The sequence below is a fragment of the Onychomys torridus genome, chromosome 21 (genome assembly GCF_903995425.1).
Source record: "Onychomys torridus chromosome 21, mOncTor1.1, whole genome shotgun sequence".
In the NCBI taxonomy this organism is placed as follows: Eukaryota; Metazoa; Chordata; class Mammalia; order Rodentia; family Cricetidae; genus Onychomys; species Onychomys torridus.
In genome coordinates this window covers 41,427,273-41,715,630 of record NC_050463.1, presented here as the reverse complement: position 1 = coordinate 41,715,630, position 288,358 = coordinate 41,427,273, and the positions used below count along the sequence as shown (strand labels likewise).

The window sequence follows — 288,358 nt, the reverse complement described above, 5'->3', positions numbered from 1 at the left end:
GGCAAAGATTATTTTCCTTGACTGCAAAAAGAAATGTTGACCAACCAATTAAATGTTCTTTCCTTTCACAGCTCTGTACTCCACATGCTGTCGATCAAGGATTGTATGTATATCTAGCTCTGACTCACACCACTTTGTACATCTGGCCCAACTGTCTGTTTCCTCCAATAAAACACGAGCATTGTTACTGCAGTATGGGTTTGTAATAACTCTTCATATCCACTTTAATAAGATGCTCAACTCTTTCTTCAAGATTCTTCTCAGTGGTTACTACTTTAAATACATTTTGAAGCAATTTGTGAGTTTCCTCACAAAATGCTAGCAAAGACCAGATATGATTGGATTTCATCTAGGGAGCAATTTGGAAGACAGATAATAACCTCATAATTTGTCTTTCCAGCCTCTGAAGATCTATCATTCCTTATTAAACCTTCCTTAATTTATAATTGCAGAGCCACTTGCCCAGCCCATAAACTTTCTCTCTCTCTTTTGCTGCATTTCTCTTAACTCACTGGGACATTTTTATTTGCTGTTTAATATTGTTCTAAGAAAAAATGAAATTTAAAACCTTAGCATGAATTTTTCTGGCACATCTTAAGCAATGGCAGAAAATGTGAATGAGAAAACAGGAAAGAAGGAAAAGGAGAGGGGAGAGACAAAAGAGGCAAGAAAAGAAATATGGAGAGAGGGAAGAAGGGGGAACCCACTGGTTACCATGGGCAGCAGCAATTATTCCAACTTTAAAAATCAGTAGTTAAAAGGAAAGTGTGAAGCATTTCCCTGATTCTTTTTTTTTTCCAGAGCTGAGGACCGAACCCAGGACCTTGAGCTTGCTAGGCAAGCGCTCTACCACTGAGCTAAATCCCCTACCCATTCCCTGATTCTTAAAGTGAACCATAATTTACTGCCAGGTGATTATTGAAACATTTTTTAGCAGAAGAATGTATAAAATGTACAGACAAAATGATAGTCCTGTGGTGTAGTTTTTAAAACTGCTTCAGGCAAGGGTCATCAGGGGATGCGAACCCTATCCAATGAAAGGCCGGAAGCAGCTGTCCACGTGATGCTTTTCCCACCTTCATTTCTTCAGCCAAACGCACACAGGGACACCGAACCTTTCAATGGAGAGATCCCATCATTACCTCCTTACGTGAGTGAGTGATGTATGGACGAGGACAGTGCTTTATCCCCTGGAGAGAAGTGGCAGCTTGTAAGACGGTTGGCAGAAACGTCTAATTGAGTCTAGCTGGGCCTTTAGATCTAACTACGGTTCACAGGAAATGTAGGGAGGAATAAAACAAATTAAAGGATGCCACACTAAGCAAACAGATAAACTCAAGATGCAGACACCAAGGCATGGCCACCAGTCTGATCTCTCTAGTCATTCCATGTCATAAACAATAAGATGGTATGAGAACTATTATAAATCAAGGAGATATAACCTCATACTGGTACTCAAAATATATGCAAGTATCTACAGATATTGAGAACTGTGGATGTTATATGTGTGACAGTAGAATATTGCCTAAGACAGATAATGCTCTTTTATTTATTTGTTTATTTATATATTTTATTTATTTATTTAGTTAGTTAGTTAGTTAGTTAGTTAGTTAGTTAGCTAGTTAGGTATTTGCAGACATGTAGCAAACTGTTTAGGCATTTGATTTTCTCTTGAAATGATTCTGAAAACTGGCTAAGATATTAACCATTATTCTTTGCATTGGAAGGTATATAGATTGTCACTCTACAATTCTTTCAATTTATAGGTCTGCTGGAAAGTGTTTATATCAAAGGTCAAAGTCTTATACTTATACTTTCTGTATAGAGGTTAAAATCTTTCTTCAACCATCTGATCACCAGAGTAGGCCAGTTCAGGCACTCTCTCAACTATTGCCAGTAGTCAGTATCCTTGCTGAATACCCTAACTGTCATCATAGAGCCCTCATCCAGTGACTGATGGAAGCAGATGCAGAGATCCACAGCCAGGTGTCAGGCGGAGCTTCAGGAGTCCAATCGATGAGAGAGAGGAGGGATTCTATGAGCAAGGGACATCAAGACCTTGATGGGAAAAAGTACAGAGACAACTATCCAAACTAGTGGAAATACATAAACTATGGACCAATAGCTGAGGAACCCCCATGGGACTAGACTAGGCCCTCTGGATAGGCAAGACAGTTGTTTAGCTTGAACTGTTTAGGGGGGCCCCAGGCAATGGGATCAGAACCCGTCCCTAGTGCATGAGCCGGCTTTTTGGAGCCTAGTGGCTATGGTAAGACTCTTTGCTCAGCCTTGACTCAGGGAGGAGGGGCTTGGACCTGCCTCAACTGAATGTACCAGGCTCTGCTGACTCCCCATGGGAGACCTTGCCTTGGAGGAGGTAGGAATGGGAGGTGGGTTGGGGGGAAGGCTGAGGGGTGGGAGGAGGGAGGACAGGGGAATCTGTGGTTGATATGTAAAATGAATAGAAAATCTCTTAATGACAATAAAAAAAATTAAAAATCTTTCTTCAAACAAAGCCTTCTGAGGAAGCACAGGAAATCAAGGAGACAGCAGTGGCTCAAGTGTTTTGGCTGAAGCAATGGTGAGCCAGAGCAGCGTCCCTTACAGCAAACGCCCCCTCCCCACAGTGGAGGAGCCCTGGAGCCTTCAGAGATGCTCAACTGAACACCAGTCCCCCTCACAGGGCATTCTGGGTCACCTGAGCAAATGTTCACCCCATGCAGAGAGAAGCCCATGCTTAGCGAGGAGGCCTGCAGGCACCAGGTGGCATTGTTAAGCCAGCGACATTGACCTCGTAGCAATGAACCAAAGTGCTGTCCACTGTAAGCACGCCATAACCAGGTGGGAGTCTAAGAGCTTCCAGGTGACTTTACAGAAAAACGATGCGGCTTTGAAATCCTGGTGACCCGCACGTTACAAAAAAGCTCAGGCTCGGTGAAGTTTCTTGGGGAAAACAATGCAAATTAGACAAGTTTTTCTTTTTATTTACTTACCATTTGAAACACATTACACTGTAAAAAAAAAAAATAGCCTACTAAATGTATGCATGTTTTAATTATGTACTGTTTACAGCATAATTAGATAGTATGAGTTTTAATTAGGTACTGTGCTTTTATTTTCTTTCTTTTGTATACTGTTGGGTATGTGCGGGTGTTTATGATTTGAAAGACCCGACTTTTCCTTAATTAGTTTCCACCCATTCTGATCTTTCTCTGAAATAATAAGCTGCACCATGTATTGTGTTCATGGAAGTATGCACAATTTCCAAGAGACAGATTTTTCTAAGGAAATCGTTTTGTGAACTTAATGAAATAGTGGTTTTCCTCGATGTTTTTACCTGTGGCATAAACACTTGGGTGAAGGTTTCATCAGTCCTTCCTCATAAGTGGGAAAATATTATTTGAGTTTTCAAAAAGAGCCAGTGGAGATCCTTGAGAGCATAACAAAGAATTCAGTCTTCTTGATATTTAATAATAAACATTTCTTAAAGAATTGCATTTTCAGGGCTGAAAAGATGACAGCTCAGTAATAAGGAACACTGAGGACTCAAATGAGGTTCCTAGAACCCATGAAGGGCCTCTCGCAACTACTTGTAACTCCAGGGGACTGGATGCCCTCCTCTCCATGGAGATATGCATTGAGCGTGCATGCGCGGGCGCACACACACACACACACACACACACACACACACACACACACACACACAATATTCCCAGGACTAAGGATGTAGCTCAGAGGTAGAGTACATGCCTATCATGCACAAAGCCTTGGGTTGGATTCCCAGCACCACAATAAAACAAAAATAATAGTGATGATAATTACATTAAATTGAATCACGGGCTTTAGTGCAAATTAGTGAGGATCTCATTTGTGTAGAAAGTAGAAGGCATTCTCTCCTCTGACAAAGCCAATCTAAGAGTGCTAGCCTTCCATCTTTGGGGAAGTGAAGTGGAGGAAACTAGCTATCAAGTCCTTAATGACAAAGCAGGAGCGATGTGCAGGATCTTTTACGTCTCTGGTCTCACTTCATTCTGCTGACAGCCTTACCAGGTAGAAATTCTTAGTCATGCTATACAAAGTGCTTAGCCTGGAATTAAAATATACATGAGACTTGCCAGGCTGTGATGGCACACGCCTTTAATCCCAGCACTCAAGAGGCAGCAGCAGGTGGATTTCTTAAATCTGAGGCCAGCCTGGTCTACAGATCGAGTTCCAGGACAGCCAGGGCTACACAGAAAAACTTTGTCTCAACAAAACACAAAAGAAGCAAACGTGTGCGCGCGCGAGTGCGTGCGTGCGTGCGTGCGTGCGTGTGTGTGTGTGTGTGTGTGTGTGTGTGTGATGTTAGGCCTGCCTCATTCAAAACCTTGTGTTCTTGCCAGAATACCAATCATCATTAGAAGCCAGGAAATAAAGAATGTACCACATCTAAAAGCAACTGCTTGCTTGGGTGCACATAATGTGAAGCAAACAGTTATTATTGGTGGGTAAGAAACTAATAAGACAAACTGAAGCATCAGAACAGATGTCTTTCAGTCTGGCTTAAATGTTGAAGGGATCAGACACTGGGAAGCCACAGGAAAGTCATCTTGCTCTCTCGAAATGTAAGGGAGACGTCGATGGTGATTGTCCTTTCATAGCTCTTTCAGAAACAGAAATAATCATGTATTTAAAACAAATATTCCTATCTGCCCATCAAAAGTGGAACGCCTGGACTACGTCAACAGCTTAAGGACATTACCTCCAACACAACTCTTGTCTCCACAGCCCACCCCCAAAAATTACCCCCAATGTAGGGCAGCATCACGTTCATGAAGTTGGGTGGGCAAGGAAGGGAGGATGGATCTGAGAGAAGTTAGGGAGCAGAAGTGAATATGTTCAGATTATAGTGTATGAAATTCTTAAATAAAAATACTTTTAAATTAAATTTTAAAAACCAAGTGTATGTCTTGAAATCCATAAAAATCTAGATATTGCAAACTTAGCACTAGGGTTTATTGGTGAAATTATTAAGGCCACTCCATGTAGTTAAAAGGGAGGTTTATTTTGTGGGGTTACTTACAAATGAAGGAATAAGTTGTAGGGTCTGGCAAAGGTATGGCACGGTCTGGCAGTGTTCTCTGGAGAACTCTGCTTGGTTTACCTCCTGCGTCCAGCGTTCCAGAACCGAGAGAGAGAGCCCTCCTCTCCATCCTGGGTCTTCTGCTTCCTCCTCCACCCTGCCTTGTGGGCGTGACCATTACCGAAGCCTCAGTGGGGGTTGGAACTTCCAGGCCAATGCTGGGATGGCTATCCACTACAAGGGTTTGTGACAGATTTCTTTAACTGAGCTGCTCTGTTTGTGCCTAATATAAGTTGTTTGAAAGCAAGGCATACCACATGACTTTTGGTCTAAAGCTTGCCTTCCCTTTGTGTTTGGTTATCTGTGGTAATGAGCTTGTTCCTCATCCTGCTGAGGATGTACACCTTTCAGCTACTGATCACAAAAATAGAGAGTAAAACAATAATGACAACAATAATCAACATTAAAGGCCTATAAGTGGGTGTTCCCATCCACGCGTTTGTTCTTTAAAATTAGCCACTCTACAATTGGTGCCAGAATAAATCCCATAGACCTTCTAATGGTTTACTTGATTTTTAAAGGTTTTTTATTATAAATACTTAAGACCTACAATGTGATATTATTAGATAAGTGGGGACAGTAAAACAGTTTATTTAGTGAGACAAATTAACTCTCCCGTGATCTTAAATATGCAGTCTGCCAGGCACATCCTCTCTGCCTCCTAACCTCTCATTCCCCCACTCCTCCTGAGTTCCCATCAACCAGGTGTACATCCTCCTGCTTCTGGACCCCTTGCTGGCCCCATGACCACCTCTTGACTCTCTCATATCTGGGAGTCATAAACAGCTTCTGTCATTTCATGAGTTCTGTTGTGCTAATGCCTCTGGGTCTCAAACACCTGAGCCTATTGCTCCTCCAATCAGAGTTCTCCTTCAGAGTGGCTATATCACTAGAAATGAACTAGACTTAGGTCAGACAAAACTCCTAAGTCATCTTCTAGTATAAATAAGTTTCCTTGAGAGGTACACCTGGTCATAGACCTCACACTTAGATATTAAGCCATCTGCTAGATAAGGAAGTCTCCCATGAAGGACATGGAACAAAAGTCCACAACCATCCCCCATAGAGTTGGATGGAAGCAAGGTTAGACTCTGGCTGCCATCCAGAGACTGTGATGCTGGATTAGAGGGAAAGTCACAACAAACCAAGCTTGTAGACAAATGTGTGAAGGCTGTTTTGATTCCTGATACACTGTAGGGTCTTGTCATGAGCAGCCCAAGGGTTCTTTATGTATTCCAGGAATTTGTAAAGTTACCTTACATGGAAGAGGAAAAAGCTCTTGGCAGATTTAAGTTAAAGATCTTGAGGCAAAGACACGCCATCATGGATGATCTGGTTAGGCCCTAAATCCAGTGTCAACTGTCTTCATAGGAACTACTGATAAGAAGAGATGGAATAGAGACAAGTCTTCTAAATGGAAAAAGCAATAGCCAGCTAATATTGAAATCCATTGCCAAACTGATTGGCAGCAAATCTCTCCATGAGATTTTGTGTGATATCAGAACAGGAAGCATATCAAATTGTCCCTACCTAATGCAGTGTCTAATATGTAGCGGTGTATTTGTTAAATAAATGAATAAGTTTCTGGAGTGGAAGAAACTTCAACTAGTAAAGTACTTGCTATTTAAGCATGAAGACCTGCTGGCGGGGGTGGTGCACATCTTTAATCCCAGCACCCGGGAGGCAGAGGCATGTGGATCTCTGTGAGTTTGAAGCCAGCCTGGGCTACAGAGTGAGTTCCAGAAAAGGCACAAAGCTACACAGAGAAACCCTATCTTGAAAAATTGAACCAAAAAAAAAAAAAAAAAGCTTAAGTACCTGAGTTCAATCCCTGAAATCCACGTCTAAACATAAGCAGGATGAAACTTACTTGTAATCCCAGCACTGAAGAAGCAGAGACAAACAGATCCCCAGAGCCCACTTTTGAAATGCTGAGCCCCAGGTTCAGTGAGAGTACCTATATCAAAACAAACAGAAGAAAACCTTATACGGTAGAGCCATCCTGTGGAAAAGTCTCTAACATGCATACACATCCATGTACACACACACACACACACACACACACACACACACACACACACACACACACACACATATCTACTCACCCCAGATAGATTCCTAACAACAGACCAAAATACATATACCTCCAAAGTCCAACTTGGTGAGCCAAGAGTTTCATTGGGGTTAATTACAGGAATATTGGTGAGGGGTTACTTGAAGGAGCAGAAATGATTCAAAGACAGCTGCATCACCAATGCCCACCCCAACATGGGTGACACCTCACAAAGCTGGGAAACATGCAGTACACTGCACAGCCTGCGGGCACGTTCCACAAGTTGGGAAGAGTCCTTTCTAAGTAGCTCTGTTGGTCTCTTCCAGGCAGCTCAGCTGGTTTCTGCTTCTTCCATACGTCGGGTATGATCCTTCTTTGCAGCTTGGTTTGTCTGAGAGGCCCTCTCAACAGTGTTTATTGTTTACTCTTGAGAGGGAGGGACCTAAGATCTGGTGGGTTTCAGGGACTTCCTGAAGCCATTTTGAGTTGTTTGCCTACTGTCTCAGGGAGCTCCCTTCTAAGATTATCGTTTCAGTATGGAGAAGACTCTACACAATACCACATATGCACACACACATACATACACACGAGTATAAAATGAATGAGGGGCTAATCTTCTAACATAGGTTTAGTCAGATATAAAGCACAAAGGTAACACAGCACTTTCCCTAAGTAGCTCACAGCCAAAGTAAGAAGAGGAGGGTAGGTATTGGTGGAAAAGGGGGCCTGCAGTTATATCAACTAGAATGAGTGAATGATAGAGCTCATGACCCCCAAATACATAGCAGTTTCTTCCACACAAAAGTAAATACAAGTGGAAGTGTATAGTAAACTGGAATTGGTCAGTTAGTTCTAAAGCAATCAGGGACCTGACATTTCTTCTTTTCCTGTCCCTTACACAGAGTACAGACACAATTTATGTCACATTCCACGTGTCATCCATCAGGCAAAGATGAAAAGAAACAACCATTTTCCTATAAGTATACTTTTAATGCATATGAAATTTCTACTTGTGTCCCAGTGACCAGAATTTAGTCCTATGATATTCCCATTTGCAAGAAAGACTATTGATGCTGCATGTGTGAGGACAAAACAGAGTTCTATATATTATCCAAGAAAAGGAAAAAGATGTATTTTGAATGGTATAAATGACTAGATCTTCCATGGTATTTAACTCTAAAGGAACAAGGTACATGTTATCCTACAACAAAAGCCATTTGATTTGAGAGCACCAGGAGAGAAATCGCCATTCTAGCTGTAAGCATCAGGGAAGGGTTGAGGAACAGGTACCACTTGGGCAGACCATGAAAGAGAAGCAGAGCACTAAGAGAGGATAAATGTGCTCTAGACAGGGGGAGTCTTGTGAACAAAGATGGAATGTACGCAATGTATATTTTTAAAAAGGATTCATCAGTTATAGTAAGGGGAGGGGGAGAAGAAAGAGGGGAGAAGACCATTTCGTTATGGAAAAAAAAAACAAGAGCATTGAACCACAGAGACCAAGTTCGATCGTCAGCCTCATGACTCAGTATGTAAGCAAAGGGACTGGGAAGCAGAGTTTGCAGATTACCAAGTTAAAAAAAATTAAGCAAAGATAAAGTGGAACCCTAGTCTCAGGAATGGCAGATGTAATTTTCATAGCGAGAATTTTGAATTTTTCTATTAGTAATAGCAAAAAAAGAGGTACAATGAAAATTATATTGTTCTTTTGTTATGGAAAGTCCCTTTGATAACTTTAATAATCAGAACAAACTCTTTGGTGCAAAGAGAAAATCTATGTACTTTCCTAGAATTCTTTCACACCATTGGATTCCTCCTTACAGCTTTCAAACCATCTAGTAGATACATGCAGGAAAACAATCTATTTGAAAATGACATGTAAAAGATGTTTTATAAACTCCAGATGGAATTTGGTCTTTACTCAGATCAAATACGTAAAGACATCCAGGCACCAGGGTGAGCATCTAGCAAGGCAATTCTGACTTTGTGGAGTAAGATTGACTGCATTTCGCTCACTGAGTTTCACTGGGAAAGTACAGAGGGAAGATGGGAGGTTAGCACTATTTATAAAGAACAAGGCAATAGTGCCAAAGGACTTATCCCGGGAATCTTGCTATGAATTCCACTTAGCTCTACAGGTCTTGTGATCACTGTCAAGGTGTTCAGACAAGACACACAGAAAGCAGCAGAGAAAACAGGTGGAGTTTATGACAAAATAATACAAGGCATCCTCCACAGTGAGCATGAGCAATCGCCACAGGGACCTGACTTGGTGACTTTTCTATTGCTGTGATTAAATAACCTGACCAAAGCAGCTCAAGCAGTGAAAGGTTTACTTCGGGTCACAGTCCCAGGGAACAGTCCATCATGGCAGCCAGAGCTTGAGGCAGCCAGGCACATTGAATCCAGTCAGGAAACAAAAGGACATGAGTGTCTGTGGTCAGCTTGCTCTCGCTTTTATACAAGTCAGGATCCCAGACTAAGGAATCGTACCACCCACAATGGGAAGATCTTTTTATCTTTTTCTTTTCTTTTCTTTTCTTTTCTTTTCTTTTTTTTTTTTTTTAAGCTGAGGACAGAACCCAGGGCCTAGTGCTCTACCACTGAGCAAAACCCCCAACCCAGATCTTCTTATCTTAACTCAATCTAGAAAATTTCCCACAAGCAGGTCCAGAGGGCCATCTGCCAGATGAGTCTAGCTTTTTCCAAGATGATGATTGCCACAGATTTTCACAGGACCAAGGCAGAGGGAAATAATAGAGTAAGAATGAACAATGGTCAAAAGGACTATTACACCAACCTAAATATTTACATAGGCTTCATGCTGTTTCTCAACATTTCTAGACTAGATAACTTTCCTGTGTTTACCTGTTCAGGTCACTGACAGGCCCATTTTAATTATCTGTCAAAGGAAGACGAATGGTATGTATTTCTTTAAGACAGAAAGCCTCCTGAGATAGCCATTTTATAATCTCTCCAGAAGTTCAGAAAACATGTGTCCACTCAGAGCCAAAGGTACAACTCAAATCCCATTCTCTTCATGAGTAATCAAAGCACTAGATTTTGAAAGCAAGGTCTGTTCCCATTGATCTTCAAGCCTACTGATATCAAACTACTAACATAATTCATATTCAATATCTCATTTTAACCCAACAACGCACAGAACTGAGGTAAGGGCCCGACCCAAGTTAGAGAAAGAGCAGGACTCTAAATCTGAAGCCTATCTAACTCAAAGGCAGTTCAGGGCCTGGAGAGATGGCCCATTGGTTGAGTGTGAGTGCTGTCCCTGCACGTGACTTGAATTGGTTCCCAGAACCCCTGTTGGGTGGCTCTCAAATGCCTGCTAAGCCCTCAGTGAAGGTGGTCCAGAACTCAGGCCTCCTGTGGGTGGCACTTGCACTCACATGCATATACAAGTGCACATAATTGAAAAGAGTAATAAAAATCAATCTTAAAACAGTGCTTCCACACAGGGATGCACTTTCTTCCTCAACCAATAACAAACTCCTATTTCACTCTTGATTCTTTAACTTATTGCATCCAACTTTTAACCAAGTAATATCTTCTGTTCACCCAGATGTTTTACATTTCCATATTCACTACTTTTTCTTCTCCATTCAATTTATCTCATTTTCTGACTTAAAATGCAACTTATAAGCATTTTGCACTTCAAGAAAACAATGTACACACACCCTTGGAAGCTTCCCTTTCTTTACTGACCTTTACATTAAAAGTTGCTGATGGAATTTAAATTTTTCTTCTTGTTTTTGTACCAGTGATAAATCAAAATGTGTGACAAATCTTTTTGTCCAAGGGGAAATTCATATCAATCTAAGCACTAAGCCAATTGCCTAGCACCTAGTACAGAATGCATTTGTCCAAAATCATGTATAAAATTATTGAAATCAAGAATGCATAGTACCTGTCCCAAGTTGTCACTTACATTCTCATGATCCTGGTCTATCACCTCCCCACCGAAAACAATTGCAATTAATCATAATTGGCTGATTGCCTTCCTTTCTCTAAGCATGCTCCAGATTGGCCTGCTTATGGAATATTATTTATTCCTTTCTCCTTGCCCAGAAGAATGTCTCTTATCTCACTTTACAATAAGCATTGAAGACTGAGAAGATGGATCAGTGACTAAAATGTTTGCTGTGCAAACTTGAGGATCAGAGTTCGGATCCCCAGCACCCATCGGGCAGTCGACTGTAATCCCAGAGATCAAAAGGCAGAGATAGAAGATTCTCAGGACAAGCTGGACAGCTAGACTGGCTGAATCAATGAGTTTGGGGTTCAAGTTAGAAACCCTGACTTGATATAGAAGGTGAGGAACTCCTAAGAAAGATACCCAAAGTCAATCTTTGACATCTACACACACAGGTACTTACATAAAAACAATCATAAAGTTGATTGCACCTCCAGGGTGGCCTCCTTCAGGAGATTTTACTGATGATCTTATTCAAAGGAGCTACCATCTTCCTGCTGATTGTTGTAACACTGAATTACCCAGGTACTTTTCATAATATTTACACTGTGCAATTACAGATTCAGAAAAATCATATAAGTATCTGTCCTCATGGATTATAGTAACGTGAACAGCACTTGGGTTTCAAAGAGACCTCTTCCAGTTTTCCTATTGCTACATCCTTTCTCCTGCCAAGAGTTAACTTTATTCTGCCTGGATCACTTTCCCCGCCCTCTTTCACATTGCTGCTTTGAATACATGTGTATATCTCCCTTACTAAGAACAAAAGGATTTCAAAGTCTTCCTCCCTAATGTTCTGTCTGGTTCTGCAACCCTAAGACATTTTAATATTCTGCAAGGTGCTATTAAAGAAATAAATAATGTGATATGACAGAGAAGGGCTACGTGGGAGGCATGTGCAGAATAACTTAGTTACTTTAAGAGAGTATTCCAGCAAGATCTCTTGTACCTAGAAGAAAAAAAAAAAAAAGATTTCCTAAGGATATTATATTTTGCCTAAATCATGAAAGAACAAAAGAATGAGGAGGAGAAGGAGGAGGAGGAGAAAAGGCTAGAGCAAGAATGTCACAAGTCAAACAAAAAGAGGGGGCTCTGAGGTAGGAAAGAGTGTGTCATGTGGAGGTAAGACAGGGGAGGTTACTACTGCCATACAGCAGAACTCAAAGTCCAATGCCATCTTAGGGGAGGAATGTATTGTAAGGGGGAGCCTTTCAGGCATTTAAGTCCTGGTATTCATATGATTTATGACATACTCTTAAAACACTCTTCATGGAAGTGCTGACCACATTTCTGTAATACCAGCAGCGCAGTCTCCTCAAGGCACTGGCTCAACAGCTCTGCCTGCCACGCAGATGTTTCTTCCTCAAAGCTCAATCTTTACCTCTGACTAATGAACCAAGAATCCAATGTCTTTTTCTCAGTAACTGACTCAGCTTCCTCACTTCCACCATCTCCTGACCACCTTAGGCATTCTGACACATCCTTTTGTACCCACCAAGTCCAAGCTTGGCTCTCACTTGGGCTGCCCCCCCATCTCCACTGACGCCACCCAAGAGCAGTACGTTTCACCAAAGTCAGTCCTCAACTAGCAAAAGAGACTAAAATGAGCCTGTCCCTTTCAGACTTCCCAGCCATCTCTCTCATGCCCCTTAGAATGACTGCATGATGTCATCCCCATTGAAGACTCTGAGCCCTCCCAATGTGTTCAAATTCTCCAGGCAGCGCTAAAAGTCACCTTAATCTGAGGCCTTATTTTTGAATACTCTGCTAACCAAATCCTCCTCTCAGCTAATTTGTTCTTGTAATTTTTCCACCACTAAAAATGTATTCTTCCTTTCATTCTGTTCAACAAAATTCTAGATCAAAACTCTGGTTGTATGACAATCCTGTGAAGGTAGAACCAACCATCCCAAACCAGAATTGGTTCCCCTTCTCTCCATTTACCTCACAGTGATTTTTATCCTCATCAATCAACTGACACTCATCAGTTTCATCATGCACCATCACTCTGATTCTACGTACACAGATTTTTTTCTTCCCAATTAAGGGGAAAGAGGGACTCAAGCGTCACTGTCTCTGCTAGTAAGCACAGAAAGACACCCCGTATATGGAGAGATGCAATTGATCATTCATGAAATAAAATGATGGATAAAATACTATTAGTTCACACCTGACAAGATGCAATTCTTAAGATAACAAAGTAATGCACAAGTCCAACAGGTTTACATCAACTCCTACAAATCTTTCAGATAGCATATTTAAGCAATGGTTTCTAAATTTTCCATTTTGTTTACTAAAGGGCTCTTGGTGTCAACTGTTCACACTGCCTTCAAAGCTTCATGGAGCCTCCATTTTCAATCAAGAGTAATTGCTAATCTCCACTCCAGTCTTCAGTGCCCATCTAAATTCACAAACCAAGATCTGAATTAGCAAATATGTGGCTATCTTAAGCACTCTGTGAAATCAACTCTGTGAAAAGTGCAACCAGAGGAGACTTTATGAACAGACATTGTCCATGCTTCTCCAAAACAAAGTAGGTATAAGGAAGCAGGTTCTGGAAAGCCTTTCCACAGGAACTGAAACAGTTCCAAAGTAGAGACTCCAAACACTTGTGGAATGAATGCCACCAGTAGTCCATCTTAAAAAAAGAAAACAAACAAACAAAAAAACTCTCCAAGATTTAGCAATGCACCTTTTCCCAGCCCAGACATTGTCTCTAGCATGTAAACTCATCCAGCTCCTTTTATTTCTCCATAGTAGTTCCTGCCTCCTTTGGTTGTGACTGAAACTGTCAGGTATAGTAGGAAGGAAGGAAGAGACCTCCTCCAAGCCCCTCTCTACATAGCACCTGCTATTCTAGGTGGGTAATTTCACCCTGAGCTTTTCATAGCCACATTTGAGGTTCTCATCTCCCTGAAGAATCCAGGTTAGATCAAAATCAGTTCTGAAGAAGAAAAGGCTAAATGTGGGCTATCTCCACTGAATAGATGCTTTGGTACTCTATGTCATTAAATGCATGAGAAAGGCCACCTATTGGAAGAGCAACCAGTTTTTGACCATCATAGGAAATGCATTTGAGGAGTGGCTTGCTTTGTAGGATCTTTTATTTCTGATCGCATTTGTGTTGTATAGCAATAACATTCTTTAAACTTTCTTTATATTTATTCTTTGTGTCTTTCACTCATGCATCCCGATCCCACCCATTTTGTGTTCCCTCACAACCACCCTTTCCCTCTGCAACCTCCTCCCTGCTCAAAATAAAACAAAGTAAAATTTAAGAGAAGAAAGGAGGGAGGGAAAGGAAGAAAGGAAAAATCTCCTCATGGAAGCTGCAGTATGACACAGTGAGTCATGCAGTAAACCCCTTTACATCTTTACATGTAGGCATTCATCACAAAGAATAACTGGTTTGGTTCAAGGCCCCTTGTCTCTGCTACACCATCTACACTGGGCCCTCTCTGGGACTCTTCCTAGACATCCCATTTTGCTGCCCTGTGTCATAGAGATCCTGCAACCCTGGGTCTACAGACCCCTCCCCAGCCCCATGCTCCAGCAGATCACAGATGGGATGGATGTTGGGGTGGGCCAACACTTAACCCTGGTTCTGGGCCTGGGTAGTTACAATGATGTTCGACCCACCAGCTCTCCCCTATTTTCACCACCAGGGTAAGCTCTCCAGCATGGCCCCAACTAGCTCACCTCTTATAAGCATGAGCAAGGGGTGGGGCCAGTTCTCCAGCTTTCACATACTTAGGGTCAGTTCTTTCACACCTACACCTTCCGGGCCAGCTCTACTATGTTGTCCAGGCAAGGTGCAGGGCCTGCTCTCCCAACATCAGCAGCATTTTAAAGAAAGAAAAGCAATCTCATTTTCTGGTATTCTATTTCTCTTTGTAATACTTACTTTTATTGACTTTTACTGTCTTCAAGTATTTTCTTATGTATGTGCATATGTACATGCATGCCTGCATACATATATGTGTTGCTAAGGATTGAATCTATAGCGTTACACATGGTAAGCAAATATTCAACCAATGAGCTGTCTTCCCAGCCTATTTTTACTTTAAGACACAGTTTCACTAAGTTACCAAGAGTGACCTTGAACTCACTCTGTAGACTAGGCAGACTGGATTTGTGATCCTCCTGCCTTAGCTACCTGAGTAGCTGGGATTACAGGCCCATACCACCAGGCCCTTCAGTTTTCAAGGATTTTCATATTATTGTCAAAAATAACTTCCCAAAATAAAAGAAATACAATAGAAAACAATGCAATGGAAAAATATAATTAAAAATACTTAGAGTTAACATTTTCAATTTTTTTTTAGAATTTCACATGAGTTCACTATATTTACCTCATTTCTACTTCTCTCTCTCTTCTTCTTCCAACTCCTCCCTCCCCAAGTCACACCTTTTTTGATTCATGACCTCTTCTTCTATAATTATTATTGTCCCATAAAATATTTATGATATTTTATATAATAATACATTATTATATGCACATAGTATTTATACATGTATATATGTATAAAGCCTACTGGTGTTGTTCATAGGTACATTCAATCCATTTGGTGCTGCTCGTATGTACACCTGCTTAGGGCTGCCCACTTGTGATTAGATAACTTATCTGAAATCTCATCCCTGAAGAACACTGATTCTCCCTCCTCCAGCACTCATTGACTGTAGTTCTCTGTTCTGTTATTTGTGGAGCCAATCCCTAATCTTTATATTTTTGCATATAACCTGGAGCATAGATAGAAGCCAGAAAGGGGACAAAAAGCTTAGCATCATTCTTTTAGTGAACAAAGAGAAATTAGTGAAAACGTCTAAAAAGAAAAAAAAATATGATTGGGAAGCAGATTAAAATGAAAGCAAGTACACGCAGTTTTCAGTTAGTTTATGGAGACTAGACTCTGGAGACAATTTATACAGACTTTTGGTTTAGTGGACACTAAGTCAATACATCTGCATCTCCTTCAATAATCAAGCAGCTAGCTTTAGTACCATGTGTATGTGGTGTATGCTCAAAAGGAGTCATCTCCCCCAAGAACTCCAAACCAACTCCTGTGTTCCCTTGTCCTTCCAAAATACAAAGTAAGAACATGGTGCCCATGACAAATTCTTGATGGATTTAAAATATTAAGATCTCATGCAAAAGAAAATTAAGTCACATTATGAGGAACACTGAAAGATGATTATTAAAAAAGAAAAAAGTGACAAATAAAACATCCTTGATGTAGTTCTGTGCATGAATACAGGAGTCATTTTCATGAGCGGTATTGACTGAGGGCATCCCTATCTCTTTTCAGCATTTCTACCAAGACTATTGGAACTTGAAGTCCAACTTTATTGTCCATAACTTCTTGTAAGCAGCTTTATTGGGTGATACATCTGCATAATCGCAAGATTCACTCACTCTGAGTTTCAAATCCCATGGATCACAACAATCAACTGAGTTAAAAATTCAATGAATCTTGATAATAAAGCACAACCACAGGTCAATTGTAGGTATATTCACCCCTCTAATCAGATCTCGCTGCTTGTTTGGAGTTATAGTCTATCCTCTCCTATCTCAGGCAATACTTAAGCTACTTTCTGTTCCTATAAATGGAATCATATAATAAATATGGAGTCTTACATCTGGGTGCCTTCACTTTGCTTGCTGTGTGCATGTGTGCATGCGTGCGTGTGAGTGGGGGCGGGGATCCTGTGAAATATATGTCTAATATATGCTCACATGTGTGCACATGTGCTCACAGCTACACATGCAGGCACAAAGGCCAGAAGATGACATTAGGCCCTGCTCTATAATTTTCTGACTTATTCTCAAGACAAGATCTCTCTCTGAATTTAGAGGTAGGCTGGTCAATGCTCATGATTCTCTTATCTCCACCTCTCACAGCACTGGGCTCTAAGCACACTCAGTCAGACCAGGTTTTTCTGAGAGTGCCAGGAACCAAACTCAGTTTCTTATGCTTGTACAACAGGTGATCTTACCAACTGAGCCAGCTCTTTGGTCCCTCATGTTGTTTGTTTTTGAAGCTCATACATGAGGTGGCCTGTGGGCAATTCATTCCTTTTTGTTGTTGTATAATATTCCACTATGTGAATACCCTTATTTTTTCTACTAATTTACAAATTGATGGCTACTTAGGTTGTTTAGTTTCTGACTTTGGGACTATTGCTGCTGTGAACATTCACTCACGAGACTGTAGGTCACATGTTCTTATTCTTCTCAAGCCAATACATAAAGTCAAGTGTGGGGTTGTGTGCTTGTTATGTTTTACTTTTTGGGAAACTGCCAAACCCTATTCCAAAGAGGTTACACCATTTTTTGTTCCCACAGCACATTTTCCACCTCTTACAAAACACTCGTTATTCTCTGTCTCATTTGTCAGGAACATTCCAATGAGTGTGAAATGAGAGCTCATTATGGTTTGCATTTGTGTCTCCCTGACAACTAATGATGTCAGGCAGCTCTCACTGTTGTGGAGTTTCAGCTCCTTCCTTTACAAACTGGGAGAGAAACAGCTAAGGAGTGATTTGAACATTCTCAACATGTAAGGAGACAGCAAAAAAAAAAAAAAAATGGTCTACAGCAATTCTGAAATTTAATCACAAACACACAATGCATCTATTGGGTCCTTAGCCAATGTTTCTATTTCTGTAAGAAGCAAAAAAAGTTTAAGGTTACATACCTCTTCCCAGTATATTAAGCCTCCTGTAAGTGGAAATCAACATGTATATCTGTCACCACACTCTGAATAATTTTCATTTACAATTCTTATTGGATATTGTGAATAATTGAGGGACTAAATAAAACACGGATGAATAAATTAATGTTGAGAAATGTTAAAAACATGATATGTATCTAAGGAAATGAAAACAGTGCTGTGAATACCTTATACAAAATAGCTTGCAGAATTCTACTAAATCCCCTGCATCAATGGGCGAAATGAGTCATTTCCTCTTGTTCTGGAACTGAATGAATGCCCACTCCTGTTTCCCAGGTGAAATCTCCTATCATGCATCTTTCTGTCTCTTCCACACTGCCTTCCCTGCTCCATTTCCTCTCCCTGCCATCATCCCCTCATTTACAATCTTCTTTGCCCAGCCTGTATTCTTAAGACACAGTCCGAGTTACTTTGCCTGCCTTGGGCTCTGTCACATATTAAGTGGGTCTTATGGGGCAGGTAAGGATGTACAGAATGATATCGTGTCCAGCCCCAGAGGAAGGTTTCCTTCTGGGTTCGAATCAGTGACTTGTCCAGTTAATTTGCTTCAGACTTCATACATGTGATGCTGGCCTTGCAAGGCCTTTGTCAGTCTAGAGGGAGGTGCAGAAAGTAGTTCAGGAGCAACCACATATGGAATTAATTGCCCCTTGCTTGAGCAGCACCCCACAGTCAAGTTTCATCCCTCAGAATCACTCATGCTACTGGGTGTGTCCCAAACCCTCCTCCTTTTTATTTTTATGTTTCCCTTAGAGCCACTACTTGGATGAAAAATACTAAGAACCCTCGACACTGGGATATGGCCAGTGTTTTCTGAGGTTGGTAAACTGAGGTTCCAATGAGAAAGGAACCCAACCAATCCCTGGAGATAATTCTGTTCTTGAACAAGGCAATCCAGACTCAAGGAAGACTCACTCCCCTGTTCACGGGCACTTTCACAAATATTCACACAGATTAATGCATCACCTCCCACTTGGCATGAGTTTACAATTTGTTAAGAGCACTTGCAAATTAGATTGTGACAGCAGCCCTGTCTGTGTGGAATACCATGCACTCTCCAGCTTCTGGAAAGTGTAATGCTTCAGACAGGCCGATGTAAATACTGCACAGAGTCACATTATGCTTCTGACTGGCTCTAACTTGAAGGGCATATTGTAAGTAGTTTAAGAATGACCTCCAAGTCCTTTTGACAGCTCATCTGATAGGTTTTGAATGCCATCAGGTATAATTTCATGCTTGCTACAATCAGTGACCTTTTTTCATCTTTAAATGACCTATGAATTCTGGGAAATAGCAGGAGACATAAACTTGGTGGAAATCCCATTACCTCTTGTTATGCAGTGCCTGTAATCATGCCATTATATACATAGGTATATTCAAGTTGCATGTAAACTTGAGGCACAGTTCTATATTTTTGTAGACATTCCAGATGGCAAAACACCTAAAAAATCTTTAAATAATCTTTTAACTATGGCATAAACAGTTTTTGCCAGTATTCCAGAAACCCACTCATTTTATTAGCATATGCCTCCCTGTCATATTTTAACAGCCCCTAATAATAACCAAAACACATAGCACATAAATAGCATTGATAAGCTGAGCCAAAGAATAATGTGGAGAGAAGTTGCAGTGTGGGTGTGACAACAGGAGCAGTGAAAACACACTTTCCCTGTGAGCCTGACAAATCCCCTCATCTCCCTGAACCAGTCTTCCCAATCTTTCAACAGAGGTGTCACGGGAAGAGTTTCCTGAAAGCAAATCTGGGGTAAAGAGCCTCTATGCAAATGGTTTATTTAGAAAATGGTCTCAGCAGAATAGTGGTGGTGCACGCATTTAATCCCAGCACGTTGGAAGCAGAAGCTGGTGGATCTATGAGTTCAAGACCAGCCTGGTCTACAGAGTGAGTTCCAGGACAGCCAGAGATCCACAGAGAAACCCTGTCTTGAGAAAGAAAAAGACAACAGTCCCAGAAAACAGAAGTGAATGGCCAGGGGAACCATACAGTGGAGAAGAAGCTACTAGAAGGATTTGGATGTCAATGACTTCGCTTTGGATACCCGAGCCTCAGCATCTCCTAAAAGGCCCCACAAAAAGTCTCCGAGTGAGGCCACCCAGTGGAGAAGAGAAGGGAACACTGATGACCTTCATAGTCAAGCATGGTTCCAGGGGTGCTGAAGCCCCCACACTTAGGTTTGCAATATAATGCAGGTCCACCAGCATCCTTCCTAAGATGTCAGTGGAGCCCCAGTTCAAGAAGGATGGAGGGAGATCTGAGGCACAGTGCTCCTGGTCATCCTGAAGGGAGGCAGGGTAAGATCTACACAAAAGTGAGATGGTGACTAGAACTAAAGGAAAACCCAGAAAATTTGAACCCATTCCCAGTGGGATCAGTATACAAAATGGTTGAGGAGCATGTTCCCATAACTTACCCACTTTAATACTGTTTTGTAATACCCCTGACTGCCATCCAACTACTTTCTCTTGCACGGGTCCACTGCTGAATAACCATGCTGCACTATAGCCTTCTGTGTAAATTGTTAACTCCATTCCAGAGATGAAGAAATTATGGATAGAAAGGTTAAGCAATTTGCCTGAAGTAGGGTTGCTCAGCCTTCATAGGTTTGATACTGGGAGGTGGGGATGGGGGTGGGAATGTTTAACTCTTGGTCAAGAATGTGGAAAGCTGTCTCTCAGTTTCCTGGGTCTCTTCTCACTAGACACCAATAGCACCTCTCTAACTCTAAAAGCCAAATCTATCAGTCAAATGTCCCCTAAGATAGAAAATCACCCTCCAATTAAGAATCACTAACCTAACTGGGCGGTGGCGGTACACGCCTTTAATCCCAGCACTTAGGAGGCAGAGGCAGGTGGATCTCTGTGAGTTCGAGGTCAGCCTGGTCTACAGTGAGAGTTCCAGAACAGCAGGAGCTATTCCGAGGAACCCTGTCTCAAAAAACCAAAATTAAATAAATAATAAACAAATAAATAATCACTAACCTAAAGTCATGATTGTAACAACTAGGCTAATGCAATCTGAGTAAGAGACAACTGACTGCAAACTCATCTGAAGTATATAGGGCTCTTCCTATCTCAGATTAAACCAGTCATCTGTTTTCTAGGAATCTGTGCTCCACAGAAATCAAACAATGCTCTAAAAGTCAGTTTCCAGAGAGTATGCTTGAGTGAATACAGAGGGTTGATCACGGGGAACTAAAGTAAGACACAGACATTCCAGCACAGTTAAGAACATAGGGAATGTACAAAGTCTCACACCACATCCAGTGCTCAGAGTGTTAGTTATTTGGTGGTGCTCTTACCCTGTGAGGAAATGTCACGAAGCATGACAGAATCCATGAGAGATGAGAGAGAGAGACAGATGTGAACAGGCCTGCGGAAAGACACATGAATAAAGAGTGGAGCCGGGAAATACTGCGCCAGGTTATAAAGGCTGGGCAGCGCCTGTGCACACAGGACATGTGGCTACTCCACACATGCACGTAGATCACATGGCGGTGCTGCGCGCTTTATGCAACCATGCAAAGCCACAGGGTCCTGGTCACTTGAGACATTGTGACCCAGAAATGGCTATTTTGACCTGGAAATGGCTAGGCGGAAGTGTCTAGGTCCACTGGGCATGCACAAATGTGTGGGCATGTTGTGAATTCATATCACAGAGTAGTTCAAAACACTCACAAGAGACCTTAACAACTGACTGTTATCACCGCCCTTGGTGACAGAAAAGGAAATGGACACAGGTCAGTCTACATGTGCATGTGAGTAGGAAGTTAACTACTATACAGTAAACGTTTGTGTTGCCATCTGCTTACTCCATCCTCCACAAGGAAAGCCTTACACTCTGAAGCACACAGTCCCTAGTCCCTCACCTCTGGCAGAAAGCACAAATCTTGGTTTCATATATGCAGTTAAGTGTGACTATTTTTGTCTGCTACTTACAGGGCACAAAACTTGTCCTGCCAACTTACTACTTTTTAGTTGGGTTCTCTATCTCTTCCCACCTTGACTGGTTTTAGTCCCTTTTAGAGAACATACTACTTAATCCAAAAGAAAAAGAGAGGGTGGGGGAGGTTGGCAAGTGGTTTTAGGAGGAAGAAAAAAAAGCTAGATCAAGGAGATGAAGGAAAGATACAGGACCAGCTGATTTTTCCAACTTGAATGCTCACCTCCTCAGAAGAAACCTCATAGCTGAGGGGCTGCATAGAGATGCTTTCAGCCTCTGAGCAAAGCAAAGGCCAGAGTCTCCCTGAATGAGCTTGCAGTCAAAACTGCAGAGATAGCATTCCATGGCAATCAAGGTGGGAGGAGATGGAGAACATAGCCCTGAGATACTTTCAACCAATTAAAAAGTAGTAAGGTAGCCTGACAAGTTTTGTACCCTGTAAATACAAAATTCATCATACTTAACTGCATATATAAAATGTGTTAACATCACATATTTCTAAATAATTACTTGATTATTGTTACAAAGTCTTGATTTAAATGGGTTTTTTTTTTTTTTCAGTCATTGTCAAATTTCTGAATTAGTGGCCTGTCAGGTCTAGCTCACCATGGTAAACAAGACTTTATGACCACAAAAGGCCAAGTGTGGGGTACAATCCTTTATCTGAATGCTACTAAGGCCATGCCAAGTTATTGTTTTCTATCACAGCTGTCAAAACAATCTTGAGCTTCATTTAATTAGCTAATTCAGAAAGCATCATCATTCATTCATTCATATGCAAAGAGGACCTGCTGTGTGCCAAGCTTAGTGTAGAAGCTAGTCCTTATGAATAGGAATTGTTCTTATGACCAGACCAATGGACTGGTGCATATCAAGAGGTAATCTCGTAAATATGAAGCTACAATGTAACAAAGCCAGGACACAGAGTGAATGAGACTGGAGATAGAGCTGTTTCTCATGTTCTCAAGCAGCATTCCCATGGGAGGTTCACATTGCTGGCTGCACTTGGCTTTTTACACAGGCACTAAGGAACACACTCAGGTCCTCGTGTTTACAAGGTAAACAACTTTCCAACTGGGCCATCTTCCCACCCCAAACTGCGGTCTTTCCAAGACCAGTGTCAGAACTACTAGATTTTTGTTAAATACACACACACAAAAACTAATCACTAGAGTCTACACTAACCTTTATTACTAGAGTCTCTGTGTTTTCAACGCTCTCCAATGATTCTTATACGTGCATCTGAGCTTAAAAATGGCTTCTCTCTGGCGGGGCGGTAGTGGCACTCGCCTTTAATTCCAGCACTTGAGAGGCAGAGACAGGCAGATCTCAGAGTTCGAGGCCAGCCTGGGCAACAGAGTGAGTTCCAGGAAAGGCACAAAGCTACACAGAGAAACCCTGTCTTGGGAAAAAAAAAATAGCTTCTGCTGATTTCCAAGGGGTCTGGTACTGTTCCGGCTTAGTAAAAGCTATAACTACTCACAGCATACTTACTCCTTCTATCCATGCAAAAAAGCACTTTTTCCCACTAAATAAAAGAAACAATTTAGATGCAAATGTCCTGGTCTCTTTCTCCACTGTTGCCTTCTTAAAGTCCAAAGAATAATGTAATAATTGCACTGACAGCTGGAAATTCTCCAGGTAAGCAATATTTTACAAATGAATTCGATTACAAAGCACCGGGGAATATGATTTAACTTCTCTTAAAAATTCCAACTTTTCTTGTTACTATAATATTGTTTAAACTAAAACAGGACTCACTAGATTTCCTGTGCTCATGTTTCAACCAGCATTGGCTAGGAAGCAGGTTAAAACCATCTATAGCAGCAAAGCGGTTAGTTAAAATTGAAGAAACAAAAAGCCAGGGTCACATTCAGGGGTGGGGGTGGGAGGCTTTACACATAAGAGAGAATGGGTTCTCAGTTAGTGATACAGAATAAGACCAAATACAAAAAGGATAAAAACTGAATCAATGTAGGCAGCTTGGGGGATGGCTTGGCAGGCAACATGCTTGCTGCTGAAGCATGAGGAACTGAGTTTGAACCCCAACACTCATGTAGAAAGCTGGATATGGCAGCCCATACCTAAAATTCAAGTACTGGAGAGACAGACCCCCGAGCTCAGTGGCCAGCCAGAGTAGTGGACTCGGTAAGCCCTGGTTCAGTGAGACGTAGTGTCTCAAAAAATAAGATAGAGAGCAATTGAGAAAGATAGAACATCAACCCTTGGTCTACACACACACACACACACACACACATGAACATACACAAAAAAATCTCAGCTGTTTTTTTTAAGCAGTCACAACTGTAATTTATAAATAAGAGATTTAAGATTTATGAAATAATCTTCCTACTACATTCAGCAATAACCAGGCACTCAAGTACTGGATCAAATTTGAAGTTATAAAATGTAAAACATATGTGACAAACTTAAAAGGATTTAGAAAGCAGAGCCTGAATGTCTACATTAAAAACATTTGTTTTTTAAATCATTGTAATGAGTGAAAAGGAGGCTGAATCTATTCCATAAATCATCAGATAGAAGTATACAAGGAAAAATTTGTTAGGCATGATATTAATATGTGTTGTCCCCTAAGGCACCATATCTGGATTACTATTACTATAAATTCAACAATAATTTGTAGAATGTTTGCTTCACTCAGATATTTACAAAAACACAAAGTAAGGGTTTAGAGTAAGTTCACATAATGTAATAAGAATTAAATGTAATTTATTTTCTGCTTAACATTGGCACAAGACTATTTATGATGTAGAACAAGGATTAAACAGACCAAAGAAAACTAGAATCCAGGAGTATGTACCATAGTGCTAGGGGAGGGATGGTACCAGCATTCCAAAGCCCACCCCACACCATATTAAGCTACATAGGTCTAGCTCTATCATTCTACTCTGGAGTCCCCAGTGTCAGAGCAAGCAGAATGGTTTCCTCCTAAAATGTGTCAAGCCCATATTTTTAATTATGTAAGTTAGCATGTAAATTAATATAAAAGTATCGTGTGTTATAAATCTGCTCTCACTGGATATCCAAGGCGTGAATTTCCAAAGCATTCATCAGCAAATACTTGCTTACATGTCAATATTTCTTAGACTTAATGCTATAACAGTTGACAATAGACACAAATCCCTGCCCTTCTAGAGCGCACATTCAAATGAGGAAAGTTAGGTACCAAAGATGATGAGTAAATGAAATACTTTCAATAAAGTAAGTCCTTGGAAAGGCACAAAGAAAGGGTCATAAGGTACCTAGCCTCATTTGCTTTCTGGTGCCGTGATGAACACCATGACCAAAGGCAACTTGGGAAGAAGGCTGTATTTGGCAAACAGGTTACAATCCATCATAGAGGAAAACCAAGGCAGGAAGTGAAACGGAGACCATAAAAGAATACAGCTTACTGGCTTGCTTCCCTTTGCTCGCTCATACATCTTTCTTATACAACCAAGGTCCATCTGTCCAGGGATAGCCCTGCCCAGAGTGCACACCAATCATTAACCAAGAAAATGAGCCCATAGACACCCCCAGGACAGTCTGATGGAGGAAACTTCTCCATCGAAATTCTCTTTCCAGGTGTGTCTAGGTTTGTGTCAAGGGGACAAAAACTGGGGATGGTGCCACTGCACAACTCCAGGGAGAAGACACTAGCAGTGGCAGAGTGGGGCTTGGAAGAAGGTACAATTTTGTTGAAGGCTTCCTAAATGTGGAATAAGAGCATAAACTAAGACAAGGATGAATGCTGGGCCTCAGTGTAGGGAAAACTAGGAGCCAGCTACAGAAACCCACCAGAGCTAGTGGAAGAAACCCACCCTGGCCCTGAAACCAGAGCTAGTAAAAGAAACACACTCTGAATCTGAGACCTGAGTCAGTCTTAGAGTCATTTTAGAACTGAATCTAGAATCGAAGAAACCTGCCCTGACCCTGAAACCAGTGCCAAAGAAACGCACTTTGTCCCTAGAATCAGATCCAGTGACAGAAATACACCCCGGCCCTAAAATTAGAGCCAAAAGGCTAAAAGAGAACAGTGAAAGAGACACAGTTCCGCCCTGAAATCAGAGCCATCTCTGCCCCTGATCAAAGAAACTAACCAATCCCTGAGCAGGAAAACTAACCAATCCCTGAGCAGGAAAACTAACCAATCCCTGAGCAGAAAAAAAAAAAAACAAAAAAAAAACCACTTCTCCCTGGAGAAACTCCGCCCCTAAGAAGCCTTATATAAGGCCCTCTATCAGTTCAGTTGGTGGCTGTGCTTTCCCACCCTGGCAGAGGCAGCCACTCTCCTGGACTCCTCCTTCCCAAATAAATTTCTTTCTCAAAGGAGTCTTGGGTGAAGATCTTCATTTGCTGGCACAGAATAGAACCTTGCTGAGATGTCCCTTAAGGGGACTGAGCAGAAAAAATACCTTGCTGAGACATTCCCTTAAGGAGGTTGAGCAGAAAAAACAAAAACAAAAAAACCTCGCTGAGATGTTCCCTTGGGTGGGGTGGGGGTGGGGGGCTGAGCAAGGAGGAGCAAGAAAAAAGTAACAACTTTTCCACAGGAGCCAGAGGAGATTGCTACATTTCTGCCTCAGCAAGTCTAATTAACAGAAAACGGGTGCTCAACTGGAGTCCCAATCCAAACACCCGCTAATGGGTTAAGAGACTATTTTTTAAATTTTTTTCTTTCTTATTGGGAATTTCATGTACAGGTGCAATTAAATGTGATCATATTTACACCATCCATCTCCTCCCTACAATATAATCATTACACTCTGAGGGTGTCCTTTGAGCTCCTATCATCCAAATTTCTCACAGGAAGTGATTTTAAAAAAAAAAAAGTATGCAAAAGAGAAACATACAATCCTAGACTAAAGGAGACAAGGGCTATGTTATCAGGGCAAACTAACTCATTTATTATTGCTTTATAAATGCAGGCTATGTCTCAGATTCTGAGACATAATCAGCCCTCATACTCATATACCAAACTATGTCCATCAGGGTAATTCATAGAAATAAGAGTAACAGCAATTCTGTATTCAACCACAACAATCGCCTTCTACCCCATCATAGCTGTTATGTATAGGTCCTTATGTATCATTCCTCTCAGTCAGCACACTAGCCCTCAGTTACTTGAATTTATTTGCTATAGTAATAAAATCCCCCACACCAGCCCAGACCTTCCTCCCTGCTGTCATATTATAGTAATGGAAAGATCACCATAATTCCAATTTTGTGTATCTCACTGGCTCACCATAATCTCTTATCTTGCCAACTCACTTTGTAAAATCTCCCAGACACTCTACTGGACAACTCTAAATGTTACTTATAATTCTGACTTAAAAAAAAAAAAAAAAAAAAAAACCTGCAAGATTGATCTCACAATCAACAGTTTGCAGATGAAGTCAGACAGAACCTGTGTGACTATTATAGGATGGAACCAGACCCCATTCTTTCCCTTCCAATACTTGTTCAGCATCCTTTTTTGGAAATACGGAGTATGATGCAACCAAAAGCCATGGTACATTTATTTGCATCTCCTGCCTCCCTTCTACCACAAAGTCATAAAGCAGTCTGGTGAATTTGTTCCTGTGAGGGCTATTCTTAGTTGTCAACTTGACTACTTCTGAAATTAACTTAAACCTGAGTGGTTGGGTACACCTGTGAGGGATTTTTCCAAATTAGAACATTTGAAATGGGAAGACCCACCCTAAATCCAAATCTTTTGAGGTGGGGAGACCCACCTTAATCTGGGCCACGCCTTCTGCTGACAGCCAGTATAAAGGACATGGAAGACAGAAGCTTACTCTCTTTGCTGCATGCGCTTGCTCTTGCTGGCAAATTCATCCTTTCACATCTTCGGGATTCTGGCATCTACTGAAGACCAGCTGAGACATCCAGCCTCGTCGGCTGAACAACTAGATTCTTGGACTTCCCAAAATAGACAGCCAGTGTCAGACTAGCTGGACCACAGTCTGTAATCCACTCTAATAACACCTCTTTCTCCATATACAGTCATTCTGTCAGTTCTGTTCCTCTAGAGAACCATGACTAATACAGTACCCATATGTCACAGAAAGAAAAATACACTAGTTAACATTTACACAGCACTCAAGTCAAAGCAAATAGTTTAAAAACTAAGTATTAGGTCAGAAAGATGCACGCCTAACATTCTCCATCATCATGGAAGTTTAGAAGTAACACATCTTTATCCGTGGACTTTTTTCTCCAGATGAGACAGGAATATTTTGCCACATTCCATAATGCCCAGAATTAAAAGTTCTTTCATGGATGGGGGTCTAGCAATATCACAAAATTTAAAGACAGCAAATATTGCTAGTCTGAGAAGGTAATTTAGTTGGGAAAGTGTTTACCATACAAAGCAGGAAGGCCTGACTTTGACACTCAGACTCATGTAAAAACTGCCAGATTGGTGGTGCATGCTTGTGATTTCACTGAAGAGATGGAGACACTCCCCCCTCCGCCCCCCCCACACCCCTACACCCTGCCCAAGGCTCACTGGCCAAGTAGCCTAGTATACTTAGTGAGCTTCCATCTAATGAAAGATCCTACCCCTCAAAGCAAAGCAGACAGGATCTGAGAAATGACTCCTGAGGTTGACTTCTGGCCTCCAAATGGTTATGCACATAGGTCTGTACACATATCCACATGCACAAACATGCACATAATACACACAGAGATATTAAATCTGTATATTAAGCAATCCTGTAAAGGTGTTTAATTCATATCACTAAATACATTTACCCTTTATAATCTACATTATAACAACTAAATCATGATAAGCTCCTCTTTAATGATTGCTAATATTACACAAAATCCCTTTTCTTATTTATGAACACTGGCAGGTCTGAATTTATTGTTCTTTTATGTTTAGTAATAATTTGTGAAGGTTTTATTTATTAAGTTTGTAATACATTCTATCTATACAAAAAATACATGAACCTTCCACTAACATGACAAACTGGACTTTTAACTTTTAAACATTAATTACATTGTGCACTATTTTTTAAATTTTCTTCCTATAAGAGTATGGAAAATGGTCATTACTTTTATATCTAGGAGTAACTTCTTTTCTGTTTTCCTCTTACTCATGACCTTCACTCTGAAATCCAGCTAGACACAGAGGACAATAAGGACATGAAGAAACCAAGGAACTGCGGTGAGAATGCAGAGATTATGGGATGTTTAGAGCAGACAGGGTGGAGGGTGCTCTCCTGGACTACTGAAGGCACGGTCGGGTGGTTCAGACACGCCCTGATCTTATTGCCAGTCCCAAAGTTCTCCATGGACTGCACTGATGCCCATGCATTCTTTCACCTCCCCAGTGTCTTGGCACTGCTGACAAAAACCTGGGAAGCATTTGTGTTTCGTCCAGTGTTTCCTAAGGGTATAATACCAGGACCCATGCTTCAGGATAAAGTTCTCAACATCAAATTTCTTTCCATAGATAAACCTGCCATTTGTACACTTATAAAATACCATTATGATGTGTGAAGACAGCAAGTTAGCACATGAATTCTGGAATAACTCTATGATGGAAAGGAACCCTTATAAATGAATCATTTTGCTTTGGTGCTCAGAACATGGAGCTTCTCTGCACTTTGTCTGCAAATAGCTCAAAAGAGACACAATCTAAAGACTCACCATTGACCATGGTGTGCAAAAACATATGGGGTTGGCCAGAGCTGGTCCCAAGTACCTATAGAGAATGGCTGTATTTGCAAAGCCTATACCTAAGTTTTGGATGTATAGCTTCTGTGTACGTCCACCCAGGATCCCAGCTCATGAAAGATGAGGTTATATTTTATATTTATTTTATATCTGGGCATTAACTTGATGGGAGGCACATATTAATGTCCACTATAAAAGGAAGGTAGAAAGGAAAGAAGGAACGTATGAAGTAGGTAGTGGGTACAAAGTTTAGAGCAGAGTTCTTCATCTCCATTCAACAAGTATTTACTCCATGCCAGCTGGTGGGTTAGGATCTAAAATACTACAAATTACTTACTTGAGAAAATCACATAACATGAAAACTATTTTCATTATCTGAAAGTAGTAATAATAACAGATTGATGGAAGAATTTAATGAAGCAAAATATAGAATATGTTATTAAAACTTTTTAAAAAACTATACAGTACATTAAGTTGGATAATAAGTTAGCAGTAAGTTTGAAAGCAAACATAATGACATTAGAAATAACTTAAAAATCAAAGTCAGGGCTGGCCAGGTTCTTAGCAGGTAAAGGCATTTTCCATTCAGGCTGAAGATCTGAGTTTGATCCCTAGAGAAGCAACTTGTCCTCTGACCTCTGCATGCACACAATGGCATGCACATGCACAGTAAACAAATGTGTAATTTTAAAATATTCTTAAAGTAATACAATTAAATTATCCTGGTTCACTAGTTCTCATAGGGCAGGAAAGTAGAGAATAATAACTTAAAAAGAAATTGTTGAAATGAGCATTCATCTTGCATTTATTAAATAATTATTCAGTGCTGAAAGAGGGAGATAATTCTGAGCCAAAAATCTGAAATGGTTTTCATCCAAGACCTCACAGTTGGGGAAATGGAACTGTACAATGTCCAATGGAGTTGAGAGTAATAAATCTCATGGTACTGTGAAAATATATAAACAACATCTCAGTATTAAGAATTTACATTTCCATGCATAAACACCTTCCATCAGGAACATTATAAAAACTCAACAAGGAAGCATATAATAATTGTATAAAAAGAGTGGTGTTTAGGAAAGGGAGAAGGAGACTGAAAAGCAAAGATAAAACTTCTTAAGGACATGAATAAAGATGGAAAGAAGAGATACATGGAAAGAACAAGGAATTTAGAAAAGTGGGGGAGAAGAAGAGGGGCTGGTGGCTAAGCAAAAGAAATTTGTATTCATGCTCCAACAAGTTTCCAACCAGACTGCTAAAATATACAGGAATGTGTTGGCCATAGCTAAGAAATCCACCATAAAACAGGCTTGACAAGGAAGGAAAGAGAGGAGGCAGAGAGGAAAAGAAGGAAAAAAATGAGTATTGTGCCTTATTTTTTAATATAAACTTTTTGGCTCATATCACCCTCCTATTTCCTCTCCAGACCTTCCCAGACCCCACTCCCACCCCCTCTCCAATTCCATAGCCTCTTTCAATAGCCAACGAAGTCCAGGCAGTACTCTCCTTATGTTCATGGGCACAGAGCAATCCACTAGAACATGAGACAGTTCGCTGAAGAAAACTGGCTCTCCCTACCCCAGCAGCTGTCAACTGTCAAACAGCTCAGGTAGAGGTGGTAGTTCATGAGTACCTCCCTCATCTGAATTTCAGCTGACTTCATCCTGTCCAGATCTTGTTTATGTCTTATGCAGGCAAGCATAGCCATTGTGAGTCTACGAATGCAATGACTGGCATGTCTTCACAGCACTCCTCCTCCCTTATCTCTGGCTCTTACAATCCTGCCCCTCTTCTGTGTGAGACACACAAGGAGAGACTGTGATATTGATGTCTCCTTTAGGGCCGAGTATTCCACAGTTACTCATCCTCTGCACTCCAACCAGATGTGGGTCTCTGTGAAAAAATTGCTATCCACTGCAAAAAGAAGCGACGCTGATAAGGATTGAGAGCTGTGGGTATACAATATTTAGAAGGTGCCAGGCTAAGTCCTTGGCATCTAGTTCTGGTGGGTACCCAAGAGCAATGCCTTGCTTTTGTTGTATGCATCAGAATAGGAGGCTCAGAGAAGGAAGTTCCCGAAAAACTCATAGCTGACTATAAAATGAGAGTGTCCATCATTCTTCACGAGCTCTGTCATAAGTGGAGTACCAAAAACTAACTTTCTCTGAGTCCTGACATTTCAGTATACATCACCCTTCCCAGAAACATCTTTAAATGTTCTGGCTTACTGAAACAAATTAAGTCCTCAAAATTAAACAGGACATCAAAAGGTTAAATAAGGAATTTTTGCCACGAGAGAAAGTTCATCAATAAATTATGACCTAGAATTCTTCATTGTTTTGTTTTAAAAAATGAATATTTGTCCCATTAACAAGTTTATAAACTTACAGTTAAACAGAATTGCATATTATTGTGCTATTCTAAATAGAATTTTCTGCTAGTTTCCTCTGTTCCATAAGTTTAGACCACCTTTTCAGATGTAACCATATACTTTATATAAATTCCCCCTCTCAATCAAAGTAAATCCTTGCCCCTCCACAGCACCCTGCTTGCTACATTCCATGTTTATGTGACCTACTCTTCAGTTAGATTGAAACTCCACATCTTATCTGCCTTTGTAACCCTCATCATACCTTGCATATACCAAATCTGAAAGAAGCATTGAGGCAACCTCTCACTGAATCTGATAGCCACCATTTCACCCAGCTGACTGCTCAGACCTCCATCTGTTTCTGTCCCTGGTCCTCCAGCACTGGGGTTACAGAGTTATGCCACCACACTCTGCTCAGATAGGGGTATTAAGAGCTGAACTCGAGTCCTCATGATTGAGCCAACGCTTTACCCACTGAGCAATGCCCCAGCCTCTTGTTGGATGTTTTTTATTCTACCAATAGTCTATGCTTTCAAATTTGTCAATATGCAACTTATTTACATGCCTAAATATTTTTGAAAAATTAATTGCACTCCAAACACAATGTTGATTATTTTCATTTTTCAATTACCATTTAAAATTTTTCCTTAATCTACTCTTTATAAGAAAAAAACTATTAGGCAACAGAACTTTGAATTGAAATTCTAACACATTGCTCAGCAGTTCTTATAGACACATGGGAATGGGTTAGCTATAGCTAAGAAGTCCTCCACAAAATCAGCTTTAATTAAAAAAAAAAAAAAAAAAAAGAACATGCCAGGCGGTAGTGGTGCACACCTTTGATCCCAGCACTCGGGAGGCAGAGGCAGGTGGATCTCTGTGAGTTCGAGGCCAGCCTGATCTACAAAGTGAGTTCCAGGAAAGGCACAAAGCTACACAGAGAAATCCTGTCTCAAAAAACCAAGGAAAAAAAAAAAAAAAAAAAGACCTTTCTTTGGGGTTAGGGATTTAGCTCAGTGGTAGAGCGCTTGCCTAGCAAGCGTAAGGCCCTGGGTTCAATCCTCAGCTCCAAAAAAATAAATAAATAAATAAATAAAAAGGAACAAATTGCAAAATTGAGAATTTTTACCCTTCTGTGTAAGTAATTTCACTCATGATTTAAAAAATGTAAAAAGAAAAACTGTATAAGACTTTTTAAATACAGAAGACCTCAAAAATTCTATACATAACAATGTGACTATTATTAATGTCTTGCTGTAAGCAGCATTTTAAGAACTTCAAATAGTAAAGCTTTCATATTTCACCATTATGAAAAATGAAATATCATTTTAATAATTAATTTGCTTGTAGTTAAAGGTCTTCCATGAAACTGAAACTGGACACAGTCCATGACACTTGTCAAAATAAATTGACCAAAACATGTATATGTTTGAAGCCTACATTAATAAAGTAGGTATTCTAAGAAATAAATATTTAAACAATGTGATGGATACTTCTGAGATAAAGGTAAATATTTTCATTCCCACACTTCAGAGATGGGATTTTTTAAGTCAGGAGACCTAATGCAAATCTTTTTCATTTATAAACATGCAAGAGATAAGAAAACCTCTTTTCTGAAATGTTGACAATGCTAATTACTGGGAAACGATGTACCAGGAGTTGTGTTGGACACGTCATGTATATAATCTCTTAGTATTAATCCCATGAAATTAACCAGGTAATTTCCTCCTTCATACCACATGTCTCTAATCATCACAAATATCAGAAACATTTTTTTGAAATCCTTTTTTGCCAAGTGGAAAAGTGGGTCACACCTAAGATTTTCTTCCCAAGGTACTTGAAAAAGTGCAGCAGCTATTTATTACAGTGTGTCTTAAGTTAGCAATATAGACTAGAAATCAGGTTAAGAACAATGATGTTCTTATCAGTTCAACAGATCTGAACAATTGGGTGGATAGAGTCCTTCATATGTTATTTTATGGAGGTTTGATCAATATACTATTAGAGTTTTATACATGGGAGAATTTAGAAAAAAAGTCTTTTATTCAGTTCCCAATTAACACTATGTTCTCAATAAATGTTTGTTGAAGCCATAAATAAATGAATTAAGAAAGAGAAGATATTTCTTGTTTAAAACACATGAAAGACATGTTATAAGGGCTACCCTAATCTCTCTCTATTCTTCTTTATTTTTAACATCCTTTAGTGGCATTATAAACTTGCTGAAATAACTAACAATATTCTATGTTCCTTATTGGTTTTGTTTGTTTGGTTTGGTTTTTCGAGACAGGGTTTCTCTGTGTAGCTTTGCACCTTTCCTGGATCTCGCTCTATAGACCAGGCTGGCCTCGAACTCACAAAGATCTGCCTTCCTCTGCCTCCTGAGTGCTGAGATTACAGGCGTGCGCCACCACCGCTGGCCTTGTTCTTTATTGTTTATGCTTGAAGTTTTTGTTTATATTGTTCCTTTTATTTCCCCTGAAAAACCCCCATGGGATCTGATCTGCTCAGTAGATAAGCAGAGGTTGTTCTAGTGATTACAGTAACTGGCCAAGTGAGGGAACATCTGAAAGCCAATGAGGCTACAAGACATAGCCAAGGTCATGAGGAGAGTCAGAATGGAGGCTGAAGTCTCTTGACTATTCTTTTAGTTTGTAATTAAGGCAGTTTATGTCTAAAATTGTTGACAACTATAGTCCTTGCATACGCTCTAAAATCAAGAGATGTGCAAGTTCTACATGGTACTCGGAAAACTGTAAGGCACATTGGGGGTAAGTTTTTGATGGTCAATATTAGCATCCCTGTGGTGGCAGATTTCAAGGACAGTGTGCCAGGTCCTATGGCTCATCATAGTATTTGTGACACAACATCACAAGAGTGACCAACTACAATATCCCTTTACACTGCTTAGCACTTTGGGTTTTTAGTTACTAGAATTTTTTTTTCAAGCCTGATATAGATGTTTATTTCAACATCTTAAAGCTGACCATTTTAGTCTGTGTCACATTTCAGCTCATAAGCACAATTCCTGCTAACAAAATAAGGAGAAAAGCCTCTTCTGCAGCCATTTTTAAAGGCTTGATGTGTTTTGAAACATCTCTGATCACTGGGAAGCTTTTGTCAATGATGACAGTGTAATTTCCTTAAAACGCAGAATCACTATATGGAAAATCCATAAGGAAGCCATTCAGGGGACACAGCCACAATTTAAAGTGTATGATTGTTTTTCTTTAAAAGATAAAGTCTAAAATGGTCTCAGTGTAAGGTAAGTCTATATTAAGAAAAGATCCATTGCTAGAAAATCCACCATTGTGGGAGCCCAAAGTGCCTATTGGTAAGTGAAAGAAAGCAAGGAAGCAATCTTGGAAAGCTACAACATACAGTATGCTTCCAGCTCTTTGATGTTCTGGGAAGGCAAGAACAGAGAGGCAATAAAAAGACCAGTGGTTGCCAGGGGTTTCAGTATTGAGGAGGGAGAAATAAACAAACGGGATAGAGGAAAACCACAAACAAGTAAAACTATTCTGTTTGATACTATAATGGTGGATGTGTGGAAGCATGTGCTCAAAAACTCCTATGGAAATATGCAAAACAAAAGGTGAAGCCTACTATAAACAAATAAAAGATTTCAGTTAGCAATACTATATGAACATTAGTTCACCATGTAACTTCAGTAGACCAGTGCAGGATGTTAATAATAAGGAAACAGGTCACCATATGCAGGAACTACCAAGCACTGATATCTCTTAGGCAACTACATCTGTGGTCTATACAACTTTACTGTCCTGTCTATTTAGGAATTACTGGTGTTGTTACTTTTTATTTCTTTGCAATCACTTTCAAAGTTCTTTGTATGCAGCACCCAAAGTATTCTGCATTCAATTTCACTCTATGATTTTTTATTAAATTCAATAAGCTTTCATGTTTAAAATAATTTTTAATATTAAAGTTTGAGCTAGGGAGATGGCTTAATGGTTAAGAGCATGTCATGCTTCTCCAGAGAACCTGAGTTCAAGTCCCACCACTCACAACTGCCTATAACTCTAGCTCCAGGCCAGAGCCTCTGTGGGTACCTATATTCATGTATACACACGTACACTTAATTAAAAATATAATAGTATTATTTTTTAAAAATATGTGTGAATCAAATTAGTATCAGGAGAAACAAATCAATACATACCTCAAAATTGGGCTATTTCTTATACTTTAATGTTATATACAAATTAAAATTTTCCACCAATAAGTTTGTGGTTTGTCATTCTCTACTACTATCCACATACAAAAAAAAAATAGGAGAAATATGAGATGTGCAGAGATATTTATTTTGAGAATGCATATGAAAATGTTGGTATAACTTGCTACCAGGATGATTAAAAAAATAGTAATACCAACTGGAAAACTGACCTACCTAGCTGACTAGGAAAGTATCAATTGACTCTACACTTGGTTCTTGCAAATAAGCAATATCCAAATATTAATCATTGATGCCAATTCTATGAAGCATTTTGCAACTTCTCCTCCTCATGAGAGCAAGTAGTGGCTAATGGTGATAATGACAGGAATAATGAAGGAGTCATTCTATGCATCAAGACCAATGGCTGTACATGTGTGAGATAGTGTTTTGTAGCATACACTCTAAATGATATGGAGAGAAACAACTTTTTCAAAGTATTCATTTTTTTCCTAGTGATGAAAATATACAAATATTTTCAAAAAGTTTGCCAAAAAGCAATAAAAAAAGTACCTAACAATTTAAGTAGGTTTCAGTCATATGAACATACAGTTTTACAACACACTGGAGAAAAAGGAGAGTTTTACTTTGAAGCTGGCCAAAATAGTAAAAGAATACAGAGTCAGAAAGAAGAGATAAGATGGGGATAGAGGTCCATGCCAGTAATCTGAGCATTTGGAAGGCAGAGGATTGGGAGTTAAAAGTAAGTCTGGGCAACATGAGACTCTTTCTTGAAAAGGAGAAAGGAAGGGAGGGAGGGAGGGAGGGAGGGAGGGAGGGAGGGAGGGAGGGAGGGAAGAAGGGAAGGGATAGAAAGAGTAACAACCAGTATGTCCACCAATGACATCATTTGTATTTACTTAGATTTTCTTCTGAAGAGAAATGTTGTAAACTCTTAGACTTTCAATATAAATATAAACCCAAACAAAGGAAATCATGAATTAATGTTAAGTGACACTGGGTACATAATCAGTAAACATTGTCACTACAATGCACTGGTTGAATGCTTTGGAAACGACCAAGAAGTTTCTAAGACAGTACCCATACACAAGCTCAGATCAACAAAGAGGCAGCAGAAGCAAAGTAAATGCCTGGTGAAGGAAATGTGGTAGCAAGTCATTCAGTGGACACAGCAGGAAATGTTCAGCAACTTGGAGACTGTGTTATAGAAATGGATGGACTGAGAACAGGACAAGATTTAAACAGGTAAGAAGGAAGAGTTCCCAAGAGAGGAAAGACTGTGGGCAAATGAGGAAACACTAGTTGGGAGAAAGTAAAACATTTCGTAGGCTAGTTTGGCTGTAGGAAATTGTGGTGTAGTCAATCTCAAAAGCTACATTAGGTAAGGCCCCGTTATAAAAGTCCAGAATGTGAAAGAATGCATGAATGCATGTATTAGAAAATGTATTAGAAGGAAAAGTGCATCAACTTCACAGTGTGCAGCACATGATAAGAATTAGACTGCAAGAAAAGTGATGATTTTAGGCATACTGAATTCAAGTCAGTGATCTATAGCCACAGAACCCATGTAAAAGTAAAAGTCACCAATGCATGTCTGTAGTCCCAGAACTCTTATAGAGATGGAATGCTGAGATTCTTCCCATTCTTCAGGACTCCATTGAATCCTCAGAAGCTCACAACTGAGCTAGCCTGGCATGTGCAGCACCAAGAGACCTTGTCCCAAACAAGGTAGAAGATGAGAACTATGTCTGAGATTGTCCTCTGGCCCCTACACATGCCCACATGCCCTCATACACAAACATGTATGCTTGTGAAAACACACACAGATACACACACACACACACACACACACACACACACACACACACGAGCAAGCATCATGCACACAGAATAACTTATGAAGAACTTTTAAGAGGGAGATATATGGACCATATATGGTCATATTCACTGAAACATAGATATTTGTTAAAAATAATAATGAAGAATGCTTTTCTTTTTTTTCAAGTTTTTTTTTTTTTAAGGATTTATTACATAAACAGTGTTCTGCCTGCATATTTCCTTGCATGTCAGAAGAGGGCACCAAATCACATTGTAGATGGTTGTGAGCCACCGTGGGTTGATAGGAATTGAACTCAGGACCTCAGAAAGAGCAACCAGTACTCTTAACCTCTGAGCCATCTCTCTAGCCTAAAGAATGCTTTTCTAAACTCTGTATATATAGAGACTGGATCGTTTAATCTTAAGAAAAAAAAAAAAAACGCCTCATTATGAGATACAATTACTATCTTCATTTCAGATTATGAGTTAAATGGCTTAAGGCCATAATAAATTTTTGAAAAAATGAAAACTCAGAATTGTTGCTTTAAAAATTAATACAATTTGGGCTTGGAACATAGCTTAGTAGTCCAGGGCTTTGTCTAGCACGTGTTAGGCCCTGGGTTCAGTTCCCAGCATCACAAAAGCAAATTAACTAAATAAATAAAGATGAATGTAATTTTAGTCAAAATGTCAGACTCACTAAACTTTTTTAACCTTTCAAATTTGTTTCTTTAATGGTGAAAAACAGATAACACTGCTAAAGTGGCCAAGAACTGGGACTAGATAAATCCTAGGCCTGGGGGAAACCACTACTGTCATTCTGCATTCTGCTACAGAAGATAGCAACAAAGAGACTCCTAGCGACGGATCGCTATGCTTACGGCTCAAAGTATCACTCAGCCATCATCAGAGAAGCCGCTTCTTGCAGTCCATGGTAATTAACAGAAAGAGCCACACCTGGACAGTGTGCAGAGAGGGAGCGACTGTGGATCACTTAGTCTTAAGTGAAATGTCCTTCTCAAGCCCCTCTCCTCAAGGCTCAGGTGTCTCCACAGGAGAAGAGGGAGAATGATTCTGAAAGCCAGAGGTGGTAGATGACTCCAAGCCAAACAGTTAGCCAACACAGAATAGACACCTTGGGTTTTTGCGCATGTGTGCTTTTTGTTTTGTGTTGTTTGGGTATCCTTTGTCTTACTGATTTTTTTTCTTTTGGGGTTGGTTGTTTGTTTGTTTGTTTAATTTCTATATTTTTATTTTGATTTTTTTTTATTTTTTTGGTGTTTTGTTTTCCTGGTTTGGGAGAAAAAGACGAAGAACATGAAGTTGAGAGAGAGGAGAGAGATGAGAGGTTAGAATTGGAGGAAGGGAAAGAATATGAACAAAATATATTTGTATGAAATACAGTTTTTATGCAAAAAAGATTTTCTTTCTAGTCTTAAATTCTTAAAATACTGAAGTAACTGAATTATTGAATCAAATATACCATAATAACCAAATCTACTATAGAAAAATGTGTATCGAAGGAAAAGGTAAGAACAAGTAAGATGAAGTGATAAATATGTGTATTTTAAGTTTAGTATTCTAAAACACCCTATGTGCTTTATAACAATACTACCATTCATAGAAATACATGGAGGCAGGAAGCTGTTAACCATTTACATTAAAGGAGCATTTGATTGCATTCTCAGGAAAGGGAAGAATAAGCTATGGTACTAGCTTAACAAGCATTCCAGAGAAGCAAGGCAAGTGCAAAGGGCCTGAGGGAGCAGCACGCCTACCATTTCTAGAGACGGCAAGGCCAGTGTGTCTTCAGTGGGACACACAAGGCAACAACAGCGAGACGGCACTTAGGCACCAAAGTAAGAGTTTGGTCTTAATCAAAAGGCGATAAAGACTAGAAGATTACATTGCACTGAGCTGAGCTCTCACACGCTGACTTATATTCCAAAGATTCTTTCTGGATACTATGTTCAGAAAAGATAGACATGAGGCAAGAAGCTCAATAAACAGGAACTCAATTCTGTAGCAGTTAGTCAGGCAAGGGAAGCCACACTAGTAGGTCATTGGGGCTTAGGGGTGGGAGATGTCAGTGCTAATGCCCAGTTTTCTGTCCTGAGTGACTTAATGGAGTTCCTCCTTCCTGAAATGAGAAGTGTATGAACGGGCAACTTTTAGGGAAAACAGCAGGCGCTTCTCCTGGACTGTGACATGTTTGGGGTTCCTGTTAGACATCAGAGTAACAAAGAAGGAAACCATGGAGCCTGGAATCCAGGGGCACAGAGAACTTTGTTTAAATTATCCCTAAATTATAAAGAGCCAATAACAGGAAGCATAGGCTGTGAGCTTATTCTTTTACCCTGAGACTACGCAGGTGGAAGACCTCAGTGAGTACTTCTTCCAAATGTTCTTCTACAGCACATGCTGTGCCTTGAAAAACAACTGGAGTCTGTCTAACAAAAATCGTTTCAAATGATGGTGTTTCCTAACACAGTGGGTATAATATAACTTAGTGTCCACCATGTATATATGTGTGTGTATATGTATATTATATGTGTGTATATATATCCACCATATTATATATATATATATATATATATATATATATATATATATATATAATATTTCCTCTAATCCAAAACAGGCATTTTATTAGTGCAAACTGCCTTGAAGTAGTTTATGTTTATGTAAATGAAAATGTATAATGTCTGCATAATTAGAGAAATTTCTCAGAAGTTGGTCACAGTGGCACACACTGTAATCCCAGAATTTGAGAGGCAAAAGCAAATTTGAGGCCAGTATGGGGTACACAGTAAGATCCTGTCTCAAACCTAAGTAAATAAAGAGACAAGAGGCGTGGAGGAGGAGCAAGAGAACAGAGAAAAAGGAGGCAAGTGTTCTAAACATCCATTATTGAGTAGTTGTTACTATGTATCAACAAATATTTATGGTTAAGCACTAACTTTTTATCCGAGTTGTTCCAAGTCCATAAGCTTTAGCAAGCACAATTCTTACAATCATCCAATGGGATATTATTATTATTCCCATTTAAGATAGGAGGATTTGTCCAAGGTCAAAACCTTTTAAGAAGGCTTTGAGTGGATGTCAACTGTTTTCTCCAGAAAAATAACTATGTAGTAATGAATATGCTAATTTAGCTAGATTTAACTCTCCTACAATGTATAGTGATTCAGAGATCATGTCATACCACCTATAAATACAAACAACTTAATCTGTCAAAACAAAATGTAATCTTCAGTTAACAAAAGAAAAAGAATGTTAAATGACATCTATTTTACACGCCATGAGAAGAATTTCATTCATTTATACTCAAAGGAATATTTACTGGAAGCAGATACAGTTTTAAGCCCCTGTGATATATTTCAGGGGGTGGGGCAGGAGGGCAATCTTACTTTCAAATGCTTGCATCCTGGGACTAGTGAGATGGCTTGCCAGTTAACAGCACTGACTGCTTTTCTAGAGGACCCAAGTTAAATTCCTAGCACCTACATGGCAGTTCACAATGATTTGGAACTCCAGTTTCAGGGGATTTGATGCCCTCTTCTAGTCTTCAAAGGTATTGCATGCACTTGGTGCACAGACAGACACTCAGACAAAACATAATAATTTAAAAGACAAAGCTTTCATTTTAGCAAGGCCTAACTTAGAGTTACCTGCTAAGTTCTCCAGCAGAGAGGGGGTGAAGGGATAACACCAGGATGTTGGAGTTAGAAAGTGTTCCAGTGGAGGAAGAAACTTAATGAGTAGAGCCAAAGTGGAGGCTCCAATTTAGTGGGTCTAAAAAACACTTACTGGTAATCATTTAATCCAGCCATATTTGTGTTGTGAATTTATGCATTTAGGCTTCAATTAATTTGGATGTAATTGCAAAACATACTGAGGGAGGTAACCCCGACCTTCTTTGCTGTTCTTACATTTTCTTGATACTTCTTTCTTTCCTTAATTTTTTCTAAGTATGTCAATATTATTTATTTGTCTAGTATTTTTAATTATGCTTTATTCTATTGATAATTAGTTTAAAATATGTATATTCTACATTTCTCTACAAATCTCAAGGACAAAAAGGAAGCTATAGCATAAGGCAGCACTCGGGAGGCAAGAGAGTCAAGAGTTCAAGGTCAGAAGCAGCAGCTTCATAGGGAGTTTGATATCAGCCTGAGCTGAAGGAAGGAAGGGGAAAGGGGGGAGGGAGGGAAGGAGGGAAGGAGGGAGGGAGGGAAGGAGGAGGGAGGCTCTTTAAGGCAAGATCCTATATACCTGACAAAATGTAGAGCAGGTTAGACCAGTGGTGGCTCATTATCTTTTTATAAGCCACAGAGCCTTTCAAAAATAGTAGAAGTTATAGATTTTTCTCTATAAAAGGATTGCAACACTAAGAAGTTGAAATGGTTTATAAGATGATGAAAATACTTTAATGTGTATATTGATCATATGACATGAAAACATCAATGAAAAGTTTTCTTTTAATGGTAATAAAATAATCTATACACAAAAAAACCTGTATAAGAAAACACAAAATCTCCAAGCTGAAAGAAAATACTTATACAAAGCAAGAAATAAAGCATTCCTAGACATACTGAGCCATTAAAGTCCAGAAGCTTCTTCTAAGTCCTCACCACCTATTCATTTCAGATAAGGATGGAGTTGTTTCAGCCTAGCTCTTCTGGACAAGCCAACTCTAATTGGGCGGCTGCACGTCTTAAGAGGCTGCACTCTGGAAATGCCATGTGAGAAATGACTGCCTGCAAAGATGACAATATAATTTACAGAAAGAAGCAAAAATTACCAATATTCTTAAAATCTGTATTTTAATCATGACACTAACCACATTTGCTAGAGATGTACACACCAACCACTGTAAGTGCATTATCTTACTTAGTCCTATCATATTTAGTTTTAAAGTATGGAAAGGTAAGTACAGGAAGAGTGGGAAACCTGTCACCTAAGATCAGTATTACAGTCAGGGACTCTGACATAAAAACAATAAACTGAAAAACTAATTAAAAATTAAGTCAACTTGATACTGTATTTTATGCATGTCATTTTTCAACTAGAAGCTAAGCAAGTCTGCCATGTTGTTAATGGTTATATTTGTTTTCTAATAGAGATTATTGTTTAATAGAATTCAAGTACAATTACAGCTATGGATTACTCTGATTTTTAGTTTTATTTAACATCACACTACATCACTTTCCAAGAAATTCAAATATTTCACAAAGCTGTATTTCTCCTTAGATCAGTTAACTTAGACAGGTAGATATGTTGCATTACCCTTAAGATTTTTTCCCCATAAAAACTATAAAGTACATTTGTAAGATTCAAATATAAATTGGGCTTTAGTGAATTAGTATGACTTTAATACTATAGTATACTAAAAACACTGTCATCAACCCAATGATGACATTTTGTTAAACTCATTTTGTTAAATCTATCAAAAACTAAACTACATGATTTCAAAGTTGAACAAATCAAATGAATCTATGTAACCACTGATGAAACAGATTCCAAATTTAACTACATATCAATGAAAAAATATGTTAACCCTCCAAAAGCTGTAAATCAATTTTGATACTTTACCATTAAATTATAAATTTAATCATAATCAAAAATATTATTCTTAGATTTTATAAAGTTTTTAAACTTAAAGGGATGCCCAAATCAGACAAAATTATTTGGGTCATGCTGATATGCTATATTTGGTTATATATTAGACAGTTTTTGGAATTTTTTATAAATTGAAGTTTTTCATTTAAAGATTATTTCAGAACAAAGACAAAATTAATCATCTATTTCTTTTTTAGAGTATGCCTTTCCTTTTTATATTTAATATAACAGTGCCTATGGTAATTTTTACAATGGATAGGAAATTGCTACACTAATTTCTACCTGTAGTAGGTCTTTTGTAAAATAATGACCACTTTCATTAAGCTAGATTGTTGATAATATATTCCTTTGAAGAAAAAAATGATGATTTTTTTCCTCTTGTTATATGCTTGATTAATTTATTGTTCACATCTTTAAACGAATATAAACATTCCTGCAAACTGTGAGTAATTGTTCTTAAAAGTCAGTATCTAAAAACAGGTCATAAAGCTGCATGGTGGTAGTGCATGCCTTTAATCCCAGCACTCAAGAGGCAGAGAGGCAGGTAGATCTATGTGTTTCAAGGCTAGCCTAGTCTACAGGGTGAGTTCCAGGGCAGCCAGGGCTATAGAGATAAATCCTGTCTTGAACACCGCCCCCGCCCAAAAAAAATGTCATGATTAGGGCATGGTGGCACACCCCTTTAATTCCAACACTCAGGAGGCAGAGGCTGATGAATCTCTCTCTGATGTTACAGAACAGTCTGGTCTACAGAGTGAGTTCCAGGACAGCCAAGGCTATACAGGGTGTAGTCAACAGCCTAACAACACCTGCATCTGTGTCTTCTAGGAGATTGTTCAAAATACAGAATCTCACAGCTTGACTCCATTGGAAACAGAATCCTATAACAGGATCTTCAGAAGATTCACATGCACATTAAGGTCAGAGCAACACTGGCCTAAATGACATATAAAATACCTGGTGAACTGGCAGCTGCCACATAACATGCAACAATGTGGATCTGTGTTCCTGAACTCTTTCTAGTCGACATCAAATTAGATTCCTAAATCCAATTGTTCCCTGTATTTCAAGGAAGAAAGAGACTCCATCCGGTCCAGCCTAATGCTTTAGTGATCATGTGATTTCAGGGGAGCTGAGACTGCCTTATACTCCTGATCTTCCAAAGGCATCAGTTAATTTCTAAGATTAATTCATCAAAGATTCAGGTTAAAAAAAAAAAAAGACAAAATGAAGGTGCTGGATAGCATCCTTCTGATGATGAAAAGCCATATAAATATATATGAGAAATGGTGGCTCACTGAAGACACTCAAGTAAATATATTTTCCTTGCAATGTAGCCTTTCTGGATTTGATATTATTACATAAATGTATTACAAGACAAACATCAATTTGTTCCCTAATTTCAATCCTATCCTTATCTATACCCACTGGTACAAGTTAGAGTAAATACTAGACTTATTTTTGCCTTAATCTGACACTGAAAAATTCTTAGGTAAGGGTTATTAGCAACTGTTTAATTTTTCTTTGGTTGTTTTCTTTAAAAGTAATTAAAAATAAATGTATAATAATCATACTCAAAAATCATGTTAACACCTAAAAATAGTAAGTAATTGCTAGTGTATTTGGTTTCTGGCCTCAAACCTGTACCAGAGTCTCCTGTCAATGTCTCTCTAGTGCTCAGATTAAGGTATGATCCACCATACCCAGATCAGTATTAGTAAACTGTTTATATTTATAAAATATCTACATTAGGATATACATAAAGGTATAAAATATGGAGGAGTGGTTCTCAAACCTTCCTAATGCTGCAACCCCTTAATACAGTTCCTCCTGTTGCAGTGAGCCCCAAGAACAAAATTATGAATGTTATGAATCATAACTTAAATATCTGATATGCAGGGTATTTTATGTGGAACCCCTGTAAAGGGTCCATTCAACCCCCAAAGGAGTCACAACCCAGAGGTTGGGAACCAATGGTATAAAGCATAATTGGGAGTGACATTTCAAGAATGGGGATCCAGCTGGGATGGATTCTCTTTTGTTTGTTATTTTGCCAATTAATAGTACATACATGATGAGTCACACATTTAAAACACATATCTTATCACTTAGATTATTGTCATACCTTACTGCAAATACTTGAGCATATTATGCAGAGGGCATTTTCAATATTATTCTAATCTTTAGCCAGTTTCCACCTATTGAAATTAGTAACATTGGTATTTTTCAAGGTACAAAATTTTGTATTTGTTTTCTACCAACCAAAGTATTTTCATCATGCTAAAACAATATATCTTAAAACTCTAGAAAATAACAGAAGATCTTACCTCCCTTCAACAAATAATTGTACTTTTCTATTTTACATTCATCAGGAGAAAAAGCAGGACTTTTAGGGAATGGTTTCTTATAATCTGAAAATAAACATTAACATATTTTATAGCCCAAGCTAACTTTTATGTCACTCCAATGACTAGCTGATTAAAATCCTTTCTAGAGAAAGTAACTTTGGTCTACAAATGTTGACAATATTGACAAACTGTGTTTTTATAAATACTACCTTTAATTGGTTCCTAATATTTAGAAAAATCAAATAAGACTCTGAAGCTTCTCTTAAAATTTAAATAATTTGTTTTCTTCAACTTCAGTGTATTATCTAACATTTTAATAGATCTCTGTGAGAAATAGTATACATTCATGAACAGTGTCTTCTATGTTACTTGTTGCCAAAAATTATGTTTTCCTTACACAGAAAAAAACCACTAATTTTCTTATCATGAGTAAGAAATTTAAAAATAAATGGCATACCTTCCTTAGAAGTAGAATGGAGGAATTCTTCCTCTGATCTTGGACAATACTCATTGGGAACTACCTGTCCTCCATGAGTAGGTATTTTTTTCCAATTAAATAAACCTTGGTGCCTTTTATGTTTGTTGGGGCCTGCTTTCAAATCAAGCGTCAAAGAAGATGCATTTCTTTTATTGGTTTCAACCATTTCCAGATCTTTTTCTATCTCCATTCTTGCCTCCTTAATATCATTACTTTCTCCAAAGTAATTTTCTTTCCTATTGTTTGTTTCCGCGGTACTTGGAATTTCATTTTCCTTACTAATTTCGTGAAACATACGAAGCTCTTCAAGTACTAAATCAAATTTACTCTTCATCTCGAAATCTTCTGCTATTGGCAGAGTTTCTGTTGATAAACACTGAGCAGTTAAGCCCTGAAAACATTCATTGTTCTCTCCACTTGAATCACTTTCAAACTGATGATCAGCATATAATGTAGAGTCATTCTCTGGATGCAAATGCTTTGAATTAGCTAACTCGCTTTTTTGCAAAATACCTCCATCCTCTTTTGTTTTAGTTCCATTATTTTGATTAGCAGATTTAGTTTTTTCCACATGTATGTTCTTACTCACTTGTGAAGCTAACTGCACTAAAGACACTCTGTCATTTGAGGGAGGGCTATCCTCTTCCTTCCCTATGTTGATAGCTTTATGAGCTTGGCAACTCCTTGAACTTTCTGTGGCCTTTACATCCTTCTTCAGAATAAAATCATATATTTCCCATTCTATTTCACCTAACAAGTTCTCCAAGCTGAGCTCCTGAGTTAGCGCTATAGCATTCTTCTGGTCACTGTGCATTGTATTTTGGTTTAACAATGTGCCCAGTTGCCTAACATTAAAGACATCTTCAAATTTGAACTTAAAAATGAAGTGAGGGGTCTGATGGCAGGTTAAAGTATTATCGTCTTTATTTTTGGAAATGTATTTTTGTATAGTATAGTACCTCAGCTGTAGTATATTGGCATTTTTGCCTTCACCATTAAACCAAACAACCTCTATAAAATTGGGGGGACTACCCACAGTTCCTGCCATCAGGGTCTTTGAGTGTTGTTCATGTACATCCCTGACTTTTGCATTGTGATAATCTCCCTTGTTTAAAAGGTCAGTCTCTAGTAACTGTGCCAAATTCAAATTTTCTCCAAGTATTTTTATAGTTTCACAGATAATCCTAAAATTTTTCAATATCCAACAATTTCCCCTCTTCCTTTTCAAAATAGATCTGTTATAGTCCCAGCTTTGAGATCCTTGTCTGGTAGATATGTAAGAGTCTAGAGTCCTTTCTGTTCCCTCCCTATTCACGTCTTCTACTGTTAGAGTGAAATTCTTTTCAGAGTCTCTTACACCACACTCAATACTACTTTGGCGATAGTAGTTTAAATTGATCGAGTCTATTTTCTCTTCAACAGTGTGTGACTGGTGGTGACTTTCATAATACTCAGAAAAATCGTTTTCCACAAACCCACTTTTTTTATCATCCTGTAACTTTTGTTTCTTAGCATCGGGTCTATTTTGGGACCAGCAAATGTTTGTGAAATCCCTAACATATGCCTCAATTTTGTCATTCTTTTTCTTTGCTATTTCCTTTAAATAGAAAAAGGACATGTTGCTATTTAAATCCCTTGGGAACTCTGGGCAAACTATTGTGATGTTATCTCTAAAAGAGCTGGGTTTGGCGCTTTCCAGGCAGGCCTGGTTTTGAAATTTGGGTATTTTCAGTGTAGGTGATGAAAGGTTCTTGTCTTTTTTCTCCGAGGTCATGACGCTGTCAACTTTACGTCCGTCCTTAATGTCATGTAATGTTGACTCAGTTTCCTCAGAAACTGTAACATCTAGAAGTGGGTGCCCTGGCTGTCTCACAGAATTCTTTTCTTTCAGAAGACTTTCTTCCTTCCCTCGGACAGGAAGTTCCTCGGGCTCGAGTTCGGCTCTTGGGACCCCGGGCATGGAGGTGTCCCGAGGAAAGTGACCCACTTGGGCGGCGCGGCCACCTCGGAGCACCCCGGGAGCCTCGGTGCCCTGCAGCCCCGGCCCGCGAGACCTTCCTGGAGCCCTGCAACAACCCGCTCTTCCTGGGATTCCAGCCTGCCCACCGCTCTGCGTCTGGAATGTTCCGGCCTGCCACCCCCGGCCGCGCCGCCGCCTCCCCCAGTCCCAGCTCCCCAGGTTCTTTGGAACGAGGAAGGCTGCGAAGGGTCTGGGCGACCACTCCCAGGCCTTTTCTACCTCAGACAAGCGAGGCACCACCAGCAGCGGCCATCCCGCCTCAGACACGCCGGCAGCCGCCTCCAGACCCGGCCGCGGGCTGCTGGGTGACGCCGCGGCGGGGTCCTGGGGAGGCCGTTCTGAGGTGACAGGCCCCGCAGGCCACGCGGGGCGCGACAGAGACATGACCGCCGGCCACCGCGAGCCTCCGCCGAGGTCCCCGCCGCGCTCCAGCCTTTTTAAAGGACGGGAGCCGGCTCCGCCCCCCCCCCCGGCTCCGCCCCATCCACGCCCCCGCCCCGCCCCTCGAGGCCAGATTTCGGCAGTCTACCCAGTCTCGCCCCACCCTGACCCCGCCCCTAGCACGCCCCCTCCTAGCTCCGCCCTCACCTGTGTCTGTCCAAGCCCTGGACCGTTACACCTTCTATTTATAGCGCGTTTTAAAAGCTGTTCTACCTGTTTTCCGCCTTCTCTCCCGTAGCATTGAGTGGGGAGAATCAGAATCTGTCTGTGTTTTAAGTTTTGTGAGAGCAGCCTTATTTTTTTTTTTTAAAGTTCTGAAGTCCGTGTTTTTCTCTCTGAGGCAGTTTCTCCTCAGTTTTTCTCAGGCGGATTGTCTCCTGAAATCCAGCGACCCCGTGAGCGCCAAACCAACTCTCTCTGTACCTGGAATTTAAAAAAAATTTTTTAAACATCCCAGTTATAGTTAAAATAACTTTCGGCTTTCCCGCTTCATTAAAATAAAAATAAGTGTTTGTGGAGAAGGAGCTGGTACTTAACCATCTGAAAATTTAGGGGAAATGGACAGAATGGAGAACCTAGGAAACTATCTGCTCTTTAGGTAAGGCCAAGATTATATATACTTTTCACGAGTGTTGTAGAGTTTGCTTCCCAAATATTGTGGAAAATTTTACAAGAAACAAAAATTACATGTTTGAACTTCACTTAGTGTAAATACAATAATCCGGTAGTGGCTCATATTTAATAATGAGCTTTCAATGCTATTTCATTTTCCCCTTTGCATTAAGAAACATCTTTATGATTTATAGTCAGTGCCAATTTTTGTAAATACTGTAATCATGAAGAAGAAAAAGTGATCTTCAAAACATTTATTTATATACATGTTTATTAAGGAAATGTAATTACAGTTAAGTGAGCATAAACCTCAATCCTCTTGATGATTGTTTCCATGTTAGTATACTGTATTTTCCTTTTAAAAAAATGTATAAGCACTACAGAAATGTACCGCAGGAAACTAATTTCAGAACTCTCAAGGTACATATGGAAATATGTCATCAGTGCACTGCTTTCAGCAATACGGTAGTCATCTACCTCAAGTCTTAAAAATGCTCGTAGAGATAGTATCTTTTTCCCATTCTAGATGTCTGACTTTAATGTATGAATTCTTCCAGAGACATGCTTACTTAAGGCTGTAAAGAGACCTGAAACAGAACCCCCTCACCAACACGCTAAGCATGTGACAGTGCTTCAAATCTCACACCAGTGTGTTCTCAATGTGCAGCTTCTGTGTGTTTTACGTTGCCTTTTTATCCCAGATTTCCAAGAATCTGAATTCCAACCTAGTGCAATGTAGTTTGTGCTCTATTCGACCCACAGGGGTGGCTTGCTCAGCTAACGCGAATAGAATGGGTACACAACTATGCTACTAAGAGCAAGATTTTTTTTTTTTTTTAACCTGTAAATGCCATTTTTTGTGATTTCTAAAAGTTGAACTCGGTGTTTTATATTTTCTTCATCTTGATAGATTTTACAAGAACACACACTTTTCTAAGCCCTCCATTCCACCATTACTTAACAACTACGCATTTTTAGGGACCAGGAGGCAAAATATAAATGTGACAAAAACCTCACTCAATAAATTGCTTTAGAACTACATTCAGGTCATTATTAAATGTAGAGAAATGTGTAATACTTTGTCTCCATCTCTCTCCATATATATGGATATATAAATGTATACATATATAATATGTATATATATATATATATATGTATTCTGCAGAAATATACAGTAATCAAGACCAAAATAGAGGTATTTTGTTGCATTTGCTAATTAAAATTATACTAATGACCACTGTCATTTATAAATAGAGCCCATAGAAGTTGCTTACTTTTTATATACATTTTTCCTTTAAGTTTAAATGCTGCCTCAAAAGGAAAGAGGTCATAAGAAGTATGGAAGGCTGTGTCTTCTACTCATAGCTGAGGCTTGTGTTAAAGCTCATCTCAAATGGCACACCTCTCTATCATTTTACCTGCCTGTCCTTTGAAAGTATGTGTCTCTTTTAATAACAGCAAACTGAGATTTTCAAGGCAGCCACGGCCTACTTCCTTTCGGCCAGGTGTATTATTGCAGTTCAGATCTAAATTGAACAAGTGAAAGAATGATTGAACTCATGAGATAAGCCCCAAAATGGAGCTTAGCCACTGAGTACCTGTCAGAACTGTTAAGAGTTCATTCCCAATGTTTAATGTCAATGGCTTGCAACATCTACAATGAAGCCTTATGTTATCTTCTTCTCCATGATTTTGCGAGTGTGTGTGAGTGTGTGTGTGTGTGTGTGTGTGTGTTTAACCACTTGCCACAGAATGCTTGTTTTCTTGTTACTGTGCTAGTCCATGCGTGTCCTCAACGCCCTTCTCTTTCTCCACCGGGCAAGTCCCTAGAATCCTTAAAGGGTCATCCTACTCAAAAGTTACAGGAAAGCATCTCTACATCATCCCAGCTGTTTTCAGTCCCTGTATCCCCAGTTCTCTTTAGACAGTGAAGGAAGAGCATTAGGTGGGGGAGGGTAAGAGGGGTGAAGTCTAATACTGTGTATATCGTCACACACAGCGGCCTTTCAGCAGAGCAATAGTGGTGCATCACATATCATTTCAGATGAGACAACGTACCTGCAAATGATTTAAACCAGAAGCCATCTCCTCCTCTCCCATTTTTAGGACAGTCTATTGTCTATCCACTCTCAAACTAGTAACTCTTAGTGATTCTCTTCTGCCTTTTATTGTTATGTCCTAGCACCCAACAACTTGACTCTACACAAAATACAATCCTGAAATTAAGCCCCCTTATTTATTCATAGTATTTATCTTTATTTCAATCCCTCACCATCCTTTCATAAGCCCCAATAGTAAGTCGCCCTTCATTTATTAGTCTCTCCTCAATTGCTTAACACTACTACAAGCATTTTCTTAATAAAGTGTGAATCGTCTGTTATTTCTTTACTTGAGAAGTTCACTGGATGCTTTGAAACAATCCACAAATTGTAATTTGTCATCTGTAGAGTTAATCCATAGTTTAGCTCTGTTCTGCTTACATATTTTTTTTTGTCAACTTGACACAAAACTGGACATATGTGAGAAGGGGGGCTCCCAGTTGAGGAACTGCCTCCACCAGACTGTTCTGTAGGAGGCCAATTTCTGGATGATTAATGTAAGCAGGCACTGGTCACCATGGGTGATGGGCCTGGGTAGTATAGGAAAATAAACTGAAGTCAGGAGGGTCAAGCCAGTAAACCGAGTTCCTCCTCAGCCTCTGCTTCAGTTCCTGTCTCGGGGTTTCTGCCTTGGTTTCCCCTGATGATATGCCAAATAAACTCTTTCTTGCCCCAGTTGCTTTTGGTCCTAATGTTTAATCACAGCAATAGAAACTTGAATAATACTAATTCTATGGCGGTTGAATAGGAATGACCCCCATGTATCTGAATGCTTAGTCATCAGGGGGTGGCCCTACTTGAAAGGGATAAGGAGGTGTGGCCACATGGGAGGAAGTGTGTCACTATGGGTGGGCTTTAGTGTTTCAGAAGCCTAAGCCAGGCCCATTGGTTCTCTCTCTTCCTGCTGCTTGTAGATCTGGATATAGAACTCTCAGTTTTTTCTCTAGCTCCATATGTGCTTGCATGCCAACATGTTCCCCACCATAAATAATGATAATGGACTAAACCTCTGAAACTGTAAGCAAGCACCAATTAGATGCTTTCCTTTATAAGAGTTGCCCTGGAGCTGGGCAGTGGTGGCACACGCCTTTAATCCCAGCACTCAGGAGGCAGAGGCAGGAGGATCTCTGTGAGTTTGAGGCCAGCCTGGGCTACTGCCTGTGCTACAGAGTGAGTTCCAGGAAAGGCACAAAGCTACACAGAGAAACCCTGTCTCAACAAACAAAAACAAAAACAATAGTTTCCATGGCCATGGTATCTCTTCACTGACTAAGACAAACTCCAAAATGATTTTTACCTTCCAAGTCTTCTTATATATTATTCAGGAGTCTCTAAAGGAACAAAACCCATAGAATAAATATGTGCTAAAAGGGGTGTATTAGATTGGCCTACAGGATGTGTTCCAGGTTGCCCAACAATGGCTGACTCAAAGAGAGGCCAAGAGTCAGGTGGTTGCTTGGTTCATAAGGCTGGATGTCTTAGCCATTCCAATCTGATGCTGGAGGCCTGAAAGATTCTTGGAGATTGGCTAGTCTTCACGTTGGAAGCTCAAGAAGCTTGTTCTGACACTGCCAAAAAAATGCATCAGTGCAGAGGTAGCAACGGGGTAGATGCCCTTGCCCTCAAGCATAAAGGAAAACAAAATAAGCCAAGATTCACTTCCTGCATGTACCACCCACATTTAGAGTGGGTCTGTTTACTTCAAACAATCCTATCCAGAAAGTTCCTCAAAGATGTGCCACCAGCCTGCCTTTTAGTTGATTCCAGGTCCACTCAAGTTGACAGCAGAAAGTTACCATCATACAACATTACTTGTCTGTGTGCAGGACTGTACGTCTTAGCATTCTTTGAATACATAGGGCAGAGAGTTTCAGCTTTGGGCAGAAGGTGGATTATTGGCCTGGAGGGGTGGATTCCGTTTACATTTGCAAAGTGATTTCAAATTCTACAACTGTCTTGCATCTTTACACACCCACAGATCTATCTGCTGGCCATCTTTTCCATTGCTAAATCATACCTAATTTACATACCCTGTATACTTAGCTAGTTACAAATACCCTTTCCCTGAGCCCAACACATTAGAGAATCAATTGAGAATGTTCAGCTATTGACAACATCCATCTGATATCCTAATAAGTTTCAGCATCAATTGAAAGATTATTTGTCCAAACACAGGCAACTAAGGAATGGTGAGAATAAGAAATGTAGAGTTCCTCCACTGAGGAACTCCCTAATTAGTTATTCAACACCAAGTGACCAGCTTTGAAGTTATGTGCATCCAACACTGATGGACTTCGCAGGGTGTGCCTCTCTACTTACACATGTGAGCGTAACAATAATGAAGAAGGGTTGCTATGAGTTTGAGAGGAAATGGGAGATGGGACATGGATGGAGTTGGAGGAAAGGAATGGAATGGAGGGAAATAATGTCATTATATTTTAATAAAATGTTAATGAAAAAGAGAAAAAGTATCAGTCAATGAAATAAAAGCAAGAGTTTGTATTTTATAAGAATTCTTGCAGTTTTAAGTAACTTCTCTTTCAGAAAATAATAGTGACCTCTTTTTAGCTAACCTTTTAGAAGAGACTTTTCAAATTTTTGAGTTGGCAACGTGTCTATCACTTTTGTAATCATCCAAATTTATGCTTTCTCTTTTTGCACAGCTTTGGGTTGTTTGTCTTGCTGAGATTAGTCATTTTATGTTGCTTGGTTACATAACAAACATTTAAAAAGACAATGAAAGGTCATATAACTATCACTCTGTATTTTTATGGAAATATACATATCATAATAAATGTTTATATATATATATATATATATATAATATATATATATATATATATATGTATGTAACATGAAAACAATAGGGAAGGTTTTATTTCAGTAAAGAGTTACATGACTAAGATCTGGAGTCCGCCTACAGTCCACATTTTGGGGATGTAAGAAAATGATTAACTCTTTCTGTTTTACATGTATTTACTTATTATATATATGGTTATGAAGTGTATTACCACAACATACACATGGCCGTCAGAGGACAACTTGCAGGAGTTGGTTCTCTCTTCCACCATGAGAATCTAGGTATGGGACTCAGATTGTCAGGATTAGCATGAAGCACCTTTACCGGTTGAGACATCTTACTTATCCTTATTAAGCCTTTTTATACCAAAGGATCCCTGCAGGTGGGAGCTACTGAACACACTGAGCCATCTCTCCAGATCCCATTTGATACTTATTTCTAAGTGGAGGGTCTATATACAAAGAAGTATTTGTATGTTTTTTGGTTTGCTTATGGTTCTGCAATTTTGGGATGGAAATAGGTTCAGATGGAGGAAGTCAATGGGCTCAAATAATGGTTCCAATTCTATTATCTAGGGCACAGTATAGACATGCATATCAATTAAATAACCATTAAATCATACTCTCATCTGATCTGATGTTCTGATCTAACTCTCCTTTGATTTGTTGGGCAGTTATTTTGTGCAAGAGGTATGTATGGTGTTGAAGTAAACATGACAACATATAAATGCATATGTATTTATACATGAACAGGCGGAGAGAAAGAAAAAGAGAGAGGGAAAGGGAGGGAAGGAAGGAGGGAAGGGAGGGAGGGAAGGGGGAGATAGACTGGGACTGGGGAACCTGAGTTCAAATCTCCATCAAGGACACAAAAAGGGGTGGTAGCACACGCTGCCATAATACCAAATGTTGGAGGGGAAGACAAAAGGATAGCTGGGGCTTCCTAGCCTGGCAGGGTTGCCAGTTCAGTGAGACTTTGTCACCAGATGGATGGATGGATGGATGGATGGATGGATGGATGGGCAGGTGGATGGATGGATGATGGATGGGCGGGTGGATGGATGGATGGGCGGGTGGATGGATGGATGGATGGATGGATGGATGGATGGATGGATAGATAGATAGATAGATAGATAGATAGATAGATAGATAGATAGATAGATAGATGAATAAATAAATAAACAAACAATAAAAGGAGAATTATTGAGGAAGATACCTGATATTCTTCACACACACACACACACACACACACACACATACACACATACACATACACACACACACTACACAAAAGAATGAGTTCTGATGGGAGTTGTTCCTATAAAAGGGTAATGTAATGAGGTTGTTCCTGATTTGGCTGACCTCTAGTCAATTCCTTATGTCTTTCACATTTTGCAACACAAAGGTTCTTCCAATTCCTAACCACAGCTGGGTTTTGTCTGGTTTTTCCATTAGGAGACACCATGGGGCATCAGTTTTACACTAAGCATGGTTTTAGGTGTGAGAGGTTAAGAAGGGGTTTTTCTTCTAGGACTTACAGTATGGGAGGGAGACACATCAGTGAAAGGGTAAGCACCATAGTGAAGGGACATGCAGGCACTAAAGAAAGGGACAGTCTGAGATCTTAGCAGACTACAGAATGGGCACCCAAAACCTGATTTTTACAAGACACTTTCATTCACTTTCATTCATTCACCCATTTCTTTCCCTAAATTTACTATTTCTATCTCTATACCAATCAACCATTCACCCATATCTCCATAGCTTTTTGGATATCAGAACACTCTACAGTGATCAGCTATGGACACTCTGTCCCTTCCTATCCATCAGGTTCCTTTGGGGTTTAACACAGGTAACTCCTTTGCCTTTGTACATCTAGCACTTAGCACAAGGCCTTCCACATGATAGGCAATAGTTTTCTGTGATTGGCTTAAATGTGCATCTAATAGATAATATGTGAAATAAGAAGGATTCAAATACCATGGATTCTTTTATTTTTATTTTAAAGTATGAAAATGGGTGTATAGCAAGGATTTTTTAATTCAACCAGCATATAGATTTTCACTGTGACCTGTATATAAACACTCCTAAAGCATAAGAATGGCTGACAATTTCATATAAAGAGTATTATGGAAGATTATTTGTACTTTTACAAAGACTTTAGAAAGCTAGGATCAAAAACAGCGAAGCAAGTGGAGAAAAAAAAATGAAGCCTCGCACAAGCACACGTGCATGTACATACAGGCGTGCACACACAGGCATGGACTATTGGTGAAATTATTAAGGCCACTCCATGTAGTTAAAAGGGAGGTTTATTTTGTGGGGTAACTTACAAATGAAGGGGTAGGTTGCAGGGTCTGGCAAAGGTATAGCGCAGTCCGGTGGTGTTCTCTGGAGAACTCTGCTCGGTCTACCTCCAGTGTCCAGGGTCCCTGAACCAAGAGAGAGCCCTCCTCTTGATCCTCGGTCTTCCGCTCCCTCCTCTGCCCCGCCTTGTGGGCGTGATCATTACTGAAGCCTCAATGGGGGTTGGAACTTCCAGGCCAATGCTGGGATGGCTATCCACTACATCTCCCCCTTTTGTCTAAATAAGAAAGTTCTAACCTAATACAAGACTATATACAAAGAGATGGTTATCAAATATTGTCCAGGAGTAATGAGGGATAATGACTTAGATAAGTTGGAATTACAATAAGTGCAAACAATATCAAGCAAAAAACACATAGTAAAATCCAGGGAAGTCTAGGGCATGGGTAGGTGGCATGTTACAAGGATCATTCCAAAAGGTGTACTATCCTAAAGAACCTGAGTCTAATACTTAATATATTCTATCTAAGATATTATATATGTATATATACTAAGTTGTAACTATAACTGCTAATCTCCAACCTCATCAAAGACCTGAGAAGAAATATAATAATACCTGAGAAATGGGAGAAGGATGCAAGCAACTTTCGGGAGTCTTGCAAGAGTAGACAGAGACAGCTAGCAGCCTGGACAGTCACCTAATGTTTCTCAGTATCGTTGGTGCATTCAAATTGGCTACAGGCCCAGAGTATCTGACAGACCATTTTCAGAAGCAGGAATTCTGAAAGACCATCTTACCCTGTCTTGGCAAAGTATGGTGGTCGCTTTCCTTGTGTCCTGCTTGTCCAGAAAGGACATCCACAACTACTTCAAGAAAGATGTAAGCATACTTCCTGGCTTTCAAATGGCTACACTGGTTTCCAAAAGATGACTTCTAGGTCTGTTGCCAACTGGAAAACTGTTGTCCCAACAAATAAACCTAGAAACTCCCTCTGTCAAATTCAAGTTCCTCTTTTTTTTTTTTTTTTTTCAGTCACTCTAATCACAGAGAAATTAACTCAAACACTAAGTCAGGTTCTGTTTAGGTAACTCTAAAAGTATCTCATTATATCTTGTACAACCTCCTAATATAAAATATAATCACCTAATAGAAGATGTCACCTTTTGCAACACATGCATATTATGCTATCACACCATAGTCCATAAAGGAATAGCCTTTATAAATTTTATGAACAAATGTGTACAATTATAATTTGTTAAACAATAAAAAAATCTAAAATAAATAGAGTTGTCCTAATTTTTTCCCTCTAAAATCAGGGTAAGGACAATTGTTTTTTAATGTTTGGGTAGTAAAATTATATACCAACATTGTGTATACCAACTATAAAACAGAATCATTCTTAATTTGTAAGAATAGTATTTTTGATATTTATTTTTAGCTGCATGTATATGTGTGTATGTGAATGTCTGTGTATGTCAGTGACTGTGTATGAGGAACTTCAGAGGCCAGAGGAGGGCATCAGATCTCCTCTAGCTGGAGTTACAGGCAGTTGGGAGCCACCCTCTGGAAGAACAGTAAGTGCTCTTAACATCTGAGCCACCTCTGCAGGCCCAGAACAGTATTTTAAATTGTCAGAATTGGTGTAGGTATGTACTCAGTGGTAGAAGACTTGCTTGGCATACATAAAGGCTTGAGTTCAACTCCAAGTATCCTGTAAAGAAGCCAGGATTGCCAGTGGGTTAATTCACCTTGATAATAAAAACATGGAGATATAATAACTCACTGAGCATGAGAACTAAGAAGAAAGAAAGAAAAAATGATTTAGCCAAATAATTGCAGAGGTCTATCTTGAACCAGGATCCTAGTAATTTAAATGATCCAAGGAAGAACTCCTCTCCACAGCTTCTGCTTCATAATAAAGTTGAATGTAAATTCAAAAAGAACTCTTTGTCCCAGTTAATTGCATTGACTGCTCTATATATTGTGAGTCCACTGAAAGGGGGTGGTGATGGTCATTCTAGGAGAGACAAGGAAGATCGTAATTAAGATCTTGAAGAATGAGCTAGAATGTTGCCTACAGAGTAGTTTAACCATACGGTGTAATCCAAACTTTTCCCGTGGAAATACCTGTCAATCCATTGTGAACTTCCTCATTTGGGATACAAACCTGAATGGAATTCTAAACACTGCAGAAAGTGGTTGGATGTTCATTTTGCTGTGAAAATACTCTGAATGAGTCAGAGGTGATTTCACAGAAGACACTTGCCTTCCTCTGCCTCATTTTGGGGTCCTGTTCTCCAACTTAGGCATAGGATTTAGTAATCTATCGGATTGTATAGCTTCTCACTTATTGTACTCCCAGCTCACCCTATGGAAAGTGTCATCATATCCGCCAGAGAGTGAAGCCCTCCTCTGAGGGAAAAGTTTGTCTCAGATCTGAGGAGCTTCATCTTTAGTACCTTTCCACTTAGTATACTACTGAATAAAATACACCCGCAAGGGGTTGGGGGGATGGCTTAGTTGGAAAATTGATTGCCCCACAAACATGACAACTGAGTTCAGAGCCCTGGCACCCATGTAAAAAGGTGGATATGCAGTGGCTGTCAGCCAGGTTGGCACCATGTTGGAGGGTGGAAAAAGACAGATCCCAGAAGCTGGGTGGTCAGTTCACCTGGTCAGTCAGTGAGCTCCAGATTCAGTGAGAGACCTTGTCTAAAAAGTAAGATGGAGAGTCATGGAGGAAAACATTCAACATGGACCTCTGACCTCTCCACATACCTACACATGTGTGCAAATGCACCCATAGGGCACAAGGGCACACAACAGATGAACAAGTATTTACATGATAGATAGATAGATAGATAGATAGATGGATGGATGGATGGATGGATGGATGGATGGATGGATGGATAGATAGATAGATAGATAGATGGATGGATGGATGGATGATAGATAGATAGATAGATAGATAGATAGATAGATAGATAGATAGATAGATAGATAGATGATAGAGTTTCAAAAAATATGCCAGCAAGTAATAAGTAATAGCACAATCTTCGCTATGGGAAGACCAAAGTGAAACATCCAGAGAAAGAAACCAAAAGCAAGCCCTCCTGGAGCTTCGAGTGCCATCACTATGTCTAGATTCTCTGAACATCCCTGGATAAAGCTTTCCCCATTAAAGTGACCCTTGAAGTTACCATAGTGGCTGCTAGAGACACACTTACCTCTGCAACGAGGGCTGGAAGTCCATGTGATAGAGGCAGAGTACAGGCACTGTGCTCTTTCGTCTAGACTAAGGTGACAAACATTCACACAGCTTTTAGGAGCCATGAACACCGGCAGAAATCATATCACTAATGACTCATTCTCCTAGACGGATATACTTATTACCTTAAACAACAGGGAAAAGAGCATCAATCCATTTAGACATCATTCAAGGGTCTACTTTTAAATATTCATATTGGATGCTTATAGACCAAGGAATAAACTTTTCTGAATCTTCCTTGATCTATCAGATTCCGATTGTTTTCAGAGTGAACACATGCTCAAGTTCCAATTACTTATTTTCCAAACAGAACGAGACGGGTGAAAATTTTCATGACGTTCCCAGGTACCAAGATTTTAGGAGGATGTGGCTACTATAAAATTGTTTTTAGGCTGTACCCCTTTGTGAATGACCCCGAAGGTTATTATGGTAGATAATAATATGTCATTTTGGTAAAACTCAAATGAGAATGTTCTACGGCCATAAAGTGACCACTTGTAAATGAGTCTCTGAATTTTCAAATCTAATCAGCTGACTATAGTGTGCTTGTGGTCACGATTTGATTGTTTCTGTTTTGTTTTGCTTAATAGTCCCTTAATGCAGGGCAGTTGTGGCACATGCCTGCAAATGCCAGAATTTGGGAGAGAGAGGTGGATCTCTGTGAGCTGAAGGGCAGCCCTGATCTACAAAGTGAGCAAAGTGACAACCAAGACAACCAAAGCTACACAGAGAAACCCTGCCTCAAAAAAAAAAAAAAAAAAAAAAACAGGAAAAATTCTGTTAACAGGAAGAAGGTGGCTATTTTTACTGCAAGACGACTTTATCTCAGGGTAGTACTCATATATTGGAGTCTTGGGAGTTCTTAATAAATACTCTGTGTATAACAAAGACATACAATATGTTCAAGAATTCCTATAATTTAATCTGTTACCTTAGCTTATTCTTTAACCCAATCCACAATCAATGAATTTTCATTAATATGACTATAATTTACACAACCAAATTTCTTTTTTGCAAACTTAAATGGTTCCTAAAGTTTCACCCTTCCCCCTCGCCTCCCCACTCCATTCCCTCTATACTCCTCTCCTCCAACATCCATTCTCATGGCCTCAGCTCTTCACTCGCCTCTGGGTAACCATCAATTTTGTGTTCCCGACAGACCTCTCACCAAAGTCCCATATCTACTTGATGTCCATTGACTTCTCCATGCGGATGTGGCGCAGCCTTTCAGATGAGATACACACATGCCTTCTCCTGCTCTTTTATTTATTTATGGTGTGTGTTCAATCTTGAATTTCTATGTGTAAATGTGGCCATGCATGTCCAAGGCAAAGGATGACCTCGGGTGTCCTGGCTGTTTTTCTGCTGTGTGTGTGCCAGGGTAGCTAGTTTGGGAGCTCCCGGGGACTCTTCTGTCTGTCTCCCAGTAAGGGTTCTAGAATACAAACTAATGCCAGGCATCAGGATTCTATGTAAGTTCTAGGATTTGAACTCAGTTCCTCACTCTTGCCTAACAAAACTTTTTTACCTACCGGGCCATGTCCCAGTCTCTCTTTTTATTTGAAAAGGTGCTTCTTTTGTGTTCTAAAATCAAAACCATGGGTTGGGGGAGCCCAATTCCAATTGGATGGTGGCACTTAACTCTACCTTCTCCCTTACATATAAACAAGCATCAAATTCTATGGATGCTACCCTGGCAGCATCTCAATACTATGTCCACGTACTTGGCAACTTTTCTTTGATATGCCCATAATCTGATGTAATTGTAAAAATTTTCCTTAACAATCCCCTTCACCAATTAGATGACTCCAATTAGACCTGTCTTATTACCCTCACAGTTGAAAACAACAAAAACAAAGAACAAAATAAAAAATGGAACACGGAAGCACAACTTTGCCTTCTAATGAAAATCATACACACGATTTTATTTATGTAAGATATGTAAATTAGCCATTTTTCTGTTGCTATAAAGAGACACCATGACCAGGGCAGTACCTAATAGAAGACAGAGTGTATTGAGATTTACAGTTCCAAAGAGTGAGCCCATGATCACCATGGTGGGGAGCATGGCAGCAGACCAGCATGACACTGGAGAGTGGTAGGGAGATTACATTGGACCCACAAGCAGGAGGTAAGAAGTGAGAATTCATAAGGAACAGAATAGGTTTTTGAAACCATAACAGTCCACCCCCAGTGACACACCTCCTCCAACAAGACCACGCTTCCTAATCCTTTCCCAACAGTTCCACCAACCGGAGACCAAGAGTTCAAATACAGGAGCCTATGGGGGCCACTCTCATTCAAACCACATCTTACAAATCTGTCCTTGTTTTAAATGACAATATTTTCCTGATTTTATTGTAATCTTCTTTCATTAAAATGTAAAATATAACAAGGCAGACTGAAATGACAGTGTAAATGGTGTGATAGACTTCCTCAGAAGTTGTACTTTGAAGAAATTATAGGTGAAATACTTTCCTTTTTTCTATATTTTAAGTGAATTGTATAAAACAATATTCCTACATACTTCAGAATTCTGAAGCAACGTGTATAAGTTTTTAAAATCTCTTCAGTAAGTGATTTGCATTTACAGTTCTAAATTTTCCATGGATTTGACAACAAATGCTTAATGAAATGTTCAACACCTTTTGCCTATGTGTTTTCAGTGTGTTCTTGTAACCTAACCAAAGAAAATAAATTGAGTGAAATAAATTTTATTTTTTCTTCTGGGAGTGTAGGTAATAGTAATTCACCTTCTTCCTAAATTTTGATCCATAACTGCATATTCTTATGATTCCAATCAAGAACTCGGACCTGAGAAAGACAGAAACTAGAGGAAGATTCTACAGCCTTGTAAGAGTAATGGAAACTATGACTAGATTATTCAGTTGCATCTGCTTCTGTGGTGATATTGTGTCCCCCAATATACTGTGTCTCTCAATAAAATTTGCCTAGAAATCAGAGGGAAGCCAGCCACTAGATAGAAGTCAGGCAATGGTAGCACATGCCTTTAAATTTCAGCATCAGCTATAGAGGTCTGGAGGTCTGTACAGACAAACAGGAAATAACAAAGCTGGGCAAGAAGAGGAAGTGATGTAGCTGGACTGAGGGAGCTAATGATAGGACAGAATAGAAAGGCATATAGGAGTGGGTATATAGGAGAAGGTTGCTTTGGAAGCTGCAAAGTTGGAAAGGTGAGGTTAGCTGTGGATTTCCCTATTTCCCTGATCTCACAGGTTTTCACCCCTATATCTGTCTTCATGTTTTTTATTTAATAAGATCGTTTAGAAATTCGTCTGCATACTTCAACAACAGTATAGGTGTACAACCTTTAGAAAGTGTTATTGCATGGCCTATCCTTAAAATTATAAAAATGAAGGTACTGATATCTGTTTGGCAATCAAATAGAGGATTGTGAGGTCATGTAAAAGTTATAAAACAATATTTTTCTCTTATTGCTTTTAAAATTATTTATGTTTTATTTTATATAACTTTAAAATGTAGTGTCTGCACTAACAAGATCTGAACAATGGCAATATCAATAGACATGCTAATGTGGAGGGTCGAGATCTTATAGCTATTTTTTTCTGTTTAAAAAATTAATACAATATTTTTATCCATTCTTTGAGAATTTCATACAATGTATTTTGATTATATTCACCTTTTTTCTACTCATGAACTCATAGCAACTTCAGCTGCCCGCATAAGAGCTGAACAAGATCAAACCAGTCAGCATTTATCATGGAGCAGGGAGAGGCTCAGCTCAACTGAGGAGCTATTGGTAGTTACGGCTTCTATGGAGGAACAGTCTTCAAAGGTGTGGATTCTGGTAGGTCAACCACGTTCTGGTGGATGACCCTACACCTATGAGTACATGGCCAGCATAATCTGGACTCAGTGGGCTATTAATAATAATAAAAAAGACATGAAGTTGGGGGGTTAGGGAGGGCAACTTCTTTATTTTTAAAATTTCTTTTGTGGCAATTTCATACATGTATACCATGTGCTTTTGACAACTGAATACACATATGCAATGTATTTTGGAAATATTCACCCCAATTATTCTCTCTGTCCCCATCCTTCTCCTATTTAATCCTTTATTATTCCCAATAATTTCCCATCCTACTTTTGTGTCTTCTTTTTAAAAGTTATCCTCTGAGTTTATGAGGAGAGTGTAAGGGTGGGGGAATATTTACCAACATTTGGGAAACTTACCATTGGTTACACCATGGAAGAAAATGACTTTCATTCCCCACAGTGACCCATTAGTCCATAACTCCCCAAGGAAGAGTGGAATTTCTTGAATTCTTTTTCCATTCATGATGGAGTGTTGACAGGTCCCATCTTGTGCAGGTTTCATGAACACAACTACAGCTTCTGTGTGTTTATGATTGCATTATCCATGTCACTCCCAGAACACATCATTTCACAGTGCTTCTCCACAATCTCAGGCCCTTACACTCTCTTCCTTTCCTGTCTTCCATGGTGTTCCTTGGAGCTTGGAGAGTGTTATATATGTTTCCTCTAGGGGTGAGCAATCAACAGTTATTCATTCTTAGCATTTGGCCACTTGTAATTCTGCATTAACTACTACCCACTGCAAAACAAGCTTCTCTAACCAAGGCCAAGAGCAGAACTATCTGTGGCTATAAACATGAGTATTTAGAAAGCATCTTGACAACATGTCCATTTAGCAAAACAACCATAGTAGATTCTCTCATAAGTCCTGTAACCTCCTCAGCCATGTGTTTTTGACCAGGCATACAATACCAGGCATGAGTTCCCTTCTACAGATTGGACCTCATAACCAAGCAAAAAGTGGTTGGTTGCACCCATGTACCAGTTGTACCACTTATCACACCAGTAGGCCTATCTTGTCTGGCTGGTTGGTATTGTAGTGCACAGTGTCCACAGCTGAATAAGACCATGGATGACTTTCCTTCTTCAGCAGCTTGACTATCATCCCCCTGCACCATGAGTACTAGCCAAATGGAAAAGAGCTTCCAGCTCAATCCCAGTTTGATTTTTCTGTGCCTGACAACCAAATTATGTGGTGTCAGTAAGAGTCTTACAACCATAACACTTGTAACTTATTCCTAATGTCCACAAAACAATAATAAAAAACCAAGAATCTCTCTGTCAATGAATGCTTTTAAATATTTTGGATGTGGATTCTCCACAGGATCCACAGTCAGCTCAAATAAGAGTAATTAAACCAAGACACTCATGCAATGGCTATAAAGTTTCTTCACATCAGAGTTAAAGATTTTTAAATACAGTTGAAAGGACAGTTTTATAACAATGTAACATATTCCTTTTGCTCTCTGAAGTGAAACATGGACAACCTAAGCTTTTCCATAACAATTAATAAATGGGTTGTCATTACATAGTAGCCTAACTTTAATTGGAGCTGTACAATTTTGTATTTTCTATATATATTTGGTTGACCTTCAGAGTAGCTTTGTGAAGTGTCTGCTATGTTCTATGAGGAGAAAGATTTTTCTGTTAAGGGATTCTATCTCAGCTGAACTTGAAAGATTAATAGACAGCTTGAAGATCACTCAAAGTAAAAAGAGTTTCCCAGAAGAAAGAGCTCTTGCAAAAGGAGATAGAGGTAGCACATTATCATGGGCTTAGAAATCTATAAGAGCCACATATAAGAGCAGGGTACAGGGAACCAAGAATACATAGCAAGAACGAGTTTGTATGGGTCAAAGGTCATCCAAAAATGTTCTTGCATCCTGTGTGAAGAAGGCATTTTTGTTTTTGTTTTATTTATTTTGTTTTGATTTGATTAAAAGGAGATACTACCTAATGGTTTTAGTCAATAGTGATGAGATTTTTGTGGTTGCAATAATCGTGAGAATGAAAAGGTCTTTTGCCCCAAATGCATGAGTTTGATTCCCCAGCACCCACATCAAAATAGCCAAGTACAGTGAACTACCTGTCTGTACCCTCAAGGGCTGAAGGACTGGGGACAGAAAGATCCTGGATGCTCACTAGCCAGCCAGTCCAGTCAACTAGTGAACTCCTGTTTCAGTGAGTAACCCCATCTCAAAATAAAATAAGGTGGAATGAATGAATGAATGAATGAATGAACGAACAAATGAATGAGGTCAATACTGACTAAGAAAGATACCCAAAGCAGACTTCTGACTATATGCATGCACACAGCCACAAATGTGTGTATACATACAACTACATACCAAAAGGGAATGGGAAAAACTAATCTCGGATGATGAGAGGTTGAACAACACAGGGATGTGAAGGATGGACGTGAGTTGGAAGACGGAATTCATAGATTTAAATAATGATGTGATGAGGAAAGGTGTAGACATGCTGATTTCAAAGACTGGCTTGGTATTGGGCACCATCAAAGTCCTTCAGAGCAGGACAGGAAGAGCAGGTCCATGCAACTGGATGAGAGACAGAATTATTTGGAGATGTTTGAGGAGTCTGTAAGAAATTCCCATGGAGATGTGTTGTAGGAAGTTGTAAAGAAAAATACTGGAGAGTAAGAGAAATGCCTGGCTGTAAGGACATCAGTGGTCCTTCTTTCTTTTCTTGAACATCTCCTCTGTAGGAATGGCAAAATAACCTTCTGGCATAAAAACACTGCTGAGAACATAAAGGTCAGACTCAAATGTAGAAGCGAAAATAGAATATAGATTTTTTTTTTCTTACTTCTTTTTTCAAATTTTTTAGACAGTATCTCACTATGTATCCTCTCTTGCCCCTTTGGGCACATTTTCTCATGTGCTATGATTACAGACTTGCATTCCCTCCCACCTGGCTTGCTATATCCATTTTTGAGACTCTTAAGAAAATGTCCAGGATACAGGCACTTTGTGAGGTGTTCAAAAGTCCAAGGAGACTGGTTTCCATGCTCTGGGATTGTATTTCAATCAGTTTACATGTGTCTGTGCCTTGTGCAACTCAATAGGGTGGACAGGGAGAGGATCAACAAAATCCTTCTTAAGATGAGAATTTCAGGGCTAGAGAGAGGGCTCAGTCGAGATCGAAGGCTACTCTCGAAGAGGACCAGAGTTTGATTCCTAGCATCAGTGTCTGGCAGTGCACAATCCTCCAAAACTTTTAATTTCACTGTGTAGACAAAAGAAAAAATCCTCCATATAAATGTCGTTGAGAAGTTAAGTTTTAGTTAAATGGTAGAAATAAATGGTATGAAGTGATGAAAATGCTAATTCGTTTGAGTCAGTTGTTTTACATTGTGTGTATAGACCCACATACAATAGCATCATTTTGTACCTCATAAATACGTACCTTTATAATTTGTCACTATGCAGTACAATTTTTAAGACTATAATTTACAGCCGAAAGGTGGTGGCCCACGCCTTTAATCCCAGCAGGTAGATTTCTGTGAGTTTGAGGCTAGCCTGGTCTACAAAGCAAGTTCCTGGATAGGATCCAAAGCTACACAGAGAAACCCCATCTCAGAAAAACAAAAACAAAAAAAAGACTATAATTTACAAGGAGAAAAAGAAAAATGACTCCTGAATTTTTTCTGATCATTTGAGGGCTCTAGTATCAATGAAGGGCAACCCCTTCCTCCCTAAGCATCTTCCAGATTAGTCTCCCAGCCCAACATGCCTCCCAAATGCTCAATGTGTAAAAGCTGCCAATTAGTTTTTCGATGTTAAGGTGTGGTCTTATGGAAATGGCATTCCTTTGTCAATGTGATGCTGTATTCAGTCCGATATCTCTATGCACATAGCATCTCTAGACTACATTTCTCTGTTCTGGTTCATGGTCACTAGGAATACCTGTGTTTTCGTGAGGGAGGAGAGCATCTGCGGACTCCCTCACGTTGTAGAATACCTGGATATCCCTATCTCAAACATTCTGCAATCTCGAAGAGGGCATGTAAGGAACATGTAAGGCCTAGGGTGAACAACCCTGGTCAGGCGTGATAAGCAATAGAATACGTAAGTAAAACATAAATGGAGTAGTGATAAGCTATAAGCTATGTATGGAAGTAGGGATAAGACTAGAAACCTGGCCAGAAAAGAATATAAAAGATGAAGCCCCAGACCCGACCAACAGAGCTCGTCAGGCCCTCACATGAGATGACTCTCCTCTGTCAGAGATGTGAGATCCTGTCCCCAGAGCAGACGTGGCTGACCAGAGGAAGGCTGACCCAAGATGCAGAGTAACAGACATGGCGAGTCCGGACCTGTATACCTGGAGAGGTACTCCTGCTTCCATTTGGAAGACAGGATAAATACTGCTTGTAATCTTACTGTGTGAATAAATGAGTGTTATACCAAGTCTGATTATTCCTCCCCCGTAACGGGGTATGTGCTCACTACAGGGCACATCTTTCCGACTGTTCAGCCTGGTTTTTCAGCTGTAACTCAATAAAAATTATTTAATTTTTAAAACAACACAACATTTTAGAAGTCTGAGTGGATATACCATCGTTAAGTAAAGACTAAATTAAGATGCCGTACTTGGGACGCCACACAACGCTGTGGAATAAATGGAAATGTTTCTGGAAAAATAAAACCAGCTGCCTGCCTTCTTGGAACAAGGTACTAAAGTCGAATCTACCAAGCTCCGTTTAAAGTACACCTGTGCATTCTTTTTCCCCTAAACACAAGAGCAAAGTAAGTTATCTAAAACTGAATATTGTCACCAGTGGGTCCTCTATAAGCAGGTTGGTTGGGTTGAAGCGGAGAAATAGCATCGTCAAACCTTTGGTTAATACACACTGCAGTGCATTGGCTGTGCTCCAGGGAGACGCCGGACGGCCTCGGTGGGAAAAACCGACAAAAGATGGGGGATTACTTTGAATACCCTCAGGGGCGATCTCTCTGGCTAACAAAAGCAGTTTATCCAGAGCCTCTAGTTCATCCCGAGAAACTGAAAGAAACCCGCCTAGCCGGAGGGGATGCCCTGCTGCGCAGTGCGCACTGCGGCCTGGGAGCGCGGGGAGGGCGCCCGGCAGACTGGCTTAGTGCTGGGCTGCGGCAGAGCGCCTGGTCCACGTGGCTCCGGGATCCGGGTTTCCACTGTCACCCACAGGGGGGGGGGGGGGGAGAAAGAGCTGCCAGCATTGCCCTGGGAGTCCCGAAGGTGCGATGTCTTCCTGTGGAGCCTTTCTGGGGAGTCTGGCGTGGAAAGAGCATTCATGAACTCTGGACCGGCGAGGTTAGCTTTGAACTTGCTTAGCTTTGTGGCCTGAGACCCTCACCCGGCATGATCCATCCCTGGCCGGATTGTCTCGGTTCCGCTTTAGTTGCTTCAAATGCGTCCCAAGTCAGTCTCCCAATTTGGAGCCAGCTGCCTCCTGGCAACCAGTTTAGAGCCGGTTGGCCACCAGGGGCGCTCTAGGTATCGCAGTTTCCTTGAACTTACCAAGGTATGAGGGAAAGACCCTGGGCAAAATGCACAGCCCCCGGATAAAGGTGAACACTGATTTCCACCAGGCTCCCGGGACTTCTTTCCCTTGAAAATGAAGTTCCCGCCGAAATGAAACTCCAGAGGGATTTTTGTAAACGTCATCAACCCCAGAAACACGGGGCAGTGCCTGCTCCTGGGTACTTCAAAGAACAATCAGAGTGAGTAAAACAGTATGTGGGAAAAGCCATCCGTTTGGGAGCACTTGAGAATTCCTCCTTGCTTTCCAGGTAGGGAAGCCACCAGCACTAACAGGGCGCTACTCTTTGCCAAGTTTTCTAGGCTTTGGCAGGCCAATGGGCAGCGCGGGGCAGAGCTGGCAAACGTTAAGCCATTCAGGGAGGGCCTTATGGATGAGAAAGGTGAAAACCCGAACCTTCAACCTGGATCTGAAGGATCACTGGCTACTTTCCCTCCACCTAACCCTTGCCCAATGCAAAGAATATTCAATACATGTTTACTTTGTGTATACAGATGACACTTTGCAACATTCGTTGAGAGTCAACCAAGGTTCAGAAGCCTTTTAACACAGCATTGCTCCTATAAGGCCCAGCCACCAGGCACTTGGGTCCCCTTCTCCTAGCACTAGACCCTCCGGGAAAAACGCCCCCAGGACAAAATGAACATTGCAGCCATTCTCTCCGTGGTGCAGGGACAGGGGCTGAGGTTCTCCTGAGGTTTCTGCAGTTTTCTTCACAAGGGCTGGACAAAAACTGAGAGCGGCGGGAAAAACCATGCCCACTTGTTCTTGTCTCCTCTGACAAAGCTTTCAGGCACTTGGCCCGGGAGTCTCAGGGAGTGGTGAATGAATCCCTTCAGTCCTGTTTCATGCCTGTCCAGGTGCAGAGGCTGGGTGGGGTTAGCTGGGCTCCTTTTCCCAATCTCTGCTAAAAAACCCGGAGTGCCTGCTAAAATCCGGAGCCTCAGAATCCACCCGCAGAAACTCCGAGCCCTACATCTGAGCATGCGCTGTCGCCAAGCGGCTTTTGGTCACAACTCTCCAGGCTGGGCTGCGGAGCGTCGGGAGGAGGGAGGAGAGAGAAAGGAGGGGGCGGGGCAGGGAGCAGCGAGGTGGAGGCTGGCGCGCTTGCGCACGCAGCTCCAGGGTCCCTCGGTTTTTCTATGGGATTCCCAATCTGCAGCAGAGATTCACCCGAGCTTGTGGCAGCGACCGCTGGCTTTGCAAGGCGCGATCCGAGAGGGATATAAGCAGCTCGGAGCTCCTAGAAAAGGAGCGAGAGAGAACCACTCACAGAGACGGCTTAGCCGTTAGCCCGAATTAAACATATATATAATTTTTGAAAGAACTGTTGAGTTTTATCATTTTCGTTAAGTGACGGTGCACAGCGCTATAAACTGTAAGTGGAAAATACAATCTTCGTTGCATCTTTATTTTTGCATGTGTAGCGCAGCCAATTGTCAGGCGATGCTTTGGCCATTGTCACGTATTTTGCTTTGCATAGATACGTCTAAATGCATGGTGACAATTGCCTTGGTTAGCGTTAACAATCGGGATGTGCTGCTGGTTCATGGTGGGGGACCTTTAGGGGTAATGCGGTGGAGGAAGGAGGAGTGTTTATATGCGGCGCGTTTGGGGAACTGAGGCTAGATTTAAGACAGGTGAGACTGGGTGCTTTTTTAGTACAGGACTACACATAGGTGGGTTTCCTTAGTCATATTTAAGTAGCTTATTAAACGACTGTGAAGTTTTCCCAGTTGCTGATAAAACTATTGAGCGGTTGCAGTTAAGTACCAACCTGTCATACGTGGAATTGGTGCACCATTTTTTTTTCCACCGTGGAGCAGCACAAAAGGTGTTTGCTAAGTAAAACTGAGTGGACGAGGCTAGTGTGGGCATCACAGTTGGTTGCTATGCAGGATGCTAGTGTTTAAAATCCCGAGGAGTTGGGCGCACAAGTATATTGCTTAGTACTTAGGAAATGCTATTTTCTTTTGGTTTGTGGGGTTTTTTTTTTGTTTGTTTTTTGTTGTTGTTCGTTTTTTTTTCCCCCGTCGTAATGATGAATTGTTCAGCAAAGGAAAGCTGTTCTAAAGCATCTTTGATTTTGAGCAGAGTCAAGAGCGTGTCTGTATGGGGACTTTCAAACCCTAACTAGCTACCTGACTCTGCATTCCGCATTCGGCTTCCGGAATGCAGGGCTGAGAACTGCACCCCCTGGCACCTTGCATTTGGTAATATTGCCTTAAAGGAGAAAAGGTCGTTCTGTGTTTTGACTTAAAGTGGGTTGTTCCTAGCCAGGAAAGTGGGAGAGGGGTCTTCACAAGGTCAAACCCTGTTTGGGGAAAACAGATTATCTAAGAATACCCTCCAGGGTGTGAGAATGTGTATGGGGTGGGGGTAGAGAGGCAGGGGTTGCTTTTCACAGGCGAGAAGCGGGGAGAGAGCTCATCTTGGCACCGATTGGTACCCAGCGAGGTGCCAGAGTGGGAATCCATTTTTCCAGAGTTGCCCTCCTGTCCATATTTTGGAAACCTCAATGAGATGGAATTGCTGGTGGGTGTGGAAAACACGAAGTATACACTGCCTGTGTGACACTTCCCACTTGAAGGCACAAGAAGGCAGGGAGTTTTATTTCTATGTATTTCCTTCTTAATTGAAAGGAATTTGGGGCTGAGACAAATTTAAAATGAAACTTGTGCAAACTCATTTTTTAACCTCATCGTCATTTAAACGGTCTCCGTTTGTGTGTGGCATGGGGGTGGGGTCTGCATCACGGTAGACCTTACTCAACAGTGCACTCCCACTGAGACACGAGAGCTAAACAACCCCCAGGAAATGCTGCATTGAGGCGGTTTGGCAGGGTGGGATGAGGTAGACAAGGGAAGCGGGGCTGGTGTGTGCTGGATCCCCACAGAAAAGTCAATCCGATCTCTGGGATGAAAAGAAATAAAATTCCCCTTAAATAGGGAGGGCGGATCATTTTAGGCATCTTTTTGATGGTTTGATCAAGTCCAGCTATTTTCAGCCCCTCAAAGGAATATGTAATTTACTTCAATGCATAAAATTTGCGATAGAATGTTCTAGAATAGACTCTCCTTGGAAATTCAAAGTAGACATCATACAGCTTGGCTTCTTCTCTTCCTTCCTTCCTTCAAGGCAGAAAGAGCAATCAGCCTCACATTTGAGCCATCATACCCCTTGCAATCCTTGAGAGTTGGCGTCAGTTCACTGACCGGTGCGTGTGCTGCTGCTCTGCATTGATAAATAGGTGGCAGAGGAAATGGGGGAGTCACATATGAAAGATCATGGATGTTGGGTCTCAGATTGACAGGCTCACATCAGTCAGAGTCCTTTCAACGGTGTCTATTTCAAACCCCTGGTTTTACAGAAGAGGAAATGAGGCCCAGAGCCACGCAACTAGATAAAGCCAATTAACTTCCAGTCTATGGGACAATTTAAAAAGTCAAGTTGAGTGCAAATATCTCTTCTCCTCTACAGCATACAGCACCCTCAGCTACACCTCTGCAGTCCTCTGCCTTGTTCTTCTCCTAAGGTGTGAGGTGGTCTTGCAGGGTGAGGAGGGGGTGTTTACACTCTTTCCCCTCTGCATCTTTCCCATTGCCTCTCACCTCATTGGGTTTCCTTTTTCTTTTTTTAATTTTATTTTATAGTCTGCTCTCTCTAGTGTCCTGTGCAGCTCGGTCAGTTTATTTAAGACCTTTGGTGTTTGGGGGAAGCATCAGCAAACAGAGGCCGGAGTAGCTCCTGCATGAGACCTGCCTGGGGTGGATCCATTTCTCCTGGCTCCGCTCCCAGAATCCTCAGGGGCTCCAGACTTCAGAGATACTGCAGGTGCCATACCCACCCCTCTGCCAGTCTAGCCTCTTCCCAAACTGCTGCAGCTGTGGGGATGGGAAGGCATGGAGCATAGAAACTGCAGGATAAACACACAATGGACTCTGCCAACTCCCCCGGCTCCTGGAAGGCAGAAGCCAAACCAGAGAGGTGCAGCTCCAGACTATATGGAGATCCTCCTCTAGAGGAAGTCATCCTCGGGGTTTGGGGGCGGGGGTAGGAGGGTTGCTGTTGGGAGAATGCTCAGTGGGTTTAGAGAAGATGGTAGTAAGGCTTCTTAACCCCTTTGGAGCTTTTCCAGCACGCATACAGTTTTTTCTTGGGGGGTGGGGTGGGGGAGTTACTTTCTTCCTTCCTCTTGGGCAGCTTTCTTGGCTCATTAGCTGAACTACAACTACAAAGCACATTTACAGCCCCTTCACTGCTTCCACCTTCCCACCTCCCCCTTCTTCTCTTCTTTTCCTTATCGCTTGCTTTCTCCATTTCTCTCCCCATTTTCCCCATTTTTCTCCTTATCTTCCATAAAAGAAAAAAAATTCCCAAGTGCCTATGCCTTTTAAAGATAATCTTGGCCCTCCTGTTCTTTCTCCAAAAATATAATCTTCCAGACACTTGAGAAGACAGCTACAACCAGCCCAAATGTCCCCAGGAGGCAATGCCAGCTTTTCCTAGCCCTGGAATGATGAAGCTTTCGGGCAGGGATATGACAGGTGGAGGCAGGCCTCGTTGATGGTGCTTTTCCATTCACAAAAGGAGCTAAAGAGTCTTAGATGTTGTTAAACCTGAGGTAGGAAGGATTCCCAGCATAGGAACCAATTAACAACGGAACATCACTCCCCTCGCTTCCTGGTAAATGTTTTCTAAAAAGAGATGAACTCTGTCTTGGATATGTTTTGTTCATTTAAAAAAAAAAAAAGTTCTTGATTGATTAGATGTTAGGTTGGAATTCTGTTCTGAATACTGGGTAGCCTTTGTGGAGGCCCAGAGGCTTGTGGCTCATAAGGGTCTTGCTTTGGTGGACTATATATGAAGTATGTTCTGTAACTGAAAAACATGTCTGGCAATGCTAATAGCCTTTCTGTTACTGGAGTTTCTGTAGAGAATAGCGTGGTCAGGAGGGTTGTGTTTAGTTGAATTGTGTACAGATATGGATTCCGAACATGTCAGAGGGACTCCCAAAGGATTTCTGCAGAATGGCACACAGCCTCAATATCAGTAACAAATGTGTGATTTCTTATTGCTAAACCCAGTATATTAATGTCATTCCAAAAGGTCATCTTCATTGTACTGAGTGGTTTATGTGCACATCAAATTTGTGACTATCCAGGAATACAAGAAATTGCTTTTATAGAAGGAATCAGGTTTGTGGGGGCTTGGGAGATGGTTCAGTTGGTAAAATACTTGCATACAAACATGAGGACCTCCATTTAATCCCCAGAACCCACATGAAAAGCTGGGTATAGTGGTGCATGCTTTTAACACCAGCACTGGGCTGGCAGAAAGAGGCCGATCTTTAGAGTTCACTGACTAGGCCTCCTGGCCTAATCAGAGAGCTCCAGGTCCCAGTGAGAGACTGTCTCAAAAACAACAACAATAAAAAAAAAAAAATCACCACCACCAACAAGGAAAAACCAAGGTAGACTGAGCTTGATTTATGCCTTCCCTACACATGAGCACAGACATGTACACTCACACATACACATGCATACACAGAAGGAAGGGAATATATTCAACAAATCTAAGGCTGAAATAGACACTGTCTATCTCAGTTATATGTAATAGGTATAAACATTAATTCTCCTAAAAACAAAAATGTGCAGCAATAAAGAATGATGGCGATCTCTATCTATCATATAGTTATCTAGCCCATTTGTTCAACAGAAATAATGCAGATGGTATTTAAGGAAAATTATAGCCTTGAAGACTTTATGAACGGCATGAAGTCACAGATCTTTAGTATTTCCACAGCATCTACATCTATTTCCTAGCAGAAGCTAATATTTATCTGTTAAATATTTGCATGTAACATCCAACTACACCAAATAAATCATTTCTGTGGTGACCCTATGCACAATTAACTTGGTTTCAAATATCTTTTGGGAAACTGAGGAGATGACTCGGTAAAGTACCTGCTGCAGATGCATTGGACCCTAGCTGAATCCCTAGCACCCCTATAAAAGCTAGGTTCAGTGGCAAATATCTGATGAGGACAGAAGCAGGCAGATCTCTGGAGCTGACTGAACAGCGAGCTTAGTCAGGCAGCTCTGGAATCAGTGAAAGATCTTGTCTCAGAAAGCAAGATGGAGAGCAACAGAGGAAGATTGTCCACCCCTGACAGCCATACGAGCACACGCAAACAATACACACACACACAGGCATGAGCATCACACACACACACATACATACTCACCGAATTTAACATCTTTTTATTAAAATTAAATGCTATATAATAAAGAATATTTTACAATTACTTCTAGTAAACACATAAAAGCATTACATCCGTTATTTTAATAGTAGAATGCTGGACTACAGTGATTGCTCAGCCATTAAAGGCTAGGCTCTCACAACCTGAAAGACACGAATGTCATTTTTAATCCACTCTTTTATTTCATTTTGTTTCCCTTTTATTGAATATGGATTTTTTCCCCCACACATCATATCCTGATTACTGTTTCCCATCCCTCTGCCCCTCTGACTCCCCTCCTCCTCTCTTCCCATCTGGATCCATCCCCTTTCTATCATTAGAAAACAGATTTCTAAGGGATAATAATAAAATATAATAACTAAAATAAAACTGATTATTTGTTAGTAAGCAGAAAAATGAATTATATTGTCTACATACAAGAGTTGATATTGACAAGTCACAAAAGAAATCTAAATCTAGTCTATGACAACTATGCACTATATTTATTTAGTTTGTGGTCTTTGGGGTTATGGAATTATGTTATTGTGTTCCCATCATGAAGGGACCATAACATTGCATTTCCCATTTATGGTTTGCTTCTAACAATGGCTTTCCTAAGTGAATCAACATTTGAGCTACTCCTGGTCTGACTCATTGAGAACTTTACTAGGTGAAGGATCTTGGGGATGCATTGGGAACTTCATAGTGAATGAAATAAAAATGGAACAGCAAATTACTGAAGAACCTCAAAGAGATTGGATGCTTATAATAAGGTGACTGTGAGTACATTACATGAATGCTTTATATGCATTGGCTACCGTAAAGCCCACAGGCCAAGCCAGGTAAGTTTCTTTCTCTGAATGTCTCCATCACCTTGATGCAGTGCTGGCCTTCCATAGATGATCTAATATGTAAGCACCAATTGTTTACTTTTGATAAAAAGTGTAATCCTGGCCATTATTTCCAATGACCTAGAGTACTCTCATCTACCAAGTGGCTTTTGATCTCTCAAGATAGATAACACAATAATTGCTGGTAGGGTTTTTTTGTTTTTTTTTTTTTTTAAGAAATTGGGTCTCTTTTAATTAAAAATATTTCATTTTTAAATATTACTCATGAAATACAGTGCTAACAGATCAGTTGACTGTATTACCAATTATTATAGACCCATAGATAGAATCTTATTTTTCTCCACTATTGCTCATAGAAGTACCTTTCTAAAAATAGAAACTATAAATATATTCTTCTTTCCTATCTTTTTGTATTAACTTACTATCTCTTAGGCCCTAGAAGACCCAAAATTTTTGAAGAACTGTGGATAAATAGATTTTCTTTTTTGAAAATTGTTAACATGTTGAATGTATTTCAAAACACAGTAGGTAAACTTTCATTAAGGTAAATAATAAGACTGTAATGTTTTAATGCTTCATATTTTAGAATGATTGTTGAAGTTGATGGTTTCTTAAACAGTAGACTCTGAATTACAGGATTCTCTGGTGTTTTATATTTTTGCATTGGTTGTATTAACTTGTTGCATTCACATGTTTGTTTCTGATTTCTTGAGAGCCAGTATTTAAATTATAAGTCAAATGTCTCACTGGAGACTCATCAAGCATTGTCAATCATGTTGAAATGGTTATTTAATGTAATATTTTTATTTTCAAGTATCAGCTACTGTTGTTCACATTTGACTCTCAAGTAGGAACTCCTGCTTGTTCAAAACCTTTGATTAGGTTTTTGAGTTCATGAAAAACTCATAATAATGTTCATTCCAAAATTTCAAATGTTCTTATAATTTTTACATAAAATATTTGGCATTATGTTTTCTTGCTCACATAGGAAGTTTTATAATACATTAAAATGTGAAATAAAATTACTTTGCAGATACCAAATTGTTAGTTTTCCTTTAAATGATCATAAAAGTATTCATTTCTCCAAGTGAGAGGAAAAACATCCTTTTCATCATCTGTCAGTTTAGGTAATGTTGGGGAAACTCATTGCTAAGATTTCACTTGGCTTAACGAAAATGACAGGAAATATAATCAAGAATATTCAGATGGGCACCGTAGCCCAGAGTGTAATCTCAACAACTTGAGGAAATAAGGAAGGGAGGTTGTGACTTCACGGTCTGGAGCTGGCTCAGGAAAGTGCTTGTTGATAAGCATGAGGACCTGGACTCTATTCCCAGCACCTGAAAAAAGCTGGGCATGGTGAGGGCAGGATCCCTGGTGCTTGCTAGCCCATCAGTCCAGCTGTACAGGTGACCTCTAAGATCAGTGAACTGGAAAAAATAAGACAGAGGATGATAGCAATATCAACCTCTGAATTACACACACACACACACACACACACACACACACACACACACACACGATCACAGAGACACAAGTAGATACATGTATCAACATACATACATCAACACACTCAAATACATAAATACACAAACACACACAGGATCACAGAGACCTACATAAAGATATATGTTTCAACATACATACATCAACACATCCAAATACATAAATGCATATACACAAACAGGATCACAGAGACACATGTGTAGATACATGTATCAGCACACATACATCAATGCACTCAAAATATAAATACACATACAATCACACAGATACACATGTAGATACATGTATTAGCATACATACATCAACATACCCAAATACATAAACACACACACACACACACACACACACACACACACACACACACACACGCCTGATATGGCTACAGAGTGCTGTCAGAGCCAGCCTAATCAATTAATAAGATTTTGCCTCAAAATAAAGTAAAGAAGGAGGGTTCAGGTAGAGCATAAGCTCCTGGGTTCAATGCTCAGAACTCGGGGGGGGGGGGGGGAGGTTAAGACCTTCAAGCCAGGTTCAGTCAGGCTAAATGTTAATATTTTATTGGTTCTCTGACCTTCTGTAAATTAGTTGGTCCCTCGCACTCATTCTCTGTAGTAATTCACAGCCCTCTTGAGTACAAAAAATATAAATAAATAAGCTATGTATATGTGTATATACATGTATATGTACATGCATATATATATACACACATATCAGTAATGAGTCTCATTACTGAAAACATGTAATAAATGATAGATATCCTTGCCATCATCCTTTTCCTCAGGAATCAATACCATTTTGGTCAGTGAGTTTTTGCACCATTTAGTTACTATAGAGCAACCTCAAGTCAGATACGGTGACAACCCTCAAGAAACTACGCTTAACAGAGAAGACCGAGACAACACATTAAGTCAGGTGAAAGACCAAGATGGCATTTCATGGCCCAGGAATGACGGAATACACCTGTAGCCCCAACACGTGAAAGATGGAGGCAGGAAACTCAGCAACCCAAGGCCTGTCTGGGTTATATAACATCCAGTATTTAAAAGAAATAATAAAAAGCAGAAGAGGCCTCAGTGCATAGAAGGGGAATGTCAGGAAGCAATAAATTCGTGCATGGAGACCTCAGCCTCCTAGTGTCTCTCATCCCTCGTTAGGATGCACACGCTTTATTGTCTCCTCCTCACACTCCCCTGTATGGTACCCACGTTTAATTGAGAACTGCAAAGACTGCCTCAAGTCTGCTTCCTAACTGAACACATTGGAAGCTCACCTATGGAGTATTATTTGGTGTAGGCAAATATGAGCACTGAACTTAGCAAAAACAGCTCAAGAGCCCCGCCTTGTTCATGGGCTAAATGTTATTCTTCGACACTGCTCTCCTGCACTACCTTCCAAAACACACCCTCCTCCGAGCTCCTCTATTACTCCAGCTCACCCAGTGACTAATCCTTCAGCCTGTGTCTGGGGAAGGAGTCTCACAGAATCTCCTCTTTCATTCTTTTCTCTCAGGACTTTTACAGTTAAAAAAAAAAAAATTCCAACAGCTTCTTTGTATTAAAGCAAAAACTTGTCTGCATTTTTACACACACACACACACACACACACACACACACACACACACACACACACACACCATGACCATACTGTTTTGTAACAGTTCTAAGGGTCATGGGTCATTTTCCCCTTCTTCCAATCCTTTCTACACTTACTGGGGGATTTAAGGACCTCTCTAGTCTTCAGACATAAAGAACATCATTTTGTCCCTTTGAAGCTAACAAATGTTGGTTGGTCCTACACTTTTGGGGCTTCCACACATAATAAGAGTCATCCCAGGTCAGTCCCAGAATGGAGTAGGATTTTCGGTTCCAATCTTCTGTGCTGATTTTCTTAGTTGCAAAAGGGGGATGATAGCTTATGTTATAGAAGGGCTGAGGGCCATCACACATGTGCATGTAGCAACTGAAATGGTATGGCACCCAGTAAACAATCCCTTCCCATGCAGACATCCTCCTTTTCTGGTGCCCATCCCTCGCCCCCTGCCTGCCTTCTCAGTCTTCATCTCTTTCTCCCTCTCCAGCATAGATGTGTTCTGCTGTATTTTTTCAAGCCCAGTGAACCAGGCTTGTAGTGGAATTATAGTTCAGACACACGTATGCCAGGTAGTGTTGTGAGTGCAACCTTAGGAAAATTGTGCCAACCATATTAGTGCCCTAACTTAGAGCTGTATTTCTGCATCTATTTGGGGAAAAAAATCTCTTTCGAGGCTGGAGAGATGTCTCAGCAGTTAAGAGCGCTGACTGTTCTTCCAGAGGACCTAGGTTCAATTCCCAGCACCCATGTGGCAGTTCATAACTGTCTGCAGCTCCAGTACGAGGGCTTCTGACACACTCACACAGACATATATGCAGATCAAATACCAGTGAACGCAAAGTAAGAATAAATAAATGGATTTTTTTTAAAAAAAATCTCTTTCATTGACTTAAGATATGCTTCCTACTAAAGAATCCAAAGTGTCAGGTTGCTAATGTTCAACTGATGCCCAGCCCTCTCCCATTCCAGGGACTCCATGGTGTGTTGCACAGTGTCAAGGGACATCTCCCAAAACTTAGTCAACCTTTCCCTTTTTTCTTTTCTTTCCTTCACATTTTCTCCCAGGAAGTCTCTCCCATCTGTAACGCACTCCAGGAAGCACCGCCCTTGACCTCTGTGCCGGCTCTGTCACTGTGGCTTGCACATGCTCTGTCCATCAAGGAAATGTCTATCAAAGAACACCGAGAAAACAGCAGAAATGGAGGCTGTAAATGCTGCCTTGCAGAATGTGTGCACATCAGGGTTAGACTCCAAAAGCCTTCCATTGTTGTAGGTTTTAGAGGTGCGTTCAGTTGTAAATAGGCCATGAGCAAAGGGCAGTCCTCCAACAGAGGTGAGGGAGAAACATTCATACATGCATACAACCTACACATACATACATGATACATTCTCCATTTCTTCAGTGTACTATCATAGATTGTCCATTGCATTTTTAAGCAAAATGTTTTAGAGAATGGGTTATAGAACTGTCTCGGCTGTTAAGACAACTTACTGCTCTTGCAGAGGACTCGGGTGTAGTTCACATGGTGGCTCATAACTGTCCACAGCAACTCCATCTTCCAGGGATCTGATGCCCTCTTCTGTCCCCAATGGGCACTAGGCATGTCCATGGTGCGCAGACATACATGCTAGGCCAACACTTACACAACAGAATTTTAAAAATCAATAAATCTTACAGACTATTACAGAGCAACTGGTTTATAACCAATCTGTGCTCATGGCGCTAACATGAGGACAGCATCTACTACTGAAAGTTTCGTTTTTGCATGGTTGGAAGGAGTGATGAAAAGTTGGTAGTGAGGACATGATAAACTTTATTTCTTCAAGATACTTTCCCAAAACTCAGTTTTCCTCAAAGACATCTGTGGAAACATTTCTGGAGGGGAAACAACCTGCTGCATCCCATCCTCACCCACAGTTCAAATTTTCATATTAATAATACGTATATTTGATCCTGAGGCCAAGGCTACTGTGTCTCTTTAAGCTGGAGTTGACTATATTTCCAAGGCTGTTTGTAAAGGGACCTTGTGTGAGCATGTGCTCATTAGCATTTTGTTTTGTTTCTGAAGAACTCAGTCAGGAAACCTCTTTAACGAGACCAGAAAGTGAACTATGGGGTGAGGATTGCATGGAGGTCGGGACTAATTACAAGACTAATTAGATATGTGTTTCAGATGTCAGAGCTATACTCTGGCATCATGGGGTGCTGCAGCCTTGGAGAAGTAACTTCACTTCTCTGAGGTATAAGATTCTCCATTGAAACTTTGACCTAGCCTGTTTCATTAGGGGATAGGGGGCGACTGGTGCCTTTGTGAGCATACTGTATGTGAGGGGAAGGAGATCATTATTATCATTATTACTTAGCTTTAGAATCTTAGTTTAACCTCAGATTTAAAAAGACACTGATCTTGTGGAAAATTTTACTTGAAGACTGCTTGTTAAAGCCTTTCCTTTCCCACCCCAACTGCTGGCCCACAGGTAAAATGACAAATGTCACATCGCTTTAGTTAGGCCTTCCTGGTTTGTTTTTTAATGCCTTTGAATAAAATAATCTGGAGAACAGGCCTGGTGGTGTACACCTTTTATCCTAGCACTCAGAGACAAAGGCAAGTGGATCTCTGAGTTCAAGGCCAGCCAGGCCTACAGAGGGAGTTCCAGGACAGCCAGGGCTATGAAGAGAAACCTTGTCTTAAGAAAGAAAGAGAGGTGAGAGGAAGGGAGGGGAGGGGCAAGGAAGGAATAAATAAATAAAAAAGAAAAGGAAGAAAGAAATCTGCTCTGAGAATCTGATGCCATTTTCTAGCCTCCACAGGGACCAGGTACCCACATGACAAACAGACATGCATGAAGACAAAACGTTCATACAATTAGAAATATATATGTGTGTGTGTGTGTGTGTGTGTGTGTGTGTGTGTGTGTGTGTGTGTGTGTATAAAATAATAATAATCTGAAGAGGAAAGACCAACTCACTGAAAGTTGACAGGAAAGCCTAACTCATCCAATGTTTGAGAAATATCTACACCATCTCTGTGAAATTTCCTATATCATTAAAGAACCTGAGCCCACAATCATTTTCCAGTAGAATGAGTGAGTCTCTCCTTACAGGTCTTCATGGGAAAAAAGGCCCACAAGCTGGTGCTAGCAGGGACCATATGGAAATAGGATTTTCAACCCATCAGGGTAAGAGGCTTATAAACATAACTGGTCTTCGTAACTGGTCTTTCTTCTGTTGAATTCAACCTGTGTATAGAAACCTAAACCAAACATGGACAGCACAGCTTGTAAGAGAAGCAAAAGCCCCATAGATGCCCTGCCCACAGAGAATCTGCCTTAGTCTGGCTCTGAGCCTCCTCATACGGACCAGTCAGGACAAGTTTCCTGTGAGGACAATGGAAGCGGCTGCTGCTGAGCTGGCTACAGCCCTGATACTCAAATTCTGATCCTTTCTTAGGAACAGTGTAAGTGAGAAAGTTCTGACTATATATAAGGCCCGGTCACTCTAAACAAGCTCTGTAAACTTTGGAATACAATTTACACACTGAAATTAATATCAAGGACTCCTGCCATGTATTTGGAAGTACTTAGAACAAACTCTGGCATGTAAAAGGTTTTCATTGAATTCTGATTTCCTTTCTGAAGAGGAAAAGGGGGAAAAAATGTAAGAGTAGTCCAAGAAGCTTGAAGAAACTTCTTGGAGTGCTTTGGCTACTGGTCCTTGGAGAGCATTCCGATTTTGTTTCTGGACCACAGTTGTGCCAAAGTGGCTAATGACTAATGGCTTTCAGTCTTCCCCACCAATGTGTTTCAATCTCTACATCATTTCTCACACACACAAAAAAGAAGCCTGTGACTTAAAAATGATCTCAAATTCAGAAAGATTGCAGCATTTAAAATATGCTTAACTTTGTACCAGTTAAATAACTAAAATTAGCATGTGCTGTTATACATTGTGATCAGAGGCCACAGCTATGTCTAGAGGTAAATAGAAAATAAACTAATAGTATTAATTCCTTTCATGTTGTAATAAAACACTGTGACCAAAGGCAACTTTAAGAAGAGAGGGTTTACTTTGTCTTACACTTACAGAGGTAGAGTCCATAATGGCAAAGAGGAGGTTTGGCAGCAGAAGCAGGAAGCTGAGGGGTCGTACCTTTAACCACAAGCACCAAGCAGAGAGGGAACAGAAAGTGGGAGAAGGCTTTAAACTCTCAGAGCCCACCCCCAGTGACGCACTTCCTCCAGCAAGGCTGCACCTCCCCATAGCCTCTCCAGACAGTGCCACCAAATGGGGACCAAGAATTCAAGTGCCTAAGCCTATGGGGAGCCAATCTGATTCACATCTGAGTTGGCTTTTTATTTTACAAATTTGTGCCAAGCCCTTTATTCCTCAATGGTTCAGTTTAAGGTATAAAACAGAAGTTATGAGTAAGGAAATCTTGATCATCAGATATCAATACATTGGGGGAAGAAAATTTAAGTATGTTAGAATCAAGTTTAAGTTGACTCTATCACTTAGTGTGTATGTGGCCTTGTACAAAATAATTTAGTTTTATGAACACCCATCTTCACATTCGGTAAATGTAACTTATCTCCCAAGATTGTTATCAAGACAGAAATAATAGAATTAATATTCATTCTGTGGAGAAGCCTAATCTTTCATGCCTACTTAATAATGGTTATTATATCGTTGGTTGTTTTTAGTAAATTTAGTATTGGGTACTTGCAATTTTTAAAGCATTTTTACTTATTCTTTGAGAATTTCATGCAACACATTTTGATTATATTCCTTCCCCTCCCCCTCCCAGGTCCTCCCCCACTTCCCTACGTGCCCAGCTTTGTGTCCTTTCTCTCTTAAAAAACAAAGCACAGCAAACAAAAACAACAACCGATATACCAAAACAATACAATTACAATCACGGGGTCCAATTTGTGTTGGCCAGAGACTCCTGGGCCTGCACTGGAGCACAGTTGATGTAGTAGTGTCACTCCTCTGTAGAAAATGGAGTTTTCGAGCCGGGCGGTGGTGGCGCACGCCTGTAATCCCAGCACTCGGGAGGCAGAGCCAGGCGGATCTCTGTGAGTTCGAGGCCAGCCTGGGCTACCAAGTGAGTTCAAAATAAATACACACATACATACATACATACACACATACATACATACATACATACATGAATAAATAAATAAATAAAATAAGAAAATGGAGTTTTCCTCTTCTAGTAGTTACCACTTTCAAGCAGATTCTTGGCTAAGAGCAGGACTTCATGTCCTCTTTCCTTCCTCCAGGCTGAGACTGTCTTACTGAAGCATAGGCAAGTCTTGCGCATGCTGTCAGTCTCTATGAGTTTGTAGATTGTCTGACATGTTGGGTCTGGAAAACACTGTTTCCTTGAAGTCCTTGACTCTGAAAATCTTCCTACTCCCTCTTCCATGGAGGCTTGAGGAGAAGGCTGAGATAGAGACATCTCCTTTAGAGTGGGCCACTCTCAAAGTCTCGGTGCACTTTGCCCAGGGTTGAGGCTCTGTGATAATTACCACCTACCGCAAGAAGAAAGTTCTCTGATGAGGGTTGAGCATCACGAGCAGTCTTTGGGTTAGAGTAGACCCAGGCTTCCTTTAACCTCTGGCTCTCTCAGGATTTGCATCTATACAGTCATTGGGAGGAATGCAAATTTGATTTAAGACCGATTCCTCTCCTTTATGGTTTGATTTAAATACATTTCTGGCATGTTTCCTTAGAAATAAGCTTTATTACACACAAACCAACAACAACAAAACCCAAAGTGGAAATCTTGCCCGATACAGTGGGTAACAAATGTCATTGCATCTCATGCCAGCCCCAGTCCCAATTTGGTAGTCCCAACAGGCTGTTCCCAGATAGGAACTTTTCACACTCATACAGTAAATGCCTTGTGCTTTTACTGTGTGCCAGGAATTGAGTTGAGCCCCAGACATACAAACATACTCAGAGTAAATCTATGAGTCTAACATGATGGCACATGCCCATAAACTTGGAAGACGTGGGCGAAAGGATAAGCAGTTCAAGGCCAGTCTTGGCTACATGAGACCCTTTCTTGAAAATAAGTAAAGTGACAAATGTCTATTTTCAAGGAGCCAAATGAAGTAGATCTGATATTACATTAGCCTTAAAGTGGTGGTGTTCTTACCAAACAGAAAACTTTTCGAGTTCCTTTCCATTTGAAAACATACATCAACCAGGTAAAATAATAGCACATACCCATCATCCCCAAACTGGACAGGCTGGGACAGGAGGACAACCATGAGTTCTAGGGTAGCCTGAACTACACAGAGTTCCAGTGTTACATACCAAGACCCTGTATATAAATAAGTAAACAAACAAATAAACAATGCATCTTAATTTTTAAGTGGCTCCAGGTCAATGAGCTTAATACCCTGAAGAAAAAGTCCTGGACATTGACTTAGTTTCCATTTTAATATTTTGGGTATTTCATTTTTATTTACTTACTTATACACACATGTATTTATCTGAGACAGGATCCTAGTCTACTGCCTAAATTGACCTCCATTGCACAGTTCTGTCCCAACGTTCCCAGTGTTGGCATTATTGGTTTTGTCAACATAACTTGCTGTCAATTGTAGTTTCAGATCATCTTTTTTCTTTGCAGTATTTTTATTAATTTTGAGAATTTTACACCAGGAATTTTTAAAATATATTCATATCCCATCCACGGTGATGCAGGATAGAGGGGCTGAGTCAGTAAAAATCCAGCTCTTATGATCTCCTATTTTTACCATGTCTATCATTTAAAGGTATAATATAATGAAAGAAAGCAAATTATAAAATGTCAGTGTACCACTTCGGAAATCAATCCGACCATTAGAATTGGTTGACTTCCGGACTTCACAGGAGAAAGCAAATTCTGGCTGTGAAGGACAAGACGGAAGTTCCAACTCCAGCATCGCCATCACTTATCTCATGCTCAGCATCTGCTTCCTTGCCTGTAAAATTGGAATGACTAAGTCCACCCTTTAACATACCTGTAAATAGCAAGTGAGGTTCTGCCTGTGGTGAACCTACCACAGAGATATCATTGTGATTGTTTACAGGAATGTGTGAATAAACAATCCCCCTAGGTCCTTCTAGGACTGATATATGTGAACAAAGTTCTGAGACTTCACACTTATCTAATTCAGTAGTATGCTCACTAGGGACCTTATTCGGTGTCTAACTGACTGGAGATGCTTAATAAATACACATGGAATGAATTGTAGATGCCAGATGGTCTCAAACCCTTGTCTAGAGGATGGAATAGGATGGTGGACATTTCTGGCCACATGCAGAAGATATTTCAGAAGGGAAAAAGAGGATGCACCTGCTGTGTTTGTCATTCAAGGTCATTGTGCTTCTCACAAATGCTTTCACCTTCGAGCCTTCAGGTGTTCAAAACACCCACAGCTAATGCCTCAAAGGAGGAAATGGAGGTAGCGACGGTGTCACGGAGCATGCCAAGTCTGTAAACACTCTTGTATGAGTTGTCTTTTTTTGCCAGCAACCCCAGCAAGTGCATTAAAGACATCACTCATGCTGCACGGCAATCCCATGAAATATCTGTTTCTTCTCTGGGTGAAGAAATTGATATAGAAACCAAGCAATTTGCCTAAGGTCCTGAAGCTTGCAAGGGATAGCTCTAAATTCAAATTAGATGGGCTCTCTTTCAACTCACTTCCTGTTGCTTTTATTCTTATATTCACCGTGTGGCTTTTGTATGAAGAGCTAGATCTATGCTCCAGTTCTTTCAACATTTATTGAATATTCCTCCTCTGCATGAGACTATCCCTCATAGAAAGCAGTCTAATAAGCATAAAATAACAAAAAAGGCATCCAATTACAAATAAGATTAAGTGCCATGGAGGAAAATATGTGACGTTATAAGGAAATACAGCAGAGAGACCTATTTGTGGGCATCTGAAGTAAGAGATTCCAGATTCCTAGGAAATCCGCTGAGATTTGGGTTTCCAACTCTACTCGCCTGGGATTGTCTAAGGCTTGTTTACAGTCTCCAGGTCTTAGCGGGAGGATTCATGCAGCATTCTCTTATTTCTCTCCAGGGACTGTGGGTTTTCTTTGCAGGATTTAGTATCGCCCACTTTATTCCTCTCCCTGGAGGCCTCCGTGACAGAGGACTGCAGAGTCTTTGATGTTGGTCCAGCTACCAAATGTAAGAAAATCTACAAGCACCTTTGTGAGGGGTGCACCTCCTAATAGGCTCCTCCCCTTTTCTGTTTGGTGTGGCCCTCTGGACTGTTAAATGTGGCCAAACACTTCTGTAATATTCTTTTTTGTTTGTTTGTTTTGTTTTGTTTTGTGTTTTGTTTGTTTTTCCAGACAGGGTTTCTCTGTGTAGCTTTGTGCCTTTCCTGGAACTCGCTTTAAAGACTAGGCTGGCCTCAAACTCACAGAGATCCCCCTGCCTCTGCCTCCTGAGTGCTGGGATTAAAGGCATGCACCACCACTGCCCAGCTAATATTCTGTAAGAAACATAGAGTGTTGAAGGAGCAAAGAACATAAGGGCACATAGAACTAAACTAAATATAAGGAGAGAGAGAGAGAGAGAGAGAGAGAGAGAGAGAGAGAGAGAGAGAGAATGATTTTCCATTTTTAGAGATGTTAAGGACCAGGCATTAGTTCACAACAAAGAGAGCAGGTGTACCATTATCCAAAGAGGGAGCTGAAGCAAGCCATGTACAATAGCAGTAGGAAAATTCCTTCAGACCCATGTGCTCCTACATGTTTTAAAACACTAGATAGCTTCTTGAGCCAGTAACATAAGCATGGTGCCACAGAAAGACACAAGAACTCTGCCATCAGACCCGTGTTCAAATCCAGCGTTGCTGCAAAATATCCTGATTTTTATGAGACATTTTACCTGTGACGTTCAAACAATGATCCTTATATGACAGTATTACTGTTATTAATATGAATATTGGTACACAGGTATCATCCGGTTCCTTAGCTTTAGAGATGGTAGTAACAATGGCTTTAATGGTAAGATCAATAATGCTGGAAAAGGCTAATTGATAATATCCTGGTTGCAGGTGATGTCAACTTGGTCTTGTGCAGCTCCCAGAGCTGTTTAGGAGGTCAATGCTAGTGGAGTACTTGTGGGGAGAAAAAAGAAAGAGGAAGGTTATGTTCATGGGCATGATGGCAGTGTGGCTTCAGATAGAGTCCTGGTCAGGTATCTGCCTTCCTTGTGACTCTCAAAACTACACGCCAGAAGTTAATCCAGGAGACGGTCCTTTTACATTGTTCTAAAGGGTTTTCTTTGGAACACACAATGTGGCTCACACAGAACTTTCTCACCCAGTTAGTTGGCAGGGTCAGTGATACCCCAGCCTACTCAATTGCTGTTCATTTCTCCTGGGCTTCAATTCCAACCTACCAAGGTTCTTCTCTAGCCTGCCATTCACGGCTGCTGTCCCCAATTTCTCCCACTTTAGTTACACTTCCCAGGCTTCTCTGTAGTGTCAACTTTTACAGACTCTCCATGTTGATGGCTGATGGGAAGAATATGTAGTGACAAGCAACAGGTATAAAACCAGTGACATGCAAAATTAACTCCTGTTTTAGCCAAGCATGGTGGTCACACCTGTAATCCCAACACTCAGGAGGCTGAGGCAGGAAAATAATGTGAATCCAAAGCTAACTGAACTACAGAGTGAGACTCTGTCTCAGGAAAAAGAAAGAACACATTTAATAATCGCAATGGTATTTATATGTGTTTGGAAAACTATGCCACAGGAAAGCTATACTACTCTATTTTCCAAAGCCTAGCACTTTCCCCACCCCACACCCAGACTTCACCTCCACAACCCTGAAACTAAATTGTACTTTTCACATGACCATAAACACTTTTGTTTGAAAAAAAGAACATAGTTAATGTTAAGACTGCACCACTCTCTAAAAATCAAAGCCATGAATGTTGGCTTCCTGGTGATGGCCTTTAGACAGATAATAAGCTTATATAAGCAGGTGTCCTTTTTACCTCCTCCATGTAAGTTTGGAACCAAATTCCATCCCAAGAAAGTGAGTGCATTGCATTAATGTGGTTGCATCTGCCTCCTGGCATTGCTCTGAGAAGACCAGCAAAGCCACTGGAGACACAGGGAATACTAGGTATTTTTTGTTTGTGGGATCCAAGAAGGGTCTTTATCTGAGCATGCCGTTTCATCTTTTCTCCCCAAAAATTGGACTCTGCATCCACTTATTTTTTTAAAAGGGCATGCTCTCATAAGGCTGGCCTCAAGCTCGTTATATAGGTGAGGATGACCTTGAACTTCTGACCCTTCTATCTTTATCTTCCCAATGCTGGGACTAGAAGCCTGCACCATGTGTGATTTGTGTGGTGTGGCAGACTGAAGCTGGGGCATCTCGCAGGCTACTCCATCAGTTGACCAACTGAGCCTGTGCATCCACTGTTGATGAATGATTGCATTTCATCTGATGTTCGTTCCAAATCCTTAAAAGAGCACATCTATTTTTATCTCTCTTTGGAGAGTCCTTCCCACTCTCTAAACTCCCCTGTCTCATCAGTTGGCCTGTGATGGGCCATACAGGTCAGGGACCCAACCTTGATCAAATTTAAGGACATCTTGGTATAAAAACCATTCACCACTGCTTCCCCTGGACATGAAATATTGATGGAGCCATTTTCGTGAAAGAAGAGATGGGACATATTAATAACTGATATGTTCGATGTGTGGGGAAAGGAACAGTCAGGAAGGTGAGACGGAGGAAGAAGAGAAGTAACCTGCTTCCTGGCCAAGAATAGATGAGACATCACAACCTTGAGTTGCATGATGGGGAACCTAGCGGGTTGGCACTGTCATTTCCATCTAAGGCAATGGTTCTCAACCTTCCTAATGCCTCAACCCTTTAATATAGTTCCCCATGTTGGGATGATCCCCCCAATCATAAAATTACTTCCTAACTGTAATTTGCTATGATTGTGAATCATACTATAAATATCTGATATGCAGAATATCTACTATGCCACCCCTGTGAGAAGGTCGGTCAAGTCTCAGAGGGGTCGCAACCCACAGGTTGAGAGCAGCAGTTAGATTGTAACAGAAGAAGCCAGTGAGGTTTTGAGGGCTCTTTTAACATGCCTTGGTCATCCAGCAGTGGAGGAAAATCTTGAACTGTTTTGCAAGTTCATTGAAACTGAGTATGAAACTATGCCCAGCAGTACTCAATACTGAATGCATAATGGTGGGAGGGGAGATCATTGGTCAATCAATCAATCACCTTTAAGATTAGGGCAGCCAAGGCAGCTCTTAAAATCTGAAGGAAATAAGCAATTGCCGAACACTTGAGAATTGCCTGTTTGCAGTCTGAATTTGCAGCCTTAAAAAGCAACAGTTTCACTATAAAAGTATTATTATCTGACAATAAAAGAATGTACATAAAAGTATTATAGGGAAAAGAGTAAAAATCATAATCCTAATATTCAAGCTTACTATAATTATTTGACCTATTTCTATCTGGTCCCTAATCCATGTACCTAATTTTTCACTAGCATAGTAGTGATAAACCTGTGCATAGTGGCCCACTTCTGTAAATTCAAGTCCTCAGGAGACTGAGGCTGGAGAATTTCCCTAAGTTAAGGCAAGCCTGGGCTGCAGAGCGAGACTATCTCAAAAAACAAAAACAAAATCCACAGTGGTGTTATTGATAAAAAGTATATTCCTTGTTTAAAATTTGTTTTGCTGGGCATGGTGGTATATAATAGCTGTCATATCAGCTACCTGGGAGACTGAGAGAGGAGGGTCATGATTCAAGCTCAAAGGTCAGCCTGAGCTACACTGAACAAACCTGCCAAAATAGGAAGCCCTGGAGGTATAACTGCTTAGTAGAGGAATTTGCAACAAGACCCTGAGTTTGATCCTTAATACTGCTAATAAATAAATAGATATTGTGTTTTTCAGGATCACTTTTATCTACCTTTTATTTATATCAAGTCTTTATACCAAGTCTGCTTAATTCAGAAAGAATCTCAGGTTTATAAAGTGTATTTAGGTAATATAAAATAAAATTTAAAAAGACAAAATGAATTTTGTAGTTGCATATGCCTGTAATCCAGAACTTGGGGGGTGGAGGCAGGGGGACTCCAGAAATCAAAGTCATCCTTAACTACACAGCAAGGTCAAGGCCAACCTGAGCTACAAGAGACATTGTCTCAAAACAAAACAGACCAGAAAAAAAAAAGAAAGAAAGAAAGAAAATTTCAATAACGACAAAAAAAGAAAGAAAAGCTTTCTTCTACTTTGCTCTCGCCCAAGTTTCTGATTGCTAAATTGAAGTTTGCCTTTAAGAACCAGCAACCTCCTGGGTCGTGTGTCTTCCCTCAGTCTTTCCAATCTAAAAGGCACTTTCAGAGTTACAAGGCACACACACACAAAAAAAATAAAATAAAATAAAATAAAGATAAAAAATAAAAAAAGCAGTGGCTAGATAGCTGGCCAAAGATTGTGAGCCCTTTGGCAATAAAATGAGTATTTGCCAGTAAGGTCTTTATCACACATCCTATGAGATTATTCAGAGTGCCCTCTAAGAAATTATTCCATCACTTATGGGCAGAATTTTGTAAGAACTACAATTACATATGGTCACATGCCCATTTTATGTGTTCAAGTCAAAGGAAGAAAGCCAGGAGACTGAAGCGGGTACACACAACCCAACTTTATTACTTCTATCTCAGAGCTTCAAGACACCCATGTTTCTGACTTGGTTATTTTCTTAAGTCATGCAGAATGTCCACATAGTGTAAGTATGAATGAGGACAAGAGTCTCCATCTTGAAGTGCTCCAATAGTCTATTGAAGTCAGGCAAGCGAGCAATTATTACAAGGCACAAAGACTAGCTTGAGAATACTAACTACAGATGCAGTTGTGATACCAAGGAGGCATCTCTAACAGTGTGAAAAATTAATTTGAATTTCCATCTTGATTTGCTAGATCAAATTTAAATGCCACAAGAATGAAACGAGTAGGAAGGGACCTGTGAGATTGGGGGCGGAGGGAGGGGCATAGGGATGGGCAGGAAGCAGGGATGGTGGATTAAAAACAAAGGAATGAAATGTGTTTATGAAGTGCAACAGTGAAATCTATTTCTTTGTATGCTAACTTAGAAATTAATTCAAAATTCCATGAAGCAGCAGGGAGACTGATTAGTCACACGGCACAAGTGTTAGGACCTGAGTTCAGATTCTCAGTACCCAAATTTGCAACCTGATTTCTCTCATCCCAGTGCAGGAGAAATGAAGACAGGAGAATTCCTGAGGCTTGTGGGTCAGACAGTCCAGCCAATCAGTGAGCTCTAGGTCTCATGAGAGATCTTGTCTCAAAAAAATAGAGCACAACTGAGGAATGCATTCAGCGTTGACCTTTGACCCCCACAAGCACATGTACTGATGTGTATAAATGCATACACATTATATGCAATATACACAAAAACATAAAATAAAATGAATGAAATCACCCTAGATTTCCCAATAGAATGTGAGGGGTGGGAACGTCTTCTAAATTTAAAGTTAGCATGCTTTAAGTTAGTAAAATCTCAGGCTTAGGGCATGGTGTTTCTTTAGTAGTCTGCTCCTTTAAAATGAATAATTGCTTTCTATGACAAGAGCTAGAAGGGAAGATGATTATCCAAAATCAAAGATGGCCATTTGATTCATGACTTTTCAACACTATGAAGCAACCAGAAAAGTCAACCTAGATTGTAAAGAAGTCTACATGGCAAAATTGTGAAGTCATTAACAAATATCCATTGACCTACTCACCAGAAATTAAAGGTGTTAGTGCCTTCTCATGTTTAGGGGCTGTTTTCCTTTTCCCTCTCCACACTACCCATTAGTCCTCATAAAGAAACATTGCTTTAAACGTGGTTTGCATTTCTTCATGACATTACTGCTTTTTACCAAAGGTGTATATCTATATAGTATCATTTGATTTTTTTTTGTCTTTATATTTATTTTATTCTGTGTGTATGAGTGTTTTTCCTACATGTATGTAAGTATACAACATGTGTTCCTTGCACCCAAGGATATCAGAAAAAGGTTTAGATCTCTGGAACTGGAGTTAAGGAGTGTTGTGATCCACTGTGTGGGTGATGGAAATCAAACGCAGGCTCTCTGCAAAAGCAACAGGTGCCCTTAACCACTGAGCTATTTCTCTTGCCTTTTATTTTTATATTAAAGTGATTAGAACTATATAAAAGAATGATAGGCATCATTTTCCAACTTTCTTCCCTCAAAATAATTGTAGATCCATCTTTTTATTCCTATAACATTCATTAGTCATTCACGGTAACTCCTAAATGCTCTGTTGTTTTGTTCCAGGTCAGAATCAGTGTAGATCTTGCTCACAAAATCCCATTGTGTATATGTGAGGTATTTATGATGAAGTAGTATGTCCTATGGGTATCTCCTCCTAAGTTAGACACAGGAGCTCCTCAATTTATGATGGGGCTAAATCCCAATGAAACCTATCATAAGATGAAAATATTGTAAGTCAAATTGGAATTCCATACCCTTAGCCTAACTTTATCTCACCTACAATAAATACTCAGAATCCTTATATTAACCTATATAGTAGGGCAAAGTCAACTTATATAAAGCCTACTTTATAATAAGTACAAATATCATGTCTATCTAAAACCTGTAGTACACAGTAGACTGCAAAGTAGTTCTTCATCCCTGTCATCCCAGGTCTTACTGGGAGCTGTGACCCTCCACCACTGGCTAGGATCTACATACAGTATATGGAGTATTTTGCTAGCCCAGAAAAAGCTCAGAATTCACAATTTCAGTTGCCTGGCTTGTGTTCCACTTTCTCACCAGTGTAGAAGTGAAAACTTGGCAAACCACACCACTGAGAGCTGGGGACAGTCCTATTGCCTAACTGTTCTATATAAAAAATAAAATTAAAAAAAAAAGATACAGCAGTATTTATTTCCTCTAGTAGCACATTAGACAAATAAAACATTTTTTTCTGCATTTTTGCAAACACTTGGTGTCCATGTGTTTAAAGTAAGTTTGCCAAACTGGTGTGTGTGTGTGTGTGTGTGTGTGTGTGTGTGTGTGTGTGTGTAAACTATTTTGTGCTTGTAATTGTTTTACTTTTTATTGGCCATTTAAGCTTTCTCCTGTGCAAACAATCAAGTAAGTCATAGACAGGATTTACCTATTTTTCATTAGGACTCCTTGTATTTTCTCATCCACTGTTTGGAATATTTAACACATTCTGAACACACCCCTTGTGTTGAGATCACTGCAGAAACATTTTCTTTGCCTCTGCATCTGCTCACCCTCCTTCATGCCTGCTTTTGTCTTGGGGACAAAGTTTTTAGTTTTTAACAGTCTCTTATTACAATTTGCACATGTTATTTGTTTGAGTGCTCATACATCTTTTGTGATTGCTGTGAAATAAAAAAAAAAAACCCAGTTTTGGTTCTCTGGACAATCAGATATCAAACACAATTTATGGCATAAATTTTCCTTATTGGCACCCATCCCACACACTCCTGAACCACCAGTTCTTTTGGCATTGTTTTATTCTTCTACTTTTTAATGGTAGAAACTTATTAGAATAGTTGAAATTTTAAATGTGAGAACCATTCATACCAAGGACTGACTGTGTCTGGCATCAGAATTTTTATGAGAATGAGTAACTATTGCTTCATAGAATCTTGGAGCTATCTTACAGATGCAAATGAAACACACAGATATACGGTCTACTGAGAGGAGACAGGAAAGGTCATGAGTATTGCCTATGTCAACCACTGTGCTTTGCTTTGTTACTTATGTTACCTCTAATTTTACAAAATTCCTCTGAGGCAATATGATCACAACTTCATGGATGATAAAAACTAAGTCTTAGAAAGACTAATTAATTGTCCAAAATGGTAAAACTAATTTACTCAAAATGAGCCAGTGATTTTTCCATTATTCAAAATTAGATGATTAAAAATTCTATCCCACACCAGTCTGATGTAATTGAGAAATAATTGATTCATAATCTAAAAATATCCAGAGCACCAAGAGCCTTTGTTTTAACAATGGATTGGGTCAAAAATAGCCACTCCATTTTGTTATATGAGCCAGTATTTTCTCTAGTCTTAAGACAATAAATAATAATTATCTAAATACCACCTTAGCCTCTAATCTTGGCTAAGACTGTGCATTTCAGTTCTCCTTGAATTTGATAGTCATGGAGACCCCAAATGTACACCCCTCTTGAGTCATGAACAAGCAAAGCATCTATGAGAACTTGAAGTTGATGTGTCAATCAGTTTGAAACAATCTATTTGTTTTGATACACGAAATGAGCACATTCTATAGCAACTATCAAATGTTGCTATCAAGATAAAGAGCTTGTATTTTTAAATTACTGAAAGGTAAACCTTCATTTAATCTGTTTGGTAGCAAGAATTGATAGAAAGGCCAAACTGACCTACTCTGGTGATCCAGATGGCCAAACACCCAACATGTCATGCTAGAACTCTCATCCAATGACTGATGGAAGCAGATGCAGAGATCCTCGGTCAGGCCCCAGGTGGAGCTCCAGGAGTCCAATCGGTGAGAAAGAGGAGGGATTGTATGAGTGAGAATTGTTGAGACCATGATTGGAAAAAGCACAGGGACAAATAGCCAAACTAGTGGAAACACATGAACTATGAACCAATAGCTGAGGAGCCCCCATGGAACTAGATCAAGGCCTCTGGATAAGTGAGACAGTTGATTAGCTTGAACTGTTTGGGAGGCACCCAGGCTGTGGGACTGGGACCTGTCCTTAGTTCATGAGCTGGCTGTTTGGAACCTGGGGCTTATGCAGGGACACTTTGCTCAGCCTAGGAGGAGGGGACTGGACCTGCCTGGACTGAATCTACCAGGTTGAGCTGAATCCCCTGGGGAGTCCTTGCCCTGGAGGAGATGGAAATGGGGAGTGGACTGGGGGGGGGGGGGGTGGGAGGAGGGAGGACAGGGGAATCCCAGCTGATATGTAAAATTAAATTAAATTATAAAATATATTTTTAAAAAAGAACTGATCTAGATACAAACAGAAGTAACCAAAACAGGCTAGGGCCTCAACCTGCCAGAGTTTACATTCTAGCAAAAACAAAATGAGGATAATAAAATAAATGAATAAACATATTAGGTAAGCTAAGATAGTTTTGTATACTATAAATAATATAAGCCAGACAGAGTGGTGAGTCCCAGTACTCAGGAGGCAGAAGTAGGCAGATCTCTGAGTTCGAGGCCAGCCTGGTCTACAGAGTGAGTTCCAGGACAGCCAGGGCTACACAGAGAAACCTTGTCTCAAAAAACCATTTTAAAAAAAACAATATAAAAAATGTAATTCAATGGTACCTTGAGTGTGAGAGGACAAATTTGAGTGGTCAGAGAGACCCAAGAAGTGACATACAAGTGTGGCCCTGAATGGTGAGAAGCCACCCACACCATGTGCTGACCAAAAAAGCAAAGGCCCATGTGAGAATGATGTCTCTATGCCAGAGACTGTCACAGGTCAGCATGGCTAAGTCATAGTCATCGTGGGATAGTATGACTATCCCTTGGGAATAGGGTAAAGCATGTGGATGAACTTATTTTCTTAGGATAGTCCTGAGAAAATCCCATTATACTGGTGTAAGTGATATTAAAATTCTTTCACTCTCAAAATGTGCTTTTGGAGTAATAAGTTATAAGATGCCAATGGAAATGAAGTGAGTGGCCAAATCACTTGGACCTAGATGTGAATGAGTAAAAACTTTAGATGGCAATAAATTAATAAAAACCATAGAGAGTGTGCTGGCTAGTCTTCTGTCAACTTGACAGCAATCTAGAGTCATCAGAGGGCAGAGAACCCTAACTGAGAAAACACTTCCACAATACACGGTGGTAGGCCAACATTATGGCATTTTCTTTATTAGCGATGGATGAGGGGGGTCCCAGCCCACTGTGAGTGGTGCCATCCTGAGCTGGCGGTCCTGGGTTCTGTAAGAAAGTAGGCTGAACAAACCATGAGGAGCAAGCCATGGGGAGCAAGCCAGTAAGCAGCACCCCTTCCTGGCCTCTGCATCAGCTCCTGCCTCCAGGATCCTGCCCTGTGTGAGTTCCTGTCCTGACTTCCTTCGATGATGAACAGTGATATGAAAGTATCAGCCACATAAACCCTTTCCTCCCCAACTTGCTTTTTGGCCATGGTGTTTCATCACAGCAATAGCAATCCTTACAAAGACAGAGAGTAAGTAGCAAGTCGGTTCCTCTCACTCCATAGCCAAATCCCGTTTTAGTCTGAGCTGGAGCAAATTTGCTCCTGGCACATGCTACGGGATAGATGAGATATGTGGATAAGAGCTTAGAGTCTGTGGAGAGCATTTGGGAGAAGGGCCTGGGCATTTATCTAGTTCTTGGAACCGCTCAGGCTACTGGCACTAACTAAAACAATGGATACTAAGGCAGAGAGAAAAGGAGGTACTCTAGTCGTGAGAGGATGCTTGCCCTATGCCATTCATTATTCAGGATTCATCTGCCTTACTGCGTGTTTCTTCTTCAAAGTTCCGTTAAGCCAGAGGAAGTGAAAGCTAAGAACGACTCCACAGCTTAATTGATGTCACACAGATGGTGGACCTTAATGCTACTCTAACTCTGATTAACCCTTCCATTAGGTTATTGTGCCCACCTGAAGATTTCCAGCTGCATGTAGATGAATTGCTATGCGGTCTTATTAAATAAAAAACACGGAGCTGGAAATTGGGGTTAAAGCTGGAGAGATCAGAGGAATAGGAGAAGCCACAGCTAACCTCATCTCACTGACTCCTCAGTCTCCAAAGCAAGCTACTTCCCGTCTACCCACGCCTGTAGGCCTTTCTGTTATGTTCTCTCATTGGCTCTCTCAGCCCAGCTACATCAGTTCCTCTTCCTGCCCAGCTCTGTCACTTCCTGTCTGTCTGTACACACTTCCAGATCTCTATGGTTAGTGCTGGGATTAAAGGCATGTGTCACAACACTTGGCTCTGTTCCCCAGTGTGGCCTTGAACTCACAGAGATCCAGACAGATCCCTGCCTCCCAAGTGATAGGATTAAAGGTGTGTGCTACCATTGCCTGACTTCTATATTGTGACTGGCTTTTTCCTCTGATCCTCAGATAAATTTTATAGCGGGACACAATACTTCACCACAGTTGTATTTTCTTTCTCTCTGATCATGCTTCAGCATGCCACAATATACCTCACTGTAGTGGTACTCTCCACCTGACAGCCCCTATTCATCCATCACAAGGATGTTTCTTGTGTGAAGCTTTTGTGAATTCCCACAAATTTGGTTGATTGGCTTCTCTGCCTAGCTGTAACAAATACAAATCTCTGTTGCAATGGTCTATCTACCTATGCGTATATCTCCCCGCCCCCGCCCCCGAGCTGATGATTGAACCCAGGGCCTTGTGCTTACTAGGTAAGGGCTCTACCACTGAGCTAAATTCCCAGCATCCCCATGCGTATATCTATTCAGCTGTTAAATGCTGCACATCCAGTACTGAACAAGTCAGACATAATGCACGTCCTCGGGGTGAGGAGAGGTAGAGAAGAACTAGTGAAATATCTAGAAAATTAAGAAAAGTTGACTCCAGCCAAGGAAGCAGATCTGTGCTATTGGTGAAATTATTAAGGCCACTCCACGTAGTTAAAAGGGAGGTTTATTTTGTGGGGTAACTTACAAATGAAGGGGTAGGTTGCAGGGTCTGGCAAAGGTATAGCGCAGTCCTGCGGTGTTCTCTGGAGAACTCTGCTCGGTCTACCTCCAGCGTCCAGGGTCCCGGAACCAAGAGAGAGACCTCCTCCCGATCCTTGGTCTTCCGCTTCCTCCTCCGCCCTGCTTTGTGGGCGTGACCATTACCGAAGCCTCAATGGGGGTTGGAACTTCCAGGCCAATGCTGGGATGGCTATCCACTACACTGTGCCTTGCTCAGCCATCATCCGAGATGCTTTTTTCTACAGTAGATGAGAAAAATACAGAGACCCATAGCCAGGCATTATGCGAAAAAAGAGAGACTTTGGAATACTCAGCCTGCCCCCCCCCACACAAAGTGTCACCATCAAATCTCTCGCCTCAGAGCTCAGGGAACTCTGTGGGAGGGGAGGCAGAAAGAGTCTAAGAACCAGAGGGGATGGAGGACACCAAGGAAACAAGGCCTTCTGAACACAACAGGACCAACATACATATGAACTCACGGAGACTGTGGCAGCATGCACAGGCTTGCACAGGGCAGTACCAGATGGGACCCTAGAGCTGAAAGGAGAAAGAAACACATGCCCCCATCCCTAACCTGGAAGCAATCTCCAATTGATAACCACTTGTAAATGAAAATTTAGTTTGCTCCCAGGAAGCCTCACTGGGGAAGCAAACTGTTCTTAAGGGTGGCCGCATGCACAGCAGTAGATGGCAACAGGAAGAGAACTCAACGGCCTCTTTAGTTCCTTGTCTCACAATGTCATGTCAGGGATTATTATTTTGTTTCTTTTTTTTTTTCTCTCTCTTTTTACCCAGTGGGTCTTTTGCATATATTACAGCTTCCGGTTTAGTGCTCTTATGGAATTCCTGCATGTGCGAACAACTGCGTCTCTGCATCTATATCTGCTTCTCATGTGCCTTTTCTTGGGCTCTTTTCCTTTTGTTTGTTTGTTTGTTTGTTTGTTCTATTCTGTATTGGGCTTTGTTTTATCATATTATCTCATATACTATTATATTATCTCTTAGAAGCCTGTTCATTTTCTTTTTGTTTGTTTTTTGGGTTTTTTTTTCAAGACAGGGTTTCCCTGTGTAGCTTTGCGTCTTTCCTGGAACTCCCTCTGTAGTCCAGGCTGGCCTCGAACTCACAGAGATCCACCTGCCTCTGCCTCCCAAGTGCTGGGATTAAAGGCGTGTGCCGCCACTACCTGGCCGCCTGTTTATTTTCTAATGAAAGACAGAAAGGGGATAGGTCCAGACAGAGGGGGTAGGGAGGAACTGGGAGGAGTACAGGAAGGGGAAACTATAATCAGGATATATTATATGAGGGGGAAATCTATATTCAATAAAAGGAAAGAAGAAAATTAGCTGCAGATTAAAAAAAGAAATGTCTTTATCCTTATTTTGACCTATTTGCCTATTCAACAAGTACCTACTATGCTAATAGAGACCTAATTAAAAAAATGAATATAATTTACAAAATGCCAAAACAGTGTGACCGTGAGTCTGGGTGTAGGACCTTCAGGTAGTAAGAGATGAAGCTAGAAGAAAATACACGGGCATCATAGCAGCTCCTGTGGATCTCACAAAGGAGCCATCAAATGCCTGAAATGGTTGAATGTTCATTCTAGCAAGGTCTCCATGGTGGCAAGGTCAAGACCAAATCTGAGGAAGAAAGAAGACTAATTAGGTAACAGTCACAAAAGAAAGTATCTGAAATGAGGTAGAGTCAACGGGAGAGAGGATGGCTTCATTTCCATCTAATTAGGGCACCAAGGATGAGTGACTCTTGAATTCCTAACTAAGGTTGCAAACTCATGACTCTCCCCTGTCTTTAGGACACACTGTGTCCTGTCCACTACACCCTCGTTACCTGATATGTCTGTGCAAGATAAGTAAGCTCGTCCCTTCTGGTGCCTACATGTCTTGTGGATGGGCTGAAAAAAAGCTACATGTGACAGGACCCCGGGATTGGGAGCCAAGATTTGCCACAGATGTTTTCTGGATGCTTCAAATGCCCTTGCTTCCTCTCTAGCCTGTTTTCTCATGTGGAAAAGGAAAGAACTGACCTCCAGCAGGATCTTGAGATTTCCTCTCAGCTAAGCAATCCTAAGATTCTGCTTTGAACTGCTAGGTGTCTGAACGTAGTCCTCAAAAGGCAAGCATGCCATCTTGAACAGCAGCTTAGCATAAACACCAATGAAGCTGCCTACTCAGGTTTGACTTAGTGTTTATTTTTTTTTCTTCTTATTCCTCACATATCAGATAGTTCTACCTGACTTAGACTTTTGAACTTCATCCTGCCCCATAGTCCATCCCCACAGAGTGTTAGTTAACCCTACCCTATTCCTCTTCTTGCTCAGTAGACAACGGGTAAATGAAGGATACATAGATGATAGATAGGGGGATAGGTAGGTAGGTAGTAGTAGATAGATAGATAGATGATAGATAGACAGATAGATAGATAGATAGATAGATAGATAGATACATACATACATACATACATACATAGAGAGATAGAGAGATCATAGAGAGATGATAGATAAAGACAGATCAATAGGTATAAATGATAGAAACATGATCCATAGATTTCTGTGGAAAAGTAGCAGAATTCAGTTTACAAAATTTCCCTCTGCCCCAATGAAGAATTTTACAAAATCCAGAACTTTCGGTCCTCCCAGCCATGTGAAGATCTCTTTTGAACCACCACATTCTTCCATGAAGCACAGCTTCCTGAACCAGGTTTTCAGAGGAGACTGCCACCTCATGCTTAAAACTCCACTTTCTTACACTGATCACACATTTTATTCTTGCCTTCATTTCCTTTGTTCAAATTTAAACCAATTTTCTCTGGACACATTAACATTAGTCCTTTCAAAAGAGCAACCAAATATAGACCATAAAATTTTATGAGCATAATCATCCGCCATTTATTGACAGGAATACAACCTGAGAAATGCATCCCTAGGCAATCTCATCTTTGGGCAAGGATGCTAAAGTTACACAAGCAAATGTGATACAGGTCAGTGACTCAACTTGACCTCTTGCTACCATTAAGAAATCCAGTAAATATTAGCTAGATGAGGCTGTAGCACCCTACTATGACACACTTATTACTGTCATTATTATGATGTCACATTTTCATGCATGAATTTAGTGTATTGGGCTCATTTTCAAACCATTACCCTCTCTCATCCCTCTGCCAATCCTACTGATCTTTTTTATTCTTTCCAACGTACCCCCTCCAAACTCCATGCCTTCTTTTTTTACACTCACACAGTCCAGTTAGTACAGCCCATATGTTCATGGGCGAGATGGGAGGGTTGGGTATCCACCGGAGCACAAGAAAACTATCACTGAAGAAAAATGATTCTCCCTTTCCCAGCCCCTAACCAGTGCCAATAAGGGGTAGGGCCTGGAGATCATCTATCCCATCTATGCCAAAATCGTGGCTGGTTTGATCTTGACAGACAGCCACAGCAGCTGTGACTTTATGAATGAGATAGCGATGTCATATCCAGATGACAGCACTGCACAGTGCTCCTCCACATCCTTTGGCTCTTACATTATTTTTGTCATCTTCCGTGATGTCCCCTGATCCTTAGTGATGGTGAGGTTAATATAGATGTCCCCTTTAAGGCTGAGCATCAGTCTACTATTATCAGACTTTTACTACTCACGCATCTCTCTATTGACTGCAGAAAGAAACATCTCTGTCCAAGGCCAAGAGCACCCAAGTCTATGAGTATGAGCATACTATTTAGAAGACAATTTGATAGCATAACCATTTAGCAAAAGTGGTTTTATTCTTTTGGTTTGTTGAGACAAGATTTCACGGAACCAAGCTGATCTCAAGCTAATCTAACTTGCTTTATAGCGAAGGATAATTTTGTACTCCTAATCCTCATTCATCTACCTCCCAAGTTGCAATGGACTGCAAATATACACCACCACTCCTGGTGTGTGCATGATGTTTGAGCTACACTGTGACATTAGATGGCTATAATGTCACTAGACCACTGGAAACATTCAACTCCATCATAATCATATGAGACCATCATTGCTGTCCAAATCTATGGTTATATCATACACAACTGTCTTTTTCTAAAGGTATTTGCTAGGCAGAACAAGGAGATGCCGCTCCCAGGGTCCCTTGTCAGTCACCAGTCCCAGGAGAGCGTCCAGGTGTCCTCCTTTGATTACTTTTCTCACATCCATTCATTTCTCCTGTTGCAACGGTTGATCCTTGTGCTGGGTGTGGAAAAGAAGGTTCTTAACCCTCTACTATTTCATTCAATGAAGCTATCAGCTTTTTGAAAAAAAAAGGGGGGGGGGGGGGCTAAAAGCAAAACAGCTCAATTTGGTCAACAAAAGGCATGAAGGGTAATCTGAGGAGGAGTCACCTCCCAGGCTGAGAGGGATGAAAAAGAACTCACAGTCCTGAAACCATGAGGAAATAAACAACTAAGTGGGACCCCCTATGTCTGGGTCCTCTCAAGATTCAGTCACTATAGGCATTCCAGAAAATTCTGGAAAGACTCTGGGATGAAAACAACTGGTTGAGTTCTATGTGCAGCTCTGTTTCTAATTTGAAAATTTGCTTACTCCTTCTACGGCCCGAGCCTCTCAATTTTCTAACAGAGAACATCCTTTAGATTTTACAGAGTTCTAGGTTATGAGAATGCATTTGTCTCTCCCTCTTGGAACTTGCAATTAATTACCTTGCATATTAGGTCTCTCTCCCTTGTTGAGTCATTGGCTTGTACTGGAAATAAGCACTTTATTCTCGTTCTCACACATAGCAAGGTTTCTGCACACACTTCACTTTTTACCCATCAAGAGAAAGGAAAAGGGGAAAACAATTGACTTTCCTTTGTAGTAAACGTGGTAATTATAGAGCACTTTAATCTTGTGTTTATCTTTTCCCACTTAGCATACCATGAGCAATTTGCTGTGTTTCAGCATTGCATCCATATTTTTATTTTTATTCTGTGGAGATAACATTCTATAATTTACCACCCATTTCCCTAATGGGGTACACTTGAAGTTCTAGCACTCATCCTATTATCAAATGAAGTTGAAATAACTGTATCCCTGTCTATAACTTTGTCTCCCTGCATTGTTTTCTTGAGATAACCTCCTCTAGAGCCTGAAGAGTTGGGGACTCTTCTGATTTATCCATATGCATTCAGTCATTCATTTTTTTCTGACCTTGGTAGTTTCTTTAATAATTTGTATGTAATAATAATATACAAATGTGTAAATACAAAACTGTGGGTATTTTCTTAATATTTTCAGTTTCTAATAGTTTCCCTTGACTTACCACCATATTAAAATTTAATACTCTAACTTGTAAGATTTTTTTATGCCAAATGTTAATGATTTTTAAATATAGAACATATAATGTGGTTCACTTACTTTTTCATCAAATTTGCTCTCAAGGGATGATGAGGTCACTTAGAAAATCTGTTTCCTTTCCCCCTCATTCTGAGAAGCTTCCTTGATCTTATATTAAGTGATTATGCATAGCTGCATCTATTTCTAGACTCTCCATCCTGTTATGCTGATCTATATGGCTATTTTTGTGCCAGTAAGTCCTGCCTTTATTCCAGGGGAGATCATATTCCCTCTGCAGTCTTTGCTTCTGTAGCCTGAACACTCCTTGCCCTTCGAATTGCTGCTTTTGTATTTAGCAGCCAACCCCCTCCCCCATCTATTAAAGACTAGAGCCAGGCAAGGGGCAATAAGGGTCTGAGTCTCTGGGTACCTTTGAAGCCATTTTAGATGGAGAAAAATGTCCATAGAAAGGGTAGCTCCTGGGGGAAAAGAACTGTGAGGTGTTTCACTGAAGTGGTAGCTTCTCTTCTAGAATGTACTGTCTTGTTTCTTGCCTCCTTTACATAGGCAACATGTCTAACAGAGTCTGCTGTTATCTGTCAGGTTCAGATTCCAGGCTACGTGACCTTGCACAGGTGAACTTCCTCGGCTATTTTTTTTTTTTTTAAACATTAACTGTGAAAGAGAGACACGGTGGTATCTATGTCATCCAACTATTGGAAGGGGGAACCAAAGAGGCAGCTCAATTCATAGAGTACTTGGCAGACAAGTGAGAGCATCCTCAACATCTATACAAAAAGTCAAGCATGGCTCATCTGCCTGTAGTCCCAGAGCTGAGGCAGCAGAAACAGAGGGATCTGTGGGGCCCACAGGCCAACCAGCCTAGCAGCAGTGGTGAGATCCAGGTTAAGTGAGAGAGCCTTTCTCCCACAATAAGGCAGGGAATGATTAAAGAAGACAGTCATCTTCATCCTCAGCCACTACATGCATATGCACACATAGACCTATATACCTGCTGTCTTAGTTAGAGTTACTATAGCTATGATAAAAACACTAGGCCCAAAACAAGCTGAAAGACAAGCCTTTCACTGTTCCATGTCACTGTTCATCATTGAAGGAAGTCAGGACAGGAACTCAGACAGGACAGGAACCTGGAGGCAGGAGCTAATGCAGAGGCCATGAAGGCATGCTGCTTACTGGCTTGCTCCCCATGGCTTGCTCAGCCTGCTTTCTTATAGAAGTGAGGACCACCAGCTCAGGGATGGCACCACTCACAGTGGGCTGAACCCTCCACCATCAATCACTAACTAAGAAAATGCTCTACAGGCATGCCTATCGCTGGATCTCATGGAGGCATTTTCTTATTTGGGGTTCCCTCCTCTCAAATGATTCTAGTCTGTGTCAACTTCACATAAAACTAGCCAGGACACCTGCCCACACATATATGCAGACCGAAGCATGCAAATATACTTACACCACGTACACATGTTATCAACAAGCAATCCATGAACACACTGGAAGAACACTGTAAACTGCTGGCCTTACTGCTAACAAATGCATCAGGCATATAGAGCTAGTGTTTTATTCTACAGCTCAAGGTGGTTATTCATATATTCAATGTTGAATGAATACCATGAGAAAGACTTGGTAGCTTTTCCCTGAAGCACCAGCTAACAATTGTGCCTTCTCAGTGTGACATGAGCCCCGGCTCCTCTCTGAAAAATACTCGCCTGCACAGCGTGATGTAAAGCCAAGATAATGGAGTCCCTGGATTCTGCAGAGGTTACACATTCTCAGATAAACACCTGCAAGGTTCAAAGACATTCTGTGGTTGTCTTGAGGCTCCCTTGTGGTTTCATCATGGAAGGACATTAGACTGACAAAGATGAAACAATAGAGTTTTATCTTAATCTGTAAATTACCTTTGTAAAAACAAAAACAAAAACCAAAACAAGCATTGCTCAACATTTGGCTCCAACTGACAGCGACAGGGGCCCAGAAGCATTTGTCATCCCCACAGGGTACCCAAGGGAACAGCGCTTCATCCCTTCAACACCTGTTACCTGTGCTCTCAGAAGGAACCAAGGCTGAGAGGGAGGGTGCCATATTAGCAGGCTGCACAGAAGACTGCCAAGTCAAACACAACCGGAAGGTCTAATTTTAGCCCTCCCAGCCTTGGCCTTGTCCCTTTCGGCCAAGATACTTTTGATGTGCCACAATCTAATGCTTTGTTCCAGCCTGGCTGGATACTTCACAAAGACCCATCAAGGACAAGGTGAGCCTGATTCAGTGCTGGCCACACATCAAAGAGGATCAGCACCCCCTTGGACAACCTTTGGGAAACTGGCCTGTGTGTCCATCTCCTGAAGCTCTAAGAGGGGGCATTTGGGCATGTCATTCCTATCATGTGGCATACTTCTTGTGGGTTCCCTTACTGAACCCTCCTCTATTGACTACTCAGCAACAGGTATCTTACTCCATCGTGTTAGGGATCTGAAATTCACTTCCTTTCTTTGTCCCTGCCTAAAAATGTTCTTGTTTTTCTATATATCTCACATATTGTGGAAAATATACCCAGTTAGGAGCCAGAAACAGTTGTCCCACTTATAAATGGCATCCACAGATGGTTTCTTACAATGACCTGGCTCATTAGGGAAGGCAGAAATTTTTTTTATGTAACTATGTACATGAGGGACCTGAAGTTCAGGGAGGACTCAGACTTTTATAAAAGTTGCTCAAAAAAGAAGAAAATACTGCCAGGACTAAGCGTTGGTTAGAGGGTTTTGTCAATTTGACATAAGCTAGGGTCATCTGGGAAGGAGGACCTCAACTGAGGAAATACCTCCACCAGACTGGCCTGTAGGAAAGTTGATAGGAGCATTTTCTTTACTAATGTCTGATGTGAGAGGACCCAGTCCGTTGTGGGTGGAGCCATCCCTGGACTGGTGGTCCTGGGTTCTATAAGAAAGCAGGCTGAGCAAGCCATGGGGAGCAAGCCAGTAAGCAGCACCCCTCCATGGCCTCTCCTTCAGTTTCTGCCTCCTTCTTGAGTTCCTGCCCTGACTTCCCTTCATGATGGACTGTAACATGGAATTGTCAGCCAGATAAACCATCATCAGCCTTTTCTTCCCAAGGTTAGTTTCAGTCTTTGTTACATCACAGTAACAGAGAAGCAAACAAAGAGAGTAAAACTTGGCCCTGATGCCTCCAAGGAGGATGAGCCCCAGAAAGTTATCCGATCACAAAAGATCCAAGCATACCATTAGGTGGGGCTCTAGAAAAAACAATGTATCCTTAGAGCAGTGGTTCTCAACCTTCCTAATGCTGCCACACTTTAGTACAGTTCCTCATGTTGTGGAACTCTGCCCCCAACCATAAAACTCTTTTCATTGCTACTTTATAACTAACTTTGCTGCTGTTGTGAATTGTAATGTAATGTAAGTATCTGATATGCAGGATTTCCAATTCAAGACTCCCCCAAAGGGGTTGTGACCCACAGGTTGAGAATCACTGCTTTACAGTATCTACAGGCTTTTATAGCTAACAGTTGCAAGCCAAGTTCCCCAAATGCTGGCCTTCACTTTCAGGCAAATCATCATTCCTTGTTTCCTGGAACAAGAACAGATAATGTTGCCCCTGAGAAGCTACAGAGTCCAGGGCCTTCTTGGTTCTTCCACTTGTCCTACATATAGATGATTTTCAGTCCTGGAACAGGCAACCGTAGACCTAGCCTTAGGCACCCAGATGTAGTCTGTCCCTGCCTTTGAATTTTCTATCTTAGAATTCCAATTGCTATGAACAGCATCTGACGGTACCTCAGCCTTTACTGTGGCATTTACCATCTCTTTCTCTTCTCACTTATTTCTTGCATACATGTAAAACATTAAACCTCAGGCTAATACACCAGCCTGATAGCGCTGGCAGTCAGAGATGACAAAGTGAAGCCTCAGAGGTCACTCATCTGGAAGTCCCTGACCCAGTCAGGCAAGTCCCTGACTCCAACATGGTTCCTCTGTATAACAGCCTATCTAGGCTGTTGAGAAGCTTACTCAGGTTCTCCTAAGTATCATCACGCGTATTCATTTTACTCAACTAACCAAGGGGGTCAGAACTGAAGATCTGTGGCTGCCAGTGAAACTGAAGTAATGTGACTTGTTTAAAAATGGCAAGTACTGAAGAAAATCAACTGAGTGGCTCTCACCTCAAGGCTGTCCGAACTGCTGTTCAGTTTGGTGAAATAGAAGTTGTATATTTGTCTTTTCTAAATATTAATGCTATTTGTACCCAGAGTGATGCAGGAGAGAGTGGCATGCCAACATTGTATGGCCAACAGTCGCAGAACCACTGTTAAGATTATAATGTAAATTAGAAAGTGCCCAAACTTCCTGTGCGTGCAAGCGTGGATACAAAGTAAAGCCAGGTGGTTCTCCACATGCTGCTTGGTTACCTGCAAACTTTCTCAGTTTGCTGGGTTGTTGCAATATCTTCTCTCCTTTGATCTTCCTTTTGGTGACATCAGACATGAACTTATATCAGTCTTGATCATGTGAATCATGATGCATTCTCATGAGCCTGGGTTCTATCCTCAGCTCCACATAAATGAGGCAAGGTTTTCATGCTTGAAAATGAGGCAAGGATTTCATGCTTGAAATCCTAGCACTTAGGAGATGGTTGCAGGAGGATTCAAGTAGTTCAAGGTTATCCTCAGTGAGGTAGCAAGTTCAAAGCCAGCTTGGGCTACCTAACACCCTGCCTCTAAAACAAATGAAGGAAAGAAAAAGAAAGAGAAAGAAAGAAGCAAAGATAGATTGGTTTATTTCAGAATCCCTTCTCTTCCCACTAGGACATTTTACTTACAAAAAGCCTTCTTTATATGAGAATTTGAAAATTCTCTGTATTTAAGATCCAGACAGCCAGACATGCTGGCTTATGCCTCCAATACCAACACTTGGGACTAGAGATAGAAGGATCACCCAGTTCAAGGGCAACCTAGCCTACAGAGTGTAGTGTTTCATAACCAAACAGACAGCTTGGAGGTAAAGGTGCTTGTCACCAAGCTTGACAATTCAAGTTTGATGCCAAGAACCCACATTGTAGAAAAAAAAGACTCAACTTCCTTGAGAGCACACACACACACATACACATGCACACACACACAAATAAAAGTAAAGGAAAACAAAAACAAACGACTGGGCTATATGATTTAATATACAATTTTAGAACTACTATAGAGATAACATCTCAAAAGCATGGTGAGCACAGACATCTCTCAGAAGGGAATGAATATATGGAGGCTTCAGATTTGCACTGTGAGGGGGATTGAGACGTGGCTACTGTCAAGGCATATGAACATGTCACTGGCCCCTCCCATAGGACCGAGCCTCATTCAGAAAGGAATGAGAAGTTAGCCACTTCATTGCTCGAGGCCCAATACCGTGATGAGGATGTGCTGGTGTCAGGGACAGTCTAGTGGTCTGCTCCTCTCTCCATGGCCCCCTGCTGCTCTGAGATAAGGGCCATGGTCCCTTCCCACTGGGTCTTGGCAGCACAGCCCAGAACACAATCTGTTGGGCAGAAGGCTGTGATTATTAATGAAAGCATTTCCTCTGTTACCTCCCAGAACCAAGCGAGGCTCTGACAATGCCAAGGAAGGCCCATTTCCTTTCACAGAAGCCATGTCTCAGGAACACATAGAATGGTTGGATGCACAGGGAAATGAAAACAAGGTGAAACCTGCAGAAAAGTGGGTGGCTGCTTGAATCGGTCCCAGAGGAAAGGTCACCAGCTATTAATCAACATACACGTCTGTTCAGTGGCTGAGCCAAAAACTGGGTGGAAATCTCCTTCGTTCAACAGTTGACGCTTTGCCTAGGCTGTGGGATCCTCAAGTGACTTTTCTCTGCCCAGTCATGTATACAATACTTTAATTTGAAGGATGTAAACATTATTTACATCTATGTCCCTGTCTTGGTTTCATTTATATTGTTACAAACACCCTAACCAAAAGCAGCTTAGGGAAGAGGGGGTTTATTTGACTTATAAGTCCAGGTTACAGTCCATTATTTCAGGGAAGTCAGGGTATGACATAAAGTTCCACGCCCACAGTTAAGAGCAAATTGAGAATAAACATGTGTATCCTTGCTAACTTGTTTACATTCAGCTAACTTTTCTCTCATACTGTTCAAAATCCCAGGCCTAGGGAATGGTACCACACACAATAGGCTGGGTCTTCTCATATCACTTAATGATCAAAACGGTACACACAGACACACACACAGGCCACCTTGATCTAGAAAATTCCTCACTGCGATTTTTTACCCAGGTGATTATAGATTTTAGCAAGATGGCAATTAAAACTAACCAGAACATTCACTGGGACAGAAATCCTGGCAGAAGGGAGGAAGGTTATATTTTGGCTCACAGCTCAGAGGGTGTGACTAGCCTATCATGGTAAGAAAGGCAGGAGTCCCTGGAACAACTTGTCACATCTGAGCAGATCAGAAAGCAGTTTGGGCCATATCCCCTTCACCACTTGTTCCCAGCGGCCCATTTCTGCTAATCTTAGGCCATAGTTCCTAAGAGTCCACCACCTCACAAAACAGTGCAGCAAAGTGCTCAAATGCATTGGCCTATGGGGGATGTTTTGTATTTGAACCATGATGCAGAGTCAACAGAGGCACTTTAGAATTCCCCTGCCCCTGAGATCTGTGTACTTCTTTTCATGCAAACCAGGGGAGGCCATCTAGAGTGATTCCTGGATGTCGCTTCTCTTCTACAAAGTTTCAAAGCATCCAAGTCTCCATATTCTAGATCAGTTTGGTTGCTGGGCCTGTGGTGGGGTTGATAACAGGTATTGTGGATGGGCACCTGCTTCTTCTTAAAAGCTGCTGTTGGAAAGACCTGAATGTGCCATTTCATTGACCCCTTAACAGTCCCACTAGGAGATACCATCATTCCCACTTGAGAAAAGGCAGGCTCTCGGGCTCCATGGACTGAATTAACTCTTCAAAATACACCTGTTTATATTTATGAGAAGCTAACCTGAGCCTGACTCTAGCACATACTTCCCACCACCTCCGCCCCCCATACTCAGTCCAACTGACTGTAAGGGACATGTTGAGCCCTGGTAGAAAGGAAGAGAACCCAACAGAAAGGTGGTAATAATGGAGAAGAAACATTGCCAAAGTTATGGACAAACACTGAGGTACCAAGTATGGCTTTGAATTAAGTTATGCTTTTCTCAGCTCATTGAGAAGCATTCACTGTGTCTTCAACACATTGGAAGAAGATGACACAGTAGTGGCTGACCTGTCATTCAGGCCCTTTGAAGAGACATTATGAGTTGTTTTGTTTTGTTTTGTTTTGTTTTCCGGGGTTTCTCTGTGTAGCTTTGTGCCTTTCCTGGAACTCACTTGGTAGCCCAGGCTGGACTTGAACTCACAGAGATCAGCCTGGCTCTGCCCCCGCCCACCCAGTGCTGGGATTAAAGGCATGCACCACCATAGCCTGGCATGAGTTCTTTTGAGAACCAGCAAGTCTACTGGCAGCTCCCAGCTTGGAGTCAGGGGTAGGCCATCCTTCCAAAGTCCCAGAGCCTCTGCAGGTTCTCAGGCTGTATCTTGTATGCAGGGACAGCTCAGACAGGAAGTTGGTAAAGAGTAGGTAAGGCAGTTCTAGTCGAGAAGGCTTCTCTTCATACCCTGAGCTCTTGCAGACTCTTTGCAATTCTGTAGGGGCCTGCCGTCTACCTCAGTGCCCCCGGATCATAGGCATGGCACAGCAGCCATGTACAAGCCTCTTGCTGAGGGCACCACTGGGCTCTGTTACTAACTCCCTATGTTCTCTGGCATAAGTGCCCTGACCTCCCCAGGTCTCCTGCTGGAAAACAAAGCAGTTGGATGATTGATCCCTGGGGCCCATGTCTGCTTTCACCTTCATGTATTCATTACACTTTCCTGAACATATAGACCTCTTGTTGCTTGCCCTAACAGCACCACGGCCACTGCCATCAAAGTATTTTTTTCCTCATTTATTATAGATCAAATAATGTACTTTTGCTTTTTATCTTGAATCCCTGAGGATGGAGCCTGAGCCCCACTGCCTATTTCAAGCTTGTGGGCCAGAACCTCAGCCGTAATCCCACGAGGTTCAGGTTTGAGGCGATGGCATCAGAGAATACTGTGAGAAAGGACTTCTCTTCCCTGAAGCTGCTTTGGTTCCCAGACAGCACTGAGATGCCAGCCTGCCATCAACACCCCGACTGTCCCCTGAGACATACTCCTGGGGCCTTGTGAGTACTTGGCTGTTGGAGGAAGGGGGGAAAAATGGAGCAGAAATTATCCAGCTCTCAAGTCATCGCCTTTATTCAAAAGGAAACCACTATTCAATGTTCTGGGCAACTATGATCCTTAGTTTTTGAGATTAACGGGCTTTAGGAACTAGCAATCCAGAATAGTTTGTTTACAGGATCCTAGGGAAATGGGGAAGGGGTGGGGGTGGGAAGGACTGCATTTGAACTTCTTTGTGCAGAGATAAACATGCTTGCCCACTACAGCCTTTGAGCCTTTGGCTTAGGAACAGCATACTGCAAGGGTCAGAGGTGGGTCACCAGCTGGCTCAGTTTTCCAGACTTCTCACCACAGTTCAGCCACTGGCTGCTTCTGTGATCTTAGAGCTCTGTCACTTTCCTGAGTGTCAAATCCTCTAGCCAAACACCAGAAGACTTGGACCGGAAGAGCCTAGAGGCAGCTCTCCCAGGCCCCGGTCTTCCCTAGGCATATGGCTTCTGAATTCTTCATGCCAGTCCTCACTACAAGAACCTAGAACCATATCAGAGGTACCAGGAAGGAGAGCGATGGTTCAGAGGGAACCTCTATGCTGCCCTAGGTGCTGTCCTCTCTTCATGGCATGCAGTGGCACACCACAGTTAACTAATCCTTGTACTCATCCGGCTTGTAAGTTGCGAGCTTCCCTCCCTAAGGAGAAAGAGTACCACAGAGGTAGCCAGGGGTGATTCATGGGTTGCCGCAGGCTTCGAGGGGTTTTCACCTGGGAATTAGTCACAGATAAAGTTGACTGACTTATGGGATTTTATCTCTTTGTAGTGCCAGTGTCCTGGCACTACAGCTTTCTGCTATGAACATCATTTCATCGTTCTTTGTACTTAAGATGGAGATGGATGCATGTCTTGTGAGCCCTTCAAGGCTGGATCTGAGTTTTCCGTTGATATCCCACCATACCCAAGGCAGACTCTTCCCCCACCCCACCCCCAGAATTTGCTTAGGAATTCCTGCCCAACTGAGTTGCTCTGGAGGTCCCTGTCCGCTCCTGTTTATGATGCCTCTCGTCATCATAGCCAGGAAACTGATATTAAACACAAGACTGGAGGACCCAAAGCCACACATGGTGTCACAGTGGAGGCAGGAAAGAACAGACCCTTGCAGGAGCGGTAAGGTTTAGTCAGGTGACAAAGGAACAAAAGGCCACATGGGCAAACAACTGATGCATGAACAAGACCAGCTTCTTCCGGTTGTCTCAGTGTACAGACAAGAAGCCAAGGGCTGGAGCTAAGAGCTAATTTGTCGGGCGCTGACCTGGTAATTCCACACTAGAACCCGCCTGGCTCCCTTCCAAGCCACCTTCCACCCTAGTGAGTGTTGCGTGCATTCCGGAAGTTTGAAGCCTCTGCCCCCAAGTCCTTTCTTCTGCTGGGCTGGGCTGCTGTCCAAGCCTGTTTCCCACTGTATTTGTGCCGCTGTGTGTCGGCACATGTGGTCTGACTGCTCCATCTCAGCCACCCCGTCTACAGATGAATCCTATTAAGATTCAACCAGGCCAATTGCCAGATTACCTGGGAGGAGCTGCCTGTGCAGCTCTGTATGGCTATTGGAACTCAGTGGGCCCTGGAATGTACTGGGAAGCATGTAACACACACACACACACACACACACACACACACACACACACACACACACACACACACACTACCCTGAAGGGACCGTGGAGAAAAGATGTACATAGGGACTTCCTGGGTATGGGAAAAGGCTTTTTTTCCTATAGGAGCTTCTTAGCTGTCCCCAGTGACCTATGACCTATCCTGTTTATTCTGCTCTGGAACCTGCTGCTGGATAGGTAGGCTGTGGATAGGAAATAAACAACCCTTGTGGCAGGACCACCAATGATAGTTGAAGCCTCCAGGCAGGAGAAGATGGTAGCCTGTATCACTAAGCAAAGGGGTATGAGATGTCTATGATCAGACCTTACCAAACTTTTCCTTGCTAGTGGTGCTAGGGCAAATCATTTACTCTCTCTGACGTGCAAATTACTAGCAAGAAAAAGGATATTAAAGTGATCTCCTTCTGATAACATTGTTACATGGTGAATGCTGTTACACAAAAGCCTTCTGTACAGTATGATAGTATACAAATCCCCCCATCTATTGGAGTACCATTTGCAATGAAGTGATTCAGGCTTTCTGTTCAAGGGCTCCATCCTCTCCGAGATCTTGTTGTGCCCACTGAGGACCTCAATGTGATCCTTTTGCACTTGGTCCTGAGTTTCTCTCTTCTGCCTCTCAGGCACCAGCGAGTTCATTTGGTCATGGGCAGGTCTGGGTTTTCCCTTATTGCCTGGAACACCAGCTTAAAAATAAAACACAGTTTCTGTCCCCTCCCTTCTTGGGTAACAAAAACGCTCAAGTGCTGACAGATTCTCAGGTAAAAACACAGGATGGACATGTGCCGACACAAGCCGCTCTGAAGTCTGTGATTCATACTTTTAGAGTTAGAAAAATGTGCGCAGCCAAGCAGACAGTGGTGGAGTTAGGGGAGCCTCAAAGATCACTTGACCCAACTTGTTTTCTTTTTAGTGGAAAAAGTGAGTGAAAGGGAAGGTGAATGCTCCCCAGATCACAGAGTAAGTTGGAGACACTGTCTGTCACGGCAACTCTGTTAGGGGATATTGTCGTCATGTTTTCTCTGTCTGCCATTCTGGTTCTGTAACAAGAAAGATTACTTGGCTCATATCACTATAGCCCAGAATGAAAGTTGGAAGCATTAAGCCATGCACACCCATTCATTTAAAAAAAAAAACCTTGCTACACACTATCTTTCTATCGGCCCCCAAGGATACTGAGGTGAAAGATGTAGACAGTGCCTTTAAGGTATTCAGAAGCAACAGATGAGAACACACAGGTAACCCATCTTTAGCAGGGCAGGCTAATTTCCACAGAGTTGAGCGAAACATTTCTGCCACCTGCGGGCTGTATCTCAGACTTATGAGTCCATCCACTCTCTTCAAATCGAGATGAGACTGACTTCTCTGGGAAAATGCATCTCAGATATGTGAGTCTGCCTTACTACTGATTCCCTCAACATGTGTTTGTGGAACATCTAATAGGAATTACCAAGGATGCAAAGACAGTCATCCTTCATCTCTGTATCTCTCTCTGTCTCTGTGTCCCTCTGTCTCTGTCTGTCTCTCACCTTCCCTCTCTCCCTCCTTCCCTTTCTCCCTCTCTCTCTCAAAAAACAAACAAAAAAGAAAAAAAGAAAAGAAATCCAGTAGGAAAATAAGGATCCTGGAAGCTATACCAAGAGAAGGGGGAGACCTGGGATGGAGGGCCACTCCACCATGAAGGTCTTACAGAAGAGGTGAGATGTGAGCTGAGGTTAAGGAAGGAACTGGCTAAGATGACAAAGGGGGAACGTCATTCTAGGGAACCTGGAAGCCTGCAATGTACGAGCTCTGAACCCTGTGACCGCTCATGATTGTTACCATACGGAGTGAAACAACAGGCCAGAAGAAAGTGAGGCTACTTGGCAAGCGGCAGAGCATATGCTGTGCTCAGGAGATGGGGCTGTGGGCTGGGGACAAGGGGACATGCTGAGGTCTGAGGGGGCAGATCCAGTGGTAAGGTTAGTGACTCAAAGCTTTACCCAAGCAACTATACACTGTGGGAGGTTAGGATAGAACCTGGGGAGGGAAGAGAGCCTGATGCAGCCTTGGTTGGGGGTTGGGGGGACAGGGACAGTGGCACAGTGACTGGAGCAGGCCCTAACAGGACTCTGTACATGATCCATCCACTCTGGGCACACCTGAGCAATAACAGTGACCATGACTGTAACCAAAAGGCATGAAGTTATGCACTTGATTCTCCAGAATTATGACTCACAGCCCTGACAATGGCCCTTGTGTGTGAAAGAGATATTCATCCCCTCCCAGCCAGTGGGAACAGCTTAAGGCATCGCAAATGATCCATGGAGAATCCATTTTCTCTTAACCTGATACACTGCTGAGTTTCTTCAGGTATTTGAGGTGCAGTTCCTCAAAACTTTTAACCTATTTCTCATGATTAATTAATACATATCTACCAAGTGTGATTTCTTTCTCTAACAGGCCAACCAATCCAGCAACACGACCCATCTCTCTTTTTTTCCTTCTTTAAAGTGATTCAGAACTCTCTGCCCCTCCTACTTCTGCTCCTCCTCTTCCATGCCAGAGATGCTTCCATCCCCTTGCACATCTCTGCTGATGCACGCTACTCTCATAAATCCAGATTCACACCCCGGCTCTGCTTTTCCTTGGTTATGTGATCTTGTAGAAGTTACCTCATCGTTCTGAGTCTTGGGGAGATGTCCTGGTCCTTGTTGAAGTATGTGAAGTGTTCCATCTAAGCCAGTGATTCTCAACCTTCCTAATGCTGTGACCCTTTAATACATGACCTCATGTTGTGGTGAGGCCCCACACACACCAAAAAGTTATTTTCATTGCTACTTCATGACTGTAATTTTGCTACTGTTATGAATCATAATGTAAATATCTGTGTTTTGTGATGGTCTGACACAACTCCCACAGGTTGAGAACCACTGATTTAGGGCCTTCTCCAAGCCAACATTATATATTCAGTAGTTATTGTTATGAGGTTGGATTCTAATCAATAATGAAGGTTGATATCTTTCTAAAAAAAAAAAAAAAAAAGCAAAGAACAAAGTAACAGCCTGAGAGTTTTGGCAGTCCATCTTTGGATTCTGAGGCTAACGGTAAATTATAGTTTTCTTACCGAGATTAATTAAATCTCACACCTGAGTACCCACTTGATTTCCACATCCAGCTGTGGGATGCCACAGTAACTTATAATTAAGAGACAGTTGCTAATAAAAGACTTGGAAGTGAAATTCAAAGCAACACTAAGTAGTAAGGCTCCCTGATAAGGGGCAGGGTTGCTGGTCCCAGAGCCCCTTTGTCAAACAGAGGAGCTTGGAAAATAACTGGCCCTCCCAAAGTGTCCTCTGAATGGCTCTATGCTGCTGGGATGGTGCCAAGGTGGAAACTTTCCTGGAAGTAGGCAGCCTGGTTTGGTTTCATCTCAACCGAAGACCTGTTCAATGTCAGGGCAGGTTACTGACGAAGGGTGCAGGATCTGCTTTCGGAGCAGACTGAAATAATTACAATGGTAAAGTATGAGATGACATTTTCCCCTCAAGGCTGTTACAAGTACAGGCCTGCTTAGGGCACATGGAATAAATGGTCCACTTGAGTACATTCTTTCAAACCTAAATCACCCTGCTAGCTAGATCTTAAACACCTCCCAGAACTTGTCTCTTTCTGATGTGTTCTCAGATTTTCATGAATTTTTCTTCAGCCCCTCTGTGGCCTATTGGCCACAGTTTAATTATCTTATTATAATAAAAACAACAACATTAAAGATATTGAGAGCTGCTGGTAGCAAAAGGCTGTGAGAGTATACAGTAGGTGACAACTAGTGTTCAGAAGGTCAACCTATCAGAACTAAGGGTTCTGTTAGAGAAAAAAAAACATCATCCAAGGTGTTATGGAATTACTGCCTTTTGAACAAATGGGCTGTTTCTTGTTGTATACCCCCATGGCCTTTTGCTACCAGCAGTTCTCAATATAAAAGGATTTAAAATATTCATTACCCAGCAAAAAATACAACTATTTTAGTTTCAAGTTATTCTTTTTTATCTTTGCCTATTTGCTTCTTAGTTAGCCATCACTGTAAAGCTGGATTCTGTTACATGTGCTAATTTATTTTATGAAGAAATTGAAAGAGGATGGTAATTAATATTTCTGTATCTAACACACATAGTTAATTACAAATCAAGGTGACAATCTGAAGATTCTGAACCTGACATGTCCTCCTGCTCTCCGCTCTGCTCCTGACCGTGCAAACTTGCAGTCCATGTTGGGGACATGGCTTCATGCGCTGGCATTTGAACTTCGAAAGATTAAAAAGGACAGGATGAAATCAAGTTGATGAAAATTCACTAACCAATTTGTAGAAAAAGTCAACACCGAAGATGGTTTTGTAGGGAATATCTAGCGTTGAGAAGAGTAAGAAGTACTGTGACAGTCAAAATTGACTGTTTTCATTAGAAAACAAAACAAAAAAACAAAACAAAAAAACAAAAACCCAGGACTTGGGAACTAGACCAACCAAGACACTATGATAGATGATCAGGTTTTCCAAATCAGTTTTTAAAGTTTTGGTTATAAAGTCCTTCCATGGTTCTTACCCATCTCTCTCCCAATACCTATGCAAGTTAAATGTAGAATTAGATGCTTAGCTATCAGAGACTAGGGAACCGTAACTGACAGCAGTAACCCACCAGCTTCCACATACCTGACACGAACATCATGGACGACGGCTGTCTGGTTTCCATGGGAGAGTCAATGCCTTGTGACAGGTGACATGATGGCGGCAAGGAGGAGCTGCACAGACCCCAGGCTTGTCCAAAGGGGTTTTCCTGTCCCTGTCTATGCTCGAACAACTAGTGGAAGGAGGCAGACCCGGGGAGTCTGTGATCCGACGGGCAGAAGTGAGTTCTGGCATTGATGTGGTTTGTGGTTCTCTGCAGGCACAATGGGGAAACAGAATAGCAAACTGGCCCCCGAAGTCATGGAGGACCTGGTGAAGAGCACCGAGTTCAATGAGCATGAACTCAAGCAGTGGTACAAGGGGTTCCTGAAGGACTGTCCGAGCGGGAGGCTGAACCTCGAGGAGTTCCAGCAGCTGTATGTGAAGGTACGCAATTCCAACGGCTTCTCCTTCCAAATGAAGTTAACTTCAACTGTGGAGGCTTTCCATTCTAACGTTTACACCACTGTTTTGATGCAGAGGGGTGTGTGTGTGTGTGTGTGTGTGTGTGTGTGTGTGTGTGTGTATCTGTGTCTGTGTGTGTCTGTGCATGTGTGTGTGTATGGGAGAGGGGGGTGTTTCTACAGATAAATGAGGCAAGTTCTGAACAAGAAAAAATTGTTGTTAAAACACTGAATATGGTTTTAGATGGTGATAGCCCCAGCTGAAATTGCCATAGTGTCTGGTGGTGATCATAGATGCATAGGCAAATATGTAGATGGACACATATTTTTTTTCCTTAAAGAGAATGTACCCATGAGCAATTTTTCACCACAAAAGGTTCTATCTGCAGGTAAGGATTCCAAGTCCCAACACAGCTCATTTAGAAGAAGGTATTGCATGCATGGAATCATCAGTGTTTACTCATGGACTGAATACTTTATACTGCTTAGAAGCTAATCTTTCCGTGGATATCAGATATCATCAAAGTATAGTTTCTGCTGCAGTGGTGTTGTTTGGGTTTACGTGAGCTTGTGAATTACAGTGCCTCTGGCATAATCTAGGGCATTCCATCTTATGGACAGACACTTACATAATGTTACACTGGCGGGAGAGATGCGGGGTTTTTTTTGTTTTAACCTTTTCTGACTGAAATACCAAGTAGAAAATGTCGCTGTTTATTATTTTATTATAACAAATGTCAGTGTGAGCTATGTGAACTATCCAGGTGTGTATCCAAGCGTGGGAGGTTTATGTAGAGCTTCAAGCACCTTTATCTCTGGGGCTGAGCATTTATCACCACCTCTGAGCCAGCACCTCACTCTTATACATGTTCAAGAAGGGGCATGTTCATAGCCACTCTGTTCACACGAATGAAACTGGGAAGCAATCCAAATGCCCATCCACTGGAACATGGAAAACGGAGCTACAACATATTTACTAAAAACACACATACCAAAGTAAGTTCAGAGATTCTAAATTAGACAGAAATAAGATTTCTTTGTAGTACAACAAGTTAAGTACAATGAGGTGATAGGAAAAAGGAAAATGAAGGAATGAGGGAGGAAGAGAGGAAGAAGCAGGGGAGAAGGTGAAGCTATGGCTGTGTGGTGAGATACAGATTGTATTAAAGTCTCAGCATGCTTCAGGATGGTGAGTTTGTGGCTGCGTATTGAATTAAAAGCTGACCAGCTAGCTAACTAAACTAATAATCAGATATTGCATGGACTATTAATGATTGCCAGGCCCCCCAAGTGATGACTGATCAATTCCGTTCATGTAAAAACCATAAGGGTATATTAAATAGCATATCATCAAGTGTATGTAGAAAGGAACATATGTTGTGCAATGCATATAAGATCACAATAGGAGACCTATGGTATGACTCAGATAGTGAAGGCACTTGCCACCAAACTCATCTACCTGGGTTTGATCCCCAAATACCATGTAATAGAATGTTGGAAAGAGAAGCAAGTCCCACAAACTATCCTCTTACCTCTACACATGCGCTATGGTGTACTCACACACACAAACACACACACACACACAGAGAGAGAGAGAGAGAGAGAGAGAGAGAGAGAGAGAGAGAGAGATGGTTACTCTTTCCAATGCTATAATAAAAGCTCTGACTAAAGAGTTTATTTGGTTTACACACCCAAGTCACCATGTATCACTGAGGGAAGCCAGGGCAGGAGCTGAAACAGAAACCATGGAGGAACACTGTTACAGGCTTGCTCCTTCTGATTCATGCTCACCCAGCTTTCTAGAACCTAGAACTACTGGTCAGGAGTGGGACCACCCACAGTGAGCTGGGCTTTCCTATATCAATGAACAATCAAGACAGGTCCCCACAGATATTGCCATAGGCCAATCTGACTTGGGAAATCCCTCCATTGGGACTCTCTCTCCCCAGGTGACTGTTGGTTGTGTCAAGTTGACAATAAAAACCAGGACATAAAAACACACATGTATATAGACATATATATATATATATATATATATATATATATATATATATATATATATATATATATATATATATATATATACACACACACACATATGCATGTGTGTATGAGTGTATATTATATATTTATGATGCATACATTTTATGTATATATACACACATACAAATTTAAGATCACTATGGCATTCTTAAGAAGATCTGTGTAACTAATTGTTAGCATTTTGTGTAGGAATTCTGAGCAGAAATAGAACAGATAAGCTTCCACCCTCATCCCACCTGAGCTTGTTTTTTTTCCAAGCTCAGAACCTCTTATCTGCTACACTGTACTCCCTCTAAATTGGTGTGTTGACATCTTATCCCTTAGTATACATGAATGTGGTTTGTTCAGGTGTAGGGTCCTTAAAGAGCTGATTGTCTTGAAGCAAAGTCAGTAGAGTGGGTCCCCACCCACTGTGAATTCTATCCTTATAGAAATTTAAAAAAAAAAAAAAAAAAAAAAAAAAACCTCTGGACACAGGACATACAGAGAGAAGACCATGAAAAAACCATCTGGAAGTCACAGAGACCTCCCTCAGAAGAAATCAACCCTGTAAATGCCTTGTCTAGGATTTGCAGCCTCCAGAACCATATACCAATGCATCTCTCTCTTATGTAATCCATTGGTATCTGGTACTTCATCTTGGCAGCCCTAGAACATTAGTATAGTGTGGGTTCCTTTGCCATTGACACATGTAAACTCTGAGCCTTCTCCAACTGATGGAATAGTCCCCTGTCAAAAGTGCCTGGTCTCCTGTGTGCCCAGGAATTTCTGTGTCTCTGGTCACAGATGTCCTAGCAGATGCTGCATTATCCTCCCTGCCCCCAGCACTGCTGTGCCTAGGCTGACAAGAACTGTATTTTGCCAACAAGAGCCAAGCACCTGATCATCTACCCATAAGAACTTCCACTTTCCAGCAATCATTTTGATTGCCAAACCAAGATCACAAAATTAAGATGGTTTGCCATTTTAATCCATTTTCAGAGAAGCTACTGCAATCTTCAAAAATAATCAAACTCTGGAGATGAACAATCAACCACCTGTGGGAGGAAGTGCCCTCTCCCAGGGTCTTCCTCCTGGGTGAATTAAGGTATTCCTAGCTTGCTTTGCCAGTGTGATATCAAAACCAAGCACAAGCCTAGCACAGTATGGAGAGTGGATAAGTCCTGAGTGAGTACACGATGTTGGCATGAGCAGCCATGCCAAGGACGCTACTGACTCAGCCATGGGAATGGCAAGGCCTTACCCTGGTCTGACTGTAAATATTAACAATAATTGAGAGTATCAACCATGGCTTCCTCTTCCTGGATGACTGTGGCCTGAGAGTGCTCCCCTACAGAGATGAGACCCACTACTAAGATTATCCCACCAGCCTCCTCTTTCAGCTGTCTATAACATCTGTATATAATAAATGTTCCAAGTTTCCATGCTGCGACTGGTTCAGCTCCATCAGAGCACATGGCCCACCTGATCCCAGCATTTCTACATGTATCTATCATTTCTCCATTCACCCATCTCCCCCGTCAGGTCAATCCCAAAACCATGATGGCCACAACAGCAGGGTCCTGCAAAGAGCCCTGAATAGATGTTAGTACATATTGGAAATTGGACTTTCAAGATTATTGTCCTCAGGAGTTGTTTTGGTTGTCTCTGGGTGAGTTACACAAGTCATCACGGGGTTAGTTAAAATATTCTTGGCATTTAGAGATAACAGATGTGCAATTCAATCTCAGCTGGGCTACATTTGCTGATGCTCTGCCTCTCAGGATCTGTTTCCTTATTTATAGGTGAAAATATTAGGTCTTGCCTTGCCACCTCACTTGGTGGAGTCCCAAAGAAAAAGGAAATGAAATTGATTTACAGCCCATAATAGGCTATGTTTGCATCATGAGTGATCTACTCCTCTATTCTCAGAGAACCGAGACTAGAGTGGGTTTTATTTCATGTGCCAAGTTTGATGGCAGAACAGGAAGATACACAGAGGCAGACCCAAGGCTCTATGAAGGTTCAGCAGACAATCAAGCTTTAGTCAAGTGATAACAACCACTATGCATTCCAGAATTGGGGAACAGGCTCTCAGGATATAGCGTAAGGCTGTGCCATCTCCACTTCCATCATGGATTCTCACACACTGAGCACTGTGTCCCCCCAAGAACAAAGCCACCCCCAGATGCCCAAATGCTAAAGGAAATGGGGATTGTCCTTCAAGGCATTTTTAGTGTGTGCATGTGTGTGTATGTATATGTAATGTTTATGTATGGAGTCATTTCTTCACCCCTTTATGGGGGTTCAGAGGATCAAACTCACGTCTTCAGACTTGCGTGGCAAGCATCTTTACTTACCAAACCATCTCAGAGGCCACAGGACATTTTTTAAACCTGCCACCCACCAACCACTCAGTATCCTGATTCTTATACCGCCCCCTCCAGAAAGGAGATGCTCATTTCCCAGAGACACCCACAAAGCTAGACGTTGTTTGGCTAGACTCCAGCCCAAGTGACCCAAACCTCAGTTTAGTCCACTGTACCAAATTTTCTTCTCAAAGGAGTGGTAGATGTTGGTGAGGCAAAGGATGGCAGCACCAGTTGGATCATCACCTACCTATTCAATGGTTTGAATTTTAAATAAAAAGTATTCACGTGTAACAGCAGAAGAGTTCCTACCAAGTCATCCCATGCCCCTCCAAGTGGCCATTTCCCGAAGAGCTTCTGTCATTGGGTGTTAGAAAATATCCTGGCAGCTCAGCCATGTCTGAGTGGTTAGTTTCACTGCCTGGCTCATTGACTCACTCGTGGACTGTTTTCTGTGTGCTTTCTGCGGAGTAGATACCATGTAGGTATGCATTATCTGCAGGAAGCTCTAAGCCTGGGAGAGCTAGAATGTTGTTTTATTTTCACTGTGTAAAGCCATCTTCATTTGGAGCAAAATATACCAGTGGTGTTCAGCAAAACTTCTCTAGGCCAGGCATCTCCAACCTGTAGCCCCTGGGCTGCACGGATCCTGGGATATCTATGAATGAATTTGGCTCAATGTGTTTGTAGTTGATGACATCAAATTCCAGCGTCAAAAGTTTGAACAACCAACCCTCTGGGCTAAAAGCACTGGAAAATAAGTCTACTCCAGAAAATTCTGTTGACAAAATTGCCCCGTGTCAGATAGGCAAACAAAAGTAAGTGTTGCGGGGCCTGGGAAGATGCCTCAGTGGGTATAAGCATGTGCTGCACAAGGATGAGGGTCTGATACTGAAACCACAAAATCACACGAAAAGCAAAGGGCATTTGGACATGCGCCTGGAACCCTAGCACTGCAGAGCTTCCTGGCTGTCAGCCTGGATCCAGATTCAGTGAGAGACCCTGTCTCAAGGGAATAAAGTGGAGAGTAATAGGGTAGGATATCTAACATCCTCCTTTGATCTGTAGTTGGAGACCTTCTCTCCAGCCCCCACCAAGCCCTGTTAGTCCAACAACCCACTTGTAAAATAAACACACAGACATTTATAGTATTTAAACTGCTTGGCCATTAGCTCAGGCCTACCATTGTCTAGCTCTTACTCTTATGTTTAGCCCATTTCTATAAATCTATACTTTGCCACATGACCCGTGGCTTACCAGTACCTTACATCTTTCTTGTCATGGCAGCAGCTGGCAGTGTCCCCTGCCCCAGCCTTCACTTTCCAGAATTCTCCTCCTCCTTGTCCCGCCTACCCTGTCCTTCCTACCTGGCTACTAGCCAATCAGCACTCTATTTATTTCAACCAATCAGATCAACACATTTGACATACAGAACATCCCACAGCATTGGTCTCCAAGTATGTACCCCTTTATAAAAAGACACCCACCCACCCATATACATACACCACCCATCCATATACTACATGCCCATATACATATATAAATAATTAAAATTATTAAATTCAGAGTACCTGAATATTTGGTAATAAATATATTTAATAAAATAGCAAATTATACTTAATAATGTATTCAGAATTCTTTCGGTCTTTGCACTCTTATGCTTTTAAAGTCTGCTCTCTGGAACACAAGGCACTCTTTCTGAAAGTTGGACATAATATAGAGTAAGTATAGGATTTCAGGAATAAACCTTTGTTTTATAGAATTGGTCTTGTTTAATTGCCACATAATTTTGGACAAGTGCCTTCATTTTTGGACAAGTGTCACAGCATCTGAACAAACCTAAGAGTTGATCTGTATCAATAGCTCTTAAATGTCAGCACTGGTCACTTGGGCTGACTGTGCAGCTGACAGGTGCATGGGTGTGCTCCTCAGGGTTGCTAACTGCCAGGTAGCTACAGTGGAGAAAATACACAGGTAACAAATTGAGAACATTGCTATATATTAACCAGGGGTTGTCCTTCTGTAGACTTCAGGAATTCCACTACCACTAACAAACAGTGTACACACACACACACACACACACACACACATATATATATATATACCGCATGCATTAGATTTACACAAATTTGAGTAAACCCAAGAAATGACAAGAGCTGCAAACAATGCTTCTGACCACTGACTGACAGGATGTTCTAGGTCCCTTGACACTAGTTATTGACTATTAGCTTTCACTAGGACAGAAAAGAAAACCCCTTTTCTAAACTTGGCCTTCAAATTAGCTTCAATGGCATACAAATAAGAATAGAAGTTTCTGGGTGGAGGATGTGGCCCAGCAAGTGATAGCACTGATGAGAAAACTTGAAGACCTTGATGCAAATCTCCAAAACTTGTGTTTAAAAGCCAGTTATGATTACAGTGTGCCTGTAAGCCCAGGAGAGAGAAGGAGCAGACATGAGATCCTTCCTAGGGCTTGTCCACTGGCCTAATTCCAGGTTTAATGAGAGACAATGTCTCAGGGAGAATAGGGCTGAGAGTAATAAAGCTGAACACATTCATCACCCTCTTCTAGTCTGCTTGGGCACTGCATATGGGTGTATACACCACAGAGAGAGAGAGAGAGACAGAGTAATTTCTAATCTGCATTTTATTCATTGTGCGTGTGCGTGTGCGTGTGCGTGTGCGTGTGCGTGTGCGTGTGTGTGTGTGTGAGAGAGAGAGAGAGAGAGAGAGAGAGAAAGAGAGAGAGAGAGAGAGAAAGAGAGAGAAAGAGAGAGTATGTAAATAAACTGTCCCCAATTTATTCAAGACCTAGACTGGGCTGTTTCCTTGAGATCTAGTTCTGTGTTGATACAAATGGGTAAGCAATCTAGACCTTGCTTCTCCAGAAGACATTTTATTAAAAGAAGTAAAAGATGACATTGGGGTGTGGTTTGTATTTGTGTATGTATGTGTGGCTAGTATTTGAATGTGTTCATGTGGGTGTGTGCACATGTGCATGCCACACAAACAACATGCATGTGGAGGCTAAAAGGTCAATGTCAAATGTCTTTCTCTGACACTCTCCACCTTATTTGTGAAGGCAGGGTCTCTCACTGAACCTGGAGCATTTGAGTTCAGAGAGGCTAACTGTAACATGAGCTCCAGGGGTCCACCTGTCTCCACCTCTGCCAGCACTGGAGTTACGTACATACACTACCATGTCTAGCTTTATATATGTGCTGAGGATTCAAACTCAGACCTTCATGCTTGCCCAACAGACACTTTCCTGTCTCCAACTGATCCAGCCTTCCAGTCTGAAACACACACACACACACACACACACACACACACAGAGAGAGAGAGAGAGACAGAGAGAGAGAGAGACAGAGACAGAGAGAGAGAGACAGAGAGAGAGAGACAGAGAGAGAGAGACAGAGAGAGAGAGAGAGAGAACACCACTGTCTTTCGAATCAATTTTAAAAATAGAATTGTGAGCTCAAAAAAAAAATTAGGGGGATGATCAGTTTTCAAGGAGTGAGATTCCACTTGTAAATCCAAGATAACTAAGAATAGAGCTTTATTTTTATTTTAAATTGTTGGTCAAACGTACACAGAGAGATGCATTTTAATCCCTTAGGGAAACCGTTGTTACATAAGATGTAATGTCATTTCAACTGGTAAGGATACAGTAAATCTCAGTGAGAAGCTTGGGAGTATTTTACATGTGGGATGTTTGCCAGCATGACTGAGGCTGCATTTCAACTTGAATTCATGTGGAAAGCAAAAATGAGAGTCTCAAATCTCATACAGAAAAGACAATAAGGAGAGAACCTGGGGAAAACAAGGATTTGTGTGGGGTTCCAATCGCATTTCAGAGAGTAATGAGCTGCCAGTGTGGCTTGAGTTGGAGATAGCTCTCACCCCCAGAGAGAGGTCCACCTGATAACCTTCTCCTGTCTCAGGGGTGTGAAATCGCTTTCTATGGCTTTCCCACCTTGGGATTTGGTTTTCCCATGATAAGGTTGGTGTATTTAGAGGACCATCGATAGTCTTCCCACCATCACATCCTAAAGGAATGCTTTTACATGATACCTCAACTTTTCTGTCTTCAGCATGACCGAGAAGAGCGTCTGCAAATCCCCCAAGTTCATGCTTTTCTTCATTTTGCAAATAGGGAGCCAGATGTGTGTAAGTGGGACAGGGATATCTGGGGTAGATCCATTACACTAGTTATTATCCAAAAGGATATATCAGACAGTGAAAGTGTGAAGCCAGAGAGAGCTGCTCCCTGCTTAGTTACCTGCAGCCCATTGGCCAAGGGCAGCTTATTTTTAGTTGGAAATAGAGGTGGAGAAGGAGAAACAGACTGATTCTCTTAAGGGGATGTATTTGAACATGCAAACTCATATATCAATCTCTCAATGTAAGGCAGCTTTGATTTACTAGATTTTTCTGACCCTTTCAAGTTATGGTGTTGGTATCCATAGGCATCGGAGACACTGTGGGCCTTTGAATCAATGGATTCATCCACATGAAACCCATACCCACCCATTGAGATCCTGATAGAAGAAAGCACTTGATATCACTGGTGATTCATTCATTCATTCAGTCAGTCATTCATTCATTCATATTCTCTCTCTTTCTCTCTTTCTCTCTTTCTCTCTCTCCCTGCCTCCCTCCCTTGTCTCCACTTGAAATAGTTCTTGGCCTTTGACATTTTTTTCTCATTTTTCTCTGAGGTTCACTGTAGAATTTGTGGGAGTCATCTTTTGCCCATGTTGATGTTACTATGACTTGGACCCTGCCCTGGATGCACACAGATCAAACTCAGGCCTATTATCAATGGGGGCAGAAAGGGAGACATCAGCTATAAAATAAGCCTGAATTGTTCATTAGCTCTAACTTGTGGTAAATCCTCTTGAGGTCAGTAACACAGAGATGCATCAACTGTCATTCAAACCCATAACTTCTGGAGAGCACTGGGGCAGGAAAGACATTGGGTCAGGCATCCATAGTCCTCTAAGTTTCTGAGCCTAGAGAAACATATAGCAATCTGTATAGCAAGCTAAAACAGAGGTAGGAAGTATATTTACACAAGAAAAGTACCAGTTGTCTAGCCTATGAAGTTTCTAGATAAAGGGTTGGATCCCATTTGATTGTAGCTTGAAATCTAAGTAGAGTTTGCTGTTTTATTCCTCACAGGCAGGTACAACCTAAAAAGTCCACAAGGGCAGTGTCTTAGTCCATGGGAACTGCTCTAACAAAATACTACTAGCTGAGTAGCCTATGAACAATAAAAGTTGATTTTCATAGTCCTTGAGGCTGGAAAATTGAGAGACTGAGAATTTTCTGATTCATATAATGGTGCTTCTTTGTCCTTACAAGGTGGGAGAAACCAATGTGCTCGTGTGTGTGTGTGTGTGTGTGTGTGTGTGTGTGTGTGTGTGTGTGTGTGTGTGTGATGTGAACATGCATATGCCACAGCACATGTGTAGAGGTCAGAGGTCAACTTCAATCTCAGTCTATCAGTCCTTGTCCTTTCCTATATTTGAGCTGTGGTTGTCTACTGCTTACCACTGCATATACCAGATTGGTTGGGCCTACAAACTTCTGGGAATTCTCCTGTATCCATCTCCCATCTCACATTATGGGCTGGGATTATAGATACATGCTATTACATCTCGCTTTGTGTGTGTTCTAGGGACCTAAACTCAAGTACTCACACTTGTATAACACTTTACCTACTGAGCTCTCTCCCTAGACCCTCTCTAGGGCATCTTGTGTAAGAGTATAAATCCCATTCCCATGACCTAATCACCACCTAATACCATCACCTGGAAGTTCAGCATTTCAACATAAGACTTGGGGAACATAAACGTTAAGCCCATATCAAGTATGAAGACACGGGGTTAATGAGGGAAGAAACAAGATGGTGTTGTAATGGTTGGCTGAAATGTCAGATAACCAAAGAGGTCTTGGGGTAAAAGTAGGGTGGGAAATATGGCAACTGTGACTGTGTGGAAGGAGTTTTCAGTCTCCTACTTTGTTCTAGAGATATAGAAAGGAATATAACGCCTACAAACACAGGTATGAATGAACTAACACTGGAAGTTCAGGGAGAGATGCTGAGCATGGCTGAAGAGAGTGGATGGGGAGAGTGGTGGGAGATGAGAAGAGGGAGGTGATCCTTTGTTTCTTCCCTTGTGAATTTTCCTTCCACGTCAAGATTCTAGCATTGCTTAGATCTCTGCTACACAAACAATTGCTGCTGCATGGATCACTTGATATTATGGCTCTATCCCTGTCCAATTACCCAGGAGAGCAGAGCCTGCGTCTTCCTCATCTCTGATTCTCCAGTGTCCGATAAAAAAAGTTAATTAGCTGAGAAGATGAATTGATGAATGAGCAAATGATGGCTTGAACCTTAACTAAAATTCAATTCAAAGACTAAACAGAAGGAAAGAAAACATCTCAAAGCATGTGGTTCAGAGCAGTGAGCTATAGAGGCTCAGAGTGGTCCTTTCTATATAGAGTGCAGGGCAAGAAGACAGAAAAACATAATGTCCCATTCTCTCAGGCAAGTGGCTAGCTAATTTTCTTATGAATACATTAAACAATTTCACATCAGGGAACATCCTTAAATACTATTTTCATTTTCCCAAGATGGAAATGAAAGGATGACATGTAAAACTAAAGATCCTCGATATGAAATGGATGGCTGATGAAAAGAAGGCTGCTTATATTTGAGTTGGTAATGAGATTTTCAGGGAAAAATGCAAAAATTGAAAGGATTTTTTTTTCTTGTAGAAGAAAGGCAAAGGAAACCATAGAAGACATAGTCGGACTCCCAAAATAGATAGCTTTGCCTGCTTTCTGAGTAAATTCCACCACATAGTCAGGGCAGGGCTTATTTTTATCCGTGTTCTTTTAAACAATGTGACATGTCTACCAGGAGCCCAATCAATGATGGCATCATGTTGTAGTTAATATGTTGTGGCTTTCACGACTCAGGCCCAGTCAAGTCTCCGGCAGATTCAGAAGCCAGTGCCTGGAGACATCTTTCAAGATGACATAGCTGGGTTGCCAGGGCAACTGGCTGGATGAAGCTTTAGCTGGCTTTGGGAGAGATTACATAAGACCAGACCGACTGGGAAGAGTTAAGTCGTGTCCTGGGGGGGTGAAGCGAATGGGGCTATTGTCTGTTCAGCTTCTGAGATAAGGACATAGTAGTGACATTGAAAAGGGGATGTCACTGGACACCCACATCCATCTTCTCCATCCAGAAGTCATCAGAGCCAGGTTGACACAGTCTCTCTGTCACAAGACTCTGGTTACCAGAACTCTCATGGTGTATCGGGCAAGCATGAGTGCTTTCCAAAGCATTGCTGTCATCATTCATTTCTGAGATTACGAAGATGTTATACATTCCCCATCATTCTCTATTATGAATACATATTGACATGTGGTTATTATCAAATGGGTTAATGACTCTTAGGAAGGACCCAATCATAATTGAATTTATGGAGGAGATACCAATAATTTACTGACAGTGTGTAAACCATTTTATAGGTGTGCATTACACACATGCATATACATGAATATTTACATACATATAAATCCAGTTCCTTTATGTGGGTGCCTAACTTAGGACCAACAGCGATTCCTGTGGCTTCTACATGACTAGAGATTTGGTTTTTTTTTTTCTCTCATGGAGAAGCCTACACTGGTTGGGCAGCTCTGGTCTGCAGTCGTTGGGGCCTCCAGCTCCTGGCCGCCACTCTTCCATTCCCACACATACACACACTCCAACTTGCTCTGGTTCATAAGACCTCAGTAGCTTACTAGTATCACAGTGTGAATAGGTAGAAGGAAAGCCACCGAAGTGGGAACAGAAGGAAGCTATTTGGTTATTTGAGCTCCCTGGTGGATGAGCTAGACGTCCTGATAGACAGGAATAGACCTCGTGTGTGTGTGTGTGTGTGTGTGTGTGTGTGTGTGTGTGTGTGTGTGATTCACCTTGCTCTGTTGCACAGGCAGGATGTGATATCTTCCTTGGCTTTGCTGGGGACTGAGAGAAGAGGCGGGCACATAAAGTATAGTACAACACATGGTCAGAAAACTCCCACTTACTGTCCGCTCTATACTCTAAAAATAGGAGAAACTACTATGCTTTAATTTGACCAGGATGGTTTCCTATCACCTGTGCCCTTTCCTGTCACCTGCTCCTAACCTTGTTCTCTCTTTGGGAGTCCTACATAGTATGCTGCCTAGACTGCTGTTTCCTCAATTTGGTGTCTAGAGAATTGGTGTATCTGTATGACTTCAATATTGCATATGTGGAGGTGTGGCATAGCACTGGGCAAGTGAAGCATGGGATAAGAAGCAAATGCCAATCAATGGGTGATAGGAGCTGAGACACAGGTGCTTGGACATGCACTCTGATTGGTAGTAAGATTTTTGATACATCAGGAGGTGGTAGCCCACGCATTTAATCCCAACACTCAGGAGGCAGAGACAGGCAGATCTGTGTGAATTCAAGGCTAGCCTGGCCTACAGAGAGAATTCCAGGACAGGTTTCAAAGCTACACAGAAACCCTGCCTCAAAAAAGAAAAAAACAAAACAAAAATTACTGATAGAAAGTAACTACTGATACAAAGTAACTACTGATCCAGAGTAACTATTGATACAGAGTAACTACTGATCCAGAGTAACTAGTGATACAGTGTAACTAACTACTGATACAAAGTAACAGTTTGGTCTTTGTAGTCCGTACATGCATTTATCCCTTTAACCACTTTTGTATCCATTCCATCTTTAGACATTGTTGAGCATCTGCTCAAGGAGCGCCCCAAATTAAAAACTGGGGATCCTGAAAATAGTCAGCAATTATGACCTCAAAAGCTCATTTAATTTGAAAGAAGCCAAGAACAGAGAAGATAGCTCCATTGTTAACGTGCTTGGCAATCAAGCATGAGGACCTGACCAAGTTCAGCCCTCAGAATCCACATAAGAAAGCTGAGCACTACCAACTGTCTTAATTAGAGTTTCTATTGCTGTGAAGAAAAACCATGACCAAAAAGCAAGTTGGGGAGAAAAGGGTTTCTTTGGCTTACACTTCCACATTGCTGATTATCAGTGAAGAAAGTCGGGACAGGAACTCACACAGGGCAGGAGCCTAGAGGCAGGAGCTGATGCAGAGGCCATGGAGAGGTGCTGCTTACTGACTTGTTTCCCATGGCTTGCTCAGTCTGCTTTCTTCTAGAACCCAGGACCACCAGCACAGGAAGGGCACCACCCACCATGGGCTGGGCCCTCCCCCAATGAACACTAATTAAGAAAATGCCTGACAACTGGAAATGGAGGCATTTCCTCAACTTAGGCTCCTTCCTCTCTGGTGACTCTAGCTTGTGTCAAATTGACACACAGAAAAAGCCAGCACATCATCCATGCATCAATAAATAGCCCTACAACCACGTGTATACAGACAACACTAAGTAGACTCGGTGAATTATTAAATTCAAAAAGACAACATAGCTGGGCGGTGGTGGTACAAGCCTTTAATCCCAGCCCTCGGGAGGCAGAGCCAGGCGGATTTTTGTGAGTTCAAGGCCAGCCTGGTCTCCAAAATGAGTTCCAGGAAAGGCGCAAAGCTACATAGAGAAACCTTATCTCAAAAAAAAAAAAAAAAAAAAAAGAAGACGACGACATAAATTTCTGAAGTTTTAGAGGGGGAATTCTGGAAAATATGGGATAGTATAAAGGTGAAGATGATCAAAATATGTTGTAGACATATAGGAAATTCTCAAAGAATAAATAAAATTCTTTGGAGCGGGCATGGTGACTGACATAAGCTTTTCATCTCAGTGCCATAGAGGCAGAAACAGAAGGGTCCCTGGGATACACTGACCAGCCAGCCTACTCTACTTGGTGAGTTCCAGGACAATGAAAGACCCCATCTTAAAAAATAAAGGGGGTACCTCCTGAGGAAGGACATACAAGTTGACATCTAAACTCCACCTGCTCAAGCATGCATATGTACTCATAGAAACGGGGGGGGGGGATGGGGGGGGACTGGGGACAGACAGACAGACCATGGAGCAAATTGCCATGTGTCAACATAGTGTGATGGGTGCAGCTCATGGTGCTATAAAAATGGATAATGCTTGGACAAGGTCCTGGGAAGGCTCTTAGGGAGAAAAATATTTATCTTCAACTGAACACAGTGCAGAGGTAACAATGGGGAAAAAAAAGATTTTGGACTGCAAGAAGAATGTGTGCTCTTTGTTTTTGTTGTTGTTGTTTGTTTGTTTGTTGTTTTTCTTAAGATTTCTTTCTTCCTAGGCCCAGCACACAAAATCATCTTGCAAGGCAAGATCCCAGATATTTCTCAGGCCCTCTAAAAATACAACTGTAATCTAATGGAAACAAGCATGTTGGCAAGCATCCCCTTCCTGCCCATTAGTCAGCCCTTTATCATAACAGCCCCGTGGAGGACCAAGAAGGTGATGCTGGATGGGGATGTGTGAGTGACATGGGGCTGGAAGCATGTACTGCTGCACCCCACTGCATGTTTCCAAGGAACCACCTCTGAACTCTAGCCAGGCAGAGGCCACACTTGGTGGCCCTGAACTCTGTTTGCTTTGATCCTGGGGTGACAGAGTTGGTTTGTCTTTTCAAGGCTGCTGAACGTTTTGCTCCATAGAGCACTGTAAAATTATTTCAGGAAGGCAAAGAGAGATGGAAGACATGGTTCAGCCACTGTGAGTAACACTTGTTCTGAAAAGTGATTCACAACCACCTGTAGATCAAGCTCTAAGAGAACACTCCCCTGGGCATCTGTACACATATACACATACATATACACATACACATACACATACACACACACACACACACACACACACACACACATACATACACATAAATAAATGAAAAATAAATAAAAAGAGCACTCAATAGTCACTTTTTCTGAACATTTTGAACAACGATGGACTTAGAAACTTGCAGAGATTTTGATGGGAGCTATGTCGGATACATAGATCTAACTGGACATAACCAACATCTTTGACAAAAGGGGCTCTAAATATCAGTGAACACAGGCTCTTTTAGCAGAAATCTTAGATGTTCTTATTAATAAAATCAAACCTGGAGCCAGTTATTGGGGTGAATGCTGGAAGATCACAGAGACAGAACAGGCCACAGCTACCTCACCTTGCCAGTTCCTCAGCTGGTCTTGTTTCCTCAGACTGGAAGCCTCTGTGTCCTCATCCAATGAGTCTCAGCTGAACTTCTGCTAGAATCCTAGAAGCTCAACCAGCCAATGCTTCTAGTTTCTGGTCCTCATGCCTTATGTATCTTTCTACTTTCTGCCGTCGCTCCCTGGGATTAAAGGCTGGATTTCTGGGATTAAAGGTGTGAGTCACCATGCCTGGCTGTTTCTAATGTAGCCCTGAACTCAGAGATCCAGAGGTATTTCTGTCTCTGGAATGCTAGGATTAAAGGCATGTGCTACCACAGCCTATCCTCATGTTTAATATTGTGGCCGTCCTGTTCTCTGACCCCAGATAAGTTTATTAGCCTGCACAACATATTGGGGAACACAATACCACCACAGGCTCTCTCAGCATGAACATGCGCTTGACTTGCATCTTAGTAATGAAAATACAAGTTGAAAATGAGTTGAATATGTATACTCTATCTACCCAAATACCTCACATCGTAGGAACAGTGTAGAGTAGATAATGTAGCTGACTGAAGCTGCAGCTTCCTGCCATGGTCCAGCACTGTCCCAGAATCTCATGACATATATTATTAGCTCACTGACAAAATCATATTCAGTGTTTGAAGGTTTCAGTGAAATGCATATCTTTTCCACATGTGTGTGTGCGCGCGCATGTGTATGTGTGTGTGTGTGTGTGTGTGTGTGTGTGTATGTGTGTGTGTGTGAATGTGTATTGAATGGTAAGGTCATAAAACTGCATTTTTAGTCAAGGACTATACTTATTCTTTGACAACTTTGATCAAAGTTTGGAACTTTCTCCCAGAAAAATTGGTTGTTCATGTATGGGAGCTGAAAAAAAAAATGTCTCAGTGTTTAAGAACGCTTTCTGCTCTTTCAGAGAAGCCAAGTTTAATTCCTTGAGCCCACACAGTGGCTCTCAAAAGTCTGTAATGTCATTTTCAGAGGACCTGACATTCTTTGCTGGCCTCCACAGGCACCAGGCACACATGTGGGGGTCATACATATATGTAGACAAAAACACGAAAACAAATTTTAAAAAGTGTTGTTCATATCTTGATAGATTTATAGCTATTTTATTTTGTGGTACAAACCAAAATGATACTGTTTTAAATTCTGGTTCCATCTCTCCACTGTTGATACACAGGAATTAAGAAGAGTAGTCAGGGATTTAATGTTGTGAAATGCTGTCTTCAGGGTATGGCAAGGCCATCATATATTTAAACCACAGAGGCTATAATTGCCTGCACAATCCCCACACTATGTTGGAGTCCCCAACATTTCTTCCTGAATGTGAGAGGAATTCACAAGCCTCAAGCCGTCCCTTGGATGATATTGTCAGTTCATAGTTTCTGGGGAAGAGGGAAAATCTTCTTTTCAGTGTTCTAGCCACTGGAAATTGTCTGTGCTGTGGTAAATACTAAACTCCACACACTCATGTAAGCAATCATGATGAAATTCATGAAATACATGAATGTATAAGGGGGAATTTAAGAAGAAGAAGGGATTCATTGAGGAAAAGATAACAGGAAGTCCGATGATCAAAATATATATATACTATATTAAATTGTTCAAAACTAAATAATTGAATAAAAATTAAATTAAAAAAAAACTTTAAAAAAAAGAAAGAAAGAAAAGAAAAAAATGTTCAAATCTTAGATGGTCTTTTAATAATAATAAAAAAAATAGAGCCAGATATCAGGGTGAAAGCTGAAAGATCAGAGAAGCAGAATAGCTAGCCACTAGTTCTTACCTCTATGAAATCTTCAGCCTAAAGAGAGTGAGTTCCTGTTTCCTTTTATACCTTTCTCTGCCCAGACATCACTTCCTGGGATTAAAGGCATGTGTGCTTCCCAGTGCTAGGATTAAGTATGTGTGCCACCACTGCCTGGCTCTGTTTCCTGTGTGACCTCGAACTCACAGAGATAAAGACCAATCTCTGCCTCCAAAGTGATAGGGTTAAGGCTGTATGCCACCACTGCCTGACCTCTATGTCTAATCTAGTGGCTGTTCTGTTCTCTGATGCTCAGATAAGTTAATTAGGGTGCACAATTCATCACACCTCAGGAAAAAGGAAGAGAAAATCTTTTGAACCCTACTACGTGTCAAGTAGTCATTCTGGATTCTAGGAGGCAGAATCGAGAGGCCAGAACAACAAGGCTTGCAGCGCCCATGAAACACTTACTGTGGCCAAGAGTGACCGGGTACCTATTCTCTACGTTATTTATTTCATTATTACCTTGGACCCTGGGTAGTGTTATGGTCACATTTTGCACAAGAGGCAGGCACCTGAAGCACAGAGAGAGAACATGACATGTTTGAGGTCACAGGTGAACGTCTAAGCTGGGACAAGCTTGGACTAGATTTCCCAGCTCCAACTTACTGTGTGCCCTTAAGCAAGTGGTATAAACTCTTCGATCCTTGGTTACTTCACCTAAATGATGGGGCTGGCACTCACTACCTCACCCTCAGCCCCTCCCCACCCCCCAGCGAGGATCTCAATTACAGACAGACCTATTAACTGGGGTAGAAATTAGAAACTATAGAAAAGAGAAATCAGATTTAAAAAAAAAAAAAAAAAAAAAAAAAAGGCTAGTGATATTCTCAGAAAATTTACATCCATGAGGCCATTGGGCCAAATTTGGATGGTGGCTACAAGATGGTGTTGAGAAGATGCCCAGGTAGCTGAGTGGGCTCTGAGCTGGACACTGGGGCTCTAGTCTGAGCCCCACAACAGATGCCCATCTGACCTCAAGATAGGTACCGCTCTTCTTTGGGCCTGTTTCCTCATTATAAGAGCTGGCGGGGCTACTAAACGTGAAGGACTTTCTAGGATGATCAGACTAATGTCCCCTTCACACTAAACGTTCTTCACTCATCACAACTCCCGATTTCCTCTCCAAATGGCAGTTGGTGCCATATGCATGAAGATGCTTTATTCGTCACTAAACTGGGCAGCCTGACTGTCTACAGCCCCTTTACTCAACTTCACTGTTTGCCCTCTTGCCCATAAACCAAGTATACACCCCCTCCTATCCCCAGTGACCCATTTATTCATCCAACAAAAATGAGTGACTTCTGCAATGTAAATGGCCATGGGCAGGTCAATTGGGAATTAGACACTAAAGCTGGGTATGGGGTGGGGGGCACATCTGAGAGGCAGAGGCAGGGGGATAAGGAATTTGAGGTAAGCTCCAGCTATATAAATTCAGGAGCAGCTTGGAGGATATGAAATCCCATCAAAAAGATGGAAAAAGAGGAGAGGGGGTTGAGGAAGGAAGGGAGTGGGAAAGGAGGAGGGAAAAGACGAAGGGATGGGAGAAGAGATGAGGGAAGAAGAGGGAAGGGGAGGGGAGGGAAGGGAAGGGATGGGAAGGGAAGGGGGAAGAAAAAATAGACATCAGTATTCAAGCCTGGAGAGGGAAAGAGAAGAGGAGAGGAAGGGAGGGAAGAGGAGAGGAGAGGAGAGGAAAAGAGAAGAGGAAGCGGAAGAGAAGAGAAAACTAAATATCAATCTCCAAGCCTTCACCACCACCATCCCCAAAAGAAACCACTCCTGAGTTCAGAGGAAGAGGTATAAACACTCAACTCCATGAGGGAATGTATTCAGATCACTTGAAAAGAAAAGTTCTACAAGGTTGGCACTTGAGGTGGGGCTGGAAATGTTCTTGGAAGGTAGCTGGTTAGAATGGTGAAATTATACTCCATCTGGGCTCTGGCCTGGAGTGGAATTCCATAGAGAAACCCCATGTGACTGTCAAGGAGGGCATGAGATGAGCTGGTAGCCCCTTCTACCACCACTCCCATGGTGTCAACGCAGTCCTGGCACCTCTTAGGCAAGGCATTGACAGAAGTCACGCTGCCCTGTTGTCAGACTTCCTGGTTGGAGAAAACATCGGCTTAGCGATGTTCAGCAAATTGCATATTTAAGATGAATCCTGTTGGCAGATCCCCCTAGCCCTCAGCACCAGGAAGTGCCTATGACAGTATAATTATGACTCCATGTGAGCTTGGCCAGTTATTTTTCCAAAAGCTTTGGCGGCGCTCTTGCCATTGCCTAGCAGGTGGCAGGAAAGCCAGCCCAAGGAGCTCCACGTGACCATGATGGGCCATTATCTCTGATTCTGTGCCTCTCTTTTCCTTCAAACTCAGGCCAGCTCATCCTTGCCTCAGTACTCCACTTTGACCAACCCCAGAGGGAGTATTTATTCCCCCAGGATCACAGCCAGGGCATGTTTCCCGTTAGCAGGTCACCAGGAAACAGCTGGAGGCTCTCATTTTGCAGAGCGTCTTGCCCAAGGGGATTCAGATATTTGCATTGAACAGCATGGAAAAAAAAAAAAAAAAAGATGGTGATGACTGAGCAGCCATGCAAAATGCAAACACACGTTTGGGTGAAACAGACCAGGCCTTTGGATCAGATCAAACATAGTTCTCATTTTCAGTGAGGCTCTATCCCTGTTTATAAAATGAAAACAATATCATGGAGGGTTTGGAACTGAATTAGAGAGATGGCAACGTGCCTGCACTAAAGAAGTCACCAATAACTCTATTTCCTCTGTTATTTTTCAATGCAAAGAGAAGTTTTGGTTAGCTCATCATCTGCTTATAGATCATCCCTAAATACAACTCCCATGATATGATCTTACACCACACACACCCCCCACCCTTGTTTCCTGTTGGGCTCTCATATTTAAGAAATGAGCCTCAGCTAGTGAATCTGTGAGGAGCATGTTGTAGCCCCAGCCCATCATCACTACCACCTCCCGGGCCCTCTCTCTATCAAGGTACTTTTTCCAAATACCCTGCTATGGACTGGCAGTCAATAATGATGTGAGTTGATTAGGTGGAGGGAGTGTGAGCCCAGTTTCTACACAGGCAAACATGGTCCACACAGTTCAATGTAGACCCCATACTACAGTGGCTTGTGTACATGGGTCTCAACTCCCATTTCCCATAGCTCCTGAAAGGGGGCTAACTGAGCACTCTTAGGAAAGTTAACTTGGTCATAGATAGCTTGAAGAGTTCCTTCTCCTTTGTGCTAATGGAGCCCTAGAGTCCCAACTAGCCAGTGGCAGAGTTTCAGTGGCACAGCTCCTGAAGGCCCTGGGAATGGAACAACCATGAGGCCGCCACTGGAGTGGGCTCATCACCCATTCTACTAACTCATTCTCCTTGGTATAGACATGCTTCTGCCAAAGACAGGGCCCTCCTTTGATACCAGCTGTCCCTTGGGACTTGATCTGAAGTGAAAAGAACTGGCTCTCAGGAGTACTGAGAAATTGCCCTTAACCTGGCCACTCTTCAACTCTGCCTTTCTTTAGTCTAAGCTGACATTCCCCTGAACTTCACCTTACACCTAAGATGGGCTTTCAGGTCGTTCTGACCATACCCAGTCTACCACATAAAAAGGAGATACCAAACTTTAACAAGGTTCCACCCATTGTTCCTTGGGGGTCTCCTACCCTTTTGCTGAGTGTATTTCCTGGTTTTTGCCATCCATGCGGTTCATTTAGAAAAAACATAAATAGCTACATTCATCATCCTTTAGTGTACAGAACCATGCCATGCTGTGCTGCCAAATGCTGGGTGATGAGTGCATGGCATGCACAGCAGTAAGCTGCACAGAGAAGGGAGCACGCAGGATCAAAGATGCTGTTGCCACGGCAACCACCATTTATCCTCAGTTTGGCAGGTTGGGCATTCTGGAGTTGAGCATGGCTAAATTATTGCCCCCATTGTGTGTGTGTGTGTGTGTGTGTGTGTGTGTGTGTTTACATCAGATGCCTTTATCTACATATACACATGCATGCAAACACACACACACACACACACACACACACACACACACACACACGCACTTTAAGCATCTCTTTGCCCAAGCAAACATAAGCAGGGTTCACAGCAACACATTTCAGGCATGTGTTCAACGCCTTCCCAGATTCAGAGAGTAACTCTGATCCAGACAAGGAATATGGGGGTACTTATGAGGAAAGAATGAGGGGACCAGCTGTCCTCATGGTACCAGGGGACCAGAGAAGGAGTTTGGTAGTCATTCCTGCCTTGCCCAAGGATGTGATCACCTGAGTGTCACTGTCCTCCTGATGCGTTAACAAGAGATTACACTCTGAGCGACATAAGATGGCACAATGTTATTCTAATCCTGGGGGCCAGAAGTCCAAACGTATTTCCCTGAGCTAAACTAAGGCTGGCAGCAGAGGTGTGGCCATTCTGGTCATCCAGACCATGGTCTGTGTCTTTTCTACTTTCCTGACTTCACTGCCCCGCCCCACCTCACCCTGAGCACCCTGCAAATCTAGCAGCATAGATTCATCAGCTCTCTGTGTGCTTTTGCTTCCTGGACTCGGCTAAGGACCCCTGACATCATCCTGGCTCCATCTGGACCATCCAGAAATCACTTTCCCATGTCTGGCTCCCTTGTTTACTCTCTCTTGAGGGCCCCTTTCACAGCATATCAGGTAGCGGCATCACTGATTGCAGGGATTAAGACATTTACACCTTTGTGCGAAAGCCTTATTCTGCATTTTACACCCAGGTTCTGTGAATGGGATCTATTATAAGAGGAACTACAGTCCTTCTTCCTACACACTGAGTACCTAGTAGGAAATAACTACAAGGTTTCTGTGCCTATTGTTGATCTGATGTAATCCTTTCTCAAGAGCTATCAGGATGGTATAATTTGCATATGAGGGCATTGACCACCAACGCATCAAGTGAATTGGTCCAGTGAGCTTAGTTAAGGGAGGTGGAGGCAGAAGTGACTGTGTATATTCATAAATGCGTTCAACTGCGTCACCCCAAATGCTCTCAGCACTTTAAAGAAATGACAGACCATGAAGAAAAAAAGAAAAAAGGCAGGTGTGAGTGCAGTAGGTCAGAAACATCAGAGAATCCATCTGTACCCATCCGAATTTACTGGATAATGAATTTGCAAGTTATATCAGTTTTTGTCGGCTGCAAGTTTCCACGCCATCCCCATCTCACTTCCCATGGTGGCTACTGGCAGCTGCAAATTGCTATATTCCCATCTTAAGAACTACCGTGAGCTCTCAGGTCATTCTATACACTTCACACGGGTATGAGTGATGGCTGAAGATGGCATTCCAGCGGCCACAGAGTTCAAGAAAGCAGAGGCAGAAAGCAGATCCAGAGAGAAGCCAAGAGAGTTGCCGTAGGTGGTTAGATTAAAAAAAAAAAAAAAAAAAAAAAAAAAAAAAAAAAAAAAAAAGTTGGAGGCAAGCAGAGTCCTCTGGTTCAAGGTAGAGTCACTTGAGACCAAACTGATGGCAATCTAGTGGGCCATGCTCGGGACCAATTGTGCTATCACACATGTGCTGGGTTGGAACAGGCTGTCATGCTGATCCAACATTATGTCTTCATATGATCAAGGTTAGTGCAGAATACTCTGTCTGCCTAATGCACTCAGTCAATCACAGGCCTGGCTTTTCTGAACTGCTTCTGATTTGTTCATGGCCCATGTCTTCCAAACCCACTTCAGGAACCTCATGAGTGTTACTGTTGACTTGCATGGATAAGTCCCTCATCAGTCTGTGCCTCATATTGATTTTGGTGGTTGTCCACTTCCACAAACAGAATGAAAGGTCATTATGCATCCTCATTGGCACCCAAAATGGAACAAACTGTTGCTCAATAAAAATGGCATCACCCAGAGCCAGACACGGCCTGAATGAACAGGATTTTTCCATGCAGTGTGGTGTAACATCCCAAAGCAGTCAGATCTACACAAATGATCCTGAGTATCCACCATAAACATACTCAGTATTGTCTTTCAATCTAATTACTCATGTCCTAGTTAGGGTTTATATTTCTACAATGACACACCATGACCAAAAAGCAAGTTGGGGAAGAGAGGGCTTATTTGGCTTACACTTCCACATTGTAGTCCATCACTGAAGGAAGACAGGACAGGAACTCACACAGGGCAGGAACTCACACAGGAGCTAATGCAGAGGCCATGGAGGGGTGCTGCTTACTAGCTTGCTTCCCTTGACTTGCTCAGTCTGCTGTCTTACAGAACCCAGGACCACCCGCTCAGGGATGGCACCACCCACATGGGCTGGGCCCACCCCTATTAATCACTAATTAAGAAAATGCCTTACATTTTTATGGATCATGTAAAGGCATTTTCTCAATTGAGGCTCCCTCCTTTCAGACAACTCTAGCTAGCATTGAGTTGACATAAAGCTAGTCAGGACAACTTACAAATAGATTTGTAGCCTCAGAAATGAAATTATATATTTATGTCCACCTGTTTGTACTTAAAAATACAGAGGAACTTCTAATAAATTCAAGGGAAAAGTAGAAAAAAAAAAAACCTCTGGATTAAACTCACCAGGGAAAGGTAATTTAAATGGTGCATTGTTTTTTAAGGAGAGCAATTTCAAACCTACCATATTTAAGCATAATAAAATCTTAAGAGAATATCTGTGTACTCAAATGCATGCTAGTAAGAAGATTGTAATAGACTCCTGTTATATAATGATAGGTCAGGAGCAATTTGGTCATTGTTTTGGACAAGGTGAACATCTTAAAACAATATCCATGTGTATGCACAACACACACACACACACACACACACACACACACACACACACACACACACACACACATGTCAGCATCTCTCACTTAACCAGGCAGTAAAGACAGCACTGTCCAGGGAAGCTCCTAGTGGTGTTTCAATTCTTCTCGGCAGCTGAGAAGACCCTAAAACGCCATGACAGGAAATGCTTCTGAATAGTGAATTTCCCCCAGGCCTTGGACCCAGCCAGCCCCCTTAGTTGTTCTTGCTTGGCTCCCTCTTCCTGCCATGGATATCAATCCCAGAGACATCGTCCCAAAGCAGCCAGCCTTCTCCAGGCCTTCTGACAAGTCTCCACTCTAACACACAGAGATAAAAGTCAATGAATCAGGCTCATCCATGTTTCATACATATTAAAATAATCATTCACCACAACTAAGTGTGCTATTTTGTCAGAAATCCAAAGAAAAATTACACTTTCTAATATAACTGTATCAATATATTAAAATAAACAGTTAGTTAAATAGGTTCATATAAAAAGCACAGTTATCATCTTAAAAAGACAAATTAATAACCAAAGGGAAGTCTGTAATTTCAGGAAGGCTTGCTGTCTCAAACCTCCATGGTGATCATTTTCCTTAGACCTAAGCATCTATTAAACCCAGTCTGAGGAAGGGACACTCACAGCCTTTGATTACTTTCATTTAATTTTGTCATGGAAATTCTCCTGGTACATTATGATAGGAAAATAACACTGGTAATAGAAATTAAGAAGTATGTTTTCATGATCATGAGAAAATTCATGAGACATAACAGGAAATAAAGAGATTAGCCATGATTCACTTTACATGTCTAGAGGTAGTCACTAAAAAACGTCTAAGATCTTTGTCTCTCCTACATACTATAAATAATCAGAAAACACTAGAGACTGTAATACCTACAACAGGAGTAAAATGTCAGGATAAAAGCCTTGAGAAGTAAGAGTAGGGTTATATGGAGAAAGCGCTATTGAAGACATCAAGAGGAGTTGAGTACATGGAAAGAAAAGATGTTCCTAGAAATCAAAGGCAGATCTTCTAAAGATGTCAACTATGTTCTAGTTTGAAAGTCAAGTGTCAAGAAAGAACTGTGCCCACCACTTCTGGCTTTCAAAATGGAAGGGGGAAAGCCATGAGCCATGGAATGGCAGCAGACCTCCAGAAGTAAGAAAAAGCAACAAAATGGATTCTCCTAGAACCACCAGGAATGTGACGTTGCCACACTGTGATGGACACCCAAGCGAACACGTCACTCTTCTGACCTTCAGGACCGTAAGACTGAAAGGGTGTTGGTTTAAGTTAAATCTGAGATTGTCACAGCAGCAGAGAAGTAATACACTAAATAGTCCTCCAACGTATCATGGTTCAATGAGACCACCTGGGTGAAATGCCTTCTAAAGGGTCCGAGAGACTGTTCTTCCTTCTAACTCCACACAGCAACCCTGTGACAGTGAACTTCTCCATCCTCTGTCTTAACCGCTCTGACAGCAGCTTGATAAGACTCGCTACACCCACAGCTACTCTTAGTTATTGGTTGTTAATCCTACTCATTCAAAAAAGATCCCACTATACCATGATTCGGAGTATGTCTTCTCTCCCCAGCACAGGTTGATTGTCTGCTAGGAGGAGGCAGGGAGTGGGCGTGGGACCTATCACTGATCCACTTTGCTCCCAGCTCCTTCCTTTACTACTACCAAGCTCTTTCACACACTGGGACTGAACAAATAAAAGGGCAACCCAAGGAGCTCGTCACCGAATGAAACAAGCCAGGAGGGATGGTCTCTTCCATGGCTCTTCTTCCAGTTCTCTCGGCTCCTATGAGCTGGTTACATCTCCCCCATGGGCTCCCCCAATGAAAGACAGGCTCATGCTGCTGGGACAGTACCTCAAAATCTTGGATGCTTCTTGGGAGCTCTGGTCTCACTAGTATACCCCCATCACTTAGTGACTGACTGCATAGGCCATCTTGCAGATCAGCGTGTACAAGCAGAATCTACCAACTGGTCCTTTAGGGCCTAGAAACATGAAGGGATGGCTGAAATGGGGATCTGCCTCCTCAGCACCCTTCATTGTTCCATGTCTCTGTATCTCTTCACCCATTTGGAAGCCACTAAGCAACCTCCAATTAGGAAGCAAAAAGCCCGTTCTCCTTTTGTGTAGGGGGCAGCCATTCTCCTGCAGCCACAGTTGGGCCCACTGGGGGAATACTTACCCCATCCCCACTCACCACACCTTGACTGCTAGAAAATAGAGAGAAGACTTTCTCTACGGACCAGGAAAAGGATGGATGGATGCAGAACTGAGCGTCCAAGCTGAGCTAGCATTTTTCCATGGATTCCGTCATCACATGGTTGACCCTGATTGCCAGTGACTCTTTGCAGCTAAAAACACAAGTGCTTAGCATTTTGTCAACTTTCAGCATCGGCCAAAGCTTCAGGACAGAGGAGGTGTCTCCCTGTCGTCATTGGCTAGAACCCTCACTAGGAGAATCAGAAGATTCACTGAGATTCCTGTGTTCATCCACAAGATGAAGAATCGTGACAGTCAATGTCAGTTTTACCTCCAACTTGGTCTGACCATTGGTCAGGGCCTCCTGCAGAGACCCCAGACAGAGTTGGGCCTGGGAAGATTTTTAGTAGCCATAAGAAACTATTTTATCCAAGACCCCACTGTCCCTGGATCATCCCAGCAGCCCTAGATTCATTTCAACATTGCATCCCAACAGCTCTAGAGCCAGAGCACAAATGCAGGCCCTGAGAGGCCAAATGCTCACAAGTGCCACCTGTTTCCACATCACTGATGGGAGTGAGGGGACACTGGACAAGAGCACCTCAAATCCTCATGACACATTTAGATGAAAACAAGCCTCAAAGCTTACTCTCAGTCCATCTGTCAATCAAGCACACCTCCTCTGTGCTGTTCTGAGCTTTGAGGTATAGTTTCTTCTCAATCATTTTATCCCAATGCAACAAGGCTGACATGGACATTTAGCCTTAAAATAAGAAAGGACAGGATAGGTGCTGCAGGAGAAATGCAAATAGAAGGCTAAGAAAGCCCCAGTGCTAGATAGAGTCCACCTGTGTGAACGAAAGCATAACAGTGAGTTATCAAGGATGGTGGCTGTATCTTGCAGTCTCTGGATTCATCTAGCACATACTGGCTAGCCAGCATACCCTAAGTTGACCTAGTATGAAAGGCATGAGAATGTGGAGAATTATATGAACGCAAATCATTAGGTAGTCTGTGTACAGCACTTGGAAGAGGGCACATAATAGATTCACACCCTATGTTGAAAGCCCATCAATGTCATTCTAAAGCACTGTCTTCCAACCTATGTTGTTTTGTCTAGGTAAGAAAGGGCAAAGGGGTTAGCTATCAAAGGCAAAGAGTAGCACAGTAATGTAGCTGGCTTTTTGTTCTTTTGAGGGGCCTGCTATCCAGCTCCCAAATAAATCACACATGAAGGCTTATTCTTAATTATAAATGACTGGCCTTAGCTTGGCTTGTTTCTAGCCAGATTTTCTTAACTTTAAATTATCCCATCTACATTTTGCCTCTGGGCTTTTACCTTTCTCTTACTTCTGTACATCTTACTCTCAGTCTTACTCCATGGCTGGCTGTGGGGTTGGGTGGCTGACCTCTAGCCTCCTCCTCTTCTTGTTCTCTTATTCTTTCTCTCTCAGATTTCTCCTTCTATTCATTCTTTCTGCCTGCCAGCCCTGCCTGTCCTTTCTCCTGCCTCCCTATTGGCCATTCGGCACTTTATTAGACCATCAGGTGTCTAATTAGATAGGCACAGTAACACAGCTTCACAGAGTTAAACAAAGGCAACATAAACAAATGCAGCACATCTCTGCATCATCAAACAAATGTTCCACAGCATAAACAAATGTAACACACCTTAAAATTATATTCTACAACCCAGTGAGAGCGATGTTCTGGGAAGTCTGGGCCCTGAGTGACATTAAATAAGACAGGGCTATGTAGCTCTATCTTAGGAAGAAGGGATCTCCATGAGGACTGTGGTAGTCTGGGTACTCCTACTTAGATTGTAATGTGTTGGCTTGTCTACCTCCTCCATTTAAATGGCAGTAGAAGAGTTTAAAGTCCCCTGTTCCTCTGGCTGGCACCTGCTTCCAAGCTGTCAGAGGTCTAACTGCTTATCTACCATCGTGGCATTTAGAGGCAAGAACTTAGACAGGCACAGGGTTCCAGCAGGCAGGATCCTGGCAGCAAACAGGGAACTTAGTCTCTTACCTACTATGAAGACTCCTCCAGGACCTCAGCAGAGCTCAGAGACAAGCCCTCTCTGTGGTCCACATTCAGACGTCCTCCCACAATATGGGTCAAAAGTCAAGTGTATTCATTCCTTTGCTGATAATTTGTGCTTAGAAGATAACTAGATGGATTTTATCAATGGAAATATTTTACCGAGGCTTAGTGACAATGATATTTTCAACCCTAATTAGAAAGCAGAAGGGCAGCTCAGTAGTAGGCTATCCAGCCGGGCATGCGACCTGGGTCCTACACTGCAAGAAAAATCAATAAAAATAAATCTTATTAAGCAAATTATGTAACATGCATGCACAGCAATATTAAGCACTAGAAAGAAAATCGCATATTGGAAACCCATGACATGAAGACTTAGGCAACATGTCAGGCAATGAGGAAATGTAATAATGAACTGTAAATGTGCATGTGGGCAGGTTGCTGTGAACTGGGAGAGGCACACACGTCCACACACAAATGATGACTAGGATAAGCATATGGCTTTATTTTTTTTCTTGGTGTACCTCATGGCTCAATCCCTGGGGCCTGAAACTTTATCAGTGTTCAATAAATACTTATCAAATCAATGGACCAGCATCTAGAAAAATGCGCACCATGAATGGTGGCTCTCTGTGAGCGATAGGAGTTTAGATGATTATCCCTCCGTTGCTGTGTTTCAAATTTTGTTTTCATTAATTTGTTTTTATCCTTATAGTCAGGAGGGAAATACTAGCGGCGTTGAAGGAAGCTGTGTTTTTAAAAGCATACGCCACACGTGTCCTTCAGCATTGCATCAAATAAACCATCCTTTGAAAAGAGCTATCAAAGAAGGAAATGCTGAAACCGTCCTTAAAAATACCTCTTGGTTTAATTTAATAGTGGAACTAAGAAAAGAACTGTGTGTGCCAGAGCTGGGGAAAGGCCACCTTCAGCTATTGAACCAGTCAGGAAATGTTAATTCAGGACTCTGCTCTAAAGCCCTGGTGATACAGAAGTAAATCGGGTCTGAGCTCTGCGTGCTCTCTGAAGGACATCACGGCAGAGCTGAGGGGGAGGGGCACATGACTGAGGTAGACACCGGGTGCTGTCCTCACTCAGAGGGGACTCCACAGGTACAGCACAGGGTAAGACTGAAAGGAGAAAGTCTGGGGGCAATAAAAGCCCAGAAGTTCCCAGGGAGGAGAGATACAAAGGACCAGGGGGAGCCACCAAAGGGTGAGGGTAGCAAGACACGCAGCGGGATCAATGTGGGCAGAGCCCAGAAGGACTCCTTGCAATTGTAAATAGTATAGTATTGGAGTGCCTGAGCCCGAGTACAAGCTGAAACAGAAAAGGTTCTCAAGGCCCAAGCTCAGAAGGCCTGGTGGAGTTGGAACAGCAGAGTGGCTTTCCTTCTATGGTATGGGTGATGAGGGTACGCAAGGGCCAGCAGGAAATGAGTTCAACTTTGCATGCATTCTAGCTCATTCTGAGGACACAGGTCTGATGCAGGCAAGACTCTGGGATGTCTTCCCAAGCCTGTGCAAGAGACCAGGAGTCTAGGCAGCCACTCAGAACTCCACACTCCAAAGTGACTTTCATTTGGGCTAGAATTCTGCTATTACCATCTTGACATTCTGCAGAACGTTTGCACGAAAGAGGCCCCCCATTTTCATTTTGTGCAGAGCCCCACAAATCAGGTGTAGGGGTCTTGGCCAGAGCAGAGGCAGACTATGCTGCAGTCCTCAGAGAGAGAAATAGGTGTGTATCTCTTCCCTCTCCAGCCTGTTCATTTAGAGGTCCTCTCAACACATCGTTCAGAAGTAAGGCGGCAAGACAAACATTGCATGCAAATGGGTCCCATCAGTGAGGATGCCATGTCATGCATCAGGCATAAGCAGAGCTAAGGCAAAAACTCACTGTGTTCATCTCCTGACACCACCTGTTCTCTGGGTCAACAATGCCAGAACAGTCTCAGGTAGGAGCAGAGAAAGGTGCAAGATGGATATGGAGACTGGCTACCTCAACGGCATGGCCTACAGCTCAACCTCATGCCCTGTATGTACCCAGGGCTGTCCATCACCTTTCCTTATAGACTCGCTCCAACCTGCATAGCCTCTGGCCCTCTCCCCAAGGGTCCTGCTTCAAGAATTTCTTCTGGCTTCTTCTTGATGCTGCCCCCCAGTGGTTGGCTCTGACTGACAGCTGAGCTGGGTCTAAATGGGAAGAAGCTCAGAATCCAGCCCAGCTCCACACCATACACACACACACACACACACACACACACACACACACACACACACACAAATACACCATACCACATATACATACCATATACACAACACACACACAATCAGACACACACACAAAACCACACATACTTGGCTCTGGCCCCAGGAGGTACTTGGGCTCCAGGATAGGAATGTATGGCTCTCAAAAGAAACATTCAAACATGGTAGAGTCTGAGCTCTGGTGCCATGCCAGAAATGTCAGAAGCACACTGGGAATGTCGTGCCAGAATGTAGCATTCCCACCAGAAGAAAGCTCTGGGCAGCAAGGCAGCCAAAAGCAGAACTGATAACAGGTAGTGGGAAAAATGGAAAACTGTAAATATCCACGATGGGATTCTGCTTGGCGAGATCTGGGTCACTGTCTAGTGGCCCTCTAGCCCATCTTGGTTTTCAGGGCAGAACCTCAGAGATTGAGGTCAGATGTCCTCTTGTCTGCACCATCAAGGACTCTCCATCTGGTCTTCTGGCACTTGCCTCTCAGCTCTGCCATTTGCTGTGTGACCCTAAGAAGTAACTTTGCCTCTCTGTGCTGTGTCCTCATCTACAAGCTCTACCTTCTAGGTCTGTTGTGGGAAATAAATTAAAGCAGACATAAGGATTTAAAATGTCATGTGTCAGTCAACAGGAAGTCAACGGTGTCCTTTTCTAGGCTAAGCACATCCAGCCTTGAGAGATCATGAATTATGAGGTAGACTTTACAACCAGTATTCACATGCTAAAGGCAGAAGGACTAGGAATGGGTGGCTGTTTTTAGCCGCTTCTTTGTGTTTGGCATCTTACAAATGCTTTACATAAGCTATTGCATCAACTCTCCCAGGCACCCTAGGGAAGAGACTTCTTCACACACCCCAAAACGGAGGCTCGGAAGCACAGAGCCCTGCTCAAATAAACGCACGCAGAGTTTGGCATGACCCCTAGAGCTCAGGCGTTGCTCTAAAGCCATTGGTCTCGTTGCTGCTTGGAGCAAGAAACAGGCGTTGCTGCATCTCGAAGGGAGCAGGAGTCAGCATTTACTAGAGTAATATTTCAGGAAAGTTACATAAAGCCAGGGTAATTTCTGCACTCTCCTTGATACACAGTAACCGGGGACGAGGAAACAGGAAGCAAAATTTTCAGGAAATGGAAGGTGTTACTCTGGGACAAAGGCATCATGTGCACGGCTTTAGAGTGGGACCATGGATACCACCGAGCCCCACATAAGCAGAAAATCCTGACTACCTCTTCCTCAGTGACCTAGGAGTTCTGGGCACTCCTGACATGGAAGGCAGGGTGCCTCAGCCTGCTTCCCATGAAAAGCCCAAATGCCTGTGCTGTGGCAGGTACATGTTCCTGTTCATGTATGTTATCATAGCCTGTGTTCCTGGGATACGTTCCTTGGCATTGTTAGTGTTGTTGGGAAGCTAAATAGTATCTGATAGCCGCAAGTTTCATGAGGCTATTGAACACTTAGAATGTTCAAAGACACCCCTTCCCCAACCCCCCAAAATATCTCATTAATAGTTTTCATGTTGATTCAGTGTTGAAATGATACTGGTATGATGGCTTTTGAATAAAATGGGTTAAATCAAATACATTTTTTTATATCTATTCACTTGTACTTTTCCAGAGATGTTCATGGTCTACCTTGCATCTGCAGTGTTTTAAGAGTTAGAAAAATATTTCCCTTCCTTTCTGGATGAATCACTGTAAAGCTACACCTGAGAGGGAGCCCCCTCCGGCATTCTGTTCAAGCTTCTGGTTTGTAGGCAGAGAAACTGAGGCATCAAGTGAACAAATAATTCTGGTGTCATTCCCACTACACCCCTAACACCAGGCTCATCATCCCTTCACCACCCTTGGGCTTGCCTGAGTCTTGCTCTCAAGTACCACTGGCCCTGCCCTCCCCTGGGGGAAGAAGGCCTGGAGATCTCTCCTAGGAGAGACATCTTTATTCATGAGCCTGCTGGAGGGAGCCCTGGGAGGCTGTGGGAGGCTGCTCTTTGCTTTCCCTGCAGACTCACAGATAAATATGGAACTGTGAGAAGAGAGCTTCCCCACCGGGAGCCAGGACAGCCAACAATAAACAAGGATGGGTGACAGGGAGACTCCTCAGGCCTAGCCCAGCCCCCAGCCTCAGTCTCCAGCCTGTTCCCCTTCAAGCAGGCTCAGCTGAGTTTCTGGGCAGTTCTAGGCTGGGTTTCAGGTCCAACACTGCCCACTTTGTATACCCCACTAGGCACCTGCCGGCCTCAGCTGCCTCCACCACCTGCCCCTTCCAGGATGCCTCCCTGGCTGTCTGGTGTGTCTAGGTTTCCCGCTTCAGATCCTGAAGAGCCCCGGGGGAGTCCTCAGAACTCCTGTGGGATCAGAGGCTGCAGCTACTGTGACGTCTTCAACATGCAGAACCCAGATCCTTGAGAATTTGCATTTTCCTGAAACTCCAAGAGATGAACCTGTCCAGGGTAGTTTTAAAAGTCCAGTTCTGCTCAGGCCAATTAGAGCCAGTCATGGTACGGGGTTTGTACTGTGCTCATTGGTGTCTGGCATAGTGTGTGGTTCACACTCTATCCACAGGCAGAAACCTTTGTGTCTTCCTTAGATTGATGCAGCTCTTTCCTAGGTGTGTACATATGTGCACACATTCAATATAGGTACACACATATACACACATGCACACACACATTCTCAACCAATAAACACATACATATACACACACACGTGCACACATGAGTACACATTCACAATAAGCACATGCACTCACACATACACACATATAGGCACATATGCATACACATACAAATACACATACATACAAATAAGCACATGAACACACATGTATACACACATATATACATATATACATAAGCATGTGCACACCACACACACCCAGGATCTTCTTGAACAAGTAAGCCAAGAGCCTAGGTTTTTGCCAGAGGCTTCAGGCACTAAGCAATGTCTGAGCATTTTGATTCATCTGAGATTTCTAAGCACTGCTGGGTCCCACTGTCTAGGTCTCACTATAATGGATGTAGATGGCCCCTAGTGACAGAACGGAGGAGAATCTTCATTTGTTCACATCCGTGCTTCCATTTTAGTTTGATGAGAAATGTGGAATGTCTAACCCCAGGTCTAAATTGCCCAAGTTCAGATCTTGCCACTAACTAGGTATGTGACCATCAGCAAGGTACATAACAGCCTATTGCCTCTACATACCCATGTAATAGGATGGCAGAGGGCCCTAGCTCACATCACCAGGTCGACAGAGGATCAGATGCATAAAGGAATATTGGAAATGTGCTTAAACAATGCCTGGCACTTAGTGCTATGAAGTATAGTTAAATCAGTGCTTTTTTTGTCAAATACAATATCAAAATTTATCATTTACAATTATCATTTCTTATAAGGATACAGATTTACCATTCCAGGGGTTGACAGGAGCACTAAGACTCACAGAGAGTAAACGCCCTTTTCTGTGTAAGAAACACAGATAGACAGACAGCTAAGCTCTTTGCCCAACATCATTCAGTCAATATGTGACCCAGTGGGAACCAGGACTCTGCCTCCTGTCCACTGGGCCTGTTTCTCATCACCACACTCTGCAGGATGTTTGAAAGTGGAGAAAGTCCCTGATCTGGCACCAAAGTCCACCTGCCCACCAGAATGAACACCTGCCCTTTATCCAGGTCCTATGTCTAGTAAACTGCACAAGTGAGATCCAATCTCAAATCCCTGGTCCCCAAAGCTTGTACTTGCTACCACAACATCCTACCCTGTGTTCATGTGTGTGTGTGTCTGTGTCTTTGTCTATGTGAATGGATGTGTGTGAGTGTGTGTGCATCTCTGTGTGTATGTATATGTACATATGTGGAAATGCATGTATATACAGAGTTCCTATGGATACACAGAGAGACCAAAGATCAACTGTGGGGCATTTGCCCACAAACCCCACAGCTCCCCAGAGTTTTCTTGAGTGTGGGCAGCAGGATAAAAGGATTTATATTGCGGAGATAAACAGATTGAAAATAAAGGATAGCCTCCAGAGGGCCTGGAACCTTTTCCGACCGGCTGCTGACTGTCTCTGCCACAGGGTATTTATAGAGACACCAAGGGGTGAAGCAAAAGACCTCCTCTCCCAGCACAGCCAAGTGCAGACCATTTCAGACACCTGCACTCAGGCCCGTGGCCCTAATCATCCTCTATGAGGACCTGCTGGGTAAAGCCACGAGGAACCCAGAAAACGGGCTCCCACAATCAACCTCCAGTGTCATCCCTCAGATCTTTTCCTCTTGATTTGCTTGTTTATTTGGTTGGTTGGGGATCTGTAGATTGTTTTCTATTTTTGAGACAAATTCTCATACGTAACCTGGAACTCACCAACTAGTCTAAGCTAGCTAGCCAGTGAGTCCTAGGGATCCAGCTGCCTTCACATACACAGGGCTTCGAGTAAGATATGACACAAAGCCTGGCTTTTGTATACATCTGACCTGAAGTTCAAACTCAGGTCCTCACACTTGCATGGCAATCACTGGAACTGTCTCCCCAGCCCCACCACCCCCATCCTCATTCTGTACATGATGGGGTCTCTTTATCTCCTGTTCTGTTATCAAACCTCATCCCACACCTATATTAGCAGAGATGAGACGATGTAGAACTTACATAAACTTAGAGTTGAAGACAGGGTAATAATGGTGAGCAGACTCTAGAGGGGTGTGCTAGAGTGGGGTAAGATGATGCCTTCCCTCCAGAAAACAGAGGGCATATGTATGTTCTTGCAACAGGACTGAATATACTCAGTTATCACAATCATTCAAATTTTACGACTGGAACTTCCCTACCATGGGTTGTCATCACTATTATACTGTAAAACAGCTCTGTCCTGCTTGGATCATGAAGTTGGTGACCTCATGTGTAGGGTGCTGAGAAGAGGGCAGGCTGGGCAGTCTCCTCAGTGTCCCTGTGATGCTGTGACATGAGTTGAGTATGGGATAAAATGAGAATCGATCTTAAGCAGAACACTTTGTTCGGGAGAGGTCAGGGAGAAAACAAATCATCAGGTGAAATCTACCATGTCACCCACTTGAGGACAATGAAAGAGAAAACCAGGCGAGTAGCCTCATTCTGGCTTTCCCTGTGACAGCCGCGCTTCCACCGGCACCTTCAAGGATGCTCACCTACTGCCTAGTTCCAAAAAGCAATTAGCTTTAAGAGCAACAAAGCAGCCTCCTTTCGAATACACCAGATTGGCTCTAAATGGAAATGCATGACAGTTTCCAGGCTGTGATTTATTATTGACCTCCTATTTTGGTTTCAAATGAGAACAAGTTGGTGGCTCACGATTAACAGCAAGCAAAGTACTGGAGGAATCCCCTGCCCCTAATCAAGATGCCATTAACCCAATTTACACTGAAAATTGTCTATTGGATAGGAGGAAAGAGAACTGATTTGGTCCAGATAGCCGCGTACACTTCAGGATCCCTAACACTTCCAAAAGGGACAGAGATAAGATAGAAACAGAAAGAAATAGAGAAACAGAGACAGAGATTTTCATTGGAATATAGGGACATGATATAAATTTATGGATACATAAACTTAGATATGAGCATTGGGATAGATAGATGTATGTATGTATGGATGGATGGATGGATGGATGGATATTCACTTTCAAAGTTTGATCATTGAGTATGAAGTGCTATTTATTTATTTATTTGTTTATTTATTTATTTATTTAGAGGTTTGTTCAGAAGGGACTGTTGTCTGTTTAAGACACTATCTTCACAGCTCAGGTTGGCCTTAGATTTTCAATCATCCTGCCTCAGTTTCTAGAGTTCTGCCATTACAGGCCCATACCACTACATGCACTACCTGTCTGTCTGTCTGTTTCTCTGTCTACCTATTTATTTCATATTTTACTCAGAATCAGAAAAATAAATAAAATGTCACAACTAAAAGGAGTCCTGGAGCTTCTTTGATGTGGCCTTCACTTTCCAGCCAAGGTAACGGAAGTCTTAGAGGAGAGCCCCACCCTGATACTCTGTCATTTCAATTCTGCATCCTTTCCTCCACGACGGGTTACATCCTTCATCCCTCCTAGTACAACAGGCATTGTATGCGGCACCCACACAATGTGCCAGATCCTGTTCTGAGAGGAAGCGAAGACACAATGAAGAATAAAATATAAGACTTTCCCTACCGTTGAGGTGGTTTTGCTTTTCCCAATGTAAGAATTCTAAAGCTGGGGGAGCGGACCTGGAAATGAACATGTCTGGGTTTCTAGACAATCAGCCTCCCTGGAGCTCCTAACCATCCCGTTCAGGCCATGAAATACTGTGTACTCTGACCCAAGAGCCAAAGGCCTCCTCTCTAGAAACTTAGTTCAACGTTGGTTTTCTTCTCAAAGCTCAATGTCATTTGCAAGAACCATAACAAGCATTATCACTTTGCAAGAACACCACAATGCCAAACGTGGGTGTTGTTACAGAGAGGAAAGTGGTAGGGCAGCTCTGAGTCCTGAGTGACCGGTTAGGGTAGAGAGGAAGATTGAGTTTCCACCCCCCAGTCACCCCTCTGAAAGCTCAGGTGTTTGGAATGTGCCTGTTTCTGCATGTCCCCCCCTCACCCCCCAGCCCACCCCCGCTGAGTTGCCTCAGCAGAAGGCAGACAGCAGGTCTCCTTCAGATTCTCCAGCGTTCTCTTCCGCCTCCCTCCGGCCCATGCAGGGCTCCTCATCAAACCTGGCTCCAACAGGCTCCTGTGAGTATCTATTCAACCAACACATTAACAGGAAACTGGTTTGGGGCTTGCCATCTCTAATTAAAGGGAATTGTCACTCTCTCCTCTTCCCAGCCACGTGATAAGGGTGCTCGTGCTGAGCTGAGATGATTCATCCCCCATGAATCATCGACTCAAAGAGTAACAACAGTGAGGTTGGAGGCCGAATGGTGAGCCTTCCTCAGCTCACTAGACTTCAGGAGCCTTCAGATGCTCTTCTCCCCTTGTATTGACCACTGGGTGGAGTTTTGAGCGGCGCCAACTGTTAGAACAGACTTGCTATGACAATGTCTCCACGGATGTTTATTGAACACCTACTGTGTGCCTGGCCTGGTAAAACCAGGCACCAGAGATTAAAGTGGTGGCAACATCGTATCATTCACTGTTCTGTTTAGCTCATAGATGACATAAGCCAGCAGTCCTGAGGGCCCTTCATGATTTTAATAACTGTCATCGAAGACTAGACTGGGTGATGTGAATGCAGCAGGTTGATCTGACCCGAGAGCTGAAAAATGACCATGGGGTGGGTGGACAGAGGGTAAAAGAGGGCTTTTCGAACAGTGGCAACAGCAGGACAATGCTCTACACACAGTAGGGCTGCAGCCAGAGGGCACAGCAGGAGCCTGGAGGAGGTAACAGAAGCCCCCAGGAACAGAGGCCCTGAAACTAGACACAGAGGTCCAGTCAGAGGCTAGGGACCTAGGAGGATCCTTGCTTCCTCTGGAGTTATGGGAGGAATGGACTGGAGCCTGGGAGTAGATGGACAGGAGAGAGTTAAGATCAAGCAATGAACCTGGAATTAACAGGGCAGCCAAGGCATTGCGGTCACATCCTGGGTTACACCTCAGGGGGTTGAAAAGCTGGTGGCCAAAACCAAGTGCCAGGTTTACCTTAAGGACACTTGTCAGTCGGAAGCCTAGCACACAGCAGGCTGTTAGGACATGGCGTCTCCCTCCAGGTATCACGTGATCATCCTATTGTTTTCTTGAGGTAAAGATGCCCTGGGTCTGGCAATCATGGAAGGAACCAGAATAGTACATGATGGCTAGGTCTCTGGTAGTGGTGATGAAGTTGCATATAGTCCACAGTAGAAGATGGGGAGAGGGTCACATGATCCTCAGCTGGGCGTGCAGCTATCGCTCATTCATGTCCTCTATCCCTAAGCTGCAAGGGATCTTGGAACATATGAGGATATATACAGGAAACAAAAAGTTAACTGCAAGTGAGATGCCACACTGCAGCCTCTCTGAGGTCATCATCCACGAAGGGGTGGGGCTTTTCGGTGATGCTGTTGTTTAAGGGTGGTCCATACTCTGTAACTCCTTTCCTCTGCTTTGTAAGTAAGCTGGATAGACATATAGGTTTGGCAAGTCCAGCTTTGGTTTGTTATGGGTTCACTATCTGGGATACACATACATTATACATATACATATACATATACATATACATATACATATACACATGTACATGTTTGTTCACATCTCCTCAGATAATGAAGCACACCCAGCACTGATCACCTGCTCAACCCAGGGTTGCCGAACATTCCAGCACTAGCCACTGCTTATACAGTTACAGAAACAATACTAGAGACACTATCATTGACACCCCATTACAAGGGCCACAGGAGAAGCTGGCCAGCCGGACACAAGAGCCACAGCTCCCCGGGCAGGCATTAGCGCTGAGCCCAGCTCCAAAGCCACTAATCTCTGGGGGCTCCCATAGGAGGTGGCCAAGCCAACAGGCTAAGTAAGAAACAGACCAGCTGAGCGCAAGAGACCATGAGGAAGTCTTGGATGTGCAATACAGTCAAGGAGATAAAAATCCCAAAAGAGAGAGTCTGTGGGGCTGATGGAGGACAGAAAGGCTCCAGTTGATAGGTTTTGAAGCTGGGAAGAACCAGAGCTTTGTGGAAGACAGTGATATGTCTTGTCACACCTCCTCACACACCTTAGCGGTGTTATCGTATGCTAATCACTCAACCTCTTAAATTTTATTCTATTGGGGGTGAAGGTTGCAAGGGCAGAGGGCAGATACAAAGGGACAGGAAAATGAGTGAGATCCAGATGCATGATGGGAAAGACAAAGAATAAATACAAAGAAAATTAAAAAGAAAAAACATAAATAGCTTTAAAAGTACCACAGTCTTTAAAAATTCAAACACGTTAAAAGTTCAGTTCCTGTCCCTGTTGGAGAAAGGGATGAGAGGTGGGGTGGGGCAAGGGTAGGGGAGCAAAAGGGGGGATGAGAGGAGGATCAGCATTTGATTTGTAAAATGAATTTAAAAAAAAAATTTTAAGTTCAGTTTCTTTAAAATACCCAGTCTCTTTAAAAATCAGAATCTCTTTTAAAAATTCAAAATCTCTCAACTGTGGGCTCCTGTAAATATCAAAATTAAGTTAAATACTTTCTCACTTTCAGAAGGAAGGGCCAGGCACAGCCACACTCTGAACAAAGCAAAACAAAACTCCAAAAGTATAAATAACTCAATGTCCAAGTATCTGGGATTCACTCACCATCTTCTGGGTGCCTCCAAAGGGCTTGGGTCACTTCTCTGGCTCCGCCCTCTGCAGCACACAGCTTGTCTTCTCGGCTCTGATTATCTCCACTCCACAGCTGCTGCAGTTCTTGGTCATCCTCCCTTGGTACTGGCACCTCCAAAAAGCTGGGGTACCATGCTGTGCCTGGGCTGCACTTTCACCAATAGCCTCTCCTGGCCTCTCTTCAGGGATTCCATCCCTCCCACACAGTGCCAAGCCTCAGCTGCTCTCCATGACCCCTTCATGCCCTTAAAACCAGCACCACCTGGGTGACTATTACCCTACCAAGTTCAGCTGCCAGCATGAGGTACTACAGCCTTGACCATGTCTGGAACACAGCCTGTGTGCTGATCCCGAGGAAACACTTCCCAGAAGACTCCACCTCAGTGATGCTGGTCTCTTCTTAATCACTGCTAATTTCTCAGCTCCAGCTGACCAGCATCGAGTATCCCAGCAAAGCGAAGGTTTCACTTTAGTGGTTCAGATATCTTGATACTCACAACCGATTCTTTATCCCCAGCTCACCAGAACTATGGAATCATAATTCAAAATAACAAATGGCCCCAATAGTCTTTAAACTTCCCTTTGAAATGTCACAAGCCCCCTCCATCCTGTGCACTGCCCTCAACATTCTTATCTCCCAAGCTCTTACTGAATAGTCCAGAGAACACAACATTGAAATGGTTTTTCTAGCCCAAAGTTCCAAAGTCCTTCCACAATCCTCCCAAAGACAACATGGTCAGGTCTGTCACAGCAATTCCCCACTATCCTGGTACCAACTCATTTTAGTTGAGGTTACTATGGCTGTGATGGAACACCATAACCAAAGCAACTTGGGAAGGTATTGGTGAAATTACTAAGGCCACTCCACGTAGTTAAAAGGGAGGTTTATTTTGTGGGGTAACTTACAAATGAAGGGGTAGGTTGCAGGGTCTGGCAAAGTCCAGTGGTGTTCTCTGGAGAACTCTGCTCGGTCTACCTCCAGCATCCAGCGTCCCGGAACCAAGAGAGAGACCTTCTCTCGATCCTGGGTCTTCCGTTTCCTCCTCCACCCTGCCTTGTGGGTGTGACCATTACCGAAGCCTCAATGGGGGTTGGAACTTCCAGGCCAATGCTGGGATGGCTATCCACTACAGGAAGGGAAGGGCTTATTTGGCTTAGGCTCTCCCATCCATAGTCCATCACCAAAGGAAGTCAGGACAGGAACTCAAACAGGGCAGAAACCTACAATCAGGAGCTGAATGCCAAGGCCATGGAAAGGTGCTTGCTCCCCATGGCTTGCTCAGGCTGCTTTCTTATAGAACCCAGGACCACCAGCCCAGGGATGGCACCTACCATAGGCTGGACCCTACTCCGTCAATCACTAATTAAGAAAATGCTCTCCAGGCTTGCCTACAGCCCTATCTATCTAATAGAGGTTTGTTGTTTGTTTTTTGTTTGTTTGTTTGTTTTTTCATTGAGGTTCACTCCTTTCAGGTGACTTTAGAGGTGTCACATTGACAGAAAACTACCCATTGCAGGCAGTTACTGTGCCTGTGCTCATAGGTGTGTAGATGTGCAAGAACAAAAAGAGGCTGAGATTAGCCCAGGGGCAGACTGCTTAGCCTTTCCTACTAGGAACCTGAGTTCACCGGGCGGTGGCGGTGCATGCCTTTAATCCTAGCACTCGGGAGGCGGAGCCAGGCAGATCTCTATGAGTTCAAGGCCAGCATGGTCTACAGAGTGAGATCCAGGACAGGCACCAAAAAAACATGGAGAAACCCTGTCTTGGAAGAAAAAAAAAAAAGAAGGAGAACCTGAGTTCAACCCCCAGCACGACAAACAGAAACAGAACAGAATGGTCAGTAGGAGGTTATCTTAATAACAACTGTGCCCTGTGGAGTATAGGTCTCCCCATGGCCATGCCATCAAGCCCACCAAGCAGTCCTCTTCACTTTGGCTCCATCTTGACTTCTACCCCATTCTGTGAGCTGAGGACTGGTCTTCAGCTGGGCTAGCTGGCAGAGCCCTCCCTCCACAGTGCCCTTGATATCACACCCTCCTGCCATAGCACATCAGCCATCGAAGTACAGCCCATCATCAGCCATCCTAGCACAGCCCATCATCAGCCATGCCAGTACAGCCCATCATCAGCCATCCCAGTACAGCACATCACCCATCCCAGTACAGCACATCACCCATCCCAGTACAGCCCATCATCAGCCATCCCAGTACAGCACATCACCCATCCCAGTACAGCACATCACCCATCCCAGTACAGGCCACCATCAGCCATCCCAGTACAGCCCACCATCAGCCATGCCAGTAGGTTGGGACAGGGCCTCACTAAGGTCTGCCTTGCGCAGCTCCTCCCATTTCAGGTCAACTGAGGGATTCAAGGGGAACTGGCATCTTTTGTTACAGAGAAGCAAGAGAAGCAGCAGGACATCTTGCCAAAAGGGAAGATCCCCATGAGACGATCACCCTTGCCCCCCACCCCTAACCCCCAAACCCCTACCCTCATGCATGTACCATGCTCCCTAAGTACCACACAACTTCTAGACTGGTTAGACATATTCCATCAGCAACTAGGGGCAGAGGAGAGGGGAGTCAGGGACAGTGAAGGACAGTCCCCATATGGATGGATGGCTTAGTGCTCTGAGACCAATTCTGTGCCCACACTGGGTGGTCTGGACAAAGAGGGGCTGATAGCCTGACTCAGGCACAGAAAGGCTGGGTAGGCCTCAGCACCTCTTAGAGGAAATGAACGTTTCAATCCTCACCACTCGATGCATCCAGTAAAGAAACACGGGGACAGCCCCCAGTCTTAGGAAATGCTTCTACTGTAGAGCTAATTGATCCTGTGTCTACCTGAGGAAGAAGCAAAGACCACAGGCATGTCACAGGGTCATCTTTCTTCTCCTGAGTGCTAGTCTTGGTAGTAGAAGATTATTTTAAGGTGTGTTACTTTTGTTTATGTTGCATTTGTTTAACTCTGCGAAGCTGTGTTACTGTGCCTGTCTAAAACACCTGATGGTCTAATAAAGAGCTGAACAGTCAATAGCAAAGTAGGAGAGAGAATAGGTGGGGCTGGCAGGCAGAGAGAATATATAGAAGGAGAAATCTCAGGGAAAAAGAGATGAAGGAGTGGAAAAAAAAAAAAAAAAAAGAAGTAGCCAGAGAAGGAGGAGGACCCAGGGGCCAGCCACCCAGCTACACAGCAAGCCATGGAGTAAGAGTAAGATTTACAGAAGTAAGAGAACGGGAAAGGCCCAGAAGCAAAAGATAGATTGGGTAATTTAATTAAGGAAAGCTGGCAAGAAACAAGCCAAGTTAAGGCCAGGTATTCATAGGAATAAGCCTCCGTGTGTTATTTATTTGGGAGCTGGGTGGCAGACCCCCCAAAAGAGCAGAAAACAACCAACAAGTCTCCTCAGGGAATGGTGTGGGATTCTATCAGGGACAGAGAGATTTGTGTGATCCTGAAACTCTAGGCAATGCAAAAGATCAAAGGATCATTAACAACCTAGTAAGAAGAGGGGAGGAAGTAACTACACATTCTCCTAAAGTTTAAAACTCATGATATCATGATTACTACTCTTGTCTGTGAATTTATGTACAATTTGTTATAGATGAGTTTTTGACTTATTTATGAAGTGCTTTATTTAGTATCTTGCCTTAGTTCCTTTTCGATTGCTGTGTTGAGACACCATGACCAAGGCAACTTATGGAAGAGCTTAGTGCGGTGTAGAGAGGGCTTAGTGAGGTTCAGAGGGTGAGTCTGTGACGATTGTGGTGGGGGGCCTGGCAGCAGGCAGTTAGGCACGGCACTGGGGCAGTAGCTGAGAGCTCACATCTAGATGCACAAGCGCGAGGCAGAGAGAGCAACTGGAAATAGCGCGGGCTTTTGAAATCTCAAGTGTCCTGCATCTGCCAACAAGGCCACTCCTTCCCCAAAACAGTTGCCCCAGCTAGGGACCCAGCATTGAAATACATTAGCCTAGGGGGCCGTTCTCATTCAAACACCACAAATACTTTCACTGTCCTTAATGCTGTCTGTGTTTTGTTTTGGCTTTTCTATTTGTGTTACCAACACTTAATACAAGGTTGACACATAGTAGCTGCTCATGAATTTATTTTGTTTGTTTGTTTTCAATTAAAGAATGAACCAGTCTTTAAAATAGCCCCTGGCTGCTATTTCCCTGAGGCACATAGATACTACCAGCAAGTGGCATGAACACGGGACAGAATTTCATGCTTTGGGGATGATGGAATCTAGGAATTATGTAACACGTTGACAAATGTGGATTTCTGTTTATTTCCTCAGCCAACTCCTGGCAAAGAGAATCAAAGGCTGTGGCAGAAATGGCTGGGTGGGTCTCAATTCAAATCCTGCTCCTTACAGCTTAGATCTTGTTTTGTTTTGTTTTGTTGTGTTGTGTTGTTTTTCGAGACAGGGTTTCTCTGTGTAGTTTTGGATCTCCCTCTGTAGCCCAGGCTGGCCTCGAACTCAGAGATCCACCTGGCTCTGCCTCCCAAGTGCTGGGATTAAAGGCGTGCACCACCACCACCACCACCACCACCACCACCACCACCACCACCACCACCCGGTTTACAGCCTAGATCTTGTGCAAACTCCCTAATCTTTTAAGCTTTGACTACATATTCATAATATGACAAAAATGGGGGGGGGGGGGGGACAGGGAGTTTCAAGACAGGGTTTCTCTGTGGACTCAGGCTGTCCTAGAACTTGCTCTGTAGACCAGGCTGGCCTCAAACTCATAGATAGCTGCCTGCTTCTGCCTCACGAGTGCTGGGATAAAAGGTGTGCGCCACCACTGCCCGGCTTTAAAATGGAATGTAGGATAACAACTTTTGTCATAAGGATTAGGTGAAGTAAGACTAGTATCTTTTAGGCACATATAGGTATAATCTTAATGTTCATTTTAAAAGTCAGTGTGCAGACACATGCCTGCCTATATTCCTAGAACTTTGGAGATGGAAGCAGATGGAATTAGTGTTCAATGCCAGCCTAGGTTTCAGGGGAACCTTATCTTAAAATAGTAACAAAAAAATTCACCGTCAACAAAAATTACTTCCATATCAATATTTAATACAGGAGTTGAAGCAAAACAGACGGAGCTGGGGAAAAGTCAAGAAGAATGTGAGAGAGAGAAAAAACACTGTATGCTCAGGTTCTGTTCCTCTCTGAGAGAAAGAGGTCTGAGTTCAAGACCCTGACTTCCTTCTTGAAGAGACTGAAGACAGCGTGACTTCATTTTTCCATGATGACCCATCCAAGGTTAGACCAAGCCATCAAAAGGAGAGAGATTCTCCAATCAGAAAAACTCAGAACACAACAGAAGGACTTTTCAGAGGAGATGATCACCCAGATATGAGGTCAGAACACAACAGAAGGACTTTTCAGAGGAGATGATCACCCCAGATATGAGGCAGCTCTCAAGCACACACTCACTTCTTCCACAGTAAACACATAGGCTGCTAGAGTCAGTAAATAAACCTTTTGCAAGGCACATGTAAGTTTCATCGTCCAAAATCCGTGATCGATTTTTCTCTCAAGAATTTCCAGTTCTAAATTAATTTTTAATATACTGACCTACAGTGCCCAACTATTTTTAGATAGAGCTGTCAGTGATCCCTTCACTTACAAGTATGCTGAGAGAGATAGAAAGTGGAGGTATCACACTTCCAAAAGACAAATGGAGAAAGGAGAGGTGCCCAGTGCTCCCTGGTGAGGGGACACCATGGGTTCTTTGAAGGGTTGGCTCTGCCCCATCCCAGGTCCAGATCTCATGCACCAGCCCTACCTACAGGCAGATGGGCACTTAAACAACTCCTGCCTAGAAAGGGACAACCTCCACGGTGCCCATGACCTGCGAAGAGCAAGCATGCCCATTGGAATGGGTCAGGTGTGAATTTGGTCCTTTCCACATTCAGAACCTGGCTTCCAGTCCTCTTGTTCAAGCCCCTCAGTAGGAGGAGGGTGGGGTATGAGTGAGAAAGAGAATCCTGCTGATCAGGTCATGAGGAAGACAGCACTTCCCTGCAGAACCCCCTCCTAAGGTCCCCTGAGCTCTGTTCAGCGCCGTGTTCTGGCTCTTTGAAGTTAAAAAGACCGTGGCAGACACAGAATGATTCCCTCGATGACTATGTAGTCCAGGAGCACAAAGATGTCAAGCTGTTGGTCTCTGCATCCTGAGCACTCAGGATGGCATGCAAAGAAAACCTTGGCATTTCGATTAAGTCCAGAAAAGGGGACATTGGGAGAAATCGGGTATGGTTAGGAATTGAGGAAATAAAGGGTGATGTTGGTCTTCAGGACCATATAAAGATAAGTTTGATGGCCAGGTGTAGGTTACGTGTTTGTAAACCCAGCACTTGAGAGGCAAGAGCAGGCGGGTTCAAGGCCAGCCTGGTCAACATGGTGAATACCAGGCCAGCTAGCCAAGTTCACAGAATGAGAACTTGTCTCAAAAAAAAAAAAAAAAAAAAAAAAGTGTGTGTAGTGGGAAGAATTGTTTTTTTAAAAAATGAAACAATTGCCCTTGTTTTAAGTCTCTAAATTTTGGGGTGATTTTTGCTACACAGTGAGAGAAGTTGAAACCAGCCTTAGTGGAGTAATAACATCTCTAGAGCAGTGGTTCTCTACATTCCTGATGCTATGACCCTCATGTGGGGGGCTACTTCATAACTGGAATTTTGCTACAGTGATGTGGCAATGTAATGTAAATATCTGCTATTGCTGATGGACTTAGGTAACCCCTTTTGAAGGCTCACTGGGACCCCAAAGGGGTCGTGACCCACAGGCTGAGAACAGTGACAGCCTGCAGCAGCCTCTCTTGCCCCCTGCTATTCTGTGTCTTTTCTAGGTCACACATGTCAGAGTCCTGATCTGGAAAGGCCTATTTTATTTCTTTGGTGAATTTTCTTTTTCCTGTTTAAAAAAAAAAAAATCACCCTATTATTGGTCTATATGTGCTGTGTGTGATGTATGATATGTGTATGTGTGTCTGAGTGTGGGCACACAGGTGCCATAGCGTTGTAGGTGGAGGTCAGAGGACAACTCAGGGGAATCTGTTCTCTCCCCTGGCTGGCGATCAAACTCAGGTCCAACAGCAAATAACTTTCCCTGCCGAGCCATCTCGATGGACCTGGAGGAAATTCATCTGCTTCCCAGTGGGCTTCTGGGTGCAGGAGGAGGTGGGTGGGCAGGGAGGAGGAGAACCCAGCAGACATGGACAAAGCTAGACCCATGGCCCCAGCAGCTATCACTCCGAGGGCACACCAGTGACCATCTGAGTAGTGGTTGCCCATATGGTCCCTCCACGCAAGCGAAACTCAGGGCAGGAACCACAGAGACCAACCTTGGTCCTCTGCCACTGACCCTTAGTTATAGCAGATTTATCCAGCAAAGGAAACATACCTTCCGTGCATGCTTTGGACAAAGCAGTTTGTTTTGTTTCTGTTTGGGGTCTTGAGATGTGTGTGGTTGTCTGTGCTCAGAACTGCCTGCAGCAGGCCTGGGATCCTGTCTGAGGGGCACCCAGGACCACTCCGGACTGACTCTAGAGGTCTCAGCGCCCCCACAGACATCCTCTCCTCTCCTCATGTCCAGTCTCTCTCACCCACACAGCCTGTTGCCTGCTGGCTCGGTGAAAAGAGCTCTTTATGTCTCTCACAATAGACCCTAGTCATGTTCTATTTTTAATAGATTTTTTAATGTCTGCTCTGCAAAGGAAAAGTCCCTGTTTTAAAAAAAAAAAAAAAAAAAAAAAAGAAAAAAGAAAAAAAGGCTGGAATCTCACCCAGGGAGGGGACACAAGGTCTCTTGGCACCAGAGGCTAAGGCAGGCAGAAAACTGGTCTCTGCAGGTCCCTGCATCCATCCTGTGGCGTAGTGAACTTAGTGGAACCTGGGAGTTTATGTTGCACCGCCCCAGGTGGCCTGCCACCTGCCTCTGTCCCGTCCCTGAAGGTGAGTGACTAAAGGACTATGTAAAGGAAGGTCCTGAGTGGACCTCACCCATATGGAAGCCACGTGCACCACAGGAAACGGTATGTGCCTGTGAATAAAAACAAGTGGAGAGAAGGCCTCCTCTTCTGCCTCCCTTCCCTTGATCGTCATGGCCCCGATGCCTTCTGCTGAAAGAGGTCAACCCAGCCTCCAGCCACGCTCATTAGCCAGGCTGTACTGCGGTGGGCTTGGTGTGAGCCTCTGCCCTCCCTCGCACCCCCGCCCCCGCCTCTGTGTTGGGGACCTCTCTGCACCTGCACTTCCTCCCGCTCCTGACCCCCTGACCTGTGTGTCCTTTGCAGTTCTTCCCCTATGGCGATGCCTCCAAGTTCGCGCAGCACGCTTTCCGCACCTTCGACAAGAACGGTGACGGCACCATCGACTTCCGAGAGTTCATCTGTGCCCTGTCCATCACCTCCAGGGGCAGCTTTGAGCAGAAACTGAACTGGGCTTTCAACATGTACGACCTGGACGGGGACGGCAAGATCACTCGGGTGGAGATGCTGGAGATCATTGAGGTGGGTCTTTGAGAAGGCAGTGGGTCGGGAAGACCCCCAGAGCCATCTTGGGCAGGCGCCCCTAAAGCTGTTTTCCTTGCACCCTGGAAAGCCCTGCTAGTTACGCTCTAGGCGTTGGTTTCTCCCGCACGGTCCTCACTGTAGTGCAAGGTGGTCGTCAGTCATAGAACCAGAGCCAGGCCCTCCTTGACACCTAAAACTGGTGTTTTAGCCAGCCACTCACTCAGTACAAGGTCTGCAACCCAAAATGGGTTTTCACGTGGGGAAGCAAAGGGTGTTTATTACCAGCGTCAGCTTCTCCAGTTTTTATTCTAGCTGGACCCTGCTGAACATGGCAACCCCTTCCTTATACCAGCTTGAAAGGGGGCCAAAGCCCAGTGCAGAGAACAGTTGTTGGGGATCCCCTCCAGATTCCATGGAATCCAGAGATACTTTTCCATTTGTGTTGGCAAGATCCCACGATTCCTCTGCCCACTGTTCTGGTTCGATTGTCACCATTTCTCCTGGATGTGCCAGACCCCTTGGATTTCCCATAGTGTTCAGTCTCTCTTGCTTCTTTCCTCTTTGGGCTGAGGATGCATCCTTTCCCCTAGGCTCCTCCCTCACATTCCTTAACTCTATTTACATCTTACCTCCCAGCAAGACTTCCTTTCAGTAATCCTACCCAAACGTGCCTACTGCATCCCAAAGCGGTCTACCTTGGCCAAGTAGGGGCCTTTTGCAGCATTTATCACTGCCTCAGAGGACCCGTTGTATAGACTATATAACAAAACACAAATCCCGGACAGAGGACTCTGCATACTCACGGCTGTATCCCAGAACCTGCAGCTGTGCCTCGATCCAGACAGGCACTCAGAGTTGATGGATGCATTGGTGCCTTTAGTTAAATTAGAAGGTCTCAGTGTGCTGGCCCATCCTTGCACCAGCCACTATGGTCCAGGGACAGAAATATGCTACTTATCATGGGCAAGGAAGGCAGGAAGAATGGAGAAGTCAGCAACCCAAACCCAAGAAACCACTCTCCACCACTCCCCTCCCTAGACAGAGTCAGGAGTCCCAGCCTGCCCACAAGTCAGGCCCTTCTATCACTTGCCCTGCTTCTCGGCCTGTGTGGTTGCTTACCCTCCTCTGGCTTTTTCTGCTCTATCTTCAGTGTGTATAGGCTCTCTCCAAGATGCTTACCAAGTAGTACCTCAGTTCCTTGTTTGTGGCCACTTCTTTATGAGACCAGCTGCAGCTTAAGTTTTCTAGGCATGTGGCCTTGTCTTTTCATCTCCCTCACAGTTCCATCCTTTGTTCCTTTTCGTATGCAACCTGGCTCCCTCTCCAAGCTCCCCGTGACCTTCCTTCTCAGTGGGTTTTTCTCCACGTTTCTTCTTTTTGACCTCTTTGCCACATTTCCCCCTAAACTGGTTCTCAAATCGTTGTTAACGCCCTTTAGCTGAAGACCACCACCAACACACCTGCTGTCGCACAAGTCACACTTACTAATCAAGGCAAATTCAGGAAGGGGGTACACTAGCTACTGTCCAAGTTAGGGTTACCATTGCTGTGATGAAACACCATGACCAAAGGGTTAATTTGGCTTACACTTCCACATTGTAGTCCTTCATCAAAGGAAGTCAGGACAGGAACTCAAGCGGGGGCAGGAACCTGAAGGCAGGAGCTGATGCAGAGGCCATGGAGGGGTGCTGCTGACTGGCTTGCTCAACATGGCTTGCTCAGTCTGCTTTCTTATGGAACCCAGGACCATCAGCCCATAATGGTACCACCTACAGTGGGTTGTGCCCACCCCCATCCATCACTAATTCAGAAAAGGCTCTCCAGTTTTGCCTACAGCTGCATCTCATGGAGACATTTTCTCAACTGAGCTCCCCTCCTCTCAGATGTCTCTAACTTGTGTCGAGTTGACTTAAGACCAGTCAGCACAGCCACTTTTCTCACTGCTTTGACCAAATACCTGAGGAGAAGGGGTTCATTTTGGTGCATGGTTTAAGGTTACATACAGTCCTCCAGAGGAGGGAAGGTGTGGAGCCTGGAGCTAAAGCAGCCGGTCACATGGCATCTAGTTCTGAAGCAAAGAGATGGGCGCTGGCGCTCAACTTGCTTTCTCTTTTGATTTGGCATAGAACCCCATACTATGGAAAGGGGCTACCCACAGTTAAGGTGGACCTTTGTACCTCAATTAATCTCATCTAGAAATTCCTTTGTGGATATGCCAGAGATTTGGCTTCTAGATGATTCTAGATCCCACCAAATTGGCAATGAATATTAACCATCACATAGGTTGTTAGTACTCATAGGATGGGAGTTTTGGTTGGGTGGCCCAAGGGAGCAGGGGTCGGTCATTCAAGACTGGGTACTGTCACACGAGGGAGAAGAGAGAAGCCTCTGTGGTGTACTACCTCCACAAATCCCATCTTTGAAAAAGATCCACAATACTAAGGCTAAAGTTTTGATTGCTGAAGAAGTGGCAGTCATTCATCTTATAAGGTGACAGGGACGCGTGGCTTTCTGTGGCTTGGACAATGTGTTGTCTTGTTCAGGCACGGTGTACAGAGTGTGTTTTACATGATCTGCCACAGCCCCACGGGTGTTCTATGAAACTGATCATGTTTGCCTGGAGAGTGTCACCTCTGGCTATAAGATCCAGATGAGCCCATTAGCACTAAGTTTCCCTGGATCACACCAGGTAGCTCCCTGGATACTGGGAGCAGCTTCTCTTTCTCAGCCACAGGCTATTTCTCTTTCTCTTCCTTTCTAGCTATTCCTTCTTTATTCGAACTCTGCAAGTTCTCTTATCTTTTTGGTTGTGTGCCTAGCTTTTAACAGCTCAGCCATCACTCCAACCCAACCCTGTGCAGTCTCACACAAGGTTTTGTGGATGGATTTCTCATCTGGTTGAGGCAGGGTGTGTGTGAATTTTTTTTCCTCTTCTTTGCTACAATGGATGTCATATGATATTACCTATATGGTTCTGTTTTTATTCAGAGTATCGAGGGTTGTTTTTGAAAAATGGATAAACTGCATGCGTGTAGCCAGAAGTTTTCTCTGGTCCCGCCCAGCCCCCGTGATCCCATAGCTGCTTATAAAATAATCACCCAGAAGCTTATATTAATTATAACTGCCTGGCCATTAGCTCAGGCTTATTACTGAGTAGCTCTTACACTTAAAGGAACCCGTAATTCTTAATCTATGTTTTGCCATGTGTTCCGTGGCTTACCGGTCTGCTGGCATGTTTTTGTTCCTTCGGCGGCAGCTGGTATCTCCTCTCCTCTGCCTTTCTTCTTCCTCTCTCTCCAGTTGGAATGCACCACCCAACCTTATTCTGCCTCACCCTTGGCCAAACAGCTTTATTTATCAATCAATCAGAGCAACACATATTCACAGCATACAGAAAGACATTCCACAGCACATGTGGATCAGTGTGGTCTCTCTAAGGTTTGTTTAGGATAGTTCAAGAGGGAGCTTTCCTCAGAGTTCTCTTTTCCTATAGCCCACTGGGCTCATTCTAAGGTCTCTATGAATCCACTGAGGTCTTTGTACTCACGGTGGAGAGAACCTTCCCTATGCAGGATGGGACTTTATCTGTGCATTTAAATGAACAAAGGCATATAACTAATGTGAGCATAAGTAGAAAGGGAGCTTTTCAGAAGACTGGGCCCCGGGGCATGAAAATGTTTAGAAGAGAACATGAAGAGCTGTCAGGAAAGCAGAGGATGATTGACAGGGCTGGGGAGTCCAAAGTGCTTGCCTCCCAAGCATGAGGATCTGAGTTCCATCCCCAGCATCCATGTCAAAATGCCAAGCATGCTGCTACCCAAGTATCCCAGTGCTATGCAGATGGAGACAGGAGGGTGCCTGGGGCTTGCTGGCCAGCCAGCCTAGCCTAAGTGATGAGAACAGAGCCAACTAGAGACTCCTGTCTCAATGGCAATGGATGAATGGCATTCCTAGGGATGGCACCAGAAGTTTTCTTCAAAACACACATGTACACGTGCACTTGTATACACACAAGCACATTAATAATAATAATAATAATAATAATAATATAATAGCAAATGACCAAATGAATCAAGATTAAAAAAGACTACAAAGTGCAGAAACTTTCAAGGGAGAAGGAACATGCAGTCCAGAAAAAAAAAAAAATTGGAAAAACCTATTGGTGTTCTTCAGCCAAAGACCGCCAAGAACATGGACACATCTTTGAGAATCAATGAGGTCTGGAAAGCCAGTAGCTGTTAGTGAATTGGCCACAGGGTTGGATGGAAGATGCAGAGTTAGCTAGCATAAAAGAGTCTTACAATAAGATTTGCTTTTCAAGAAAGAAGGAAATCGCCCTACTCCTGGACGGTCCAGGGACTCTGCAAACTCTCTCTACTCCAGCTGGTCAGAATTAGGATGTTCCCCAGCCTTGTCAGCATGGTTGTTCAGGAACTTCTTTAATTTTATTCTCTGTGTGCTTCCTATCAGAGCCCTAAACAGATTTCTGGAGCTCTCTGCCTATCTTCCTCCTCTTGGTCTTCTTTTCCATAATTCTGGCTAACTCTGCTCCCCAAAACTGCCACCTCCTCCAGTTGCTGGAAAGGGAAGAGGGCTGTGCTCCCTGAGGCCTCATCCTCTGCTACCGCCCAGAGAGACTTGTCTCTGGTCCTCCCATCCTAAGAAGCTCAGTCATACATGGCCATTGTAAAGTCTAAAAACACCAAAAAGCCTGCTCATGTAGCAGGGATGGATTCTGATCCTACTGCCAGGGGGCCTCCCAAGCAGCTCAAGCCACACAACCGTCTGGCCATGCAGAGGGACCAGTCCAGTCCCATGCAGGCTCCATAGGCATTGATGCACAAATTTGGGTTTGTTAAGTAAAGACAAAGAGGTAGTGCATACTATAAATGTTGAGCATGGTTCTTGAAAAGGAGATGCACTTGAGTATCTTCGTAATAGCTTTGTTTAGGATTCTGTGCTTTTTGAAGTTTTACTGCTTGGAGGGTGTAATTTATAAGCAGATTCAAGGATAGCAAAGTTTAAAATGCAGGTAAAAACCTGAAAATTAAACAAGGGGGCTGGAGAGATTGTTCTGTTGTTAAGAGCACTGGCTGCTCTTGCAAAGGACCAGGGTTCAATTCCCAGCACCCATATGGCAAATCACAACCACCTGTTACCCCAGTCCCAGGAGATCTGATGCCCTCTTCTGGCATCTGTGGGTACTAGGAGCACTTGTGGTACACACACATGGAGGTGCAACACCCCTACACATAAAACAACTAATTTTTTTTAAGGAAAAGAAAAGAAAAATACACATAAGCAAAAGAAAAAATACAAGAGTTGGTTTAATAATTTCCCTTAACTTAAAGCATTTCCTTTTAAAATGAAAGTGCAAGGTAATTTATGAAATTAATTGTTCAGGTTTAAAGATGAGAGAGGTGTGGTGACAAGGGGTCATGGACACTTCGGACTTGAGCTTGGCTCACTAGCTGTTTTATAATCATTTGCAATCTCTCTCAGAAAAGGACATGTGGTGATGGCTGCCTATAATCCCATATTCAAGAGGCTGAAGCAGGAGGATCATAAGTTCAAGGCCAGCCTGGGATGCAGGGGAGCTCAAGGCAAGCACGGAATACATTAGTCAGGCCCTGTCTCAAGAACAAAATGAAAAGGGCATATTCTAACTTTAGACAATATTCCCAGTGCTTTGCAATTTTATGTTGGTTTGGTTTGATTTTTGAGATGCTCTTTTATTTTTTCAATTATGCCGACATTTTAGACATTCAGTATACAAGAAATGCAACCCAGATCCCAAGGTTAGCTGTTTCATCTTCCTCCTGTGCCCCCTTAATTTTCTGCCTTTACATCCTATCTCAATTACGTTCCTTCTACCTGGCATGTGTCTTGAGGCTGTGTACCCTACCACACCCTCTCACACTCAGGTCTAGCCCAACCACACTCTCTCACACTCAGGTCTAGCCCAACCACACCCTCTCACACTCAGGTCTAGCCCAACCACACCTTCTCACACTCAGGTCTAGCCCAACCACACCCTCTCACACTCAGGTCTAGCCCAACCACACCTTCTCACACTCAGGTCTAGTCCATCCACACCCTCTCACACTCAGGTCTAGCCCAACCACACCCTCTCACACTCCTGTCTAGATTGTCTCACCTTGGTCAGTTTGAGCTCTTGCTCTACTTCTCCTGACTTCCCACCTTGCTCTGAACTCAGGTAGCCTGCAGCTGACTAGTCATTAAGGGCTAATGTCTCAGTTCGGGCCAATAATGCTGTGAAGAGACGCTGTTACCAAGGCAACTTCTAGAAGAACATTTAATTGGGGGCTTGATTACAGTTTCCAAGGGTGAATCCATGAGCATCCCGGCTGGAAGCAAGGCAGGTAGGCACGGTGCTGAAGCAGGAGCTGAGAACAGGCATGGCAAGGGGGCTGATTTGAAACCTCAAAGCCTGTCCCCAGTGACACACCTCTTTCAGCAAGGTCACACATCCTAATCCTTCCCAAACAGCCCCACCACAGGGGACCAAACATTCAAATATATCAGCCTATGGGGGCCATTCTCATTCAAATTGCCAGCTTCCCTGCAAAGTAGCAGCAGGGAGGCTGATAGGAAAAGGACAGGGAAAGTGAATGAGATGGGTGCAATAATGATGAGGGAGGGATCTGCAGGAGGAAAGAGGTAGGTGCTGAGGGCCTCAAAAGCCCATTAAGGAACAGCCTGAGAATGACAGGGATGTGACTGACAGGCCCACACAGGGAGACAGACATATATATTCTTCCTGCTAGAACAGACTTTGTCCATCTAGAGGCTCATGGGAAACTTGCTGATGCATGCTGTGTATGCTGGGAATGTTTCTTGGACACATGATGTAGAGGGATTCCGCAGGTTATCCTGTGGCATGTTAGGATTTAATCTGAGGTTTGACATACCCTCTCTAATCTGTACTGACACAGAGTGTAGGACTTAATTGGAACTTTCCTTTCTTGGGTGTCATATTCTCAGTGAGCCCTGCCATATCAGACTTGCTACTGAGGTCCCGAGATACATCTCTTGTGTTTATATTTTTTGTTACAATCCTGACTCAATTAAAATGACACCTGTCTTCATGTCTTTTGCCTAATTCGAAACATCTTGATTTCATCTTTTAAAGGACAGAGGGACATTGCAGCAACAAGCGAATGGTCCTTTTGTCTCTTTTTAAATTTGTAGGCACAAAGAACAGACTCTATCTTTCCTTTGAGCACACTCAGGCTCCTGGGCTAACCTGAACCTTGTCTGCTAATGTAATGGAACTTCTGTAGCTTTTCAGGGCCTAGAATCCTTAGCTTTGTCTGTTCGTTTTTCATCAAGATCAGTACAATCTAGCTACGAAACTGAACATGACAAAGTATTTTATCTCAAGAGACATTTTAACTTGACAAATTAAAATAAAAACACACTCTCTACTGGGTTACTCCCCCCAATAGGCATGTATAAAAAAACATCTGCATTGAGTTGCAATTTGCAGGCTATAAACTATACAATGTGGGGTGGCGAGGGTGAATTTTACAGAGGAATGTAGCACTCACTACAATGCAATTCTGAAGTGTTTTTTATTTATCCCTCAATAAGACCCCGCCTACCCCTGTTGCTCCTGTCAACTGAGACTCAGACAGCTGCCACCCTTTGTCTCCATGGGTGTGACATCGCCCATACAGGGAATCACGTGCATCTGGCAGTGGTGGCCCACGTTTCTGCTTGGTGAGGTTTACCCAGCTTAAACATTCATGGTAGCCCCTTCCTTTCCATCGCCAGCCCGCTGTCCCACTGTCCAGGTCTGTCACCCTGCTTTACTAATTTGAGAGCACCGGGGTTGTTGCCCCTTGGAGGCTGTCACTGTTCATACACACGTTCTCGAGCAAAGTGCTCATGGCAACGAGTGCTTACCACTCTCGGGCCCTTTTCACGAAAGAAGACTGTGTCTACCCAAGAAACACGTGTGCTGAGAATTAATTGTGGACAATTAGTTGACCTGAGGGATTCTTCTCACTCTGCTCTCTGCTCACGTTAATCTGCAGGTCTTTCGGAACTAACGTCTCTGCAAGCTCAGACTTTTGTTTTTGGTTTTTTGTTGGTTGGTTGGTTTTGTCGAGACAGAGTTTCTCTGTGTAGTTTTGGTGCCTGTCCTGGATCTCGCTCTGTAGACCAGGCTGGCCTCGAACTCGCAGAGATCCTCTTGCCTCTGCCTCCCGAGTGCTGGGGTTAAAGGCGTGCTCCACCACTGCCCCAGCCTCAAGCTCAGTTTTAATGCTCTCCCTGTCGTAACACATTGTGAGTCCCTTGTCAGTTGGGATCATTTCATTTCTTTCTAAATTCCCAAACCTAGTGTGTACTGACTGTCATCCCCACTCAAAACTCAGAATATCTGAAATGAGATACATCCTTTTCTTTCCTGATCCTCTCCCTAATCCATGGCCCTTCATCTTACCACTGACCTATGCACTTGCTCCACTCAGAGGCCTGATAATCACCCCCAAATCTCCATCGCGTTGGCCTCGAGATTGACACATATCTGCTTATACCATTTAAGAATTAATTCCATTGAAGTAAATTTAAATCCCTTATCCCTTCTAAAAGAGAATTTTATTGTCTGCCTTTTGCATCATCTCTCTCTAGAGTTTCCTTCTCCACCAACACCCTTCTTGGTTCTTCCTCCTACTGCCTTCTCCCTCCACGTCCCTAACCCCAGTGAGTTAAAGATAATTATTTCACTCAACTATTATGTGTTGAAGTCTCATTATGTGACAAATACATTGGCACGTCCTGGAGAAGTGAGACAAACATGGCATTTCTAGATTTATGGGATGTACCCTCTGGTGAGGAAGACAGAGCGATTATAGTCAATTGTCCTAGTCGGTGTTTCTACTGCTGTGATAAAACGCCATGACCAAAAGCAGCTTGGGAGGAGAGGGTTTATTTCATCCAGGGCATAGGAAAGTCAGAGCAGAAACACGGAGATAGAAACCAACCAGAAGCCACAGAGGAATGCTGTTTCCTGCCCTGTTCCTCATGGCTTACTCAGCCTGCTTTCTTATACTGCCCAGGAACCACCTGCCCAGGGTTGACACTGACCCCTGTGTGCTGGGCCCATCTCATCAATCATTAATCAAGAAAATGACACACAGGTAATCTGATGGCGGTATTTCCTCAAACGATGTTCCTCTTTTCAAGCAACTCTAGCTTATGTCAAGTTGACAGAAGGGTAGCTAGCACAATAATAAAGTGTAGATTATATTCCAGGGAAAGAGGTTCAGGTTGCCATGGGAACATAAAGCATGGGACATGAACCTCTTATGCAAAAGGGAAACTAAGTTTGGAGGGATAAACAGGCTCTAATGAGGGGAAGGGAGCCAGGGAGAGGGAGCTCTGTGGCTTCCGGGTCTCCTGTCCTGTCGTCATCTACCATGTTCTTTTCCCCCAAGGCTATCTACAAGATGGTGGGCACTGTGATCATGATGAAAATGAATGAGGATGGCCTCACGCCTGAACAGCGGGTGGACAAGATTTTCAGCAAGATGGATAAGAACAAAGATGACCAGATCACACTGGATGAATTCAAAGAAGCTGCAAAGAGCGACCCTTCCATTGTATTACTCCTGCAGTGCGACATTCAGAAGTGAGCTGACGTCGATGCTATGGACTGCACAGAAGTCTTGATGTTCCATTCAGTCTGCAGCTACACACACACACACACACACACACACACCACACACAATTGCTTGGACTACCTATAAATGGACTTGCTTCTTGTGTTTGAAACACTTGTGTGCATGAGAATGTCATTTGCTAATGAATTTTAAAAGCATATATTATAAAAAAAACAAAACCGACAACCTGCCACAATGTGATTCGTGTAACATCATTTCATTAAAATACATCTTCCTCCAAAGCCTGGGCAGAAGCCTGCCGCAAAGAGTTCTATGATTTCCTGTACATGTTTTGCTAAATGCTTGTGTCTCCTTGATTATATAATGTTAGTAGCACTGAGACCCTCCCCCCCCCCAATGGTAATGTAACTTAATTATGGGCTGTCTCACCATTCTCCTGTGAAATAGTACTGGACAGACACACAGGAGGAGCCCTCGGCTCCCTGTCTGGCCCACAACACAGCTTGTATTATCAGTGAATATAAATGTACTACATTTGCATGCCTTTTGGTTTGCCTTAATTCTTACCTCATTTGTACCCTCCCAACCTGGAAAGAGCTGTTTTGGATGAATGCAGTATAACACTTAAAAATCCTGCTAAACGATAAATTCATTAAGTATATCTATCTATTTATCTATAGACGCAAAGGTATTATTTATTGAAAGTAAAATCATAATGATGGGAATGTACTGATTTCTGCTTGACATTTCAAAGGCTTCCAGAAGGTGGCAATAGATGTCCCGAATAAATTTGTAATGTTTGATTTATTTCCCTAATTCTTAATTTATAATTTTCAGCTTGATGTTGGTAATAGTCAGGGTCAGCTAGCTATGGCTTACTCAGTCTGCCCTTAAGCATACGTCTTTGGAATTTGAAGAATGAAGAAAAGGGACTGCGTCATTTTCCAACTTCTCACCCAGCCCCCCCCCCCAAGAGGACTATTAATATGGCATGTAACATTTAAAGAAAACAAAAGATTTGTTCATTCTGGAAAAAGATGTTCACTATGTAACAATAAACTTTATCTCAGTGTGACTTTGGTGCCGAGAACATATTATGTGCAACTCCAGAGGCACATTTAGTGGGCGAGGGGGGAGGGACTCCAAGGTTAGTCAGAAGTAGAAAGCATGCTCCTTTTTATTTTTCGTGATGGAACACAACTGATCCTTCTGACCCTGGGGAGAAGAAATCTCACCTCCAACTCTAAATCAGGTTGGCATTTTCAGACCATGCCTGGAGTTTGGTTTCTTCACTCAGTGCGGTCCACTTGTGTTTCCTGGGAAGGGAACCTTGAGATTGGCATTGCACATTAGCTATATCAAGCCTTTCAGGGACAGCCATTGTGAGCAGAAAACAAAGCAAAGCAAAGAAAACCCCACAAAGTTTATTTTAGTTGAAACAACTTCTGTAGAGCCAGTACCTACTTTAATCAAACCCGCAACGCTCTTTCCTTGACTCAAGGTGCTTTTTATCAAGTGCCTCTTTTCTCCCTAACTCTTTTCTTTTGTCTTAGGACCACTAACCAGCACTGGAGTCCACGTTATAGTGAGTCCATGCATCCCCTTCATTTCGCAAGTAATGGCCAAGAAAAGTGTAGCAAGAATCTTAAAAATCCTTATTAATAAAAACAAACCTGGAGCCAGGTATTGGGGTGACTGCTGGAAGATCAGAGAAGCAGAACAAGCCACAACTACCTCATCTCGCCAGTTCATCAGCTGGCTTGTTTCCTCAGATTGGAAGCTTCTGAGTCCTCATCCAAATGAATCTCAGCTGAATTGTGCTGCTCAAAGCCTAAAAGCTTAACCAGCCAAATGCTGCTAGTTTCTGGTCTTCATGCCTTATATGATCTTTCTCTTTCTGCCCCTACTCCCTGGGATTAAAGGCGTGAGTCACCATGCCTAGCTGTTTCCAATGTGGCCTTGAACTCACAGAGATCTGCCTGGTTCTGCCTCCAGAGTGCTGGTATTGAGGCATGTGCTACCACTGCCTATCCTCATGTTTAATATTGTGGCCGTCCTGTTCTCTGACCCCAGATAAGTTTATTTCAGGGAACACACAATATTTCGGGGACAATACCACCACAGCAAAGCTTACTATTTACTCCGGACACCAAGGGACCTAAATTCTGCTCCAAGAAAGGACACTTCCGTGAGTGAAGAGAAGCCCTTGCACCCTTAACCCCTGTGCATGGTGAGGGTGAAGGAGCATGGGCAGTGAGGTCTGTGGGAGTCTTCACTTCCCACTACTGTTTCCCCTCACTTAGTGAGGGTAGCATGGGTAAACTGGGGGTGCCACCTGGTTACACTATGCTTTTGCGAACCATTCACAGGAAATCTTTGCTAACTGCCTGTGATGCACCCAACACCATTTATGTACGTGTATGTGGAGACAGCCCATACACGCTCATGAATGCTCAACTCCAAGGTACCGAATCAAGACACAGCAAGATAAGAGCAAGGGAGAGGGGCGGCATATGGTGGTGGCTCTTTCCACAAGGGTGGTAAGGTGACATCTGAATTAAGGCCATCCAGCAGGACCACAGTGGAGGGAAATGAGGGACAGATATCAGTAACTTAGGGAAATTAAATTCTTCAGCGGGCTCACTTGTTTTGTTTTGTTTATTTGTTTTATGTAAGTAAAATGTAGACACTGGGTGAACAAACACAAATCCTATTTGCCTGTTTAGTCCTCATTGTTATGACTGATTAGTGTGGACTGACTAGCACAGTTGACCCCGAAGAAAAGGCATGTGTGCCCTTTGGGTTAGCGATTCTATTCCTGGTCATATTTTCTCCCTGCCAAAAAACAACAACAACAAAAATACAGACCTATGAGGACATGTCACAGGACACCTGGGATGGCTGTTTGTGGCATAGGTAGTAGAGTCAATCTATTAGCTTATTCTTAGAGGATCTGGTAAGTAGAATATGGACGATGCCTCAGGTTGGCATCCTATACACCTGCTGGAGAGAAGATTGGGTATGCACAGCATGGACAAACGTCTTAAATGCTGAGTGGGAGAAAAAGAACAAGACCCACTACACAGTATATGATATATACAAATGGAAGGCAAGCCACACAATGACTCAAGTCACATTAGGTGAACAGTGGGTGGTAGTGGAGGTGGTTTCATTACTACTACTCCATAATAACTCAACCCCCGAATCTAGTAACTTGAATAGAAGCATTTTATCCCCTCATGTGTTGACTGTTGAGCTGGTTGACACTGACTTGGGGTCTATGGTACACTTGCACTTATTAATGGCTGGAGAGGAAATAGGCCCTAGGGACAGGGATGGCTGAACCTAAAGACTTCTCTTCCCAGGCTGGTCTGTGCTTCTTTACACCATGGTGCTTCTTTACACCATGGTAGCCTGGCAGCTAATACTTGCACAATGATTTCAACTCCAGCACAAAAGACGTTTGTTTGTTTGTTTGTTTGTTTCTGTGTCACTTCCGCTGGAGTTACTGGTTCCAAGAGAGCCACCTCCTATCTCCTGTTAGGTGAAGCAAAGTTCTTGGAGAACACACACCACAAGGGATTTCGTCATCTTCAGAATACAACATGCCAGTCTAACCTGTGGCCATAGTTCACATCCCAGATCCTGTGTGAAATGTGCCTCCCAAGATTCTGTAAGAGCTTCATGTCATAATGACTTTGGGTTCAGGCTTGAGGCTAGGTATCTCATGACCTAAAGGCTCTTTGGGTGCAGCACACTGAGTACCATCTTGGTTATGGTTTTATTGCTGTGAAGAGATATCATGACTATGGCAACTCTTATAAAGGAAAACATTTAATTGGAGTGGCTTACAGTTCAGAGGTTTAGTTCATTATCATGGTAGGGGCAAGGAGGCTGGAAGTAGGGCATCATGCAGGCAGACATGGTGCTGGAAAAGGAGCTGAGAGTTCTACATCTTGGTCCAAAGGCAACAGGAAGTGAACTGAGATACTGGGCATACTGGGCATGGCTTGAGCATATATGCGACCTCAAAGCCCACCTCCACAGTGACACACTTCCTCCAACAAGGCCATACCTATTCCAATAAAGCCATACTTCCCAATAGTGCCATTCCCTATGAACTTATGAGGCCAATTACATGCAAACTACCACAAGTACCATTCTTCCCCGCCCCCCTCCCTGAGACTGGGTTTCTCTGAGTAGCCCTGGCTATTCAGGAAATCACTCTATAGACCAGACTGACCTCGAACTCAGAGATCCACATGCCTCTGCTTCTCAAGTGCTGGGATTAAGATCCTTGTACCAGTGGGATAATTATCTCCCCTCACTCACAATGTAAAATGGTGATCTAGGCTTAGAATCATTGCAATAAACACATAAAGCAGGGAAGGAAGAGCACACAGCTGTTCTAATCAAGGGTAACTCTAAAGCCCAGCAAGGTGTATCTTGTAAGCTTCTTGATGGGGCTCCAGCCTATTGTCTACATGTAAAAATCTTAGAACTACCAAGAATTTAAGTAGATACCATTCTTTTCAAAACTCTTTTATATTCTATTTTTCTGTGTATGCCTGGTGCCCACGGAAGCCAGGTGTTGAGTCCCCCGGAACTGGAGTTCCAGGCAGTTGTGAACTGTTATGAGGGAGCCAGGAATTGAACTCAGGTCCTCTTAACTATGGAGCCACCTCTCCTGCCCCACTGTGTTAATTAACAACTTACAACTTCCACTGTCTTGGAAGAGGTTTACGTGACACTAGTATGGGATGAAACCTTTAACAGTATTTAAGTCCTACCATTTAAGGGTAAAGATCCAGGAAACACTTAGAAGAAAGCTTTTATTTGAGGGAAGGGGTGGTCAAGGCAGGGTTTCTCTGTGTAGTCCTGGCTGTCCTGGAACTAGCTCTGGCCTCAAACTCAGAGATCCTAAAGGCATGCACCGTCACTGCCCAGCCAGAAGGAAACATTTTTGTCAGCCAAAGTCTTAAACACCCACCTTCAGTCTTCCTGATGCTGATGCCCTAAGAAGAGGATTGAATTGTCTGACCTTGTGCTTTTTTCTTTTCCAAGCTGAAAGCAAGGTGCCATTTGATTAATAGCTAACTTTCAGTATAGGGCTTAGGCCTTTGGGGGCCCTGAGGCCAGTTTTTGTTTCTTTTGAGGCCTGACAATGAGGGATTCATTTTTTGCACTGAAGCCTTTTTCTGAATTTGAAAAGCAGTCAGCATCAGGCATACAGGAAGGAGATGCGAGCTTGGTTCCTTAGGTGTGGTTGGCTAGTCCCATTTTATTACAGGCACCAGGGTGTGGCCTGGAGGTATTTTTCGTATTTCTTCAATTTTCATTTATTGTCTGCCATCTCCTGTTCCCCAGGTTACCCTGCATCGTTTTACTTCAATTCCCACTATCTAAGATGGATCCTAATCTCGGCACCTCCCATTCAGTGTTCCTCACCAGAGGTATCCGGACGACTAGGTGGGTTTCTGCTGCTTTCCCAAGGCCATTTAGATTGGTGACGTTTCTTAGCTGGTACTGTATGGATTAGATGTAGTTCTACTAACATTCACCTTCAAGCATGAAGACCTGTCCCTTTAGCTATAAACCAACCGCTCCAAACTCCAATGTCCCTTCATTCCACAACTCGTTTGGTTTACTCTGGCTTGGAATCTCTCCTACTGTTAGGAGACACTGGAGGCTTTGAATAGCTGTAGGGGAAGGCACCACACCTCTTCCAGCAGTCTCTCACGGGAGCAATCATCCCAGCTTCCACCCCTAGCAACCCTGAGGAAGAAAAGTAGCTTGCTCCTGGTGAGCACTGAGGATCCATTTAAGAGCCCTTGAGTCTTTGGAGATCAAGGCGGGAGTTTCACCTCATTGTCTACTCAGATCTAGCCTGAGAAACGACAGGTCCCACCAGATTCCATTCGTTGCGGGTTACACTTTTACCAAGAGCAAGGAGGGTCTCCACAAAGCAAGGCCCTGGAACACAGGAGGGATTTACTGTGGTGGCCCTCTGTAGAAGGTAGAATCTGCTACAGGGGGTGAAGGGGAAATGGAGCGGTGTATAAATAACGCTGAAAGCAAGCCCAGGAGCTGAGATGTGGACTTAGCCCACTGCAATTGAGTCCCACTAAAGCAGTCACAGCTCAGTAACCAGGATCCTCACTGACTTCTTCACATCACAGAGGTTACTTCAGAAAGGGCCAAGTTGGCTGCTTCAACGATACTACTCCCATCCCCAAACACCTAACTTCCTTCCAGTAGGCTCCACCTCCTGATGTTCCACTACTACCCAGCAGCACCAGTCTGGAAACCAAATATTTAACACACGGGACTTCAGGGAACACTGCAGCAATAGCTGTGGAAATGCACTAACAAGTTAATGAATATGACTGGAATATTGCCTCGGGCATTATAAACATTTAACCTTTATTTCTACATCTAATGTGTATCCAGAAAAAAAAAAAATTGGGCCAGGCAGTGAAGGCGCGTGCCTTTAATCCCAGCACTTGGGAGGCAGAGCCAGGCGGATCTCTGTGAGTTCCAGGCCAGCCTGGGCTACCAAGTGAGTTCCAGGAAAGGCACAAAGCTACACAGAGAAACCCTGTCTTGAAAAACAAAAAACAAACAAACAAACAAAGAAATTGGTTCCAGGTAGACAGGGTCTTGCTACATAGCTATTCTTGGAACTCCTGATCCTTAACTTCCAGTTAGGCATTTTGGGACACTTCCTTTTCCTCACAGCACTCACTTCTGGTACAATACATGCACCAGTACCCAGTTTCTTACACAGAATTGAAGCAGTTGTCTCCATATACAAATACTCTGAACATCATAAAGTCAGTCTTCCCATACATGAAAAGGGAATGGGAGAAATGAAAACTGGAAAATACTTAAAATAAGTTGCTTAGTAGTTTTAATAACCATACTCATACTTTGGCTAAAACTGACACTTGTTTTGTGAATGATTCTGACATTTCCTGAGGAAGAACACTGAGTGTGTAATCCAAAGCTGTCTTAGGATTTCTAGGGACTTTAGATCTACCAGAATGACATGTATAAAGAAATCACTATTCATGAAGAGGCCCAAGTTAGCCAATTATTCTTTGTTCAGTTCACAAAAGCATGACTTTAATACATATAAATTTTAAGTTTTATTTTTGGAAATTACACATACTTTAAAAGAACAATAGCTTCTTAAATTTTCCAATGGATGTTATTACTACTTAGAACACTGGATGTCTTCACTTATGATTGAAACTAAAACTTTTGCACTGTCTTCAGCAGGAGATGCTCAGGATCTGAGGGCCGCATTTCCCAGAATGCATTATCTTCAGGGGGAGATGCTCAGAATCTGAGTGCTGCATTTCCCATAGTGCACTGTCTTCAGCAGGGGATGCTCAGGATCTGAGGGCTGCATTTCCCAGAATGCACTGTCTTCAGCAGGAGAAGCTCAGGATCTGAGGGCTGCATATCCCACAATGCACTGCCTTCAGCAGATGCTCAGGATCCGAGGGCTGTATTTCTCATAATGCATGGTCTTCAGCAGATGGTCAGGATCTGAGGGTAGCATTTTTCATTCTGTAGAAGCACATTTAAAACTACCACAAAAAGTCAAAACACTGACACGCTTTAGCTAATTAAAATTAACATACTGATAAATTCCACTTCGCTTTTTATTTGAAAAAAAAAAAAGTATGTTAAAATAGTTCTGATACAAATGAGTTATACTGCTTATGGTTGGTAAGGAAAGTTCAGAACACGCAGCAGGTTTCCTTTCTATATTCTTAGACTAGAAATGTTTTTGGATTTTTGGCAACTATTCTAAGAATACATTCTCTTCCCCACCAAAACAAAATTCAGTTTTTCTCAATAACTATAGAAGTATGCTTGCTTTAAAAAATAATACTTTTCTCAAAATACTTCCTTTTCAAGTTCATAAATATGTATTCTAATTCTTATTGCTGGTAATATAGGGAGTGCTTCTTGATGCTATTCAATATTTGTTTAAAGGTTAGCCCTAACCTTAGTAGCTAACAGAACACAGGCACTAGTAAGCTCATGTTTCTTTTAAAAAAAGTCATAAATACTAACTTTAACAGTAAACTGATCATTGTAGAAACTTTAATGTCTCTAAAATCAGGATGTGTCTCACGTCATCTCACCATCAAGTGTAGACTCTGACTCACATAGCCACTAGCTACTCTGACAATAGGCACTCACCTCCCAGTCCTTCTAATCCTGCTCTATTATTAAGTCATATTCTCAGCCCTCAATTTTACCTTCATTTTAAGACAGGCTAAGCTGCCCAGGTTGGCCTTGAACTCTTACAGCCCAGGCAAGCCTAGAAGTTGTGATCCTCTTGTATCTGCCACCCTAGTGGCCGCACCAGCCCAAACCGAGGGCTTTTACACTAGGCCACCATGCTCTAGCACACAGTCCTGGCACATTCTTCCCGGGTAGAGGACAGTTAAAGGACAAAGGAGAAAGCAGTATGGGGTTGGCAGTGCTTCAGTGCTGCATAAAGTATCTATAAAAACCATCTTCAAATTGATGAAATGCAGTGATTCAGAATTGTATCCCAAATCTATAGTTGTGCCCTAGGGTTAAAAAACAATGGCAAGCACAGATTTTGCAGTCTATCAAGTCTTACGCAGGTCTCTAATACTTAAACATCAGTATGTCCCATGTGACTAGACTTGTCCACTGCATCCCCTATTCCACACTGAGAAATCCCTCTTTCCACAGACATTTGTAAATTTTTAAAATTAGACTGTAACAGCCTGGAAAAGCAAAACTAAACATCGGGTGCTCAAACCTTTATTTTAATTCTTACAAAATACTATAGAAATGAACCCAAACTGAACAGATATGTACATGTGCATATGTACAAAATTTTACTCCTGAAAAAATTTATAAAAGTAGATGATAAAAACAAACAAAATACAGAAACTCCAAAGCAAACCAACTTAAAAGATTTAAAACCAGTATTATGAAATTGGTTTTCACAAAGAAAGCAGTAGTAGTTTTAACTGTTGGCAGCGGCTGGTTTTCTAGGCTGCACACCATCGATGGGTCAGATTAAAGGAGCCTCTTCTGTTCCAGAATCTCTAGTCTCATTCCATTCCATCCGCCAGTCTAGAGCCCCTCACAGCCTTTCAGCATGAGGGCAAGGCACTGAGCTGTCAGCTTGTACTGTCATCTTCCTCTTGAGTTACAGGTCGGAAAGGCAATGTGGTTTGCCCTCTTTCAGGATCAGACATTCGAAGAATTCTAATCAGTTTACTTGAAGGAAGTGAGCTAAAGGAAGCAAAATCTCCAATGAAGTTTTTACTCATTAAATACCTGCACCCACCCTAGGTTCAATCCCCAACAATATGAGCAATCAATGAATAAAATACTTCCCACTAGATCCCAGCATTTTCGATTTGGATGAACAGAAAATAAAAACTTTTGTATGTCAGCTATTTTACACTCTTGTTCTTTTCTAGAGTTGGCCTGGATATTCCAAATCAAACTGCCCCAATCATGGGACTATTTAGAACAGAGGATCAAGAACACCACAAAGGAGCAAATTCAAAACATAAGCAGTCAAAATTACCTTTGAGTCCATTCACTTCTTAAAGGAGTAGGGCATGAATAAAAGTATGCATCTAGGAAAGCAGATGACATCTTAAGTCTGCCTAGCAAGAAAAGGGATTAATGTCCCCTCACGCCGGTCATTTCTGCATTTAAAACAACACAGCCCCATCCTGCTTTCACTCAGGGCTGCTTTGGCTGGCTGGAATTTTTTTTTATGTGTATGTATGAGCTTCCATATAGATTTCTTTCCCCTTGTCAGATGGTACATGTATTTAGAAAAGAAAGATGCTTTGAGAGGATTTTGTCTCAGACACACTGAGCTCAGAATGCTGGCTATTTGCTGGGTAACATGCTGGGTATCAGGGCTCACAGGTCTAGACCTACAGAATGAGATACCTCCATCTGGTTTGACTTTTGGTGCCTTGTATATATAGGAGAGATGCAAGTTATGTATGTCACTTCTACATGTAATCAGAAAAACATATATATATATGTATACACACACATATGTATGTATACACACACACTTATGTGTGTGTGTTCACAGAAAGTTTTAAGAAGTTACCTCATGCTTTGAGGAGTAAGCAAGATAAATTGTCTAAAACGCTGGGAGTCTGCCATCTTAAGTATCATGTCCATCGCAATTCTCCTATTAACCATATCCTGAAGAAAAAACGATAAAAAGTTAGGATTGGTTCTGCATTAGCTATTTCTATAAAAGCAGCATTCTTTTGGCTGAAACAAACTTCTAGAGTTTGATCTATTACTTTATGTACAATGCCAAGTTCATCTATGGAAAAATAGTATCAGAAACTATAAGGGGAAAGTAACTGAATAGTTATATTATGGCCTCCTCTCTCAACACAAGCAAACACAACTAAAATAGTAAGAAAATATACCAGTAACACAACTATTACAGATTGAATTTATAAATACAGCAGTAGTTAATTACCCAAGATAAAGATAAAACACGTTTAGTTTCAAATTTATCAAGTTTCTTGGAATTTAAAAGTATGGCCCTCACAAAGCACCATTAAAGTCATCATCATCAGAAGATAAGCAGACTTGAATACAATTCATGAAAACACTAGATGGGGCAGTGTGCTTGGGAAATTATAAACAGCTTAGTACAGCTAAAATTGTAAAATGGCAGAGACTACACCATTAAGGGTCTCAATGTTACCTTACAAAATTAATTACTTTAGATATATCCACCTAGGGGCTTTAAAAGGGTGACCACAATCAGACCTATTTTTACAAATCAACGCCCCTAAAATGGGGAGAATGGGCTGCCGAAGCAGCAAGATATAGTCTGAAAGCCTAGCAAGTGATTACCACAGCAGCTGGAAATAAAGGACAAGAGGTAGCAGGGCCACATGAGAAAGGAGAACAGGAGAGACCCTTCAGAAGAGGAGCAAGCAAGGCCCGGCAGCATGTAAGTAAAAGGGAACAGATCATCAGACATACATGGGTTTTAAAGCTAGGTGACTAGGGTAGTGATGGAAATTTGTCGTGAACAAGGTAAAAAATAGGAGAAAAGAAAGATGCTTTGAGAGTAAGACCCACTCAGTCTCAGACACACTGAACTCGGAATGCTGGCAGTTTACTGGATGGTGAAAAGGGCAGCAGGCACACAAGTCTAGACTGCAAATGAGATATCAGGACAGAAAACATCCATCAGGAAGGTCTGTAAGCAGGTAATGGCTTTGGGGCCTGTGTTACATCACATCTACACACGGACCAGAAAAATAGCAATACTGTAAAATGCAAACAAAAACCTTCAAACGCTCAATGACATCAAAATTGGGAGGCAGAAAGTCAGACTAAAAAGAAAACACAGAAAATATAAATCCAGAAAGAGTGTAGAGGCTGTAAGAAAACAAATCCCAAGGGAGGGAAGAGAGGTGCCAAGTACTCCAAGGAAGACCAAGCTCACAGACGACATCTGACAAACAGATGCTGCTGCAAAGGCTGAGCCTAGACTACAATGCATGAGTAGGAAGGAGGTCTGTTAGACACAGGGTCTCAGCTGAGCTTCATACTCATACTCAAAATGAAGCAGCAAACTACAGAACTAAATCAGCCTGTATACTTTAAGGATGTGCTGACTTCAGAATGGAAACCAGGATACGTAATATGTTGGGGACGAGGTTTTGCTTTTGTTTCTATAGGAGAAGAAAGGCTATGGATACCATCAAAATTGATAAAGGTTCAATTTGAACAAGAGAGACCTCTTAATTAGAAGAGGTGATAGTTCATCAACCAACATGATCAGCTAACTTAACTTATATAACTAACAAATGCTTTTCATTTAATCAGATATAACTTGCCAAGTGCTGTGGAATGTTGTTCTGTGTGTTGTGAATATGTGTTGCTCTAATTGGTTGATAAATAAAACACAGATTGGCCAGTAGCCAGGCAGAAGTATAGGTGGGACAAGCAGAGAAGAGAATTCCGGGAAGAGGAAGGCTGAGTCAGGAGTCACCAGCCAATAAATAAGAATTATGGGTTAATTTAAGGGTAAGAGCTAGTCAGTGATAAGCCCAAGCTAATGGTTGAGCAGAATTAATATAAGCCTCTGTGTGTTTACTTGGGGGATGTGAGTGGGAGAGATTTGTCATGGCTGTAGGCCAGCTGGGACACAGGAAACTTCCAACTATATCTATTACACGGAGAACTGAGTGAGACCCTTGGAGATAAATCTAAGCCATTTGAAAAATTATAGCAGACCTAGGTTTCAAAACCTTTAATTTTTTTTTTTTTTTTTAACCTTTAAGGTCAAATGCTCTTGTATCTTTGTTACCTTTTTTGCCCTCATGTTATTCTTTTGAAAAGCTTGGTCATAACCAAAGGAGCCATTCTACAAAAGCCCTGTGTTACGAAGCAAAAGCTTTATGATGGCTGTAGGCTGACAGAAATAAGCTAGGCGCAAGGCTGAATGAGAGAGAGGTAAGAGAAATGCTGGAGTGTGGCAGGGTCTCTAGAGAACCACTCACCCATAGGGTCTTCCCAACCACTAACGTCACAAACTGAGGTGACAAGGCACACCCTCACTACTGTGGAGAAAACAAATGACTCTTCCTTTCAAAACATTCCAACCAAATAAAAATTAGAGAACTTAAAATTCAACAATACCATGTAGACATCAAACTCATCCAGGCATCTGAAAGGTGATTCGGCAATGGACCACAGGGAAAGAATGAAGCACACTGTGGAGAAAGAACGCTCGCCGCCGGACAGAGCACGCATGTCATTGAAGGAAGCTTTATTTCCCTCTCCAGGCTGAACCTTTAAGGGCAATCACAAGGAAGAGGTTATAGTTTAAAAAAAAGAAAGAGAGAGAAGGGGTAAAGCTAAGGTCATTTACAAGTTTGAAAGAATCTCCTCCAGTCAAAATATAACAGCAAGCTATCCAATTTTTGTTTCAGGTTAAAAGAATTAAACTGAAGGGCTAGAGAGATGGCTCAGAGTGAAGATGCTCTTACAGAGGACCCAGGCTTATGTCCCAGCACCCACAATGTGGCTCATGCCCATGTATGAGTCCAGTTTGAGGGATCTGATGCCTTCTTCTGGCCTCCTCAGGCACCAGGCATGCACTGGGTGCACAGACATACATGCATACCAAAAGTCCATACACAGAAAATAAATATTAAAAAAAAAAAATCAAAGTGAGCACTTTTTGTCACTTTAATGAAACCTAACATACCAAAATTCCAAAGCTATGACAACAAATCCAGTATTTAACCAAACATTATTTAGTAAAATAAACAATTTAAACTAGTTCTTCTAAAATTGTTACATTAAACATTTAAAGCACTGAGATAATTTTTCATTACTAGAATTATAGTGACATCTAGTGGTTACACAGTTTTAATAACTAAAATCATCAAAACAGACCCACTTGAAGAGGCTTACCCAAGAAAATGGTGGGAATGGATTGAAAGACATTTAAAACAATACTTTTAAAAATTCTCCATGGTAACAACAACAACAAAATCAATAAATAATATTTACAGCATTCCTTTTGCATAATTTCCTGAGAAAATACCAAGTAATATAAAGAGGCATTCTCTTTTATTTTGGCAATACTGCAGACATATTATGAAAAGACCAGTTTTATATAAGTGTCAGACATATGCTGCTCTCAAATAACCATACATTTTTTTTTTTTTTTTACTTTCTTAAAGGCTTAAAGTCTGAATTTAAATGTATATTGTGTATCATTTTTGGAAGACACAATGCCCCTAGAGGAAAAGTATCTTATGAGGACATAAGCATTCACTTTCCTTGAATTCACATCCAAAAGTAGATGGGTCTTCAAATTAAGGCCACCTTCCTCCCAATAGCAATGCAGTAGCTCTGAATCCATTTCCTTACCAACAGTTCCCAGTCTTGCTCATTTCAGTCCTTCTCACTAGGGATACGATAGTGGCAAGTGAGGCATACATTTGTATTTCTCTGATGACTAACAATCCTGAGCACTGTCCATGTGCTTATCCTCCATTTGGGTAACTCCCATTTACTCGTTTAAGTCTTTGGTGATTTTAAAATGGGCTCAAGTCTTTTTTCTTTTATTATGTACCAAAAATTATTTTTTCCCAGGCAATAACCTCCTTTATTGCTGGTGCTTTTTAAAATTGCCTTTTGTGTTGTTTTTCAAATCTTCATGAAAGTGCTTTATTTTTTGTTTATAGGCAAGAGTGGCACATGTTAATGGAGCATTGTGTGCTTATTTCACACATATGAAGTATACACCAGTTAAGTTAGAATAATTAGCATTTCTATCCCCTTGTGATTGGACCCTCTGAGTATCTCTCTTCTTTGGTTTTTGAAAGGGTTTCTCTGTATAGCTCTGGCTGTCCTGGAACTCACTCTAAAGACCAGGCTGGCCTAGAACTCAGAGACCCACCTGCCTCTGCCCCCTGGGTGCTGGGATTAAAGGCGTGCGCCACACCACCTGGCCAGCATTCTAGTTTTCCTTATATGTCTAAGGTCCCTGTGAACTGCAGTGGATGTGCTGCTGGGGAGCACCAGGACTTACTCCACTGAACAGTGTTTGGTACTTACCACTCACCTTCTCCCTCTCCCTCCCTAACTTGCACTAATCATTACTCTGTGTTCAGATTAACTCCTCAACTTCCCTTGAGAATATGTGCTTTTTGTTATCTGTGCCCAGAGTATTTCATTTCAGATCACATCCTCTAGTTTTATCCATTTTGATGCAAACCACAGGATTTCATTCTTAAAGGTTGAGTATCATTCCATTAGGTATATCTACCATATTTTCTTTACCTATTCATCCACTGATAAGCACCCGAAATTGATTCCCTCATCCGAAAGTTTTATTGTTGTACATTTTACATTTATCAATTTTATACTAAATGTGGGATAAATGGCCAAAGTCTATTTTGTTTTGTTTTACCAAAGGGCAGCCAATAATTTGAATCCAGTATAATTCATGAAATGATCGCCCTTCACTCATAGGTTTATAGCAGTGTCTCTGTCTAGATGAGTGAGCCATGTGTTCAGTCTGCTCTGCATGCTCCACTGTCTGGACACTGGCTTCTCCTCTCATCTTCTGCTCTCACAGTTTTAGGAGATCTCCATGTCTGAATCCCTAATTGTCTTCTAGCTTCCTGAGATAAACCACTAATGGTGGATCTCTCTTTCCTCCTTAAATACATAGCACTGAAAGTTCCTTTCTGAAGTGTTATTATCTTCTAGTTTCCATGTAATTTATTATGATTCCTTAATCATTTCCTTAATCCATATAATTTTATAAATTAGGGAATTTTTAGGTATTTAATTTCATTTAATTTTGAAATATATTTTGTGTAACTTTAATTCTTTGAAACTTACTGAGATTTTTAGCTGAGGACAAGAAAATGGTTTATGCTGGTAAATGTTCCATAGACAATTCATAGAAATTATAATCTACCACAGGGTTCTACAGTTATGCTACTGGGTCAATTTGGTAAATACAGTAAGGCTTGTATTACTTTACTGACTTTTAATCTGACTTTTCCATTAATTACTGAGAGTTCAAAATTTTCCACCTATATTTAACTCTTATTTTGCCTTTTAGTTCTCTCAATTTTTCTGAATATACAAATTCAAATATTTTTAAAGTGAACTTTTGGCCTTGAGCCTGTGTACACCTGATTTTGTTGTTAGCAGCCATGTGTAAGCTTTCTTGTCTATCTGCATGACATACCTTTGCTCCATGATTTCACTTTGGATCCTCCTTGTCCTTATGTTAGTATTCTATACATACAAGGCAATCTTTACTTTTAATACACCTTCTTGGTCCACAAAGGTTAATGTAATTACTGGTAACTAAGTTTTACCTCTCACTAATTTGTGTTTCCCCCTATGTTCTTTGTTGTCCTCTCTCTTGATTATTTTGGGTCTCACTCTGTAGCCTGGAGTGGCCTCTAATTGTGTTAATCCTCCTGCCAATGCATTCCCAAGGTGACTAGACATACCTGGCTTCTCACTAAGTAGTTGCTTTTTCTAGCGTTTTACTTGGTCTTTAATGTGCATTCACTTGACATTCTTTGCAGTGACTGTTCTAGCGATCTCAGTGTAACCCTGAGGTCTTCTTGGTTTATTAGAATTAAGAGCACTTCCTGAAATGTGAGAGACTCTCAGAACAGGATAAGTTCAATGCTCTTGACCCTTTAAGTATTTTGGTCCTGACCATTATTCTATTCTTTTGTTTTTAGTGGAACTCCAATTCTGTCCTCACAAAACCAGCTAATTGTATCCTTCCTGTCTCTTCAGTTTTCTGTTTTGTTTTTATGTTACTCACACAAGATATTTCTTTCTGACTTACATGAACTCAATTAAATTTATCTTTAGCTACATTCAGTGGGCTATTAAGCTAAGCCAATCAATGAGTTCTTCATATCAAGTACTAACTAACTACATTTGTGTGGATTACAAATCTGTACTGAAACTGTACTTTGCTATAACTAACTTTTATTTCATGACATATGTCACTTGTGGTAAGACACTAGTCTACTATCTCTTGTAACTATCATCATGAGTTTGGTTCTAGTCTTGCTTTTCCTTTTAATATCAGTCAATTTCCAAGCCTTATTTCTCTGGTAATTTTTACAGCTTTTTGAGGTAAAAAGAAAAACAAAAAACAAAAATCAACAGGGCCAGCAAGCAGGGTGGTTTATCAGGTTAGGGTGCTTGGGGCCACACCTGAGCATCTGAGTTTTAGTCTTAGGAACTTGCACAGTAGAAGCAAAGAATAAACTCCTTCAAGTTGTCCTTGGGCCTCCATACTGACACTGTGGCATGAAATCTCAAATAATCTAACAAAACCTTTTCACTTTTAATAAGATCCAGCAAATTGTACATATTTAAAATGCGTGATTTAATTAAGCTTTAGCAAATATGTTCATGTATGACACTGAAATTCAGAAGAAAGAACACCTCCATCGTTCCGTTAAGTCCCTCATGCTCCTTGGTAATCTCCACTTGGGTTCCATGTTATCTGGATGGTTCTGTGTCTCAATCCTTGGGAGGCCTCAAACAACCCTACAGGGTTCGTCTAAGACCCCTGGAAACAGATTTATATTACTATTCACACAGCAGCAAAATTAGAGTTATGAAGTAGCAATGAAAAGAATTTTATGGTTGGGGGTCACCACAACATGAGGAACTGTATTGAAGGGCCACAGCATCAGGAAGGTTGAGAATCACTGATGTAACAGAACCTTACTGTCTATGACTTTAGCCTTCAGTTAATGGAAATTTTCAAATATTATTCTTTCTTTTCAAAGTTATAACTATTTTAGATCTTTTTAATTTCCATATACATTTTAGAACCAGCTTATCAATTTCTACAAAAATGTGGCTATTTTGATACAAATGGTGTTGAGTGTATAGGTCAATTTAAGTATTAAAATTGACATGTCGAATTATATGTATGTGTTGTACATATACATGCTTATATGTGTGTGCATATGTGTTTTCCTCAATCACTGTCACCTTTATTTTTTTGAGACAGACTCTCTTATTGAACTTGGAGCTCACTGATTCAGCTAGACTAGCTGGCCAGGAGCCCTGTGAATTGGCTTGTCTCCACCTATCAAGCTCTGGGATTAGTGTGTAGAGTTTTATGCAATGCTGGAGATCTAAACTCAAGTCCTAACGTTTGCACAATAAACACTTTACTGAATGGGACATGTCCCCAGACCCTGCTGAATCTCTTGAGCCTTGACAACAATAGATTTCTCATTTAGTTCTTCATTAATTTCTCACTACTTCTTTTGGTTTTTCAGAGTACCGATCTTAGGCACTTTGTGTCAGATTTCTATGTATTTTATATCTTAGTGCTGTTATAAATGGTATTTTAAATTTTCAGGTTTTGATCATGTTGCTAATATATAAAAATACAATTCACTTTTTAATGTGGTTATGTAACTCTGCTAGATGCATTTAACTTTTTAGTTGTTTGTTTTGTAGATTTCATCAGATTTTCTGCACAGATGACCCTGTTAATTATAAATATAAGGAATTTGACTTCCTTTATCATCCCTATCTTTTATTCCTTGATTTTTGGCTAGAGTCACTGGTATACTAATGAGTAAATGGTGAACATGAACAACCTGCTTGGTTACTAACTGTAGGGTAGAGACCCAAATCTTTTTACTTTATGCTTGATGTTTTGTGTGAGAACAGATAATCTAGTCAGCACAACAGCCCACCAAGGTGGAGCAAGTTTCCATTTGACTAGGATGTATATATCCTAAGGCTGACTGACAGTTCAGTTCATCTGGGAGAAAGCTGGCCTGGAATGGATTTGCAGTCTTAGAAATTGGTGCCTTTGGATAGCCATGCACAACTCCAGCCCTCAAGAATGAACTGAAATACTAGTCATGTGCCTAATATTTCACAAGCCCTGCTGTCTTGTCAGTGCCCTCATAACCACCAAAATTCTGAGATCAGCAAATGCCTCCAGGAAAGAAAACATCCAGCAATGTTAGCTTACTTGGGACAGGCTCTCCCACTTCTTGGAATTTCAATTCATCTAGTCGCTTCCACAGCTTTCCAATGTCTTTAAAAATAGAATTTTTGTAATTTCCTTGGATTTCTTGTACTTTTGCAGCAAAAACAATGGGTTATCATGACATACTACCCTCCCGACCACAGGCCTAATTCCTCTCAGTACTTTTAAATCTGTATCTGTAAATAACTGGATCTCAAAAATAAAGGGTGGGTAGAGAGATGGTGAACATAATTTACCAGTGGAAATTTAAACAAAGAAAAGGCAAAACTAACTTCCTAATTCGGTTAAAATGCAGAGGTTCTAAATGACGAGGGCATCCCAAATATCAAATATTTTTCTGTGAATATTAGGATAGAAGGATAAAATTATGATAACAAGAGCAGCAGTTACTATTTAAAGTGGGTAGTTATTTTATATCTTCCTATATAATTGTTAATCCATATTCCCACAACACATGCTTTGTGCACATTTCCACAACCATAGAATCTACGAAGGTGAATACAGCAGATACTTCTTGGTTTCCCACAGTGAGACTACAGACAATGGATTTTCTATAATGTCCTACATGATAATGTACAAAAACTTAAAACATGAATGGACAGACAAGATGAACACTTGTTAAGACTGAAAATAAAACCGTACTTAGCATCCTAAGAAAACAATGTGACTGGAAAAAAACAAAACTAAGCTACTAGCTTTACATTAAGGTCAACTTACTGTTAAACACACTAGCAAAGATGACCTTTCACTTAGAAGGAAGGTCCTGTTTTCTAAAGGTAACAGGACAGGTTGACCACCAGTCCCTCAAAAGAAAAGAAACAACTATGACAAAGAGGCCGTCAAGATACTCACTGAGATACTCAGAGTTTCATTCTTGTGGTCGAAATTCATTTTCCCACAGTAAGCCCGCTGAGATAGTAAGTTGTCAAAGTATAGTTTGCATCGCAATGTCAAACACCTTTAAATAAAATAATTTGGCACATTGTAATATAGAACTGCATGTTCAACATGGATTAAGCAAAGACAACTATACCAATGCTTGGACAGCAGCTTGGACATCTCTATTAACAGATGGATTTAAGAGGATTTTCCCCATGTTTTTAATATTCATTTGTATCCTGGACAGGGTTTCTCTGTGTAGCTTTGCACCTTTCCTGGAACTCGCTTTGTAGACCAGGCTGGCCTCGAACTCACAGAGATCCGCCTGCCTCTGCCTCCCGAGTGCTGGGATTAAAGGCGTGTGCCACCACTGCCCGGCTGTATCCTGGATTTTAAGTTCATATACTTTTATACCAATATTTATAAAACGCATAAAGGTATCATTCCACATTTAATATACCCCATTATGACAGCCAGTCCATATGAATGTGTTAGTCACCCAAATAATTTATTCAAGGCATTATTACTCTCAGGCATAAAAAAACAAATCTCGTCCTTAAAAAAATTAAGCTTTAGAGACACTGAGGTAAATATTCATCTCATTTATCTGCCTGTTTCCCCAACTTCATAATGGAAAAAAGGTAAGGATAATAATGCTTTATCCCTTGCTGGTACAATGTAAGTGCAAGCATTTCTTCTCTGTTGTCAGATGACACTGGACTATACTGTAAGAAAACTGCTGCTGCCTTAATCCCCTTTCCCATTTTTGTGTGTATGCACATGTGCATATACCAGAGAACAACCTCATCTCTAATTCTTTGGTGCTATCCACCTTGGTTTTCTTGTATGCATGTTTTTAGACTTTTGTGTTTATGTGTTTTGCCTGTATGTTTGTCTGTGCACGACATACATGCAGTGTCCACAGAGGCCAGAAGGCAATGGATACTCCATGACTAGAGTTGGAGATGGTTATAAGCTGCTATGTGGGTGTTGGAACTTGAACCCCAGAAGAGGAACCAGTATCTTAGCTGCTGAACCATCTCTCCAGCTCTGTCCACCTTATTTCTGAGAGTCTCTTGTTGCTCTGGGGCTTGCCTACTTAGCTAGCTGTTTTACTAGTGAGCCCCAGAGATCCTCCTATTTCCACCTCTCCAGTAACAAAATTATAAACATGTATTACTGTGCTTGACTCCTCCGTGCCTAGCTTTTATATGGGGCACAAAACAGGGGTTCAAACTCAGGTCCTCATGCTTATACAGCAAGAACTATACTGACTGAGCTACGCCCCAGCCGTCAATTCTTTATTTATCTACCTTTCTCTTTATCGGGAGGGAGTTGCCGTGATTGTCAGACTGCCCAGATCCTGGCAATGGAAGCCCTTTAAGCTGTCATCACTTTGAGGGGGTGGCTAGGGCTGGGGTGTGAGCTGTAACAAGAGACTTACACAGATTTGCTATCAGCTCTTTCTTTCCACGAGAACCTGGTTACTTTTAATGAGAGCAAAGTAGTTAGAAAATAAGGTCTGGGTAAGAGAAAAATGGCAATTTTTCTTATCATCTCTACTCCCTTAATTAGTTGAAGCTTGATTTCCTTCACACAACCATGACTTCTTCCTCACTGTTTCCTGTCCTAAACTACATTAACTCTCCATACTAAAAGACAAAGAAACCTGGGTTTTCTTAGTCTCTTTTGCTGCCTCAGCACTGGTAATTAGTATTCCAGAACTCTCTCTTAATATCCTTCAATACTCCAATGTATTGGCTGCTTCCATTCACAGGACTTCTATCATAAACTGTCTGAAAATAAGAAGGTTAAAGAGTAGAGAGAAAATGATTCTAACAAGTTGGTCATTTCTGTTCTCATCCCACAACTGAGTAAACAATATAGAAAAACACGTCAGTGTTAGAAGTCTCTATTAAGGTAATACACTACAATGGTTAGCGTTGTCCAGGTGACAACCCAGAATAACGTGGGAAATGGGCCTGAGCATGCCTGTGGTGGATTATCTTTATTGGGCAGTTAAGGCCAGCCTAAAAGCAGGTAGGACCATTGCGTGGGCACAGGATCCTGAACAATGTAAGAAGGGAGCAGAACAGCACACATTTCATACTTCACTCTACTGCCTTGGCGAACTCTACCTTCAACTGTGAGCAGAGACAAACCCCTCCTCTCTTGAAGTTGCTTTTCTCAGAGTGCTTACCACAGCAACAGGAAAATGAACTCAGACATACACCAAGAAAGCAGTACTTGACAGAGACTATTTAAATGCTAGTTCCCATTGAACAACAGAGAAACAAACTACACTACATCTGGAGAACGTGTACATAACAGAAGGTTAAATTCATTTTATTTTTAATTTAAAATCTAGAAAAATAAATAAATAAATAGATAGATAGATAAATAAATAGGTAGCATTTGATTTTTCTTAAACTCTTCAAAACCCAGACAAAATATATGAAATAAGTATTTTCAGTCTGGATACCAAGTAGCAAAGGAAGGTCTAGTCAAAATGGTCTCTGAAAATGGGAAACAAATGAACTGATGAGTCCTACAAATACCCTCCAAATTACTACTCAAAGACTAGAGCAAGTATACACTTAACATGCAACCCAGCATTTGAGGGTGGAAAAAGGTCTGGAGGGCAGAGGGCTGTAACAGAAGAACTGCAGAGGATGTACCAGGGCTGTGCCAATTACCCTGATTTGATCTTGGCATACTATCTACCTATGGACATGTACTGAAATGTCACACTGTACCCCACAAATGAGCACAATTAAACTGTCCATATAAACACCTTATTTTAAACATTCAACAACTACAAACATGCATTTCAAAGTTTACTATAGTCCAAGACTAGGATGGAACCCTTTACCTTTAAAACCTTACCTACTGACCAGCAACGTGAGTGACCCTGACTCATGAGTTCAATCCTGACATGGGGTGAAAGGGAAAAACTGACTCTTGTTAACTGTCCTCATCTCCACTGCTACGCTACAGCATACAGTCCAAATAAATAAACATAAAAACCTTAAGGCCACCTCTGAATTTCTCCATTTATACAACAGCCAGGTATATTTTCATTTCTTTCTATTGCTTTAAATTAGAGAACTTCAGGGCTAGGAAGATGATGGCTCCGCTGCTGAAGTGCCCACTGTAGTGTGAAGATCTCAGATTAGACCTATAGAAACCATATAAAAATCCACATAGCCTCATGCTCCTGTAACCCCAGCCACTGGGGGTGAGGCAGATTCCCCCAAGCTCATTAACTAGGAAACACAGCCAAACTGAGGAGGAGTTTCAGGTTCAGCAAGAGATGCTGTCTGGAAATTGAATAAACTTGGGTGGGTGGCGGGGCGGTTTAGGGAAACACATGTGTTATCAACCTTAGGCCTCCTACCTACACATACACACACACACACACACACACACACACACACACACATACATGCACGCACGCACGCACGCACTATAAACAAACAACAATTGTAGAAGTTGGGATATAAAGACAAGTAAAAAGCATTACTGAGGGACTGTATGGGGAAAAGAGGCAAACAGAAGAACTACAGCTGCTCAGGAATCAGGATATTAAGAGTTATATCCCCTATCATTGTTTTCCAATTTGTTTTTCTGCTTCTTGTAGTGTAAGTGGGGGATCTATTTACTGAGAAACCGTGCATCTTTGAGTATTGTCCTAGTTCGGGTTTCTACTGCTGTGAAGAGACACCATGACCATGGCATCTCTTATAAAGGAAAACATTTAATTGTGGTGGTTTGCTTACAATTCAGAGGTTTAGCCCATTATCATCGTGGCAGGGTAGCAAGGCAGCATACAGGCAGACACAGTGCTAGAGACGGTGCTGAGAGTTCTTAACATCTTGACTCACAGCAAGAGGAAGTGGTCTGAGCACTAGGTGTAGCTTGAGCACATATGAGACCTCAAAGCCCACAATAACATATTCCATAGTGACACACTCCCTCCAACAAGGCCACACCTATTCCAACAAAGCCACACATCTAATAGTGCCACTTCTTTTGAGGGGCATTTTCTTTTCAAAACACCACAGGTATGTTATTAATAGCTTGTCTCCTTGATTATTTATTTATTCAACCAATGTATATCAAGCACCAGCTACATTTCAAGCATACTTATAAATACTGGATAGTGCAGTAAATAAAACAAAGGTTTGTAATCATGGAGCTAAATCATGGTAAAGTAATTGAGATACTGTCTTAAAAGGCCCTTCCAATCTCCCTTAGTAACATACAATGTCCAAGAGTAAAATCAATTGCTTCAGTACCACTAAGTTCCCACTCAAATGACTTACTAAGCAATAAACAGTGTCTGAGAGCTATCTAGTAAAGGCTACCTAACAGTAGAAAAGCTGGGTGAGTTTGCTGTTAAGATCCTTTCAAATCAGCATTCTAATTCAACTACAGACTCTAAATGTGGATCATGTACCCACAGGATCTCATACAGCTGGACTGAGGAAAGATCTAAGGATTTTATTATTCATATAGAATAATGTGAAAGCATATAAAAAGAGATATATACCTTTAAAATGAACTTACCTTCTAAACTGTTGATATGTTTTGTACCTATGAGTCATTATTTCTTCTAGTAACTTAATGAACCTTCTTAAAGTCCTTACTTTATTATCCAGATCAAGATAGGTTTCTCTTGCTTCCTGGTACTGCCTATTTTGTGAATAAAATGTTCAGTGAATAAATACAAATGTACAAGTCTCAAATACATTTTCCTGGAGAGAAGGGAAAGTAGTATTGAGAGGGCTTAAGAACAGCTGAATCCATGAATTTCTATCAAAGTACATCCCCACAAAGAACGAATGCTTCAGGAGAGAGACAGTGCAACCGTGAAGGGGAAGAATAAAACCCAAGCCTTAGAAAATGCAGTAAGATTGAAAAAGAATGTGCCTAAGTAGCCAGGTAAGGCTCAGGGGTGACCCATCTCAGAAAACACTAGTAAACTGAGACTTTCTCAAACTAAAAGAGTCACACCAGAAGGTTTCCTTAGTAACAGATGTCAACAAGGGAACAATGGGCTACAAACTCAGTACTGAACGCCTCCATCTTAATTACCCAAGAGAGATCAGCGAAGGAAGGCAGGCAGGCATGGCTCTCAAAAAAGGTCCTCTCACTAAATCTGAAGCTTACCTGTTTATCTAGATGGCTGGCCCACTGGAGACCCACCTGGCCCAGGTGCTGGGTTACAGATAGCCACCCCCTACCAGGTTTACAAAAGTACAGGAAATCTAAATTCAAGACACTGTGACTGCACATCAAGAATGCTATACCGAGTCACTCTCCCTCACCAACTCATTCACACATATACATAATTGCAGTACAGAGACCCAAACCCCGAGCCTTGGGTACGACAGCAAGTATAATACTACTGAGTGGCATCTACAGCCAAGTAATGAAGTTTATAAACTTTTTCAAGTATGATGTACTGCCTCCAGAAACTTCTTAATAGTCTGATCCCTGCTTCCCATTGTTTTGAAAATAAAGCTGAGATCACTTACTTTCTCAATCTTGCTTTTAAAATTAATTATTTATTGTGTATATCTGCATGTACACCACAGCACATGTGGAGATTAGTGGATAATCTATGTTTTCAGTTCCCTCCTTACATGATATGGGCCCCAGGGATTGAACTCATGCCACCAAGCTTGGCAGCAGGTACCTTTACTTGTTGAGATATCTTACTGAACCCTTCTCAGTCTTTTGTAACACAGAAAAGGGGTTTGTAGGAAAGCTATAATTTTACTATTCTTTAACCTTTCTTCTGCACTGCATACTAGTGTTAACATTACATTAAAAAAATACCTATATAAGGAGCTTGGTATAGTATTTTCTCACTTTAGACTAGGTTACAATATAAAAGTAGTGACTCATTTAAAATTGCAACAAATATTCCATAAAGCATTTTGATTCATATTGATGAAAGACTTTTCAAGAGTTTTAACAACTATATGCTAGGTTTCCTCTAGATTCTGTTTGCTATAGATTCTTTCATTTGATGTTCCTAACAAACCCTAAGTTATCCTAAATGTACTCTATATAAAGGGGGAAATGAAGGCTAAAGAAGATTCCATGATTGGCCAGTCTTGGTAGTAGACAATAGCCAAACCATATCCTCTAATTCTCTTAAAGCCTTCCTTCTTATCAGTAATGTAAGACTACCCTTTACACAGACCTCAACGACCTAGACTGTCAGTGACTAACCTCACTGCATCTGTTTTCATGCACACGGAAAGGCTTCTTCTAACTCTCCTGACTGTGGTTCTTGATCACTAGTGAAGTTTCCTTACAACACAGATTGCGTTTGTGTTAAAATGTCCTTCCGTAATTTAGTAATAAGGGAGTTGTTCATTGTTAATAATGCCCATCTAACAGACTACTTAGTACAATTACATACTGATAGTAACCCTTCATCCAAGTTAAATTTACATCTAAAGTGATTCTGTCTTAATAACATCTATGGATAATACACCGTAGAAAATTAATGACCACTTACTTCATTATTTCTTCCCGATCTCCATGACTAGCATGTTCTGCCTGTATTTTCTGTCTTAATCGATTAATTTCTTTGTCTAGAATTGATGCAGATTTTTTTACTTCTATCCGTTCTGGGCAGATCTGTCTTGCTTGTGACATTTTCTCCTAAGAAAAGATATTTAGATCTTAAAAAATCTTCTTTGTTATAATTCATTATACTAATTCTGCCAAAATATGCAAAGTAAAATGAACTTAAATTTAAGACATGTGTTTACTATCAGTGTTTTTTTAAGATTTATTATATTTCATTGTGTGTGTGTATGTGTGTGTGTGTGTGTGTGTGTGTGTGTGTGTGTAAGTATAGATGTCTGTGGAGGCCAGAGATGTTGGATCCCCCTGGGGCTGGAGTTACAAGCAGATGAGAACACTAGACATCATTCAGGTCCTATGGAAGAATCATATGTATGCTCTTAGCTGCTCAGCCAGCTCGCCAACCCACATTAATCATGTTTTTATCCATGTTTTATGTTGAAGAAATAAACTTCTTAAGTGTCATTAGAAATGTATTCTTTAGGATGTACTCTGAGGAACAGAGGGATGGAAGACACAAATAGACCATCTTGTTTATAGACAATGAAAAAATGCTAAGTATTTTCTCATATAATATCTATTTTACACCATAATGTGCTGTATTATGTTTGGAACATATATGGAAACAGATTGAGAGTTCCACTCATTTTCCTTATGACATAAAGCAAAGATGGAGTCCACCTCTTCTGGCTGCAAGACTGTCTTCAATTTTCTTCCTAAAAACAGGAGCTGCTCAGCTGTGAATAGGCACAGCCAGCACACCCCGCAGTGATGCAGAGGCACAGTCCTGACATTAAGTGGTGGCATGCCCTCAATTGAGAGAGCCACTTTCTCAGCTGCTGACACACAACGACAGACAACCTGGTCTAGTTAAGTCCTCACATTCTGGGGGACACTAAGTCTCCCCTGCCAATTCACAGAAGCACTCGTCTCTCTGTAGGAAACAGAAAATCAAGTCAATTTTTTTTCTAGAGACATGGTACTGAAGAAAAGGCTCTTAGGAAGGACGTGGGAAAGACAACATAGCAAAGTGGGAGGAAGGAGGGAAGCCAAGAGTATGTACAGTAAGTCAAGGAGAGAGAGATGAGGGAGAAGAGGGGACAAGAAGTACTCGAAAGGAAACATGGATGGAAACCTCCTATGGAAGCCTAGTACTTTACAGTTCATCCAAGAGACACTTCTTAAAATATAGACATTTATGAAAACACCTAAATGGAATCACTAAGTAACAGGGGAGACAAGCCCCAGCTAGACACTGCTTGCCACCAAATGAAACCTCTAATTCCAGCAATGGGTTACATCGAATCAAACTGCTGGCCCAAGGGGCCCCTTGGAAACCTCCAAACCCAGGCTACTGCCAAGGTTATTGGCTGCTCTCCACAAACTGATGGTAAGGACCTACTGCTGAAGGCAGTATCTTTAAAAAAAAAAAATCACCAAACATGGAAAAGTCTAATGGGTATCTACCCAGAGTCTTCATCTTCACCACAACTAACTAGTGCTCATGGTACTGGAAGGCACTCTGCATACTATCAGAGGAGAAAGGTAAGCACCAACATAAACACTACAGACCCTTCAATCTACAATAGTGACCTTCACAAAAGATACACCAGTAAAATGGTGGCACAAAAGTGGAACCTAATTAATCAGTATGATTGGAATTAAGGCCCACTCCACGAGATGGAACCCACACTCTGCACTGCCCAGTGGCCAAGCACCTGAGACTAGATAGGACATGGTCCTAAGGGAAAAATCAAATACTATTGTTATGCTAAAGGAATACAGCAATAAAATGACTCCTAACAACATTCTGCTATATTCATAGATCAACGCCTTGCTCAGCCATCATCAGAAAAGCTTCCTCCTGCAGCAAATGGGAATAGACACCCACAACTGGACAATGTGCAGAGAGAGAGAGAGACAGAGAGACAGAGAGACAGAGAGAGACAGAGACAGACCGACAGACAGACAGACAGACAGACACACACACACACACACACACACACACACACACACACACACAGAGAGAGAGAGACAGAGGGAGAGAGAGAGAGAGAGAGAGAGAGACCTTCAAACACTCCATTTTAAATGGGATGTCTTCGTCAAACCCCTCCCCTCAGGGTTCAGGAACCCTGCAAAAGAGGAAAAAGATTCTAAGAGCCACAGGGGCTAGAGAACCCCCAAAAAGCAAGACCTTCCAGACACAACAGAATTCACACACATATGAACTCAAGAGACTTGGTAACATGCACAGGGCCTACAAAGGTCTAAGACGGATGGGATCCAGTGCTGAGACATAAGCCCTCATCCCTAACCCAGAAGCTATCTCCAAATGATAACCAACCACTAATGAAAATCTCCAATGGACTTTCATTGGGTATATAAACCACACTTAAGAGCAGGTCTCATGCCCAGCAGCAGATGGTCAACATCAAACAGATCATTATGGTTTCTGAGTTTATCTTCATGGATTTTCTGTGTGTGAGAATGTATGTCTCAGAATCTGTACAGGTTTCTTGGTTTTTTTTCTTTCTTTTTTTCTTTTTTTTTTCCTATTCTGGTTCGTTTGTTTTTATTATTATTTTTAATGTCTGTTTTCTAATGATACAGAAAATGTGTAGATTTGGGTGGGAGAAGTTGAGAAGACCTGGGAGGAGTTGGGGGAGGGGAAACCATAATCCAAGTATATTGTATGAAAAAAAAAGCTATTTTCAGTGAAGAAGTAAAAATAATAATACAAGCTAAAAAATTACAAAAAATCAAAGTTGTAGATAAAGTAATTTGAAAGGAAAAAGCAAACCCAACTACTGGCTAACCTGTAGCTCCTTTTCCTTCATGTCAAGTTCTCTTCTCTTTTTATTTAAGGTGTCCAAGTGTTCTTTCTGTTTATCTTCATAATGCTGCTTTCCTCGTTTTTGGCTATCCACTTCAGAGTCAGCAAGATTTAATTCATCCTGTTTCAATAAAGACAACATAATCTATAAAGAAAGGATCATTAACAGTGGAGTGGATGCTCTGGGGCTTTTGGCCCAGGGCACTTTTTAGCTAGGGAAAAGAATCCATCCACCAAGATCTCAATGACTATATCCACAATCTCCCCACCACACCTCTAACACCGAGTATACTCCCAAGTACACTTTATTTGGCAACTCGTAACATATTATAGTAAGAACCTTAGGAATTGAATTACTTCATTCAAAAATCATCTTGGTTTTGTTACTGGTAGCTAGGGTAACATTCTGAGGAGGATGAAAAACTTCCGGATAGTACTTGATTACAAGCAGGTTTACCAAAGAACTCAGCTCCTATCTTTCAACGATTTGAAGGCAAGACAAAGAGCTAAGATAAAAAAATTCTTATTGCGGGGCTGGAGAGATGGCTCAGAGGTTAAGAGCACTGACTGCTCTTCCAGAGGTCCTGAGTTCAATTCCCAGCAACCACATGGTGGCTCACAACCATCTATAATGAGATCTGGCGCCCTCTTCTGGCCTGCAGTCATACATGCTATGCTATATACATAATAAATTAATAAATCTTAAAAAAATTCTTACTGCCTTTTATTGATCTTCACTATTAAGCACGGAGAATTGAAAACAGAATTCTGAGCACAAGAAGATACGATGGATGCAGAGCAAGCTCAGGGGTACACTGCTTGTACAGCTGGCACACAGCAAGCCCTGGCCCCCACACAGCACAGGGACGGACAAGCGGGCCTGAAACACGGCTTGCTCTCCATGCTGTCCTAACTTCGTCTCCAGGGTAAATAATTCATCCGTTAACTTTTCTTCTTTACCCTGCTTTAGCAGGCCACTATTAGCACTTGAGGGACACTGTTCAATTCTTTATGTGTGTAGGTTTTAAATGTTACCTTACTTTTACTGCAGTTTCACTGTTGCAATTCTGAAGACCAGGATTTTATTTTCAAGTTTCACTCCTTCTCTTCTTTTAAAACAAAATATTAACTGTCTTATTTTTCTTTTCCTTTTCCTTTTTTTTTTTTTGTTTTCGAGACAGGGTTTCTCTGTGTAGTTTTGGAGCCTGTCCTGGATCTCACTCTGTAGCCCAGGCTGGCCTTGAACTCACAGAGATCCCCCTGCCTCTGCCTCCCGAGTGCTGGGATTAAAGGCTGCGCCACTGCAGCCTGGCAACTGTCGTATTTTTCATTCTTGGATTTTTTTGTATGTATTCTCTAGGACCTATTTTTTTCATTTATCTTAGTCAATATTATTTTTTGTTTTTCTTCTACCTAATGTTGAAACTGTACATCCCTAATAATCAGTTCATTTACCAATGAACAATGCTTTATCGATGAAATTTCAAATTCTGGAAATAGAAATCATCTCACTCAAATGGCATTGACAGTAAGAAACAGGATAATACAACTTCCAAACAAAGCTTGAAGTTCAGTTTAGTAATTTCTTTACAAATAGTTAATTAATTCAGCTCACTTTATTTCCCTAAATCTAGTCACAAACAGTATACGCTAAAAATAAAAGTCAAGGAAATGAGCCCGGAGCCATTCCTGGTGGCACACGTCTTTAATCCTACCATTCAGAAGGCAGAGGTCCTGTTAGTACAAGACCATCCAGCGTTACACAGTGAGACCGTTTCATAACACATCAAAGAAATCAGCCTCAAATCTAACTGCTGACCAAGACTGAGTCACAGCTTTCACAGCTGCTAATCCACGAGAAACTACAGGAAAGATGGGCCAGAAACAAGTATCCAAAGACACCCCTACTTCTGCTCTTCTGTGGACAAAGAGGTTCTGATCCAATTGTTTATTGTTCTAAAGACAAGAGCAGAATATTTTGTATAAACTGACCTAACTCAACAATTTACATGTTTGTTTGTTTGTTTTCACAACTGACCAGTGAGGCTCTTTAAGGCAAGATTCAATGAGTTTGCTGGATAATAAGCCACAACACAAATTGCATACATACCTTAAGTGGATCTGCCAGCTCTGACAGCTGGTTAATTTTCAATTTAATTGTGTCGTACTTGTTTTCGGCTTCCAGTTTTAGACTCCTGAGATTCTCCATGTTCTCTTTCTGCTGCTCCATGTTTCTCTCAACCGTCTGCATTTTGACCTTGTTTTCTTCAGCTTCATCCTCCTGGTGACATTTAAAGAACACAGTGAAATACAAGTTACCCAACAACAAACAGGAGCAATTCTGAGGAGGAAAGGACAATGGGAAAAATCAGAGCTAACATAAAAACAAACAAACAATGAAATGTTTTCATACTTAAATGGGAATGTATAAAGTAGGGCAAAAAGACTCAAAAGAAGAAATGGTAGCTAGCAGTCAAGTAAAATAATATTATGTTTGAAACTATAACAAAAGTATAACTTATTTCATCAACTCGCTTACTATCAAATGGACTTAGTGTTAATGAGTATGTGTTCTACAACAATGTGGTATCGACTAAGTAAAAGAAAATTAAGACATAACTTATGCCTTTATAAATGGCAGTTTATCAATCAACTAATCAGTCAGTCGATAGAAAGCAGAAAACAAGATTACTACTAACACTCAGTGGTCCTCATTAGGCAGCTCTGCAGCGCAGGAACAACTCCTGCTTTGTCCAGGGCTTACTGGACGGAACGTGCTGCCACTCATTACGTAGGAAATGAACGACGTGATTCTTCGCTGAACCCCAGAAAAAGTTACCAAACAGATGCTAAAAAATCTAAATACAGAGGCTGGAGAGATGGCTCAGCGGTTAAGAGCACTGGCTGTTCTTCCAGAGGACCCAGGTTCAATTCCCAGCTCCCACATGGCAGCTAACAACTGTCTGTAACTCTAGTTCCCTGGGACCTGACATCTTCACACCAATGCACATTAAATAAAGTTAAATAAATTTAAAAAAAATAAAAATAAAAAATATAAATATAAATACAGAAAAATATGCAAAAAATGAGATGGAAGCCAGGCATTGGTGGTGCATGCTTTTAATCCCAGCACTCGGGAGGCAGAGCCAGGCGGATCTCTGAGTTCGAGGCCAGCCTGGTCTACAAAGCAAGATCCAGGACAGGAACCAAAACCACACAGGGAAACCCTGTCTCAAAAAGAGAGAGAGAGAGAGAGAGAGAGAGAGAGAGAGACAGAGAGAGAGACAGAGAGAGAGAGAGAGATGGAATATGAACCTAGAGAAAGAAATCGAAGATCAAGCCTGACTGACTGGAAAGGTAGTCCTGACCTCTGGCCCCAAAGTCACAGGGAATGCCAAGAGCTCTCGGTACGCTGTTGAGATGCTCTTTGCTAACGTTTACCAGTATGTGGTAAAGAAAACTCTACTGTGCGTGCAGTCACATACACAGAACACTGCACACAGGACGCCGCACACAGAACACTGAGAACGCTAAGGCCACACTCCAGGTAGAATGTGATATATTCTATGAATGGTGAGGGTGATCACTAAGAATAGTTGCAATTAAAAGATCTTTTAAAAAGTGAGACTTGCGAGCCAATAAGCTAAGTTACAGTTTTACCCTTTAACGTTTAAATTGAAGAAAAGTATTTTACCAAGGTTGCAATATCTACAGATTGGTGTTCTTCTATATTCTCAAGTTCCCGAATTTCAGAAATATTTTTTCTTATTTTCATCTAAAAAGGAAGTATATAGAATTTAATAAAAACCAAAGTCCTTGGAAGAAGATACTAAAGCACAAAGCTCTATTATACTTATACTGTAGCAGGATCTTACAGTCATCAGAGGGATATATTGGTATAAAAAAACCAAAGGGGTGAGTGTGCACGTGCATTCCACCATGATCACTCTCTACTAATCTGTGTCTATGCAAAGAAGATATAAGAAATTCACTTTAGCATTCAAAATAACCACACTGTTGAGTCGATAAAAGAAAATACTTCTCTAAAGTACCTGTTTCAAATTATTGAAAGATTAAAAGTCCAGTGTTTCCCAAAAACCTGAATAATTCCTTGAGAGGTCTAGAAGTCCATGTAGCCAAAACTATTTTGAGAAAAATCACTGTAATATTTATTGTCCACCATTTTTAATAATGCTTTCTTTCAAATTTATAGGTAGCTTATAACTGTACCTAACATAATCCAAAAAAAATTTTTACTTTCATTTCTAAAAACTCTAAGTACTGCCAGGCAGTGGTGGCACATGCCTTTAATCCTGGCACTTGGACAGCAGAAGGAGGTGGATCTCTATAAATCTGAGGTCAGCCTGGTCTACAGAGTGAGTTCCATGACAGCCAGGGTAATACAGAGAAATCTTGTCTCAAAAAAAAAAAAAAAAAGCCAAAATAAAACAAAACAGAAACCCCACAAGCAAACTTGAAGTAGTGATAAGATACAACACACTTGTGCTGGCTAGTTTTATGTCAACTTGACATAAGCCAGGACCATCTGGAAGAAATCTTAATTAAGAAACTCCCCCACCAGACTGGCCTGTAGGCTAGTTTGTAGCACAGTTTCTTGACTGGTCACTGAAGCAAAAGGACCCGGCTCACCACGGGCCGTGCTACACTGGGCTGGTGGTCCTGGGTGCTCTAAGAAAGCAGTCTGAGCAAGTCATGAGGAGAGACAGTAAGCAGTACTCCTCCATGACTGCTGCATCAGCTCCTGCTTCTTTCTATGTTCTTGCCTCGTGTACCTTCTGACTTCCTTCAATGATGGACTGTGATGTGGAACTTAAGGTGGAAACAAAACCTTTCCTCCTCAAGTTGCTTTTGGTCATGATGTTTTATCACAGCAAAAGGAACGCTAATTAATATAACATAATTAATATAATAATTCCTAAGAAAACAAAGGGAATCGAGGACAAAATATTGAAGAACATGAATAACAAAATTATACAACTAACTTTGAAATGGTTAAGTTAGGAAAACCAAAGGTTATTAATTATTTTGTTACCTTTATTTCTTTATAATGTAGCTGGCACCTTTTAAGGAGTTCTTCATTTCGTTTAATAGACTTCTCAAGGGCAGAGAGATGGTGCTGAAGATTTATTATGTGGGCCTTTCTATTTTCAATCTCCGTCTCCAAATCACTTGACCGAGAAGAGAAAAAAATTAACTAACTCTTACACTAGACACCTTGCTCCTTACAACAAGGAAAGTTTATTTGTAGTAACTTATTTATAAAACCTATTCCATCAAACCAGTTCTATAATCCTATCAAATTATTAAGAAGTTACCAAGTTATTAGTGAATACTAGTAGAAATACCAAAAGACCATCTAAACTTAAGTTTTATTTATTTGATTAGCAAATACTATACTATGAATTCTATTCTCCAGGAATTATGCACATATATAAATGGAGCCAGAAACAAGACAAAGACTCAACCCCTCAAGAAGAGGACAGCCAGACTATATACAACATGAAATATGACTAGGACAAGATACTTTATGTCCTCACAACTATAGGAATGCAAATGTGGTTCTGGAAGCATGTTTTTACCAGCCAGGTCAGCTGGGTGATGCCTGGGTGCATGTGCAAATGCATACATGGTGGGAACAGAAGATTTCAAGACTAGCTTAATAATTCTTGTTTAAGAAAAAATGCTGAGAGTGTGCAGAGACTGAGGGAAAAGAGAACCAAGAGATGGAAAACAAGGATAGCAAATGCCAAAACCATTAGGGTCTCTGCAGCAATGTAGCAAAAGCTCTGCTTTACTAGTTTCCACATGAAGAAGACCATTTGTTACCTAGTGAGATACACCAAGCATGAGCTAAGGTTACAAGTTGCTTGTGGGAGATGAGTGTATTCCAAACTAGTGATCAATCCTTAGTTCTGGACTGTAGTTTGTTGGTTTCCATAGCACCATTCCTGTATAAACCACCCATCCCCTCTGAGCAACTTTGGCAAACACTAAGTATTTGTTGTCTGCAGGAACAAATGAAAGCATGCACCCTGAAGCAGACTTCAGCGAAGTCTGTCCAATTGTTTCACCATGCAGTTCAACGATCACCGAGAGCCTGCTCAACCGTCATGCATTCCCAAGAGGATTGTGTGGGGATGAAAAACTAAACCAAGTGCCACAATATTCATTTGGTGGGTTTTTTTCCAACCTTTTTCTACTGCTAACCAAGAAATTTTATAGCCGGGCAGTGGTGGCGCACACCTTTAATCCCAGCACTCGGGAGGCAGAGCCAGGCGGATCTCTGTGAGTTCGAGGCCAGCCTGGTCTACAGAGTGAGTTCCAGGAAAGGAGCAAAGCTGCACAGAGAAATCCTGTCTCGAAAAATAAAAATTTTATTCAACCAAAACCTTGTAGAAACTTCATGCTACTTTAATAATCACATGAAAACTATTCAACATCTGAAAATGAGAAATAACAACCCTCCTTTCCTTAAACCTGCAACTCACTGTCACTTAGAATCCTTTTACTTTGGCTCAACTTTCTTAGACGCCCTTCCTTTCTCCTGTCAAGAGCTTGCTTTCTTTTGTAGTGGTGCTGGAGGATGATTCTAGACCTCTCACATAATAGGCAGGACTCTACTAATAATCCTTCTGACCCAGTTTCCCAAGCAGCAAGGATGGTACCAGCACTACATCTTTACCTTAAGCTAATTTATTTTACACATACTCTTAAGTCATTAACTCAAGCCTAAGCCATCACTTCACCAGTCAGAATTAGGTTAGTTGGGAACTCAAGATACCAATGGTACCAAAAATTCTTTTTCGCAAACCTCTCTATGTAATTAAGGACATCAATCTTTTTCTTGCCTTCTCAGTTTTTTCTTTTGTTGTTTTTCTGTTTGGATACTATGTTTCTCTGTATAGTCCTGGCTATCCTGAACTAGCTCTGTAGACCAGGCTGGCCTTTAACTCACAGAAATCCACCTGCCTCTGCCCCACCTCACCATTTCCTGGGCTAAAGGTATGCGCTACCACCTCCTGATGTAACTTCTCAATTTATCTTCTCTACCAGCCCTATTTTCCTAGGCCTATGGTTTTGTTTTGTTTTGGTTTGGTTTTTTGAGACCAAGATTCTCTGTGTAGCTTTTCTGCCTCACTCTGTAGACCAGGCTGGCCTTGAACTCACAGAGATCTGCCTGGCTCTGCCTCCCGAGTGCTGGGGTTAAAGGTGTGCGCCACCACCGCCTGGCTCTAGGCCTATGTTTTAATTGTGTTAACCAATCTTCTTTTTTGCTCTCTCAAACAATGTAACTCTATATATGAGACAAATAAGGAAGGCTATGTCTGAATGTAGCTTAGCATGCTGGACTCTTGCTAAGGAAAAACAATCATTGTGACTCAACAGTGAGCAGTGATACAGCTCTGTTTCTTCAACGTGGAATGCTTCCAATCTGCAATCCATCCTTTAACAGGAAGCACACCAGTCTTCTCTGTACTGTTCCAGTTTCGGTCCTTGTGCTACCCAAGCAAGCGCTAGTTACGTTCTCAGTACAGTGTCCTTACAGTCTGTGGACAGGTGACACTATGTAAATCAGCTCCTGAGGACATTCTGTGTATTTAGTCCTCAATACTGTTGTCCAAATGAATGCTGAACTCCACATAGTTAAATAAACTTTTAAGACCAAACCTGGGACAAATCTCAACTCTTCTGTGAAGTAACCTTAAGGGAATGATACTAAAGAGAATGGAACCCAAAGGAGACAGTGGGAATAATACAGTGAAGCCAACTTCATTCAAACCTGATTTCAGAATCCACATCTCTGCTTAGAAACTTGGGTCTTGTGCTTTCCGATGAATAATAACGTCCCGCAAAAACCTGATCACCATCAGCAGTAAAAGCTTCTCTACAGTTTTTGGGTGGCTTTTGGGACTGCATGACTGCACGAGCTACAGAATTATTCTAGAATACAAAAGAAAGTACATTTTTAAAATACTGCCAAAGTATTTCTGATGGATATACTTAAAAATTTTATCTACTGGTAAGAAAATTCAAGTATTTTTATTTAAACATTGCAATAATTCTCAAAATAATAATAATGTACTTATGAAATACTTTATAAATAGCCAAAAGTGACAGGTCCCTTGGGGAACAAATTACACAAACCAACCAATTCTGTATCATCCCATAGATTTTCCCATGACAAACAAAACTGATTATGAAGACTTTTAGATGGCGTAAAGAGGGTGAACCACTGGCCTTACTTTGATCAGCAACACGGTCTCTATGCTCCTCATGTCAATCAGGCTATTTGCAACAACAGCATTGTCTATTTCTAAAGCTGTCAGAACAGTCGGAAACTCTGGATGGTAAGCAGCTCTAGGAGACAGAGGGAGAGGGCAACTTAACAAACTTTAAACACAAAGAAAGAAAATCTATGTAATTTAATGGGTAAGTAAACTATAGAGAACATGAAATATTTGATAATATTTGAAGATATGCCCATAAGAGATTCATTTATTTACTGAACAATTACACTAAAACAGTGTGTGAAGACACTGTTCTGAGCACATAAAAAATACGAGCTCATGTAGTCTCATTACAACCACTACAACATATCCTCTCTATTTTTTCTGATGAGGATGCTCCAGAGAGCTTAATAAGTTCCCCAACATCCTAAAGATAGTTAAGTGGCCAGGTTAGAATTTAAAGTAGGCAATACAGATTTGAAACCCAGACTCAAAGCCCTCAAACTCAAAATTGATTATAACAGCTATAATTTCTACTAGAACTGTACACAAACAAAAAAATTAGTTCACAAAAACACATTTTAAATAGCTGAGCAGTAACTATTTCACAGAGATGGCTCATCAAGAATGCCTGATTTGCAAGCAGGAGGACCTGAGTTCAAACCCTCAGAAATCCACATAAAGAAACAGGACACAGATGCAAGCCCATCACTGAGGCAAACAGGTCCTGAAAACTCACTAACCAACAATCCTTCCATAATTAATAAAATGCATCTTAAGAATCTGATATAGTCAACATTCTAATAACTGCTTTTTTTACTTTAAAATATACCAGTTATATTTAATTTTCAACCAAAGTTCTTCAACACACATATGCACATGTCCCCTTCAGAACATTTAAGTCGGCTAAAGATTACTAAACCTACTCCTATCATATCAAACCAGCTCTTATCAACAGCCAGTCAACAATAAAAATATTAAAATTAAAATCTTTCCACTATTTCAGCAACCTTGTACTTCAGCACATTAGAGTTGATGCCAACTAAAACACTACTTTGCCATCACCCAGACCTTTTTTTTTTAATTAAACTACAATTTCTGTAATTTCTCAGTCTTACTAAAACTTTTCCTCCCAGGCTATACCTGTTAAGCCTGAATATTTCACAAAGCCAGGCAGGTCTGCATTTTCTCCCAGGCTCCATTTTCTTTGAAGTAATTTCTCAGCAGTATCCTCAAAACTGCTTCTCTCCTCATCACACCCACACATTCTACTTCAGTCTTAATACAAATAAAGACACTCTTACTGACATCTATAAAGAAGTATTACTAACAAAAAAAAGAAAAAACCCTGCAGCTACCAAAGTTTCGTATCATTCAACTTCCTCAGAGATTCTCAGCGGCTGGTTTAGACTTTTCAACAGCATAATGTCCACACCTCCTACAACTCCAGTTCTAAGTTCTCATTTTCAGCACATGAACTCATTTGATCCAAGAAAACTAGCAGTATATTTCACAAACTTAGCTTACCTTCACACCCTTCCACACGATACTGTAAGTAAGAGTTGCTATATATTGCTAAGTCTCTGGAAACATATAGGCTGGAAAACAACATGCCAGCTGGGCAGTGATAAGCATTCCCCTTCACCAGGCCCCATGGCAGATCACAGAGCAGTCCATGTAACTGTTCAGGACTAATGGGGGGGCTGGAGAGATGGCTCAGGGGTGACGTGCTTGCTATTCTTAGAGAGAACCCCAGCACCAACATCAAGTGGCTCACAACTACTTTTAACTCCAGCTCCAGGAAATCAAACACCCTTTTCTGGTTCTGTGGGAACTCTTCTGTACAAACCAAAGACACTCTACCCCATTATAGTTAAAAATGAAGTAAATCCTTAATTAAAACAAACAACAAAACAGGTTCAAGGAGGCGCTCTCTCTCACACAACTTTATAGAAGAGCTTCCAACTTCCCACTGAGTAGGCAGGTCACCAGTTCAGATGTGGGAGTCCACTGGGTCATTTTCAACATAAGCAACTAAGCGTTTCTATCCTTAGACAAATTGGACTGGTCATTTATTAACTCCTCTGTCTCACCTAAGAAATGACTTAATGAATCCCTCATTTGAACTATTTTGTGTTCTGACAAATAAAGCTTGCCTGGAGATCGGAGTGTAGAGCGAATCACTAACCATAGAGGCCAGGCAGTGATGGCACACACTTTTAATCCTAGCACTTGGGAGGAGGAAGCAGGAAGATCAGGAGTTCAAGGGTACCAGTCTAAAGGAGAAACAGGTAATGGTGCACACCTTTACTCCCTGCACTACAGAGGTGGAGACAATATAAGGGAGTGGAGACGCCCATTCGGTCGGAGGATTCGCAGAGGTAAGTAAGAAGTGACTATGGCTGCTCCTTTGCTTCTCTGGTTTTTCAGCTTTTAACCCAGTATCTGATTCCTGGTTTTATTTGGTATGAGTAATTAGGATCAAGCTTCAGAACTATACCTATACTTTATGATCTAATTTTAGTAATGCTTAGAAAAACCACAGGCAATTATGTGTTTGTATACAAATTTACTCAAAAATGAATTAGGTAGCGTTAGACTTACAAATCAGAAATAGGATTTATGATGAAAGTGAAGATGGAAAGGAAATTTCAAAATTCAATCTTGGAACTCAATACATTTATTTTGCTTGATCTTTTTTTAAAAATTTTTCAGTGAGTTTCTAGATCCTAGGTTCAAAATATCGCAATTGGAACTACAGGTGTACACCACTGTGCCAAGCTCAAATTCCTCTATTTATTAAGTGGAATGGTTAGCCAGAGACAGTAAAAGAATTATGGAAATTGTCCCCTTGAGAGGAAAACACAGTTCTTTAAGCATCCTATGAGATAGCTTTTTAATTGTGCACATAATTAAACAAAACCAGAGACAGCGTAGTTATCTGATTACCTGAGTCTCACATCATATACCTCATTCCGAAATTCAGAAACGATTATCTGTGGCCGAGAGGTCCCTGGTGGATAAAATTTTTTCATCAGTGACTGAAGCACTCTCTCATCAGCATGGTTATGGCAACAATAGGCTTGTAGAAGTCCTTTCAAGCAAGACTCAATGGCCAAAGCAAGCTCCGGGTCCCGCAGATGAATGCAGGCACCTAAAAGTCATACACACACCAAAAATAAAAATAAAAAAATAAAAAATTATAAGATTCATAATATTTAAGCAATATAGTTCTACAGAGAGATCAGTCCATAGAAAACGTGATTAAAACGTTTCTGAAGCCCTAAAAAACAAATGAACATTAGCGCAGACTCTGAAATCACTGATCAAATGAAGTAACAAATGAGAAGAAAGACACTTTATAAGGAGCACACAGATCTGAGAGGAATGCTGCTTCTGTTTTGTCTCTGTATTACGTTGTCAGGTCAACAGACTGGCTAATCAATTCATATTCTTACCCTCAATTCTCTTTCTCTTCTGTTTATTTTAAAAGAACAAAAGGAAATGTATACATTTAAGTATTTTCTCATTATGTTGAAGACTGTGAGCCTGGGGTGGAGGCACATGCCTGTAATCCCAGGACTCAGGAGGCAGAGACAGGAAGAGCAGGATTAAGAGCTCAGGACAAGATACATAAGACTGTCTATCCCACACTACTGCCCAAACAGCACTTAGTGTGATTCAAGTTTATACATAACTAGATAGCTAGTTTAAATAGACTACTTCCTTGAACTAAGAACTCAAGTTAATGTTCTCAATAACAGTGGCAAATACCTAAAGGGCCGATAGGTTTATGAGTAAACTGTCTCCGTCTGTAAGCATCATCTATTGCTTCCAGAAGAGCTGGAACATGAGGACCAAATCTTTTTAGTCGATCAGTTTTACTATCTTTCAGTTCTTTCAATTGTCTCTGATTATAGTTCAGTGTATGCCTCACATCTAAATCTTCTCTCCTAGAATATAAAAGCAGAGAAAGGAAACACATTATGTGCTGTTATACAGAAATTTATACAGAAATATTAGGGCTTTCTCCATATATTTCCATGCTAACCAATAACCCTACTATGCTAAAAATGTGATTTTTTAAAAATTTACAAATAACTGAGTTACCAGACAAAAATAGTCAGCAGTCCTAAAAACACACATTAAAAATGATGCAACAGGAATGGAATGAGAATCCCACTGACAGTGTTAGAAAAAGAAGTTTAATACATCAGTTCACGGTGGTGGCACAGGTCTTTAATCCCAGCACTCAGGAGGCAGTGGATCTGTGAGATGGAGGTCAAGCTGGGCCACGCTGAGCTTTCCAGGCCATTCAGGATTACTTAGTGAGACCCCCGACTCAAAAGAAAAAAAAATGAACTCAAAAGGCTCTTTACTGCTATCATAGAAAAAGCTATTTTCTCTTCACATTAACAGCAAAAGTACATAATATTCGAGTAAGTGGAAGGTGTGAACTTACTTAATTCGGACATGTTCTTGTTTGTCCTTCTCTATAGCTTGCTCAAACTGGGCAGCCTCCTGATTGACAGCACTTTCCTGGTCCTGTAAGGCCTGTACTTTCTCTTTCAACCAACATATCCTTCTCTGCCTTTCCAAGCGTTCTGGTTCCAAAGACTGATCAGTGCTAAGGAGAGTAATAAAACAAAAGTAGAAAAATAGGTTAAATAAAACCTAACATTTAAAAGGCATAAGCCGCTGTAATAAACTTTTATTAACATCAACATAGAAGATGCACCACTCCCAGTGCATAATCATTACACAGTGAGGAGACTATGGAAATGCCATGTTACTGGACTACCTTTTCTTCAGTTCTTCAATTCTTTTACAAAGCTGTTCATCATCTTTCTTTAATGCTTTATATTCATTTAGGGAGCGGTTATACAAAACCTAACAAAAAATTAAACATATTTTAGTAACATGTAGAAATACATATACATTCCATCAAAGCACACCCATGACCATTTGAAACAACATTTTGTTTTGTTTTTTGAGATAGGGTTTCTCTGTGTAGCCCTAGCTATTCTGGAACTCACTCTGTAGACCAAGCTAGCCTCAGACTCACAGAGCTCCCCCTGCCTCTGCCTCCCAAGTGCTGGGATTACAGGCATACACCATCATCGCCCAGTTGAAACAACATTTTTAAATGAGTGAACACAACATTTTTATTTTGATCCAGATAGGAAAACGTTACTTTAAAAAATAGTTAACAGACAAGGAAAACAGTCATTATGCTCAGTAGAGTTTTTGATATTCTAGGTTAGGAGATTCCCCCACCTCAGCATCATTAAAGGCTCTTGTCCTTGCGATGACATCTGTCTTCAATGCCATACATTCTGGTGCTCGTGCGTTTGTCTCTTCACTAATTTTTTCTAGTTTATCTTGAATATCTTTGTACTTTTTTTCTGCATCATTAAGTCTGACCTTTAAGAAAAAAATATTACTCTACTTATTATTCTTCAATAACAAAAAAACAAAAATTATATGGACTGATCACATTCCAACAAAATTAATTTTAAGAAATCAGGTAAGGGCTAAGTGAGATGGCGCAACAGGTAGGGCACCCACTGCCAATCCTGACAACCGAAGTTAAACCTGAGAACCAGTATGCTCAAGAAAACTGATTTTTTTCCCCCTTTAGTTTTTCGAGACAGGGTTTCTCAGTGTAGTTTTGGTGCCTGCCCTGGACCTTGCTCTGTAGATCAGGCTGGCCGCAAACTCACAGAGATCCACCTGGCTCTGCCTCCTGAGTGTTGGGATTAAAGGCATGCGCCACCACCACCCAGCAAGAATCGACTCTCTTAAGCTGTTTGACCTCTTGGCATGACCTAAGGCATCTATGGATGCCACAGCTTACATGTGCACGTGCATGCGAGCGCGCGCACACACACACACACACACACACCAAGTAAATAAATGAGATGAAGCCTTTAAAGTTAAAAGGAAAGATATTAGGCAATCAAACAGTTACATAAAATACTAATTTTGACCCACTTAATTACCCAATAGATGCTATCCTCTGAGTATACAAACAATATCTTTAAATAAAAAAGACTCAAAAAAAGCCACACTGTAACAGAGAACACACACAAACTGGATACTAGGTAGACTATATTTATGTAGAATTATGAAAACATAGAAAAAGAAACTATAGGTACGCCAGGAAACATCAGGATGGTTCAAATAGAAAGAAGCATTTGTGCTGGCAACAGAAAGGGTAGTTAATTAAAGTGTGCTGGCCATAGGCATGCACCACCATTGCCTGGATAAAAATGGTTTTCAAGCTAACAAAAATTTAAAGTTTGTATAATATACTATTTCTTCAGAAACCTTCTATTCAAATGTTAGTCTACAAACAATAATAAAGTCACATCAAAGGTGCTGCAAAAAAAAAAAAAAATGGTAGGAATGGGACTGGACAGATGGCTCAGCAGTTTAGGGACACTTGCTGCTCTTACAGAGGGTCCAGGTTTAATTTCCAACAGAAACATGGCAGCTCAAAACCTTCTGTAACTTCAGTTCAAGGGGATCCAACAACTTTTCAGGCATCTATGGGCACCAAGCATGTATGTAGGAAAAACACTCATACAAATAAATTTAAAAATTAAAAAGATAAAAGGTAGGAAGGGTATAACTGTAACTGTAAGATAGTCCTTACCCTCCCAAAAGTTTATAATTTGCTACAGAAATACCAAAAGGCTTACATAGAAGAAAGCCCTACAGCTTTCTTCATAACAACTAGCTTTTGAAAAAGAAGTGAGCATCTATTATTCAAATTGGGTTTCATTATTAGACTGGGAAATACCTCTGAAGCAAAGCTCTTAAAAATTTCCTTTACAACAAGATGAGAAATAAGGCTAAGAGGATAAACATATTTGGAGAAAAAATTAGACTATTATGTCAGAAACAAAATTTGAGTTGAGAGTGGTTGCTGTGAAATAATCCTTTTGTACACTGTGAAGATCTGTTACTCGGACTGGTTTAATAAAAAGCTGATTGGCCAGTAGCCAGACAGGAAGTATAGGCAGGACAACCAAACTAAGAATGCTGGGGTAAAGAAGGCAGAGTCAGAGGGTCGCTAGCCAGACACAGAATGAGCTGGACATACAAAATGGAATAGAGTTAAAAGCCTCAGGGGCGGCACACCGAACAGAAATGGGTTAAGTTGTAAGAGCTAGTTAGTAATAAGGCTGAGCTATTGGCCAAGCATTTGTAATTAATATAAGCCTCTGTGTGGGTATTTGGAACTGATGGCCAGAAAAGAAAACCACCTACACATGGTGGCAAGGATTGAATTTCCATTACCTGAAGAGGGAGTGAGAAACCTTGCCCAGAGATCATAAAGCAAATACACTATTCACTTCCATAGGTGGATTAACAACAGAAGCCTTAGAAGTAAAGACATCTGTTGTCTTAAAGACAGACAAGAAGCAGAAACTCCTTAAGCAAAGGAGAATAAAATACTAAGGCATAAGTAATCCACAATGACACACATAGTAGGATGAGGAAGGCCATCTTATAAAGCACTGCTTCTTAAAGTAAACTGTACCAATGTGATAGCATGCAATGGAGTGACCAAAAATGAAAAGAAAATCAAATCCATTATGAATTCAAGGTGTTCCTGGAGTACTGGCCCATGCTGTATCATGCACCTTCACTGCATGCAGCCTTGGTTGTGCACAGTATGAGTATGAGCACTCTGCACCATACACACCATTATGTCACATAACAGCAACAAACCTGCCTAAAACACCTCTGCTCCGGTGTGAGGGCTTTAAGTTATGAACTGCACTATTTTTATTGTATATATAAAGTTAGAGTAACATAATGGCTTAATTAAGGAGAACAAGGACTGTTAATATTTTCCTACCATCATTCTATAGCTTACATCAAATTATTCTATCTCTGGATTATTACTGTGTTAGGATGTTGCTTTTAAAAACTGCTCTTTCATAAAAACAAAAAACATCAAAACATTACTTAAACCTGGCATGGTGGCACACACCTTTAATCCTAGCACTTGGGAGACAGAGGCAGGAGGATTTCTGAGGGTAGCCTGGCCTACAGAGCGAGTTCTAGGATAGCCAGGGGTACACAGAGAAATCCTCCCATTTCCAAAAGCAAAATAGCACTTAAAAAATTCCTCCTTGAGATTAAAATAGAATTTCCAACAATTTCTGAAATGAGCCTAAAAGCCTTCTGTTACTTGGTACTCATAGTATAATTTGTACTATGTATTTATATAAAGTGGCATTCTCAGCACTGACAATTATAAAACTAAGACATCAGCTCTGAAAAAGACATTAAAGACATTGTATGTCGCACAGTATCAAATACTCAGCTAAAGATTTAATTCTTTATGTTAAAAAAAGTACACCCATCTTATTAGTATATAAATTTACATTAGTCTTTAAAGTAAAATTATGTTCACCAAAGAATGATGTTAAAATAAATGCCTTTGTCAGGCAGTGATGATGCACACCTTTAATCCCAGCCCTCAGGAGGCAGAGACAAGAGGATCTCTGAGTGTAAGGCCAGTCTGGTCTAGTTCTAGGACAGCCCTACAGAGAGAAACCCTGTCTTGAAAAACAAACTGAAATTCCTTTATGGTTTAGTATCAGGAAATGTTTGATTTACAAACATATTTATGCACCTACATGCAGGTGATAAAGGGTTGGGAGTGGAGAGGTTTTAAGAAGCTCTACCTATGAAGATCAAAGGAGCTCTGAGTTCCACCCTGAGGAACATGACGGCACAGGAAGCTCTACGCAGCAGCTGCACAGCCTGTGAACACACTGAACTACACTTGAACAGTCCCAACAAGTGATCTGATACAAGCGTGACCAAGAGGAAATCTAGATTCTGGATCATGAGCCATAAGACCCTAAAGTTTCTCTAGGCAGTTCTCACTTCTAATTTTTCAGTTTACTACTACTTACCTTGAAGGCGATTCTACTTGACAGTCATTTCAGGACCTCCCTATTTCTCAAGGGTTCTATGTTTCAATTCCTTAACAAAGTCCTATTGTCCACACACATGAGAAGTCAGGAGCCAAGTCTCAGACAGGATTATTACAGACAAATACAGTTCTGTTTCAAACAGTTGCATCTGCTCCACAGTCTTTGGAAAAGTACAGATCTGGTTCGAGTTTAACAGATTTAAGTACAGATAATGCCCAGGTGGTTTGTGGGTCAAACCCCGCACCAGCAATCTCATGACCAAACTAAAACTACATCCTTGTAAGAAGAGCCTGAGTACCTGCTGTTCTTCCATCTTCCTGTCAAGTTTGGCAGCACGTTCTTCACCAATTTTGATGTTATCTCGAATAGCATTCAATTGTTTTTCAATTTCGTTGACCTGAAATGCAATCATATAAAATTATTATAAAGAACAGTTACGAAGTCTATGAAAGTGACATATGAATATAAATGAATAAAGTGAAAATTACCACTGCCCAAGCCATTTCATGTTTCAAATACTCTAAATTAGTCTTCATTGTACTTAAACCAGCAATATTTTGAAAACGTTCCTCTTTCTCCAAACACTGGCGCTTTAGTTCAGTAAGACGCTTAAAAGAAAAACAGATATTTTTACAAACAACAGAAGGAAACATTTTGTGAATATGTTATTTAAAACAAGGCCTAAAAGCTTGTTAGAAAATGACTTCATTAAAGTGAAGGGTGATTCTAATTATTCTTTTCAATAAAAATTCAGGAGTCAGATATCGGGGTAAAAGCACAAAAGATCAGAGAAGCCACCAATCCTCCCTACCTGCTCCATTCCTTCCTCCAAAAAGGCCAAGATCTCAAGCCTTACTACTTCCTGTCCCATCTATCTAGTCCTCCAAAACCTCTGTGGTAAATTTTGGTCAGCTAGTGGATAGCAATGCCCTCTGACTCTAAGCAAGTTTTATCTGTCAGAGCATGATCAAAATACCACACAATACTTTAGTCTTTTGGTACAGTGGTGCTAAGCACAATAATTTTGCTAATCTCTGCACTATAAAAATGATCCCCAGGCTGGGCAGTGGTGGCGCACGCCTTTAATCCCAGCACTTGGGAGGCAGAGCCAGGCGGATCTCTGTGAGTTCGAGGACAGCCTGGGCTACAGAGTGAGTTCCAGAAAAGGCGCAAAGCTACACAGAGAAACCCTGTCTCAAAAAACAAAAAAAAAGATCCCCTATCTTTAGACAAAGTATAGCAAGTGCCCAGAACCATGCAAGACACCGGAAAGAGAAGGGATTGGTCCCCAATCAGACAAGGCCAATTCTCTCTTAATACTCTTAATAGTAAATGAAACAAACACAGAATATCATGTCATTGGAACAAGTTACTACAGGGCTCCCAGACCTCATGTTCTTTACAAACCTGTGGGGACAGCCCCCTTCAGTCATTTTCTGTATTCAAGCAAGCCTCACTGTAATCTTACTTTGATTCCTATCCAATCCAATTTACCTTCCCTTTGCTAAAATTCTTTCAATCTATTACCAGATCTTCCAGCTTACTTTCCCTGCCTCCCGCTTCCCCTTCCTGCCTTTGCCCGTCAGCAGATGGAAACACTCAACAGTTGTCAACATTCTTACTAGAAACCTGAAGGAGCTATCTGCAGGGACAGCTGCAGCAGAGCCGAGGTGGCCTGGTTATCTAAAAGGTCGTCTCTGACCCTACAGTTTCATTTCTCCTTTCTCACCAAGTTTCCTGAAAACTATCTGTATCTGCTCCATTTCCTAACTCCTGTTTTTCTCACTACTGAAACCTGCCCTGCCATAAACATCTGTGAAGACTCTGCAACTCAACAGAGAGAAGTTCTGTCCCTTTTTACATCTCTCAGCCATGACCACTTCCTTCTCAAATCTCTCTTCCCTTGTCTTACATGGCTCCCATGACCTCTTCTCATAGTTCAGGCTTGGGTCTGCCTTTCCTGCTCTCCCAGTGATCTACATAAAATATTTTACATATCTGGACTCAAAATGTTATCAATATCCGATTTTACTCCTATATTTCTAATTCATATAACCAACTTCCTATTTGATAATCCCATTAAGACAACATAAAAGCCACTCAAATTTTTGTTTAAAACAGAATGAACAGGGCATGACTGGTAGAAGTGATTTAAAAATTAGACTCAAGTAATTTGCCGGGTGGTCAAAATCCGGGTGGTCAAAATGTTAACATATGATTTGACAGCAGCTAACAAGCCACTGGCTGCTTAAAAAAAAATGTTAATGTCTTGCTGATATGATGAGTCATCTACTATAAACACATACTATCTTTAACATCACCTTGCGGTTTGTACCCAACAAAATAAATGTTATACTAACATTTTAAACTACTTATAGTGAGAATCGATGATACCTTGTACAATCAATTAGTTATACAAGGGATATGGAATATAAGATACAGCCTTATCTTCTCGCTTAGTCTAACAGAGGAAAGACATACATATCCATTATTACAAAACAAAATTACAGCTATTAAATGCCTAATTATAGAAATATAATTTAGTGGGTAGCTGTTTCAGCTTTGACCTTGAAGCACCACCACCACCTCAGTGAGGCAGCTGGTAACTGCCTTGCCTACCTACGACCTGCCCCTGGAGTGTGGTTGAGATGGAAGCCCTTAAGACCTGAGATTCATCCCTGCTGGCTCTCATGGTTCCTCATGATCCCGGATGCTGGATGACAGACCAAGTCAGAGTTCTTCAGAGAACCCCGCTGGACTGCACCTCACTTGTCCTGGATCCTGTAACCAACCACTTTACTGGCTATAAGTTACCCCAAAATAAACCTCCTTTTAACTACACGGAGTTGCCTTGTTAAAACCCCACATTAATTAAATGTCATATAATTCAGTGTGCTAGAAAAAAATGCCATTTGTTTAAAGAAGACAGACTCATTATACACAGGAATGTAATTTTGATACTTTTACCTTAAGTAATCTAGGAGCTGAGCTCATCTCAAAAAGATTCATAGTATTTACAAACCTCTTCTCCTTGATTTATCTGCTCCTTTGTTCTTTCTTTTGTTTCCATAATATATGAATAATCTTCCTTCATCTGCTCAAGCTGGGTTGCTTTCATGAAGAACTACATCAACAAAAAGAAAAATATACTTATGACTTTGTAGGCTTTTCTGTGCAAAAGGGGGGGGGGCACTTTTAGCTCCCAAAACTTTTAAACCAATTATATAAAAGGCATTAAAAATGTAAGCACACATATATAAACACAGAGAACGAACCTATTTTACATTAAAATTACTTAATCTGCTATATCTATATCTACAGTCAACTGCAAAAGCTCTTAATACCCCATGAAAGAAATACCTCTAAGCATGAAAATAATACAACTTGGAAATTATAAAAATTCCTTCATTTTTCACAAATTCTATTTTCAAATTAAAAATGGCACTACATTCCTATCTTTGATCTTAATGCATCTAAAATTTCTAAACTAGGAAGAATCAAAACTCATTCAGAAGAGCAGACACTAAGTTTTAGAAGTAATGAAATAATTCCTTAGCTTGAAAGTTTTAAATGGTTTAAAGTTTGTATTAGTTTATATGTGGCCAATTGTTCATTCCACTGTATTTTCTTAAAGGTTATTTGAAAAAATAATAATGTATTCTCTTAAAATGAAAAAAATGAAGATCTACCAAAAATTATAATTACATCTTACATGGCAATGTTTAAATCTACTTTACAATATAGCTTTAAAGTGGGTGATTCTGAAGGGAAAAAAGGTCTCAGTACCCATTATCTGAGTAAGTTTCTATGTATCTGAAGCATGACCTTAGGTTTATATTTAGTTTATTCTCTTACTTTGTATTTGTCGCCCTCATTTTTGGACTGTAAGAACTGCTTGCTCATCTCTTGTGTTAAAACAGAAACTGGATTGTCCACCTGAAACAAAAATTTTTTTAAAGAGCATTAAAAAGTATTTTATTTTACTGCTTTAAACCAAACTCTACATTATAAATGACCAGTGGTCAATCAAGAAAGTTAAGCTTTAGTCAAAGCTTATAGCATTAGGACTAAAATACAAAAAGCAGTTACACATTTACACAAGATAATGCTTCAAAATAGAATACCAAAATACATTGTAGCCATGTATAGCATTTGCCTACAGAAGGTAGGCAAGAAGCCTCTTACCTGCTTTTATTGAGCTAGGGAAATGGCTTAAGTGGGTAAAACACATGCATGAGAACTCAAGTTCAGACCCCTAGTCAGGAATGGCAGTCAACTTTAGCCCTAGAATTTAGGGGACAGAGACAAAGGATCCCCACGATGAGCTGGCTAGCTGGACTAGCAAGAATTGGTGAGCTCCAGGCACAGTGAGGGAACCTGATTCAATAAAGTGGCAAACAACTGAAGATACCCAATGTCAACTTTGGCCCCCCACACAAACACTCACACACATGTGTACATGCATACCACAAATACACACACACACACAAAGAAAAAAGAAAAAATAGGCTTTTCACTTTCATATAGATTACCACTTAATGTCAACAACATCAAAGGACAATACAGGTAAATACATAGCATGTGAGTCAGCTTTCCTAAATTCTTACTTGAACTCTGTCCTTACAACTATTATGCAGCCTTGGGCAAGTCAGTGAGCGTTTTCAATACACAAAGGTCAGCCAGCCCAGTTACCTATTTTCAGAACCATGACAGCAAGTACTGTTTTTTCACACCAGTGCTTTAAGATTTCTCATGTCTTTATAACTTTGTGAAGATAACAGAAAAAACAACGGAAACATATCTTGTTTAACATTTGGAGCACAAGTCATTTTAAATAAGCTACAGCTTAAACAAAAGTACAACTGGCGACCAGAATGTATAAGGTAAAAAGGTTTGAAAAACATATTCTGCTTTAAAAGATTCAGGGTGCTTATTATTTAATAACAACTATGGTACTACAAAGCAATTTGTGATGCTAAAAATACTCACAGGTTAATTATACACGACTAAGAAACTGAAACTTTTCATTTTTAACATTAAAACGACTACTGAATTTTCAAGTAAAACAATGTTTTTAAAAACACCCCCTTTAAGTAAATGCTGGTGCTTTTGATTCCTTTAAAAGGTGCTTACAGTTCAGTGTGGTGGTGCTCATCTCTAACCCAGCACTTGGGAGGGGGGCAGACAGAAGGATCTCAGACAGCCTAATCTACACAGCGAGTTCGAGGCCAGCCAAAGCTACACAGGGAGTCCTTACTTCAAAGGGAAAGAAGAAAAAGAGGAAGGAAGGGAGCGAGAACTATGTTTCACAGCGCTTCCTTAACTATATCCGCCTTCTTGAAAATAAGACCTGGTACTATAGTCAGACACCTGGCCACCAACCTCAGATTAGCAGCACCACAAAGTTCGTATCGCTGAGTAGTTATGAAGTGGACCTGTGATTCCCTATACAGTACAGAAATTTTATAGCATTATTAAAATAAATTTTAACAAGATATTCTTGACTATGCTAATAAAACCAATTCAACTAAAAATGGAACACACATATTATCAATTTACCATGAAGCCATCTTATTTACTTATACACATGCAACAGGCAAAAAATAAATAAATAAATCACACCAATAAAGTGATACTTTCATTAATTAATCTGAAAAACAAATTTAGCAATTACCTGGATGTTAAAATGATCAAGAATTGCAATCAGTTCTTCTTTCTTAGTAGAAACCACAGTGCCTGGTTATAAAAATACAAAGACCAGACTCCTCATGAAATACAGGGAAAATGTACAATTATCTATAAAATGCAAATATTAAGCAGCTATTGTCAGGCCAACAACAACAAAATACCAGTAAATTCTTGTAGTTTCATGGTGACACATAAGTCATTACACAAACAGAGAGTAAGAAAAACTCTGCAAGCAGTAACAGTGCATGTGTCTTGCTATGGGTGCCATCAATATCTTCTCAATAACTCAACACTCAGCTCCTCCTTCATGCCCTTCCCTACCTTCTGCTAGCTCTAAGGTATACAAATCAAGAGGAAGAAAGGAAACCTATAGCTGAAAACAAGATGACACAGCCTACTTCAAATTAACTCTGTTGAACATGGTGTTGACTGTACATTCCATTGCAACAACTACATGTAACATACAGATGTACCTAGAGTGTATGTGTCTACCTGTACAACCAAGCAGGTTTCAAGGTGAGGTTTCAAGAGACAGGAGGTTATCACAGGGACAATCACAAGAACTTCCAACTACTGACGAATATTTGACAAGAAATGAGAAAACTCAACAAACCTTTTTCACTTTTTAGTTTGTAAGATCGACTTCCGTCCACGCTGATGTGTTGCTGCACAACTATTGAGTCACCGTACACATTTGCCCTGAAGGCGTCGTCTCCTCTGTTCCTTAATGTTATTGAGATGTCTGCTGAACTGAAACAATGAGGTTAGCCTGAGTTACATGATGGCACAATGCAATACGTTAGATACAGCAATTGTCAAATCCCCTAAGCAATCTGCTTAATGTGTTAGAAGATTAGCTAAGGGTCATAGTCTATCACATAATGTTAAAGACACTGTCAGACAGAAAAATAAAGCTGAGAAGCTTCATCAAAAATTGACTATTGTATGCATAACACTAATATCTTATTTGTAGAAAACATTAAAGTTTTGGTTATTTCAAGTTACATTTTATAGTTTAGCACAAGAATCATATATAACTGACATTATACTTCCTGACAACTGTGAATTACATAATCAGAGATCATACCGACAAAAGGGTTTTTCCCCCATCTGAGACAAGGTCTCAGCATGTAACCCTTGGCTGGCCTGCAACTTGCTATAAAGGCTATTCCCCTCTGAAACCTCTGTAAGATCCCCCTGTACAGCATTTTCTTAATTAATTAGCGACTGAGGGGAAAGGGCCCAGGAAATTGTGGGTGGTACCATTCCTAAACTGGTAGTAATGGGTTCTAGAAAAAGCAGGCTGATTAAGTTATGATTGAGTACTTCCATGATGTATTTCTTCATTGAAGAAGTCAGGGCAGAAACTCAAACAGGGCAGGAACCTAGAGACAAGAGCTGATGCAGAGGCATGGAGGGGTGCTGCTTACTAGCTTGCTCCTCACTTTTAAGTTGCACTAAATGTGTTTTGCACTGATATGGCTATGAGCCTATAGGGACCAGAGAGTAGAATTTGGTGTTCTGAATGAGAATGACCCCCAAACTCATGTCTGAATACCTGGTCCCAGTTTGAGGAACTGTCTGGGAAGGATTACACAGTATGGCCTTGTTGGAGGAAGTGTGTCACTGAAGAAGGCACTGGGGTGTTAACTGATCTCTGTGGTTCCTGGTGCTATCTCGGCCTCCTATCTGGGGATCAAGATGTGAGCTCTCAGCTCTTGCCGCCACCATGCTCGACCACTATGCTTCTTCCACCCTCCGAAACCACAGCCGTGGAATGCTTTCTTGTATAAGTTGCCTTGGTCATGGTGGGTTTTTTGTTCGTTTGGTTTTTGGTTTTTTCAGACAGGATTTCTCTGTGTAGCTCTAGCTGTCCTGGAACTCACTTTGTAGACCAAGCCTTGAACTCACAGAGATCTGCCTGTGTCTGTGATTTGCCTGTGTCCATCTCCCGAATGCTGGGATTAAAGACATGTACCACCACCTGAGAGTCATGATGTTTTATCAGAGCAGTAAAGAATAACTAACACGTGTGTGTACGTGTATATAAAAAGATATACATTAAAAATCAATCTTATTCGCCATTAAAATAAAAGTTGGCAGAAAAACATGTTGGTAAAAAGACATTAATATTTGTAATTGTCTGACACATAAAAGCAAGCAGTACTTCCTGATTCATGTGAGCATCTGATGAAATACTGATGCCTTCTCATATAAAACTATTTTAACTAAATGAAATTATTGGCAAATCCACAAGATGTTTACAGGAAATGCAGGAAAATATTCAAGATGAGCTTCTCAGTACACCACAGATGTGACAGGAGATACACCTCGGCACTTGCTGTATTTACTCCCTCCTCTTCACAAGATGGACTTAGCTCCTATCAGTCTACATCTCCATCTACAAAAATTAGGCTAAATATATGCAAGTCTGTATGGAACCACCAGACTCTTACAACTGAAGTTAAGGAAAATAAACCTACACTTGAGTTAAGACTCCACTAGTGTGAATTACATAGTTTGGCTAAAGACATCTTAGTGTCCCCTAATCAATAGTAAGGGAAGCTGAGTGAGAAAAATAGAAGAAACACTCTATCATCTTTGCAACACTTCTGTAAATCTAAAATAAAGTTTTCTTAATTCCAATTCCAATATGAACAAGTCAAGAAATGCTGGTTCATTAGAGCTACCGTTTGGAGGTCTCAACAGTGAAACCAATCTGTGAGATGATGAGGCCTGCAGAGAGAAGCAGGAGCTCTAGGCAAATGAGCCTAACTGATGACAAAAAGCCACAGACCCCCAGTCACTGACTGAATCAGAGACAAAAACTCACTTCCTTCACACACACACACACACACACACACACACACACACACACACACGTATCAGTTAGTAACTCTGCACACATGGAGTCTAGTGGCCAAGACTCTAAGACACATGTGAAAGTCACATACTCCGTTACCACAAAGAAACAGGGAAGGAAGCTCACACACAGTGAAACAGAACCAAACAGAGAAGGGACTGGCTAACTGGCGGTGGTGGCATATGCCTTTAATCCTGGCACTCAGGAGGCAGAGACAGGCAGATCTCTGAGTTCAAGGCCAGCCTGGTCTACAAAGTGAGTTCCAGGAGAGCCAGAGCTACCCAGAGAAGCCCTGCCTCAAAAACAAACAAACAAGGACAAGAGAGGTGGCAGAGGAAAACCAAAGAAGGAACTACAAAAACACACACACAACAGCCAGACAAAAAGAAAACTGTCTGAAATAACAATTAGTACTTCTGAATCAATGGCCCCAACTGCTTTATTTTATTACTCTTAGCTATCTAGTTCTCAAGTTCTGGTCCATCTGCCCAGGTAATACTCCAGTATCTTCTAACAGAGCAGTGGTTCTCAACCTTCCTAACACTGGGACCCTTGAATACCATAAAATTATTTTCATTGCTACTTCATAACTAATTTTACATTATAATGAATTGTAAAGATCTATGTTTTCCAATGGTCTTAGGTGACCTCTGTGAAAGGGTTGTTCAACCCCCAAAGTGGTCTCAACCCACAGGTTAAGAACTGATATAACAAAAGTTCAATTAAAATTTTTAATATACCATGCTCTTATAATCTCAGTATCAATTACATTTTTTTCACTTACCCGCCACTACAAAAGGAAAAAAGCAAAACTGAAACTAGAAAAAAAATTAAGTTTTATTAGTTAAAGTACAAAACCCTAAGCAGAACTCCAATGCTTTAGAACAGCCATTCTAACTACATAGAGTCATAAAACTGTATGGTTTGTGACTGAGTGTTTGACTGGCTTCCTTCAACTAGCCATGCAATGTTTTATGTCTCATTAAATACTCCAACCTCTCCCCCTCAACTTGGGAAGTACTGGGACCCAAGCATAAATTTCTGAGACATGTCTTGACTACAGGTGAAAATCTACTAGCTTACACAATAGCTGATTTTCAAGGATAACTGCCTTAAAAGGGAATATGAATCTATCTTAAAGCATTAAAACAGAGGTAATAACAGCAAATGATAATTTGTTTTGGGAGACCAAGTCTTAACTACACAGCCTTAACTGGCCTGGAATCACCACCAATCCAGGCTGGCTTGGAATTATAGCAAGCATCACCTCTCTTGTCTCCCCAGTGCCAAGATTACAACAGGTATGGGCCACAGTGTAGCTCTAGTAACCTTTCTTTAAATAGAGCTAAAAGAAGAGCCTCTAAAACCAAGTTGCTTTGCAGAACTGTTGGCACATGGTCTCTGTGAATTTGAGACTTGCCTGGTCTACACAGCAAGTTCCATCCAGCCAGGGCTACACAGTGAGACCCAGTCTCAAAAACAAACAACCTCACTAAGAGTTCTCCTTCTGTCTTCCACCCCCCAGTTTTAGTATCCATAAAACTGTCTTTGCTTTTTAGTGACTCTTATTTCTGCGGAATGGGCTGCTCCACTGAGGATTTCAAGTTACTTATATATACCACCTTACTATATCTATATCTGAAATCTATACACTTGTCCCATAGTAGCCTGGTCCATCATCTGGTATGATCTTGAGGTTGTTCGAAAAACAACATGTTAGAGAAGAATTCCAGTAAGATAAGTAAAAACATAAACTACACTAGGAAACTGTCTTCAAATAGTTCTTTGCTAAGCCTAGTATGAGAAATGACTTCCTGTGTAACTTTTCTTCTCTTGTATCAACTGGAAATCCTGGATTCAGATTAAGATTTCTAAGTTCCTCTGCAACATGTATGCAAGAAACTAGCATTCTTCATTTATATCGTATTCCTACTCTACTTGTAAGTATTAAAGAGAAAATGTAGAGAACACCAAACAGAAAAAAATCTGTCTCATGTTCTGCCATGTATTAGTATCAACTATCAAAGTTTCCAATAGATAGAATCAATATCTACACACTGTTCGAGAATGTAACAAAAGTTGGGCATTATTCGGAGAAACTAAGACCCCTGTCGAGGGTATCTTGGGTAATGTCAAAATCAAGAGGAACTGGGTATGCTGCTCAGTGGACAGTCCCTGTCTAACAGAAGGTAAGCAAAGGAAGGAAAAGCAGGAGGAGGGAGGATAGCCCCAACCTGACTCCCCCAAAAGAGGGCTGTTAGAGGGCAAAGGGCTCCAACAGTAATGATCTAAAATTAGACAATTGATAAAGTTATCTAACTGAAAACAATGTCTGACAGAAATATGAATGTAGCCAGATACAACTGAACATATCTACAATTCCAGCACTGGGAGAGCAGAGGTGAAAGGATAGAAGTTCAAGACCAACCTCTGCTACATAACAAGTCAAAGGACAGCCTAGGCTACAAAGTATCCTGTTCCAATAAAAAATAAAAAGAAAGAAATATGACTGTTAAACTACAAGGCAGTACTATGACTGCTCATCAAGGGTCCAGACAGTAGACTTGTGACTGTGGTCCTAAAATCACATAAGAGAAACAGAGCCAGAGATAGGATACTTTTCTGGAAGTCACAGAAATTTAAGAAAGAAATTCTCAGCCGAACAAGTTGGCCATCCCTGACTTTGCTCTTATTCCTACCACAGTAGTATGACTGCTGATACCAAGTTTAGGCCAAAACCCACAAAGGTATAATATTTATAAATATTTGTTTAAAAAAATACATAAATTGCCACTGCCATTTTCCATGCACGTAACAAGTTTAGGCGGGCAGTGCACAGTACCAGTAACCCAGGCTATCTGCCTAGTGATAACAGAAGCAGAAGGCCATGCTGGCAATGAGGCAGGACAAAGGCCTAACCTATGACACCTGTCCTTGGAGAGCCCCGCCCTCCAGGGCTCTAAAGCATGCTTCTTACTAGAAACTAAGAGCTCGGCGCAACACTTACTTCTGTCCAGCTTTCACAAAGCCTTTCAAAGAGGATCCTCTGTTAGTAGCAACTGCTTTTCCACCAAGACCAACTATGAGAGCGGTGAGTACAGCACTCTTTCCACCTGAAGAAACACAGTGAGGACTCATAAAGAGGAACCGCTGAATTGATAACATTATTCAAAAAGATGACGAATTTGTCCCAACCGGAAGTGAACTGTTACAAATTCAATTATCCTTTTCTTCCAGTGCTAAGGTGGTAAATCAAGGAAAGTTTCACATCAAGGACTACCTCACTATCACTGGTAGGAAAAACTCGACATTTCAGTTACTCAATTTGTGCCCACAATAAGGAAGGAGGAAATGGTCACTATACTCCCAACCTGAAACTCAGTCTATCATCTTTGTGTATCAAACTAACAATTACATTTACACGTCATTAATTTTCATAATTTGCCATTATACTCTAATTATGGCTACTCCTTTCATCATAAATTTTTAGGCACAGAAACTTTAAAATAGCTCTCAAATAAAAGAAATTCCACATGGGAAGGCATGATGCATCCTGGAATCAGCCCATGTCTTCACTGAACATATTAAATAGAAAAAAAAGAAAAATCACATAGTTGTAATTTAATATTTTGACAATTTTAAATTTAATTTAATATTTTTAAATTTTAGTATTTGAACTTTAATTTTAATATTCACTTTTCTAGCCCTTTTACATTTAATTTTTGAAGGATAGTTCTTTTTATTCCAAAAAATATAAAACATCAAAAAATCCACTTTGAAAATCTCTTAGCAATTCACAGATACAGTGACCATTTTCTGAATTTCATCATCCACAAATCAATTAACAACAACTGTTTGTTATCTTCCACAGCATACCACCAAATTAGCCAAAAGAAATGAATGATTATCTCAATTTAGTCCCTGGGATACCTTTCAAGTTCTTACGCTTTTTTCTTTACTACCAGGTATAATGCTTTAGTGAATTCACCTTTATTAAGTTTTATAAAAAAAAAATTCAAATTTTAAAAAGACACATCTTGAGAACCCATGATTTGCAGCCTCCCTGTACAATGACCCTTTTCTCCGGTGATTCTCCTGCTCCCCTGAATGACAGACAGGCAGCAACAAGAAGAAGGGACTATGGAGCGGCAAATCTAACTTCCTTGCCTAGTACTGTCACTAGGTGGGAGACCGTATACTATCTCAGTCACCCAACACTGGCTTGTCTACCATCAACTGCCACAATGGAGCTGGTCTGTCACAACAGTCTTGCCCATGTCAACCCATCACTCAAAAGTTTTTAACTGACTACCCACTGTCAACTGAATAAAACTCTAAAATCTTTATCAAGCCTTCCCTCAACAATACTATATACAATATAACTGTCCGTCATAATCTGCCCTTGCCCACCATGTTCCATATGATACAACATAAGTTAAGCCCCATTCTCCATATATATCTTCTATCCTCTGAACGTCTGAGAATGAGCCAACTCTGCCTAGAACATCTCAGCTTTTTGCCAAATGAGTCTTAAGAAATCTCTAGATTTCATCCAAGTACCAGCAAAAATACAATCTCATAAAATCCACTGATCACAACAATGAACTGTCAGTTCCATTTTTTCGGATTTCTAAGCACTTCATCTGTGCCCTATCTAGTGTTTACACCAGGTTGCTGTGGTGCCTTTATACTGAAGAGATAGGAGGCTCCTTGGGCCCAGCAGTTTGAGGAGAGCCTGAGCAAAATAACTGAGATTCTGTCTTAAGAACATGGAGAGAAGAAAGTAGGGGGAAAAAAAGGAAGCAGAAAGGAATGATGTATGGTCTATGGAAGGAGAAAGAAAGAGGTGGCACAGTGGTTAAGAGCACTTGCTGCTCTTAGATAGGACCTAGGTTCAGTTCCCAACACCTGGCTCACAACTATCTGTAACTTCAGTTCCAGGGGCTTCAAAGCCATCTTCTGACCTCAGAGGGCAATGCATGCATATGGTCCACATACATGCATACAGGCAAACATTCATACACATAAAAAATAAATAAATCTAAAAGACAACAGAAAAGGAAGGAAATGTTTATACCTACTAAATAACATATCTGAAATTAATTCAGTATTTCCTTGAAGTGTAAACTGAAAAAATACTGGAAAGCCACAAAGTTTAGACCCAAATATTTATCAGCATTAATAGTCACCTATTTCAAAAAGCTCATGCACTGTCATCACAAAGTAGAGTATAAAGAGGGCAAAGGCACTTACTTCCATTATTGCCAACAACAAAGTTGACATTAGAACCAAATTTAAAAGGTCCAAGCATTGAATGGCACATGAAATTTCTTAGCTGAATGCTCTCAATTATTCCAACTTCTGCTGCAGTCTATTAACAACAAAGAAATTGAGGATTAAAAAAAAAAAATCAATCTCTCTAATCCACTGATTACAAATCAGACTAACCCAACCATCTAACAGACTACTAGTATTTATCAATGAAAAGCTATACCAAGTGAGTAACAATAACTTTAATGAGCATCAGTAAATAAAATGAGAATTTTCTTTAGGTTATCAGTAATTCTACACAAAATCTGCCCAAGGTTTGACCGTGGAATTCATTCTCTGCCATGGCACTCCATTTTCATAATAAATAATTCAAAGAGCATTATACAGATGCCTTTCTTCTGACAGTCTGTATCAGGCACTTAAAAAAGTCAGATGCCTTTTAACAATATAGAAAGAATATAGGATTTGCTCAGGAGTGGTGCTGCACACCTTTAATCCCAGCACTGAGGAGGCAGAGGCAGTCAATTTCTGTGAGTTCAAGGCCAGCCTGGTCTACAGAGCAAGTTCCAGGACAGCCAAGGAACCCTGTCTCTAAAGGAAAAAGTAGGATTCCCAAATCTGTAAGCAGAAAAAGCTCCCATATTATAAATAAATGTCAGGATTAATATTATTAAATGGTTTAATCAGTATTGGGCCAATAGTACTCACCTGCACCCCATAGATATTAAGTACCAGAATAAACCAATCAGATTTTTGTCAGTCCTAACATTTTAGAGACCATTTTAACGTGATTAGCAATTTTAATGGGTTCTTTAGAAACTGCATTTCAATTCTAGTCAAACACCTTATTAAAAAGCAGAAAATATTTACATAATTGCACAAGTAGATTATCAGGTATTATAATTTATGAATTTCTACAAATATTTTTAATTTATGGTAGCTGAAGAGTCAATGCAATTATTAAGAAATGAGACCCTATGTACTCACCCAGCTTCTGCCAATGGAAACATTTTAATAAAGCATGATATCTCAGGTAAGACACCAACACTGACAGTCTGGATACATTGTGTTACCCTCACAAGCAATCTCTTATATTGTAAGGATCATAATCACCATTACATTCCTTTCAACCCACATCAACCACTTGTCTACTAATCTGTTCTTTATTTCTGTAAATGTTATTCCAAGAATGTCAAATAACTGGACTTAGGTAAAACATAATCTTTGGAGACTGGCTTTTTCACTCAGCTGAACTGCCTGCTTTTGACTCTGTCACAGCTAAGCAGTATTTCATAGAATAGATGTACCACAGGATACTCAGCAAATCACATGTGGACTTAAATAACTTAATAACTTGCTGTGAATAAAGCTACTAAAAATATACTATGCTTTGTACTAAAATAAAACTTCATTTCTTGGGAACAAATGCTAGGTTATATTGCAATTTTATATTGTTTTTCACAGAAACAAACTTTCCATAGTGGTGGTAACAACTTAATATTTCTATCAGCAATGTATAAATGATTCAATGCATTCTTGCCATCTGGTGATACCACCATTTTACACTTTATCACTGTGATGAGATGATATCTCAGATATAAATGTGAAGGACAATTTTCTCTCCTTACCCTTTTAAAGCTCATAGAGGGTCAAGTCAGTAACCGTGGCCTCTATTCTATTCACGACATAGGCAATTTATGTCTTCTTGTTTCCCTATTGGTCTTACTACAGGTTTGCTAATTTTATTTAAAGATTTAGTTATTTGTCCTGTTATTTTCTTTAAGTTTTCTAATTATTAACAACTTCAAAATCAGAAGCTATTTTTACCCAGCTCTTTAAAATGCTTATGCTTTCTCCAGACTACAAATTATGACTGGGCTACAAATTATCATTAAATATGATATACAAAATGGCCATAAGAAACAAAGCAATTGAAACGCATTATTTTGGAATTCTGTGCTTACCAAAGTGGAGGTTCCATTAGTGAAAGAAATTGTACATTCATCCTCATCTCCGTCTTTATCAAAATCTTCCAGTTCTTCTTGTCTTGGCCTTTTAGCATTTTCAGGAGAGCAGAAATTTTCTTCCTTTCTTTTGGCCATCAGATCTGGACAAATATTTACAGTAACATAATATAAGCCAAGGATAGCATATAAAGACTATTCAATAAACAACGAACAAAATAAATCACAGAAAACTCCTTGAATTTTAAGGAAAAAGAACTTTCAAAAAGAAAGGCACCTCTACTGATGCTGTTAGTCCATCAAGACCTGAGCTAGACCTCTAGTTTCCAGACAGGTAAGAAAGTAATTTTATAGTGTCTTAAAAAAATAAAGCCACCATCACCAGGATCATACATATCGGCTGATTTTTACCTCATAATTACCCATGGCTATAAATCGATAAAAGCCTAGCTGAATAGCTTCTTCCCAAATACACTAAAGAGAAAAATATTTTATTGGTAAAATGGTGTCTTCTAGTTTCCTATTATTAGACAGGACATAGTCCCTCCTGAAACTATTACAACATTCAACTTTATAACTTATAAAGTAATATTTATCAAATAAACTAGATTTTTACATTATTTCCCAAAAGAACACACTTTGAATCAGCAATACCTCACACTAGTAGTTTCCCCTGTTCCCTAGTGAGTGTATTTCAATTGTCATAAACCAAGTATTAAAAAATACAATAGACACTGCCCTTGCTAAAATCATGAACTGCAAAAAACAAAGTTAGAGCAGTGGGGACATACATAATATGATTTGTAGACTTAGACTTGATGTTCAGAACACAGTCCAAAGATCAGGAAGCGGTGTCTGTGTACCTTGGGAACTGCAAAAATATCCCCGGTCCTGGGCTGCATGTCAGAGTATGTAAGACCCTTAGTAAGATTTCAGGCCACACAAAAGCAGTTTTATACAATTTGAGAATTAGTAAATCATACTTCTAAAGGACTTGGACTCTGTACCACTCTGACATCAAGTATCTTTAGTATAAGATGTATTAGCATCCAGAGGACATTTAACCTAAACTAATACCTTTCCAGGGAATATTATCATTAATCACAACTGTATCATATTAGCATCTTTATCTGCAAATAGTTTAATTTTTTGGTTTTCTGTTTTGTTTTGGTTTTTGTTTTTTCCAAGACAGGGTTTCTCCATGTAACAGTTCTGGCTGTCCTGCAACTCACTCTCTTTGGAGACCAGGCTGGCCTCAAACTCAGAGATCCGCCTGCCTCTGCCTCTGGAGTGATGGGATTAAAGGTGTGCGCCACCATGGCCTGGCACAAATAGTTTAATATTTATCTCACATCTCTTACAGAAGCCAAACTTCAAAACCAAGTATCTTTTTTTCTAATCACTTAATCACAAAAATCAATTTATGTTAGTTTTAGTCTGTGGCTAATTTAAATTCCCCAAATACCACCAGGTCATTATTTCCCAGCAACACTTTCTGTCTCCTCCACACTCTATTCATAGTAATAATTTATAAATTACTAGAGAAAGAGGGGCATTATTTTTATTAATGATTAATAGACGATCTGACAGAAAGCACTTAGAAATAGCCTGGTTAACTTTAGTACTTACCATTAGAAAGCAGTTTGGCAAATCAAACTGGGGTGAGGCAGGTACACTAGGCTAAGTGTGATGAAGTCACAATGTACACTAGTCCACACTACACAAAAGATACTACACTCAAATACTTCATGATGAAGCTGCTTTTTAGTTGCTGGGTAGAGCCTGGGATTTGGAGTCTGCTAGGTTGCCAAGGCAACTTGCATCTGAGAGATACAGAAAGATCCTAACTTTTAAATAGGAATCATTTTGAGATTTAAAGATGACAGACTTTCAAAAAACATGTATGAATGTCCTGAGTGTGAGATATAGGCAATAAATAGTAAAACCATTATTACTAACAAGATAAAAGATACAACAGGTACAAGAAAGGGAAAGGTTCCTCTGAGAGATTTGAGTGTACTCAAAGAGCAGTATAGTTCATTTTACTTCATTATCTACAATTTTTTAAATTTTGGTTTGTTTGTGTATTTGTTTAAAACAAGCCCTAGCTATATAGCCCAGGCTGTCCTGGAATTTGAGTGCTGGGATTACAGGTGTGTGCCACAGCCTTTAAAAAAAAAAATTACAGAATAGTATCACCTCTTCTCTTTTACTAAGTAAAATTTCAAAGCAGGAACAGTGAAGAACATCCAAAAGAAAGCAAGCTAAAAAGAAAAATCAGTAACTAAGGGTTTAATGCAGCATTTAGATACATATGAGATCTTAATGGGATCCTACAAGTTTTAGCAGGATTATAAAATTTTGACTCTTGAGCTTTTATATATAACTCATACTTCCAATTAATGCTAAAGCAGAGATTACAAGCAGTATCCAGCATAACAGAATTAGACTTACTTAATTCTATAACTATTAGAACTAAATATTTTTAAGTAAACATATATACTGCTACTCTGAGGCAGAAGTGATAGATTCAGATACCTGCTCTGAACTGTGTTTACCACATCCCTAATTGTACTCTTCCCATCTACAAAACACGTTCACTCTACATTAAACAATCTTAATGTATTGAATTAATTTAGCACAGTGTTTGGAATATATCACAAAATCAAATGAGCCTAACTAGATAATACAGTAAAACAGTTTAAGTCTAAACACCAACAAACCCAAGACCAGCAGAGACTGGGAAGCCCTCTACTTTTGCTATTCCAGATAATACAATTTGAAAACTCACATTTGAGTTGAAACCATATCATAATCTGGGATACACTAATAATAATGCCAAAGCAGACTTTCTAATAAAATTCTAAACAAAAACTAGAGCAGGATCAGAGATGAATAGGTGGTGGTCAAACCAAGCAGTTAAAAAGACTTAAGTCCAATTGAGTAGAATTAACATTTGTTGAGTAGTCCTGGATTAAACTATACACTTCGATCTCCTTATCATATAAATCATGCCCTAATTTTGCAACACGGGAAACTGAGGCTCAAATGTAAGACTTCAACTTATGTAGCGCCAACTTAGTCACTAGATGCAGACAGACGAGGGCAGTGCATGTTCAAATCCAGGTTTCCCAAATCAAAGTCAAACCGCTTATGTCCAGGTCCCTACTGGCTAAAGTGAGTTTAGCCAACACGTGAGTCACACTCAGTGACTGACAATCCACTGTCTACTTGTGTGCCTCTGGAAAAAGCAGAAAAAGAATTCTCTCCTAAAGTGTTCCTCTCAATGTTCCTTCGGGCTTGCTTCATGAAGTTTCATTTTCTCACTGAATACTATCCAACACTATAAAGAGACAGAAGATCTGTCAAGAGGAAAGGATGATAAATTTGTTTGGTTTGCAAACACTTGAGTTTGAAGGGCTCTAAGGGTAGACTCTGAGATACTCTGCAATAGCAATCCATCTACAAAAGCAGAAAAGAAAATTACATCAAGTAGTTTGAATTTGGTGACCAACAAAGCATGCAGATTGGGAAAGGACATAACTAATTTAACTTGCAAATTTAAAGACACACACACACAGAGTACAACTGACCACACTAGAGACCCTCAGTCACCTGGACTTGGTGACATTTAAGTATGTAAAACGGGCTGGAAAGGTAGCTCAAAGGTGAAGAGCACTGACCCACATGGAAGCTTCCAACTGTCTGCAACCCCAACAGTAGGGGATCTAACACCTCGGTGGGCACCATACATGCCAGCAAAACACCCATACATATAAATAATAAAAATTTTTAAAGTATTTCAAATATAATGCATATACTATTACAGTAAACTTTTTAGTTATCTATTATTTCTTGAAAGTAGTTAACTACTTTTTGGGGAGTCACTGAAGATTGGATCCAGGGTCCTCCATGTTAAAGTAGCAATCTACCAATGAATGGTACTCCTAGACTATCTACTACATGCTGATTGACTGTCCTAACAATTAAAATGGCAGTCAAGATTCGGGCAAGTTTTACATAAAATTCTAGTTTTGGCACTCAGTAAAACAAAACTTTGGGGAATAAAACTTCATTTACACTAGCATTCAATATGCTGTTTATACTGGCTTTTTATTGAGCTCAATAATGAACACTTTATACTGAATTAATCTCTCAGGAAGCTGTGACTTAGAACTGAGAGGTAAAGAGGTGGAATTACTCTTCAAAAAGTCTTATTACCTGCCTTGCATGGAACAAAAACATGTTTTTAAGCAATTACAAGTGGTCTCTAAACTTACTACACACACTCAGAAAAGGATTTTTGGTTTTGGACAGTCTTTCTCTATAGCCTGAGCTAGCCTGGAACTCACTATACATACCAAATTTTCCTGTAACTCTTCACCTCATCTCAGCTCCTACAAAGAACTTAGACAGGCCTGAGCCACCATCCCCAGCTCAGAAAAAATAATTTTTCTTTGAGACAGGGCCTCGTGTAACCCAAGCTGGCTTCAAGCTTGCTATGTAGCAGAGGACCTTTCCATGCTCCTGCCTCCACCTCCTGGATGCTAGGATTACATGCCTTCACCAAGACAGAATTTTATGTGTTGCGGAGGACTGAACTCGGGGGTTCTGGGCTTGCTAGGCAAGCACTACCTCAATCAATAATTACGAGCATAGACTTCAACATTAAGAAAAAGCCCATTTTCACATGCTAACTGGATGTGTCTGTGAGTTCATCAACCACACCTCCCCTAAAACAAGCTGCGGGCCACTGCAGATTTTATTAGACATTTTTAAAGACTCCAGCAGCCTTCTAAGAGTCAGGGAATATGGACTTTTCTAACTTGGAATAGACATCTCAGAAGAGCTCGCAATGCATGCTTGGCCTTCTTTCTACTCATTAACTACAAAGTTAATAAGTAAAGCAAGTATAAAGTAAGTGCTCACGTAACTTGTTTTCAGGCTTCTAAATACCCATTAGCGGTTCTTTCTAGGGATCAGGAGTCTTACCTCAAGCCCTACTCTCCTCCAGTCCTTTCTCTACCCTCAGGTCCTGTTTTCTAGCGCTGCCAATCGAGATTTCCCTCCAATTCCACAGTCACCAAGGGCAAGAAACGCCACCCAGACCTCTCACACGCGACGACCTACCTGCTACTCTTCGCCTGGACCATCCCAGGGGCGTTTAGGGGAAACTGGATTTAACGACAGATTCAGATGTCGGCGGCATTTCCAGTCGCCCCCCGCCCCCCCCCCAAACCCGGTGCCTGCGCATGGAGTCCCCCCGCTCCGACGCCGGCCTCAGCCCCGGCCCGACCTCGGCGGCTGCCCGCCAACGCCCGGGCCGCCTGGGGACGCGCGAGGGCGGGCCGGCGCCCACGGCCAAGTTTCCCGATGCCGACAGCGGTGTCCCCCGGCCGGCCGAGGGCGCGAAGGTTCCCCCGCGGCCCGCGCGCAGGCCCGACCCCTCAGCACCCGCAGCCCGCAGCCCGCAGCTTCCAGGAGGGCCGAGGGCGGGCGGGCGGGCGGCCGCGGCACGGGGGCTGCCGGGGCGTGGAGAGGGGAAGCGCGCGCCCTCACTCTACCTCCAACAAGTCGCCGTCGCCCGGGGGAAAGGAGTCGGCGCGGCTGTCACGACGCGAAGGCCAACCTCAGGGCGTCCGATCTCGGCGACCGCTCGCCACCCCCGCCACCCCCGGCCAAGCTGGGCGCACCCGCGCCCGAGAAGCAGGCGGGAGCCCCGCAGCCAGGCGCCCGCCGCGGGACGGTCCGCGCCTGCGCCCCGCCCCTCCCCGCCCCCGGACTCCGCCCGCGCCTGCGCGCTCCGGGCCTCTCGCGCCGCTCGGCTGGGGCCCGAGGGAACCGGAAGTGCGCTCAGCAGGCGGGAGGTTGGAGCTGGGGGCGGGAGGGGAGGTGAAGAGCAGAGGAAGCGGAGAGGCACGCGCCCCTGGGCGGCCGAGCTAGACGGAGCGGGAGGAGGGTGGGAAGATCTCCCGGCGCCCTGGCAACAGGTCCACCACGCATGCGTCCGCCGGGCCGCTGGCGAGAGGGGGGCGTGGGGGGGGGGGGAGGAACCGCGAGGGCGGGGCAAGGGGGTGTCGATTAGGAGGAAAGGAAACGGTTTCCCGGAAGGGGCGGGACTCATGTCAAGGGCGCTGGATTCGAAATTGAGGCCCGTGGCTTAGTGCTTGGGAAGGCCGCGAGAGGCTTTTTGGTTTTGTTTTTCTGGTTTGTTTTTTTTTTTTTCCCTCCCCGTTTTAACATCGATGGGAGGGGATCGGGGACTCGAGGGCGGCGGTAGTTGGCAGGCTCCAGGCCAGACTGGTTAAATGACCAGGAGTGTTCCCTCCACAGCCGCGAGGAGGGGCTGTCTGGGTAAGTCCCGCAGGACCGCCGCCCGGTGCTTGCAAAGGCTTCTGGAACAGTGGCGGGAGGGCGAGCTCGTCCACAGCCGCCCTGCAGGCTCCCCCGCGGCCCTTCCCGAGGTTCGACGCTGTCCGGGTGACCTTCCCCGATGCCCTTTTGCACAGCGCTCTGCATTAATGGTTGCAATTGAAAGAACAGTTTTCTTAGCGCAGGCACCGCTTCCGTGTGCCTCTGGGGCTGTGCACGTGGTCCTTTCCCCCCTCCCCGCTCCACCCTAGAGGGTGGACATCGCCTTAAATCGGTGGCAGTCAGAGTTGTTCTTGGGCCTTCTCCGTTCACGTCGCGACCCGATGTTAGCCATCCGCTCCGTCTTTGCACAACTTCGCATCAGCGTGCCGACCCAGCCCAGGAAACCCGCCGTGCTACAGCTTTCCCTCCTGTGTCGGGTGGGGGGGGGGGGAGTGGCATTCACTGTCACCCCAGCCTCGGTTTGCCCATCCCCAACCTTGGTGTACCACCTCAGGTCTCCGGTTAATGAAGTAAATTCCTTCGTTCAAAGTCACCGTTCACTTCATGACCCTATATGTATGTTGTGTCCTTCATCACGGACTAGTGAAAAGTGTGACTTAGTCAAAGACTGAAATGTGGGACCGAATCATCCCCGTTAGTAACTGAGAAACAGCCTCCCGCTGTACCATAGTCCTATCAAAAGGATGACTTTGTCCCTCTACAACCTCACTCTACCAAGACATTTAAATCCACAACCTGATAGTTATCGTATCTACAGCGCCCAGGCACATTCCTAATGAATACTAATACGTAAATTAAATATGGGTCTCATGTTCATCTAATTAAATTCATATGGCAGGATAACCGAAAGAAATTTCGAACAGCACGACTTGGTGAAATTATGCTACATCCCATGCAGATACAGTCCCACACGATGAAAGTTTATACTGTTTGCCAATCTTTATACGAAAACTTAGTTGACTAAATGTGAATTGGGTAATTTAAGCACTTCCCGTCTCTCTTTTAAGCTTTGACAGAGCAGAAATGTTGTCTTAATACGACGTGTTTTTTCATAAATCAAGCTATTGACTTCTTTTTTTATGTTCTTTACATTTGATTCATTAGTGGAATTAGCAAGGGTCTGTGTTTTTCTCACCTCGTTCAGTTTTATAATTAACCAATAGAAACTTAATAGCTTTTAAGGAAGCTTTAGGAGCATAAATGGATTTATGGGCGCCATATGGTTACTTCAAAGGATCTGTTTTCTGTTTTAACTTGAAGTAGATTCTGCAGCCCTTTGTTAATGTAGAACCTTTTCTAGCAAGCCATAATCTGGATATTCCTGCTATCAAAATTGATCTTGAGTCAAAGGATGTTAGAATCTCATCATTTATCTGATTTAATATGTCTCATTTTCTAGAAAGGCTCATCGTCTCTCTGAGGCTATATAGTTGATCACTACTATATCCATAACCGGAATCCTAGCCTTATGGACTCCAAATTCAGTGCTCTTTCCACCAAACAAGATCCACTGAAGCTATTATAAGTTATAAAACTATTTGCTATTTATTCTGACTTTGTTGACTCTTTCCTTGTTACAAAACTAACTCTTAAAAATTAGAAATATGTTAGGAGACACCTTTATGTTGACTGCATCATGAGAGGACAGCAGAAGTTATTACATTATAAGAGGTTTGGCCGGGCAGTGGTGGTGGTGGTGGTGGTGGTGGTGGTAGTTGTTGTTGTGCACACCTTTAATCCCAGTACTTGGGAGGCAGAGCCAGGTGAATCTCTGTGAGTTCGAGGACAGCCTGGGCTACAGAGTGAGTTCCAGGACAGGCTCCAAAGCTATACAGAGAAACCCTGTCTTGAAAAACCAAAAAAAAAAAAAAAAAAAAAAAAAAAATTATAAGAGGTTTGAATAGAGACTCACGAATTTACATAGTTTGAGAGGATTTAATAGCTGTAGTATTGTTAAGTTTTACTTAATGCTAATCTTTCTTCAAGGATGGAATATGACCTAATCAAGAACTGTCTTTACTGTCTTTTAGTGTAGTTATACGTCTTGAACACTGTTCCATCTGGTCTCTTTTTGGAGTTCCACAGGCTTTTAGAGTCTTTATCTATTGCCATGTAATATCACCTCAGAGATGGTGGTACTGGTACTAAGAGCACATAGAGAGAGCGAGAGCATAATGCATGGTGGCTTAATTTAACAATTCTGAATTAACTGCGTTCTTAAAACAGGTTGTGTGTACTTTTTAATACACTATAATGGGCCTTCTTCATAGACAATGTGGAGTTTTAAACTTAGATTGTAGAATTAGAGAAAATCCTAGAATAGTATTTTTTGAAAATAGCCAGACATAGCACATGCCTTTAATCCCAGCACTCTGGAGACAGAGGCAAGCAGAGCTCTGTGAGTTCAAGGCCAGCCTGGTCTACATAGTGAGTTCAGGACAGCTAGAGCTACATAGTAAGACCCTGTCTCAAAATATAAGTGTGTGTGTATGTGTGTGTGTGTGTGTGTGTGTGTGTGTGTGTGTGTGAAGTAGTAGAAGTGGATATAAACATATTGTAAATGTAATTGTGCATATAAATGTTATACTTGCAATACATAGTTTTGCAATAACTCAGTGTTTATATTTCCTTATAAAATGGCCACCATAAATGGATGAGAACAGTATTTTAATGATTTTTTTTTTCAATGTGATTACTCAGGTTGTAATGGAGAGAAAAACTGTATACAAATGGGAAGAAATAAAAAGAAGCTGGAAATCTTATTACAGACTTAAAACTGTATGTAGCAGAATTAGTGAAGTGTTGTTAGAAATGGGAGATTAAGAAGGCATTTTGTAGACACAAAATATACTTTTGGCTGTTGGAGAACAAAGCTTAAGCAAGCATACTTGGGAAACACTAAGACTGAGACGTTTTTTAAGGAGAGGTTTAGAGATTAAAGACGGGATTAAAGAGTTTTTTTAAAAACCCAGACAATTCCAATACTTGGGAGCTGAGCTAAAAGCACAAGTCCCAGACCCGTGCCCCCAGCCAGAGCCTGTCTCAGAAACAGAGAAGACAGGTGGGTACGTATGTCCAGCAAGAAGGAAACAAGTAGGCTGAGTAGTCACTTCAAAGAATATAGATAGCTAATGGTAGGCGTTAGTAATGTTAGAGGTCAGGCAAGCAAATGAAAGTTCTAATACCTGTGGCTACTTCTAGTTCTTTTAATATTATCCCTTAGTGTAGTTCTAATCGATACCTTTTGTAGTTTTGTTTGTTCGTTTGATCTAGTGAATGCTTGATGGCTTTATAGGAAATTCAAGAAACTCTAGGAGAAATCCATTTTAGGTTTCTCAGAGGCACCAAGGGTGACGGCTATAGTCTATGTTGTTTTGGGGACCTCTTGGACCCTCCTGACCAACAAGGTCTGACACTAGGATTTTTGTGAGCCTGTTTTATGGGGGGGGGGGGACACTCACTCCAGTTGGTGTGACTTCAATTAATACATATATGTAAAAATATGCATTACATTTCATATGTAATTTTCAGTAGCCACAAAATGATTCCTTATCATTATTTAAGACATCGTTAGTGTTTTTATCCCCCCCCCCTTTTAAAATGAGTCTTTTCAGGTCTCTAGTGTGAGTCACAAATAAAAGCAAAAATATAGAGAATTTCATCCTCAAATTATTATTTGGTGTTAATGTGTTCTATTGGCCAATACTTTACAAATCTCATTTACCTTCATAATAATGTAGTAGGAAATATATGTATGTGCCTCTGCTCTTTCCAGGATTAGCTACAACTTCTCACATTAACTCAGTCTGTTGCCACAGTGTTACAGCCAGTAGAATCTGTTGAGGTAGAGTAAAATTAGCACTGGCCTATTATTAACTACTTAAAACTTTGTGTTCACTCTGTGTGTTTTTCTTTGTAAAGTAATGTAACCATGTATATTTATGCACTTCACAAAAATGAGTGCACAAAATAACACTTGTGGTAGGACTGGCCACATTATAAAATCAAGATTCAGAAAACTGAGAAAATTATATACAACAGCCTTTCCAGCAATGGTTTTCTTTGCATCTGTGTGAAATTTGTTAGAGTAGACTTTCTGAATATACTTTTAGAAGAAAGGGCTGTAATTTTTATTCATAAGGTTTCTGCATATAAATAATGGCCTTTTGGTTTAATATATTTTTGCCTTCTACCTTGGGTTTTTAGGCTGGATTAAGGTCATTATTCAGAAAATAATCTGGGTTAAATTTATGTAGTCAGATTTAGTCTTCATTGCAAACATGTATCTGTATCAATTAACAATGAAGGGGAAGAGAAGCTGGTGTAGGTATTTAATAAAGAAAAGCCAACAAAATACCCAGGCAGGACAATGGAATTTAAGATGGCTTGTTCCTAAATTGTCCTGTACTATATAAGGAAACATTAATTCCTTTGGATGGTAAAACCACAGGTGACTTAAAATATTGCTTTGAATTTCATTTTTCCACACTGAACTCCTTATATGGCCATACAATTAAAAACAATACCTTTTATAAAAATGTAATTCCTTATTTGTCCAGTATTTCCTACTTTATTTTCTTCCCTCCCTATTTTTCCATCAACGTTTCTGTAAACTAACCGTGGATTTTGAGGGGTTTTGTTTTGTTTGTTTCTTTAGCTGTTTGCCTGCTTCCATGTTCCTTGCTAAGTGTGCTTTGGATAACAGCAGATAATCGCCAGGATGGGAGTGAATGACTTGTGGCAGATTTTGGAGCCTATAAAGCAGCATGTCCACTTGCAGGATCTTAGTGGGAAAACCATTGCCGTTGACTTGAGTCTCTGGGTGTGCGAGGCACAGACAGTGAAGAAAATGATGGGAACTGTCATGAAGCCCCACCTCAGGTATAGTAAAGGGTCTAGGACTGTAGATGAGTGATTGTGTAGCCAGTCTTGGTGTCCTGGCTTTGTTTCTACTTTTGTTTAATTATCTTTTATTTGAGACTTTAAGGTATATTTAACATCTTGATCTACTGCTGTGGAATAATCCTTTTCTATACTATGAATATGTATTACTCTCATTGGTTAATAAAAAGCTGACTGACTGGTAGCTGGGCAGGAAGTTATGTGGGAAAGCCAAACAAAGAATGATGGGAAGAAGCAGGATGGAGTCCAGGGAGATGCCAGCCAGCCAGCTAGCCAGCCACCAAGCAAGCAAGACATGTAAAAAATGAGGTAAAACAAGCCATAAGCCACATGGCAAAGCATAAATAGAAATATGGGTTAAGTGTAAGAGTTAGCTGGTAACAAGCCTGAGCTATCAGCTGAGCATTTATAATTCACATTTAACCTCTGAATCGGTTATTTGGGACCAGGCGGTTGGGACAGGAAACGTCCATTTTCAATCTACCATTTTTTTTAAAGATTTATTTATGTATTTATTTTTTATGTATACAGAAGAGGGCACCAGATCTCATCACAGATGGTTGTGAGCCACCATGTGGTTGCTGGGAATTGAACTCAGGACCTCTGGGAGAGCAGTCAGTGCTCCTAACCTCTGAGCCATCTCTCCAGCCCTACAATCTACCATTTTATAGCAATGACCTAAATATGCATCTCCTACTCCAAGCTTCAAGCTCACGTAACTATCTTTACTACATGCTTCAGGTACTAACAGCCAGAAACTGAGAGGCCATTATCTCCTTCTGTTATCTCTCATCTCCAGTCCATCAGTCATTCTCATCCACTCACTTCCAAAATACCTGTGTGTTCACAAATTTCTCTTGATGTCCAGGGACACCATATCAGCCTGTGCCAACCTCATGTCTTATCTGTCTCTGCCGCTGGAACGGCACTTTTACACCCTTCAGCTGCTCGTAGCCTTTCCCTCCAAACCAGTTGGCAGTGTGGATAGTGAGAAATCACCCATGCTTAAAAATGTCAAGTACTTGCCCATTTTCCTTAAAGTAAGATCTTAATATAGCCGGTGAAATGGTTCAGTAAGTAAATAGACTTGCTGCGAGGCCTGACAGTCTGAGTGTGATCCTTAGAACCCACATGGAGGAACAGTGGACCACTTCCTGCAAGTTGTCCTTTAACCTCCATGCAAGTGTAGAGGTGTGCTCGTGCCCACACAAATACACCACTCATGAATGTGTGTGCACACACGCATGTGTTTAAAACTGCTATTATACGTAACATTTTTGTATTAGCCTAGTGTTCAAACCTTTTTTTCATACTTCTATTTGGACTTGTTATCAATATGATGATTAAATATGATGGTTAAGACATTACTCATTTGTATATTTCAGAAACCTGTTCTTTCGTATTTCATATTTGATTCAAATGAATGTCAAACTGGTGTTTGTAATGGAAGGGGAGCCACCAAAGCTGAAAGCTGATGTCATGAGCAAGAGGACTCAGACTCGTTATGGGCCTTCTGGAAAAACCTGCTCTCAGAAAACAGGGAGATCACATTTTAAGTCAGTCTTACGAGAGGTGAGCGTTTGGATTCGACGAGTAATTCTTATTTGAATTAAAGAGTACATTTTATAAACTCACACTCATTAACTATGTTAATGGTTACAGGGGCAGAGTTTATGTTAGAGTGAAACAGACCAAGGTCTAGTGGGCATTTAGAAATTAGGAGATAACTTTATTTGCATTTTAATTCTTAGTGAAATGGGGATAGTAATACGCTGCAGTGATTTTATAAATGCTTTAAAAATGTGTCTACAGTAAATAATCCATGGTAGAAACTGAACTATCTTTCCTTTTAACTCCAGTGGTTTTAGAATGCATGAGAGCCATAAGTCGTTTGCTTCTTTGATCAAGGTTAAGGGTATAAACATAAATAGGAGGCAGTTTGATAACGTGTCCATTTAATCAAACAACAGTAGTAGGTTCTATGCCAATGACCTCTCTAGTTATGGGCCTCTACCAGAACTACAGTACCAGAAACGTCTATGAAAAGGACCTCAAATTCATCAGAAATCATTGTCTGTCCCCTTAGCAGTCACGATACTATTGTACCAGTAAGTACCTCTTGCCTACAAGTTGGTATTGTAGCATGCAAAGTCTAAGGAAGACTGTAGGTGGGCTTTATCCCCCAGCTGTATGCATAGGCACTCCTGGCACTTGAAGGCTACCCAGAAGGACTTAGGGGATTTCGTTTCCTATGGTATTAGCCCTAGAACTAGCTAGATTGTTTAGAGTGGTCCTCAATTCATGATCCTCGCTCATCACGTTAGATTTTTTTATTTTAATTAAAATGTAATTATATCACTTTCTCCCTTTTCTCCCTCCAAGTCCTCTCTCTCCAACTCCTTCCATATGCCCTTCTCAAATTGATAGCCTCTTTTTCTTCTTTATTGGGGTGTGTGTGTGTGTACACGAGCACACAGCTTTGGACTGACTACTTTGTCTGAGATAGCCAACTAGAGATCTCATCCCTGGAAGAGGCTAATTCTCCCTCTCTGGTCAGTCATTAGTTGCCTATAATTCTTTGTCTAGGCGTGGGACTCATGAGGGCCCCCGCTTTTGAGTTAACTTGTCTATTGATATTGTCAGTGTTCTAGTCTGGTTTATGCTGCCATTTCTAGGAGACACTTTCATAGCCAACTTCCTGGTATATTTTTAAGGAGTTGTAGTGTATAAATACTTTTATTGTTGGTGTTTCACTTAGCACATCATAGACATGGTTCCCTGTTGTTGCTTTCTGTTCAAAATTATAACTTAGAGTGTTTGTATAGCATGTATGGGGCTGTGAATTATTCTTATTCTAAAATATTGTCACATTTTAACTTTTCTCCTTTATACATAAAATTCTGAACTTTCTCTCTGTGTAACTTTTTCTTACCATTTGAGATTTTAAATAAAATTATTCAAAATAGAATTGACAAATTAAAGTTCTAGAATGATTTTTTTTCTTTAAAGCTCCTGGAAATACTTTCCTCCCAGTACAGGTGTGAGAGCAATTTTGATGCTCACAAAAGAACTCTGGATGTCTTCTTACACAGAAGCAAAAATATTTAATATAACCCAATCATGGTTAATCCTAGCACTTGGGAGGCAGGAGGATGTCTACAAGTTTAAGGCTAACCAGGGCTACATAGTGAAACCTTGTGTTTAAAAATCAAGCCAGGCGGTGGTGGCACACGCCTTTAATCCCAGCACTCGGGAGGCAGAGGCAGGCGGATCTTTGTGAGTTCGAGGCCAGCCTGGTCTACAGAGCGAGATCCAGGAAAGGCACAAAGCTACACAGAGAAACTCTGTCTCGAAAAAACCAAAAAAAAAAATTATGAAAGTTGGGTATTTAATATGATGATGTATTTTAGAAGACAGTGCATAAGATAATGATTGTTGAACTGCCATTTTCGGATCTTAGTGTTTTAAATAATTTCTGATTTCTGAGTAGTCAAATTTAATGACTTAGTAGTTGAAGTAAACACCTGTACTGGGGTCTAACAGTTTCCTGTAAAATTAGTTCCTGGAAATATCTGCGGGTCTCATCCTTAGAACATTAATAAGGCCGTATCTTTATTTGTGCCTTTTTAAGGGAATTGCTCTATTCCTGCTTCTGTACCACAATCACTATGGTGCCTATAGGCATTTTGTGTCCATTCAGTGTTGCTTACCTAGCACCCATTTTCATATTTCTGCACTCCCAGTAGGTCAGAAAATACAAATTAGTCCTCCTTCCACACCAAACCCATCCAACAGAAGTAGAAGAAAATTGCAACCAGCCATATCATAACTTGTGTGCTGCTGTTCTGAAAGGAAGGAGTTGTGAATGTAAACAGCACACTAGCTGAAATAACCTTGCTTAGTGTGGAAAGCTCATCCCTAACTAGGGTAAAAAGAGAAGACATGCTTGTTGCAAAAATGTTTTCCCCTAGTCACTGCACCGGAGACTTGCGACTGTTGCCCTCAGGCTACATCTGGCAGCAAATGATTCAAGATTCTGGGTAAGAGGTGCTATTTCTGTCAGTCTGTCGAAAGTGCATTGCAGAGCCTCTCGTCTCCATATTCAGCATTCCTCAATTCAGAAAGAACCATAAATGGCAAGGAACGTGAACTGCTGTAGTTCGTGTGGGTAAATGGCAGGCTGCTCACGAGGTCAAAGTTATAACCAAAGAAAACTCACAGTGGGTTATTTATGTGTTGTGAAAAGATAACATCACCTTGCACAGGTATCTGATTTCCTAGGAGAGACCAACACCGCAGCCTTGTGAGAGTTTTCATACTGTCGTATGACACTCTTGCTTGGGAACTGCTACCAGGTAGGGACTATGACAATAAGCATACCACCAGAATCCAGCTTGGTGAACCAGACCTTTACTGGGATACTTGCAGGAATATGAGTACGGGGTCACTTAGAGGAGCAGGAACAACTGTGTCACCAAAGCTCCGTCCCACATAGGCACCAGCTCATGAAAGCTGGAACCCAGAGTGCACTGCTCAGCCTGCTGTGGTTCAGGAGGTGCGAGAGTGTCCTCTCCAGGTGGCTCAGTTTCTGAGTGTCCTTGAGGTGGTTCAACGGGGTCTGCTTCTTCCAGGTAGCCCAGCTCTCTGTCTCTGTGTGTCTGTCTGTTTCCCATCTCCCTGTCACTTTTGAGTATCTTGACTGATCTAAGAAGGTTGCTCAATAGTCTTTACTACTTACTTGTGCTTGAAAGGGACGGGCCTAGTGTCAGTGGTCAGGTCAGGGATTTCCTGAACCCTCAGAGGTGTTTATTTGCTGATCTGAGCTTGTTGAACTTCCCTGCAAGAAGGAATGTTCACTCCCTCTTAGAACATACTGTGTAAACCCCAGCCATAGTACTATAGAAGTCTCAATATTTTAGGGTTGCTTTCTGCAAGAGAACACTTTAAAACTGAAATGGGCATAACCAAATTGTTATTTTAAGTATCTCACCTAAAAGGTGAACGATCCTTTCTTAATGCCATCAATTACACAGTGTCCAAATTTCCAAGTGTTTCTTCAATACCATATTTTTTTAAATACCCAAGACTACTAATATTTTGAATGCAGAAGTAATGTGAAACTGGAAAATTCAATGTCTTGCACCTACTCTTTGTTTCAGTGCCTAGAAATGCTCGAGTGCCTAGGAATCCCCTGGGTCCAGGCTGCTGGGGAAGCTGAAGCCATGTGTGCTTACCTTAATGTCACAGGCCATGTGGATGGCTGCCTCACCAATGATGGTGATGCTTTCCTGTATGGAGCCCAGACTGTTTACAAGAATTTCACTATGAACACAAAGGTACTTCTTCTTCTCTTTCTCTCTTGGTCTCTGTTTATATAGTACATTTTTAAAGAGCAAGACTGAAATAATATGTGAAAAATGCTTCCTTGATGCCTGGAAAATGGTTACTGCTACATAAAATGTTTACTAATTAAAAATATCATTGCTATATGTTTAAATGAGCTAGAAAACAATATGAAAGTTTTCACCATAAGCGTGTGTGTGTGTGTGTGTGTGTGTGTGTGTGTGTGTGTGTGTGTGTATGTATGAGTGTTTAGATTTAAATTTTTTTAATAATTTATATGTATGGGGTGGGGAGTATGTGCACTTATGAGTATAAGCATTGAATCCACCTGAAGCTGGAGTTACAGGCATCAGTGAGACATCTGACATGGGTACGTGGAATGAAACTCAGATGTTCTTCAAGAATAGTATGAGTAACCACTAAGCCTTCTCTCCAACCCTGTAAATAAGGATTTAGAGGTAATGGCGATAATAAAGCTGATTATCTATTAAAAAGTAAATTAAAAAACAGTTTTAAAAAGCATCCTGATTCAGCAGAGTGGCTCAGTGGATAAAGGCTTTTCACTGGAGTTTGAGTCCCAGAACCCACATGGTGGAAGAAGAAACTCCCACAAGTTGTTCTTTGTGTTCCACTCACACACCACGGCATCCACACCCACGGCATACACATACCCGTACCAATGAATGAGGTAATTAGTTTTTTTAATTAAAGCATTGCCAAATAGTTTATTCTCTTCAAAATGTGAATTTCTCACTAATGTAGCACAGAATTATGTGTGAATGCATTGTTTTGTCCCAGAACTTCTAGTTTTGGTATTTAATACTCAAAACACCTCCAAGTATACAAAGAGAGGGATAGAAGACAGGAAATTCTTTGTTATGGTGTTAATAACTATGAAAATTAGCAAACCAAACGCTTGTAGAATGTTTAAATGTTTCCCAGTTATGAGTCCTAGCTGGGAATTCTTGCCAATTAGCATTTTTATTGCAGCAATCAGGGAGAAGGAGACTAGGTAGTCTCCACCTCAGCATTTGGTGTATTAGGACAAGCAAGGCTAAGCTTCATGCCATTGCTCCCCAAACACTAGTAGGTTCCCATAAGACGTGCTGTCACAGAGTTGGTGTAGTGCAATACTAAGCAGTCATGTAAAAGTGTGTCTTAGAGCTGATGGTGCACACCTTTAATCCCAGCACAGTGGATACATACAGGGCAGGAGGATCTCTGTGAGCTCCAGATCAGCCTAGTTTACATAGCAAATTCAGTGAAACCCTGTTGGGGGAGATGTGCTACTGACATAAAAAAGATACCCAGGCATATTACTGGGGGAAATGTTGCAAAACAGTATTTTAATATAACTCTACCTTTATTAAAAATAAAGTTAATAGCCAGGTGGTAGTGCCCACCTTTAATCCCAACACTAGGGAGAGAGAGGCAGGTGGATCTCAGTGAGTCCGAGGCCAGTGTGGTCTACAGAATGAGTTCCAGGGCAGCCAGGGCTGTTACACAGATAAACTCTGTCTCAAAAAAAAAAAAAATTATTAATAGTAAATATATATATAGTGAATGTCAGAGAAAAGGGTTATTTTTAGAAGAATGTATACTAAGATATAATAATTAAGTAATACAATTATAGTGAATGTTTATTTTCTACAGTATATACCCTACATTGTACTTTTTAGACACCAAAAACAATAGAGAGAAAAAGAAATTGCCCACTATGAAGGTTTTTTCTAATTTAAATGTAATATTTTTAGCAATTTTTGAGAACTTTATACATGAGTTCAATGTATTTCGATCATATTTCCCACCTACTCCTTGCAGATCTAATTCCCACCCCCACCCAGTATGCTTTCTGTTGCTGTGATAAATAACACAACCGAAAGCGACTGGGGAGGAAAGGGTTCATTGATTTACAATTCCAGGTCACTGTCATCACTGAAGGAAGGCAATACAGAAATTTGGAGGCAAGAAGTGATGCGGAGGCCATGGAGGAATGCTCTTTTCTGGCTTGCTCTGCTTGCTTTTTGATACAATCCAGAAACACTTGCACAGGGATGACACTACCCACAGTGGGCCGGGTCCTCCAACATCAATCATTAATCAAGAAAGTGTCCCCAATGACTGCCTACATACTAACCTTAGGGAAATATCTCTCAATTGAGAACCCCTCTTTCTAGATGCCTCTAGCTTGTGTTGTTGACAAAAAACAAAAACAAAACAACAAAAATCCAGCACACCCTCCCAAATTCACTTTCTTTGTTTTATCTTATTATTTTTTAATAGCCTATGGTTCCAATTTGCCCACATACTATTGGGTATGAGGTTATCTGCTTACAGCGTGGGCAATCCACTAGAGTTAACCCCTTAAAGAAAATTGCCTCTCCACCCATAGAAACCATCAACTGTCAACAGTTCCTCAGCTAGGGATGGGGGGCTCCTAATCCTCTTCCTGCTCAGTGCTGAAATCTTGACTGCCTTGGTCTTTGGCAGGCACACACAGCTGCTGTGAGTTCATGAATGCAGTGGTTCTGTCATGTCCAGAAGTCACTCTTTGTACGCTCCTGTCCTCCCAGCCTCTAGCTTTACAATCTTTCTGCCCACTCTTCCACCATGATCCCTGAGCCCTGCGGAAAGGAAACGTGATGTGCATGTCTGAATACTGTCCATATGCTTAGTCTCTGCACATAACACCCACTGCTTCTCTAATGACATCTGAGAACTGTAATCTATGGGTATAGAGATGCAAATTTAGAGGGCAGTTTGATGCTATGTCTATTTAGCAAAATAATAGTAGTAGGTTCACCCCTGGGGCCTATGAGCTCCCCAACCATGGGTTCTTGGCCAGATATTCAGTTCAAAGCATGCGTTGCCTCTTGTAGAGTGGTCCTTAAATCCAATCAAAGCAGTTTTTTTACAGTCATAACCTATGACCATCATTCCACAATTGAACCCAGGGGCAAATCTTGCCATGCTGGTCATTATTTTAGCTCACAGGGTTCACAGCTGAGTTAGATTGTTGATGACTTTTCCTTCCCCACAGCAGCAGGCACAGCACCTTCTGGTACTTTGAAAGACAGCCAATAAGGAAAAAATTTCAGTATCACTTTATTCATCTATTGAAATGTCACGTTCTGTAGATATTGTTGTGGTTAGAATGATTTTCTTGTTCAAGTTTTTAGAAAAAGACTTTAAATGACAACTCATTCTTTCTACTGTTTAACATAAAACACTTTGAAGATGAAACCTCTGTGCTCTCTTTAGGATCCACATGTTGACTGTTACACAGTATCATCTATCAAGAGTAAGCTAGGCTTGGATCGCGATGCCCTGGTTGGACTGGCGGTACTTCTTGGGTGTGATTATCTTCCAAAGGCAAGCTGAGCTCATCATGTCTTTCTCAGTGTCTTTGATGCTTCACATGGTTTGTGTGTATGTGTGTACATTGTATGGATATAGAACTATGAATTATTGAAATGTATCTATAGTCCATTCACTAACATAGATAATCAGCAGGACTGATGAGATGATTCACTGGTGAAAGTACGGCTATGTAGGCCTGACATCCTAAGGTCCATGCCTGGGATGCACGTAACGATGAAAGGAAGAAAACCAAGTCCACAGAACTGTCCTCTGACCTTCCACAAGTGCCATGGCACATGTGCTCACACACATCATGCACTCACACATGAAATAATGAGTAAGTAAATCTAAAGAAATCAGCAACTCATAATCTTAAGAAACTACCTTGTGACAACAAATGTACAAAAGCGAGTTCTGTAAGTGGTCCCACAGCCTCAGCATCAGGAGCTTGACATGCGTGCTTGACCAGCCTATCAGAGAAGGTTCAGGGCTCCTCCTGTTTTATAGCAATGCTAGTCTCTATTATGGCCTCGTCTATTTTTTAGCTTTCTATATTCATCAAAGCTGTCTAGCTGCACACGTGTGCAATGTCGCTGCTGCTGAGCAGCGGCATTACTGAGGTAAGCTGTCCAGACCTCCCTGCCTCTCAGCATTGGATTAGATTTTCTTCATAGAGTGATAAGAATTACGAGGACAACCTTTTCTTAAATATGCTACATAAAAATGCACTTGATCGCTATTATACCTCTTTATATGTGTCCCCATCATTCCAGATTAACATTTTGTTTCCACTTTATGAAAGGGAGTGCCTGGAGTTGGAAAAGAGCAAGCATTAAAACTTGTGCGGATTTTAAAAGGTCAAAGTTTGCTTCAGAGGTAACTAAGTGTTGCTTTTTCCTCCATGCTGGACACTTACTCTTGCTGGACTCTGAACTACTCTGTGTTTTCCTTTTCAGTAATTAACTCTTACTTATCTTGAACTCTTCCAAAGGAAGGAAATGAATATATGTTCAAAGCATACTATGAAGAATGTATTTTTGTTTCAATACACATAGTACAATGTCAAATGTAGTGACTTATAGCCGTGGGCATTTTTCTATAGGCTGTCTTAGATTGTTAGTATCTGTCAAGATGAACATAACATTGAAATAAGTTTGTATTTGATGCTTTGATATTATATATCCTATAAGTACTATATAATGTGTAGAAAATATTTAGTAAGTAACATTGGATAAAGGACTTTTACTTTGGGCCCACTACATGGCTCAGCATGTAACAGGACTCACAGTACAAGCCTGACCACCTGAGTTCATTTGATTGCTAGAAACCATGATGGAAGGAGAGAATTGACACAAAAAAAGCTGTCCTCTGACTGACACATGTGCACTGTGCCACATACATGTCACCTGAGCTCACACGCATGCACACACACCCACACACACTGCATAGTCATGTATACACACAATACAATAAGTAAAACTTAATAGCAAAAACTTTGACTTTGTTCTTTGTCTTGCTGTTATATATTTAGTCGTATATTAATTCTAATTTGAGCTGTACAAGTTGAGGATCCAATTAAGATATAGATTATATTGAAATTTACAAACTACTTATTCTCTTAAAAGCTTGTCAATTATATGTGCTTGATGTAAGCAATAGTTTATAAAAATTAAGATTAATGACAATAAGATACAAAATAAGAAAGAAAAGAGAGCTGAGAGGCTAAACATAGTCTTGACCAAGCCTCAGTATGTCTGAGATGGTATGTGCCTCAAAAGAAGCTCTAAGGGTGACAGAAATGAAGTCGTGACTGAAAAATCACTCTACCCTTTCTTACAGTGCTTCTCTTTTAGCTATAAAGCTGTTGGTAGACCTAAGTCTTCAGTAAGTTCCTGGTGGACCTCTGTGATTATTGTGCCAAAACAGGGAAGACATGGTTTAATTTGGCATGGGAATGAATAAAGGAGTTGTCTCAGAATTGTCTTTACAATAAAATAAAGAATGAAACACAAGTAATTATGGTACTTATCTAACTCTAAGTGACTCTCATTGAAATAGTGTCAGCGAATATGTATTTTTTTTGGCAACATTTAAACATGGTCTATACACTTGAAAATGATCAGATTTTTAAAAATAATTATCAATTCTAATTTTAATAATTTATATTATTTTTCCTTATTTTTTTAATCTTTGAAGCTCTGTGATTTATCCAGAAGCTATTAATGTGGATTTTTAGTATACTTTATAGTTATTCTTGACAGTAAATGAGTCAAAATTTTCAACAGTTGATTAATTACCTCAGTATTACACATTCCCCTGTGAACTCAAAGTTTGATGAGTAGTATCTAGATGTTCTTGATGGTATTGTGTGAACCTGAAACTTTAGGCAAAAACACATTTTATTACTCAAATTCTTTTTTTTTTTTTTTTTAAGATTTATTTATTATGTACACAGAAGAGGGCGCCAGATCTCATTACAGATGGTTGTGAGCCACCATGTGGTTGCTGGGAATTGAACTCAGGACCTCTGGAAGAGCAGTTGGTGCTCTTAACCTCTGAGCCATCTCTCCAGCCCCATATTACTCAAATTCTTAACAGTTACATACATGTTTCTTAAAACCTTCCATTACAAAAAGAATGGTTGCCATTTGTATACAACAGATTAAGAAAAAAATATAAAACAATTAACATTTTAAATCATCCACATTTTTAAAGTTTTATCTAAAAACTTAACATTTATTTGAATATACACATTACTCTTTACCCTTATTTCTGATTAAAAATAATGATCATGCATATAATTTTGCTTGTCTTATACTCTGGCACACAGAAAAGATATGGGAAAGGGCATTTACAAATTACTCTCCCCATATATTGCTCCCTAAGCAAACTCATCAAAAAGAAAAAAAGGGCTGAATGGCTGTGGTTAGATATACATCTATACAGACGTACACATATGCACACTCTGCCTCTTTGCAATTCTTCTCTACCTGGGACCAGAAAACGAAGCATTTTTCCAAGCCAGGCAGCTGGCTTTATAACCAGAAAAGAGAAAATAATTTGACAGATTAAAGGGAATAGGATAAACTGACATTTAAGAATGTATTTTTATGACCTCAATTTTTTATGTTGTTTTTTTTTTAAACCATTTTCTAATAAAGGTTTAACCAGTGGATTGAAGAACCTTGCTCCTCTATTCCACAACCAGCAGCTAAAAAAGTGGCTCACTGCTCTGTGTGTTCCCATCCAGGTAAGCAGGCATAGGAAACTCCCCCAGAGTATTGGAGCCTGAGCACGCATTTACAGTCCTGCTCCTCATATGTTCTTATCCTTTATCAAAACCCTGCTTGGAAATACCTTAGAGTCAGAGGCTGAGTTACACAGACGTTTGACAAATGAAATCACGTGGTAGCAATATGGAATGATTAAAATCTCATACTCTGTTACCAAATTATCTAGATTTTAGTATTGTCATGTTTTGATACATGAATCTATTTTTATGACAAAATATAAGTCTTAAAGGAAAATGGAACTAAAACCATTTATTTATTTATTTTTGGTTTTTTGAGACAGGGTTTCTCTGAGTAGCTTTGTGCCTTTCCTGGATCTTGCTCTGTAGATCTGGCTGGCCTCGAACTCACAGAGATCCACCTGGCTTTGCCTCCCGAGTGCTGGGATTAAAGGCGTGTGCCACCACCGCCCAGCACAAACCATTTATTTTTTAATCAATGTTTTATGTTTATATGCTTAATTATCAAACTAATTTTACTGGCTCTATAAATAATGACTTAAAACTAGTTTCCAGTGCAAGTTCATTCTTGTTGAAAATAGGTTGGATCTTCATTAGTCTTAGTTGAAAAAGAAAACATTGAACATGAGCTGAGTGTGGTACCCACTTGTAATTCAGTACTTGGGAGATGGAGACAGTGGGATCAAGAGTTCAAGGCCATCTTCAATTACATAAGGCATTTGAGGCCACCCTGGGCTCCATGAGACCCTGACTCAAACAACAACAACAAAAAACAACCACACACAACCAGAAAAGTGTCACTGAGTGCGTTTCCTATCAAAGGAACGAGGCCCCACCCACACCTGTGCTGCAGTGATAGTCTTGCTTGTCTAAGCATAGTCTAAGACAGCTCTCAGTAACTGAGAAGTGCACACTGCCAGAGGACTCATATGCTCAGTGAAGAAACCATTTCATTAATTATTATATTAGGAAATCTACTATTAATTACATCTTACTTTCCTATCTTGTAGCTACTATATAAACCAAAAAGGTTTTTCATTATTGGACATAAATTAATTAATGCTTCAAATAAATGAGTACTTTGTGAGCAGTGTCATGATCGAAAGTTATAATTTGTCCTAACCACTTTGTTGCACATTATTCTTTCAACCTAAGTGTATTGAAACCAACTGTACTAGACAATATTAATTCTGGAATTTTGGGTAATGGGAGAAAAAAGGTACATATTGAAGCTAATTCTGCAAAGCAATAAAAATCACACCTCTTTGTGTCTCCACAAAGGTTCACCTAAGGATCATGAACGTAATGGATGCACATTATGTAAAAGTGATAGATACTGTGAACCGCATGATTATGAATACCGCTGTCCTTGTGAATGGCACCAGACAGACCATAATAGGCAACTAAATGAAGTAGAAAACAATATTAAAAAGTAAGTTGTTTTTAGTCACTTAATGTTTTTTTCTATGACCTATATAGATACCTGAGGTTGATTTACTTCCCCAATAATAACCTACCCCCCACATGCCTCACATACTGTGTTTTTGTTTCTGTTAAAGCAAATTTCATCCATCTGGTCCAATCATAGTGGCACACGCCTTTAATCCCATTTATTCCTAGCACTTGGGAGGCAGAGAAGCCAGCCTGCCTGGTCTACATAGCAAGCTCCAGGCCAGCCAGAGTTACATAGTGAGACTCTGTCTCAAGAAAACGAAAGGAAAAAAAAAAGCATCCATCTAAGGAGCTGACAAAATGGTTTAGCAGGTAAAGGTTCTTGCTGCCGAGCCTAGTGACCTGAGTGTAGTCATCAGAACACGTGTAGAGGAGAGAACCTACTTCAACAAGCTATCCTCTGACCTCACACATGCTGTTTGAAGAGGTCTAACTTAACATTAGTGCAGCATGACAGGCTGCAGATTAACAATACTGGGACTAGACCTCACCACTACAATAACCAGGAAAAGCCACAAACTGTACCCTGTGGGGGACCAGTTGGAATTGAGACAAGTACTAAATGCTCCAGAACATAAAGGACCGCTTACATCATATAAGTTGACAGTTATCTTGCAGCAACACCAATACCAATCCCTGTTTGACAAGACTTCTATTAACTCACTCCTGCCCAATCAGGAGTCAGCCCCCATCTGAATCTGGAATTCCCCTACCCACTCCCCACCCACCCCCATCCTTTCCTCCTTAAAAATCCTGCTATACTGAGCTCAACGCTCTCCCTGATTCAACCACTGTGTCGGAATGGATGGGAAGCCCGAGCTTAAGCTTGCAATAAAGGCTCTTTGCTTTTGCATGCAAACTCAGACTCCTAGTGATCTCTGGGGGGCTCATGACTCGGGCATAAGTGCCCGCACAAATCCACCCACATATAAATAGTTATTACAAAAAAGTCAAAATAAAATTTTATCTGAGAAGGTAGGAGTTTTTCAGAGAAAGGCTTAAAAGATACTGTATGTGGATATTTGTTATAAAATGAAATTGGATGAGATTTCAGTCTGTCTAATCTGATTGTATTGATAATATGTATAATTTATCTCTAGGAAAGCTTGCAGTTGCAAAGGATTTCCATTCCATGAGGTAATAATAATCCAATTATCTATTTATTTTTTAAAATTGTTAGAGTTTTAAAGTCCTGATTCCTGTTTTTGGTTTTTTTATACTTAGGTCATCCAAGAATTCCTTTTGAATAAGGATAAAATGTTGAAACCCATCAGGTACCAAAGACCTGATTTATTATTGTTTCAGGTATCTGAGAATAAATTCTTACTTAATAGTAATGGTAGATATGAGGAAGATCAGAAGGATATTAGCTTCAGTGTATGAGAGGAGACTTCAAAACTAAACAGATCACTAGTGACTATCCCTGTGTTATTCAGCATTCATTTATAAACTTTACTTCTTGGCTATGCAAGATCCGTGCTTCCCAGACCATAAGGCAAAGACAGGATGCTTCTCAGAAGATTCTCAGTCACCATGTGTAGACACATTGAATCCAGGACTGTGTCTGGAAAGAAGGGCTTGGGACAAGGGGTGCTATGGTCAAATATACCATGACCCTCAATATGAAATACCCTTAAACTAGAAATAATATTACCACCTCATAAAATCACCAGGAGTATGAAATGAGATTATTTTAACCCCTGGTGTTGTAATTAGGGAGAAAGGATGGCTGAGTAAATCTAGTTGCACTCTACCTGGTGAACAGCTATTATACGTAATGAATTAAATGTCTTCCCACTTAATCTACACAACAATGTCAACAGGGTTACATTCTCAGAGTTTAAAGGTGGAGAAAAGGCCTAAGAGAGGTCAAGGCACTTAGCCTGCCATCTCAGACATAAGCTGGCATTCCGAACAGAGCCCTCCCAGCCACGTCGTTCTTTGACACTTTGTCCTTAGGGAGCTCATTTTTGCACAGAATAGTCTCATTAATATTACTTTAGCATTACTGTTAAAGAAAAGATAATGTTGTCTGAGAGCATTTCTTATCTGAAAAGTTTTAATATTTATTTCACTGTATTTATAGAGATTTACCATTCAAAAAATGGAGTGGCCCAATCACTATGCATGTGAGAAATTGTTGATGCTTTTGACCCGCTATGACATGACAGAAAGAAAACTTGGGAGAAAGAGCTCTAGTCAACTACAGCCAATTAGGTAATGTAGTTGAAGGGATTGTGTGGTTGGGGCTGGAGAGGCGGCTCAGCAGTTAAGAGCAGTTGTTGCTCTGGCAGGCCTGAGTTCACTTTCCAGCAGCCATCTGGTCGCTCACAACCATCTGTGACCTCAGTTCTGGGAATATGATGCCTTCTTCTGACTTCTATAAGGCACCGTGCGTGCTTGTGGTACACACACATACATGTGGGCAAAACACTTGTACATGTAAGTTAAATAAATCTAAAAGATAATTTTTTGTTTGTTTTGGTTTTTTCAAGACAGGGTTTCCCTGTGTAGCTTTGCGCCTTTCCTGGAACTCACTTGGTAGCCCAGGCTGGCCTCGAACTCAGAGCTCCACCTGCCTCTGCCTCCCAAGTGCTGGGATTAAAGGCGTGCACCACCACCGCCCAGCAAAAATGATTTTTTTAAAACTATTAGAAAAAAGAATTTTGTGATGAAGACTGTTTCTACCTCAATATTTGCCGACTGGAAGTGTTAGTCTTTCTGCCATGCGTATAACAGCTGTTTCCCAAAATGGAGGAAAACCTAAAAATTAAAAGCATATTCAAGCCTCAAATTCAAGAAAACATAGTAAATTCAGGTTAACAACATACTTTCAACTTTTCTGCTTAGATAGTACAAAAATAAACAGAAAATATAAAAAGAACCAAGCTTAACCAAGAACTATTTCAGTGAACCAGAAGAAAAATAGAAAGTGATGGAGTAGTATTTTAAAGTAAAAATCACGGGCAACACTGAAGATTAGACATTGTTCACACAAAAGTCTCTTTCATGCACTTGAAGACTAAGAGATTTTACCACACAAGACTCACCTTAAAAGCATTATTAAGCCAAGCCAAGTAGCACAGTCCTTTAATCCCAGCACTGAAGGCCAAGGGAAGCAGATCTCTGTGAGGTAAGGCCTACCAGGGCTAAATAGTGAGACCTTGTCTCCAAACAAGCAAACACACATACCCACAAAGAACTATTATATATATCAAGAAGCAAAGTGAAGCCGGAGGAAGATGTGGACTAAACATTGTCAATGATTTAATGAACTGGGTGAAATTATTCACCTGAGTAATTATACTCACACAATTTTAATGATTAATAAATGATAAACTAAAGCTTCATTTTGGATTGTATTCCAAAATCTTTAGTCTTAAATCTTTAGATATGTATTTTGAGAGTATTATTTATATTTGTGAATTGATGTGTTTTTCTACCAGAAATACATTATCTGTAGTATCAACCCTCATCAGAGAAGCTGAATTCTGCAGCAGATAGGAATTAACATAGACCTGCAGCTACAGAGTACAGAAAATGAGTGATGTTGGAGTGCACATTCCTAAATAAGATTTATATCATCTCTCCAACACACACACACACACACACACACACACACACACACACACACAGAGCTCAGGGAACATTGTGAAGGAGAAGACAGAAAGAAGCTAAGAAATGGGTTGAGGAAGGTTGACTTCTGGACAGGTAAGAGCCATTACACTCAGTGGATATGGTTAGCCACACAAGACCTACACAAGATCAAGCAGTCAGAATTCCAGTGCAGGTGAGAGAAGGACTCGTGAGTTCTGCTCCTAGCTAGGGAGCTCTGGCAATTGATAGTTTCTGGGGTAGAGGAGTCAGTTCTCTTCAGAGAAGTGCCCCCGACCAGACTGTCCATGCTCCAGTGGACAGTCCACACTTGCACATAGAGAGGGCAGGGACTGGACACTATGAAAAGAAGCTGTGAAGTTGGGAAGAGCAAATGGTGGAGGATATAGAAGGAGTTCAAAGTGGAATAGGGAAGGGGGTTAATATGGCCTAAACACATTGTATACATGTATGAAATTATCAAAGAATGAATAAGAATTTATGTTAGAAGAAAAATAAATAGCACTGTAAACAACAACAACAAAAGAAATACAATGTCTGACAAACAATTACAGTTAAAATAAGAAATAAAACTATCAACTAGGCGGTGGTGGCGCATGCCTTTAATCCCAGCACTCAAGAGGCAGAGCCAGGTGGATCTCTGTGAGTTCAAGGCCAGCATAGTCTGTAGAGTGAGATCCAGGACAGGCACCAAAACTACACAGAGAAACCCTGTCTCAGGGGGAAAAAAAAAACAACAAAGAAAGAAAACTATTAAACCAAGGGTATATAGGAAGGAGGAAGTACAAAGAAAAAAATTGTTAACAAAATGTAAAATTTACGAATGAATCCAACTCTCACTAGTCATAATAAATGTAAGTGGGTTAAATTTATCTATTAAAATGCATATTACATTGGGTAAATGGAGATAAAAATTTTCATAAGAAAATATAAAGTAGTATATAATTCAGAAACAAAGATTTAAGATTTAATAGGCAAATACCAAAGTAGTTTAACAAAGTAGACTTTACAAGAGAAATCATAGAAAAAGCAATACTACATAATAATCAAAAAATATTGAGGGGCTAGAGAGATAGATTAGAGGTTAAGAGTACTTGTTACTCTTGCAGAGGACCTGAGCTCAATTCTCAGAACCCACATGGTGGTGCATAGCCATCTGTCAGTCCAGTTCCAGGGCATCTCAGTCCCTCTTCTGACCTCTGTGGAAATCACTCATGGAGCTGGTGCATCTTCATACATGCAGACAAAACACAAATAAAATAAAATGAATAAATATAATGAAAACACATATATGTATGTATGTGTATATATATAGTAAATCCAATGATTTCAACTCTACCTCACAGTGAAATTATTCAACTGAGTCCGAGGTACGTCCAGGCAGTAATTCCTTATATCTTTACATAGAATAAGTATCGATGGAAATTGAAGTGCATAAACTTTACAAATAACTTGCACAGTTAGACTTCAGCATATGGATTTGTTTTTCAGAATTGTTAAGCCTCGAATCAGAAATGGAGTTCATTGTCTTGAAATAGAATGGGAAAAGCCTGGTATGTATTCATTATACACAGTCCTCACCAAAACAAGATGGTCAGATCTATCAAAGCAATACCCTATCCTCTTTATATGTCTTTTTTTTTTCTTTCAGCTAACATACAAACTAATGTCTCCTCATGGCATTTTCACACTTACGTTGTTTTCTGGCTCACACAGACACACACAAGGATAGTCCCCCTCTGCAGCTCCCCGTTTATGCTATCCCACCTGCAGCACTACCCTTTCTGCTTTCCTACCATGTGTTCAGTGGCTCTCCCCAACCCACTTCCTTAAAGTCTTTCCCTTCACAGTACACATTAAAACCACTTCAAATTCCATGTAATCCCAGTCAGAAGAATTACCTTCAAGCAAGCAAATACCAACAAATGCTGGTGAGAATGTGGGAAAAGAGAAACCCTTTATTGACTGTTGGTAGGAGTGCAAATTAGCACAGCCGCGTGTAAATCAGTGTAGAGATTTCTCAAAAAAGTTAGGAGGAAAAGAAAAACTAAAGACCTGGCTATATCAACCTTAGGCAGATTCTCAAAGGACTATCCTTCCAGAGAGATACTTACACATACATATTTATTGATGCTGTATTCACATTAGAAAGGAAATAGACTAAACGTCTGTAAGTAAATGAATGGATAATGAAAAAATTAGTACATATACACTGTAGCATTTTATTCAACATTAAGGAAAAGTAAAGTTATGAAATTTTCAAGAAAATGGATGGAAGAAGAAGTAAGGCAACCCAGGCTCAGAAAGACACAGGTTCTCTCAGATGCAAATCCCAGCTTTTAGCCTTCCTGTGTATATTTTGTTGTAAACCTCCGTATAGACCTTCTCATTTCAGCTGTTTGTGGACCTTCTAATGCTTCGAGTAGCTTCAAGAAGTTGATAACCAGGGCTAAGGGTATGGAGGTGTGGCTTCCCTAGTACACAGGAAGCCCTTTGTCTTACGAAATTGTTTATTCTGTTCCTTATCTGTAATTTTAACATTTATCTAAAGAAAGCTTTCTGTTCTCAACTGATGCTACTATTTCTGAAACAAGAGAATTTAAAGTTCTAACATTAAAAAAAATCTCCCTTTCAGCTCTTCTAGGAAAAGAAAATAAAGTCAGTTTAAAAACAGCAACAAAAACAAAATGTATGAGGGGGCAGGAAGGAGAAAAGAGCCAGACCCCAGGAGTGATGAGGTGGTAATATTGACCAGGAGACATTCTGTGCATGGATGTGATTATCAGAAATAAACAATAGAGATATGACAGTTGTAGCGCAAGACTTGTGGTGAATTACCTGCCCATTTTGGACAGTGTAGTTTTCCTGGTAATTACTTGGGAAACTGAGTTGTTAAACCTTTAGTTGTCTGCTTTGCTGTATTTTCCATCTTCTAGAACATTATGCTGTGGAAGACACAGAGGCTGGGGCACTGGATCTCCTTACCATCGAAGAAGCATCCCTGTTTGAAGCAGCCTATCCTGAGGTGGTTGCTGTCTACCAGAAACAACAGTTAGAAAGTCAAGGGAAGAAGCAGAAGAGTAAGTGTTGAGGGGCTGTGCTGTGTACCAGTGTGGTGTGAGTCAAGAGTGGCTGTGCTGTGTACCAGTGTGGTGTGAGTCAAGAGTGAGAACGGTGCTGTTTCTGTATCTTCGTCTGCTCTATCTTCCAAAGCTACAGGGCTAGGACCACATGTAAGTGCAGAGTAGTAGTGTGCTGTAGCCCTAACGCTAAGAGACTTTAGAGCAGCTACTGCGAAGATACCTAGTGTTATAAGTGCATTTCTTTACCCTTCAGAATTCAGTACAGAAAGTAACTCAATAATGACATTTCCCAGAGGAAAACACTTTATAGTGTTTCTAGGAATGTCCTAGGTAGTAGGTGGAGATGGGGGGGGGGGGGGGAGAAAAGCCTTACATAAATTAATGGTTTAACTCTTTGGTTTAGAGTACTTTTTTTATTTTTGCTTGAGTTTTTTTTTTTTTTTAACCCAAGTTATTATATGTTTTTCTTTCTTTTCAGGTGTGAAAGTTAAGCCTAAAGGAAACAGTTTACCAGAATCAGATAATACAGTCAGTTCTCAATCACTTATGACTTTAAAACCTACATGTGAAGTCTTCCCCAAGCATAATCCCAAAATTAGTTTGGAAATTTCTCCAGATCTTATTTTACTACAGGAATCTACTTCTCCCCCGTTGAGTAGTTTTCTTTTCTCAAAGAATGCTCCCTGTTTGAATTTGCAAGAACGTTTCATGCCTTCTGCAAGACCTTTGGCTGGAAAGCAAACTAAAGATGTCAGTAATTTTCTAGATTCAGAGAGTAGTCAGCCCAGCTCTTCATCCCCTAATAGTTCTGTGATTGCTAATCTTCAGTTGAGTACCATTGACTGGGAAGCGACTTCTTTTAGTAATTCTCCAGCTGTTCAAAAACACACTTTGTCTCAAGATTTACAATCAGAACTTGAATCATCAGCCATCCTTCCTGGCTTTGAAAATACCCCAGAACAATTGTCATACAAATCAGAACAATGCACCACAAACACTGAAGTGTGGGGTAGAGATCTTCAAAAGATTAGTCCTGAAGAACATCTGCTTCCTGAAGTCACTGGTTTATGTCTTCATGATGTGCCTCTAAAGGAACGAATACATATAAAATCCTCATGCCCTCAGTATAATGTACAAGCAAATGCTAGCCTGGAAAGTTTGCCCCTAAAAGTAAAAGGCTCTTGTATTACTGACAGTGGTTCTGTTTGTTTATCAAATTTCTCAAAGGAATTTCCAGGAATAAATCTGCATAACGAGTCCAAAAGCTTGAAAGTACTAGACGACCAACTCCTTCGAGACAATTCTACGGTGAATACTTCCATACCTTACTCATTTGATGACAAAGTAGTAAAGACCTCCAGTCTTCACATTGGACCCCCAAATACTGCTCTACCTCATAATCTAAAAGTTGATGAGAAAACTACTAAGAACCTTGTGAAGAATAGTGTTTGCCTCAAGAGAGATTCCTCAGATGAAGAAAGTGCTCCAGTGTCCTGGAACGCTCAGTATGCTGCTCCAAAAATGAAACACAGTTCTCAGAAGCATAGCCTAGCCCAGGTCAGAAACAGCAGTCACAGCAAACTCAGCAATCACAAAGTAGACACGAAAGAAACCAAACTGTGCTCAAAGTCTTCTACAACAGCTGAGGGTGAAGAAAACTGGTTCTCAGGTCCAGCAAAAAGGACTCAGACTTCTCTACAGTATCGTAAAAAGGATGAGGACTCCACTGCCTGCATGGAAAGTCCTCTCCCTTTATGCCAGAGGTTAAAACTCAGATTCCAGAACACTGGAAGTAGATTTGATAATACTTAAGTTTAATTTATTTGGGTGTTGTCAGCATTAGCAGAAGCCAGGCAATGCTGCCTAGTTTATGTTTGGTAGGAAATTTACATGATTATGTGCCATTTTAATCAAAATTGTAACTTAAGATGGTAACAGCCATGTATGAGTCATGCCTATACTCACAGCACTTAGGAGGCTGATGGAGTCTAGAGGATCAGGAGTTCAAGGTCATCCTCTGGTATGTGGAGAGTTTCAGGCCAATCTGAGTTCTCTAAGGAAGACAAAAATTAAAACTTTGATTACAAAATATGATGACAGCTTAAAATAATGTATTTTTGGGTTTGGGGATTTAGCTCAGTGGTAGAGTGCTTGCCTAGCAAGAGCAAGGCCCTGGGTTCGATTCTTAGCTCAAAAAAAGTGTATTTTTAGGACATATTTTCCATTCTTGAAATGTCTTTAGGGGTTGGGGAGTTAGCTCAGTGGTAGAGCGCTTGCCTAGCAAGCACAAGGCCCTGGGTTCAGTCCTCAGCTCCAAAAAACAAACAAACAAACAAGAAATGTCTTTACTGAGTATATTAGTGTATTCTTTGATAGAATAAATGCATTATCATTTTTAGTTCTTCTTATGTAAGCCTCTGAAGCGTTTGTTACAGTCTAGTTTATTTCCAAGAGGGTAACATTTTAAAATTGTATCCAGTGACATTTATTGGCCCGTCCTATAATGGCTCTATTTCTCTTCCTGTTAAAGTACCATTAGCATGCTCTTCTACTTTAGTGTTGTTGTGTTTGAGAAATGAAAATGGAAGAAGAGGGTGATGGGGAGTAAGGTGAGTTTGTAAAGTCTGGATAAGGAAAGTTATTCCTTATGTGCATTCAGAAGTTCACAGGCACTACAAGTGGGAAATGTTCTTAAAGCAGATGTAAAACCAAAGGAAATTGAAGCTTAGTCAGGATCACACAGTTAGTAATAGCAAGGGTATGAGTCCCACCTTTGCTTTCTAGTTTGGACCTTATGTTTTTATTTTTCTGTTTTGTTTTTAATCTATGAAACTGTTCCCTTTTGCTTTAAAAATTAGTTTTTAATCTCTATACATATTAAGACTTACATAAATTGCACTCAAAAATTCTGGAGGCATCTGGATTCTAAAATAGACAGTACAACTGTTTGTAAATGACTGGAGCCTGAAAGTAGAAAATCCTAACGAATCCATCAAAAAAAAAAAAATCTATTAAAAGCAAGCCAGATGTGGTGACACGTGCCTTTAATCCCAGCACTTGGAAGGCAGAGGTAGGTGGATCTCTGAGTTCAGGGCTAGCCTGGTGGACAGAGCTAGTTCCAGAGTGGCCAGTGCTACACAGAAACCCTGTTATTGAAAAAAGTTTTTTAAACCAAAAGAAAAAAGAAAGAAAAACCTGTTAAAAGTGAAGTGTGAGTTCAGCAAGGTTGTAAAATACTAACTATACAGCTGTGGTTCTGTATACTCTGTATGAACATCAAGTTTCACCAAATGAAGATTAAAGTTACTCCATTTACAACATCAAGAAAATGAACACAATAAAGATGGTAAAACTTAGAGTTAACAGTGAAGACAGTGGAAGAAAGGAAGTATAAATAGAAAGACATCTCAGATTCGTGGATCAGAAGATACAGCATGGCGATACTGTTTAAACTATTTGGTTTTGCCAACTGGTGTCAGCACATGTCTTTAATCCAGTGCTCGGCAGCAAAGGCAAGCGACTCCCTGAGTTCCAGGACAGCCAATGCTACACAGAGAAACCCTGTCTGGAAAAACAAATAAATAAATAAACTGCGGTTTCAATCCAATCCCATCAATTTCATGTTTGTTTGCTTTGTTTTGTTTTTCCCCCAGAACATGGCAAGCTGTTTTCATTATTTAGATATAAATTTAACAATATAGCACATCTTGGGAAAATTGGAGAATTCATCCTTCCTGATGTCATAATTTACTACAAAGCTGTATAAATGAAATACATTGTACTGATATAAGGGTAGATGTGTGAATAAATGTTAAGTCAGTTGGATAGAATCAAGAGTCTAGAAATGTGCCCTCGCATTTACTGTCGATTGCTCTTTAGCCAATATGAAGACAATTCAGTGGGGGGAAGTCTCAATTAATGCTGCTGGAACTTTTGACTGTTCACGTAAGAATGACATTTATGTCTACCTCACTTTCCTTCCTTCTTTCCTTCCTTCCTTCTTCCTTTCCTTCCTTCCTTTCTTTCTCTTCTTTCTTTTTTTCTTAAGTGCACCCAGTAACAAGAGTGCTCATAGTCAATAAATTCTTGAAGTCTCCACTGACCTATTGGTAACCAGCAACATTTCAGATCTAGGGCTTGATCCATACATGGATTGCCAGTTATGGGAGAGATGGTGACAGTGATATGTGTAACCTGCTAGACACTGATATAATACACACAACTGGGCCTGCAATATCCTCAAGTCACAAGCCAGATCATTACCAAATAGCCATGCAACTTGTGGACCAAAGAGACAAGAATAGAGTTGTCCTCTTTCAGGTTCCTGGTTCATTCAGCCTGCCCCATTTTGCTCTCCTAAGCAAGAAGGGTACAGAAACTATGGGATTTAGAGCACGTGGACTCTTGAGCAATAGATGTCTCCAATAGTGAGGAAGTAGTTGTAAGACCTAAGATAATGAGAGAACATGAAAGTTAGGTTTTCTATCCTGTCCATTGCTATATCTGCTAGAAAAAGACTAAGACCAAGGGCTTGAAGCTCCATATGTTTTCCTAAGATGGAAACATGATCCCTTTTGTAGCTGACTGAGTAGAGTAGTTAACTCTAGAATTTAGGTTCACAGAGACAACTAGATGGATGCTACAGAGGTCCAAATCAGAGATACAGCAGGAGCAAGCTCAGGTATGAGGGACCTCAAGAGAGGAAAGGAAGTTATGGAAAACTAATTAGTTGAGGGGTGCAGGTGTTCTAGAGGTGGAATTCTATCAACCATTGCTCTGTAGGAGGATAGCATGCCCCTACTCCAGGCAATTCTCACCTCTGTCCCAAGGGGAGACTGGAACACTTGGTTGTCTAAGTAGTGCTGGCCTTATCTCACCTGCCCATTGTCCAGGTCTGACAGACTCCAGCGAATACAAGTCAACCGAGAAGAGCAAGGCAAGCTCTTGATGGCTTGTGTTAGAGGACAGAACAATTCTTCCATGTTCTTCCAATTCTTCCACAGGACAAACTTGGCCTTAGATCACTGGGCTCCTTCACTCTGCTTGTAGGACACCACAGTCCGCCGGGCAGACAGGCCTGTGTCAACGGGACCTTAGGCAGTTAACACACTGGCAAACGCATGATGATTGTGCTTGAGGTAGATACAAGAAGAGTGAAGTACCCTGGGACTGGGGCCTTCTGAGGATCCACAAGAGGAGTCCTCTGGAGGCATGGTTGTCCTTATACCATATTTTTGAAAATGCAAACTGGATCAATGACTTGTAAGAGAAAATAGGCTGAAGGCTAGAGCAAGAGCAGTTGCTGCTCTCGCAAAGGACTGGAGTCCAGGTCCAAAGGTCCATGTGGGGTGGCTTACAAGCACTTATAACTCCAGACCTAGGGGATAGAAAACCTGACATCCTCAAGTACTGACACCTATGTGCATACCCACATATCCATAATTTAAAATTCTGAAAAACCTTTGGTTTTTCATTAGGCAAGGGCTTCTTAGATAGGACATGAAAGCATAGCACTAAAATGGATTTTTATCAAAACTTGTTTCAAATGGCATAATGAAAGTGCTGAGACAGTGTAACGAGAGAAAAGATTCAACATCATAGCTGTAAAGGACTTGTACAAAGAGCTGTGGTAAAAAGGTAATTCTAAAAATAAGCAAAATACCTAGACAGACATTGCTCCAAAGAAGATACAAAAGTGGCCAGTAAGCATATGAAATTTTTCTTAATCATTATTATCACCTTGGAAAATATAAATCCAAGCCACGGGCAGTTCCCATTTCAGTCACAAGAATGGCTAAACTCAAGAAAGTGCTAAGAACATGAATTGGAACTTTATAGCTCGCTATAATAGAAGTGTAAGTTAAGAAGGTACTTTGGAGAAGTCTCACGGTTCTTCAAATGATTACAGTTGTTGAGTAATTCTGCTCCCAGAAATATACTTAAGGGAAATGAAAGCACAGCCAGCCCCATTAAAAAAAAATCAGTATACAAATGCCCCTAATATTACTGTTAATAATAGCCACAAAGTAGAAACCACCCAAGTTGCCAAGAGAAGAAAACTAACATGCATTGTGTGCCAGTGGTGTGGTAAGTACACTGCTAGGTTTTGTACAGTTTCTATCAACCCTGATAACTGTATTGCCAAGTTTTGAATATTTAGGAAAATATCCATTAAATTTTTTGTTGTTGTTGTTGATTTTTGTTTTTTGTTTTTTTTCCGAGACAGGGTTTCTCTGTAGCTTTGGAGGCTGTCCTGGAACTCGCTTTGCAGACCAGGCTGGCCTTGAACTCACAGAGATCCACCTGCGTCTGCCTCCTGAGTGCTGGGATTATAGGCATTCGCCGCCACCACCCAGCCCATTAAAATTTTTAAATGTTGCCAGGCGGTGGTGGCACATACCTTTAGTCCCAGCACTCCGGAGGCAGAGGCAGGAGATCTCTGAGTTTGAGGCCAGCCTGGTCTACAGAGTGAATTCCAGGACAGCCAGGGCTGTTAACACAGAGAAATCCTGTCTTGAAAAAACAAAAAGAAAAAAAAATTCCAAGTGTCTTGTTTATCTTGATTTGTCCATTGTTCTGGGCTGATAGCTTAGGATCAGGCATTCTAGGGAAATACTTAATATCTATAGATGTTCTTGAGATATTATGAAATGAAGGTAACAAAATAGGTTAGGAATGGCTCATCTGGATTGCTTATAATTTTCTGTGGACGTCTGTCTATCCAGTCGGCTACCAGCTTTCACTTCCTCTTCATGGTGTCTTTTGTTGTCCAGGCTATTACTCAAATTCTTGTATGTTGTAGTTCCTTGCTGATAGGCTCATGACACTTGGGCATAGACTTGCCTCGTGAATTATTGTTTCTATGTGTGTCTGTCTCTTCATTGTGTTGTCTGTCAATTACTCTACTAAAAATCTTCATCTAGCTACTTGGGCCCTGGAAATTGATGTCTTCCTCTTTCCTCTATCTGGTGCCCTGCTCTGACATATCTACTATAGGCTCTGTGAGGTCAGTCTGAAGTCCTCAGGGTTTTCATTCCACAGTTCACATTAAGGGAGACTCCTTTCTTTGGGGTAGCAATGATAAATACTTTTTTTGTTAGATGTGCCTAGTTTCAAGGGCTTTTCTGTACAGATTTCCCCAGATATTTCCTCACCTTTCTGACACTCATTGAAATATTTATGTCACATCTACTATGTGACAGACATTGCTGGGCCCCAGAGACAGAGTGATGAATGGATCCTGCGAGGCTGTTTTAATATCTATAAATTAACTGCAACCATTGGCACATTGAGGCACTTAATGAATGACAGATGTCAGGTACTGTCATTTGGAAGAACGTTTCAGATTTAATTTCAAGCGAAATTTTGCCCAAACATTGCATTTGAGTCAAAATGTGTGCACTGCAACCCTCTATTAGGGGGTGTAAAGTAGAGGTACCTGGAAAAGGGGAGCCTGCTGGGTTCGCACCCTAAAAAGGATCCTAAAGCATGTAAGATTTGAGCTATGGTTCTAATTCTGGAAAGCGAGCAATGTACTTATAGAAATACCATTGATAACTAATGTTAATCCAGTCACCCGACATCGTTACTAACCACCAACTTCCTGCAGAGCTCTTGGACTTTGTGTGATGACTTGTGGTGTATCTGTGAGTTTAAAAGGAATTCCTGTAGGCTATTCAGTTAGAAAACGCTAAAGCTGGACACGAGATAGGACTTGGTGGTTAGGGTCACTGACTGCTGTTCCAGAGGACTTGGGTCCAACTCCCAGCCCCCATAGGGCAGCTCACAGCCATTTATATACCTCAGTTTCAAAGGGCCTAATGCCCTTTTCTGACCTCCAAGGGTACCAGCCATGCACACAGTGCACAGCCAGACTAAATACCCAAACACATCATTTTATTTTTAATTTAGAAGAATATTAAAGCTAAAGGTAGAACTGAGATTTCCTACTTAGTGAAGGAGATTCCTGTATCTGTAAGTATGTCTCTATACTCAGTTCTTGCCTCAGATGTAACCTGGACATCTTTCCTGACTTTTTAGCGTCATTCTGCTGCTATCTTCAGCCCTGTGTTATTCTTTGCACATAATAGTGTCAGATGTCAATGTGCGGTTGTTTGCTTGTGGCTTTTCATTGTCTATTTCCCAAACTAGAATGTAAACTAAAGGGAAGAACTTGAAGTTTTGTGTTCACAGAATACTAGGAAATTGCTTGTAATTACTAGTAGTTATGGTGTGCGTGGCCTCCCCCTATGCCACCAGAGCCTGTATCAACAATATGCTTTCTTTGTAGAATGCAGCCTAGGAACTCCAGCATAACTCAAAAGGCCACGACAGTTTCAGCTCTGAGCTGAAGGCTCAAGGCGTGCTCTGCTGTAGACATCAGCTTTAGCAACCCAAGAACACTTAGTTACCAATCAAAGATCTTTGCTCCTGAAAAACATACCTTCCCTAAGAGCTTGTTAGAGTCTATCCTTTGAGAATCAGCTCAAGTGGAATCACTTCTCATTCCAAGCAGATTTTGATCTTTGTATTTCCAAGATAGTGACCCACACCTCCGTGAAGTACAATATTTATCTTTTAAAAATGTTTCCATTTGCCCTCTCAGATGCTGGAATCAAACCTGATGTTTGGATCCCTCAGAACCCCGTACAGGAATTGATGATACCTTTATGCCTTTTCTACTTCACCAACTGGCTGACTCACGGAAGACTGTGTAAACACCATCTACTCTAACAAAAAAACATTGTTTCTCTGGGTTCCTGCTATTCCTTATACACTTTGGAGGTGTTACCTGCCAATGGTTTGGGGTTTACTTGCATTTTTCCTTCCCACAGGACACCAAGCATCTGGTATTTCTGAATCTTTAGCATCCACAGAGGGACTAGGACATAAAGCATTCCGTGAGTGGGTGCTGGGTTACTGACTGACGGTGAAGCCAGAGTCTGGCGTCTTCAATATGCCTGAAGAAAGGACAAACCCAGTCTGTCTGAAGAAAGGCTCCCTCCCTTGGCTTGGTCACTAGTCACCTTCAACTCTTTCAAGGTGTCCCTGGGAGGTGCTTTCTGGGGAACTAAATCAGCTTCTGCTCCCACTGCTCTGTAGCACATAGGGGTAAAAGAGATTAAAAAAGACATCCCTGTGGCCGCTTCCTTTCATCTACAGATTAACATAGTAGTGTTTATCCCCTTCTTAGCCAGAAAAACCTTTTATCAGCTAACAGCTTGCATTGGCCTCATTCAAAGGACTTGTCACATTGCCTTAAAGGGACCAGCTACAGAGTCAATATGTAAGGCATGATACGCTAGTAGTCCAAAAACTGTGAATCCCCCCCGACCACCGTCAATGGATAGCGGGTTTTTTTGGTTTTTTTTTTTTTTAATCTCCAGGATAAAATTGGCTTGTTTAACAGTGGAGAGTCATCAGCAGTTGGATGGCTCTTCTGTAGCCATTATTTTTCAACATTTGGAAGCCTTTATAAACACCAAAGCAGAACCTCTCTGTAGGGATTAAGTGTATGATTGTCTTTGGCACAATTATGTGCCAAGACCTAATATATCTTGACTACCACCCCACGCCCTGCTGCTGCCTCAAAATGGCAAAAACTATATATTCCAAGGCCTAGCAAAAGACTTGAGTTTTCCATCACTCTAACTCAAGGCTTCCTGTACCACTCCGTAGATTACCAACCTTCACACTGGAGAAAAAGTCAGGAAGGGATGCGCTGGATACTCTGAATCCAAATGTAACAACCAATCGCTTGCAAACCACCTCTGTGGAGATAGACTGCAAGTCCTTCACATTTTCTGTTATATTGAAAGTGGTAACCCACTAACTGTCTGAGGGCAGGCAGCTGATTTTTACAGGGCTGTTCAAACACAGACATCTCTGGAGTACGCCTCCTAAGGGCCCCACCACTTCACAGCTGCGGCAGTTCCAGGAGAAGTGTCAAAAGACTTGGCACAGGCAGGTCTACATCCTGTGAAACAGACCAAAGGACGTTTTCCTTGGGCCTGTGAGACAGTGGTCTGAATAATTAATTACCCTAGCATTGTTCGGAAAGAGCATCCCTAGACAAGTCTTCAGCTCCTCTTCCTGTATCTGCCAGCTTCAGATCTCGTCACTCTCACTTACATGTTAAGGACAAATACACTGATTTTCACTTGTGACATCCGTGCATTAGGGGAAAAAAATCTCTTTAACATGTGCCTGGTTATAACGTGTAGCATTTCTTGAGACAACAGTCATCTCTACACAGAACCTAGGCAAAATGAGTACCCTGAGGTAGTTCGAGTTTGGAAAGTGTTACACCAGGGTGAGAGAAAGCAGACATTAAACATTTGCAATGTGCCCCACAGTCTTCAAGTCCCCTGCGTGTGCGCTGCAACAACTCTGAAGGACTCGCCCTCTGTCCCCTGTTTACATATGAGGAGCTTATTCAAATTATACAGCTGGCAAACAGCATGGTCAGACAGGATTTGAACCCAGAGCAACTCCAAGTCCAAAGCTCACTCTTTCCTCTCTCCCCACTGTGGCTTCTTAGCCGGTTCTCTCCACAGTCCACATCGACGGCGCTGTAAGTAGCCAACGGATTCATGGCAAATGGACTAACAGAGAAATTAAGAATCTCAGAAACCCAGCCTTTTGTTTGTTTGTTTTTCGAGGCAGGGTTTCTCTGTGTAGTTTTGGAGCCTGTCCTGGATCTCACTCTGAAGACCAGGCTGGCCTCGAACTCACAGAGATCCGCCTGCCTCTGCTTCCTGAGTGCTGGGATTAAAGGCGTGAGCCCCTGCCGCCGCCCACCATCCCCCCGGCTCAGAAACCCAGTCTTAAGGAACAAGAACTCTTAAATTCATTTAAATTCTCAGAATTAAACAAAATAATGACCACAGTCTTTGGGGAGTGGAGTAAAGGGGAAATAGAGTGAGTGACGGCCCTTACAGGAGATCCCGAATCTCCTCCCCTTCGGCTTCCCTTCCTCCTCCACATCTCTGCCCACCTGTGCCGTTGGTCACATGTCAGTTCCTAATGGCCAAAACTATCTCTGTTCCCATCTTCATGTCCTTTGCATGGGACCTACAATGAGAGGGGCCCTTTGCTCATGGTAAGTCTTTTCTTTCTTTTAACTGATTTTTTAAAAACTGATCTTAAAAGCAACTCGGGGAGTAAAAGGATATGTAATGTGTGAGATAAGAATAAATAAAAAGATAAAATAAAATATTGTTGGAGCACAAAAAATAGTTTAAGAAAATAAAGAATACATGTGTCCACAACAATAACAAAAAAGATGTACCCAAGGCCACATTGGTAGGAGGCAAATCTCCTGGTTGTACATCTACTTCTGAAGGGCAAGTGTCCTCTTCTCTTGTAGGAGTTTTTAAAATAGCTTTCAACCTTGATCTTCCTGGTTCCAGGCACTGAAGTCTGTAGCACATGCACAAGCCAGATAATCTACTACAAATAAATCTCACTCTAAGGCCCTTCTGTGTGAGCAATCTCATGGCTCCTCCCCACATTCAGTATCAGTCCCAGAATTTTGCCCCCTCTGGTTTATTTTGGCGGTAGGGTCTCATGAACACATCCTCCTGCCTTCTCCACCTAGTCTCAGCGTTTCAGCTGGTACCTCTATAAACAGAACAACCACACCCTCTGTTGTCTCCGCTCCTTCAGATTTGCCTCTTACCTTGTTCTTTCTTCGTACGTTTTTTGATTTTGTTGTGTGTTCACTTGCCTTCATCAATGTAGTAACTAAACCAGTGTCTTTTGCTATATTCCACAGTACCTAACAGGTAGCATCCAGTTCACGTGTACTTGTGGGACAGATGAGTGCATTAACCTTTGAACTTAAATCTATCTGAAGCAAAGGCTTCGATCACCAATACACCACCATCTTTTTTTCCACTATAAATTTATGTTCTATAGGATTATTTCTTTGAAAATAATTAAGTTTTCTAGAACATGCTTTTACTAGTATGTATATTGATGCTAATGTATTTCACCATATTAGATAGATAGATATAGGTGGTTGGATCATAGAGGTACACAGAGATAGAATTATTTTACTACATGTACATACACATAAGTTAGTGGATAATAAACTATTTCTCCTGTTTCTTATTTTTCTTCTAACAAAACTAATATAAAATAGCAAGCTCTGACCTTCTAACCAAATTTAAAATTAAATATCAATATTAAAATTTAAAAGAATGCATAAGTAGACTCTATTTCAAATACTTATAAAACACAAAAGTTGATGTATTTCTTTTGTTTTGGGGAATGAGAGGAGAGGAGGGAAGGGAAACTGTGGTTAGTATATTAAATAAATAATACTCTAGGATCTTAAGGTAAATTAAGTCTTGAGTTAGATGTATAGAGCACTTGGGAATAACATCTGGTGTCTCCCTTTGAGCCATTTATAACATAGTTGTGATCCTAGACTCATTTGTTCTTAATAATAACAAGCACAGGAGCTGGAGGGATGGCTCAGTGGTTGAGAGCTCCAGCTGTTCTTCTAGAGGAACTGGGTTCAATTCCCAGGAACCACATGGTGGCTTACAACCGTCTATAACTTTGGCCTCCAATGCCTTCTCTAGCCTACGAGGGTACTGCACACATACACATGGTACACAGACATTCACATACATATACATATGATGCACAGACATATACATATGTATATGGGCAAAACACCCATATACATAAAAAATAAATTAAGGAAAAAAAACAAGCATAATAAATGCCTGTTGGAAAGAATGGCATTAGATGGCCTCAGAATGTTGCTGGAAGAGGTTGCTTCCTAGAGATGAGGGGAATCCATAGGAGCCTTGAGTGACAGGTGTCATTTAAAGAGGGAAAGGGAAGACTCTGATTCTTGGATACAACTTAGTTGAGGAAACAGATCCAGGGGAGAATCTAATAAATAATGCACATTTTAAGGAATTCCAGCCTGGTACATTTGTGAGATCCTTTTGTGTGAGAAAGACTAGATACATTTTATGAGAAAATGAAGCTAACAGGAAAAGAGAATGGGGGAGATGGGAAAGTGAGGATGTAGCTTCATTGCGTCCAACTTACAGTGATGGTTATGGCGGAGGCAATGCACTGAGATTCGGCTGAAATGAATGCCAAGTGTTTACTGACCTTTTTATTCCCGGAGGTCTCCTCTCACTTTCTACAGAAATTGGTCACCAACAGTGTGGCTCATAGGAGAAGAACAACTGTTTGGAGAAAACTATTAGGCCAAGGCTGCCCTGACGTATCATGCCTTCCCAGGCTGTGAAACTGGTCAGAACTCTGGCCACAGGAGAGGAGATTGTGCTCATCCAAGAGTTCCTCAGAGGACCACAGCTGTTCTTCTCAAAGGTCGCTGTTGACATGTTTCCAATGAAGCCTGGTGGAGGGGTACTTGAGAAGTAGGTCACCAACCAGTGAAAATGGCTTGAGGTTAACATTGATACATTCACCCATACATCAATCTCTCCATCCATTTACCATCCATGCACCCACTATCTATTTATCCATTTATCACTCATCATCCATCCATTTATCCATTCACCATGCCTCCCTCCCATCCATCCATCCATCCACCCATCCATCTATCCATTCACTATCTATCCCATCTACACATTCATTCACCATTTCTCCATCCATCCATCCATCCATCCATCCACCCATCCATCCATCCATCCATCCATCCATCTTTCCATCTATTCACCAGCCAGCCAACATGTACACTACACCAAGAATCATACCTATTATAAAAGTTATGGTTAAGTCCAGGCATAGTGGTACCCACCTTTAATCCCAACACTTGGGAGGCATAGAAGGGCCTCAGTGAGCTCAAGTCCAACCTGGTCTGCATAGCGAGTTCCAGGACAGCCAGGACTACATAAAGAAACCCTGTCTCAACCCTTCCTCCCCTGCCCCCAAAAGGATTATAATAAGGATTACATAGTCTCTTCTACTTGAGGGGATCATAATCTATTTGCAAAGAAAGCCATGTGCAATTAACTTCTTAAATGTCCACATTTCTAGGTCTAATTTGAAAGAAATATTTATCGCATACCCGCATTTGGTCACAAAATGATGGTATACCCAACCCAAATGCTCCAAGTAGGGAAAGGCCATGGTTACCTTCCCCCCAACTGCCCCCAGCCTCCTCCCTCTGCCATTCTTCCCAGAAAGGTGGATAATGAAAGATTGGCTCTCAACTGGGCCACAGGCAGGGAATTTGCATTTTAAAGTCTGACAGATATTTATAGGCCTTTTGATCTTCCTCCTCTCTAACCACCCTCCCTGGCCATGCTGCCCTTTCCTCCCCCAACTCCATTTAAGAAATGATGGTTCCGGGTTCAGAGGTTCTTGGCATCTCCATCCAGCTGCAAATATGGCAAAGGCCATCTATTTATCAAGGTCTTTTCTCACTTCCTAACACCTACATCCACCATGTATGGTTCATATTATAGCGGCCCCCCCCCCTCACCCTTTTTTAAGTGAAGAAAATGAGGTTCCAGTTAAATAACTCATCCTAAGTCTTTTGTAAGTGAGAAGAGAGCCCTGGGCTTGTGTGCCCCCAAACCTGTGACCTTCCCATTAAACCAGTCTTGTCCCCATAGGCCAGGCTGGTTATTCTGGCCTCCTTAGCTAAAATCCTTCCTGGAAAAGGTAATCCTGCATTCCAGTCTGCTTGCTGGTGTTATTCTGGAAACAGCCCAATAAACGTCACCGTCTGATTTACTCAGGGACAAACTTACAGCTGTCTTTTCCCTTTGCAGAGCTCCTCTGGGCCCTGACTGCTTTTCTTTCACACAAATTCCTGCATCCAACAGCTGCACGTTTTAGATGTGGAAGCTGTTATCCACAAACCCTATGACCTACAGGATGGAGTGAGTCTCTCTTAAGACAGCCTGCCAGAAGCAGCAAGCTGAGCCTCCGAGCCGAGGGTCACGCTTATCAGAGTACAGATCTGATCCAACTCAGGGCATTGCCTCACTCCTCAATGCGAACCAGCAAGGAACACGTCGTCGCCGGTACCTTGTGACCTCGCTGAAACTCAGGGTTTAGCCGGGGAGCCAGAATCGGAACTCAGGTGACTATAGCAAAACCATTATGCAGGTGCCGGGTGACCTATGAAATGTGCCTCTGTGCTGAGAGGAAAGCGCCTACTCAATGAAGAGGTTAATCCAGTCATTCCGTGGACTTGGGAGGCCAACTCTGTAACCCAAACCCTCCTGCATTCACAAGTACCCAAATCACATTTTGACCCAAGTGGGCTCCCGTAAAGAACTGGGAACGCTCACTTTAGCCCACAAGCCTCTCCTAACACGCTCTGAGATGGTTGGTGACAAGTCAGAGCGATCTGTAAATTCCTAAAAAATCCCTAGCCCTCGACTCCCAACCCCCACCTCCCCACCCACTCCCAAAGAGAGAGGCTTAGAAGTGCCAAGTTGGGAGCCCTAAGAGTCATTGCGGGTTGCAGAATGTTCCTGTTGAGCTTGAGAGATCAGGTTCAAAGCTTCCGCAGGCAGCTCCCTCCTCCTGTCTCATCTCCAATCCAAGGGGGGTTAGCTTCCCTTCCCCCACTATAGCTGCGGATTAATTCCTTTGATTAGTGCTCTGCTGGATGGGGGTTGGGGGGGGCAGCTGGGCAACCCAGGCATTCTTTCTGCTCTCTCGCTGGGGACTCCAGTCCCACGGAAAAAGCCCCTGGGAGAGAGCTACCTTCCAAGAAAACCAAGCACAAAAGAAAGAGCTGGCCTCCGACGGGGCGCACTTGGGTGTGGATTGGGAGCCTTCTCTTCTTGGCGATTCCCTGTCAGTTTTGATGCTGTGGTTCTGCACTCAGGCAATAGATGATGGTGGTCCAATGGCATCCGGTCTGACTCATGATGTCAGCCCTGGTCAAATCCCAATCACTCTTTCAGAAACCATAGCCCATTTCTGCCAAGACATTTTTTATTGACTATCTATACATACCTGACTTCATTGTGCTCAGAAACGTTGTACCTTCACCTTAACTATCAACCTCGGGATCTATCATGAGACTGCTTTTGAGCTGCGCTTAGGAGATAGATGACTTTGAGCGGTCTATCTCCAGAAACACTTCTGTATCTTGGTCTTACCCACTCTGGAGCAACTCGTTGACCTGCTTACAGTAATATTTCTCATTGACCCTAGGTGGATTAGTGTGCTTGCTTGCAACCCAGCAATTTTCTCTTATTCGAAAGCACTCAACGTTGGCATCAGCTCACCTAGTATCTCTTAGCCTTTTTGGAGTTACAAAAAACTGTTAGTACTTCAGCGTATCTATAGGTATCCTCACTAGTGAGATAGTCCTGATTTCTGCTGCATGACTGAAGCTTGTCTCTGACATACCTCATACTGAGGACCTCTGCTCTAGACAGCAAGCTCGCTGCCCGGGGGAAAACTACATCTGGTTCCCTGGTGACCCCAGTACATAGTGGGTTCTGGTACAGATAGAGTGCCATATGTTGGCTGAATAAATAATTCTAGAAAAAAAATGTTGAGAACAAAGTCTGATTGCTGCCTTGTAAAGGAAGTAGATGCTCGTCTGTCCCAAAGAAATAGCACTGAATGACCTTATGCACAGCTCATATGGGCCCCAAGGCTGCACTTAATAGGGCAGAAGTCAGAGCTGGTAGGTTAATGTGACTGACCAGTCTAGAAGAGCAAAACACCTTGGGAGGGTATGTCCTGGGTCTGATGCCAGGTATATAATTCTGAAGACTAGGCACCAGGGGCTCTGCATGTTGGCCTACTCAAACCTCATCTTAGTATGTTAGAAAAACAGATTAAGGTTGCTGAGATGGCTCAGCCAGTACTTGTCACCAATTCTGACAACCTGAGTTTGGTCCCCTGCTACTACAAACAGACACACACACACACACACACACACACACACACACACACACAATTATTATTGCATTATTATGTCATGTAATCTTTAAAAAGTTAAGCAGGATTATTGGCCCACAGACTGACTCAAGGAGTATTTGTTTTGTTTTGTTTTGTTTTGTTTGAGACAAGGTCTCAGTGGGTTGGTCTTGGCTAGCCTGGAATTCATAGAGATCCTCCTGCCTCTGCTTCTCCCATCAGCACTTGAGATTAAAAGTGTAGATTATCATGCCTGGCAAGTCAAAAACCTAGAAAAACATGGAGCGATATGAG

The 288,358-nt window shown here is 41.4% G+C and overlaps 4 protein-coding genes across 4 annotated transcripts; 2 read left to right on the top strand and 2 right to left on the bottom strand.

The window, feature by feature from the left end:
* Positions 1-42,557: 42,557 nt before the first annotated feature.
* Rad51ap2 (RAD51 associated protein 2) lies at positions 42,558-48,768 on the bottom strand. Its single transcript, XM_036171363.1, has 3 exons — positions 46,344-48,768; positions 45,866-45,949; positions 42,558-42,676 (listed from the first exon to the last, which is right to left on the bottom strand). Exons 1-3 carry the CDS (start codon positions 48,766-48,768, stop codon positions 42,558-42,560), a joined length of 2,628 nt encoding a protein of 875 aa, XP_036027256.1.
* A 21,622-nt stretch (positions 48,769-70,390) lies between these two features.
* Vsnl1 (visinin like 1) lies at positions 70,391-178,955 on the top strand. The gene is made up of 4 exons (XM_036170967.1): positions 70,391-70,689; positions 119,479-119,645; positions 168,012-168,227; positions 177,695-178,955. The coding sequence occupies exons 2-4, from the start codon at positions 119,484-119,486 to the stop codon at positions 177,890-177,892; spliced, it is 576 nt and encodes a 191-aa protein (XP_036026860.1). The 5' UTR covers positions 70,391-70,689; positions 119,479-119,483; the 3' UTR covers positions 177,893-178,955.
* Positions 178,956-185,009: 6,054 nt separating this feature from the next.
* On the bottom strand, positions 185,010-245,545 carry Smc6 (structural maintenance of chromosomes 6). Its single transcript, XM_036170645.1, has 27 exons — positions 245,359-245,545; positions 239,795-239,937; positions 237,813-237,930; positions 235,567-235,672; positions 230,310-230,446; positions 229,683-229,744; positions 227,864-227,944; positions 227,031-227,132; positions 224,497-224,616; positions 224,307-224,405; positions 220,326-220,472; positions 219,850-219,938; positions 219,511-219,675; positions 218,823-219,001; positions 217,998-218,202; positions 215,064-215,178; positions 214,601-214,761; positions 211,853-211,988; positions 210,494-210,574; positions 208,910-209,080; positions 206,783-206,920; positions 203,896-204,041; positions 201,930-202,055; positions 197,334-197,439; positions 190,592-190,744; positions 188,022-188,119; positions 185,010-187,174 (listed from the first exon to the last, which is right to left on the bottom strand). The coding sequence occupies exons 2-27, from the start codon at positions 239,930-239,932 to the stop codon at positions 187,060-187,062; spliced, it is 3,294 nt and encodes a 1,097-aa protein (XP_036026538.1). The 5' UTR covers positions 239,933-239,937; positions 245,359-245,545; the 3' UTR covers positions 185,010-187,059.
* Positions 245,546-245,941: 396 nt separating this feature from the next.
* On the top strand, positions 245,942-273,311 carry Gen1 (GEN1 Holliday junction 5' flap endonuclease). Its single transcript, XM_036170295.1, has 14 exons — positions 245,942-246,148; positions 250,827-251,050; positions 252,457-252,643; positions 256,231-256,407; positions 259,676-259,786; positions 260,577-260,650; positions 262,936-263,024; positions 264,306-264,456; positions 265,577-265,613; positions 265,701-265,781; positions 266,563-266,693; positions 269,583-269,644; positions 271,028-271,171; positions 271,653-273,311. The coding sequence occupies exons 2-14, from the start codon at positions 250,890-250,892 to the stop codon at positions 272,984-272,986; spliced, it is 2,739 nt and encodes a 912-aa protein (XP_036026188.1). The 5' UTR covers positions 245,942-246,148; positions 250,827-250,889; the 3' UTR covers positions 272,987-273,311.
* Positions 273,312-288,358: the final 15,047 nt, after the last annotated feature.

Excerpts from the sequence above, each read along its gene's own strand:
- Rad51ap2 (XM_036171363.1), bottom strand. The coding sequence starts at position 48,768 with ATGTCTCTGTCGCGCCCCGCGTGGCCTGCGGGGCCTGTCACCTCAGAA. Across the intron at positions 45,950-46,343 it reads CCATTCTACTTCTAAGGAAG|ATTATAAGAAACCATTCCCT; the intron begins GTATGCCATTTA and ends GTTTATTTTCAG. Across the intron at positions 42,677-45,865 it reads CAATTATTTGTTGAAGGGAG|GCAGTCATTTCTCACATGGC; the intron begins GTAAGATCTTCT and ends TCATCTTTGCAG.
- Gen1 (XM_036170295.1), top strand. The coding sequence starts at position 250,890 with ATGGGAGTGAATGACTTGTGGCAGATTTTGGAGCCTATAAAGCAGCAT. Across the intron at positions 259,787-260,576 it reads GGTGTGATTATCTTCCAAAG|GGAGTGCCTGGAGTTGGAAA; the intron begins GCAAGCTGAGCT and ends ACTTTATGAAAG. Across the intron at positions 266,694-269,582 it reads AGTCAACTACAGCCAATTAG|AATTGTTAAGCCTCGAATCA; the intron begins GTAATGTAGTTG and ends TTTGTTTTTCAG.
- Smc6 (XM_036170645.1), bottom strand. The coding sequence starts at position 239,932 with ATGGCCAAAAGAAAGGAAGAAAATTTCTGCTCTCCTGAAAATGCTAAA. Across the intron at positions 230,447-235,566 it reads TTTGTGAAAGCTGGACAGAA|TTCAGCAGACATCTCAATAA; the intron begins GTAAGTGTTGCG and ends TCATTGTTTCAG. Across the intron at positions 209,081-210,493 it reads CTGTAGATATTGCAACCTTG|GAGGATGAAGCTGAAGAAAA; the intron begins GTAAAATACTTT and ends AAATGTCACCAG.
- Vsnl1 (XM_036170967.1), top strand. The coding sequence starts at position 119,484 with ATGGGGAAACAGAATAGCAAACTGGCCCCCGAAGTCATGGAGGACCTG. Across the intron at positions 119,646-168,011 it reads TCCAGCAGCTGTATGTGAAG|TTCTTCCCCTATGGCGATGC; the intron begins GTACGCAATTCC and ends TGTCCTTTGCAG. Across the intron at positions 168,228-177,694 it reads AGATGCTGGAGATCATTGAG|GCTATCTACAAGATGGTGGG; the intron begins GTGGGTCTTTGA and ends TTTTCCCCCAAG.